Source organism: Hyperoodon ampullatus (genome assembly GCF_949752795.1).
Source record: "Hyperoodon ampullatus genome assembly, chromosome: 2".
Classification (NCBI taxonomy): Eukaryota; Metazoa; Chordata; class Mammalia; order Artiodactyla; family Ziphiidae; genus Hyperoodon; species Hyperoodon ampullatus.
The window spans coordinates 146,755,204-147,043,561 of NC_136915.1; the positions used below are offsets into that span (position 1 = coordinate 146,755,204).

At 48.6% G+C, this 288,358-nt stretch overlaps 1 protein-coding gene across 1 annotated transcript; it reads left to right on the forward strand.

Annotated features, from left to right (window-relative positions):
- The first annotated feature begins 16,360 nt into the window (after window positions 1-16,360).
- Window positions 16,361-210,431, forward strand: PLXNA2 (plexin A2). The gene is made up of 31 exons (XM_079726138.1): window positions 16,361-17,563; window positions 22,782-22,964; window positions 88,549-88,683; window positions 131,731-131,831; window positions 135,139-135,262; window positions 136,984-137,137; window positions 138,186-138,282; window positions 141,578-141,692; window positions 150,234-150,434; window positions 152,155-152,251; window positions 156,059-156,249; window positions 171,509-171,660; window positions 177,805-177,922; window positions 179,710-179,846; window positions 180,758-180,925; window positions 181,058-181,151; window positions 184,826-185,065; window positions 191,381-191,524; window positions 191,800-192,034; window positions 194,237-194,379; window positions 195,058-195,326; window positions 197,237-197,303; window positions 197,517-197,663; window positions 198,297-198,456; window positions 198,809-198,912; window positions 202,849-202,948; window positions 203,926-204,116; window positions 205,479-205,648; window positions 208,179-208,391; window positions 209,064-209,214; window positions 209,918-210,431. The coding sequence occupies exons 1-31, from the start codon at window positions 16,376-16,378 to the stop codon at window positions 210,011-210,013; spliced, it is 5,685 nt and encodes a 1,894-aa protein (XP_079582264.1). The 5' UTR covers window positions 16,361-16,375; the 3' UTR covers window positions 210,014-210,431.
- The last annotated feature ends 77,927 nt before the right edge of the window (window positions 210,432-288,358 follow it).

Here is a 288,358-nt window from a genome sequence, read left to right on the forward strand (position 1 = left end):
CACAGAGCCTTGTCCCTTGTTGGACGCACAGAGCATGGGAAGGGGGCTATGAGAGGAGGGGAGCCCTGTGCCTTCGACAGCACTGCAAGAGCCAGCGGTGGAAAATGAGTGTGACAAGATGCCTTGAGTTTCTTTTCTAGAATATTATGAAGAAAACAGTTTGAGTTACAAAAGAACGGGTGTTATATGTAGAATACTTGAGAAATGTTTCTGAGGATTTGATAACAGCTTTTCCCATGCCCACGTCATAGATGCAGCAGCCGAGTCCAGCCTGGGAGAGTGGATTTCCCTGCGTCACACAGTGAGTGGCCAGTCACGGTGTCCACCTGTGAGGAGGTCTGTTTGCCCCGGCCTGGCCCAGCACACTCTCTCCACCTGCCCGTGTAGCCACCTTCTCTTTCCATTCTCTCATTCCCCGACCCTGTGCTCTCCCTTGGGTTTGAGCGGGCGTCCCCGAGAAGTGACCTCTCCCCTGCTCTGCCAGTCCGCCGGCCCTAGGACACCCCGATCCCTCTCCGTGGCACTGAGCAGTGAGTAGAAAGGCCCCCCTCCCTTAAGTAGCTCCAGCCAGCTTTCCTCCATCCACCGCAGGCCTTGCTATTTTCAGAGTCAATGGCCCTGGCAAAGCCCAGCCACCCCTCCCTCCCCAGAGGCAGCATGGGTACTGCTTGTGTGGCGGTCTCTATAGGCTCTGCATTCACAACTTGAAGAGGGTGAGACAATGACCCGAGCAGCCGCCTGCAGACTGTGCTGGCTGGGAGGCTGCCAGAGCGGGAGGTGGGAGCCTGGGCCGGCCAGGGTTTGTCTACCACGCACCTGCGAGCTTTCTCAGGCAGCCGTGGCCGACCCAGAGGAGATGCGAGGCGGAATTGGGATCCAGAGGAACCTGGTCCAGGCCACCTGATTGGCTTCTACCACAAGCCCCCAGCCTCCTTGGCCAAGGTTTCCGCCAGCTGTGTAGTCACTCCAGGCCTGGAGGAAATAGCAGGGCCCTGACTCCTGAGGGCCATTTGTGGCCTGAGGACAGTAAGAGGCAGAACACTTGTCCAGGTAGAGACAAACAGGCCACTTCACCAGGAGCCTGCCCAGGCAGAAGAAACGTACTGTACATTACTTGCAAGGAGATTGGAGTTGGCATAACATGATTTACTTTGAACAAATGTTTATTGAATATCTACTATGTGGCACGTATTATGGGAGGGAGGCGAGTGGCTGTCGTGGCTCTTGAGGGGCTTCCAGTGTGGCAAGGGAAAAAGGGGACACACACAAATAATGGTCATGCAAGTTAAGTGTTGCAGGAACACAGGAGAGAGAGATTAACCAGGGCCATGCAACCCAGAAGGGGCCGTCTAGGGAGGGAATGGGCTCTACATCATTTGGGGAATTCAAGCAGAGATTGGAAGATGATGACCAGGTCTCAAGAAGGGTTTCCTGTGTGGAGCAGGAAGGTATAAGAGGGATGGCTGAGGTCCCCACCCACGTCCCAGTCCTCTACCCTTGAGTCTTTCTGTTTGCGGCTCAGTGAATTCAGTGGAGGAAAAGGCTCTTTTGAGAAGTGAGGATGAGTGTCAGGTCCGTGAGAAGGACCCGCAGCTGCAGGCCTAAATTCCACAGTAAACAGAGCTAGTTCTCACACCTTCATCCCCATGACTCCCCTCAGAGCGGGGTGCCAGGAAGGCTGGGCTGGGATAAGCCCTGGCCTCCCCTGGAGCCAGAATTGTCCTAATCGTGTTAAAATGAGCACTCAGTCTACAAGCAGGGTGCAGATGCGCGTGCGCTGAGACTTGGTCAGCCCTCTGCCTGCAAAGCTCTAACTTCTAATCATTGTCATAAACAGGACGGAAGCAGCTGCTCACTCCAGTCTATTATCAGCTTGGTTGGAGACAGAGAAATTTAAATGGCAGCGAGATGCTTAGCAGAGCAACAAAAAGTCGGTGTTAAAAATAAAGAAAACGAGACAGCTTGTTTCATCGAAATAGAAGGGTTATTAAACAGCCCTAAATTAATCAGTGATCTGCCAGGGTTGGGAATCAGAGCGCCGCAGAGCCAGGGTAGAGAGCTGGGAGAAGATGGGGGAAAGCAAGTCAGAGGCAGGTAGGAGCTGCCTACGGTCTCAGGCCAGGCTGCAGGGATTGTGGAAGCAAGGTCTTCAGAAGGGGAGTCGGCAAATAGTTTTCTGTGCCACTGATAAGAGCAGGTTGGGTGGGGAGGGGATTTTGGTACCCCAGCCTCTCCCCCTACAAAGCCCTGCTTCTGATTTCTTTCCATCTGCCACCATCCACGCCAGCCCTTGGGGCATCTCCAGTCCTCAGCTCCTCCCCAGGGCTGGGCAGGAGCCAAGTGGCATTTGGTGGAGGGCCACAAACCCCCAGCCGGTCTTTTTCCTCTCTCGCAGGGTGTCCCCAAGAACTCAAGCCTGAGTTGGGCTCCTTGCACTGCACTCCCATTCCAAAAGAGTGGGGACAGCATATCCCAGGTATGGCCAGAGCCTGGCCTGCCTGCAGGGAGGCTGATCTCTGGAGTCAGGGGTCTGTCCTCGGTGATATCACTTGGACTCCAGCCAGCAGGGCAGCAGGGAGACAGGTGTAACTCCAGGAGCCCCAGGTCCAAGGCCCACTTCCACATCAGGCACCTTCTCCAAAATATTTCACCGCAGGTCTACCTAAGTCTCACCGGTGAAGTGGTGATGCTGACCCTGTTCTCTCCCTCACAGGCTTGCATATGGGGTACATTAATGGGATAACATACATGAAATTCTTAGTCAACTGTAAGATCACTGCACAAATGCTAGTTTATACTACAGCGGGGTCCCTTGGAAACTCAGGACAAAACATCAAAAAGACTTCCCAGAGGGCGTGACAGGGGTCTGGGGGAAGCGGACTTGCTCGTACCTGGGCGGAGCCACTGGAGGGGAGGCCGGGCCGAGCATGTCCCTGAGCACTTGTGCTCCCGCCAGGCTGGGCAGCAAGTTGGATCTTGAATCAATCACTCCAGGAGCATTTTCTTTGCTCTTTGACCTCAACATTCTTTCTCCTCCCGCCTCCCAGCCTCCTGCTTCCCTCCTGGCTGTTTACCCTTTTCCAGGCTCCTCTCTCACACCCCATTCATCATCAGGGGCCAGATCCTCACTCGAAAAGTCTCTCATCTCCTACCCAGGTGGCCGCACGCTCCCCCTCGGCCTGCGTCTCCCCCTCTTCCCCCCAGCACATTCTTCTCCTGGGGTCAGCCTCCCCGATAATTGTGCCCTCCGCTTCTCCCCCAGTAAAGCCGCAAGGGCCTGAAAAGTCTTTTCTTGCCTCCCTGCTCACCCAGGTGCTAAGGGTCCTTCAGGCTGATGCACGTGCATTTTGGCACAGACAAGCCCCATAAGTGGACACACCTCTGCCCAGAGTGCCAGCCTCCCCAAAGTCTCCACGTGTCTCTTTTAACAAGCGCCACCCGCAGTTCCCTTGCTCCGTTGAGTGTGTGTGAGTGTGAATGCGCCTGTTACTTAAGGGAGGCCGCTTGACAGCTCAGGATCTTTTCTGCAAAAGCTCAGAGTGTCAGACAAAGAGAGAAAAATAATAGAAACTGAAGGTGGGAAGGTACAGGGTGGGGACACAGCCTGCTTAAGAAGCTTCCTCATAAAAAGGAGTTACAGCTTTTTATTCGAAGGCAGGCTGTTGATTCTGAAAAGCCCCAGAAAGGGACTTCCGTGGTGGTGCAGTGGTTAAGAATCTGCCTGCCAGTGCAGGGGACTCGGGTTCAATCCCTGGTCTGGGAAGATCCCACGTGCCACAGAGCAGCTAAGCCCGTGCACCACAGCTACTGAGCCTGCGCTCTAGAGCCCATGAGCCGCAACTACTGAGCCCACGTGCCACAACTACTGAAGCCCACGCGCCTAGAGCCCGTGCTCCACAACAAGAGAAGCCACTGTAATGAGAAGCCCGCGCACCACAACGAAGAGTAGCCCCCACTCGCCGCAACTAGAGAAAGCCCACGTGCAGCAATGAAGACCTAACGCAACCAAAAAATTAATTAATTAATTAATTAAAAAGAAAAGCCCCAGAAAGAAGGAGAGGCAAGGAAGATACCGGAAAGGAATTTCATCTGACGTGCTGACCAAACCCAGACGAAGAGCCCCCCAAAATGTGGAGCTCAGCCCGTACAAACAGTTCTCAGCGTCTCCTCATCCTATGGGCCAACTTTTCTCTCTTCTCCTTTCCTTCCTCTTTCCTGCCAGGGGCACCTGGATAAATCACCCAGAGTGGCAGAAGTGGCCTTAAATCACTCTCAGGGCCCTGAGTAGCATGGGGCCCGGGGGACTGGAGGAATGGCTGCTCGGGACCAGCAGCACCCAGTTTCTCCCCAGAAGCCTGGGTCTGGGGAGCTGGGAGCTGGGTCCCCAAGCTCCATGCACAAGAACCACCCCATCACCTGGCTGAAACAGAGCCTCACTTGTCGTCGCCACCATCCAGGGCAGACACTGTTGCCAAGGAGATGATGCCCTTGTACAGTGTTTCTCCAAAAACAGAAATAAGAGTAACTGGTGTTTATTCAAAACTGTGGAGTTTACAAAACACTTTCACATCTCTTTTCTCATCGATTCTCTCCACAACCCTGTGCGGTGGCCTTTTACAGTTGAGGAAACTAAGACTCCGAAAGGTTAAATAACATGTTCAAGGTCAGGGAACTAGTAAGTGGTACAGCAAGACTTGGGCCCAGGTCTACCTCCAAAGCCCATAGCCTTTCCTCTGCATCCGCTGCCCGGCAACATGTGTCACGGTGAGTTTGACCTCCTCATAGGACAGCCCTGCTCCGAAACCTTCCTGGAGGGATCTCACCCCACCCACTCTGCTCTTGATCACTTTATGTTGTCAGTTGACCATTTATGATTACGTGCTTTTCATGTGATCGATGATAGTGTGTGCTTCACGGCTTCTTGCCAAGACATTTCCTGCACCAACCCTGTCTGCATGGGGCATTCTTCAAAGGAGAGCTGGCATCTTCCCACTCTTCTCCATCCTTCTCCCCACCTTATCCACCTAGCCAATGACATTTGCTCTTCACCCAGTGAGCTCAAGATGAACAACAACAGCCAGGATCCTTCCCATATGGTTCACTCCCTTCTTCACCACCTCCCAACGATCAGTTATGACAAATCATTGAGCCAAGTGTATTAGTTCAGCCATGGCTTAGAGCAGCCTAGCAGGTGAGAAAAACATATGAGCATCCCCGCTTCCCTCTCCCCTGCTCTCCACGATTCAGACCGAGTGCAGTACTGAGTAAAAGGCATCATGCTACCTCTGTACAGGATGCCAAAGATGCCCTCAAAGAGCCTCTACTGCAATGGGAAGATAGGATAGTCACACGAAAAAGAGAGCCTACACTACCATGCAATGTGTGCTAGAAACAGCCATTTTTGCCTTTGGAGGAAAGACGGGCTGGGGACAGGGAGGGCCTAGAGGCTTCCTGAGGTTTTGAAGAATGGACAGGGTTTAGACAGGCAAAGAAGAAAGTGGAGATGGGTATTCCAAGGAGAGGGGACCACAGAGATAAAACTGTGTGAGGTGTTTCGGGGACTTGGCAAATGAACCAGTTTGTTAGGAGTGGAGTCACCCGGGAAGAAGTAGGAAGGGAGGCCAGAGAAAGACAGAAGAGCCAGCTTGGGAGGACTTGAACTTGGGCACTTGGCAGTCCTGAGTCTGTCTGGGCAACACCAGGGAGCCAAGGAAGGTGTTTTCTGGGTGGATACCATACTTTGGCCCTATGCCTGGCAAAGTTAGTCAAAGTTAGTCCTCTGACACACAAGAAATGAAGCAGTACAAGGCACACCTTGCAGGAAATCTGTGGCTGAATCTTAGCTGCCAATGGCCTTCACTGGGGTCCATCACAGTGGAAGACCTAGATGGTGACTGTGACTGTCTTACATGCACATTTTCAGGGAGGCAGCACCAGGCTTGCTAGTAAAGAGGACCACTCTTGAACTTTGGGGAATCCCAGCTTCTGGAAACAGTGTTAAAAAATGCACCTTGATCTGGCGCTAATGGCTGCTTTCCCTGACGCAAGGACAAGGCAGCAGCAATGGGGAGTGCCCCTTGTCCCTAGAGCCTTTCAGTGGCTGCCATGGGGCAGAAAGCATGAGGGTCTGCAAGAGAAACAGGAAGTGCTCTCACCTGGGGACTCCTGGGGGCCGTTAAAATTCTTCTTCAAGAGGAGAAAGATAGGGCAGCTTCCTGGAAAGTAAGTGGCATTTAGGGCCATTCCACAGCCTGAGAGCTGGGATAAGTGTCTACGGCTTTCTTTTTTTTACTCCCCCCCAATCTCTTTTTCTTCCTCCCCCTTCTCCCCTACTGGTGAGAATTGGAGCCGTGTCACTATTCTTTGAAAACATTGCAGTTAATGACAGCATAATATGCCGTTATTTGGAGTAACTGTAATTTATGTAACCCCTTACTTGGGTGCTTTCTACCCTGTTTCCTGCTCTCGTGCCCCATTTCTATCTCAGAGTCCTTAGCTCTTCCTTGCACAGTAAGCATGGGTGAGAAGGCAGGAGAGATACTTCCAGGCTCCTCGGAAAGATCATGTGGAATTTCCCTGAAAGGTGACTGCCAGCCAGCAAACCTCTTGCCACAAAACACCCATGGACTCCACCTTGTAATGGATAACTCAGTCCTGGCCACCTCCACCCTCAGCCCTGCTTCTTTACCAAAATAAAATGGGAGCCTCAAGTCTTGACCTTTAAAGTAAAGTACTTGCCAAGTCTTACTTAACGTTCTCATGAGTCTTCCCAGATCAGGGACAAGAGGATTTGGTTGAAAAATAAATTCTAAATATCTAGGTGATTGTGGAAGAGTGGGGAAAGCATGGGTGTCAGAAAGTTCTGCTTCCTAGCAGAATGCTGCTAGTTACTCAACCTCCCTGAGATTCCATTTTTTCATCTGTGAAATGGGGAGAATAATACCCATCTTGCGGAATAATCACAAAATTACCCGTTGCATATGCAAAGAATCTAGCAGTGTGCCATAGAGCAGGTGGTTAATAATTAATAATAATGAGAGCTGCTCCTCTTTATTATTTTTGTCATGGCACACAAATGGAAATTGCTATCATTATGCTATTCATGACCCTTCTGGTATGAGGTCTTCTAACATAAATTTGGACTTGATTTAGCAAAGCTAGATCCCCACTTTTATTCCTTTGCCAGACTTTGGAAGGAGCCTGAAAACTCCCCTTCCTGTCCTTTAATCCTATAATGCCTACCAGCAGAGCAACCCCATCACGAGGATGGTATGCGTATGGTCTGGCTAGAGTCAGGGGACCAGTGGGGTGACCTTTCTAGGGGCCCCATAGTGCAGAGGGCAGGCGCGCCCCCAGTGCCCACAGCTTGGAGCCTCAGAGCCCTGCTAAGTCGCAGAAATTCTTTCTGCCCCAGGGGTGAGGTAGTCATGGCAAGGCCGGGCTGCACCACCCCCTAGAGGGGGTTGAAGAGGGCAGAGCCCACGGAAGGAGGAGCGGGGAGGGGTGGCGGGCCGGCAGCTGCTTGAAATTGATTGCTCTTGTAGTTGAGTTTATACCATGGGCCCTCTCCGCGCTGCCCGGGTGGCGACCTTTAGATAATAAAGGGAATTCTGGGAGATTTCTGACAGGCCCGTGACATATGGGGCAGGTCTGCAGGGTCAGGCGGTGTATCTCCCTGCTCCCGGCCCCAGGGTAATGAATCTTGTTTTGACTCGGCCAAGCCAACCCAGCCAGCACCCCAGAAAGGAGCCCAGCCCCTCCCCTCTGCAACCCTTCAAATAAGCGCCTGTCTTTGGAACCCTTCATAATTCAGGGAGACAACTCCAAACTTTTATAGCCTGTGAGAGGAGAGGACAAACACTGGATGTTTTGCTAAGGCCCTGGGAGAGCTGGTGTGGTTTCCAGGGCTTGAGCAGAGCCCACTGGGAGACCTGGGGGAAAATAAGCCACCGGAAAACCCTCCCTGATGTGAAGAGGCAGTGATCCCTGGACAGGCCAGGGAAGGAGCTGGGGTGGGAATGGAGGGCGATGGCTCCCTGGGAGTCACAAAATATCCCTGATGTCCTTGGGGTCTGGCAGGTGACACATGGACTCTTCTGGGCAGGAGGAGGAGGGGGCAGGGAGGCAAAATGGATAGGAACTCTCTGCAGGCCAAGCACGAGAGGTGAGAGGCTGGCAAATGCCAGCTCTAATCCCACCGGGGCCAGAGCTGGGAGAGGCAGAACAAGTGCATTCTCGGGGCCACTGTATTTAGCTGGGTGAAAGGGGAAGCATGTTTTGCTGCCTTCGGTTCTCACAGAGATGTTGAGAGATCTACATCTCGAAGTCTGTTGGCTGTGTGATGGCTTCTACCCAACCCCTCGCCACAAACACCCGTTTCTTTCAAGGAACAATTCCCAAGCCAAGATGATGGAATGCATCACTCCTCCCAACTACATTAGTTTGCTAGGGCTGCTGTCACTAAGTACCACCAACTGGGTGGCTTAAACACCAGGAGTTAATTGCCTCACAGTCTGGAGGCCAGAAGTCCAGGTGTGGTTCCTTCTCCGGTTTTGAGGGAAGGGTCTGTCCCAGGCCTCTCTCCTTGGCTTGCAGATGGCCGTCTTCTCCTTGTGTCTCTTCACACGTCTTCCCTCCATACCTATCTGTCTCTGTGTCCAAATGTCCCCTTTTTATAAAGGCACTGGTACATTTGGATTAGGGCCCACCCTAATTATCTCATATTAATTTAATTACCTCTATAAAGACCCTGTCTCCAAATACAGCCATGCTCTGAGGTTGCGGGGCTTAAGACTTCAACATATGAATTTGGAGGGTGCATGAGAGCAGGGGTACACCTGTGATCCTGCCTTTCATGCCAGGACCCAACCTCTGACTTCCCCTGCCCCCTGCCTTGCCCACCGTGCCATCTGAGATGCGGAGACCCCATCTCTGTCATGCACTCACGTGGATGCAAGGGCCTTGCTCCCACCGTCTGCCTGAGCAGACAGCCACACACAGTGGCTCGGTCAGCAGCCCTCTCACCGCCTGGAATATGGGTTCTTCCCTTACTTCTGATCAATGTTAGGGCCTCCCCAAATTCCCTTCACTTAGTCCTTGGTTATTGGAGATTGGATCTGATTTACCCACCTGTGGGGAAAAAATTGCCTGGAAGGACAAGCAGGGGATCTCCCTTCTCATAGTGAGGGAAGTGACTGTATAGATGTTGTTACCAAAAGTTGCCTGGACATACCGCGGGGGGATGCGGGAGGGGTGGGGAGCATCGTATCGTCTATTTCACTTTCTCAGAAAAGATGCCAAGAGGCCATGTAGGCAGAGGCCCGTTTTCCTCCTCTGTCGCCCCTCACCTCCCTTCTCTCTCGCTCTGGGGCGAGGTATAGCCACTTAGCTTCACATAACAGCACGGAGTCTGGGGAAAAAAATGACATTCGATTAATGAAACACACGCAGCTGGGATAGCAGTGACATCTAAATTGTTCCTTTGGTCCCGTTATTTTCTGTAGGAAATTCTCCCTCTGCCCACCCACCCTCCCCTTTTCCCTTTAAATCGCGAGCATAAAATACGCTAATAACAATCTTGGTGTCTGTGCCTGAGTGACAGCTGAAATAAGAAAAAGACTAATCGTACCTCCTGCAGCCCTGTCACATGGAGATTAAATGAGTCTCTCTCCCAGCCCCTCCCTCCCCACCACCACTTCTCTCTCCCAATCTCCCCCCTCTCTTGTGGTCTCTTCTCAGTGAGCATCATGGGCATTTGAATAATATATTATAGACGCCATCAGGGTGACAGTGGGGGAAAAAATCAGCTCAAACCCATGATTACTCCTTCCATCTAATAATTATTTAAATACCAGATAACTCCTTTCACTCTAATTGAGGCCTTCCAGCTGTCGGTGTTACCCGCGGCCTCTGCGCTTGCCCTGGCACTCACCTTGTGCTACCCAACGTGCCTGGACTACCTCTGAGGTCGCTGTTCGACAGAGTGACACTTGGAATGTTTGCATGTACGACCCCAGAAATGACACTAGGACGGATCCTTCAAGATCGTTCCATCCACAGGGGATGAGCCGAGGCCCCAGCACTGTGCATTTAGACATTTTATCCTCATAGACATCCTATACCAAAGGCAGCCTCCTTGGGTCATTGGGACCAATCCCCTGCCTCTCAGTAAATATATTCCTCAACAGCTGTAAGGAAAATTCAGTGTCAGAAAATTCCATAATCTCCTTGGCAGGATGCCCCGGGGATCCTCTCTAGATAGGATGTCCCCCTGGATATCTCACTCTAGTCCCTTCTGCTTCATTTCTAAGTCTTTGAGAAAAAGAAGCTGCCTGTGCTTGGATAACATCTGACCTGTCTATGGGGTTGTCTACAACCCAAAGGCATATGGTACAGGACATCTTAGCCCCCAAGTCACAGTATAGGTGCCATTCTTGTGTGTGACAACTGCCTGGACCTGCCTGGCCTGGAGGAGGTCATCCCCCCAACACAGAAGGGAGCCATTCTGGTGTCCCTTTCACTCCCCTGCCCCTTAATCTGTGCATCCTTGAGTCTGCCCTGCACACCACCTCCCTGTCCAGGCCCAGTGCCAGGCTCACTTCTGCCCATCAGGGGGCCGCCATGATCAAAAGGCACCTTCTTTCCCCAAAACAGGGCAGCAGAACATAACTAACTCCCTGGACTCTTTCGCCTACAGCAGAGGAAGCAATGGACCTTTGGTCACAAGATCTAGGTTCTGGTGGAAGCCTGTCCCCGAGTCATGTTGGGTCACCTTGGACAATCTGTTTTCTTTCCATGGGCCTCAGTTTCTTCATTTAAAAAAAAAAAGAAGTGGACTGGAGTAATTTTGCAGTCTGCTTCAGCGCTGGCCTTGAATTCCTGCTTTAAAGGTGCCACTAATTAGAAGGGAGAGCTGGCGGAGAAGATGGACTTTTCCCTGCCCTGGGAGAGGGAAGAGGTTGAGGTGAAGCCCAGGAACAGGCGGTAACTCCTCTGACTTCACAGCCCTCATTTTTTTGTTTCTTTGTTTTACTGAAGTATAGTTGATTTACAATATTGTGTTAGTTTCAGGTGTACAGCAAAGAGATTCAGTTATATATATATATATATATATATATATATATATATATATATATATACACTTTTCCAGATTCCTTTCCATTATAGGTTATTACAAGATATTGAATATTGTCCCCTGTGTTTTACAGTAAATCCTATTATATATATATTAGTAGTGTGTGTCTGTTAATCCCAAATACTCCTAATTTGTCCTTCTTCCCCTCCCTTTTCCCTTTAGTAACCATAAATATGTTTTCTATGTCTGTGAGTATGTTTCTGTTTTGTATATGGATTGATTTATTTTTTAGATTCCACATATAAGTGATATCATGTACTATTTGTCTTTCTCTGTCTGACTTACTTCACTTAGTGTGATATTCCCTAGGTCCACCCACATTGCTGCAAGTGGCAATATTTCATTCTTCTTTATGGCTGAGTAATATTCCATTGTATATATGTACCACATCTTCTTTATCCATTCATCTGTTGATGGACACTTGGGTTGCTTCCATGTCTTGGCTATTGTAAATGGTACACAGCCTTCATTCTCATACTTACCATATGGATCCTGGCTATGTGAGCCACCTAGTAGGTGCAGTTGTATTAATAGGCATGTTTTACTGTTATTGTTATGAAAACTGTCACAGGCAAGATGGTGCTGGTGACGACAGTGCAGGTGGTGGTGATAATGATGGTGACAGTGATGATAGAATGATGGAGGATACTGATGATGGAAGAGCTACAGATGGGTCCAAGAGTGGGAGCTCTACCATCATGAACTTTTACTCAGTTTAGCAAAATTGTATCCTGATCCTCACTCCTCTTCCTACCTCCTCCTCCTTCCGTTTGCAATAAGGGAGGCCAAGTAAGCGTAGAGGCAGATCCCTCAGATCTCCTAAGAAAGGCAACAGAGCGGGTCACAGGAAGGAAAGACTCCCGCACTGAGCAGAGCTGGAAATGCCTAACTGTAGTTTCTTCCCTGCTCTGCCCCTGATGCCTGCAGCAGCTGATCAGGAAGGTATTAGATGCCTTCATGAGCTGTCACCAACACCTGCCCCCTGAATCCTGATCGGGGAGATGGTGTCACCAGGCCCTCCAAATAAAATATTTAGTGAAACTTGCTTCCCAAAGAGGAAAGTGTGGCCTCTCCTTGGCATCAGGAATGCTTTGCGTGCTTCGCTGATAGGGCAAGCATCCCGGGGCAGCACGTCCTGGTTTGAGACTTGGGGTGGGGGAGAGGGAAACTGGTAGGAGGACAGCCACTTGGCAAGTTTGGCTCTTGAGAATGCATGTGACACAGTGACTTCGTGAACTAGACGGAGAGAGGAGAAGGGACAGGAAGGAGGCATCGTTGAGAAAACCCCTGAGGTTGACACTAGCAGCAAATTGGGGTTAGGAGGAAATGCTAGGTCTACAAAGTCATAGGTATGTGTTCACTGGCTTCTACCAAAGTCATTCTAAGACCGACCATGGAATGGATGGAGATCAAGAGCTGGGAATATTGAGAAATAAATTATTACTAATAAAGGCTAATGTATCTTGAACACTTATAACAGGCCAGGCATTGTTCTAAGTGCTTTATATGTATTAAATGACTTCATCATCATAATCCTATGAGGTAGATGCTAGTGCTAATCTCATTATATATAAATAGTGAGATAGCATCAGAGAATGGCTAAGTACCTTGACCAAGTTTACACAGCTATTATTGCCTCTGAATCCAAGCATCTAAGTTCAGAGTTCATGAGTCTAACCATTACACCACATGGCCTCTTGTCAGAGGTACAGAGGTGGGTGCCCTTCCCCCTTACTCTAAATTCAGACAGGAGGCTTGATCCTTGCCAGCTGGGCTTTGGAAGAGCTACCTGAGAGCATCAGCCTTGGCCTGGAAAGACAGGGGCTCTCAACTCGCTGTTGAAGTCAGTTGTCTTTGTGAATTCCAAGGCAGAATGCAAGCCTCCTCTGCCACCCCTGCACTGCAAGAGACCGTGTCTCCTCTTGACCCTGATGCACTAGTGCCTACTGCTCCCAAGTGGGTGATCTTTGAGTGCCACGGAATGAATCTGCGAGGCTGGTCACCAGGAGCAGTCTGTCCCAGGGTAGATGCTGATGGAGGGGTGAGAGGAAAATAGCCCAATTATTGGTCTGTTGAGAACTCTGAATGTAACCGGCCTTACCCAGTAGGACAAAAGAACCTCAACTGCCATTGCAGTCATAGACTCTAGAAGCTGAAGCAGGCAAAGTCTCAAGGTATCATTTTGTCTGAATGAAGAAATCTTAAGAGCTGGTTAATTCAAACATCCTTTATTTTAAGATCAAGAAATAGGCTCAGGTTGATGCTAGACCGGTCTAAAGCTATACAACTCATGGATGACACAGGCAGGATTTGAATCCGGGGCTCCCCGAGTCCCTCACTCTTCCTCCTGCCCCATGACTCCGTGCCTTCTAGCCACCAGGCCAAATTTGCCATTCATACTTCAACTCTCAGGATCCTGGACCTCCGCCGGGCTCCCTGCAGGCTGCAGAGAGGCTGTGTTGGGACTTGTGCAGTAGCGTGCTAGAGACGATCACCTTGGATCTATCCCCCTTCCTCTGACTCATGCTTCCCAGTTTGTGCCCCTTCACTGGGCCAGGGAGGGGATCAAAGGTCTGCCCACAGTGTTCATTCCCATGGAAAGGAAGAATACGAGCAAAAAGAGAAGTCAGGAGGTCTGGCGGGATTCCTGAAGTGCAGTCTCCTGGGGAGGCTTCAGTGATAATAATAACTCCGTAAGTTAAGCATTCACTGAGTGCCAGCTCCCATGCTAAGAGGTTTCCCCGTGTTATCTCATTTACTCTGATGACAACTCAAGGGGTTGGTGCTGTAATTATCCCATCGTACCAGAAAAGGGGGATGAGACTGGGCTTGCCCAAGGCCCCCAAATTTCTTCCCCAATTCTGCCTAAGAACAAAAGCCACTCACTGTTTATTCAAACTGTGTCTTTGGAGGATATCGGGCAGGGAGGTGAGATAGTTGATCTTAACCTCACAATCGTGTCCTTTGGTGTCACCTCTTCTACTGGGACCTTTTCCCTCCACCCATGGGCTAAGCATGTATGTGCATGTACGTTCTGGGGGAGGCGGGGTGCACTGCCCACAGACTCGATGCCAGCGTGTCTCACAGAGCACTGTCTAAAAGGCACAGCCCAAGCGCATCATGGTGATGATTATAATCCTCACGGCTCCTCGGGGACACACAGCCCTCCACCTGTAGGCAAAGGAGCTCTCCTACCCAGAGACAGGGGCACGTACAGCCCGGCCTCCTGCCGTTCCCTGTCCAGCTGGAGAATGTGAGGATTCTGTTATTTCCTTTCCACAGCTCCTCTTGAGGAATTCACGTCCTGCTACTGGCCCCAGGACATAGCTAAAAATAACCTCCGATTTTCAAACCGAAAGCTCTGTCTGTCGGGAGGCTTTGCCGGTGAGCACGTGGGGCCGGAAGGGCTGGGTCAGAGTCGCTGAGGTCAGCCTGGGCCTCATGCCGCTGTCGCCTCCCTCTTTCCAAGGAAGCCCGGGGCCTGACGAGTCACACCAGAACCACACCCAGGTGGAGCCCGGTTGGAGGAGAGCCGTCAGGTGGGGCCTCCCTCTGGCACCATGGTGGCTGTCAGGCATGGGAGGCACAGTTGAGGAGGACGAGGGAGAGTTTCTAAAGACACAGAGCCAAAGCCATGTGGATCCTGCAGATGGCATCTGTTTTAATTCCAACCCAGTCTAGCCAGGTTGGGGGCGAAGGGACACAGGCCTCTCCTAGGCCCCCTTGGAGCTCATTCTTAATCCTCGGCTTGAGTGTTTCCACTCCTGCTGCCTCATCGCCCAGAGTTCTATCTGGACTTGTCCGAGGAAGTTGTCAGACCCTCCATCCAGCTGCAGGAAAGATCTCTCTGCTAGACAGCCTGCTGCCCCCTGCTGCCGCCACTGCCACCGCTGTCCCTCCCTCTCCATAGAAGGCAGGAGCAGCGCTGGCAGAGTGATGGGACAGCCTCCACTCTCTACCCTCTGCCTAGGAGTCTAGAGAAGCTGTCGCAGGAACACCACCTTGCCCCTCTGGGCAGCTTCCTTGGAATAAGGAGGAAAAGCCCTGGAGCCTGGGGCTTGGGAGGGCAGAGAGGGAGGAAGGAAGTCAGGGCAGGGGACTGATGAGGCTGGGGCAGGCAGCCTGAGGTCGGCCACACGGAGCCTTAAACAACCACAAGGCCCCAGCAGTGGCTACAATGAGCCTGACCTTCAACTTGCCTCCCTTTGCTCCTCTCCACATCTCCCAAACCCGGAACCCTTGCCCAGGTGGCTGAGACTGGACTCAGCCAGCCAGTCCCCGTGAGTAAGGAGGCCAACTCCCCCTGTGCTCCACCTGCAGAGAAGCAGAAGTGGAAGCAAGTTCCCCAGGACCTGGCACCCCACTTACTGGGGAGGCAGTGGCGGATGCCCTCCTGTCCCAAGGAGGAGGGGTGGAGGGGGTTGTCCGCCCTTCTCCCTGGGGCTCTGCAGGCTCCTGAACAGCACCTGTGGGGATCCCAGTCCCACCTCACACTCCGAACAAGTTTTAACCGCTAATGATCAGGGATTCTCCTTTCTAGAGAGGACGAGGCCGAGGGGCAGCGAGAGGCGCTGTGATTCAGGATGACCAGCCCCCCTCCTTCCCTACAGGGGACAGAGCCTGAAAGAGTAAGGAAGCCAGCAGTGCGAGGGGCTGGAAGTCTGAAATAAGAAGGAATTGTTTTGTGATATCAGACTCGGAATAGCTGCCTGGGAGAGCCTGGGAGAGGGCCTTGCTAACCAGCTTTCACAAGACAGGAGAGATTTCCACTGGACTGGGAGAGAGCAGGAAGACAGACCCAGCGACTGGGTGGGGAAGTCTGGCTTTAGTTCCGACACCAGGATCAACTGGCTGGGTGAACTCAGCCGTTTAACCTCTCTGAGAGATAAAAACGATGTCTGAGAGGACAGAAATAGAGATGCTTTGTAAAGTTATTAAAAAAATGCATTTTACATCGTAAAGGCTGGAGACCAAAATAGATAATAGGATTCCCTGAACATCCCGAAGAGGGAGAAAGCATGTTAAAAATAGAAAAAAAAAACTGAAATACAGAAGAAAGAGGCTCACAGAGCTAGTCGGCACTGGGACCTGGGTCAAGCAGCCCAGTTCACTCCTCCAGGGATTTATATTCCATCTGACCCCTCTGCCTTGTGTTTTCCAGAACCATGTAAGGGCCAAGCCAGGAAGGCGGAGTACGCGAGCGCTCAGAGGCTCTGTCTCCTGGTCCCCGCCCGGCTCAGAATGGAACAGAGGAGGCCCTGGCCGCGGGCTGCAGAGGTGGACGGCTGGCCTGTGGTCCTGCTCTCCGCCGTCTGCGTGCTGCTGGCACCCCCGGCGGCCGGCATGCCCCAGTTCAGCACCTTCCACTCCGAGAACCGGGACTGGACCTTCAACCATTTGACGGTGCACCGCGGGACGGGGGCAGTGTACGTGGGGGCCATCAACCGCGTGTACAAGCTGACGGGCAACCTGACCATCCAGGTGGCTCACAAGACGGGGCCGGAGGAGGACAACAAGTCCTGCTACCCGCCGCTCATCGTTCAGCCCTGCAGCGAGGTGCTCACGCTCACCAACAACGTCAACAAGCTGCTCATCATCGACTACTCCGAGAACCGGCTGCTGGCCTGCGGCAGCCTGTACCAGGGGGTCTGCAAGTTGCTGCGGCTGGACGACCTCTTCATCCTGGTGGAGCCGTCCCACAAGAAGGAGCACTACCTGTCCAGCGTCAACAAGACGGGGACGATGTACGGGGTGATCGTGCGCTCCGAGGGCGAGGACGGCAAGCTCTTCATCGGCACTGCTGTGGACGGCAAGCAGGACTATTTTCCCACCCTGTCCAGCCGCAAGCTGCCCCGCGACCCCGAGTCCTCCGCCATGCTCGACTACGAGCTCCACAGCGACTTCGTCTCCTCACTCATCAAGATCCCTTCTGACACCCTGGCCCTGGTCGCCCACTTTGACATCTTCTACATCTACGGCTTCGCCAGCGGGGGCTTCGTCTACTTCCTCACCGTCCAGCCTGAGACCCCCGAGGGCGTGGCCATCAACTCGGCCGGAGACCTCTTCTACACCTCGCGCATCGTCAGGCTCTGCAAAGACGACCCCAAGTTCCACTCCTACGTGTCCCTGCCCTTCGGCTGCACGCGGGCCGGGGTGGAATATCGCCTCCTGCAGGCTGCTTACCTCGCCAAGCCCGGGGACTCGCTGGCCCAGGCCTTCAACATCAGCAGCCAGGACGACGTGCTCTTCGCCATCTTCTCCAAAGGGCAGAAGCAGTATCACCACCCGCCGGATGACTCCGCCCTCTGTGCCTTCCCCATCCGGGCCATCAACTTGCAGATCAAAGAGCGCTTGCAGTCCTGCTACCAGGGCGAGGGTAACCTGGAGCTCAACTGGCTGCTGGGGAAGGACGTGCAGTGCACCAAGGCGGTAAGGAGGGCCCACCTGCTCTACCCCTGATGCGGCATCTGGCATTGCACACCCCTTTGCACACCCTGCCCGCAGACCACCACAGCCTGAAATGAGAGAGGTGCTCAGGCTCAGGCTCACGTTACCAGGTGGTCCCCATAATACAGAGTCTGATGATACCAGACACTTGAGGCAGGTTTGTTGATCCACGGAGTCATTCCCGACGTATAATCAAGGGCCTCTACACCACCAGCCACTGTTGTAAGCACCACGGGCTTCAGAAGTGAACCATACAACACAGCTACTTGCCTTCATGGAGCTTTCATTCGTGAGGCAAGACAAATTAATGCATAAAATATGTAGTCTCTCAAAGGGTGACAACTGCTGTAGGGAAGAATAAAGCACAGAAGTGGGGAGAGGCAGTACCCACGAGGATTGGTTCATTGAGAAAGCAGCATCTGAGCAAAGAATGAGGAAAGTAAGCTATGCAGGTATCTGGGAAAGCATCCCAGAGAGAGGGAGGGAGTAGCTCTTGCAGAGAATGCAGGGCATGCCTGGAGTGTGTGAAGAAGAGCGAGGAGGCCACTACAGCTGGACCCGAGCATGTGGCAGAAAGAGTGGTTGGAGATGAGCCAGTCAGAGGTAACACGCACCAGATCCTGTACGTACAGGGCCCTGTAGGCCACTGTACAGCCAAGTGAAGGGGTAAAGTAGGCAGGTAGATATGTAAGCTGGAGGAGAGAGAGAAGGGAGTTGAGCTTGACTGATAATTTGAAAACTGGGGAAAAAGAATTGGGCAGAGGGGAAAAAGGAGAAGAAAGGGAGCTTGGGGTCCAGGCCTGAGGATGGCAGAGACAAGAAAGTCAGTAGCAAGCACTGTCCTGTCAGAGTGTCAAGATGCTGCCATCTAGGTGGTTCCCATGATCCACCCATTCATCCATCCATCCATCACTCCATCCATCTACCCATCCCTCTATCCATCCATTCATCCCTCCCTCCAGCCATCCACTTAACAAGAAGGTATTGAAGATCTCCCAAATGCCCAGCTGGGGATGCAAACATAAAAAGACACGATCACAACTTTCAGATATCTCATAATCTAATGGGAGAAAGAGTGAAAGAAAAAATAGCTGGCAGTGTAATATAGTACCTAAGAGTTTGGGATTCAGAGTTCAAATTCTATCTGCGCTACATCCTGGCTTCAAGAGTAACTTAATATCTCTCCATTATCACCTGTGAAATGGGAATCATAATGCCTACCGCATTGGATGATCAGATAGTACGTGGCAAGGTTAACACCATGCCTGGCGTGTTAGGTTGAGCATTATTAGTTAACTGTTATGCATGTGACACGTGCTAAGATAGATTTCTGTGCAGAGTGCTGTGGACACTGGATCGGCAGCCTGGGGAACAATCTGAAACCAAGTGACCCACACGGCTGCCTTCTGAGCACCCTAAATGGAGGGTGTCTGCTACTGGGACCAAAAACCTCTTCTTAAAGCAAAAAATGAATCACGCCTAGGGTATGCTTCTGTTCCTACTGTCAGTCGCTTGGTACAATAGGATAGTAGTTAAGGCCATAGGCTTGGAATTCCAACAGATTTGTATTTAAAAATCAGTCCTACCATTTAAAACTGTGTGACTTTAGGCAAGTTATATACCTGATCTGAGCTGTATTTTTTTTTCATTTTTAAAATAGAAATAATAGTAGTCTCTTTTTATGGTTATTATGAGGATCAAATGGAACAAGCATGTAAGAGCACAAAACCTGGCCCATAATAAGCATGCAATAAACGACAGCTATAATTGTTAATATGAATTATTAAAGAACCAGTTATTTGCTGTTATTTTACCTTTATAAAATGAGGAGGTTGAGCTAGATATTCTCCAAAGTTCTTTACAGTCCTGAAATTCTATAACCTATGGCCCCAACCAATCAAGAGAAGTGGAGAGGAAATGCAAGGGTTAACTCCTTGCAGAGTCCAGCCTGGTTCCCACTGCCCAGAGGGGGCCTTGTCAGAAGGAAACTGCTGATTCCTGCCTGCTGCTGAGCCAGAGGGAAGAGGAAGAGCCGACACCCTTGTGGGGCTCCATTGGCTTGCAGAGAGACAAGCCCGGGCTAGTAACCAAAGAGCAGCAAAGGCACTGGGAGAGAGGTGACAGCAGGTGAGATCAGGACCTCAGAGAGAACAGCCCCTCACTCACCACCCCCTCCCTTCATCATCACTCTTCTGCTGCAGCCTTGATAGTGGAGGTGGAGGTGGGGCTGCAACAGGAGGGGCCCCTTAAAATCCTTATAACCTAAGGAGTCCCAGACCTGGGGACCCAGAGACGTTTAGGTGGCCTCAGAGGGTGTTAAGGAGGAGTGAGGGTAGCTGACGTCCCGGGGCTTAATTTTAACGTGATCTCTGGACTAACATGGAACTCTCAGATGAAGGATTTGAGCTCTGTTACCAGAGGAGAAATGAGGAAGGGGAACATCACTCATTGAAGAGCAGCTATTGTCCTAAAGGCTGTGCTGGGCAATTTAAGGGTTATCTCACTTGATCCTCAATATGACCCTATAAAGCAAGGATTATCATCCCCCATTTGACAGATGGAAAAACCAAGACTCACAAAAACTAAGTACATTGGTTGCACCCATACAACCATAAATGACACAGCAGGGATTTGAATTCAGTTTAGCCCATATGACCTCTGAGTCCAAACTCTTTGCATTTAGCCGTGCTGCTTCTAAGGAAAGCCATACACCAGGCTCTCCCTTTCAGAGCAAAAGTAAAGGGGCAGCAGGTGTTTGGGAATATCTGACAATTTAGAGACGAGAGAAGGAAATGCCAGCCAATCCCAGGGGCTTAGGCTCAGAACAAACCGTTTCCGTCACAGTCTGGCGATTCTAGAGTCAGGAGGGATGTAGGGAAATTCAAAATCACTGGCAAGTTTTTGGCTTCTGTCATCATTTCTCAGAAGCTGGCTTGGGTTATGCCTGAGCCCAGGCTCTGCAACCTTAGCAGTCCCTGGAGAGAGTGGGAAAGAAAGTGAAGCCATGAAATCAAGAACTTTCAGAGCTGAAAGGCAGCTTGACGATTACCTGGCCTAATCCTTTTCCTTTACAGATGAGAGCATTCAGACTCAAAGTGGGTATGTGGTATATCAAGATAACAGAGCTGGCTAGTGGTAGAGACAGGACTACAATCTAGATTTCCCGATTCTTTATCAGGACACTTGTGCCTCTGGTGTAGGGATGAGAAAGAGAAGTAGAAAATGTAAAAAGTGGTAGCTGATTCCTCTGACCTACCTTTCTAGGGAGCCTGAAATTTCCATCATTGGCTCTAGGGATGTACTGGTGAATCTTAAATGGATGGCTATATGCAGGCAATGGTAGTAGTAGGGAAAGGATTGGGATGGGAGGATCTTGATTAGAAGTATTTGCCAATTTCCGTGGTGTAAATACTCCCACCATGGATAATTTCAAGCCACCAGTGTGATGTCACTGAATGCAGAGATAGATGTACAGACATTCCTCATAAGCTGGCTTTATTATACCATTGCTTCACTCCCTTCCTGAGAAGCTTATCCCTTCTGCCGTGTGGAGTGCCATATAATCCAGAGTTCAAGGTCATCCTTAACCCAAAAGTTAGTTTTCTTTCCTAAAGAATAAACACACACACACACACACACACACACACACACACACACACACACACACAAGGGTAGCACCACCACTCAGCTGTAGGAGCAGTAGCTCTCTACAAAACACCAAGGAATCACAAGACATGAGCCTCTGTTCTCTTTGGATTTGAACAGGGAATGGAAGAGAAGTCCCTGGTTTACCCCAAAAAATCACATTTAGCTTATAAATCAGTTCTTCCAAGGAAATGAAGCTGTCAGGGAATGACACATCAGCCTGCTCTTTCCTGGTGTGTGTGAGAGGAGAAGGGTGATGGGAACAGGTCTCTCCGTGATGCTTTCTGTGCTTCCCGTGACCGTCACTTCCTTCCTCCTCGAGGATGCCTTTCCAGACCCAGGAGGAACAGCTGCCACAGGGCTCAGGGCTCTTTCTGGCCCAGAGTCTGCAACCTTTGCCCACAGGATTCCCTGTTGTGCAATCAACTGGGATGTTTCGGAGGATGCGTCATAGCCCAGGTCCAGGCTAGACAGTGTGCAGAGAATGCAGCCCCCTTGCAGCCCCTGTCCTCAGGAAGCATGCAGTCTTTTTATTTTTTAACTGAATGAGATCTTAGAAATCATCAATTTAACATTCCCTAAAGAGGCTGTTACTGATCAAAGTTCACATAGCCACATAGAAGAAGAGCAGAGACTGGAATTTCTGTCCAGCTATTTTTCCACTTGCTCAAGGTGCAAGGTGCAATGTCCTTTCAAGGTGCCCTAGTCTCTTCTGACAGAGAAGAGACTTTAATTTTTTTTTAATTTTTATTCAATGACAGATATTCTTTATACAAGCATACACCCACTCCCTGCAAAAGGCTGCTAACAAGAAGGCCATCTCCCCCAGAATCTACCCAAACATCATTGAAGACCTCTAACGGACAATGATGAAAATCGTTGTACAACTTAACAAATCTCTTTGCATGCGTTATTTCCTTTTCTCCCCAGTGATTCTCTCACAAAGGTGGGCAGGTAGTATGACACCTGAAGAAACTGAGATTCATGTAGATGAAGTAACTTTTCCAGAGTATAAGGCACTGTTCAATATTAAGATAACCCTTTTTAATCTATCCCCAGTATGGGATGTGGTGAATAATGGAATGACTGAAAATTCCTTATGCCCAAAGGCAGGCCTTTGCAGTCCAGGAAACAAATAAGGAACGCCACCAGGCTGGTAGGAATCCTGTGATGTTGCCTCTAGACTGAATCTCCACTGTCTAAATAGAAAGACCACCACAAATGGCATGGTCCACAGGGACATGTAAATGACCAGGAAATGAGTTTGAGCAATCAGCTTTGCAAACTCTCGCTGGTTGTCTTGGCAGAAAAGTGAGTGGGTGATCGCAGGCGAGGGAGAAGAAAGCTGTCTGGTTTCACAGGAGTCAGTGCGGGGTTCATGGGTCAGCCGTGAGATGTTTGTGTGTGCAGTATGTGTTAGGCCCCTGAACTCCATGCCTGAACTTCTCTGAGGCCTGGTGTCCTGGGGCTGGTGGCCACGGTGGGTGGGCTGGTGTGGATCAACTCGGCCCTGCCTCCGCTGCTACTCACCCCAGGTCCCTCCCCTTCTCTCCAGCCGGTGCCCATCGATGACAACTTCTGTGGACTGGACATCAACCAGCCACTTGGAGGCTCCATTCCAGTGGAGGGCCTGACCCTGTACACCACCAGCCGGGACCGCATGACCTCGGTGGCGTCCTATGTTTACAATGGCTACAGCGTGGTGTTTGTGGGCACAAAGAATGGCAAGCTGAAAAAGGTAAGAGTCCGGAGCCTGGACGCCCCGATGCTGGTCAGCTCTTCGGCTGAGAGCGTCTTCTGGAAGGTTGCTGTTGATGGAGGTATAACTAGAGGCAACTCAGTTTTCTTGGGGCAGGAACAGTTAGAGTGGGGAGGGTTGGTAGGGGTTCATTTGTGGCTTATCTTCCAGATGCTTCCTCTACCCACTGGTCAGTGAGTGTCTTGGTAATGTAAACATATTTCAATATTGACCAAACTCCAAGGAATTAGGAAGGTGCATCTGTCTAGAGGAAAAAAAAAAAAATCTCCAAATCAAGTAGAACTGATTTTTTGATTATCTGTATTATGAATCACCCACATCACAAATCCCTCCCCACAGTCTCTAGAGGTGATTGTACTGATCAAAAGTCTTTGCTGAGTCCAGAGCAGCTGCTTGAAGCACAGTATGGGTGTCACTTCTCAGCCAGTGGTGGTGCCTCTCTGGGATGGTATATGGTGCCTGGATAAGGGGCCGTTCTCCTGTCTTTCCTCTTCCTGCAATCGCAGTCTCTTCCCCGCCCCTCCTCCCTCACCCCCAAGACCTGATCTGACAGGAGGAAGTAGGCATCTTATCCTGTGGCTGCTCTGAGCACCTCTGCCCATGGGAGGGCACGGGCCGTCTGGGGCTGGCAGCACGGGAAGCCTCCTGCGCGGCGGGCTGAAGCCGGCAGCTTGTACCTGCTTGTCTAGCGCTTAAGGTGTAGAGTCGGAGCACAATCTGGTTTATTATGTGGGATGACCGCAGCCACGTTCTTTCCAGTCTCTGCTAATCCCTTTTTCCCAAGCTCACCCTCCTGCCACCTTTCCCCAGTCCCAGCACCTGTGGATCAAGGCACAGGCCAGACCTCACCGCATCTCACCCTTTGATGTTGACATCAGCCCTGTGGCTCTTTGCTCTGAATCCAGTTAGAGCCTCAGGAGAGATGTTGTTGGGGAATGTAGAAGGAGGCTGGCAGGGAGGGAACCTGAGGAAGAATTTCCGTGTTCTGCTTGTTCTGAGTTGCTGCCAAAGGAGGTGAGAAGAACTGGTCTGGGTTGATGTGGAGACGCCTTCTTTCTCATGATACCAAAGCCCTTTAACCCCTTCCTCACTCTGTGGAGAGGTGCCTACCTGTACCTGTCCTGTGCCCTCCACTTGGCCTGGGACTGTGGGCCCTGGCTTGGTTTCAGGTACGGGAGAGTGAGGATGAGTGTGGTCCCGGCGTTTGCTTTCCCAGAAGTGGAGAGGGAAGAAGCTGGCCTTCTGAGATTCCACTAAGATTTAAAAGTGGTGTACTCTAGAAAAGAGTCTGAAATAGGATATATATATATTTAAAACTGAATCACTTTGCTGTACACCTGAAACTGACGCAACATTGTAAATCGACTCTACTTCAATTTTTAAAAAGTGGTATATTCTGGGGCTTCCCTGGTGGCGCGGTGGTTGAGAGTCCGCCTGCCGATGCAGGGGACGCGGGTTCGTGCCCCGGTCCGGGAAGATCCCACGTGCTGTGGAGCGGCTGGGCCCGTGAGCCATGGCTGCTGAGCCGGCATGTCCGGAGCCTGTGCTCCGCAACGGGAGAGGCCACAACAGTGAGAGGCCCGTGTACCGCAAAAAAAAAAAAAAAAAAAAAGTGGTATATTCTATCAAGACAGGGTTCAACTTGGACCCCTGAGGCTGACTACTTTCCTGCAGGTTTATCTATACAGCTGGGTAGATTGTGACTTGCCCAGGGACTTTGGGCCGAGGGCCCTATGGGAGTTGAAATCCATCCTGAACTCTCCTTGTCAAGCCATATGCCCTAGGGTATAAACATACTCCCAGAGGAGCTCCTGGAGCTGACTCATCTGCCCATAAATACCACCTGTTTCTCAATTGCCCAAAGGCTCTGTAAGGCCAGCAGGAGCCACAACTAAGCTGTTGCTCAGCATTTTCTCCTATCCTTCCTGCACCTTCAGTCACTGTTCTGGATCATTCCTGTGATTCTGTCTCCTTTATTCTCTTGAAAGTTCTGTTAAAGGCAGGGGTCATGCCTTGTTCATATTTATTTCCTTCTTTCTGCCTCATCCTTTCACCAAGTGTTCCCACCTGGGATGGGCCTCAAAACTGTCTCGAAAAATAAAACCATTCTCTAAGGAACCTTAGAGACCATCTAGCCCAATACCAGTGTTATTTGGCAGGAAAATTGAGGCCCAGAGAAGAAAAGTGACTCGTCCAAGCTTAGAGATGAGGACAAGTTGCCTCTTGTCCTAACATCCAAGTTGACACCTGTTTTACTTAAAGAAGCAGCCACGGAACCCCGGGGGTGGAGGCTGAGAACAGCCTTCGGGTTCAGGCTTGCTGCAGGGTTCAGCCAGGGGCTAGGGCCTCCATTCTCTTCAGCCTGGATCTGAGTTAGGGAATTAATGTTTGCCGAATGGATGGATGAGGGCTGAATAAAGGAAGAACCACCCAGCCAGGCTCAAAGGGCCCTGGGCTGACCTTCCCATATTTCTCTTTTCAAGCCACACACTCAAGGTAGCCAAGTTCGCTTAGCCCTGTTGGAACCCCAGCAGACAAGTTGCTAGGGAGGCAAGTCAGAGGGTTCAAGGGCAAGGCTGGGGGCATGGCTGCCCACAGCTTGTTCCGACCTGCAATTGTCTGCTCCTTCTCACTCTTCACGATGTTCTTTAGTTGTTTCTATGAGCTCATAATACCCCTCCTTCTCCTCTGGGCGACTCACCCTTCCTTTCCACCCACATGCCTTTGAGGCACCTGATACTAAAGCCGGGCTCCCACTGGTCTCCCATTTACCCAGAGAAACGGCCCATGAAGAATTTATGGAATGTCCCCAGGAAACCCTGCCATGGTCCAGGCCGCATAGCTCTTTCAACACAGGAAGGAAAAAAAAAAAAAACTAGCCAAGAGCTTGGAGAGGGGAGGGAAGCAGGGTGCGTCAGAACCACTCACTTCTTCCCTGCCTAACCAGGCATCTGTCAGACTATGCAGCCTCCGGCCATGGCAGACCATAGGACAGGATGTCCCCGAGTGGGGACGATTAGAGGAAGCAGAGACTCCCTAGAAGTGGCAGGACCACGAGGTGTTGTTCTGTGCTGTGTCACATACTTGCTCATACCTGCCCTCTGCTCTCCGGGCAGAGAACAGTGCAGACGAGGCCACCGCCTTCTGAGCCACAAACATGCATAGGGAACTGGCAGAATAAGGACGAGATCTCAGAACCAAGAGGTGTAACACTTGCCTAGACTAAGGGCCAGTGCCTCAGAGGTGATAAGAAGACAGGCCAGGATTCGCCACAGGGATGGAACAATTCCAGAGAAATCAGCTGCCCTGGTGTGATTAACCTGGAGGGCTTCGTGGAGGAGGAAGCTTACTAGGATTTGCTCTGAGACTGAATGAGACAGACAAAGTGATGAGTTGGGGATGGGAGAGAAGGGCCCTCTAGACCTTGGGTGCGGCACTGAGAAGATACGAAGCACGTGCCAGCAAGGTCTAGAGTGCACAGAGGGGCTTGGAGGACTTGGCGAAGTGGAATCCAAGGCGTAGAGTACTGGGAGGCTCAAGCCCTAGAGGATCAAGTGAAAAGGATCTTGGGACTTTCGCTGACCTTGTGAGCCAACTGTGCGATCCGCTGATGGCAAAGTTAATTAGTCTTCACCACACTAACAGAAGGTCATGAAAAGTGGAGGCTCCACTTCCCACGGGAGATAACATTGTAAGAGGGCTTAAGCCAACCGAAGAGCCAGGTCAACAAGGGCTGCAAGGATGTGGGAGCCATGCTCTAGGGAGAATACTTTTAAAAGGATGTTAACCCAAGGGAAGAAGAGGAAAGGAGGAGACGAACCAGCTTTCTTCACAGACTGTGATTTACTGAGCACTTATCATGTGTCAGGTGATATTCTAAGAGCTTTATATCTACTAACTAATCTCTATACAACGCGATGGGGTAGGTGCTATTATCACCTCCATTTTACTGATGAGGAAATAGAGGCCAGAAAAGGTAAAGAAATGCGTCCAAGAGCCACATGACAAGTAAATGGCAGAGCCAGGGTTTGAACCTTGATCGTCTGGTTTCGAAATCATGCTTCTCCACTAAGCTGTGCAAGATGAATTAAACTTATTCAGTGTGGCCCCAGAGGGCAGAAGAGGGCCAACAGGTAGGAGTTCCGGTAAAATAGTTTTCCATTTAATAGGAGGAAGAAGCTTCTTGCAGCCAAAATGTCCCATAACGGAAAGAGTTGACTCAAGAGGGAATGAGCTCCCAGTCAGTGGAAATACTGAAGCAGAGACTGGGTGGGCACCGATCAGGGAAGCTGTGGAGAGGCACCTGCACCAAGCACATGACCTTCCCACTTAGGCTGCCCCTATTTCTCTGACTCCCTCAGTAGGGGTGGGAGATAAGGCAGGGCAGAGAAGGGGTGCAGAGAGGGGGAAGGCCAAGGCCCCCTTGGGGGTGGGCTTTGAAGTCACGGGGCCGGGTTCACGCTGGCCCTGGGTGTGTAGCAAAAAGCCCCTGAGGGTCAGCGGGGAGGTGCTTGGCCCAGACAGGGCAAGGCAGGACCCAGAGGATGAGGGCAGGCAGGCCTGGGGCAAGAGGCAGGGGAGGGAAAGCAGGGCCTCCTGGGGCTGGGCACGGCTGATCGTGCCGACATCCCTCCTGGCCAAGGGCAGGCGGTGGGAGTCCACATAAGAGATGCCCGGAGCTAATACCAAAGCACACGAGGAAGAGTAGTGGCAACAGGGACTACAGACTCATTTAACACGACTTCCCAGGTTGAAGGGAGGGGTCCAGGAGGCAGGTCGTGGGGCGTGGGAAGGAGCCGAGCTGAGAGGGCAGAAGACACTGGGACCGGGAAGCAGGACTCTCTAGGATTTGGGACAAAGTCCCATTGGTTCCTCCCCTCCGTTTGCAGCTGCTAAAACCGCTGCCTCAGCCCTGGCTTCCCATTTCTTCAGGTCTCTTCTGGCCCCTCGACCCCAGGGCCTCACAGCAGCATGAGGTGCTGGCTGTCCGTTCTCTCCTGCAGCCCTGCCACCGGAAGCCTCTCCTGATGCTCAAGGCCTGGTGACATGTCCCTCACCTCGCCCCTTCCAGCACTGTGACTAGCGCCCTCCTCAGACCCCCTGCCGCTTTGCTCCAATAGCATCTGGTGCAGGAGCCGCTGCTGAATAACGTGTCCACTTCTCTTGAGATTCACAGGCCCTGGAGGACAGGGGCCCTCTTTTCCATATATGTCACCCATCCCCACAGCCAGATCCAGTGTCTCTCACACATCAGTTGCTCATGAAATGTATCTCAAATGTACCTCCTCCAGGCCAGAGACCTCAGTTGCACACGTTGGCAGAGAACCAGACACCAAGAGTGACTCCTGTTGACGTGGCTGGTTTGCAAAGGAAGGAAGTTAGGATGTGGTGGATAGGTCTGCAGGGGAGGGGGAGGGTTGGAGGGTGGCCGTGGGATGGGGGGTCTAGGAAACAAGAGAACTGCTGTGACAGGAAAAGAGCCTGTTTTCTGGTTAACAGTGTTTGGAAGAGGGTGGGGTAATGCTCTCAGCAATGCTGACCAAGCTGGGAGGAGGGAGCCGCGTTTACACTGTTGCCCGTAGATCCCAGGAGAGCATGGCCCGCTATCTGCCTCACCTGCATCAGAGGCAGTTTTGCCTTCAGCCGGGAGGCAGGTACAGAGGCCCAGGCAACCCCTTCCCTGCCACCCCCGCCAGGAGTATCGGACTCCTGGACATTTTTGCAAATCCACAGAGACTTAGCCTTTTCAAGGTCTGGGGAGGGCCGGGGCCTCTTTTGCCACCACCTTCTTTCCCATTAGCTAAGGCAGCCACCAAAATGCCTGTGAAATGCTTGAGGAAAATCCTTTCTGCCTTTCCCTATGGGACATACCAACCCAAGGTCTCCAGTCCGCAGCTCACAGGAAACCCTGCCGACGTCCCTTCCCATTCTTATTCTTCTCTTTGTAAGCTCACGAACGATTTACTGAGCCAGGCCAGGAAAACTGTGAGCTCCTCGCAGTAGCAGCTTAGACACTGGAAAGAATCCACTGGGAGCACCAAAGTATTAACTCTCCCAGGCCCTGGGGTTATTGCTCCGTTACTTGATAACACTGATGATTTATGAGATATCTTTCCACGGTCCTTTCCATCCTCCACAAATACTTCAGCTAAGTATGGCGGTGGTTCCCTGCATCTCCAGTCCATTTTACAGATGTGGAAAACTGAGCCACTGGGATGTTAAATGAAATATCTTGTCCAAGGTTACATGGCCAATCCATTGGCAAAATTGACATTGGCATTTATACTTCCTCCCAAAACATGCACGGAAGTTCCTAACCTGCTACTTGGCTTCCTTGTGGGGTGGAGTTGTCTTGGCGGACGGAAAGCCAAGTTGGATGAAAAGCTGAGAAACATACCTTTCTCGCCGTGCCAACACCACCGAACAATAGCCACTCATTCCTCGGAGTGGAAATGATTCACTCGTCTCTCATTGTGAACCCTGGATTGAGTAAACAGCCAGGGTTGCGGGTCTCATTCTAGGAGACCTAGCGGATTTCTTGGGAACCTGTGACCGCTGAGCTAATGCTCTGTGTCCCTGACGCATCTCAGCAGCTCTGGGGGCTGGGGTAGTGGGCAGCAGATGCCCTCTCCCCCTACCCGAGAGCCTGTGCAGAGGAGGTGGGCTGGTGGCTCAGAACTCACCACCACATCCCTAGTAATGACTTTGGCTCCCTGCCCAGGCTCCTGCCGCCAAACTCGCTGTTTGTTTTGTTGTTTTATAGGCCTCTTGGGTCCCAAGAACTGTTCTTCTGGAACCTGGGAAAGGCAGCATTTGGTTGGCACAGGGAAGGGGGCATATTTACAGAATCCTTCCAAACCCCCTCCCCTGACCACCACATCCCCCTGCTTGACCATGACAGGTGGAGAGAGAGGGTGTGGGTTTCTATCCAGAGCCCCCGCTGACCCCAGGGAAGAGCCCCTGATCTCCCAGAGTCATTCTGAAAGGGAGAAACTAAAGATGCATTTATTTTTTGCACCTTTTGTGTGGCTCCTGTGTGCTTCAGTCTTGGATAATCCCTGTGTGAGGAGTCAGGCTGTGTACTCAGCATGGTGCTTTGCACTCCAAGAGGGAGCCCTTTGGAGCTCGGGGCTTTATCTCAGGGCAGGTGAAGCACAAGCGTAATGATTCAAGCTCACAGAATCCAGGTGGCCCAAATAGGCTCTGTAGAATGTTTAAGAAGCCAAGGTGCTAATGTTTACAGAGCGGTCATCTTTAGGAAAGTACAGACCACATAGATGCACATCCTTTTAGGTCATTGAGCCTTGCCTGCTTGTGGATACAGAGCATGGACATATATCTTGTGGTTGGACAGGACCTCCAAAGACCAGCTGGTGCTGTCCTCTTGTCTTCAGGTAGGAACCTGTTTGCATAGCGAAGAGCATATGAGCTTACAGGATGCAGTTCTGACTCCAGTCTATTAGCTGTGTGACCTCTGAGCTTCAGTTTCCTCATGTGTAAAATGAAGACAGTTATAATACCTGCCGCATGAGATTGTAATGAGGATTAAATGAAATCATTCATTCTTGAACGAAAATGTATTGAATACCTACTATGCGCCATCTGCTCGGTATACAGTAGTAAACAAAACTGTCAACATCGCCTGCCCTAGTGAAGATTATACCCTAATGTGGGAAGAAAATAATGAGAATTCACAATATACAGTCTATTTAGAAGATAATAAGTGCTAATGAAAAAAATAGAGCATAACGAAATCATTTATGTACATTGGGGTGCTGAGCTTATATGCATCTAAATATCACTACTATTGTTACTTAACTTGTGAGCCTCAATTTTTTCCTTCTGTGGAATGGGTAGTAATAAACACTTTGCATAGTTGTTGGAAGGACTAAGTGAAATCATGTATGAAAAGTTCTTACTATGGTGCTTGGCAACTGAAGTGCTTTCCATTATTATTACCAACATCTTTGAGGCTTCCCCCGAAGCCCGCTTCTTCTCTGGCTCCCTGGGGGAGTGGAGCTGTCAGATCAGCCTCTTTTTTAGTGACATGTTTGCAAGGTCAGATGGAGGAAGAGAATCCTGCCCCTTGCTCCCAGCCCTGTGTCATGGGAAAAAAAATACTTAGAAGACTAGACCAGCTGGGCCGAACTAATCTAATCCTGCTGGACACCGGCATCCAGCTGCATTAGTCACCAGTGAGAGCTTTCCGAGTCCCATATCACCAAACAATAGGTACTGACCCCTCCTCAGGGCCGGGCTGGGGGAAGCGGTGGTTCGGCTCTTATGGCTTTGCAGAATTAACTAAAACGGGGCCAGTCTCTGCCCTTTGCATGTTCCCAAGCCAACCATGATGTCCTAGGGCTACACAACTCCACCTTCAATGAACTGTGTGATCTTGGGCAGACCTTAGTGTCATCAGCTGGTCCACTGATGCTACCTTGCGAGATTGCTATGCATGTCAGACTTGGGGGATATGAAGTACCTAATATAGAGCCCAGTGTGTAGCAAATGCTTAATGAATGGCAGCTATTGCTGCTATTACCATTATTACTGTAAGTGCGATTCTACTAGTGTTACTACTACCACTCCTATACCATTACCATCCTTTTCTAAGGACCCTGATTCCCTTGGTTTCCATTAGCTCACTAATCCCATAGCATTTTAGGATAAACAGGAAGGATTGAGATATTTCTCTGCTCCGTGGCAGATGGTGATGCTGAAATTCACAGAGATTATGGATTATTATGGATTGCTTAGGGTCACAGGGTAAATCAAGGGAAGATTGGAATCAGAGCTACAAATGTTTCATGTGGAGATGGTTCAGCACACACCTCAGTCACCTGTACAGTCCAACAATGATGAAGCTAAAAGCTTGCAGCTCCTTGAACTTCTCTTTCCTTCCTGTTATCATGTGTCCTTCTGTCCAGAGAAGCAGGACATATGTGGAGATGCAAGGTGCTGAAGGTCACCCTGAGGTTCTGTCCTTGAAGTTTCTTCCCGGGATTCTGTCCCTCTCCTGGCCTCAGCCTCCAGAAAGGTTTCTAGGCTTCAGGATGGGGCACAAGTTGAGGAGCTGGTGCCTCTGGGATTGTCCCAATCAGCCATCACCCTCCAAAACCTCACTGGATTTCAAAGGCTACTGACACCAGGTGGGCGTCCCCACCTAACCTGGAAGGGGCAATAGTATCAACAGCCTTTAGTAGCAAATCAGGAATTCTCACACTTCTGTGTTCAGGGGTGGATGAGAGTGCAGCCAAGGAAGGAGGAGAGGCCATGGAGTCTGGACCCTGCAAAGGGGTCAGTCCCACACCCCAGGGGGAAGGTGGACTCCATCACACAAGGTCAGGAATGTTCCCCTGATTTTATAACTGGAAACGCCCTCAGAAAACTAGTCCAGCCAACAGACTTTGGGCAGGTGAGATGTTTATTGTTCTATTTTGTGGATAAGACAGCTGAGGCCTAGAAAGGTTAAGTGATCTGCACAAAATCACCCAGGTCCTTAGCAACAGAAGCAAGATAAAATCCAGGTTTTTAGACTTTACTTTTGGGGCCCTTCTCTCTGTATCATATGGAAGAACGTTCCCTCTGCACAAAACCTCAGGCTGACCTCTGCCTTTCCCTAGCATGCAAGCATTCCCTAAGCAGAACCTAAAATTAGTCTGGGGATCGTTCTCGCCAGGGCAAGAGTCTAGCTGAACTTCCTATCCCAGTCCTGGCCATACAGCCTTGCACTGGGGTGCCCAGCCTCGCTGAGCCCTCACTGTATGTGACTTGAGGATCTTTCTAGAGCCTGGCCAGCAAGGAGGCCTGCTTACCCACAAAATGCTTGCCTTGGGGATAAGAAGTTCTGACAAGTCAGAAGGACACTGAATTGGGAACCTCAAGTTTTACATATGAGTCCTTTTTCTAGGCACGCTGCTTTATTTATTTGTTTGTTTGTTTGTTTGTTTGTTTTGCAGGGAGTGGGCCTATTGTAACTTAGACACTCACTATGTGCTAAGCCCTGAGCTACGTATTTTTTTAGTTAAACCTCACAATACATTTGTAAGGTAAAGATTAATATTACATCCATTTTCCATATGAGCAAACTGAGGCTCAACAAAGTTAGGTAACTTGCCGAGTCACATTGCTACTAATTGGAGAGCTGGGATTGGAATCTAGGTCTCCCTGACTCCAGACCTGGGCTTTGTGAACCACTAACTTTGAGCACTCTATCGCCCTTCTCTAAGATTCTGTTGGTCCCTCTCTAACCCACCACCTGCCCTACAGAGAGCTGCAAGAAGATGCAGGAGAGGAGAGTGGAAGGACTAACTTTGCACTTTTTCCAGCCAAGATCCCCTGGAAAACCGGGACGTGGCAGCTGTCACCTCGGCACACGCTGCCTTGTGTCACTCCCCTCAGGCCTCCTCCTCCCCTTCCCACCCATCTCAGCCCAGGCCACAATGGATGGAGTGGCAGCCTTTGTGCCACACACAGTCCCCAGCTGACTCCTCTTTCTCCAGGCATCATTGTTTGCTGTGAGCTTTCTGAAGGGGAGACAAAGGAGTGTTACTGACAAGGCCAAGAGCTGCCGTGTAAAGCGTGGGGCCTGGGCCCATCACCCGTGCATCCCTTGGAGGCCCCGGGCTTTCCTTCAAAGACGCTGTCTGGGATCTTTTGTGTGCCAGTCATACCCATTCAGAGCTGGCCGGGCAAAGGTTTCGGGTGGGGGAGGAGGACACTGAGAAATGGACTCATTTTGATCTGGCAAAATTGGAAGAGACATTTAATGTAATAGTTAACAGCAAACCACTGCTGGGGGGATGGGCCCGAATGCTTGTTCTCTTGTTTATGGAGCTTATGCAATTCCATCAATATTGATGCCTGATGCCTTTGATTCTGACACTAATCATTGCTATGAATTAAATTTGCAGCCATATAATTAGGATCGCTATTAATAGGGCCCTTAGCTAAGCACTACGATGCGGCATATCTTTTTCTTGATAGAAAATGGCATCCTTGGAACTCTGCTAATGGGGCGCACCTGGGATTTGCCAAGAATGATGTGAAAATTATACATTCTATATTTGTATTGGGCCTTTACTAAAATATCAGCAAGCAAAGGTGAGGCTGGAGGGAAGGCTCTCCCTTGCCCAGAGCTGTGGGCAGCAATTAGGTATCTCTCCCTCTCTTTGAAATCTTTAGGAAAGGATATACCAGAGTCAACTTGGTTGCTTATGGTCGAGGGTCCGACAGCTCAGAGTCAGGAAGGTCTTTAAGTCTAACCTCAACCTTAGGCTAAAAGACTAGGTACTCTGGTGATTCCTTTCTCAGACTTTCAGGTGGCTATGAGCCAACTGAGGGAAGAGGAACGTCTCGGTATGCCCCAAGCCTGGTTGGAAGGGGCTGAACCAAACCCCTATCGATAGGCCCAATGGACCTCATTCTTAGGTAGATGATTGGGCAAGACCCCCACTCACAACTGATTCCAAGGGTCCCCATCCAGAGAGCTCCGGTTAACCTCACACATAAAAGGGCCCACGGCTACACCTGGTGGGAAAGGATGAGCTCTCTCTCAGGATGAGGTGCTTTCCCAGGTAAATCTGCAGCATATTTATTTACTGGGGAGCCCAGTCATTTATTATCATCAGGCACCCAGGTCAGCGCTGGAGACTCAATGCCCCACTCACCCTCTGAGTAATCACACGTCATCATGCACACAAGGGTCCTCTAATCCTTTTCTAACAATAGCACGTGTGGTGACACCCCCCCCCCCTTATCACTGGGAATAATATGCACCACTTGGCATAAGAAATGCACTTGTCCTTGCTCTTTTTTTTTTTTTTTTTTGTGGCATGCGGGCCTCTCACTGTTGTGGCCTCTCCCGTTGTGGAGCACAGGCTCCGGACGCGCAGGCTCAGCGGCCATGGCTCACGGGCCCAGCCGCTCCGCGGCATGTGGGATCTTCCCGGACCGGGGCACGAACCCATGTCCCCTGCATCGGCAGACGGACTCTCAACCACTGCGCCACCAGGGAAGCCCGTCCCTGCTCTTTTGACTGTCAGACTGAAAATAATTTTTCCTCCAAATCATCATTTATTGATTTTTTTTTTCCTTTCGTATTTTTATGTCATTATGAGAAGACAGTGGTTTGAGTTCAAGTCCTAACCCTACTATGTATTAAGTTTGTGATCTTAGCTAAGTTATGTAACCTCTTGGAAACTCAGATTTGAGGGTTCTCCTCTTTAAAACAGGAATAATAGTATCTACTTCATAAGGGTTATCATGAGGTTAAAGAAGTCTCTCAACTGCTTATCATGGGTCTTCCACACCTAATAAGATTCCTCACTCCCCTTTTCTCTTTCTCCTCTCACATATACCCAGATGCAGAGGACAAAAGGCTCTAGCTCTTGGGTACCCATGGCGTTCGGAAGACTGCCGCTTTATTTCCCACCTCTTCTCGGGGACAGCACATGGCAAATTAACTCTTCCAAACACATGGTGAACTGCAACATGAATTCCAAACGCCTTCGGTCTTCTTCTCACACACACGCTAAAAGGCTGAACCGGGGCTTCTCACCCCACCATAGGCACCACAATTTCTGCTGTTTCCCTTTATTCTCAAGTAGCCCAGGGTTCTATGGTGGACTGAATCCGTCCTTGAGTTCAGGGCCCAGAGCTTGAGCACAACTCCTAGGCGCTGAGTGCTTCAAGGTATGAAGAAAAGGACAAGGGCACCGTAGCCTCACCTGGAAGGGAGGCCCTTTTCATACAGGATTCTTACTCGCTTCTGCCTTCTGCCCATACCTCCACTGTACATTTACCCTTTCTATGTATGGGCATACTTCAAGACAAGTGGGTGGATAGAGAGCAGTGGGCCAATGGCCAACATTAGCCAGAGAATGTAGAAAACCCTCGAAAACAGTGTGCTTGGTTCAGTCCTGAAGTACCTAAATTTGCCACCAGTTAACAAATAGCTGTTTTACTCTTCATGCCTGAAGTTAAGAGGGGATGGAGATTCGTGTTGGGTTATTGCTGGGGTTGCTGTTCTTTTGGTTCCCACGAAGCAGAGGACATAAATTAGTCTCTTTAATTTTCAAAATTTGCCTAATGTTGGGCAGGTACCTAGTTATTCATACATGCATTCAAGCATACATCCAGCACGGTTACACTCACCCCATTCTGATCTCTTGTCACTTGCAAGATCTTGGGTGATGCCAACAAAACCCCCAAGTGGACTGACCCTGTGAGGCAATGTGATGCACCCACAAATGCTTCTGCACCTCCAGTCTTTCCAAGAGTCTAACTGCTCTGGAAGCCATAAAACACTGAGTGGCTTCAGTCTCAAACAGATTGGTGGTCTCGCCAGAGGAATGGCCACAGTTAGAGAAATAGAGGAAAAAATATGCCCAACCTCTCCCCATCAAATCAAAGAAATAAAAAAAAATCTGTCTCCTTGGTGCCTCCCCAATATTTATGTCTGAACCCAGCAGACACCCCTGGGCTGCAGCCAGTCTGTGTATTAGCATTAGTCCATTACGCTTTTTATGATGCATGTCACCCCCACCCCACCTCCTCCCCCGCATGCCACATTTTATGACTGTCCTTTTCATTTCTGGAAAGAGCTTCAAAGAATGGCAGGTGCCTGCATTTCCCTACTCTTTGGGGACCTATTTGTAGGCAGCCTGTCCCAGGCCATAAACAACGGGAGATAAACCACAGCCACTGGCAGTAAATGCATCCAAGGCCAAGGAGGCACAAAAAGTAGGGGGGCTTGTGTAAGCTTGGTGGTGTCTGTACAAGCCCAGTGGCCAGTGGGTCTGGAGTAGATGCTACCCACAGAAGGAGAATCAAGCGGTTGGTACAGAAGTGGATGCCACCCTCCCAGATTTCTGCAAGAGCTAGAGGGAAATCCTACCACTCTCCCTCATTCCCGCTGAAGCCAGTTGTCCCTGAACTGTGATCAGAACCAGTAAACTTTCCAATAAGAAAAGGGTGGTTCCCTTTGGCATCATTTTCTGCTGCTAGCTCATGTTGCTACATAGATTACTCTGTGCCACTCATGTCCCATTGATGCTTCTAGATCTTGGAGCCACTGCCTGCAAGTGTCTCTGCCTTTTCCCACCCTCTCTCCCTGTGACGCCCACCCCAACCTCTTCCTTCTTCCCTCTCCAATCCTCTTCCCCTACCTCATGCCCAAGACCAAGTCTTACCAATCAGTCACCACTACCTTCTGCCTCATTAGAACTTCAGCCAGGATTCTGGTGGTCATGGCGGTGATATTTATTTATTTCAGCTTTGAGCTGCATCCACAAGCAAGTCACTTGTGACTCTGCAGGAGCCAGCACCTGGAGCCAGCACCTGGAGCCAGCTTTGCTCGATAAAAGGCACCCCTGGGAGAAGAAAACCAAATTCTGAATGAATAATTAGTCTAGTGGAGATTTCAGACTCTTTCTGCACACACAAACAGGAACCGCAAGCAAAGAATAGAGCAGAGATAGAAGGAGGTGGGTGGTGGGGAAGGACAGCCAGCAAAGCCCTGAATAATTAGTGTGTTGAAGAGTTTTCTTTCTCATCAACCCCATCTTAGTGGCAGGACACGGAAAGAGGGTGGAGGTGATGTTCTTTTTCTCTTCCTTCTTTGGTTTTGGACCCCACATCAAATGGAAGCAAGTAGATGAAAGTGACGTGCACTTAAAATGTCCGTACACATCAGGCTGCTGGAGATAGTAGCTATTATACTTTGTGTCTGTATTTTTGCAGTAAGCTGCTAAATTATTTATTGGGCACTGGGCTTTAATCTCATACACCTGCTTGTGGGCCCCAGGCACCCGCAGCCTGAGCACCACATAAAACACATACATCGGGGCCAGCTGCAAGGAGCACTCCAGTGACTCTAGGTAGTGACTATTCATTTTCACTCAGTCTTTTCCCCCAGATCAGCTCATTAACAGCAGACAGACCCAATGAAGAACCTTCTCATTTTTCCCTCACTGTGAACTTGGAAGTGGATTTGCATCTCGTAGTAGACTAGAGCCCCAACCTGAGCACAGAGGACCAGGGGTGCTGTAGCAAGAGGCTGTTCTAGAGTCACTTTCCTGGGCTGAGGGGTGGGAGCCTTGAAAGAGGAAGCAGATGACTCCAGGACCCCTGGATGTTGCTGGGATTGTCCGGAGCTAAGTGCCCTAAGCTGTGAGCTCCCCCCACTACCCCAGGACTTATCGAGAGATGACCCTGGACAAATCATTTTGTATCTTGGGCCTCAATTTGCTCCTTTGAAGTAAAAGTGATCTCCATCCTCCTCCCTGGTTCCCAGTCTGGAAGAAGACAACTCTTGGTATAAATCTCCCAGTCATTCTCTGAATGCCAAGATACTAAGAACCTCCTTAAACTGACTTAATGGTTTGAGGTCTGTAAAGAGCTTTCATGTATATAGCGCTCATTTTGAGCTCATCTAGTTATCCTGACAACCCCATGGGCTGTGATCTTATGGATGAGGAAACTGGCCCAGAGGAGTCGAGAGACTTGCCCAGCATCACCCAGCAATGACACTGTGGTTGGACCCTGGATGCCCATCCTTTGTCCATTCTAGATATAGGAGCTCACGGGCTTTAAGCTAGTGTGGAAACTGAGGCAACAATCATCTCTGACACCCAAGCCACCTAGGGCTGGCCATGTGGGAGCAATGTTAACACACGCCCTTGTCATAGGAATTTGAGTACGAGAAGGTTGTGCTTTCCAAATCCTGGGCCTCTCCTCTCCTTGAGCAAACGAAGCCATGGCAGGACTTGTCTGGGTTTCATCATTCCTGTGCTGCAGCTGCCAACCTCTTATAACTCTCCCCCGCAAAGTCAGAGGGGCAGGGAGACCCAGTAGGAGGATGTGGCAGAAGTTGAATGCACAGGACTTTTAACCAGTGTTCCTGGATTCAGGGGGGCTCATGATCTACCCCCAAAAATGTTATGCAAACATTTGTATGTCTATACTTTTTGTGTAGAGGGCCCATTGCTTTCATCAGATTCTCAAAGCAGTCTTTGACCCTAAAATGTTGAGTCTGTCTAATGGTTTTTAGACAGTGTGCCTTTGAGCTCTAAGGTGACCACTCTAGTCCCCCAGTTCCATCCTCCTTCAATCAAGCATCTTGCTCTCATCTATTTTATATGTATCAGATTTAAATGACAGAAGATGAAATGTTGGGCCTACCTGACCATCGAGTGGCGTGTACCCCTTGTAACAGGCATGCATACGCCATACTCACCACCTACCATGCACACACACGTACGTACACATGCACGTATTAGACACACGCACGGATACACATATGCACGCACGTACACAGGTACAAGTACACATTCACATGCACACATACACACACACACACACACACACTCCCACTCCCAAACTTGGTGTAAGTGGCAGCAGAACAAGGTGAGACAGAAGGAACCCAGATCAAGACCAAGAGGTGAGTGAGGGCTGAAGCATGGAGACTAGATCAGGCCTAAGGGAGGAGTGGATCGTTGAAGACCTCACAGGCAGGGGACAGAATATCAGCCCGGGTCTCGGTTGTAAAGCCAAATCAGACAGCACAGGCTAGGACAGGAGGCCAAATGGGTGGCTCAGAGTGAGTGTCCAGAGAACCAGCCCAGGCCAGAGGCAGGAGTCCTGATAGCTGAGTTCATGGCTCTAACCCAGCCATGAGGTCAGGGGCGGGGATGCACACAGCGGGGCTAAGACTTGCTTTTAGAACGTTGATGCATCTCCATGGCCTTCTCACCTCGGGACTTTGCGTGTGTTGTCCTACCCACCTAACACCTTCTCATCTTCAAGGTACTATGGCATCATCTCCTCCAGGAAGGCCCCCCTTTGTGTGCTTCATAGCACCCCGTCACATGGTTATCAGAGCAGGAAGCATAGCGGTTAAGAAGAGTCCAGGCCCAAGGTGTCCTGGATTCCACTCCCGACTCTGCCCCTTAGTACCTGGGTGGCATAGTAAGAATCACCCCGCCTCTCTGTGCCTGTCTCCTCATGTGCAAACTAGAAATAATAATAGTTTCTGCCTCACAGGCTTGTTGTGGAGCTACATGTAAATGAGCCAATACAGGTAAAGCACAGAGAGCAGTGTCCAAAATAGGATAAGTGTCCAAAATAGGATAAGGGCTCAGTAAATGTTACCTATTATCATTGTATGTATTGTCATCACCCTTTTTCTTTTCTCTGCCCTCAGTACACTCAGCAGTTTGGGATAGGGGCTGCATTTATCATCTCTGTGTCTGTAGGACCAACTAATGTAGCAGAGATTCAATACGTGTTTAAAAAGAAAGAAAGGGGGCTTCCCTGGTGGCGCAGTGGTTGAGAGTCCGCCTGCCGATGCAGGGGATGCGGTTTCGTGCCCCGGTCTGGGAGGATCCCACATGCCGCGGAGCGGCTGGGCCCATGAGCCATGGCCGCTGAGCCTGTGAGTCCGGAGCCTGTGCTCCGCAACGGGAGAGGCCACAACAGTGAGAGGCCCACGTACCGAAAAAAAAAAAAAAACAAAAGAAAGAAAGGAGAGGGGGAAAGTGGGGAGGGGGGAGGAGGGAAAAACTCCTAGGGCAGGAGTCATCTTTCTGCCCCAGCAGTAAGACATCTTCTTGATGGGAGTCAAAAGGGGCTTGCATGTGTGTCCTCCAGGTAAGGTAGGACTTCAGAAGTTCCTAGCAATGTCTACGGCTGGCCATGGGCAAAGGATGAGATTCTTCGGGGAGTGCACATGATTCAAGCAATCACATCTCATACACAGAAATTCAAGCCATCAGTTGCTGCAGACAGATCCCTTTGGGACTGCCCTTTCCCAGAGGGGAAAATTCCTTCAGCCTCACTTAGCTCACAGCCTCACCCACCTGTCAGTGCTCCATCTGCAAATCCCAGTAGGTACTAGTTTGATGCCAAAAGAGAGCTGGCAGCGGAGACACCAAGGTGGTCCGGGTGGTGCCCTGCCCACCCCCCTCTGTGATTCCATCAACCTTTCGGAGTCCAGAACGTAGTAGACTGTACACCTCCTGCCGCCAAGGGTTTGAAGATGCAGGACTACACCTATGATTACTTAGCGTGTTCATTCATACATTCGCTCATTCAAAATAATGAATATTACTATCAGTGCCTACTATGTGCTTTCAAATATATTACTTGTTGCTACTATCATCGTTAATTACATTAAGCCAGTATTTCTCAACTGGGGTGATTCTATGGACATTTGGTAAAATCTGGAGACATTTTTGATTGTTATGTCTGGGGGCAGGAGGTGCTACTGGCATCTGGTGGATAAAGGCCAGGGATGCTGATAAACATCCTATAATGCACAGAACAGCCCCCACAAGAAAGAATGATCCTGCCCCTAATGTCGTAGTGCTGAGGTTGAGAAACTGAGCAAAGCAACAAACGTTTATTGGTCATCACATCATTTATTGTGCCAGCCACCGTGCTAAGCACTTTGCTTTATTTAATCCCCCCAACAGCCCTGCAACACAGGGACTAGAACTATGTATCTTTCCAGATGAGAAAACCAAGGCTCAGGGAGGTGAAATTATTTCCCCATTCATTCATGTCATATGTATTTATTGGACAGCTCAGTAGGTGGTGGATTTGGAGAACAAACCCTCCCAAAGTCTTCTCATGCACTAAACCCTGTTAGCTCTCCGCTCCAGAGCAGGAAAGAGAAACAGGAAATAAGTAAGTGGGGGAGAAGTGTAAGTTTGGGGAGGAAAGCAGAGTTGATAAATGCCACTGGGTGTGACAAAGATGCTGCTTTTCCTTACCTGCCTTCTCCTGTCCTTCATTCCCCACACCTACTCACATGCTCCCAGACACACACGTAAGCAATTGAACAAAATCCTTGAGCCCAGTTTGCCTTCAAGTTTATTTTGGTGTGGGCGGTGATTTTAGCTTGAGATTGCACCCTCCTTCCTCTCCCCTCAAAATGTGTCTCATCTTATAAACACAGCCAGTTCTTTGGCTGGGAGAAGGGTGGAAATATTTCTCCTGCTCCTGAAGTGTCTTGATAAAGATCTGCTCTCTGCCAGCCTCCAGCTTCTCCTTTTGCTGATTTAGTGCATGCTGTGGGAGGTGTGGTATTTTATCTGTAGCTCCTGACTGGTGGGCTGTTTGGATGGGGCCAGCATGTGTCGTGGGAAGAATGTGGACTTTGGAATCAGACCATCTTGGTTCAAATCTTTGCCACCTACTAGGTAGGCGATATTGGGAAAATTATCCTTACTGAGCTCTGGTTTCTTCCTCTGCGAAGTGAGAATGATGATACCTACCTTGAAGGGTGCTTTCAAAATTAAATGAGGTCAGGCGTGTTCAGCTTTTCGCCCAGTGCTTGGCAAAGAGTGAGCCCTCGGGAAATGCAAGCCAGTATTCGCATCTTCCACCTCAGCCCCAGGTTGGCTTTTCCCAGGGGCTCAGACAGATGGGGAGGTGTAGTCACTGCACCCTCCCATCCTCCTGGTGGGCCTCCCTACCTGCTCTGGGCCTTCTCTGGGGCCCACGTGTATAGGTCAGCCCAGGCCCCCAAATTGACCACAAGACCTCCATCAGATGCCCTGGCCCCGCAGTGAGTCGGGCTACTTAGACCACACCCACTACTTCCTCCCCGGCACATCATGTGAGTGAGAGTCATCCGTGTTTCCTATTTACCCCTCAACTCAGCAGAGGCCCAAAGAATGGCACGGAAGAGTAAGCAGTGGTGCCAGTTGACCCTATTTAAAGATGTATTCTGACGTCATTTCAGACCCCGAGGCTAGGAGGGATCCTCAAGACACCTTGTCCTAATGATGGTCCTCACCACCATCCTTTTGTCCTTCTCCTCCAGCTTCTCACAATGGAGGATTTACTAGGATGGGCAGCTACGGAAGGGAAACCCATTCATTGAGCGCCTACCATGCCCTAGACCGTTTGCCACCTGAACGTAGCCCACCCTCCCCTCCTGGGCGCACTATACCCAACCCCCCTAGAGCAGGAGGGCATGAGCACTGCTCTAAAGACCCTCAGAAGATGACCTTCCTTATCTCTCTGCTGTCTTTTCTTTGGTGACCTCCTGAACCTCAGGGTCAGGAAGACCCAATGTCAGGAATTACAGTATGCGGTGTACTTTCTCATTTCCCAGCTCATTTAGGTCTGCTAGCACCTCGAGGGGTGGATATTCTTATCTCCATTTGGAAGATGTAGCACCTCGAGGGGTGGATATTCTTATCTCCATTTGGAAGATGGGGTAAACAGGTCCCGATAGATTATTCAGTCAGTGAGCCCTGGAGCCTTGACATAAGTCCTACTTTTGTGGTTCGAAGCTCACAACCCCCGAGATGCCTCAGTTTCCTTGCTGGATTCTTCCTTATATCTTACCTAAAGTAACCATTTACAAATTGTTCTTGGAACACTGTAGGCTATGGGCCATGGGAGATGTAAAGGACAACACAACAACGGGCCTTTCCTCAGGTACCTACAGTCTATTTGAAGGCGTGGGATGTGTTTGCTAGCTTCTCACTTCCCCTGAAGACAGGATACTGTGCTCCCTCTCACAGAGGTTCTGGCGGTGCAGCTCAGGCATGGGGTGGTGTGGAGCTAGAGAAAGGGAGCCCAGACATCAAGTAGCCTGGGCTCCAGCCCTGGCTCTATAGCCATTGCCCTTGGGGAAGTTACCTTGTTCCCTTATATCTAAAATGGAGACATTGAGGATTCTGGTTCCTAGCTCGAAGGACTAAGGAGGAGATTTAGTGAAATAATATGTGTGAAAGCCTTTGGAAAGCAAATGTTAGGGTCAGTGCTCTCATCGTTCCCCCTCCCCAACCCCTACCTCTTATTAGCAGCCTCAGACACTCTGAGACATTTCTATTGCTAGTCACCATTGAAGCCTGACCATATGTCTTGTGACCAGGGCAATGACAGTTGGGTGTTTCAACTGCTACCCCAAAGCCATGCCCTCCTCCCCATTAAAAAAAAGAATATGGAATGAGCTAAGCCCTAGAGAGAGAAGCTGACCTCTGCAGATTATGCCCCAGGAATACGTGGCCTGTTCATGTCCTGCAGGTGGAGAACAAAAATGCCAGAAACTTTCACCAGATCTTGGTCACTGTCCCAGCAGGAAGGGGAGCAACAGTTTAGGGAGGACCAAGCCCCTGAGGATATCTTTCCACAGCTCTGGCTGTTGTGGTCTCTCCAGGGAAGATTTTTTTTTTTTTTTTTTTTTTTGTGGTACGCGGGCCTCTCACCGCTGTGGCCTCTCCCGCCATGGAGCACAGGCTCCAAACATGCAGGCCCAGCGGCCATGGCTCACGGGCCCAGCCGCTCCACGGCACGTGGGATCTTCCCGGACCGGGGCACGAACCCGCGCCCCCTGCACTAGCAGGCGGACCCTCAACCACTGCGCCACCAGGGAAGCCCCAGGGAAGATTTTTGACTGGAGAGGTTTTCAGGTTTGCCTTCACGAGGTCGGTTGTAGGGAGCTAAGCCTGAGCACGGAGCAGGAAGGAATTTCAGATTTCGAGTGTTCACGAGGAATGCATTCGTTGCGAAGGCTGCTGCCCAATCCCTCCCACATCCAGCCTCCCACAGTCTCTCTGGCTCATTGCAGAGCTGAGATCAGCTAGGTAACAGAAACATCTTCCTCTTGCAGGTCTGTGACACGCCCCTGCCAGGATGGGAGCCATTACCTTTTCCAGATGTGGAATAATTGCAGGGCTCATCACCCCGGGAGGGGGAGGGCGCTGCTGGGATCCCTCTCCAAGGGACTCCAGGTCCTTTTATTTAATCCTCAGGAGAGTCAGTAACAATAAAGAAAGTGGGAGATGCGGAGGAGAGGAGCTCAAGTATTTGCCCAAAGACAGGGTGAAGCTGCTCGTAATTCCAGCTCAAAATTCTTAGGTCCGCAAAACACTGAAATGTGTCTCTGGTCCCTCCCCCTTCCTCCCTACAGGAAGAATTTTGTACAAAATAACATTGCAATTCCCAGAGCAGCACTCCATTGCTTAGCTACCTCTCCGCAGATGTGGGGCCCCCTTCTCCTCCCCCCCATCCCGTTTTCTCTATCACTGCCTCCTGCCTCCAAGCCTACCTTCCTGAAAGGCATTCTTGACACTGTCATTAAACAGCTGCCAGCAACACCTGCTGGCATTCTCTGGTGCAAGGAAAACAACCCAACTTTAAAAAGAAAGAATACTAAACAAGAAAGGTTATAGGAGGTGTAGTCGTGGGTTCCGGGGCTTTTTGTGTTTTGCATTTTTGCCAGATTACCTTTCCTGCACTTCTCTGTTGATTCTCTTATTCTGTAAATGAAGACTTTTGTTTTTTTAACATCTTTATTGGAGTATAATTGCTTTACAATGGTGTGTTAGTTTCTGCTATATAACAAAGTGAATCAGCTGTACATATACATATATCCCCATATCCTCTCCCTCTTGCGTGTCCCTCCCACCCTCCCGATCACAGGGGCTACCTCCACCCAGCAAAGCCTTTAACAGTGGAGGGGTAAAAAAAGACGGAAGAGCCAGCTGTTCCCTCCTCCCCCACACCACTCCCTCCCACCTCCTTCCAGCAAATGCTGATGCAGGGTGATAAAGATGGGGTTCTCAGAATCTTGCCTAAGGATAACTCCCTCGAAAGTCATTACCTGGGCGGCTTTTCCTGCTCTGTGCTTCTGCCCTGGAGTTTCTCGTGTTTATCCGAGGAGCCAAATAGGGAGACCCCTGACAACTTTGCTCACTGCCCCAGTGGTTGTTAAGCCTGGGTAGATGCCTACTCAGTGGCTCCCACCATCCTGCCCACAGAGGTCTAGCCCACTTGGAAACCACCAGCAACCCATTCTTAACCACACTGTCCCTAAGTGCCATGGGATCCTGCTGCCTGGCTCATTTCCTCCTGCTGCCAGCTGGAGCTCAGATACAAAGCCTATTATTTTTTTTTAAGATGATAGGTCAAAAGCAATGGATTTTTATTTTTGCTTTCAGACAGAGGGCAACGAGGAAGTAAATGGCAGCTTCAGAAAACTGAGTTGTATCTTGTGGTTGCCAGGGGTTTGGGGGCTGGTAAGAGCTGGAGGGGTTGAGTTACTGAAATCAGGGTCCAAGGGAGCTTTGCAGAGGTCAACCCGAAGCTGTATTTGTGGGAACAATCAAACTGATGACTCTGATGGTTTTCTATTGTGTCATGGAAAAGGCTTCTAGGGAATTCTTGCCAAGTCTTTAGAAGAAAAGATATATATAGCTAAAGATGAGTGTATTTATAGAGAGATATATGGATATATTTATGCCAGTCATGCCAGTTAGCTCTGCAGGCAGGAGGAGGTGCCCTGGCAAAAGAGGAGAACACGAGGATCTCCCTACAGCTCTTCTGGACCCTGGGAGAAGGAAACATGAGCATCATGGGAGGTACTGGGATCTTTGGGCTTAATCCCCAGGGACCCACCTCCTAGACCAAGAGAGGCTTCTTAATGGAGGCCAAGCCTCTGAGCCCAGAGTTTTCCTTTGAACTATTTAGGCAGGTCCCTGCCATCTAGAGGACGTCTTGGAAGGAGATCCTTCTGGGCCCTGTGATCCCTGAGTAACCTAATCTTCAGAGCAGAGTGTGAGAGGCAAGGCGGCCATATGGGAAAATGCAGCAGTGCAGGGTGGGGTGGGGGGCTGAGGGCTGATGCTCCAAAGAAGGGATGGAATGCTCTGAATTCATTTGTTTTTCACCTGTGGGAACAAAGCTTAATTGGACTGTTGGCCTTGGAGGGACCGAGACCCTGATTTTAGAGGCATTGGGAGGCTTGCCTTCTTGGCTGGGACCATCTGCTGGCCCCCTTGGAGCCTGGAGGAACGGCTGAGGCTTATTGAGATGTTGGGCTAAAGATTCTTTCCAGAATCTCCCTGGAACTACACGATGTATGTGTGGTATGTGTGTGGTATGTGTGTGTGTACGTGTACGTGTGTTTATGTGTGTGTGGTGTGAATATGTGTTTATGAGTGTGTGTGCACACGTTGTGTGTGTGGTTTGTGAGTATATGTGTGTGTGAGCATGCATGCCTGTGTGGTGTGGGAGGGTGTATGTGGTATGTGTGCATGTATGTGTTTGTGTGTGTATGTGTCTGCGCATGTGTGGTGGTGGGAGATGTGTGGTGTGTATGTGTGTGTGTGTGTGTGTGTGTGTGTGTGTGCATGCACTCTTCCTGACTTCTCTCCATCAAGGGACCTCCCAGAGCGGGTGAGGCAGCCAGGGCCATGAGTGAATTGGGTGGGAGGACTAGCTGGGCGGCCCAGTATCTGCTTCTGCATCTCTCAGCCCATCTCCATCATGTCAACAACTTTCAGAATTGACCGAAGCATGACCACTTGCCTCATCCCCAGCCTGTGTCCCCCGTCCCCATCTCTGCTCATACCCGCCCCATTGGAGGCCTGGGGGTATAATGAGTAAGTCAGGCTAATGACACTGCACCCACCTTATCTAGCATTGCCCTTGGTATACCTTCCTCGATATGTTTCTGAAGCAGCGGGTGGGGATGGGAGGCAGGATATTATTGCAAAACCCGTTTGGCTGTAGCTGCCACCTGAATTCCTCCTCCACAGCAGACACCCAGCGCCGCTCCTCCCCAGGCAAATTGAGTAGCTTATACTAGCAAAGAGACTCAAGGTCTAAAGAAGGCATACAGGTTGGTGAAAAGAACATAATAGTTGTGACACTCTTACACTTCCCTTTCCTCCTCCGTGTCTCACCCTACCAACACCCACCCTCAAGGCCAGTCAGTCTGCATTCCTAAGGAGCAGGACAGCATGCGAACATCTGGAGAAACCACGAATGAAAGTCAGACTCAAGTCGGAGACTTTCTAGAATGGCATTGTCCAAAAGAACTTTCTGTGATAAGGGACGTTTTTATATCTCTGTCGTCCAGTACAGTAGCCACTAGCCTCAAGTGCCTATTGAGAGGTTGAAATGCATTAGTGCACCTGAAAAACTGAATTTCTGGTTTTCCTGAATTTTAATTAATTTCCATTGAAATGGCTCCGTGTGGCTAGTGGCTATTCTACCAGATGGCACAGTTTTAGAATATGAAGTAGAAACAACTCCAAAGTCTGAGATACCTTTCAAGCCTAAAAGAGAACCCTCCGTCTCTCAGTCCCAATTAAAGAGAGGGCAGTTTTGTAAGCTGCCACAGTGCGGTGTATTTACCATCAGCCCCAGAGTGAGCCACATTTTCAGCCTAAAGTACTAGATACACTTCTTTCTATGATCTATTCCCCAGGCAAAAGAAACGGAGGGATGGAATAAGCAGGACGGGCCCAGCCCTCCCCCGCACCCCGCACCCCCGCCCCCACCGGGAACCACCCTGGTCCTCCACTGCACCTGGCCCGGCTCCCCATCCACAGAGTGAGACCCTCAGAGGCCGGGGGGCTGGGGGCGCCACGCAGAGCGATGCCGCAGCTGCAGACATCTGCTCGCCCTCCATCTCTGCCCCTTCATTTCTTTTCTGTCAGCAGCAGCTCTTGGCCGCTGATGGTCAGCAGAGGCAGAGAGGCCCTGCAGACCTGTTTTCCGGCCTTCTCTGCTCCCCATCCCCTGCTGAGGAAGGTTAAAAGGGAAAGAGGAGAAAAGGAGACAGGAAGGCAGAGTGTGGGTGAAATGAAATGTTAGTGACATTCAAGAAAGTGACTTCATAGGCCGCTCACTGCCCTCCCTCCGGATTCAGGATGAACCTTGTCTGGTTTATAAGCCATCGGCAACTTCTCTCCTGTCCGAGTCGTCAAATCCTGGTGCCCCCATCCCCTCCCTCCCTCCCACACATACAAGAACACATGTGGCCGGTCCATCTGTGACCTTTATTCTTCTGACCTCGCCCCTGGAAGGGGAGGAAGCCCCAGAAGAGCCTTCACTCCCCATCGCAGACTGAATAAATTCCACCATCCTCCCTTCCCGGTACACAACAGGAAGAGGGGAAAAGCCCTCTTTCTGGGCCAGGAGGTTGGCAGCCCCAGCTGGATCCCACATGTGGAGAAAGCCCGGCGGGTGGGAAGGCTTCCTTCTTCTGATCCCAGCCTCTGTTGGCTGTCCCAGCCAAAGAGCTGAGCATCCTGTGAAGTTGCTTTCATTCATCGCCCAGCAGTGGATTCTCCTTGGAGAGAGGCAGCCCAGGGTGGGTGGCAACCCAGGAGTCCAAGACGCAGACCTCCGCACAGCTCGGCTCAGCTGGAAGGCAGCTGTGCGAGCCCCTTCCCTTTCTTGCCCCTGAGGAGGACAGCAGAAGAGCCCTCGTTTTGCTGCTACCAGCAGAACAATGGCCGATACCCCTCCGTTTCTTTCTCTGCAAAATAAAGAGATTGCGTGGGAAGGCCTTTCTTGGACTAACCTTCCCTGAATGTCATTTCCCAAAAACTCCACTCCGGTGGGCCAAGCAAGGGGCTTTTAATAGCTATGGAAGTGCAGTAACATTCTCTTGCAGCTCTTTTGGTGGCTCTGATTTCTCAGTGAAGAGAGATGAGCCAGCTCTTCCTTTGACTTTGAGTCACTCACTGCCTCTCCAGTTCTCTCCGGCTTTGGAGCTGAGCTGAGCGCTGAGCTAGACTGAACAGGCCTTGGTTGGGGGGAGAGAGCACAGATATTAGTAAATTCACTTTTGTTTGTGTAGCAGCTAGAGCAGGGAGGAGACGGGAGTGAGGTAATAGAACTTCCTAAATCAGTGCATTCTCCGGGGAGTGTAGCATTTCCTTTCCTAGCTAAGTTTCCAAATAAGAAAGTTCAAGTTTGCATCTTGAAAGTTGTTTTTCAGGACATGATTTAAAAGTACACATTCTCTTCCTATCTATTGATACACCACCACCTCCCATGCCCAGACCCTGTCCTTTCCTGCCCGGGTCCATGGGGACTGCTCTGCAGATGGGGGTAGGGGGTGGTTCTAGGAGAAGGGGGTCTGGCCAGAGAGCAGGGGTGAAATTCCCCTCCCAGCTTCTCACTGACTTCTGACCTCTGCACCTTTCTTGCTAGTGACCCCTAAATTACTGAGCTGTCTAACCCTCCCCAGAGAGGAGGGAGGCCAACAGGGCTGATGGGAGGTAGAGCAGAGAAAGTATGAGGGGGAGGTCAGGGGTCGTTTCACAGTATGTTTTGGCAAAGGAGGCCTGTGGAGCAACCAGTGGGATCGGACTTTCATCCTTCCAGAGCTTCCCTCGCAAGGAAAACAAAAGCTGTCACTTGAGTGGTGGTTTGGAGCACTGTGCTCTGGGGAACTGGGACTCACCCCTCAGGGCCCAGCTACCTGGGGTAAGGATTAGATAACAGTCACGGCCTTCCCTGGCACCTCTCCTGCCCCCACTCTCCTCAGCCTGGGGAGGTGACACAAGTGCCTGGGAAGGCCACAGCCTCTCTGTGAAGGGGCTGCTCAGGATGAGAAAGGCTCAGTCAAGCGGGTCGGTGGGGGGACTCCTCAGAGCCCCAGCCAGGACGCTGCTTCTGCGATTCTCCTGGTAACTTTCAACATCGTCGTGTCACTCCAGACCACCACCCTGCAAATCTGTCTCCTGTGCAGACAAAATAAGGTCTGAAAGGAAGGACGAGGTGGTAGGCTCAGGGCCTGGGGGCTAGAGTTTTCCTGCCGAGTGAGTGCTGGGGGGACTTGGAAGGCTGGGGCCTTGGGAGGCCAGAGGAGTCAGCCCCTAGCAGCCCTCCTCAAACCTGGGCAGAAGGGAGACACCAAAAACTTGACCTGACCATGGCCATAGCCTTTATGATTCTTTCCCCCAGCTTAAATGTCTTCTACCCTCAACTCCCCTTGGCTGCTTCAGAATTCAGGGCAGTGGCAGCAAATACTCCTGACGGGCAAAAGTACTCCCTACCACGAGCTGGTCTTAACAGGAGCCAAGTCTCCAAAGACTGGGCCATGGTGTCGCGTGGCCTGTGTCTTCATTGCTTTGTCCACCACTGGCTAACTGTGTGACTTTGGGCAAGGTCCCCAACCACTGTGACTCTCAGGTTCCTCCTCTGTGACATGGGGATATTACTAGTGCCTCTTCACATGCACATGGATGCCCTGTGAAGGTAGATGCAGAGTGCACAAGGCAGCACTGGACGCATAGGAAGGACTGGGTTAGTGTTGGCTCTTCTGTCTTGTCTCCTAGCTGTCTTCTTTGTGGGTAGCTCTTTGACACATACATGGTGACCGTCCACTCCCAGGCAGCCACGGCCACTGCCGTAGCCAGCGCATGGACCGAGCGATGACCCCTCTTCCCCAGGTGCAGAGGTGCCCACTCAGACCCCCTAACCAAGCCCCTCTTCCCCTCCATGAAGCAGAGGTGTTTCCTCTGCTGACAGCCTGAAGACAGGTCATTTTTCTTCTCTTCCCATATAATGGCCTTTACTCCCCTACCCACCACCCCTTTTCAAACCTTAATGACTTTAACATACACACAGTTATAAAAAAAAAAAAAATACAAGCCCCCTGTGAGCTGCCCCGGACCCGTTGTAGTGGAGGAGAAATAACCCGAGCACATGTTCACAAGTCACTGCTTGCGTTGACAGGGGTCCTCGCGCTAATTTCCTCCTGTGTTTGAAGCCTGAGCATGGGGGTGGGGTGGCAGGCAGCAAGAGGGAAGAGATGGAGGGCTTGGGCATTTGGTTGTTCCCTTTGATCCTCCTAGAAACGCTGTAGCATTTAGGGAAATATTTCATCCTGAGAGATCTTGAAGAATAAGAAAGATGGGTTGGGCGGGTGTCGGGGACTATGATGGAAGGAGATTGCTACCAGATGACCTTTTCTCTCTTTGAGATTCTGAATCTCTGCTGTCTTGTTTCTCTGGGCCAGGGAGGGAGGGGACAGCCTCTAAGGGGAGACTCTAGCTCAGAGTAGTTATGGATTTGCTGAAGCCTCCTACCTACCCCAACCGACATGCATGGTTTCTGCCTCCAGTTTCTCTGTGGTTTGCCTGGCCTCTCCATGGACCAGCAGAGCCCAGGGCCCTCATCTTCCCAATGCAGGCAGCATCCAGGGTGAGCCTCTCCCGCTGCCATCCTCAGGGCTGTCCCCTGACCTCCAGCACCGACATCTTGTCTGTGAATGATACCCAGGGGATGGTCTGCTGGAGATGGAAGGCAGGTACCGCCTGCCTCTTGGTCGTGTCCCTAGCCCCGCACCTACCCACACAGGGCCAGGGTCACTCCTGTACCAGGGGCAGGAGTTGACCGGCAGGAGGGAGGATCCAGCAGAAGGGAGAGAAGAGACAGGGCTAGGAGCTCCACTGCACCCCCTGGCATGGAAATAGAGTTGGCTGGAATCCAGGTTTTCCTCTAAATCAGAAGCAAATGCACCAACACTGCAAACTTACCCCTTGACCGAAGACGGGAAAGTGCCTGTCTGACCTCAGGTTATTGGTGCTATTATCATCATTATTGGTAATATCACCATCATCATCCTGTAATTTACCAATTTCAATGGCAGGGAGGCTTAGGCCTCCTCTGGGCTTTTATGTTAAGAGAAAATGAGTTGTGGCAGCTGCCCGCCTCTCTCCTCCCTCCTTACCACCCACAGGACCTCTCTCCTGTCCTGTCACCTGAGACTCTCCCTGGCCCCGGTCCAGTGGGCCTTCATCCTTGTGGGGACACTGCATGGCAGGGTTAGCTGCCAGGGCAAGGGGAAGATCCCTGTGCTGTGGGGTGGCATATGTGTCTCTCCTTCCAAACAAGAACAAGATTCAATCCAGGCCCTAAACCAGTGATTCTCAGACTTGAACATGCATCCGTATCACCTGGAGAGCTGATAGGAGTACAGATTGCTAAGCCCCATCCCCAGAGTTTCAGATTTCATGGATAGGAGATGGGGCCTGAGAATGTGCACTTCCCAGATGCTGATTTTGCCAAGTTCCCAGATGATGCTGATGCTCTCATGGGGACCACACTTTGCAAACCATGGCCTTAAATCAACCTAAATTGTGTATATTTAATGGGTGCGTCACTTGAACTGTTTTCTCTTCCCATCCTCATGGAGACAGGTGTTTACATTGTGCCTCATCCAGTACCCTCAAATTGGGTTCCCAGCCAGGGGGCCAAGGGCCCAGGTGCAGTGTGAGGTAAGGGAGCACTGCTAGCTCTCACACATAAGGACCCCTTAGAGAAAAGGCAGAGGCAGGCAACACCCCCGTCCCCACCCACTGAAGATTTATTCCTTCATTTGGCATTTCGGGCTTTTCTCCGAGGGAGGCCAGGGCCAGCCTGACTCACTGCCTAAAACTTTGTTGGAAACGCTGGGCCTCAGCCAAGCTGTCCTCCCTCATTCTTTCCCACCTGTTCCTCTAGCTGAGCTTCAGGCTCAGCAGAGAGTGACTGGGTCCCTGTGCACACTGTCCCCACACACATGAGAAACAGGCACCCAGGGTGCCCACCGTCTGCACACATTCTCAAAGCAAGGCTCCCGCAATTCTGTGCCATAGCTTTCCCCTCCCCTCCACTGCAGAGCTCAGGGATTCTCCAGAAGCTGTGTCCTGGGAGCGGGGCTGTTTCTCTTTCACCCCTTTAGGACCACTTCTCTGTAGGAAAAGGAGGAAAGAGGGTGGGAGTTGACACTGGGTGGGCTTCCCCTGCCGTGCAGAGACCAGGCTGGATTCATTTCACGTGGTCTCCCATCAGCAGGAGGGTCTGCTCCCTGACATTTGCTCTGGTCCTCAGGATAAGGCCCCAAACTTGTTTTGCAACAACAGGTTTGAAATCTCAGGGCACACAGTATACCTGGATCGTAAGCGGTGGGCAAAGTCTAACCCAGTTGTTCTCAGGCTCGAGCAGGCATCAGAATCCCCACTGCTGCATCTCACCTCCAGGGTCTCTGATTCAGAATGTCTGGGCCAGGGCGGGGCCTGAGAATCTACATTTCTAACAAGTTCCAGGTGGGGCTGATGCCACTGGTGTGGGGACCGCACTTTGAGTACCACTGGTCCAGTTCTGCAGCCCACTGATTAGGCTTTTGCTGATTGCAATTCCATGTTTCACTTCATCAGAACTTTATTTCTACCACTACATTAGATTATATATTCTTTCTAAGTTCTTCTGTCACTAAGGAAAAGTGCGACCAGCTTGCTAATTCCATGCTGTTTCTTCATTCATTCAAAAGATGGTAATCATTATAGCAAACTCTTACACAGTGCTTACTAAGTGCCACTGTCTTAGAGCTTTGCATATTTTAACTTTTTTAATCCTCGTAGTGGTCCTATGAGGTATCTGTAATTATTAGCCCCATTTTACAACTGAGTAACTGAGCCACAGAGAAGTTAAGGTTATGAGTTGCATTAAGTTTCATCAGAGACAGAGCAGGGATTCAAACCAGGCAGTATGTGTCTGGAATCTGTACTCCTAACCAATCTTCAACTCCTGACTATCTATCTGTTATAAGGTAGGCACCATGATGAATTCTGAACGGGTTAGGTAGGGAGAATACAAAGATGAATGCCACATTTTGTCTTGTATCACCAGATGGAAGGGATGGCATAGGATAGTATTTACCAAGACAGAAATATGTACCAAGTGCTGAGTACCTGAAGCAGAGAGAATGAATGGCTTGGCCTGAGAAAGGCATCAAAGAAGAGTGGGCATTCGAGCTCAGCCTACAAATATAAGAAGGAGTTTTGAGCTGGAGAAAAGGCTAAAGGCCACTCCCTAGCAGCAACCAGAACAGTCCAGGGACTATGAGTGGCTCGGTGCTCTAGGGGCTCAAGGAAGAAGGGGGAAGAAGGAGAGGGCGAGCCCTCAGAAGCAGGCTGAGGCCAGGTGGTGCGCCATCTTGAATGGCACGCTCGGAGGTGGGACCCTGGTAATGAAGGGGGAACCATATAAGGTCTTTGAGCAAGTCAGGGACATAATCAGATGTACTGTTGTGAAAGATAACTCCAGGTTTCAGCCTTGGATCCACCATGGGCTACATTCCAGACACAGAAAGAGCTAACCTCCCCCTGCTTCCTCGGTCCCTCACATTTCCCTGAACAAAATCACTTGCCCTAGCACTTTCTATCTACCTGGACAACAACCTTTGTCTATTTAGTGCTTTAGGGTTTTTTCTAGTTGATCTTTCCCTTTCTTCTCAAGGCTTTTCCAGCTGGTTTCAACCTAATTCTTACCTTGTCACCAATCATCGGTGGGTGTTATTCTCCATGACCCCAAGTCATGCCCTTGTATAGCCTCAAAGCCTATGCTTAGGTTGACCGAGGCTCCTGCTCGGGCAGGTAAGGGTACCCTTGGATACATACATAATTCAAGGACTATAGGTGTCACAGCCCTTCCTCCTACTCACACCCATGGAAATAGATGGGCCCCAGAGTTAACTGCAAGCCATTTGGACTCCCTCTGCAGTGCTCACCTCCACTGCATCTAAAAGGCTTTGTGAGTTCTATCTAAAATGCCCCTTATCATCTGATTGGAAATGCTGATGGGAACTAATACCAGAGGCAACATCCTTCGACCTCCATTTTCTCACCTGTGAAATGGCAATAATTCCTTACCCCTTTATTCAACAGAGTTGTTGTGACCTGATATCCAACCTGACTTTGGAAGCATTTTGTAAACTGGAAAGCACCAGAAAAATAGGAGATAGAAGGAGGGTACATAAGGCTGGTTGCTTCAGACAGGAATAGAATTGAGCCATCCATCAATTTACTTCAAACAACAGCCGGAGATACCACACAATGGGAGGCCAACCCGTGTCCAACCCTATAACTGTCCCACTGAGTCCCTAGGTACCTTTTAACTATCTTCTGAACTGCAGGGTCCTGTCTTGGGCTGTCAGGCTTTCTTAGGCTCTTTCTTAGGAAGACTGCCTTTCTCCAGCCTGACCTCTGCTCCCCAGGGCTTCAAGTTGTAGCTCCCATCCCCCGCTAGGACTGTGGATAACCTTTCCAGATTTTCAGCCCATTTCCCAGGAGAGCAGTGACCACTGGGGTGGAGCCAGCTGGCCCAAGACCTCCCAGCAGAGAACAGACTCCAGCAGGAGGAGAGAGTCCTTACCAGGCTGCCTAGAATTTTAAGGGACACAAGCAAAGTTAGGCCTTGTCCACCCTGATAGGATCTTTCAGAGATAATCTTACATCTTTCTCTTCCTTCAGGCTAGGTGGCCTCTATCCTTTCCTACTTGGATGCTGGAGCCTTTGAATCTCCCATTCAGAGAATGCTGGGGTGGCAGACACACCAGCCCTGGGGGCATCCAATGGGAAAAGAAGGAGGCACTTTCCCCAAGAAGGAATGGCTCTACTTACCCAGGAACTGGCCATATTCCACAGTTGAGTCCGTGTTCACCGTCAGCTGCTGCTCTGGGATGAGTGGACCTGGGTGGAAGACCCACATTTGTTCGTCACCTAGCACATCCCCGTCCTCCCCACCACGTTCTCCCCTTAGCCTTCTTTCCCATCATCCCTCAGTCTAGTTTCTGAGTCCTCTTCCGGTCCTCTACACCTCCTCCCAAAGATTTCTGCAGGGTCAGCCAGGCTGCTTACTGCCGGAGGGCTGGTGGATATGCTATTGAATTCTGTTTTCTAAGGGCTCTGGGAGCTCCCACAGAGTTGCCAGTATGCAAAGCTGGCTCCCAGCTGACCCAGCTCCCCCCAGAGCAGCAATTGGCCAGGCCCAGGCCAGAGTTCCCAGCATCAGGGAGGTGTCAGATCAACAGGGGCCAAATCTGATTTTTCCTGTATCCCAGAGATATTGAAGGAGACCAGGAGACACCAACTCATTTCCTTGAGGGGATTTCTCCTGGGTGCACCGCTGCAGCCTTGGCAATGTTGTCACTTTGCAGCAGTGAACTTGAGGGTGTAAAAAAGGAGAGGAGGCATAGAATCTAGTGCAGAGTAAGGGGTGTACTGTGGGGTTTGAGTCGTCGTGGAAACGTAAAGCAGAGGAAGCAGGCAGAGCCTTCGGCTGGAGTGCCTGGCACCAATGCAGTCCTGACATACTAACCAGCTTAGCAGGAGGCATGGCAACACCCCTACTTCTCACTCCTATGGCATCGCTGAGCGGCCGATCTAGGTGAGCTGCATTCTCACCTGCCTCCTCTACTCTTCTCAGCCACCCGCCGCCCCGCATTTTGTCCCCTTCTCCTCGCCCTCCCGCCTCCAGCCCATCTCCTCCATATGGCCTCCACATCTGGCTGATGACCAACCAGAGAGTTTGACGGTGCCTTCTTCCCGCCCTCAGCAGCCCTTACCTCCTCCCACTCCCACCCGCTGGGTCTCCTTATGACTCTACCTTCTGTGTTCCTCCCTGCCTCCCCCAGCTGCCCTGCAAGAATAGAGCAAGAACACGGGCTCTCTGAAGCATTTGCCCTTTTTTCCCCACCCCCCAGCCCCACACACACACCCAGGCCACCAGGCCTTATCAAGTCCCCACTCCCCTCCTTCCTACATTTGGAAGCCCCTCTCACTCACAGGAGCTGAGTCCAGTCAGCAGGCAGGGCCCCTCCATTACCAGGCAAGCCCTGGATGCATTTGCAGAGACCAATCTCATCATGACTCCAAGACTCTGGCCTCTGACCCCAATATCCTCCTCAGAGAGGGTTTGACATAAGCCAGTATTTCACTAACTTCTCTTCTCTCCAAGGATTTCCCTCCTCGGGCTCCTAATTCTGTCCCTGGTGTGAGTGTGTGCCTGCGTGTGTGTGTCCGTACACCCATCACATCTTGGCATCCCGGTGCAATCCTGTGTAGCATCCCCAGGCGGGACAGAGGAAATGAAAGTCAAGATTATAGCAGCAGGTGTTGCTGAGAGTTCTTCTTCCTGGCTCAGTGCTGCCCATCCCTCTGCAAGTCAGGCCTGTAATGAGAGGATTAATTTTAGTTCCCCTCAATCTCAGTCCCAGTATGGCTGGCTAATGCCGCTTCAGCTGATAACACTTTCATTGGCACTCCCCCTACCCACCCTTGAGATGGGCTCATCATACACACTTAGGCCCCAAACCGGATCTGCCTGGAACCAGAGCCTTGGCCTCAAACCTTGGCCAGATGTGACAGCTTGATACCAAAGGATAGATTCTTTGTCCCACTGCAGGTAGACTGGAAAGAGGACTTGGTGGGGCCACAAGTGAATTCTGGCTCTGCCATGTGCTAGCTGTGTGGCCTTGAGAACTTCGCTTAAGTTCTCTGAGCTTTGGTTTCCTCATTTCTTTTTTTTTTTTTAATAAATTTATTTATTTTACTTATCTATTTATTGGCTGCTTTGGGTCTTCGTTGCTGGGCGCGGGCTTTCTCTAGTTGCGGCAAATGGGAGCTACTCTCCATTGTGGTGTGTGGGCTTCTCATTGCGGTGGCTTCTCTTGTTGCGGAGCATGGGCTCTAGGCGTGTGGGCGTCAGTAGTTGTGGCACATGGGCTCAGTAGTTGTGGCTCGTGGGCTCTAGAGCGCAGGCTCAGTAGTTGTGGCTCATGGGCTTAGTTGTTCCGCCGCACGTGGGATCTTCCCGGACCAGGGCTCAAACCCGTGTCCCCTGCATTGGCAGGCGGATTCCCAACCACTGCGCCACCAAGGAAGCCCTGGTTTCCTCATTTCTTAATGAGCATAATAACATGGGACTCACAGGACTTGTTGTGAGGATTAAGTACGATAATATATTCACATGTAGTAAACGCTCAGCAAACGCTAGTTAAGTCTGAATCTAAACGGTGCGCACAGTGCAGGGAAAGAGAACCACAGACTTTTTAGAGCCCTTGAAAAGGCTCACTCATCCAGCAGCCTCCGTGCAGTAGTGGGACGGCAACAGTCCTAGTAAACACCTCTCGTGTTTCCTGTACCAGGTCGTGTTCTGAGTGCTGTGTATGCATTAATTCATAATCCTGCACCAACCCCTTTTGCAAATGAGGAAATTCACCTCATCAGAGATGCCCCAGGTCATGCAGCCTCTTCGTGGTACAGACTGGAGTCAAACCAAGTGAGAAGGGCTCCAGGCTTCGCTCTCCACCACTGCCCTCCACTGCCCTCGGATGTGCCCCGGGAGGCAGCTGCAGCCCAGAGAGGGCAGGGACTTGCTCAGGGCCACCCAGCTGTTAATCTTCTCCCTCCTAGGCCTGAGCTCGTTCCATGGCCTCAAGCTAATTGGCCACATTTTTAAGAAGGTGCTGGAGGGACCCATCTTCTACAGCCAGACAGCCCCAGAGCAACTCAGTTACCCCTTCTTCCTCTGCTACTGGAGACAGTGTCCCCTGAACACAAAGAGCAGCTTTGTGCAGGTCCTAAGGGGACTCCAGGAAACCCACCCAGTCCTCCCTTCTGCGCAAAGAGGCAGTGGACTCAGTACTCCACAAGGCCACGATGAGCTCAGCACCCTCTGCCCACCAGGATCTTTTAGAAAGAGAAGGCAGCTTCCTTGGGATAGTTGCCACCCAAGAACTCAGAACCCCAGCTCCCCAATGGTGAGATAAGTGTCAGGGCATGTGTTCTGCTCAGCCTGCCCAGGCTGAGATCAGACCCTTGTGAGCCCCGGGTGTCACCTGCAGCTGAGGGCAGTGCTGTGGGCATCTAGCAGGCAGAGGCATCAGAAATGGAAAAAGAGGGGCAGCCCTAAGTTGCAAGTACTTAGGAGGTTTTTTTCAAGCTGGTAGCAAAGTAGAGAGCTAGAAATAGAGGGAAGAACAGAGCATACCCTTTCACAGAGGCATCCCAGGCCTTTCATAATATAATCCCTCCCACCTTTCCAATTACAACTTCCCCCAGCTAAAAAATATTACTCTGTGAGTTAACAGAGGCCCAAAACAGTGGCTTCCACATACGTCTGTGAACATAACGTGCATCTCTCGCTCAGAGCCGTGATCATGATGCTAATGCTGATACTGACTGAGTACCTACTCTGTGCCAGGTACTGTGCTAAGTGCTTCCCATGCATTTTCTTATCTAATCCTCACAACCTAATTCTATTAGGTGGGAACTATGATTATCGTCATTTAGTTTAAGACATTAAAGTTTAGAGAGCAGATTAGTTAACTTAGGCAAGTTCCTTAAATGCTCAGTGCCTCAGTTTTCTCACCTCTAAAAGGGGGAACTACCTTCTAATTTTATTTTGAAGAGTAAATGAGATAGTGCATACAAAGCATTTAAAATAATGTTCGGCTGTGGTAAGCATTTGATAAAAGTGAGCTATGATTATGACTATGATTACCGTGAAGTCTGACTGAAAGCACCCCACCCCGTTCCCAGCATCCTTAATTCTTAATAGTCCTTTAGGGTCAAACGGTGGCAATACCAGCGCATGGCAGCCTACCTGCTTCCACCACCATCACCACTCTTTTTTGATATGGACAATTTGCCTCTTTCCAAGTTTGTCAAGTGCGAAGCAAATTTACCTAGTTTCCTTACATCCGTGTCCCTTTGCTCCACCTTGCAGCCAGATTGCACCCCATACTGAGGTAGTAGCACCCACTACAGTGTCCCTGGGAATGACATCTCCTCCAGGAAACCTTCCCTCCTCAGCCCTAACTGATCTCTGAGCTCCTGGCACGATTATCGTCAGTATCAGGCATTTGCTCACTGGCATTGCTCCTTGTTACTTTTCTTTCCCTGTCTTGTCCTCTTCATCAGATCCTGGGATTTTTTTTTTTTTTTTTTTGCGGTACGCGGGTCTCTCCCGCCGCAGAGCACAGGCTCCGGACGCGCAGGCCCATTGACCATGGCTCACGGGCCCAGCCGCTCCGCGGCATGTGGGATCCTCCCGGACCAGGGCACGAACCCGTGTCCCCTGCATTGGCAGGCGGACTCTTAACCACTGCGCCACCAGGGAGGCCCAGATCCTGGGATTTTTGAGAGCAAGGACTATATTTTGTTTAGCTTCATACTGCAGGATATTTATCGCTCAGGAGGGGCTTAAAGACCTTGTTGCTTGGAGGATCACCAATCATGGTTAATTGTTCATTAAAAACAGTACAAATTGTAGGCAATTTTCGGCAGTATCTAGGCCTATTACAAAGGCCAAAATAACTTGGGGGTCATGGAATCACATCATGAAGCCTATTTGACTTTGGCTGCACCAGAATCATTCCATCTTCTTGTCCTTGGCTCAGCTAGCCCCGTTATAAGCACCGTTACAGATAGCTGTTGCCTACTAGCCAGCCCCTTACCCCCATCTGGCAGGCATCCAACTCCACGAGGCCTCCTGCTTATCTGCCTCTGTGGGTGGCTGTGAGCCTCCTCCAGGAGGCAGTTCAGATCCCACCCACCCCCCCGCTTCACCTCAGCCTGTCAATCACCACTCTCTGGAGATGGTCCCCAAGGCCCACCCTCCTTCTCCCCAGCCTCCAGTCACAAATGACTGCTCCAAGGCAGGCTGGTCTTTGTTTAACGTTCCTTTCATTTGACTTTGGACTAAAGAGGAAGATAAATGACAGTGTCTCTTTACGGTAAAAAAGAGGCATTTTAAAAAGACTATATATATATATATATATATATTTTTTTTTTTTTTTTTTTTTTTTTTTTTGCCTTTTAGTGGGAAAAAAAATCCTCTAAGTTATTAGGGGAAAGAAAATCATTTGACTTAAGCAGCCTCTGGCAGTTTGGTGATGCTGAGACAATATACCTGTCAGCATCTATCAGGTTTGGAAAACAAAGCCATCTGCATATGGGGAAATGAAGGGGGGCTGGGGAGTGAGAAGAGGTGGTGAATAGCTAATAAGGGATGCATGAGGCACCCCACACCCAGCTGGAGAAGTCCTTGCACATCCTGGTTTCTGTGATTGGCTATGAACAGAAAAATCCAGACATCTGGGGAGGGAGTAATAAGTCTGGAATTTTAGAATTTTTTTAAGTAGTAAAGATTTTAGAGTTCATCCAGCCTAGCCCTTCATTTTGTGGGGGTAAAGAAACTCAAGTCTGTAAAGGGAAGGTGACTTACTCAAAGCAAGTGCCCAAACCAAGGCTAGAATCCAGTTTTCGTGGCACTGTGGGTTTCAGTCCCTCCTCTGCTGACCTAAGTCCCCTTTCTCACCTGTTGAGCGTGCTCCTTCAGTTCTTCTTCCTCACCCATCACCCCGATTCTGCCCCTCCAGTGTTACCTCCAAGTCCAAGTCTCTCTGACTCCTTGTTGCCCCAAGCCCCTACCCCCTTGCCTACAAGTTGGGGGTCGCTCTAGAGCAAACTTTCTAGGAGAGGGGCTCTGGCTTGTTTCCAGTCAGGGCCAGATGCACCCAAAATATCCTTTTGGATGGAGCACCAATCTGCACTGGTACTGGGGCCGTGCAATATCCAGTCCCCTGTAAGTGACAGAGAAGTATTCATGATGAGTTTCAGTTTTATCAGCACACAAGGCGGATGGTCTAAGATTTTGCTGATCATATATAACCCATGGGAACTCTCCCTGTGTCTTGTCGTCACTCCATTAATCTGCACTTGTTTATCGGTTTTTTAGTATGTGTCATGTCTGGTTCTGGAGCGTGTGGCCTGTCACCCCCTTCTGCCTGTGACTCCCAGAGGTCAGCCTCTTCTTTCCTCCGACTCTCTCTACAGCACACAGGGGAGCGCGATGCAGGGAGGGGCCTGCCTCTACCCAGCCCAGCTGTTCCATGTCTAATAACTTGGCCCGAGTGAGGACAGTCAGGACCCTCTTCAGGGAGTTCGCTCTAAGGAGTGCAAGATGGGCTGAGGATCAGTTTAGCCTAATCGAAAACTGCTGAAGGGGCTTAGTATCTTTTAGAATGAATACGGGGGTGGAGTCTAGAGTCCATAATCCTGGAGGGGTCTGGCCTCTGCTTCACAGACATCCCGCCTCTTGCGCCTGCCGAGAGGTCCCCTTTCCCTGGCCCCAGTCCTGGTTGAAACTGGGACTTACTCAGATGCCAGAACCTGGCCACAGATGGCCAATTAAGAACTGCGCTGGGGCCCATTAGCCTCTCAGGAGCAGTGCCTGTCATTCTTTAAAACCACACACACTTAATCTTCTTTCTGTCTTTATTTTCCCTTTTCCATAAAACAGAAATTCCCCAAGCATTTAGAGCCTGCTGAAAGCACCAGAAAGAGCACTTGAATCAGACACTCGAGGTTATTTTCCTAGGCTAGCTGTCGTGCCTTGGACAAGGCATTCAACCTCTCTGAGGTTGAATTTATTTATTTAACAACCCCCCACATGGGGTTGTTATGAGGATTAAATAAGAGAAAGCGTATCATTCACTTATTTACCAAGTATTTCCTGAACACACCTACTGTATGTTGGTCACTGTTCTAGGGGTTGGGGATACATTAGTGAACAAAAGAGTGAAGAGCCTGTTGGATGCTAGTGACCTGTTTTAAAATCAAACGTCTGAGTGTAAGGCATCTCTCCATCCACGTGGTCCATTCCTCTCCTCTGGACAGATGCCTCCACAGCCCATCCAGGCATGGCTATGTATGAAGAGGGGAAAGGAGAGAAAGAGAAGCACTGACATTTCTTATAAATTATACCTTTTAATCCTCACCTGCAATGTAGGTGTCACTGTGCCCATTTTCCATTTAAGAAAACCAAGGCTCCAAAGGTTTAGGTCACTTGCTCAAGGATAGCAACACCAGGATATGAACCCAGGCCTTCTGTCTCTAAAGCCCTGCCCTGTTGGTTTCACCAAGCTGCATCCATATAGCAAGTTCACTCTGTCCCCCGAATAAGTACGAATTACACTGGGTCCCCAAAGCCAGAGAGTAGTTCTGCTATGGATTGTGGGAGGCAAGAGGGGGCCAGGGCGACATGCAGGTGCTGGTGTTTGCATCTGCCGAGTCTGTGCATGTGTGTGGAGTGTCCACGACGGGGATCTCAGCAGGAAATTGGTATTTGGGATGCTGAATAACCACAATTTGTATTAAGCAAAAACATAGTCATTATGTTCCAGGTGCGGGCTGCCTGGGCTGCCTCACAGTGGAGAGGCGGGAAACTGATGGTGCTTTGGCCTGTGATCCAGTGAGAATTTTCCACCTGGGGTCCTGAGATGCCCTTCTGGGGGCAAGATGTGGGGAGCAGTTGGGGGGAAGCGAGAAGAGAGGGGGATGGGGGCGTATGCCCCTCAGCTCCAGAGGACATGTGCCTCCACCCCCTCCTACCTCTATGGGCTCTTCATCAGTAGGGCCATTCCAGTCCTCATTAACACAAGTAAATATGCATCCCAGCACTGGGCAGGGGACACATGTGTTGATATTTAATTATATAGTGTGCTGAGTATATTATGGCTCCTCCAGGGAATGGCAGCTGCAGACAACGAGGTGCGATGGAGTACGTTCAAAACTACTTAGTTAATTAATGCATTAGCTGCTCACCTTGCTGTGTTGGGGGACGCGGGGGGAGAAGACACCAGCTATTTTCCTGGTGCCTTTCCTGCTTCCTCTCCCTTCTTGTTCCTTTCCTCCTCTGAGCCCTTTTCTTCCAGAAGCTCTAGGACATTCTCAACAGTCAGGGCAGCCTCCATCAAGAGCTCTGGTCAAAGAGTCAGAGAGCAAAGAGGGTTAAAACTCGACACCGACAGATGTAAGTGAAGCCTGGAAATTATGTGTGGGTTTCCTTTGTCTAGTTGATGCCAGTCCCCAGCGGCCTAGAGACTCGGGGAACCAGCGAACTGACATTCCAACGTAGCCCCAAGCTCTGCTCTCTATTTTGGGAACTCCCTCCCCCGTTCTGTAGCCCCAGGTGCAGACTCACTCAGGTGCTGAGTTGCACAGAATCCCATCGAGCTAGGAATTGAGTGGTTTGGGGGCGAGGAGGAGGAGCTCTGGGATTGAGCCAGGTAAGGTGTGAGGAACTGAAGCCACAGGTTAGGAATCCATCCACTTGGAAACAGAAAGAGCAAAGACCCTTTCTCCTAAGTTCCTGCCAGTGTGTATCCTTCACCCTCCTCCAAATCTGTGCTTCTTCCTACCTTTGGTGAATTATTATGTCAGTGCATGAAATCCTTATTTTGTGTTCTTTGAAAATTTCATTATTGTACCATTTTGCATGTTTGTCGATTTCACTTTCCTTGCCCCCTACCCTATGGACTTTACCTCTCATTCTTTTGAACTTTTGGAACATTTTCCAAAGCACTCCACCTGCATTTGTCATTAAGCTTCAAAGTTATCTGTATGTCTCCCTCCCAGTGCAAGCTGCTGGGGGGCAAAGCCCAAATCACAGTCAGCTTTCTGTGCCTAGCACTGTGCTTTTCATAGCAGGCATTTGAGCAATACTTGAATTGATGCATTCTGTGCTCATCAGATCTTCAGGAAGTCCCAGCAGGTCTGTGAGCCTGTCTCCTTTGTCTCTGGAGTCCCTGCTCCCATCTGAGTGGCCAGAGCCTGGTGACCAGCTGGTGGCTTTACTTCCAGCCAACCTAGTATCAGCTCTTAGCGTAGCTACCCAAGCCAAAGGCCTCACCCAGAGAAGGTGCACCTGGGTTGGCACTCAGGTGACCTGCTGCTGGCGTCTCCATGGGAGTTCCCAATCAGTTGAGATTTCTTTTTTCTCTCTCTTGCAAAATCTCGCTATTTGGGGTTGATTTCTTTCTGCACCATGTGTTAAATGTGAAAAATGCCCTTCCCTGGGGTGGTGGAGATGGGGTGCCTTTTCAGAGTCCTGTCTCCTTGGACCACTGGAGGTGGGCCCTGCCCTCTTGTGGGAAGTGACCCTCGGTTTATCTGTACAGCATAAATAGCCCTCAGCGGTAGCAGGAAGTGAGCCCTTAGGCGGGAAGTTTCTGAGCAGGAGAGAGGAGAACAGTAAGCACTGAATCAGTTTGCCAACGGAAGCTGTGGAACATTTGTTCTCTTTGGTCAAAAAATGAGACCCAGGTGCCCTGGCCCACGTAGAGGATGAAGTCGCCTGGAAGCTTGGGGGTCCACGTAGTGCTGGGACTCTGCAGTCCTGAGATGAAGGAGGGATGCCCCAGCCACAAGCTTGCCTCTGGGTCCCACAGGAGTGAGACAAATCCCTCAAGACCAGCCTAGCGCTAGAACGGCCCTTAACCTAGAAGCGCCCAGGCCTGTGGGCTTCTTAGACAAATGAAATTAAATGAGGGCTTACCCTGGTCTGATGGGGAGAGCCCAGTGGGTTCTTCCCTGATAGGAGGATTATGGGAGCAAAACAGTTGAGAGAATAAAGGATGCAAAATGAGCCCAGGACTGGAAATCAGAAAACCCTCATTCAAGTGCACGCTCTGCCACTTTCTAGATACGTAACCTTGGGCAAGTCTCAGAAACTCACAGAGCTTTGTTTCCCCATGTATAAAACTGGGATAATAATTCTCACCTCACAGACCTGTTGTGAGGCTGCCATGAGGTACTGTATATGGAAATACTTCATAAGCAATAAAAACATTCTATACATGTAGGGTATTATTATGCTCTCCCATCCAGGACTTGGTTCCTTCTCCTGGGTAAGAGAATGTGCACTATAAAATGAATCAGAGCCTGGGCACCCATCACCTCGAGCAGAGAGGGCCAGGTGACTGCAATAGACCCACCAATACCTGGCTGCCCAGACCTCATAAAAGAGGCAAAAGGAATCCCTCGATCTCCACGCTCCTTTGTAAATTCAAACTGGAGGCAAAAGAGAGGCTGAGGTCCAGCACGTCTGGTTCCATTCCTGACTTCCTGTCCCCGAGACCTCTCATGACTGTAATTCCCATGGCTGGCCCCCACCTAAGCCTCTTTGCTAACAGAGTATTTTTAACCTGCCACCTCCTTCCGCTTTGCCGATCTGCAGACAAGGGTCCCAGCAAGATAACAGAATCCATTAGTGCCGCTAGCGTCAGGCAGTGCCTGCTAAGTATGCCCTGAGGAGCGGCCTCCCCAGCCACCCCTGCCAGATGATGGACACTCTGAGGGCAAGGCAGGCTGGCTCTGGGCCCAGGCGAAGGAAGCTCCAGCAGGGCCCCAGAAGGAGTTTGTGTTCCCCCTTCTTAGGATTTTTCAGGGATGGTCCCTTTCCATGTATATACAGGAGCCAAATTATCCCACTTCTAAGAGTGGATCAGATGCCCTTGTTTTCCCTTTCCTCTCAAAATCCCATAGGGATTTGGGAAGAAAGCATTTCTTAGAAGATGTCTGGGACTGGCCCTCAAAGGAAGGCACCACCAAGGGGTAACTGGTGTTAAACCCCTGGGACGGAGGCGGGGGAGGAAGAGCCACTTACTCCTTACCTTTGGTTGGAGCAGGGGAACGAGGAACTAACTCCAGAGTCCGGAAAAGGATTCACGGGAAGGGAGGGCAGAACTCGTGGCTCCTCCCTCGACCCTTCTCAGGTAGAAGTTGGTATTGATGGAGCAGGGGAGGTTGGGGGAGCACAGAAGGGGCGGAGGCGGATTGGCCGGGAGGGGCTGGCCGGGGAAGGGAAGATCTCTTCAATGGGGCTGAAGGTGTCCCCTAGCCAACTCCTCTCTAACCATTCACACACACACCCAGCCCCTCCTGCTAAGGCCAATTTCCATGCTAAAGTGTTCATTACGGCCACCCGGCAACATTGTATGGAGGTGTCAGAACCCATCAGTGTAGGGAGAGTGGACAGGTGAACACATGAATACATCCCCCGCCCTGCGCTCTGCGGGAGGCTCAGACCCTGGGGAAATGGTGATGAGAGGCCGCGATGCTGAGGTCCAGGGTGGGAGAAGGGCATCCAGCCCAGAGGCAAAACTCGATTCACTGAGCTAGTATTTACTGAGCATCGCCAGTCGTGGTGCTGTGTTTGGCACAGGACTGAACAAAGCACAGTCGATGGGGAAAAGGATACCAGCAAGTAACTGCAGAATTACTGCTTGCTACGGTGGTGACCCGTGTGTTAAAGGGATGTATGAGGTCCCTTAAGCAGGTGAGAACCTGTAACTAGGGAGCCAGGGTTATTGGGGGTAGGGGTGGGGATCAGAAGAGGCTTCCCTGGGGCAGCACGACGTAAGCTGAACTGGTAATGCTTCATCAGCCTCTCTGCTTCAGCCCTGGGCGCAGTTCAGAGCCATCCCCGTCCACCGTCCGCGTTCCTCACCAGCCGTTCCAGGCATAGGCGTGCTCTCCGTGCTGCCCACGTTCGGTTAGTCCGTCTGCCTTCTCCAGGTGCCCCTCCTGTCCTCCTCTCCCCTTCCCTACCCCAGCCCAGCTGAGGCTTTTCTATCTGCTCTTGAAGTTGTGCTGGCTCCTGGACCCCCTCCCTTAAGTTAGTGGCCACATTCTTTCACCCTTTTCACAGCTCCCCGCAGCTTTTAGGATGTAGCTTAGACACCTGAGCAAGATCCGGGCATCCGGCCACCAGGAACGCTTCATCTCTACGCACATCCCTTCCCCACCTCTGCCACACTCACACCCCTTGGTTCTGGTTTTGCCAGAGTCCCCTTGCTCTTTCCTCAGTGCCCTTCTTGGTCCACAATTCAGACTTCACCTCTGTGAAGCCTTCCCGGATTTTCCCATTCAGTCGAGTCCTTGCTATTGGTGACAACACGTAGCAAAGGCGGCTTTCTAGGTGAGTTATTTATATTCCTTTCTCGGAGGCAGTGTGCACGGTGACAGGTGTCACAGACTTTGGGATGGGACTATCTGGGTTCAAAATGTGGTCTGTCCACTTGCTGGTGTGACTTTGGCCAAGTAACTTAACCTCTCTGTGCCTTATTTTTCTCATCAGCCATACAGGTGAATAGTGGTACCTGTCTCACTGGGGTTGTTGTGGGCATTTAATCGTGGTCATGGGTAAAGCACACAGAAAGGGGCCTGCTTGCTATTATTTCTATTTCCTCTGTTATCGTTATCTGCCCTTCTCACCTGACTGTGAATTCCTGGAGGTCAAGACGCACACAGAATTCATCTTTGTATTCCTCCAAAGAGATTCCGCTTCTCCCATAGCCTCTTATAACTTCTCATAGAAAGACACACAAAAGGCTCAAGCCAGAAAGGACTGCAGAGGTCATTTAGAGTAAATGCTAGTTTTCCTTATCAATAAACTGAGGCCCAGATGAACTGAAGGCCCTGCTCAAATCCTACCGCCGGTCAGCAGCAGCCGAAGGAACCTAGCGGTCAGGAGTGTGAGATCCGGGTCTAACTCAGGCTTTTCCTGCGCCAACACAAATGCTATTTCTATCTCCTCTTTGGAGAACAGATGGTCAGTGTCATCTCCAGCCTTCTCTTGGCATATCACTGAGCCACCCTTTCAGATGGCCCCTCAGCCTTGTACCCTCCCCGCTAATGGATCTCTGTTGTCCTAAGCCCTTTGGCCCTTCCTAATGAGGCAGGGTTTTTCCTACTCTCCAGTCAGGGTGCTGCGTGTGCTTTAAATAGGGAGCGGCGAGCCAGGTTGGGGCTTGGCCTTAACGGAGACTCCAGGGGTGGAGAGGAGAGGAGAGGGAGACCAGGTGAAGTGGACACAGTCCAGCCCCCAATCCCACCCCCTGCCGGCACCCACCCTGCCAGGCACCCAGGCTGCATTCAGACTCCTCCCTTCACTGTGGATTTGATACAATCTGGAAAACACATTAAACATTACACAGAATAGTTGATGCGTAATTAATAAAGTACAGATTTTGGCTGGAAGCCTCAACCTAAAATAGCACCATGGCTGTGGGGTGAACAAGGGCAAGGGAGGGAGGCTCAGAAGATGGCATGTGATGAGAACCAAGACCATTGTCTCTGCAAATAACAGGGTCACTTCTCTCTGAAATTAAGGAGGGAGGAGAAAGAGAACAATTGTAATATTTTTATTAATAAGGGTGAGACCGGACCTTGAGCAGGCAAGATGTCTTGCCCAGGGATAGTTGCGTGTCTCCCAGGATAGAACCAGGGACCTGAGTGTGGGCCAGAGCCTTGGTAAAAGACCACCTTTTGTGTATCACTGAACCACTCTCATGAGGTTGCACATTCCAAGGCTGTTTTTAATTTGAGAGATGTTTTAATGTCATTTTGAGACAGCCTGTTCCCTCGCCAGTTCTCCAGAGAGGCTGGAGGGAGCTTCGTGTCTTCTTTGAAGAAGCAAAAAAAAAAAAAGGCCTTTTCTTCTGCCAGCATGTTCAGAGAGCCCTTTGCTGCAGTTAACCAGCCTTGTGGTGTGAGGGGAGAGGTGAGGAAGGGGCTTGAGGAAGTGGGGGGAAAGGGGAGAAAAGGCTTCTGCGATTAATTCAAATGCCTGGCCTCCGGGGCTTTCTCTGCTGAAGCTGGAGCCCTGCTGCTTTCTGCCAGCGGATCCCAAACTGGGTTTCAGAAGCAAAATGCAAATTTCAGCCCAACTAATCAACCCTGACAGGGTAGCATCACCTCGAGCCTGCCAGTCATTAACAAACGACCCAAGGCAGACCTGAGAAATGAAGAGTGCCAGTCCCAGATGGAGGAGGTCACGATGGAAGGTTCCGGAAACTTCAAAATGATATCACCATAGAGCAGAACCTTAACACCAAAAGGGAAACTGAGGCAGGCAGGAAGTCCCAATGGGATCCCCTCATGCCACTTATAATATTTCCTTCCTCTCTCTGCAAGACAGAAATGAACTTGATCTTCTTGTTTAAACAGCAGTGGGTGGTTAAGGATGTGTGAAAGTCTATTATATTAGGAGACCCTATGGGCCCTCTATGAGAATAATTAATCTATTAATTACGTGACATAAAGAAAACAGCAGCTTCTATGGCATGATCTCTGTCGCGTTTGTTTCTCTATCCCGGAAGCATAAACACTATCCTTGGCATCTAGAAGGTCTTCAGAAATGTCTGTGGTCCAATCTTTGCTCCAGACCTCCCAGACCCTCAGTATATTTGTCTGCAGGATGGAGATAAAGAGAGCTTCGCTTTCCTCCAGGCTGTTGAGTGGATTGAATGTGGAGCTGTTGTTGGTCAACCGCACGGTGATGTCTGACTGCCTCGCTCTGCCTGGCTCTGGCTTCTCCGCTCTTCCCTCCCATGCCTGGGTCGCAGCCAGCTAGACAGAGCTGGCAGTCAGAGAGACACAAGGAGCTTCTGCCCTCTACCCCACCCGGCTCCCCATGCAGCCACCTTGTTCTCAAATATCCAGAATTTGAACCCAGAACCTTGTACAGCTACTTCTTCCCAGGGGGAAATAGGTCAGAGATCCAGAGGTGGGGGCCGGCCATCAGCCAAATTCCCAGCTCTAACCCTTGCTACTTCTAGGGGGTTTGTTCTAAGGAAGGAGAGAAGGGGCCGAGAAGGAAAGTGCTGTCTCTGGTGCCGAGAGAGGGCGGGGTGGGGGGTGGGGAGGCTGTGGGGAGAGGCAGGTTGGGTTTCACTGGCATTCCAGAGCAGGCTTTTGCTGTGTAGCTGAATCAGAGCTGAGGGAGCCACGGAGACCAGAGGAGCCTCAGAGCCGACTGTGGGCAAACCTGATAGCCCATCTGGAATCCATCCACGGCCTGCCTGCCCTCCCTCCCTCCCTCCCCCATGCCCTGAGCTCACTGAAGGAGCCACCGTGGGGAAGCAGGGCCGGACGCCTTAACTAGCAGGCTAGGCAGATCCCCCAGGTGCCAGCCCACAGGCCTGTGCTGCTCCTCCCAGCTCAGAAAGCACAGGTCCCCCCTGCACCAGCCCCCGGCATCAGTTCGTGCCCCTTCCTCTCAGACCAGAGTGAGCGAACCTCAAAGCTCCCAGTAGTGCAGAGGAAAGAAGGCACCTCAGCATTTGGACCATACCGAGGTCGTTCCAGGGGCCTGAGAGTGCCAGCCCCATTCCACGTCAGGAAGATGTCCAGATGGGCATCCAGGTAGCACTGGGCTTTCAGAATCCTCCCAGCCCTTGGCTGTCAGAGTCCTGAATCTCCTTGGATGTCTGGTGTCCCAAATCTCTCATCACTCCAATATTCTAAATGCCCAAACTCTCCCAACGTAGGGATCCCAGAGCTGGAAGACATGGCACTAAGCACAGAGCAGGGACAACCGGCTGCCTGCAGCCTCGCACTTTATCCTCAGCTCTGCTGTGGTGGTTCTCTTTTGACCTTGAGGGAGTCATTTGCTTTCTGAGGGACTCAGTTTCCTCTTCTCTAATAGGACACCGACCCCTGCAGGATGATCATGAGGATATCATAGAGGAAAATTTGGATGACAGAAACCAAAAACAAAATGTCATCCACCAAGCACACTCTCTGCAGAGCAGATGATAATACAATGGCAGTTTCAGCAAAAGTGCCAGCCAGCCTCAGCTGGGAGACTCTGACCCGCAGGGCCCCTGTCCTCTGCCTCTCTGAGGTGGTCTCCCAAAGCCTGTAGAAGGGAGATTTATTCCTCCATTTTCCTGGCATCTTCCCTACCCCCTGGGTGAGTGGGAGTCACGGCAGCCTTGTCACCCACCACATTTGATTAACCTTTGATCACACCCGTCCAGCACGCGGGGATGGACACCTGTGGGGCTCTCTCTCCTCTCTCATGCAGAGACACACACTCCCTTCCACGAGCAGGAAGGAATGCCCCCCACCCCCAGAATACCCTCTGCCTGGTGGGCTAGAAACAGAGCCCACCATAGGGAGGATCCTGCAAGCTGAGGAAAGCTATCCATTTGCTGGAGAACCTAATGGGGTCAGAGGCAGCTCAGACCACCTGGAGGCAACCAGGCCCTTTGCCCACCACGAATCTCTTTTCACAACAAACTTTGAGAACAGCCTGTTTTCCCATGTCAGCTTCCTGCATAGTGTTTGCCTAATCCGTCTGTCCAAAATCCCTCTCCAAACACGAGGTTTCCTGCCCAGCACTGGCAATCAGAGAGCTAATTATCTGGGATTAGAAATGGGGGGTGGGGGCTCCCATTTAATTACAGGAAAAAATTAGACCGACTGATGTGGGCAAAGCTACTGGGATTAGAATTGAAGTCCAGGTTTGAAGGCAGGTCAGTTTGGAAGGTGGGAGCACCCCGTGCTCCATCCCGGGGTCTTCTGCTCTTGGCTGTCTCTGGAGTCCGTGAGATGAGGGGAGAAGGAGGGCTCCAAGAGATTCTCCCTTGGGGGTCAGGGAGAGAGGTGCATATGTGAGCTAGAGAGAGACAGGGAGACAGCAGGGAAAGACAAAGAGAGGTAGTAGACATGCAGAGAAACTGGAATTGACAGGAGAAACACAAGAGAGGGAGAAAGACATGGGAAAGTGGAGGTGAGCAGCAGGCATTCTGGGGACCAGCATTCTGTCCCAGTTGCTGTGGGCTAGCATTTCTGTCATGTTCCCTTTCAAGGGGGGAAGAACTGAAAGGCCGCAGAGGCAGGCCTCCCTCCTGCCTTCCTTCTTTCCGTCTTCCCACTCCTTCTTCTGGTGCCCGGCACGCTGGCCCAGAATTGCCACACACAGCACAGGTGACGAGTGTAGGGGGACAAGGGTCGGGCAGGGAGCATGGACTCCATTGGGCTCCTAGTGATCTTTTTTTTTTTTTTTTTTTTTTTGCGGCACGCGGGCCTCTCACTGTTGTGGCCTCTCCCGTTGCGGAGCACAGCCTCCGGACGCGCAGGCTCAGCGGCCATGGCTCACAGGCCCAGCCACTCCGCGGCATGTGGGATCTTCCCGGACCGGGACATGAACCCGTATCCCCTGCATCAGCAGGCGGACTCTCAACCACTGCGCCACCGGGGAAGCCCTCCTAGTGATCTTGAGTCTCTTCTGTGGCCTGAAGATGGGGCTTCCTGCCAGTCCTTGCTTTCTTCTCCTAAGAGAAGAACCTCCTGGCTCAGAGAAGCATTCACTCATTAACTAATTCATTCATTCTTCCGTTTTACAGATAGTTAGGGAGTGGTATTATGGGCCAGATGCACAGTGATCTATGGGTTTTCATTAGCCCAGAAGAATGCAAATTGACCTCTGGCTCTAAGTTGTGAGTGATAATCTCCTCATTTCGTCCCCCTCTTCCAAAACCTCACATACACTTAAACCATCCGGGGAATAGTACAGAAACACACCCTGGCCAGCTCCTGCCCACAGAGGCAAAAGATATGAGCACACAGTGCAAAGACCTGAGAATACGTCAAGGGAACAGACAACAGAATGCAAATGTGTGCAGTACGGAGTATATGAGTGCATGAGCATAACTTCTTTCCAAATAAGGAATTAGGTGACTTATAAAAGATTTGGCAAACATGTAGTGAAAACCAGTATGGAACTAGAAAGTTCAAGCCATAAGAGGGGAGCAGAAATAAATATGCTAAGAATAAAGCCAATATAGGCACCAGCACCCAGCCTCAAATTTGGCCTGAGTATCCTGGCAGCCGACTCAAAAAGGGAAATGAGATGAACTAGAAACCAGGACAAAATTTGACATCAAAATCAGAAGGCTCTTTTATATGGTAATTTCTTATATAAACTTCCACTAAAGTGCCAAGCCGTGACATCCATGTAACAATTATCATTCAATGAATTACTCTCATGGAGTAACCAACAATAAAAACCAAGTAGATAAGGCCATTGAGGAAAGTGAAATTTGCTGGTTAAGCTTTTGTGGTCCAAGTTTGCGGCTTTCTGGAGCTCTAACTTGATTCAAGGATAGAATGCAATTTTTAAAACAACCCCTTTGTGCTTGACACTCTGCTAAAAGTTGAATAAAATGAATTATATAGATTCAGCTTCTACATCTGGGAATTTATAATTTTTGTGGACACTTCTCTAGAGGCTCAGATAGCAGAATAAGAGCCTTAAAATGGTAGACAGTAAGATGTTAACGTCATACACAAGGCAAAGGTGAACGCATTTTGGGGAGGCATGCAGCTTAATAAAAGATTGTAGAATCAAACTGACCCAGGTTCCAAAATCTCTGTCTACCACTTACTGGCTATGTGACCTAAGACAAGTTACCTGACCTCTCTGAGCCTCAGTTTCTTCATCAGTGAAATGGGTTTGGGGGATTAAAGTAGATACTTTGTGTAAGGTGCCTGGTGCCCCATCCAACATGTAGCATGTGCCCAATTAGTGGCAACTACACTCCATTCCAGGGTTACTGAAGAAGGTGGCATTCCTAGCGTGGGGAGAGGAGCCATGGGCGAGGGAGGAGCCTCAGGAGTTCTCTGGTCCTCACCAAGGTTGCTGGGGACCCCATCACCCCTTCTGAGAAATCCCCTCAAAGCCATCAGCTTCCTAAAGGTTGGGACTGTCCAGAGCACTTCTGCAGATGCTCCACCCTAAGTTGTCTCCCAGGAAGCCCCAGAATTCTCTCCCTCTCTGCTCTGTTTCTGTCACAACTTGACTGGGAAACCCATGACCCTCCTTTCCCTTGCCTGTTTTCGTTCCTCTTCAGAAATGCCCAGGGGCAGCCCTGGTGGCGCAGTGGTTGGGAGTCCGCCTGCCGATGCAGGGGACACGGGTTCGTGCCCCGGTCCGGAAAGATCCCACGTGCCGCAGAGCGGCTGGGCCCGTGAGCCATGGCCGCTGAGCCTGCGCATCCGAAGCCTGTGCTCCGCAACGGGAGAGGCCACAACAGTGAGAGGCCAGCGTACCGCAAAAAAAAAAAAAAAAAAAAAAAGAAATGCCCAGGACTTAGCCTTTCAGCAAAGGAAGGGCCATCTCTCCTTGTAAGGAAGGCCCATCCTTCCCCGTCCAGCCCCGTGGTCTCCCTGTACCTCAGCCCTCAGGGGCCCCTCCTCTGCTCATCACGGCGAGGTTCAGGTGTCAGGTAGCGTGAGGGGCACCACCTCCTGCTTCTCCTTGAGGCATCCTTGTCTAGATTGGATGCCAACCAGTCCCAGGCAGCCTCTAAGTGACAGCAAAGGGAGGAGGGGTGGAATGGGAAGCCACATGATGTTCCCCTGCCCACCCTGACCACACCTCCCTGACAGCCGGGCACCCAGAGCTCCCCTGAGCCACAGAGCTGGGCAGGAAGAGAGAGGCAGATGCAGAGCATCGCGGTGTTGAGCCAGGGGCCAGGCACACACCGGGCTGCTCCTTCGGACACATCCCTTTGGCCCAGCCTCTCTCCCTCTGCTTTTTTTTTTTTTTTTTTTTTGCAGTTTCTCTGGTACTTTCCAGCTCACTGCCAAATTGTCAAAAGCTATGAGAGGCAAAGTGCTGTTCAGTTAATGATTCCAGTCCCTGGAGAGGTGGAACGCTCTTTTAAGAGAAAAAAAATAGAGAGGAGTTGGGGGTGTGCGAGGGGCAGAGAGGGGGATGCTTCAGTACTTTAAACAAAAGCTAAGCTGCAGCTCCTTCTAGCTCTTTTTCAGGAACAGATTAGAAGTGGGGAGGTTTGTCCTGAGCAGCCTTCTCTCTGTGGGGAAAGGCCTGGAGCCTCCCCCTCACTTTTCTCTTTTTTCACAGAGTAGAAAGGGTCTGAATCAGAACGCTGCCATCCTTTCGGGCCCAGGGGCCTCCACCCTCTGTGTCCCCAGCGTAGGACACCCCAGCAAAACCATCCCTTCGCACTCAGGGGGGCTGCCTGCAAAAGCAGCCTGCAAGCTCCCACAGTGCAAAGGTTCCTGCGTTCCTCCGCTCCCTCCACAACCCCTCCTCCTTCCCCAGCTGCTCTCTTGGAAAGGACTGAGAGTAGGGTGTGACCGATGGCCCCAGTGGACCCCTGAAGAATTCCCTCCCTGCCCGGTTTTCCTCCTCAGTCTGGTCCCACCCAAGTCTATGGATCAAGAGCAAACCAGCCAAAATTTCTTCATCTCCGTGCAGCCCTTTCCAGCATTCCAAGTGCTTTCACATTCCTTATCTAATCTGTTCTCACCACAGCCTTGTCATGTAGGCTGTACTGTTTTTTTACCAGTTTTGCAGATGAAAAAAGTGAGAATTAACTCCCTTGGCTGAATGCCCCTGTGTGGCCTCCGCCCCCAGCGAGTTAAGACATCAGCCCTGACTGGACAGTCAACACCTCTCAGAAGGGAAGATTGAAGTGTGGGGCTTGAAAGATCTAGAAAGGAAACCGAAAAACCTCTGTAGAGGCTGCCCTCTTCATAGAGACGAGACCTGCGTGCCCTTTAATTTCCGTCATCGGCAAGTGTGATCTGCCTTTGGGCGGGGCAGGGGGTATTTTTTAAGTTATTTTGATTCATATTGTCCCTAGAACAGTTCCCTGCCATCTTGATACCTCTCATCTGTTCACATCCTCATACAAAAATTCTATCAGCTGCGAAAATGCAGCCGCACCTTCGGTGCCATGGTGTGTGGCTGCCCAGAGCCCAAGAGTTCATAGCATCCTGGTCGTGGGATCCTCTCAGGGGTCGGGAGGATGGGCAGGGACCGGAAAAGAAGAGCAGGGGCTGCACTTTGCTGACCCTTGAGCCCACTGGATGTTCTGCTAATGCTCACAGAAAAGGCGGTACAAGGTTTGCTCCGTACAAGGCTTCCCTCCTTCACTACCCGCCCCCAGTGAGCTCCTGGCACCTGCTTCACTGTTGTACCCAGGCACCAGCAGGGGCTCCGTGCTGGCACTGTGCCCAGCAGCTGTGGGGCGTCAGCACAGGAGGGGGCGGGCATCGAGGAGAAGCAGGGGCCCGGCCAAAGAGATGTTGGTGACCTGGAAGGGTCTCTGAGCAGCAATGCCAGGGCGTGCAGCTAGAGTCCATGGCAGATGGATCAGATGAGACAATCCTTGCTCACCAGCCTCACCCCATCCCACCTTGATTAGAATGATCTGGCCCCAGAAGAATAGCACTGAATTAATTAGGGGTCTGTTGTCATGAAGCAGCTCATTATTAGAGTCCCTCTCCTGGGAGGGGAGATGGGGAAAGGTGTGAAGATGACAGCTATTCAAACAGAGTCTTTTAAAGAGCTAGACCCTCCCTCAGCTGTCTGTTCTGCCCTTGGGCTCTGCCAGGAAGTCAGACACACCAAAGCCTACAGGGCTGCCCTGCACTGCACTGGCCGCCCCAGATTTCAGGCAGTGGAGGCTTTCTGGCCTCACTTCCCTTCCCTTCTCTGACCCTGTTTCTCAGACCCCAACTCTGACCCCATCTTCATGATCTTAACTCTTGCTCTCCATCTGCCTTTGAGCCAGCAGAGCTCCAGCTTAGTGGCCCTGGAGTTCTTTTCAGAGCAGCACCTTGAGTGTTTATAGTACTTTCCTCCTAAGAGCTCTTACCGGTCCAACGAGAGCCAAAAAGATCATTTCAACAGACACTAATGCATATAGTGGGTTTGTGCTCCAGGTTCCAGAAGATTTGGTTGCAGGGGGCAGGGGGATGCATGGAACAAGATTCCCTCCTCTCCCCATTCTTTTCTAGAGATGGGAAAACAGAGGCCCAAGAGAGTTCTGACCCTCTGCCTACCAGCTCTGTGACCTTGAGGAAGTTTCTTCACCCCTCTGTGCCTCAGTTTCTCATCTGTAACATGGGATAATAGGGTTCTTGTGAGGATTAAATGAGAAGAAGTGTATAAAGCCCTTGGCATGGTATCTAACAATAATAGGGGTTAAATAAATGTGGGCTGTGACTTCTGTTCCACTCCTGCCTGGTTTCGGCAGCAAGAATCCATCCATTCCATCAGCCTGTGTTATTGAGGTCCTGCTCTGTACACAGTAGTACCCAGTACAGTGAGGCATATGGAGCTGCACAAAACATTGTGTCTGTTTTCTAGGGACTTACAATCTTAGGAAAGATAACTGCACGTGTTCCCAAGTAACTGTGCCAAGAGTCACACTAGATACTGTCGGAGTTCAAAGGAGGGATCAATACAGGCTTCATGGAGGAGGTGGCATTTGGTTTGAGTCTTGAAGGATGATTAGGATCTAGGAAGTGAAATAAATTCTTAAGCAAAGGCATAAAGACCAAGAACCTGGGGACGTAATTGGAAAATGGTGAGAAGGCCGTGTTAGCTAGACCCCTGAGTGACAAACTGAGGCATGTGAACTTTTCTAAATTATCAATAGGGACAATTAAAGGTATTTTGTGTGTGTGCATGGATTCATGCAATGATTTCCTTTTTTGTTCATCTTCCAAAAGTAGTGTATGTTCATCATAGAAAAAAATAGGAGACCGAGATAAGCGAGAGAGAAAATTACAAACACCTGAAATTTAAGGATTTTGCATACAGAAAAGGCAGGATCAAATAAGTGTTTTAAGAAGATTAATCTGGCAGTGTTTGGTAGAAGAGATTAGAGCAGGAATATGCTGGAAGCTAGGAAATTTCTCAGGTTATCGCAGTAACACAGATAAGAGGCAATAAAGACTCAGACCTAGCCCGTTAGCAATGGGAAGAGAAATACAGTGACATGGATGTGCTTCTCTCAGTTACCACGCATTTTCTGCACCATGGTAGACACATGCCACATGCGTTTTTTTAAAATGACTTTTCCTTTTAAAATCTCAGGGAGTCCCCTGCATTCAGGTACAAGCCCAGTGTCAGATAGCCGTGCTCACAAACCTAGACCTCCCTTCCCATCCTTCCAGCCCGAAATGCCATCCTCAGCGTTAATGAAAGCAAGTGATTACTGTTCCAGATTATAAAGTGCGGCGCAATTTTAGGCCATTGAAATGAATGAGTTAATTAAAGAGGATAATAACCCTCTCCGGAGCCCCGCCCTTTGCTCCTTTTCCAGCTGCAGGTGGCCTTCTTTGTCACACTGGAGGAGACAGCTATATGATCTATTTTGTTCCCCAGGAGTTATCTCCAGGGACACCCGGCACTTTTTAGATGTAATTTTTAGTCCCAGTGCAGGCATTGTCCTCTTGTTTGACTTAGGGAAAACCGAGGCCCCAGAGGGAGGCAGAGTGAGAGACGAGTACAGGCTTTGCAGTCAGGCAGCTGCAGCCTGGAGCTGTGCTCGGCTCCTTCCTGTGTGATCCTGCTCTAGATAGTTTACGTTTCTTATTCTGTGAGATGGGAAGGCCTACTGCACAGAGTTTTCAAGATTAGCCATGTTTATGTCTCCAACTTTTTGCACACTGGTTGTCATGCTCAATAGATTTTCCATAAATATGTTGAACTAATTGATAAAGGGAGATAAGTGATTCAAAGCCCTCTATATGTCCAGTTCTAGGAAGTGTTAGTTTCCTTTGCCCCCCCAGCTCCCCCTGGAAATTTTCCAAGGTGGTAGTTAACCTTGGGCATATGTCAATATGCCTCATCTTCACTGCATCCTATTCCAGAGCTTGGTGAAGGCTGCATTGCCTCCACATGGACCTAAAGGTTGCTTCTAAATCATTCCCAGTTCAAAAAGCCTAAGAGGTTAGATTCTATCCCGATACAGCCAGGGCATCCCCAGGCAGGTAACCTAGGTGTGATGCCTTGAATGGAGATCCCGAGAGTCCAACATTGCTAGAGTTTTGGATAAACAGAGATTCTGATTTAGCAGGAGACCCTCATTATTCTTTATGAATTCCTCCTGCTGCCCCTCTGTGCTCCCCCCAACTCTGTGCACTCCCGGTGAATTATTGCTTTGCCGCTGCGTGATTTGATTTCATCTGAGGCTGCTTAATGCTTCTTCCATCCCTCGCTGTGTTTATCTTATTGTTTCCCAGAACAATCAAGTGTTTCCTCTGCCCCTGGCAGCTTCATCTTGTTCCCGGAGCCTCCTGACCTGCCCAAGTCTTGACTGGGAGCAGCCTTGAAAGGTGGGGCTGATCTAGGGTCAGAGCCCTGTGCTCCAGAGCTGCCCCATGTCATTCAGCTCTATAAGCTCTAGTCCCTTGTCCTGGGCCTTGGAGCTCCAAGCCCTGCCTGACAGAGCGAGAACCAAGAGATTGATTCTGGTGCTTCTGGGACTTGATGTCACTCTCCCCTGAGTCGTAAAGGGAGAGGCCCCTGGGACAGCAGCTGGTGCCCTTGTAAAGTGCAGTTTGTCCTTCACCCCAGGAAGGTGTGAAGAGAGGCTGTTCCTTGTGGTTCTGTGGGCCGCTGGATGGTGGTTGCTTGGTCATCTACCCCTGGCTGATGAGAAGCAAAGAAGCCATGATTTAGAAGGGAATCCCACTCCAGCCAACCTCCCCAACCTAACCCCCAAACACTTACCTTGCTCAGAGTACATGCTCAATGAATATTCACCACATCCCTGGTCCTCATAAGCCAGAATTCTCAGACACTCCCAAGATGCAGAAGTCCAGAGACAGGTGGTTCCTCTAGGGACCCCCTCCTTCCCTTCCAGGAGAAAGCCCACCATGGGCTGGCCTTCTGAAATCCAGGAGCCTCTAGCCCCGTGCCCCCCTCTGCTAGCTCACCCACCCCCAGCTTAATATCTAGGGCAGATTCCTGACATGCACAGAAATAGTAATAATTGTACATGGAAATGTCAATCTCCAGTGTCAAAGCCCCTGTGACTGGCCGACAGCTCACTGGGGACCAGTGCTGGAAGCATCTGCATGTGTGTGGGAGGATGTGTGTGCCCATGCACACAAAGGTGAGGGCAGCCAGAATTCTCAAAGTTTAGCACACCTTGGTGACCTCCTTCTTTCTCGTGGATAGGAGGGGCCCTTGGCTTCCCCCCTCTTCCTCATCTCTCCTGGATCCGTACAACCCACAGGCCAAGTTTTCCAGGCTCCTGTGTTCCTCTCCAATCATCCAAGCATTTAGGGGCAGGCTCCCAGCTGTCCTCCAGGGAGCTTCAGCCTACTGGACCGTGACTCTGCATGGATAGTTAATGTTTGCACACCTCGGGGGTAGAGAGGAGACATGAGCCAGAGGCACCCTGGAAGTCACTGCTGCTGCTTCTGTGTGTGTGTGTGTGTGTGTGTGTCTATGTATGCATGCACGTGTAGTGCGTGCAGGATAGAGGGAGGAAGAATCTCAGAGACAGACTTTACCAAAGACTTCAATCTATAAATAATTCGGGTCATGAAACTCTACAAAAATAAACTTCAGCATGAATCCTCGCCCTCGCAGCACTCAATACACAGCTGCAGATACACTTGCTCATTAACTCATTCCCAAGTTCAGTCTGAGCAGCGCCAGGCCTTCCTCACCTTTCCCCTCTTTAAAGGTCTCAAAGTATACACACACACATACATATACACATACACACGCACGCACACACACACACACACACAAATACTCATAAGCCCAGAATCCTGAAGCCAGAGATAAAATCAAATAATAAAGGCCTCCTCCAAAGGGAATTTTGGGACACATGGTGACGAGACCTGCTGAAATTGTTGCTGAGCCCTCAATGACTACATGTCAAAAACGTCATCCTCTCCAAATACTCAGGTCTGACAAACCAAGTTTCCAAGAAATCTGGGCTTGGACATAACAATAACACTTTTATGTTTATATCACACTCTAAAGTTTCCAAAGAACTCACATTTCCTTCCCCTCCTGCTTTTCAGTTTAGGTATCACCTCCTCCAGGAAGCCTTCCCCTCAGTCCAGGTGAGGTGCTGCCCTGCCCTCCATGCTGGCCTCCCTGGGATCCCCATGCAAACCTCCTGTCACACGGGGTGGCCCAGGTGTGTGTGAGGACTGACTGGATTGTCTGTTTCCCCATTCCTGGGGCTTCCTAAGGGGATCCTTTCTCAAAGTGTCCCTGGCTCTTAGCACAGGCTTGGCTAACGGGAGGCATGTCCTGAATGAATATTGGATAGTACCGAAATTCAATGAATATTGGACAGTACCGAAATTTGCAGCTATGGAAACTATCACACAAACAAGTGAAGTGACTTGCCTGAAGTCACATAGCCAATTAATGAGAAAGCTGGGATTAGATCCCAGCCCTGCAGACGCAAACCAGTGCCTCCCTCTGTGTGGTGATGTCTCTCAAACCAATCTGTTTCCTACTGAGAGGCCCAAGAAGATTCCCAATTCTATTACTCCTCAGCAGCTCTTGCAAAAAAAAGATACTACTACTGCTACTACTAATAATAAAGTGATGTTAGAGTGTCAAATCCCAAGTAAAAGCTCCATAATTTAGGACTAACTAGGGAAGAAATTGATGCATAAGAAAAAGAGTTTGGAGGGGCCTGCAGATAAGCTAGTTAATTAGATATGCTGATTTAAATTGGATAGTCAAATAAAGAGGCTGTAATTAATTTCTGTACAGACCTAGCTGTGATTTAAAGGAAAGCTACTACTAATAGGATTACTATTTCATTCTCATTTCAAAGAGGCCCCTCCCACCAGGAGGACCAGACAGTAAATCTCCCCTGGTTTTCACCTCACATCCTCCTGCCCCAGAGCCAGCCCTGATAAACTGCCTTTTAGCCTCCCAGCAGGTCTCCCCAAATTAGGCTCTGAGTTTATTGTTGCCTCTAGGAAGTAAGTGTTTGTCCTACTTTGGCCACTTCCTCTTTCTTTGGGGTCTGAAAGAGGAAGAGCAGCTAAAGAGAGGATTTGGACTCATCTGCCCATCTACTCTGTTCTCGGCTGCAGTGAATGGCTGTGTTCGCACATTATTATCTCTTAGGAGAGTCACAGAGTGGCTGAGAATCAGGCTTTATGTGGGAAACCCAGTACTGCCACCCTTTAGCTGTGTGATCTTGGGAAAGTCACATAACTCTCCATGCCTCCAATTTCCCATCTGTACAATGGGAATAATAATAATGTTTACCTCATGGGTTCTTGTACAGGTTAAATGAGTTCATTTTTGTTAAGTACTTTCAACAGCACCCAGCACATTGTAAAAGCAATAGAAGTGGTAGCTATTAAATTCTTTAGGCCAACACGGCCCTTTGAAAATCCACCAAGATCATCCTCACTACCTTCAGGCAGGGCCACATTTAACCATGAAGCAAAAGAAGTCATCCCGTGTTCAGAACTCTCCTGAGAAAGAAGATACAGTCTTCTGTGGTCACCCACTCTGTAGTCAGGGCTCCTCATGACAGGAATTCTTACTAGAGCTAGCCTAAATCTCCTTGTACAATGGTTTAGGCACATTTTGTTTTTTGCTCATCTTTGTAGAGACTGTCACCCTCCATTGTAGCACACTGCCCTTCTTATCCCACCTTCTGAGCTTTGTCCAAGCAAATTGACACCACTAGCTCTGCCTGTCCGCTGAGGTCAAGCCCTCCCAGGAGAGGAGGAGCCCAACTAGAAAGACGGGTTGAAGTGACTGGCTTTCCCCTGTCTGCATCACTTCCCTCCTCTGACCCTTCTCCATGCTCCTCCTCTGCCTGGTTGGATGCCTGGCTGGGGCCTGTGCAACTTGGTCTGATAGTGCCCTTCTCTTGGATTGGATTCGTGGCCTATTTCAGTGTATTGTTGTCCTTGTGGTCATTGAAACCTGGCCCTGGGGACACAAGCTCAGAAGCTGGAGAGAACCCACTTTGTGGGACACCACACAATAGACTCAATCTGTTGCATTTTTAAATCCCAATTTTGTTTAGGACTCTGTCACAGTCGCCACCACCACCCTGTGTCTGGCAAGGATGGAGGACAACACTGAACCTCAAAACTTCCCATCCAAGACAGAGAAAGATGGGGACACGTGTGCTTGAATTACAGTAGGGCCCACCTTTGTCCCTCCTCAGTCACAGGGTGTTCTCTTCATCAGCCATGTGCTTTCCTCTGGACCACACCGGCTGGAGCTGGAGGGAGCCCCAGGTCCACCCCTGACTAGCTATGTCCATGAATGGAAGCGCTTGGATGAGATGGGCTCCAAAGCCCTACAGCTCCGGCAGTTTTCATAAGTCTGTGATTCTCCTGTGATAGACCCTGAGGAGATTGCTCCTTCGTGTTATTCAGAGAGGAAAACTGAGCCTTGGGGAGACGAGGTAACTGACCTAAAAGTGTACCATTAGGCAGAAATCAAGCCCAGACAAGAACACAGTCAGAGCAGAAACCCAGGAACCCTGAGTCCCACTTCAGTGTGTTGCCCAGAGGGAGCAAAGGGAATTAAGGAAGGGAAAGACCTCTGCCGCCCAGTTGGCCTCCCCTGGCTTCTGCCTGCCAGCCCTGCCCCCACCTCATCCCTTTGACCCCCAGCCTCCTGGCCCCCTTCTCCGTCTTCTCTGTCTTCCTGTTGGTATCTTGGAGAGCTGCACCAGCTCAAGGCAGATAGCGTGGGATGAGGGAGTAAATAAGGGGTGCACAGACTTCTTAGGCAATACCGCTCTTCATTCCAGGGATTTAGACTTTTTTTTTTTTTTTTTACACCTTATTGGAGTATAATTGCTTTACAATGGTGTGTTAGTTTCTGCTTTATAACAAAGTGAATCAGTTATACATATACATATGTTGCCATATCTCTTCCCTCTTGCGTCTCCCTCCCTCCCACCCTCCCTATCCCACCCCTCTAGGTGGTCACAAAGCACCAGAGCTGATCTCCCTGTGCTATGCGGCTGCTTCCCACTAGATCTATTTTACGTTTGGTAGTGTATATAGACTGAATGAAATAGGATAGCTTAGTTCAGGTTCAGTACCAAGAACATTTTCTGTTCTGGTTTACTTTCAGCTCTGATGTCTGAGAGTTATGTAGGTTTGATTCTGGCTTCAACTGCTTTATTGAAAGATTGGGATTGTAGACAGAAAAAAAAAAAAAACTGTTTAGGTCTCTTATTCAGAAAAAAGTGAATGGCTGGGATTAGTCCTAACTGTGATGCAGCAGAGTATGTGATGATAAATCGGCTTTGGTTCAATTCAGCTCCAACCTGGCCATGGGTACCATCTAGTCCTGGGGACCACAAAGGGCCAGACATGGCTTTCCTCCTTCTGACTTTGTGTGCCCAGGCTCTTGGGGACAAGGCTGCTTCACCTGGCAGAGGGTTAACCGGCCTCCCCAGGCGGGGAGATCCTGGGCTGGCCCTGGCGTGGGAGGATGGTTCCTCAGTTCCTGGGGCTGAGCCAGTGCCTGGAGGAGACTGAAACATCCCTGGAGAGGAGCAGCTGTCACAAGGAGGGTGGTGAGAAGCACCGGGACATTTTCCATTTGGAGGAGGAAGCAGAGCTTGAACTCTCCCATTTTATGGAGATGGAATATTGAGGTTAAACCAACAAGAAGTCATGACTATCACATCTCCCCCTCCCTCCTGCAATAGCCCGAGAACTTTTGTGATTAAAAGCTACTATATTTCTAGAAGGATCTCATGGAAATTTTGGATTTGTCCATCTGAAAGAGAATGCTGCTCTGAAGGTTAAGGGGAACTATTTTAATTGTGGGGCATTTTCCCAGACTGAGACCCTTGTTTCTTCCCTCTGCTTGAATCCATCATGAGATTTGCTCCAGGGTGGAAGGCAGTAGCCTCAGCCCCACACCATCATTCCTGACCCCAGTGTCTTCCTCTGCCCTATGAGAATGAATTAAATGACCCCCTGACCCCTCCCCTGGAAGGAAGGGCTTTAGTGACAGTTGCCAAGGCAACAGCTTGGAACAGCAGGAAGCCACTAACAAGGCAGAAAAAAGGTCGAAAGAAGAGCTTAGGGGAGAAGGAGAGTCCAACCCACAGTGGGGAGTTACTGGGGTAGGAGGAATGGCTGAGAGCAGAGTTTCTTCAGTTCCACTGAGGTCACCTTCTCATCTTTAAGCCCAGAGCTCCCCAAGTCACCCATCAAAGCAGACAAGGAGAACCTGGTACCTCTGACTCTTGGCCCTGCTCCAGTGTTCCCACCCCTGGGGTCTAGGCCCAGGGCCTCAGGCAGGAAAGTTCTGTTTCTGCCACTAAGAACTCCAGAACCACTGTGCCCCATCCCACAATGGGCTCGTGGTCTGCTTCTCACTCACTCCAATCCAGCTCAACTCTGCAGGCACAGACCACACCCTGGCTCAGGCCCCTCAAGTATACAGATTCTCAGGAGGGTAGAAAAATTTGAATAGAAGCACTGGTCCTACCCTCCCAACTCTGCAAGAAATAATGCTCTTGACCCTCTCTACTCAGCCAATAAAAACTGAACATGTATCCATTCACCCATCCTTGTGTGTTTATTGTGGCGTCAGGCACCAAGCTTAGCCCTTGCAATGAATAAGTCATGGTCCTTGCTCTCAGGAGCTCTCGGTGGGGTGGGAGAAATGGGCAGAGGGAAGAAGATGGTTAGAAGTCCAAGAGAGAAATCAAAGGGAATAGGAGGGAAAGACTTCAGCTTAAAATTGTCCACAGAAAATTGTCTTTTGACCTCACTTTGATTTAGCACTAAAGAGCCCACGATACTTTATCAGTTGGTTCATAGTTCATGTCTTTTCAACAAGCATTTCCAAGCATTCCCTTTTATCCATCACCAGCTGTGTTCCCAGCTCCATTCTAGTCCTCAGAGGCTAGTCCTCAGAGAAACAGAAAGCCTTCCTGCCTTCAAAATGTTGGCAGACGTACGAACACGCGAGGCAATTAGAGAACAATTTAAGTAGGTAGTCAATACGCGTTAGCTAGTACGTATACAATGAACAAGTCAATTGATTATAATCCCAGGACAAAATGTCTGGTGGATAAAAAGCCATCAGGGTGAGGAGCAATTAGTGTGGTGGAGAGATTGAGGAAGTCTTCATGGGGAAAGTGAGCTTGAGCTAGCAGGGGTTTAGTTGGACGGAGGACAAAGAAACAAGCCGGGGTTGGCAATATTGGTCAAGAGTCAGCTGCTGTGTTGGGAACAGGAGACCTAGTGGTGAGAGCACATTCAAACTATGGACTCTCTGCCATCACCTTTTTGTATGAGGTGCTGGTCCTTAGGGACCGCTCTCTGCCGAATTTCCAAATTCTGTGTAGAGCTTAGACTAGAGGAACCCTTCTCAAACCCCCAGACTAGCAGCATCCACATCAGCTGGGAATTTGTTAGACATGAAAATTCTCAGGCCTCCTTCCCACTGAATCAGAATCCCTGGGGTGGGCCCAGGGGTGCATTTTCCCAATCCCTCCAGGTGGTTCTCAGGGCATGCTGGTTTGAAAACCACTGGGCTACAGTCGGTGCTTTTAGACCCTGGCCACTCACTAGATTCACCTGGGAAGCTTTGAAACCCAATGAAGATGCCAGGGCCCCAAGCACAGAGGTTCTGATGAATGGATCCAGCCATATTTTTCTTTTTTTTCTTTTTTGTGGTACGCGGGCCTCTCACTGCTGTGGCCTCTCCCGTTGCAGAGCACAGGCTCCGGATGCGCAGGCTCAGCGGCCATGGCTCACGGTCCCAGCCGCTCCGCGGCATGTGGGATCCTCCTGGACCGGGGCACGAACCCGTGTCCCCTGTATCGGCAGGCGGACTCTCAACCACTGCACCACCAGGGAAGCCCCAGCCATATTTTTTTTAAAACTCCCCAGATCACTCTAATGTATATCCAGGGCTGAGAAGCACCAGACTAAATGACCTCCAAGTCCTTTCTGACTTCTTATCCTGGGACGGGCTCCGAGACTGATTCTCAGATTTTTGTTCTCAGGGATTCCCAGCTCACCAAAATCTCCTGGTGGATTTGCACACATTCAGGGGATATGTTTGGGGTCAGAAAGACCTTTCTGAGATCCTGAAATCTTGAATCTCTTGATGACCAGCTCTCTGATGGTTTGTATGCTGGTCCCACCATCCTCTCTTACTTGCCCGAGGCAAAAACACTCGGTGCAGATGTTGATTCTCCTACCCCAAACACAAATAAGTGTGCACAAGCACACACTCCCCCACACCCTCATCATGCAGTGCTATAAATATATGTACACACACACAAGAATAACCATATAGGGATATTCAGATCACACCTAAAAATATATACGTGCACACAAATAAACTCACCATCAGAAGTCCCAGACCACCACACTCAGACTGCTTGGAAAAGGATTCCTCTTGGTGGAAGTTGGGCTGTTTGAATTAAGAGGCACCTCTGTCTTCCCTGTAACCTAGCCTGCTTCAGGGTAGCCCTTGGGGGCAGGATGTAGGGATTATCTTCTATAAACTACCTGCAGGTAAACCGGCAGGGGACCACTGAGTAGAGATGCTGAGGATGCCCTTTTTTCTTTTGCAGATTCGAGCCGATGGTCCCCCCCATGGTGGGGTCCAATATGAGATGGTCTCCGTGCTCAAAGATGGGAGCCCCATCCTCCGGGACATGGCCTTCTCCATTGATCAGCGCTACCTATACGTTATGTCTGAGAGACAAGTAAGTGCTGACACACATCCCTCCTTTCCAGAGCCCAGGAGGAGCAGATAACCAGTGACCTTTGTTCAGAAGCCATTCCATCAAACGAGAGAGACGCCTGGGCCTGCTGCTCAGGGGTCCTAGGAAGCTTTGGCAGGGAGTCAGAGAGAAGCAGTTGGGGCCAGCCACTTCCTGGAGCCTCTCTTTAGGCCGCAGACCCTGTCTCAGCATGTGATGAACAGCCCCACAAGAACGGGCCAGACTGCACGAAGCAGCTTGGTGTGATTAGGAGGTAGATTTACTGTTCCCGAGCCGACAGAGTCTGCTGCTCAAGGGAGCCAAAGAGGTGTAAATAATCCAGGCCTCCAGGCTGGGAGAGATAGACCCAAGATAGGGCCCCAGAAGGAGATAAAAATCTTGGGCTGACTCTTAGACTGATGCAGGGTAGAAGCTGGCCAGCTCTGGGAAGCTGCGGCTCTTTCTGCAGAGATATGGAAGGCCTGAGAAGTAGAATTCTGTCTTTTTCTGGGTAACACCTGAGTGGGTTCCCCACCTTCTTGGATGAAATGTTATTCCCTCGGGTTATATTGGACCTGAATATGTGGGAGCAGAGAGAAGGCAAATGCAGGGAGAGCCATGGTGAAGGACAAGAGAAGGACAGGGGATTCCCCAAATCAGTGGCAGTGCAGAAAGTAAAGCTTAGACCTTAGGAAAGGCTGGCACCTTCCATTCATTCAGTCAGCGGGTCAACAGTTAGTCAGCAGGACTGGTGATCTTGACATTGACCTGAACATGGTAAGTAAGATAAAGGCCAAAAAAAAGGGAAAAGACTGTGAATCTGTTTTGGTGCTGAGGATACTGACTTAGAGGCTAGACAAGGATGTGGCGCTGGAGGACCAGTGAGCTTTCTCAGGGTACCTCCCCACTCAGGTGTCATTCTCAAAATACTCTGCAAAGATTCCAGGTATCTGTCATCAAGTTCACCCTGCCCAGAGTTCTCTTTCCCTCCTCCCTTTTTGTATGTGTGAATTCTGAATCGGGGACGAGGTATGAGTGGAGGAAGGAAGAGGTGAATGGGCACATGATGGCATAAGGGAAGCAGGGATGCAACTTTAACTTGAAAATTACTTCCTGAGGAGATGACACAAACCATATGCTAATTGTATGCAAATTAAATCCAGATCCTCTTGAACCCACCTGTCTTTTTACCTTCTTTCATGTAGCCCCCATGGTTGAGGCATAAACAAGTCCAGATGCAAACTTGTAACCCTAAAAAAAAAAACATTACTGGGCATGTATTTATGGGGAACAATGTGCTGGAAAAACATGAAAATGAATGCGACTTGGTCACCACCCTCAAGTTGCTTACAGTCTAACAAGGAAATCTTTATCATCAGATTGGTGGCTATAAATGCTCTGCCTTTCCTTCCTATTTTTCTTTGTTTATAAGACAAAAGGTTATTTCTTAAACAAAGCTGATAGGTGGGCACCATACAAATTCAAACAATACATACAGAAAAGGAAATAACAAGTTCCCAAACCCCACACCCCCAAATGTAACACCATGTTAACATTTGGTGAACACCATTCCCGATGCTTCTGCAGAAATATCTACAGATAGAAGCGTGGGTGGAGAGATAGCCCCCTAGACCGGTGCATTAAAGGATGGTCACTGGGATCAAATAGACCTACGCTAACATGATATTTTCAAAAGACGTATGTATGGCCGAGGACCAGGCTGGTAACTCTGGATAAAAGTTCTTTCTTGGGTTCTCTGAACCCCATGAAGTAGGAAAGCAGAAACAGCAAATAGAAGTAACCAGTGAGACCTCAGTGGAACTGAGAAGATGCCAAGGCACATATTTGGGCTGCATATCTTTTAGTCAAATGAGATGCTTTCTGAAATTGAATTTAAAACGTGGCCAAAGAGGAGGGCTGGAGCCTGATAAGTGGCCTTCAGGGAATACAATGACCTCTTGAAACCATATCTGATGCCGTCTCTGAGAGCATTAGCTCTGGCTAAACCAACTGTCGGCATAGCTTATTTCTAAATAATCCCTCCTTTGGTCTCATCTTCTGCATCTGCTGCCTGGTTCCTGTCAGTTGGCACCAAACAGAAGGGCTCAGTAGTAGCCAGTCATGCTGAGCAGATATAGGAAGAATTTAGGTTTAATGCCATGGGGCTATCTTGAATCAGGTGAGATATTAGTCAAGGGAGATCCCTATGCCAGTTGGAGCCGTGATCAGCGGGCAGAGTCGGAGGGGGACTGGTGGTGGAGCTCGGAGGCCCGTCACTTGGAGAGCCGCAGGCCATGTGGCAGTAGGTAGCCTGGTGACTTCACCAGGGGCTGGGTCCAGGGATGAAGGCCAAGAACACCTCAGGAGGGCCATCTGTCCGAGGCCAAGCAGCCAAGAGTACACCGGGTGTTCACAGACAGCTCGGACCTCTTAAAGGAAACAGTTGAACGTGTGGCAAGAGAACAGTCAATGGAAATGAAGTCAAATGATGTGGGTTCTAGTTCAGCTTTTGCTCTCACTGAGGTCCGAAGCTCTCAACATTTTATAACCGGGTGGCCTTAGACAAGTCACGTCACCTCAGGATGTCTCACAGGGGTCGCTGTGAGGCTTGGCTGAGACAGCAAGAGGGGAGTTCTACCTCACGCACCGAGAACACTCATCGTTCAGATTCCTCATGGCCTGTCCCAGCTTTCAGACTTTATGATCCCATTACTCAGGAGGGTGGTGACCGTGGGTGGTGATTAGGAGGAAGCTAAGTGGTGGCACACCCAGCAGGCCTCAGGCCGAGCCAGGAGGCCTATGTTCTAGTCCTGGCCTACCTCTAACCAGCTGGCTGACCTAGACCCTGAACTTCTCAGGGACTCAGTTTCCTCAGCTTGAAGGATGGAGATAACAAATCGAACTCTCTAGAGGCTCTTTCAGACCTTAAGAGGCTTGTCTAAGATCTTGGGATCAGGGCTCTTCTCCGTCTCCAGAAGACAACCCCAAAAGCACAGGAAACAGCCTTGAGGTTAGACCAAAAGAACTTTCTGAACGAGTTTTATGAGTCCATGCGTGCCCAGATGAACTCCTTCCCCGAAGGGTAAACACTGCAATTAGGGTAGAAACGCTGGCGGCTATGCATAAGCAGATTCCTGTTTTGAGGCAGTCATTTAACAATTTGGAGTTCCCTAAAAGACCTAAGACCTTATAAGACATCATGGGAATGGGATTTCCCACCGCCTCACTTTCCAGTAAATCTCTGGGCAGACTACTCTCACCCCTGCCTTCACCATGTCCCCAGCTCTTGTCTCCCTGTTCCGCTCCCCCTCCCCCAAATCATGGCACCTGTTGTACCCTTGATGCCACAAGAGAGTAGAACCAAGTCGCTACCCTCCAGTTTTACCTAGACAGGTTTTCATCTCCCCACAGAGCTAGAACAATCCAATATAGGCTCATGTGCTCTCTCTCTCTCTCGCTCTCTCTCTCTCTCAGTTAATTAAATGTAATTAAGAAATAGGACTAGTAAGAAGTGTTGAGTCGTTAGTGCCACTGCCTAACAAGTTGATGTTAATGTACTGTTAATAGATCCAATGCTGGCCAGTCCCAGGGAAACATTTGGGAACCAATTCCCCGATCCTACTAATTGCCCAGGTGCTCCATGGATAGGATGCCTGACTCTTCCCTACAAAGTCCACCCCAGTTTCCTCAACAGCGAATCGACCGACAGATGTTATGGGAGGGAATTCAAGTCGCTACCATATTCTCAGTGTCTAATGGAAGTCAGACGGTGGGACCAGGGAAAATCAGGCGACGAGCCAAGTAAAAAAGCAAGTCACAAGATGAAAAGAAACTTGATAGCCCCAGTTTCCACCCAACATGTCAGCCTGGCCATTCCCAGAAAGGGAATCTAACTCTGTACTCAGGGTAGATGGGAAAAACGTATGGGGATGGAAGCAATTATTTGATTTTATACTTTAATTAGTTTGAATTAGCAGAGGGAATAGAGGCATAAAATGATCTAGCAAAGGGTGAAATGGAAAAAGGGAGTCACAGTGGAAAATGGCTCCATGTAGGCTGGGAAGGGCCTTGGGAACAGCAGAAAGGCTGGTGATGGGTATGTGTGTGTGTGTGTTTAGGGAGGGTGAGGACACGGGATGCTGCTGTCTATTTCGAGGCCTGGAGAGTCAAGATAGCATAGTGGTTAAGAGTGGGAGCATGAGAGTCAGACCGCCTTGCACACAATCTGTCACCACTTATTAGGCATATGGCCTTGAGAATGTTATTTCACCTCTCTACACCTCGGTTTCTTCATCTGTATAGTGGGCCTCATAATGGTGACTGTTGTGAGGATCGAGAGACTATATATAAATTACCTAGCACTGTGTCTGACACACAGTCAGCGCTTTCAATAAGTGGTAATGATTATTATCATTATCGTATTGTCATTCATAGGATTATTAGAACTTCTGAGACCCCAGAGAGGGCTAGAAGCATCTCCACTATAAATTACGGCTGAGAGAGAGATCCCAGTCTCAGGCGAACACCTCCAACCTGACTTTCCTGCTGCTCCCTCCCAAGGGACACCACAGAAGCCTCTGGCCTGGCCTAATGACAGCATCCGGCTAAGTCGCTCATAATCTGCTATTTATTTTTAAAATCCAGGAATGTGCCCAGCAGACTAAACAGTCCTGGTCCCCTTGATACAGGCGAAGGCAGCCCTGGGCTCATGTGTGAGGCCTGGGAGGCCAGTATTCCAGGCATCTGTGGAGAGAAGGGAGGGGGACCCTGAGCCCTGGTCATCCCCCAAGCCTCCAGGCCCCTGTCTGGCTGCATGTGTGGACACTGGGCCAGAAAGGGGCTATCCCTGGGGCTTTCCATGTCTGGCCTCACCAAGTAAGTAAGCCAGCCTCAAGCTCATTGCAGTAGATGGGGCTGCCATTCTCCAAACAGTGGACACTCAGACCCCAGTTCTGAATGCCCATATGTATGTCAGTTATTGGCACACATTCTGGTTATTTATTGCTATGTAACAAACCACTTCAAAACTGAGGCATAAAACAACCACTTCCACATGATCACAAAACTATGTAAGTCAGGAGTTCAGATTGGGTGCACCGAAGAGGGCTTTTCTCTTCTCAGCAACTTCTGGATTGGAGCCTCTGCTGGGATGACATGAATGGGCTGCGGTGACTGGAATGATTAGGGCTAGAATGATCTGGAAGCACGTCCTCTCACATGTCTGGCAGCTGGGAACTAGAAGGCTGGGATCAGCTGGGACTGTCAGCCAGGGTACCTTAGACAAGGCCTCTCCCTGTGTCTTGGGCTTCCTCACAGCATGGTGGCCTCAAGATGGTCAGACATCCTGAGCATGGCACCTCATGGCAGACGTGGCCGCTCAGGGCTCCAAGAGTGAGTATTCCCACAAATAAGGTAGAAATGTTATTGCCTTTTTTTACGACTTAGCCTTAGAAGTCATATTTGTTCTCTCTTCTCCCTGACTCTTCACCTCTCTACCACCCATCACCCCAGGTGATTCTGATGGGTGTGGCCCATGACCATGCTTCGAGAAACAAGACACAGGGAAGGTAAATACATGGTTTCCTTTCTCCCAAGTTATGAACCATAGAGCATCAGAGCTGGTAAGGACTTCAGAGCTCACCCATACTGACCCCAGATGGGAAGTATGAAGCCCGTGGGACATGGAGCAGGCTAGCTGCCCTTTCAGCCTTGTACAACACCCAACACCTAAGATCAGAGTCACCAGAACTGGTTTGATTTCCCTGAACTCACAGGGAAGTGCCAGTAGCTTTAAAGCTTGCTGTTGATGGACTGAAGGTTGTGTTAAGTCCTAAATAAGACCCACATCAAAGGTGGCTCTGAAAGTGCTTCTGGGGAGCCTTTGAGGAAATCCATCAGGAACAGGGACACACTGCCTGGAAAGTGCCCAGACGATGGCATGTGATTTTTTTTTTTTCTTTTTCTTTTTCTTTTTTTTTTTTGTACGCGGGCCTCTCACTGTTGTGGCCTCTCCCGTTGCGGAGCACAGGCTCCGGACGCGCAGGCTCAGCGGCCATGGCTCACGGGCCCAGCCGCTCCGCGGCATGTGGGATCTTCCCGGACCGGTGCACGAACCCGTGTCCCCTGCATCATCAGGCGGACTCTCAACCACTGCGCCACCAGGGAAGCCCATGGCATGTGATTTTAAGGGCTGTCCCGGGCAGTCTTCCTGTGCAGTGCTGCATCAGTCCACTCAGAAGATGGTCCTGCTGGATGATCCACCGTCTCATGCAGGGCAATGGGACTTTACGCCCACGGATGACAGGAAAGTAACTTTTTAATCACCCCCATCTTAAGTAATTTCAGAGAGTTGAGGCAAGAAGAACTTTGGCCTGGAGTTATTAGCAATCAGAATTATTTGGAAAGATTATGAAGCTATCCTGCTCTGAAGGTCTCAACTGCAGGAGAGACACCCCTGCTCCCCGGCTCCTTGCACTGGTTTAAGACCCTGCCTGGGGTGGGGAGAGGGCTGGAAGGACACAGACCAGATGCCTCTAGCATGCCACCCTGGCAGTGTCCAGCCAGCTTCACGAGAGAACGAATTTTGGTGTCCTTGGTTTGGGGGAGGGCCTGTCAACTATAAACCTGGACCTAGGGCCAAAAATAAGAAGCATTTTCAAAGGGCCTATTGTGACATAAGGGCAGTAAGTCTCTCACCTGTGACCAAAGCCACTGAACTGCCAAGCCCCTAGGCATCTAAAGACTTGGGGAAGGGGAAGGGGAAGAAAAAACTCTGGGGAGCCATACTTCCAGATGTCCCCTGCTCATTTATTTTGACATCTCAGACTATTATTTTGATTGTGCACATTTGTTTAGTCCTGGCGATAAGGCTTCCCAGGGTGCAAGCAGAGCGTGCCAAGGTGTATTTTTACAAGGCGGTTGAAGTCTCAGTAACAGGAGCTCTCCCTTCTGCCTGAGCTGGGAGGCCTGGGCTGAGCCACAGGGGGGAGAGAATTTGAGGAGGCAGGGGCTGGAGCAGAGCCTGAGGGACTTTAGGGAGAATTACAGAGTTTGCGGATTAGGAAAGTGAGGATAAGCGAATTTCTGCTGTACTTTTGTTTTCAAATGTGTCACTTTCAATCCAAGCCTTTGATGCACATGTGTTTCTGGTTAAGGACCTCAGTGTGGCCCAGGAGCTGAGTGCACATCTCAGTGTCTTTCCCAAAGGAGGAGGGGAATCCTGCCTCGTGGAGGAGGGGGTTCAGGGACTGGTGACCCCCCCAAGCCTGGATATGATTTTTTTCCTCTTTCTTTCCCCCCATTTCAAATATCAGGGAACAAAGAAGCTGACACGGAGCTGATTCCCTGGCTATTAATATTCTCATTGGAGCATTTTTTATAAATATTTTCATATGAGGGAAAGGAAATGCAAGCCCACCCTATTTTTTTTTTTTTTTTTTTTTTTTTTTTTGTGGTATGCGGGCCTCTCACTGTTGTGGCCTCTCCCATTGTGGAGCACAGGCTCCGGACGCGCAGGCTCAGCGGCCATGGCTCACGGGCCCAGCCGCAACGCGGCATGTGGGATCTTCCCGGACCAGGACACGAACCCGTGTCCCCTGCATCGGCAGGCAGACTCTCAACCACTGCACCACCAGGGAAGCCCCAAGCCCACCCTATTAATCAGACGCTTGGCTTGTTGTATTTAAGAGAGAAAACTCCAGCCTCTTATTTTAAAATCCTTTGGTTTGGAAAGAAATGATTGAACACAATGCCCAGGCTGGGAGAACTGGTGCCTAAAAAACTCATTTCTCTAAATGGGCAGGGGGGCTGGAGACTCTTTCTCTAATCCTTGGCAAGGGATGCGATTTCTCTTTCTAGATAGGATTGCTGAATGCTGAGACTCTGATTGCCCAGAATGACGTGCCTAGGACCAAAAGATGGGAAATCACTATACCTCAGTACTGGAAGGAAACCCCACTTATTTTAAAGATGAGAAAAATGATGCCCAGAGAGGGGAGTCACTTCCTAGATCATGTTCTGAATTACCAGAAGAGCCAGAATTAATCCTAATTAACCTGGCCCAGCCCAGCATTCTTCTCCCAATTTGACAAAAGCTTCACTCAACACAGACAAGATACAAAACTGGTTGTGTTAAAAGATTTTCAATTAAAAAACATTAAAACAACCCGAGCCCAAGGGAGTCCCTGAAGATGTTCCCAAGGGTCAAATTAAAATAGGGAAAGATTTGCATCTCATTTGCATACACAGACTCATTTATTCAACAGACCGTTAAGTGTCTACCATGTATAATGCATAGAGCTGTCCACTGACAAGTTATTTGCATATGCAGATATAGACAGGGCAGTCTTTCTAAGTAATATTCCAGCAATAAATCTTATAAACAGGGTTGCCCTGAAGATAGGTACTGTCTTGATTTCTTTCTGCTCTTTTCAATGCAACAACAGCACTGTTAAATGTGCTTTTTTTTTTAACATCTTTATTGGAGTATAATTGCTTTACAATTGTGTGTTAGTTTCTGCTTTATAACAAAGTGAATCAGTTATACATATACATATGTTCTCATATCTCTTCCCTGTTGCGTCTCCCTCCCTCCCAACCTCCCTATCCCATCCCTCTAGGTGGTCACAAACCACCGAGCTGATCTCCCTTGTGCTATGGAGCTGCTTCCCACTAGCTATTTATTTTATGTTTGGTAGTGTATATATGTCCATGCCACTCTCTCACTTTGTCACAGCTTACCCTTCCCCCTCCCCATATCCTCGAGTCCATTCTCTAGTAGGTCTGTGTCTTTATTCCCGCCTTACCCCTAGGTTCTTCATGACTTTTTTTTTCTTTCTTTTTCTTAGATTCCATACATATGTGTTAGCATACGGTATTTGTTTTTCTCTTTCTGACTTACTTCACTCTGTATGACAGACTCTACATCCATCCAACTCACTACAAATACCTCATTTCGTTTCTTTTTACGGCTGAGTAATATTCCATTGTATATATATGCCATATCTTCTTTATCCATTCATCTGATGATGGACACTTAGGTTGCTTCCATGTTCTGGCTATTGTAAATAGAGCTGCAATGAACATTTTGGTACATGGCTCTTCTTGAATTAAGGTTTTCTCAGGGTATATGCCCTGTAGTGGGATTGCTGGTATATGGTAGTTATATTTTTAGTTTTTCTTTTTTATTTATTTATTTTTTTTGCGGTACGCGGGCCTCTCACTGCTGTGGCCTCTCCCATTGCAGAGCACAGGCTCCGGATGTGCAGGCTCAGCGGCCATGGCTCACGGGCCCAGCCGCTTCACGGCATGTGGCATCTTCCCGGACCGGGGCACGAACCCGCATCCCCTGCATCGGCAGACGGACTCTCAACAACTGCGCCACCAGGGAAGCCCCTATTTTTAGTTTTTAAGGAACCTCCATACTGTTCTCCATAGTGGCTGTATCAATTTACATTCCCACCAACAGTGCAAGAGGGTTCACTTTTCTCCACACCCTCTCCAGCATTTATTGTTTGAAGATTTTCTGATGATGGCCATTCTGAACAGTGTGAGGTGATACCTCAATGTATTTTTGATTTGCATTTCTCTAATGATTAGTGATGTTGAGCATTCTTTCATGTGTTTGTTGGCAATCTGTAAATCATCTTTGGAGAAATGTCTATTTAGGTCTTCTGCCCATTTTTGGATTGGGTTGTTTGGTTTTTTTGTTATTGAGCTGCATGAGCTGCTTGTAAATCTTGGAGATTAATCCTTTGTCAGTTGCTTCAGTTGCAAATATTTTCTCCTCTTCTGAGGGTTGTCTTTTGGTCTTGTTTATGGTTTCCTTTGCTATGTTAAAACTTTTAAGTTTCATTAGGTCCCATTTGTTTATTTTTGTTTTTATTTCCATTTCTCTAGGAGGTGGGTCAAAAAGGATCTTGCTGTGATTTATGTCATAGAGTGTTCTGCCTATGTTTTCCTCTAGTGTTTGATAGTGTCTGGCCTTACATTTAGGTCTTTAGTCCATTTGGAGTTTATTTTTGAGTATGGTGTTAGGGAATATTCTAATTTCATACTTTTACATGTACCTGTCCAGTTTTCCCAGCACCACTTATTGAAGAGGCTGTCTTTTCTCCACTGTATATTCTTGCCTCCTTTATCAAAGATTAGGTGACCATATGTGCATGAGTTTATCTCTGGGCTTTCTATCCTGTTCCATTGATCCATATTTCTGTTTTTGTTCTAGTACCATACTGTCTTGATTACTGTAGCTTTGTAGTATAGTCTGAAGTCAGGGAGCCTGATTCCTCCATTTTTCGTTCTCAAGATTGCTTTGGCTATTTGGGGTCTCTTGTGTTTCCATACAAATTGTGAAAATTTTCTGTTCTAGTTCTGTGAAAAATGCCAGTGGTAGTTTGATAGGGATTGCATTGAATCTGTAGATTGCTTTGGGTAGTAGAGTCATCTTCACAATGTACATTCTTCCAATCCAACAACATGGTATATCTCTCCATCTATTTGTATCATCTTTAATTTCTTTCATCAGTGTCTTATAATTTTCTGCATACAGGTCTTTTGTCTCCTTAGGTAGGTTTATTCCTAGATATTTTATTCTTTTTGTTGCAATGGTAAATGGGAGTGTTTTCTTAATTTCACTTTCAGATTTTTCATCATTAGTGTAGAGGAATGCCAGAGATTTCTGTGCATTAATTGTGTATCCTGCAACTTTACCAAATTCATTGATTAGCTCTAGTAGTTTTCAGGTAGCATCTTTAGGATTCTCTATGTAGAGTATCACGTCATCTGCAAACAGTGACAGCTTTACTTCTTTTCTGATTTGGATTCCATTTATTTCTTTATCTTCTCTGATTGCTGTGGCTAAAACTTCCAAAACTATGTTGGATAATAGTGGTGAGAGTGGACAACCTTGTCTTGTTCCTGATCTTAGAGGAAATGGTTTCACTTTTTCACCATTGAGGACAATGTTGGCCGTGGGTTTGTCATATATGGCCTTTATTATGTTGAGGAAAGTTCCTTCTATGCCTACTTTCTGCAGGGTTTTTATCATAAATGGGTGCTGAATTTTGTCAAAAGCTTTTTCTTCATCTATTGAGATGATCATATGGTTTTCCTCCTTCAATTTGTTAATATGGTGTATCACGTTGATTGATTTGCATATATTGAAGAATCCTTGCATTCCTGGAATAAACCCCACTTGATCATGGTGTATGATCCTTTTAATGTGCTGTTGGATTCTGTTTGCTAGTATTTTGTTGAGGATTTTTGCATCTATGTTCATCAGTGATATTGGCCTGTAGTTGTCTTTCTTTGTGATGTCTTTGTCTGGTTTTGGTATCAGGGTGATGGTGGTCTCGTAGAATGAGTTTGGGAGTGTTCCTCCCTCTGCTATATTTTGGAAGACTTTGAAAAGGATAGCTGTTAGCTCTTCTCTAAATGTTTGATAGAATTCACCTGTGAAGCTATCTTGTCCTGGGCTTTTGTTTGTTGGAAGATTTTTAATCACAATTTCAGTGCTTTTCAAGTCTCAATTTCAGTGCTTGTGATTGGTCTGTTCATATTTTCTATTTCTTCCTGGTTCAGTCTCGGCAGGTTGTGCATTTCTAAGAATTTGTCCATTTCTTCCAGGTTGTCCATTTTATTGGCATAGAGTTGCTTTTAGTAATCTCTTATGATCCTTTGTATTTCTGCAGTGTCAGTTGTTACTTCTCCTTTTTCAATTCTAATTCTATTTATTTGAGTCTTCTCCCTTTTTTTCTTGATGAGTCTATCTAATGGTTTATCAATTTTGTTATCTTCTCAAAGAACCAGCTTTTAGTTTTATTAATCTTTGCTATTGTTTCCTTCATTTCTTTTTCATTTATTTCTGATCTGATCTTTATGATTTCTTTCCTTCTGCTAACTTTGGGGTTTTTTGTTCTTCTTTCTCTAATTGCTTTAGGTGCAAGGTTAGGTTGTTTATTTGAGATGTTTCCTGTTTCTTAAGGTAGGATTGTATTGCTACAAACTTCCCTCTTAGTTCTGCTTTTGCTGCATCCCATAGGTTTTGGGTCGTTGTGTCTCCATTGTCATTTGTTTCTAGGTATTTTTTTTATTTCCTCTTTGATTTCTTCAGTGATCACTTGGTTATTAATTAGTGTATTGTTTAGCCTCCACGTGTTTGTATTTTTTACAGATCTTTTCCTGTAATTAATATCTAGTCTCATAACGTTGTTGTCGGAAAAGATACTTGATACGATTTCAATTTTCTTAAATTTACCAAGGCTTGATTTGTGATCCAAGATATGATCTATCCTGGAGAATGTTCCATGAGCACTTGAGAAAAATGTGTATTCTGTTGTTTTTGGATGGAATGTCCTATAAATATCAATTAAGTCCATCTTGTTTAATGTATCACTTAAAGCTTGTGTTTCCTTATTTATTTTCATTTTGGATGATCTGTCCATTGTTGAAAGTGGGGTGTTAAAGTCCCCTACTATGATTGTGTTACTCTCAATTTCCCCTTTTATGGCTGTTAATATTTGCCTTATGTATTGAGGTGCTCCTATGCTGGGTGCATAAATATTTACAATTGTTATATCTTCTTCTTGGATCAATCCCTTGATCATTATGTAGTTATATCTTCTTTTTGGATCAATCCCTTGATCATTATGTAGTGTCCTTCTTTGTCCCCTGTAATAGTCTTTATTTTAAAGTCTATTTTGTCTGATATGAGAATTGCTACTCTAGCTTTCTTTTGATTTCCATTTGCATGGAATATCTTTTTCCATCCCCTCACTTTCAGTCTGTATGTGTCCCTAGGTCTGAAGTGGTTGTCTTGTAGACAGCATATATATGGGTCTTGTTTTTGTATCCATTCAGCCAGTCTGTGTCTTTTGGTGGGAGCATTTAATCCATTTACATTTAAGGTAATTATCGATATGTATGTTCCTATTCCCATTTTCTTAATTGTTTCGGGTTCGTTATTGTAGGTCTTTTCCTTCTGTTGTGTTTCTTGCCTAGAGAAGTTCCTTTAGCATTTGTTGTAAAGCTGGTTTGGTGGTGCTGAACTCTCTCAGCTTTTGCTTGTCTGTTAATGTTTTAATTTCTCCATGAAATCTGAATGATATCCTTGCTGGGTAGAGCTAACTTGGTTGTATGTTTTTCTCCTTCATCACTTTAAATATGTCCTGCCACTCCCTTCTGGCTTGCAGAGTTTCTGCTGAAAGATCAGCTGTTAACCTTATGGGGATTCCCTTGTGTGTTATTTGTTGTTTTTCCCTTGCTGCTTTTAATATGTTTTCTTTGTATTTAATTTTTGATAGTTTGATTAATATGTGTCTAGGCGTGTTTCTCCTTGGATTTATCCTGTATGGGAATCTCTGTGCTTCTTAAATGTGCTTTTATAGAGAGATAAATAAAATATAATCCCTGCCCTCAGGGAGGCCACATTCTGGTGGGGAAGAACGATGTATAGATAAATTACAATATAGAGTGAGCAGTGCTATAGCAGAGATATACAATGTGCTCTGTGACAGAAGTAACTCATACTAATCATGAAAAGGCCTGTCCTTGTCCCTCCATACTTGTGGTCACTCAGAGGACGCACCCTCTCTCTGACACAGCAATCCGGGGCTGGTAGAGCTTCAGAGACTGTCTAGTGAAAGGCAGTCCTTCCTTTTATAGATGAGGAGAGGAGACCTGAGGGGGAAGTAACACTTGAGACCTTGAGATGGGAGTATCTACCAAGCCAGAGTGTGAAGAAGATAGTGGTTGACTATGGGCAGTTTCCTGGCCGCCATGAATAGCATGGGCTCTAGAGGCTGCCTGCCAGCCTGCCTAGGTTCAAGTCCTGCTTCCACCGCTTACTGCTGTGTGACCTTAGGCAAGTTGTTTCACCTCTCTGTGCTTCACTTTCCTCACCTTTAAAATGGGAATAATTATGACATCTGCTTGAAGATTAAATTAAATGAATTAATACATTAAAAAACACTCTGAAAAGTTACCTGGCACATATTACCTGCTTAATAAATGTTAGCAGTAGTAATTACATTTTTATGGCTGTGCCCCCATGCATAATCTCCAGGCCAAGCCATGCAAATCATGCTCCATGTATAGCCACACCTAGAAGAGAAACTTAACCACCCTGCCTTGCCTCTCAGCTCTACCTAATTTAAGATGTGTTGAAATCTAACTAACATTTAGGTCTCGTTTTTTTCTTCTTTTAGTTTGCAAACATGACCTCAGCTAATACAACAATCTCCTGGGATAAGTAGTATTGTCCTTGCCTTTTTTTTTTTTTTTTTTTTACAGATAATAAAACTGAAATTCAATCTGGCTAAGTAATTTGCCCGGGGCCACCAAACTGGCCAGCAGCAGGGCTAGGATTCCCCCCAACTTCTGAAGCCCAAGCCTTGTTTTGTGTCTTCCTGAGACGGCGCCCCCTGGCGGCCGCGTGAGTGCAGAAGGCCCGACCCCACTGCTCCCTCTCTACCTGCAGCTCTCAAGGCTTCAGACCAGTTCAGACTCACATCTCCTCACTTCACACCCTCAAGGACACTGGTGTAGTGCACTGTTTTGTTTAGAAGATCAATAAAGGCAAGTGAGCCCTGCCCAGGCCTGACATGTCCGGTCACAGGACATGTCTCTGATGGTCAGAGTGGAGGCCGAGAGGGCACCCGCCCCAGGAAGCTGCGGTTTGTCCTGTGCAGCAGGTCAGGCCCCTCGCAAGCATGATCTCAGCTCCTTACGACACCCTTGCAAGACAGGTATTATCACCCCTGTGTGACACGAGAAGAAGTCAAGGGTGGCAAGGTTTAGCGACCAGAGCAAGGCTGGTCACAGCCTAGGAGGCAGAGCCAGAGCAGAGGTGCAGGTCCCTGTGCTTGCAAAGCTCCTGCCCCGCCTGCCATCCCCATACCCCCCCAACCAAGAAGGCCCGTTCAAGGCGCCCAATGGGTGATGTCAGGACTCCCCTGCACTCTCTACCACCATCCGCAGCTCCGCCTGTCTGGCAGAGGAACACCTTTGCAAGGAGGGCAGGTGCAGGACACGTGAGAGGCATTGCATGCAGCCGATTCAGCCTCTTAAGTGCAACTTCAAGTGTGAACCAGGCAAATGGGTATAGGCTCCCTAGCTGGCCCTACCCAGGGGTTCTTGGGCTCTAGAAAGCCTTCTGTGTTGCCATCTTGAGTCTCATCCAGCCAATGCGGGGGTCCCCATAGTGATGCCCCAGAATCCTGCAACCTGCTTTTTAGCTCCTTACCAGAGCTCTCCCTCACGCTCCCCAAGTTGAGTTTCTGTAATTGAATGTGTTTTATTTAGACCGTAACATTTAGTGCCACTTTGTATTTCCAATTAGGCTTGAGTCAGACGCCGAGAGACTGATTCGTTTTGTTGTTTTGATCAACACAAAAGATGGCAACATCAGAGGAGCCGTGGTGAAAAGTTATTTCCATCCACTGATGACTAGGACAGTTACTGTGATGTGAAGATGCAGCTTTGGAGGTGCCAAGAGATGCACCGGCTGTTAGGGAAGGGGGGAGAGAAGAGGGGAGTCCGCGAACCCTTGGAAGGAAGTGTGATTTAAGGTTCTGAGGTTCACGGCCCATACTACAGGGTCTCCCCCAGAGAGAGTAGGGAGGTGGGTGCTGGGCATTAGACAACTTGAGGCTCCTTCCTGCAAGGGCAGGGCTCCTGGTGCCCATGCGAGAGGGCCTTTTATCCAGAGCGGTCCCTTGAACACCGGGTTCCCGTGACGTGGAAAGCTGATCACTAGTGGATTTCTGCAGAGGAAAGTCTCTGAGCTCCTCAGCCAGAAAGGACCCCCATACTGGTTTACAGAAATATTGGAGAGAGGGTTTCCTCACTGCCCGTGACTTCTGACCAGCCGCCCACACATGCTGCCTGTCAGACACGTTTTCTCTCTGGAGCTGGTCCAAGGGACAAAATTTAGAATCCAACTTTGAGCTGCCAGGGGGTCGGAGGGGGTGAAGTGGGTGGCGGGATGTCAGAGGGATGATAGGAGAGTGACGGGAGAGTGGTAAGTTCGGATCCTGCCTTCTGTTAATCATCGAAGTGTCTCACGACTGCATCTGAGTTAAGGCCAACTGGAGCCTCAGTTTCCCCATCGATAAAATGTATTTGCATGTCCCCTGCGGCCGTGACATTTGGTGCATTCTTTGTGGCCCTGAATACGTTTCAAGCAGCGTCTAAGTGCACAGCCCTGGGAGGCTGACCTGGATATGGGGCTGTGTGTGCTTGTGAGACAGGGGTGCCTGGGTGTGAGTGAGTGAGAATGAGCATTGCTCTGTGTTCTGGGGTGTGGAAGGGTAACTACTACACTAACACAGCTCTTCCGTGCAACAGGGCAGGGCTGTGCTCACTGCGGGAGAAGCCGGTCCGTGCTCCTTCTCCTCGGGGCTTGCTGTTTTCAGAAAAATGTTTTACATTTTCCCAGCTGGCCCTTTGATCTTGCCGTAGCCTGCCCAGCTCAGGAACCCAGTGTCTCAGCCACAGTCTTCCTTCATAGTGTGCATGCCGCACAGTTAAATTCCTCGGGCCTCCGCCACTCTGCCTGGAGTAACCTTCCTCACTCCCACCCCTGGTTACCCCCCCTCCCCACCTCCACCAACAGGTTGAGGTTTGAAATCTGTACCAGGTGCAGGGGGAACTGGCTGTGTCATCAGCGGTTGGTGGCTTAGCAGGCAGTCTGGGTTCAGTCTCCATCCCTCAAGTAATGTTTAATGATGAGAAGGGGGAGATGGTCAGAGATGAGAGTCAGGCGGAAGGAAGATTGGAAAAAGAAAAATGGGCACAGCCAAGAATGATGTCTGAGTTAGCCACTCAGCCACCAAGCAATTCATCAATGACCTTTGAGGTCCTATTGTGCACGCAGAGCTCATGCTCACAATATCACATAGGTAGATACAGGACACATACACGCACACAGAATGACAGATTTACAATACAGTATGCAGAGAGCTGGGAATGTGTGAGAGGGTTACCTCTCAGGGCTACTCAACAGAGCCTGAGAGTCAAGGAAGGCTTCCTGGAGGGGGTGATGCTCTAGGTGTATTATGAAAAGAGAGGGGCTCACTGAGTGGAATAAAAAGCAAAAGAGGGCTTCCCTGGTGGCGCAGTGGTTGAGAGTCCGCCTGCCGATGCAGGGGACACGGGCTCGTGCCCCGGTCCGGGAAGATCCCACATGCCGCGGAGCGGCTGGACCCGTGAGCCATGGCCGCTGAGCCTGCGCTCCGCAACGGGAGAGGCCACAACAGTGAGAGGCCCGCGTACTGCAAAAAAAAAAAAAAAAAAAAAAAAAGCAAAAGAATCTGTAAAAGAATATATTTATATATATATATATATATATATATATATTTAACTGAATCACTTTGCTGTATACCTGAAACTAACATAACATTGTAAGTCAACTAGATTTCAACTGAAAACAAAAAAGCAAAGGAAAAGCATGGAGGCATGAAAGAGTTCAGCCTTTTCAGGGACTGTTCCCCCAAACTTGATATTGCTGGGGCTGAAGGCAAGGGTTAGGAGCATCAGTCCTCACAGAATATCCACAGCACACAGGCGAGCAGCCTTCAGGTGGACTCAACCCACCTACCACCACCAAGATAAAAGGAGACTCAGCCCAAAGAGAAGGCACCAAAAGCTCCCCCAGCCCTGCTGCTGCACCACAGAACTTGGGAGGAAACAAGCCTGCGCCCAGCTCTCGGTGTCCCTCCTCCAGCAGCAGGCCCCCTGGACAGGCTGTGGGGCTGAGCAGCACAGTCAAGAAAACAGATGGCCAGTGCTGGGCAGAGCCCATTCCAACAGCATTCCTCGATGGCAGAGACCTTGCCTGTCTGGGCTGTTTCTGTCTCCCAAAGAGATATTACAGGGTTTGGCCCTTGCTAGGTACTCAGTAAACACTTGCTGAAGGTTTGGAAGAGAAGAAGGGAGACAAGAAAAGAGAGAAAAAGGGTGTATGGAAAGGAGGCCTTGTAGGATAATATAAAGAGCTCAGCTTTGGAGGCAGTTGGGCCTGTATTCTTGGCTCCGCCACTCTTCAGTAGGGCCTGGCTTATCCTCTCTAAGCCTCGGTTTTACCTTCTGAAAAGTGGGAAGAACAATAATACCTGCCTTGTAATGTTGCTGAGAAGATTCAATGACTAATCCCTGCAAAGTGCTTGGAACAGAGCAAGAGCCAAACCCTGGAATCAGCCCCAGCTAAGCCCTATTCCTACCCTCTGGTTCACACGTGGGTGTCCTGTTTCTCTGCCACTGAGTGCCCCTCCCCCGACTCCAACTAACAGGTTGCTCATTTTTCACCCTTAAGTCATCTGCCAGTTGCATCTATTTCTAGCCTCTGTCTTATGAAACAAGAAGAAGGAAGGGAAACAGATAACTGCAGAGGCTCATTTACTAATTGTCAGCTCCTGCCGTCAGCAGAGCTCTCTGTCTGCTTCTCCCTGGGTACCTAGAAAAATCATTGTGACCTTTTATTTACTGGTGGATCTAGTCAGTTCTTGGCTCCAGGTCTCTCTGCCTCCCCATTCCCCACCCCCACCCTGCAGCCCACCCTCAGCATCCCCATCCCCAGTGATGGCTTCCTGCCTCTCGTGCTCCATCACACTTAGGATGCGCAAGCTACGCTGGGCCCTCTGAGCCTCCCTGTCTTCATGATCAGAGCCTAAAAACCTGTGGGGCACAGGGAGGAGGAAGAACCAGAATTATTGATGGTTCCTGCTCGGTGCTCCCACCAGAGAAGATTTCTGCTGCTGATTCTCTTCTGCAGGCCTCCTCTTCCATCCCAGTTTCACCGTGGAGCTAAACTGAGATTTCGGCCAGTAAGTGACCCGCCCCAGAGATCTCAGTAAGTCAGCAGCACTGCCTAGAAGAACATAAGTTTCTCCCAGTTCCTCATCCCAGATTTTGCCCTTTGAGCTTTACCAGGCATCTCCTCTTTTTCATCCATTTCCCCTCAACCTCTGCCGCCCCCTGCACTGGTTCCTGGCCTGGCTGGATGCCATGGCCCGCAGCTCTTTTGGTTTTTCTGTCTCCTTCCTCCCTGAAGCCAGCTATGCATTCACCTAAGGCCCCTCTGAGCCAGTTGGGCTGAGGTGTGCAGCCCTAGGAGCAGTAACTGGGGCCGGTGACAGCTGTGGAGGTGACAAGCAGACGGAGTTGGCTAACAAGTGGGCGCTGACAAGAAGACACACCACAGAGGTCCCAGGAGGCCAGGCATGAGTCAGGCAGACCCAAACTCCCTGTGTCTTCATGGGCTGCAGGAGTTAATTGTTCATACAGCGTGTCTCTGTGTGTGTGTGTGTGTGTGAGAGAAAGACAGACAGACAGATAGAGTGTGTGCACATGCACACTTATGTATATCATATGCAAACTGGCTTCTGGAAAAAATGATCCAAGGTAGAGTATGGCTTTCTTACTCCATCGCCTTCAAGCCATCTGCCTTGGACTTCTCAAAGCCTTCAATGTCCAGCTTAGAATTGGCCAGACTTACAGCTCCCTTGCACTGGGGGAAAGGAATTTTAAAGGACTCTTGTGCAAGTTAGAGCCCTTCTTTCCAAGCTCTCTTCTTGGCCCTCGCTGTCAGCATCAATTTTCTGCAGGGAGTGATTTAACCTTCATTTATTCATTAATTCTTTTTTCCCCTTAACTTCATTAGGTAAGATTTATAAAGGTGCTGAATTGCAAAGGTCACCTCTCCCTGGGCCCAGGACACAGTGTGCCTGCATCTCTTCTCATGAGTTGCCTTCCAGGAGTGCTCTGGTGGTAGGGAGGGGAGGGGAATAGCAGGGGAGAGAGTGAAAGCTCCCCAAGAAGGCCAGACAGGCAAGTGGATGTGGCAGCCTCTGAACACGCTCCATGCTACCTGCTTGCTGTTGAAAGACTGAGCAGCTTGGGGAAGGGCGGGCTCCATGTTAAGCACATCTGGAATCCTGGCTCCACCCCTTACTATACTGACCTTCACCAAATTATCTAATCTTATTAAACCTTCAATCTTCTCTTAGATAAGTTGTCTATAACGATAGACTCTACTTTATCAGGTGCTGCAGGGGTTAAACAAGGTGATGTATGTATAGCACTGAGCACAGTGCCTGGCACACAGCAGTCAAGAAACAGTAGCTTTTTAAAAAGATCTTGAATTGTCCTGGATGGGTCCTGGCAGTGTTGGGCAGTCGTCAGCTTACTAACCACTAGAGACTGGTATACAGGGAGTCTGTTTGAGTTCTCCAAGAAAAGGAAGCCCCCATATTTTATGATTGTTTCCCATCTCCAGAACCACAGAAAAAAGCCTCAGCTCAGGGAGAAGCCAGAAGGAACCAAGCCACTGCTCGATGTCAAGATTGCTTGCCAAGGCCCACCAGACTTCTGCAGGAAGTCGGGCTAAGCTGGCATCCTGCTGTCTGTTGTAGCCTGGCCACGCGCACCGTCTCAGGCCCACCCAGCAATTAACCATAGTCAGGGGCCTTTCCCAAGTCTCAGCAGCCTGCTGGGCTTGGCCTCCAGCCATCTCATCTCAAGGAGCTGTCTCTTTCATTAACAGCCTCCCTAGAAAGAGGGGAAACAGTGTAGACTAAAGAACCATGCAGGTATTTTGAACTTGTAGAAAGACAAGAGTATCTGCTTGCTGCCACCTTCCTGTGTCCTTGATCCCCATGCTCCCAAAGGAACTCAAGACCGTCCCAATTCACCCCACTCAGAATGAATTCAGCTCTCTGAGCTTCTCTAACTTTACGGTAAAAACCATATACCTGGGGAATATCTATTTGGTGTCTCCCACATTAGGCTCTAAGCTACTAGGGGACCCGAGGCAGGTCAGAGGTACCCCGTACCCTCCCAGGGCGATGGTAGAGCCAGAACTCAATCAGCATTGGAGAAAATAATTTTAGTAGGAAAGCACGGAGGGAAGCAGGCAGGCAAGCCAAGCTGAGAATATTGGCTTTGAATATGATCACAGAGGATTACAATAATTAATTTTATTTTATCTAATATTCTTACAGTTGGGGCTTCTGGAATCCAACATGCAAATGCATGCTCTTAGTGCAAATTGGAGTGTGCCCAGAGTAATGGAGAAAAGTCTAGTCCCCTCACTTTTTCCAGAATCCTATTTCCCTTACCTGGGATCAGCTATTTGTTTGCCAAAGATGGGCTAGGGAGTAAATTCCAATAGAGGAAGGAACTCTTGGCCTGAGTAAATGTGACCAGTGCCTCCTCTATGCTAGATGGAATGAAGAGAGACGCTGGGCCCTGGGTAGCAGCCCTCCAAGTAGCCCGGGGCTCCTGGGCAGCAGCCACAGGAGACCTAAAGTGTGAATCTTGCCCCAGGGCAGTCCTTACGGCCATGGAAATCACTTCACATGTATGACATTAGTTGGTACTGTCCTCATGCTCCCAGATTTAATGAGATTCTTTGAGCATTGTTAATAAACAATGCTTGACCTTTTTAGAGTAGCAACACTGTATCATTTTATTTCATGAAATAGGCCCCTACACAACAGGCCATTTGGTACAGTTATTGTTCCGTTTTCAAATGAGTGTAGTTCTAAAACAGAATTTGGTTTTGAGACTCTCACAGTATCCATTGAGGTCACCAGTGATACTGGTCACTGAATAGCCCAGATAGGAAGTGACCGGTAATTGTACCTGAACTTCACAGCCACTCCTAATTATTTGAGTTCTTCCCTACTACTCTGACTGTGGCTACTATCACAACCACCATGTCTGGTGCCTAAGGACACTGTAGATTGTACCTCTATCTTGGCCTGGCTGTGAACAATTTCCTCTCCCTGTAACTCAAGCTAAATCAATATTGGAATTTATAGGAAAGAAAGAAGGCCTCACATAACCCTCTTTTGTTGGGCTTTCCTGAAGGAGGGTAGATATTAGTCCATGGTATGTCTGGTTCTATTTTGCGTGTCAGTTCAATTTCTTTACCTGTGGCCCTAGACTAACATCTAGTGGTCGTGGTGTAATGATGATAGGCATCAGTACAGAGACTGAAGCTGCACACACAAGTTAGTCTTTCAATATTTTCTGTCTCTGGGGTCAACTGGATACAATAGATGCCCTGTATCTCTCAGGATACACCCCCTCAGGGACACATTAGTTATAGAACAAAGGTGATTGACATTTTCTGAGTCCAGTGAATAGCCTCGTCCTTTCAATCCAACTTATAAGCCCCTCCTACTTCAGGGATGCGTTTGGCCCAGAGGTGTCTCTTTCCTGCATCCTAAAGCTACAGTCTTAACATATAAAATTACTTGAAACATAAACAGTGACAGATAACCATTAGAGGAGAGTCATTCTTTTACACTGTAAAAATTGAGTTGGGAATTGTCCCTTTTAAGAGCTAAGAGAGAGACATATGGACAGAATACCAAGAGTCTCTCATTTGTCTCTTAACGTTCAATCTAAATCATAAAACCACAGACAAGAGACTCTTACATTTGGAGCCTCTTTTGTTTTCCTTTCTTTGTAAGAAGGGTATGGAGTGTGCAAAAAACATGCACTCAAAAAAAGGTATCATTTCACCACCCTTTGGTCTCCTCAATGGTAAAAATAAAAACTCCAACTGCCTGATCTCTAAGTCTGTAACTAGTGACTAATCTTGATTCAGTGAGATTTCATGGGGTGAACAGTTGGACAGTTTCCAATATGGCACTTACTTATGTGTGAATATATGAAGCTCTGCTCTTCCACCTTCTTGGCTTTGAATTGAGAAATTTAGGAAGTTATCAAATGCTACATGCTACAATATGGACAAACCTTGAAAACATAATACTAGTGAAAGAAGCCAGCCACAAAAGGCCACATACTGTTTGCTCCCATTTATATGAAATGTCCAGAATAGCAAATCCATAGACACAAAGAACTGATAGGTGGTTCCCTAGGGCTGGAGAGGTTCAGGGGCAGGCTGAATGGAGGGCGATGCTAATAGATACAGGGTTTCTTTCGAGGGGTGAGGAAAATGTACTAAAATGGATTGTGGTCATGGTGGCACAACTCTGAATATACTGAAAACCATTGACGTGTACACTTTACGTGGGTGAATTTTATGGTATGTGAATTTTATCTCAATAAAGCTGTTACTTAAAGAAAAATCATAGGAAGGCTGGGCCATAATTGGTGGCTACCCCATAACCTCTCCTCTATGGTCACCACCACCCAAGAAGGCATGGATGCCCCACCATGGATGATGCCGGTGGGTGGCATCTGTGGGGTCTGCTGTCCTTCTGGCTTTTTCTTCCTTCCCTTCGTCTCCCTGCTCTTCTCCTGCCTTGGTCTCCTGCTCTTGCCTATTTCTTCTGTTTCCCCTCTTCTTTTTCCTTCTCTCCCTACTGATCCCACCAGCCAATGGGCTTTCCTTGACCCTGGGAAACTGAAAGGGAGGGAACAAGAGATAACAGTGAAAAATTAATCATAACTATAATAATAAATTATTTGTATTATGATAAATTATTACAGCTGTCCAGGACTTAATTTAATCTGCACAACATCCCCATTAAGGGGATAATTATCCACATTTTAGAGGTGAAGAAACTAAGATTCAAGCAAGCAGAGTAACATACCCAAGCTTACCAAGGGGCAAAACCAGAATTCAAATCCAGGCCTGTCTCGCCACAGAGCCTAGTCTCCAAAGCATGAGAAGACCTTAAATATGAGTCTGGGCTTGGTTATTTCTTGATGAATCATAATAGAAGTCATTTGACGGGGTTCAAAACTGCAGTATCGGGCTTCCCTGGTGGCGCAGTGGTTGAGAGTCCGCCTGCCGATGCAGGGGACACAGGTTCGTGCCCCGGTCTGGGATGATCCCACATGCCATGGAGCGGCTGGGCCCGTGAGCCATGGCCGCTGAGCCTGCGTGTCTGGAGCCTGTGCTCCGCAACGGGAGAGGCCACAGCAGTGAGAAGCCCACGTACCACAAAAAAAAACAAACAAAACAAAACTGCAGTATCAACAATCTCAGCTGTTGGTCTGATATTTATGGCCATTTATGGGTGATATCTATGTGGTGCTTCCATTCTTTATGGTTTTCATTAAGACTCTAATCCTGTTTAGAAGTCTGTCATTTTTAACTCCTCTGTTTAATTTGGGACAGCCGTAATCCTTCTTCACTACAAGCTGGAGGGAGACAGAACCCGATGGCTCTTTTCTTCTCGCAGTTGCATGCAGCCGGGGGTGGGAGGGGGCGGCAGGCATGGTGTGTGTGTGTCATGAGTGTGTGTGACGTGAATATGTGTGTGAGCCTGTGATGGGAGTACGTGTGAAGTGTGTATGCTGTCAGTGTGTTGGTGTGGAGTGTGAGTGGATGGCACGAATGTGTGTTTGTGTTCATGAGTGTGTTTGCATAAGAGTATGCGTTTGTGGAGTGAGGGGGTATGTGTATGTCAGGGGGCTATCATTCACTGTATCCTTTTTTTTCAGAATCACACACATTCTTGAGTTGAGGCCTAACCACTGGTTTCCAAGGCACAGGGGCCGTTCTCCCCTCCCCCGCCATGGCCTGCCAGGCTGTCTCCCCTAAGACAAGCTTGGAGTTGGAGGGGAGTCTTGAGTCCAGCCTGTCACTCATCAGGGACCTTGAACTCCTGCTTAGAGCTCCCCAGTAATGGAAATCTCCCTTCCTCCCCATTTTGTTGGTTTATAGAAAAATTCTTCCACTGGACTGTTCTTTGTGAGGGAGGCCTAGAGTTGTTTTACTTTGTTTAATTCATATGTAAAAAGTCTACTCCCAAGGAACCAGTAAGAAAAGACATCTAACAGTGACATCCTTTTTTGTGTCCTTTGCTCTCCCCAGAGCACATACCAAAGCTCATTCCCTCTGCTTTGGCTTGTGATGTTTTCCTGCCCAGGACACTATACTCTCCCCCTCCTCAAGTCCCACCTCCTCCGTGGAGCCTTCTCTGCTCTTCAACTCACACTTGACACCCACCTTCTCTGGACACCCCCCCCGCAAAGGGCTTATAAGAGGTACAATGCTTAGCACCTAAAAATATTCTGTCTCTGGGTCATCTGGGTAAAATTCTGGTTGACCCACACTACACATTTCAGCTACCTATTCCCCTAGAGAGTTTGGGCATCAGGGCCACCAGATATGATGGTTCAGGTTGTGTACTGTACAAAGACATCTGGCTGAGGGCCAAGTGAGGTTGAAACCAGGTTTTCACTCATCTTACCAAGCCATGCACCTAGAGGGGGCACCTTTCCCAAACTGCACAAAAGGACTCTTATTGGCTAGAGGTGGCCAGGGAGCCTCAGAGAGTTCAGTCCTGTTGTCTCAAGGCCCCCAGTAGCAGCCAGAGGAGTGCTTACTGAGGGACACAGAGAGTGCTGCCTTCCTTCCCCACTCCTCGGCAGATGAACCTGGCCCCCACAGCCCTCCTTCAGAAGACCTTGACCCCTCTGTGTAATCCCACCACACTCCGGTCACCACTTAGCTCCACATGCCCTCATCTGACTCCAGCTTAATTTTCACTTCTCAGTATCTGCCTTTTAGAGTCCTAAATCTTTTTTTCACATCTTTGTTATGTCCTTCCAACTAGTTACCAAGCTCTAGGAGGGTGGAGAGCATGCTTGCATTCCACTGGCTTTCGGCCACCCCTGTGACATCTATCCAAGGACTCGGTCCCACTGGGGGCCAAGGTAGTGTTGTTGACACACTGAGCCACCAGCTGAAGGAGGAGAGAAACCAAAGTTCTGTGTTCAGAGCCATGAGTCAGGGCATCGACCCATCTCCCGAAACACCAGCTCAGCCGGGCATCCCAGGGGACAGAACCCATCTACTCAGCCTCCCTCCTGCTCTGGTCCTAGTTACCTGCAAAAGGTTCCTAAGGATTAGAAAGTTCTGCACCAACTCAGTCTATCTCCTGGTTTCTCTCTAGGGTGACCCAAAGTACTGGACAGGAAAATGAAGAAGTGGCCCCAGCCCTTCACCAGATTAACCTTTAATTATCACTTAGTAAATCATCGATTAGGTTTCTGATGGGCAGTGGCTCGGCAGGGACTAAAGCTGTACCCCTTCAGATGCGTGTTTGGTTTGGATGAGGGACAGGCCCGCATGGAGGCAGAGCATCCCAGGAAATGGCCTTTAGCTGGGTCTATGGCGTGGTTTGGTTGTGCCTCTGCAGGAAAATGCGTGAGACGTGTCTAACCTGCAACAGTGGGAAAAGTTGCCTTTTCTTCCTCAAGACCTCCAACCCCGGGTCCCTGGCTGACCCCCTCCACTTCCATCTCCACCTTTCAGCGTTGGTACATCCTCAACCCACCCTCACACTCCAAAATAAAGCATTCAGGAAGTCACTAAATAGCAGTATTGATGCTCCATCCCCGCATGCCCTGAAATGATAATGCATCACCCGTGGTGCGTATCCAGACAGAGCCAGATTACGCTCAGGTGGTTAAAAGTCCAGGTCTAATTAGAGTTCCAGGGAATCAAGCCATTGTATTATTAATGATCTTCCTCCAATGTTCTGATTAAAACAGTAATTTTAATAAGCACAGCTCGATGCTAAGTGTTCGCTGAGCACCTAATTACATCAGTTATAACTCCAAAATTATTTAAAATTCCTTTTTTCCACCAGACCCTGCATGCACCAAATAAAATAGAGACTCAGACAACTCGGTGATTACTGCCTGTAATTAATTTCTTAAGCACCTGTTTTTTTTTTTAAAAAAGGAATCTTTTGTCTCTCTTCCATCTCCCTACCTCCCCCTCCACCCCTTTGTGTCCCCAGAGGCTCTGTGACATTGGTTACATTAGAGGCCACCACTGAAGGAGGCCACGAACAGAAAGAAGTGAGGAAGGTAAAGATTTGAACAGTCCCTGCCACCACCCTTCAGGCAAGGGGAGGCTGCAAAGCTCCAGTCTGCACTGATGGCTCAGACAGGGCTGGGCACTAGGGGCGGGGAGGCGGGAGCACCCAAAGGGCTTCTAACCAAGAGCCCGTTCCTCACCACATCGCTGTCTTCCTTAGACCAGCTTCGGATGCCTTATTTAATGATCGCACTTGCATCTCCAGGAGGGCAGAGGCATTGTGGCTGTCCACATTGTGGACATTGTGTCCAATTGTGTCCAATTGTTCCCATTGTGGCTGTCCACAAATTCTTCTGACCCGTGAGCCACTTGAGTTAAAAAAGAGACCTCAGAAAAATAAATTAGGGCTTCCCTGGTGGCGCAGTGGTTGGGGGTCCGTCTGCCGATGCAGGGGACATGGGTTCGTGCCCTGGTCCAGGAGGATCCCACGTGCCGCGGAGCGGCTGGGCCTGTGGGCCATGGCCGCTGGGCCTGCGCGTCTGGAGCCTCTGCTCCGCAGCGGGAGAGGCCGCAGCAGTGAGAGGCCCGCGTACCGCAAAAAATAAATAAGTTAATTAATTAATTAATTAATTAATTAAAATTCAAAAAACAAAAAAAGAGGCAGGCAGAGGAAAAAAAAAAAAAAGACCTCACACCATTTCACTCTGTTCAAGGACACCAGAATTTCAGAAAGAATGGTCTGCTGAGTCATCTGAGAGTTGAGCTGCAGAGTTTTCTTTTTTAAAAAATCATAAGTTATCCATAAGTTATCAGTCTATCCCCAGAAATAACACCAATTCCCCTGCGTTTGTGCGATAAACTCGATCCTGAACAATGCACGGCTGTGGCTCTCACTTCACATGACCCTCGTGACAACAAATGAGTTAGGAACGGCAGTTGTTAGCATTCGCACACCCAATCAGTATGCCAAGATAGAATCAAATCGCAGCTTTATTCTGTCTCCCACCATGGCTTTACTTATGTCAGGGGCAGGCTGCATAGCTCATCAGCTCACTCTTGGATAATAAAAAGTCCTTCACGTCTCAAGCACAGTCGCCATTCAGAAGCATAATGCCCAGTTCCAGACCAGAAGAAAAACTCTGGCCTTGACTGTTGCCCAGATCTTTCTCTCCCCGACCCCCAGCCTGGGCCGGCGCACACTCCCCACTTGCGGGGATGGGAGGTGGGGAGGCGTGTTTCTTCTCTTTCTGTCACTTACCTTCCTGCACTCGAGCTGTTGTTACCCCTTTCGAAGAGAAGGAGGGGAAGGGTCAGGGAGGTCCTTCTCTCTTGAACTGGAATTGTCGCAAGACAGCCTCATGCTCTCCGAGCAGGCTGTCATTTCTAACTCTTTCGGGGCTGAGTCCTCCCTGGGCCTGTGGACACCTCTCTGCCAAGCTGCTTTGGCTGCTGCTCCCATCAGGCGGGCAGTACTTCCCCTTATCCTGCCTCCATTAGCCAGCAGTTCCCTTTCCGTGAAGATGCTCACACTAGTGACTTAGCCCCACCTCCAGGGGTCCTCTTGGACAAGTAGTAAAATGCTGCCAGGCCGGCTCTCCTTCCTGAGGTGTCCACATCTAGATCTGATGCAAGGAAGCCCTTGCACATCCTCGGCCTGCCACCATCACCGGGGAGCTCAGTGACCTCCCAGGGTCCTGCCTGCACTCTGTCTCCTAAGAGCTCGCCACCTTACCCTCTGGATTTCCTGCCTCCTGGCTTTTCCTGTCCACTCTGACCCCTACAGTCCAGAGGATGCATCAAGCTTTCTAAGTGGTCCTACTGAAGGGTGGCTAGGTCACAGCATCCCAAGGTCCTCCTCCAAACATCTCACAAAATCCTTTCGTCATTCCTTCGACCCTTTCATTGCATTGATCTGGGTCAGGGGATACAGAATAAAGGGTAGAAGAATCATAAACTTGGATCTTAAGAATCTACTCTGAAATCTTGCATGACAGCCGGCCACCGTACTTTAGCAAGCTGCATTCATTGTATCTCGGTGCCTTGGTGGATGCTTTAATTTTGACATCCGCTAATACTTACAGATGTGGAAAGTGAGGCTCAGAGAGGTTCAATGGCTTACCCAGCACAGCTGAGTACCTAGTGTGGCTGAGCCAAGTTCTTCTGACAGTAACAGCCGTGTCCTTTCCGTGACACCATGCACCTCTGCTGAGTTAGAAACGTTGTCTATTTAAACAAACCACAGAAAGGCTTCACATCACCTAATGGATCCCAGCAGAATGCCAGCAGTCTCAGCCACACCTAGAGAGTCTTTGCATAGTTCTTAGTACATTTACTTAAGGAGCTTAAACTAAAACCTGCATCACTGAGTAAGTGTGATTAGCTTCTCAGCAGGTATTTATAGACGTATTTTATGTAGGAAACTGGAGTTGGAACATACAGGGATATCCCATATGAAGAAATAAAAAGCAGAGCCCTGTGAATAACCTAAAAAGAGAGAGACCTCAGAAGAGCTTAAAAAGTATGTTTGCGTCTTGCCAGTTGGGCAGGGGGTCAGAGTCTAGATTCAGAGAGAGGGGTCACAGAGGTTGATGGAAGAAGACTGTGTGGAGCAGTCATTTGCACATGTAGGGGAGGGAAGGACATTCTGATTCGCAGGAATGCATGAGCGAAGAAAGTTAAGGAGGCAGGACCACGCTGGGCAGGAGAGGAGGCCAGCCTGCCAGGGGTGGGATTCATGCTGACAGAAGAGTCCAGAGTGGGAAGTTCAGCCTGGGTGGGGGGTAGAGGTTAAAAGACTGAAACACTGGGCTGGGGTATTTGGATTCTAAACTTCATCCAAGAAGCATTTTTTTCGTGTTGTTTTTGAATTTTGTTTTTTGTAGGGGAAGGTATTGGTTTTTGATTGTTTTTTAGCTGAGGCCATCATTGCAAAACACTGCCTCCGGGAAGCCTTCCTTGATTTGCCCTTCTTCTTTGCTCTTGGAGTTTTACCACATCTCGGTCATAGTGCTGTTTCGTTATGATCTGGGGGTCCATCTGTCTTCCTGACAACACTATGAGTACTTCAGGATCAGGGCCATGTCTGTTCATCTTGGAACTTCATGCCTACACGGAATACATAGCCAGTCCCTAATGTATTAATAATAACTGACAGCTATATCTCACTCACTGGGCTAAGTGTTCTCAAACCCATGCCACCCATTATACCTAAGAGGCAATTTAGTTAGGAGTTCTGCAGCCAGCCTGCCTAGGTTTGAATCCCAGCTCTACAACTTACTGGCTATATGACTATCAACAAATTCACTAAGACTCTCTGTGCCTCCGTTTCCTCCTCATCTGCAGATAGCAAGTCTTATAGAAGTACGTGCTATACTTATCACCATTTTGCAAATCAACAAATGGGGCTCAGAGCCGAGTAACGTGCCAAAGGTCACGCAGCTAATAAGCAAAGGGGCTGGGATTTGGACCCAGGCAGCTTGAGTCTAGGGCCCATGCCCTCAACGACTACGCCTTTTTGAAGAAAAGAAAAAATGAGGGTGTGCAGAACACACGTAGTGTGGAGAGAAGAAGAGGGAGACCGATGGGCCATCAGCCACCAGCCCGCTGTGAGGATGGGGGCCTGCAGCTGGGGCCAGTGGAGGGAGGCAGCAGGCATGCCATGATAGGGACAGACCTAGGACACATCATGAGAGAAGAAATGCAAAACTTCTCCTTTTCCTCCTTTCTCTTCTGTTTCCACCACCCTGGCCCTCCGTGACTCACCCCCCAATCACTTTTCTGACCAGCCATCTCGTCCTGATACACGCCCACTCCTGGGCTTCTTCCTGTACCTTCTCATGTTTGTTCTCCGTTCATGCTTTTCTCTCCTCACAGAATGCCCTTCCTCCATTCCTGCCTCTCAAAATATCGCCAAGGCCTGCTACACAGGATGACACCTTCCTGGTCCCTTCAGCCCGAAGTGATCATTCTCCATTGAAACTCTTATATGACATCTTTCACGTTCTAGCTTCCCCACCAGAGAGGATGCTTCTGGAGGGCACTGGAGGGCCATGACTAACTCGGATTTGCTATACCACAGCACAGGACTTGATACCTGGTGTGTTGAATAAATGAGTAGACGAATGAAGGAAGGATCCGTGGCCGGATGGACTAATGTATGAGTAAATGAATGGACAAATGAACAAATTATAAGTACCAAGTGTATTTCCACCACATGCAGGTCCACCCAGTTAGAAAGCAAGTCTACATGAATGTAGATGCCTGAGGCCAGGCCAATCAACCTGTACTGACTAGTGCCCAGCGGGCAGAGCACTGTGGCTCTGTAGTCCTCACTGCCTCCGTAGAATGGTCTTTATTCAATTGGCCAGTCTCCACCAGTTCCCAAAGCAGCACCGAGGCCCGGGATTCAGCAAAGCATGGGACCCTCCCTGCCGCATACCACCTTGCCAAGGTTAAATGAACGAATGGCAGGAATGAATACGTGAGCTCTGTACAGAAAGGAAATTTAAAATTTTTAATATAAGTGTAGGAGACTTTTTTCCTTAGGCAGAGATTTAACTTACACTTGTATCCTCCACCTCTCTCTCTGTCTCTTACACACATATGCACACTCGCCCACTCACCTATTAACATGTCCCAGGAAGCTGTGAGTGACAAGAAACTGCTCTGTCCTTCCCTGGGGAGCTAGTCACTTAGCATACTAAGAAAAATCAGACAGAGTATTTTCAGATTTGATGTGTCAGGGAGGACAAGATGGCCTCGTCTCAGATGGTTAGAAAGGCAAGTTGAGAAATGATGGAGAAGATGCACGCCATGGGTCCACTGGAGACCAATATTCATAGCACGAGAGTCCAACGGCTTCCTGTCGACTCAGAATTGTACGATAGCTTAGGCAGAGAGGGGGAGGCCCGTCTCAGATCCAGCGCCTGTGGGTAGAGCTTTCTTACGTGCACAGCTGTTGACAGGGGTGGACGGAAGAGGGGCCGGGGCACTTGAGCTTTTGACCAGATCCCAGTCCAGCTTTCACCATCCGGTAGGATTTTGCTCTCCCTACATCAAGGTGAGCTGCGAACTTCAACCTGGGGTCCCTTCAATACCCCAGGATTCCACAGAAGATATCAAGGATGGAAAATCAGCACACAAGGAGTCCCCAAGGCCTTACCAGCCCCCATCAATAACCCTTAGTGGCAACATCAGAGGCAGAAATGCAGCTGGGCACTGGGAGGCAGGAACTGGAGCCTGGTGTGGAGACGATGCCAGGAACTCTGCTAAAGGGAGCTCGTTAGGGCCCCCTTGAGGAGCTGTGGTGTCCTGAAGGCCCCACTTTCCCTCTTAGAGGACTCCCTGAGTCCTCTTCTCAAACAACACTGAAGGTAGCCCCATCCCCTACCCAGGCAACAGCAAAGGTGTTCTTACCCCAGATCTCCGACCAGCCTCTTCTGGGGCCCTGATGATTCCCTCCCCAAACCTCACCTTTTAGAGCTTACATGCTTTAGAGCCGTACACGCTTCAAAGAGAATTTGGGATTAACGGGAGGGCCACACCCTCTTGTCTGGCTCTCCTGGTGACTGGAAGGCAGGGGAGCCAGAAGTGGAAGCGGTGGGGCCCAGAAACCAGGACGTATTAGGCAGATGCCAGCTGTCAGATAAATCAAGCTCCATGTGGGCTCTCTGCATCCAGGGGCCCCACTGGAAAAGTCTGGAGGAATAGAAGTGTGAATGAACGAATGGGAATGGACAGGTGAAGGGGCATCCCTGCTTCGTTACTCCATCCCTTTGCCATCATCACTTTCCCCTCTGGGACAGACAAGTTGATGTAGGCCCTGTAGGGAGCTTTGTGGGCCCTGGTTAAACCCAGGCATCTGGTTTCCAGGTGAGAGATCTGATTTAGCAATTTCATAGACCCTGTATTTCCCAAATCCTCTCATCCCCTAATTCCTACCCCACCTGCTTTCCCTAACTGAATAAATCCATGGTTGTCATGGAGACAACATAGTATCAGCCTCTCTGCTTCTTTGTAGAGCCTTCCAAAAAAACAGCACTAGAGAGGGCCCTTTCTGGCACAGGAGTCCTGTGTGAGAAAGTATGGTATGGTATTTGGAATATCTGCTTTGCCCATTCGCTTTCTTCCCTCTTTGTACTTCTTGTTTGCCCAAGTTCCACCTTCTTCCTTAGGAGACTAAGCTCAGTTTGACTTTTTCCAGCCAAGGATTCTGAATTTCAGTGTTCTTCAGCCTCCAGTAGGGATTATGTCATGAATAAAGACAACAGTTTGAGTGGCTGTGTAGACCTAATTCTCCCCATATGATAGATAGATCAGCAGTCTCAGCCCAAGGAGGCGAGGTAGCTTACTCAAGGTCAGCCTGCACAGGAGTGCAGAGTCTGGGTGCGGGCCCTCTGCAGCGTCCCGCGCAAACACTGCCGCCTTCGGTGGGTCTGCGCAGAGAGATTGAGCATAACTACCACTATTAAGCACTAACTGCGTGCAAGGCTCTTTGTGTACAGATGTCACTTAAACCTCAAAACAACCTGGTGAAGTTAATACCATTATTGTCAGCATTTCACAGAGGAGGAAACTGACGTGCAACAAGGACCATAAGGACCATTTATTAATGTCATACAGTCGATAATTATAGCAGCTGGATTTGAAACTGAGGACTGTCTCCTTCAAAGTCCAGCTTCTTTTTTTTTTTTTTTTTTGCGGTACGCGGGCCTCTCACTGTTGTGGCCTCTCCCGTTGCGGAGCACAGGCTCCGGACGCGCAGGCTCAGCGGCCATGGCTCACGGGCCCAGCCACTCCGCGGCACGTGGGATCTTCCCGGATCGGGGCACGAACCCGTGTCCCCTGCATCGGCAGGTGGACTCTCAACCACTGCGCCACCAGGGAAGCCCAAAGTCCAGCTTCTTAACGAGGACAAAGTAAATATGGCCTCTACCAAAAGGGTAGAGGAGGAGCCATCATTACCCAAGTGCTCATCCATAGGATGAATTCCACTCTTTGGGGCCAGAAATTTCTTTCCCCATCATCCTTTCCCCTTTGACTCCTGCATGACCTTCTGCTGGGTTTTATGAATGAGAAGGAAAAACTATCATTGAAAAGTTCAACCAATTTTGGCTCCCACTCTGGGAGTGATAGATAGCTTTAATTACTCCAAATTACTCAGCCACCCCACTCTTCTCCCCCAAGTCATTAAAAATAGATTTTCTCTTTGAACGTCACTCTGCCCTGGGGTCTCCAGATAGTCGGAAGTTCTTAGGAGACCCCCAGGGTCAGCTTTTGGTCAGAAGGTTGCATGTTGCTTTGGTTGCGATCACAGGCTCCAGAACCTCCAGCTGATTTTCTGGGGGTGGGGTGGGATGGGGGTTGGGGGTGGGGGTGGGGGGCGGGGAGGTGTTGATGTCTCCTTCTTTTTTTTTTTTTGTGGTATGCGGGCCTCTCACTGTTGTGGCCTCTCCCGTTGTGGAGCACAGGCTCCGGACGCGCAGGCTCAGCGGCCATGGCACACGGGCCTAGCCGCTCCGCGGCATGTGGGATCTTCCCGGACTGGGGCACGAACCCGTGTCCCCTGCATCGGCAGGCGGACTCTCAGCCACTGTGCCACCAGGGAAGCCCCTCTCCTTCTTCTTAATGATATTGATCATGTGACTTTCACAGCTCCCAGGAGGGGCAGTGGGCTGGGTTGGTGTTTACTTTATGAAGATTTAAGGTGATCCCACACATGACTATTGATTTTTAAAGAACTGGGCCTAACCCTGGGAACAAACAATACTAAGTTCTTCACGTTAATTACTGGGAAGTTGATTCGTAGGGAAAACTGAAGTTGAAAATAGGAGCTCAGAGGTGCCCTGGTCCCTGACGAACAGGCAGGACAGGTGAGACGGGTATTGCTGTCCCCATTTTAAAAATAAAGAAGGGAGGCCTGAGGAGGTTAAGCAGCTTGCCCAAGGCCTCACAGCGAAGAGCGAGGAAGACCAGGACAGGAGGCCCCTGCCACCTCCACTGCCCCCACTCTGTGCTGACTGCAGGCCCTGACATTCCGAGCAGGCTCAGGATGGAGATTGTGGAACCCATTCAGAGTCATGTCCATTACTGTTATGGTCCTGGCAGGTTTTAAAAAAATCTAGCAGGGCATCCTCACCCCCACCAACCCATCTCTTCCCTCACCCTCTCACATCACCCCTTGTGTTGTCTGGCTCCAGATGCGCCAGCTGAATCGCTGTCAGCAACCAGAGAAAAGTGAGCAAGAGGCAGGCAGTGGTCAGGAAGGGAGCGTAGTTACAGCGGCTGGGCCCTGACATCCAGGAGAAAGCAAGGGGACCCTGACAGCCCGCCCTTGGGGGCAGCCCCAGGAGAGGGGCCTTTCCTTACTGCTGCCTGTGCCTCCACCGCACCACCTCAACCTGGGAGTCGGATGAACCTGGACTCCAGTTCTGTTTCCGCCACCTACAAGGCATGCAACTTGGGCAGTTTGTTTAACCCAAGACTCAGTTTTTTAATAAGTAAGGTGGGCCTAATCCCTCGCCTGCAAGGCTGATGTAAGGATTAGGTGAGGTGACATAGGGAAAGTGCCTGGCGTGCAGTAGGTGCAGGATAAACGGCCACTATCATTATCGTTCCTGCTGCTTCATTCCCTTGAACAAACTCAGGCAACTGCCCGGCTCAGAGGGAGGTGGTGCCAGGCAGGAGGCCGCAGTCCCCCTCGCTTCTCCCCCTATCCCTGGAGAGCAGATCCAAGGAGGCGATCTCACTTCTGCCCCCAAGCACACCCAGCGGGGGAGAATTAGATTAAGATGCTGTTTCAGGCATCCAGTTGACAGTCAGCTCTTTGCCTGTAAAGGATAGGAGAGAGGATGCAGGTATTATTCTGTGGAGTCTTGCTGACTCAAAGGGGCCATAGTGTGAGGCACGTCCAGAGCCAGGGGAGCCTGGCCTGTTCCCAGAGGGTCCACTTTGGCTTGGGTGCCTGAGAGAAACTGACCAGGGCTGGGGCCTTGGCCTGGCCTCCCTGACCATCTAGCCCATGTTCCTCTCCCTGTGAGGACTGTGAACCCTGGCCCCATCGGGTGTCCAGGGAAGGCAGAACCCTAAGCTCTCAGACCTCCCGGTGCTGGTTGTACCTGTTCGCCACAGGGCTGACAAGATTCGGGGTAAGCGGTGAAGAGAGACTCCTCCCAGGGCTTCCCTGGTGGCACAGTGGTTAAGAGTCTGCCTGCCGATGCAGAGGACACGGGTTCGTGCCCCGGTCCGGGAGGATTCCACATGCTGCGGAGCGGCTGGGCCCGTGAGCCATGGCCGCTGAGCCTGCGCGTCCGGAGCCTGCGCTCTGCAAAGGGAGAGGCCACAGCAGTGAGAGGCCCGCGTACCGCAAAAAAAAAAAAAAAAAAAAAAAAAAAAAGAGAGAGACTCCTCCCACCACCCATGGGAATAGGTAACAACTGCTGGGCACTGGCCAGCTCCTAGGAGCAGTGGAGTCAGAGAAACCAAAGCCTCACCTGCCCTCTGATTGCTTCCCGCCTACTGAATCCTGCTCTGGCCCCAGCTCCATCTCCTGGAACTAACCCCTGAACCCCCGTCCCTCCTTTCCTCAGAAAGATCCCTTATGACATGTCACCACCACGGGCCACAAGGATGCGCTGCAGCTGGCCACCTCCACTCACTGTGAGACAGAGCCCAGGGTTAAGCCAGCCCTTTGGGTGCCTCTATTTCCTGGTGGAACAAATGGATCCCTAACCTCCCTTCCTCCCCAGGGAGCTGTGCAGATCAAATGAGATAAGGGGTGTGAAAGCACTCAGAAAGTGCGAAAACCCTCTCTGGGCATGGCGTCTGTTGTGATTGTACCTTGGAGCTCATCCCGCACACGAGCCCTGGTGGGGCTTCCCGTCAGTCTGCCCTCAGCTGTGAATGCAAATGAGCATCAGATTGCTTCTTGAAAACAGATCTGGTTTGGGAAAAAGAGGAGAAACTGGGTGTAAGACCCTACAAACTCCAAGGGGAGAGAGGCTGGGCTGGCAGGGAGGGACCACCAAGAGAAGATACAAAGGAAAGGAAAGAGGTGTGGGGAGCCAGTTGCGTTTCAGCTGCCAGGCACTTTGCTCTGGGCCCTGGGGACCAGGAGGCTGTAGCTCAGGCCAACTGCATGCTTCCACCCAGGCTGCGTCACTTCCCACCCCCTGCCACCTGGCTCTCAGCCACTGAGAAGGCCACTGTTTCTTTCCTTGTGTCAGGAGGCAGGGGACACATGTGGGGACAGGTGTACCATCTGGCAGGGGGGAGCAGATTCCAGAGAAGCAGGGGATTAAATGCTCTGACCTCAAGGGGCCCTACCAGCCTGGGGAACAGCTTTCCCTTATTCCTTCCCTCTCTCCCTCTCTCTCTTGCATGACTGCAAAGGAATCCTTCAGCCTCTAGAACAGAGAGCCCATGCCAAAGCTCCCTGAGGAGAACCTCCAAGCTATGTTCTTTGAGCCACGACTGTCCCTTGATTATACCTCTATTGCGGCATCTATTCTACCGTATTAAGATGATCCTGTTTCCTTTGTCCTCAGCCAAACCATGGGCTCCGGGGGGACAGAGAATGTCGCCCGATGCCTAATGGAGAGCTTAACACAACATAAATGCTCTGTAAATACTGAAGGACCACATGGCACCCAGTCACAGCCCATGGTCAGAATCCTCTGTGTTGTTCTGCTTTCAACTCAGCTGCTTCTCTGATAGTTGCCCCCAGATTCTCAGAACCAAGGTGGCTCCTTCTAGGCATCCACACAGGGTGGCAGAGATACAACCTTGATTCTCTTTCCCCAGGTTTACGCACCAAAGGGCTCCTGTCCCTCGGTCCACCATTGGGGAACTCTTCTCTGAAGAGTGGTGGGTTTGCACCTGATGGTAGTAACTCTCCAGGCTGATAGTAACTACCAGGGCCACAGAGGCCTTCTGGACCTCACCCTGGGTAGTCCAAGCCCTATGGGTGTGCCCTGTCCTTCAACATCTTCAGGAAGGAGGATGGTTTCAGCAGTTCCCTTGGTGATTCGTCCCCACAGCCGATGATAATCTGATATCACATCCCTTGCTGTGTGGGGCGCTGCACCCCGTGGGCTGACCAGTGTGCTTAAAGGGGAGGGAGTTGGGTGGGGGAGAGAACCACTCCGAACTCTGCACCCCTGCTGAGCCCTTCCCACGTACGTCAGCCCCACAGACTGAGGCCAAGGGAGGCACTGGAGATGAGGGGCCCCGGGATCAGAGGAGACCAGAACACAGTATGAGTCACCTTTCATGAAGAGTGTTTCTTCAGTAAATGACTTAATCAGACAGTTATATTCATTAGAGGTGTAATTACAAGACATAAGATCAAGCGGAGAAGAATGCCAAGCGTGCGGGGGGAATCCAGTGCGGAGTGGTCCCCTGGTCCTGGGGAGAAGGCGGTGGAGGCAGGCGGGAGAGAGGCGTCCTCCATCGGAGGCACCTCACCACCACACTCCTCTGCCGACACAGCCACCCTCAGATCCCAGCACTCGGAGCAGGGGTGGGGGGGGAGCCTCAGGCATAATTAAAGCGCAGTCATAATAAACAAACACTAATTAAAGTGTCACTGAGTGTCCCATTAAACTCTGAGTCAGCCCTGACAAAGCCGCCTGACACGGTGGACACTCTCCAGGAGAAGCTCCCTTGCCTTCTCCAGCTTCCCGGGACAATGCCCATCCCCTCCCCATCCTCCCCCACCCACCAGGTCCTAGAGCAAGTGCCCGCCTTCGCCTGCTGCAGAGTGAAGTGGCCCCTGACCCCAGAAGTTTGAACTTGGTCTTTCAGGGCCTCCATAGACTCAGAGATATTAGAACCAATTTCTCCCTGGCTATAAAGCAGTCCCCAGGCTAACCTCCATCTCTCCTCCCCCTGAGTCAGTCTAGTTCCTTCCACTAGTTCCTTTCATAGTCCCTAGGCAGAGTTTGATTCTATTTCTTCATGGCCCCAGGGCCTGACACTTAAAAAGCTTTCCCAAGACACGAGGTCACATTTACCAGTGGTTCTCGGAAGAATCACCTGGAGAGCTTGTTGGAACCATTTCTCAGGCCCCGCCCCATCCCAGAAGTTCTAACCCAGTGGACTCTGGATTTTTATGCCCCTTAAGCTCACAGGTAATGCCAAGGATGTTGGTCTGAGAACTCAGGCTGCCTCTTCATGGAGGACATTCTTTTGGCCAAGGAGTGACAGGCTGGAGAGCTTACAGACATCATGTATTCCAGCTCTGTGGCCTTCTGCGTCCTTCCCAAGTTAACCCAAAACTGCCTTTCCAGATTTATACCCATCACTCTTCACCCTCATGCAACGTTTTCTGAAGAAACTCTGCTTTCCTATGTTTGCTCATGTGGTTCTTTCCACCTGGGACGCTTTTCATCTGTATAAATATTGTTCACCCTTGAAGACCCAGACCCAGGCCACATCCCTTACAAAGCCTTCCTGGGACTCCCATCTAGAGCACCATCCACACAGCTACACACGTAATTTTAACTTTTCCAGCAGCCATATTTTAAAAAGTAAGAAGAGACAGTTGAAATTAATAGTAGATTTTATTTAACTCAATATTTACTAAATTTTTATCTTTTCAACACGTGTCAATAAAAAATTATTACTGTGCTATTTTACATTCTTGTTTTCCGTGCTCAACCATCAACATCCCCGGTGTCCTTAGAGCACATCTCTAAGGACTAGAATTCGAACTAACCCCATTCCAGATGCCGGTGACCACACGCGCCCATACATTGGACGACGCAGACGTAGAAGTAGTATTTTCTTTGCTCTGAATTGCCTCAGCCCTGTTTCAATACCTCTCTTAGAACACACATCACTTTTCTTGTTTTTATTGCTGGTTTGTTTGCAACTTGAAGGTGATGGCTGTGTTTTAATGCTGCTGTTGATTTTATTCCCCTAAAGTGCCCAGCACTGGCCTTTCTCTAGGACACGATCTATGAATATGCGTTGATGAATGAATACAGAAACACATGATTATAGGAAAGACAGAGCATCCATGGAAACACCTGACTTTGAGGGCCTTCCTCCAGTCCCTGTGACATTTCTTTCCTATGGTTTGCATATGGCTGTTAGATCTTTGAGAAGAGAATAATTCAAATTTTAGGAACCACCCCCCTTATAAGTTTCCTGTTTCACTTTGCTCTTCAACTCAGTGTATTAAAAAAAAAAAATTCCCACCAGGAGGGCCCAGGAAACAGGAAAAATAGTTGTGCTGTTGGTTTCACGTTTGGAGAAGAACAGGCTTCTCACTATCTCTGCGGCACTTGGCGTGAAAGTGGGCTTTGTTGCTGGAGACACTGCTCCCATTCAGGGCCCCCTTCCCCAGCTGCTGAGAGCTGGGCTGTGTTTTGACAGACGGGCCGAATGCAATGCAGACAGTTGTTTTAATTTCCAGCCAGATGCAGACATCACTCACACGGATCCCGAAACCCAGGAAAGGGAGGCCGGGCACTGGGCTGCGGCTCTCAGGCCTTCCGAGGGCGGGTTGGAGGGGGCTGGCGGAAGCCCCCCAGGTGGCTAGGGTCACAGATATCCTGAAGCGCTGAGAGTCCCAGGCCCGGGAGAGGCATGCTGGGAGAGCGTCTGGCAGGCACCTGCCGGAAAGGTGCTTCTGGTAGGAATCACAGGACATGAGTCAGGGGTCAATGGTTGCTCCTTGATGTGGGGTGCTATCAGTGGCTAGTGGCGTGGCTGGATCTTAGAACTGTCCAAGTCATTCAGGACAGAAATGAACAGGCTCAGGAAGGAGTCAGGCAAACTGTGGGAAATAGAATCCTATATGTCAGAGTTAGAAGGACTAGGGACAGCCTTCCTTTGGGGGCAGAAATACCTTCCACAGCCTCCCAGACACATGTCACCTTGACTCTGCTTACACGTCCCACGGAAGGGAGTCCGTGCTGGAAGCCAGGTCTGTTGCACTGGTGGACAACCTTGACTTTCTTCTGTCGAGCTTTCCTGGAACTTTTCACCCATGAGCCTTATTGCAGCCACGCTGCCGCCCTTCAAACAGTGACAGATAGCTTCCACGGCCACCTTGACATTCAACATCTTTGACCTAAATAAACATACAGGTCTATCGGCTGTACCTCCGATGCCACACCTGGGTCCCACCCCATCGTGACCACCCTCTGGAAAGTTTCTCTGGTTGAGCAACCCTCCTCTTAGAGCAGGTTGCAAAGACCTGAGCTGGGAACTCAGGTCATCTCCATCCTGACACCATGTCCATGAATGCAGCCCATGATCGAATTAGCCCCTTTAGCTATGACATCACCCTGTCAGGTCATATTGGACATAGAGTCAATTCAACCCTCGGACCTATTCCGCATGAACTATTTCAAATCAGCTACTCCCCCACCTCCATTTAGAATATCAATGTTTTCACTGAATTGCAAGATTTTATATTTATGCTTTCTGCATTTTGTATTTTTATTATTAAAGGGAAGTTAGGGATGCTTAAAGCTGATCACATCACTCAGAGAAAAGCTTTGTAATTCAGAATGTTAAGTGTTTAGGATGTGGGGAGAATGAGCGGGTGTGGGGGGCACCCAACAGAGAGAAGGAAGGCTCCTGGGGCTGGTACCCAAGACCTTTCGTTGTCTGGCCCCTGGTTACACGCCACCAGCCTCATCTCTCAGCCCGCCCATCCAGTATACACTCCACACTTGAGTTAGGCTGAACTTAGCCATGATTACTTTTTTTTTTTTGCGGTACGCGGGCCTCTCACTGTTGTGGCCTCTCCCGTTGCAGAGCACAGGCTCCGGACGCGCAGGCTCAGCGGCCATGGCTCACGGGCCCAGCCGCCCCGCGGCATGTGGGATCTTCCCAGACTGGGACACGAACCCGTGTCCCCTGCATCGGCAGGCGGACTCTCAACCACTGCGCCACGAGGGAAGCCCCATGATTACTTTCGTTCGTGATAATCTCTCAGCTAGGAATGCCCTTCCAGGCATCTGCATTGGGCCCACTGTTACCCTGATTCACCCTTACTCGGCTGGTCCCTTCCTCCAGACAGGCTGGCCCCTTCCTCCAGACAGGTTGTGCTGGACGGCCCTCCTTTAAGCTGCCAAGGCCCCCAGGGCACATACCTATTGCCTGCAGTGGATGTTGAGCACAGTGTAGAGCAGGTCTCCGTTTGTAATTATCAACTCCTGCTGGGCTGTGTGCTCTTCTGCGGGGGGCAGGATCTGTGTCCTGTTCGCTGCTGTTTCTCTATCACGCAGCACCGGAGCCTCTCATAGTGACATTTGATAAACAGTTGCCGGGTGAGCAGTGTTAGACTCCATCCCGAGCCTCTCAGGAGCATGCTGTGAAGGCATCTCCATCAGATCCTTTGTCCCCCTGCTAGAGGCAGACCACTGTGCCGCTGGACCACAGGTTGTGTTTCCACTTGGGTTCGCACATCCAGTAGGTGGGGGACCTCTCTGCCCTAACAAATGAGATCCCACTCCCAGGCCAACAGCCTCCAGCCCCAGCCAGCAACAGATACCTAGGACATACCAAATGCAAGACTTCAATCTTCTGACCCTTTGCCTGGCCTTAATGTCACACCCGCTGAGCAGGTAAGGGTGAGTCATGACCAAACAGGCCCGGCTCGTGTCCCTGCAGGGCCCCACCTGGAAGCCAGGAGGAGGCCACATCCTCTGGGGGGCAGGGGCTTGATCTGTACATTCCCACTTTCCCCAGCAAGACAGGCAGCTCATCTCTGTTCCCATTTAGCCAGACTTTTCAAAGGATGGGAGATTTACTAAAGAAACTGAATGCAGGCATCAGAGAATGGGATAATTGGATCCAGGTGGTATGTTTGGTTGGATGTAAAAAGACCATGCCATTAGATGAATATTATTTGATAGGGAAAGTTTCTCCTTCTCTCCCTTTTTAAAGGTTTTCTGTGCAGGCAGGATGTCTCAGCCCAAGCCCAGCTGAAAGCTCTTCAGAGACGAGTTGGTGGCACTCAATAGCCTTTCAACAGAGTTAACCATTTTCAGCCTTTGCCAGGAGCAGGCCCAGCTCTCCAGAGGACTTTAGTGCAGGAAAAGAGAAACTGGAGGATTTGCTTCCACCTCCAGCAAATGCAAGAAGCCTGGGGCTTGTTAGCTGTACCTGCCTCGTGCGGGGCAAACAGATGAGAACACTGAGGCCACCGATTCACACACACACCCCCATTGTCACCTGTTAGGGGTGGTGACAGTGCAAGTGTGGTTAGGTGTAGTTGAGTCTGAGCACACCTCTTCGAGGCATTACTCCCCGATCTAACCTGCTCTCTTTTCCCTCTTGGCCAGATCACCAGGGTCCCTGTGGAATCCTGTGAACAGTACACAACTTGTGGGGAGTGCCTGAGCTCGGGGGACCCTCACTGTGGCTGGTGTGCCCTGCACAACATGTAAGTTTGGAACATTCTGGAAAAAACCTGGAATGCAGAAATCCAGGTACTTTCCTGGGAGTGTTGATGAAGGATGTGACATCAGTTTGTAGGGAGAGAGGAATTTCCCTCTTCTGAGCAGTAATTCTCATCGTGGTTGGAGTGCTGAGAACAGGAAGAGGAAAAGAGGCCACGGGTGGGCCTGCTGTCTAAGTGCAGTGCCTCTGCCTCTCTGTTTTTCATTTCACCTCCAAGATCTGATCCCCCACCCCCTCCCCCCAGGCCAGCTGCTCTGAAGTCTGTACCTTTTCTACAGGGAAGGGTAGTGGTGTTGGAAGAGCTCACAGGGGAAGTTGTAGAATCTCTAGGTTTCCCAAGAACCTCCTCAGTGTAGCCTGAACGAGGTGCCTCCTTCCTGGAGTTTGCACTAGAGTTGGGAAGCTTGGACTCCAGTTAGCTGCTGTGTGACCCAGGATGGTCCACTGACAACTGTGGACCTCCATTTCCCCATCGCTAAATAGGGATAATGCCTACCTCGCAGGTGAACTGTGAGGATTAAATGAAATAATAAATACTTTGGCAATAAGGAAGCTCAGGATAAGCTACACAAGTCAAAATAATTGTTATGGACGCAGAAGCCTCGGGAGGACCCTTCTGGCCTCATTAATTCCTGATTCCAAGAAGTCTGCATCTCACTCCAACTGGCCTCACATCCCTATTCAGATACATCCCCTGCCATTGAATACCAGCTCAATAGAAATGCAAAATCGCACTTAAACTTCCTAATTCGAAGTGCCCCAGAGGGAGAGGAGAGGGTGAACACTCCAAAGGCAGGAGCTGGCTGGGAATTCTCTTCCCCAGTGGAGTTGGAAACTCCTTGGCTCCGTGCCAGCCGGCAAAGCATCCCCATAAAATGTGCAGAGTTTAGGGTGGAGGCGGAGGCGGAGGGCCAGAGTTCAGGGTCCTGCACAATAGCTCTTGGCTTCCAGCCTCTGCAGCAGGTGTTGGGAGGGCTATGGAGGGAGGGAGGGAAGCGGGCACCTCACAGATGCCAAATCCGGACTGGATTGGAGCCCACAGATACTGAGTTCCCTGCTTAGATTTAGAGGTAAGGGCCTCCCCCCAAAAGTTTTGCCAGAAATGCTCTCACCAGAACCCGGACAGTGAGGCGCCATTTAGGTCAGACCAGTGGTAAAGAAACTGACGCTGCTCCCGCTATGCCCCCAGAATGGCAAAGGTGGCTACACTTGGGTTCCCTTCAGTGAGGCTGGCCTGACAGCCAGAAGGCTCTCTCACCTCAAGAGGATTTCTTTCTCCACAGAATCTGACAGCCACTCCCAGCTTCATGCCTTGTCCTGGGCTACCTGCCCTCTCACTGTGCGGTGGGTAGATCCGGCCATACTACCCACTCCCTGCTCTCCCTGCCAGTCTAGCCTCGATGTCCAAGTCTCCTGGAGGCCCCAGACCACCCCGTCATCCTCCTGGGCCAGGTCAGCGGGGGCTCCTAGAATGACCGGACCACATGAAGATAGTCTCAGATTTCCTCTGCCGTCTGAGCTCCTTCCCTGTCCTCACCTGCCAGGGCACACCTCTCCTTCCAGCAGCTCTGTTTGCCAAGAGCACATGGGGAGCAAGCTTCCTCCAGGTTATACCCAGAGGTTTCTCTTCTTCTGGTCCCTCTCATCTTCACCAGCCCCTCCGGCAGTGCCCTCCCACCTGTCACCATCCGCCTGCCTGGGTAAGAGGAATGAGTGGATGGATGACCCCAGCTGCCAGGCCCACACACTGGATGTTAATGGAGGCAGAGGCCTGAGAGAAATTGCTAGAGAGCCTCTGGGTCTGGGGGGATTTGAAACCTTCCTGTCTCTTCTGTATGCCTTGCTCTTGCAAGTGTGTTATTGTCTCAGAGGCTATTTATCTCTGTTAGGGCTGTTGCCATAAATAGTATGATAAAAAAGAGCCATTTCAGTGAGTCAATGAGATAAAGGCTCCAGTCAAGAGCTCACTTTAGAGCTATCTTAAGGATTCACTTAAACCTCAATAATTCTTTTCTTTGACAGCATTCATATTTAGATCCATTATGTGCCTGGAAAGGAAGAGTGGGGAGGGACTTCGGGGGGGAGGGGAGCTCGGGTGGGAATCTCAGCCTGGTTGTGGAATCTTGTAGTGTCCCCAGTGGCTCTTTGGTTGGAGAAGCACCAGCCGTGGAGCGTGTTCCCACGTGATTTAAGTGGCCACCAGATGTCCCTGTGTGCAGGCGTCGCAGTGCCCACCTGCTGCTGTAGGCAGAGAAGCCAAGAACCAGAGATGAAGATGTGAGGAGAAGCGGCCACACATGCCTTCTGACTGGGGCAACCCTGCCTGCGACTCCCTGTCTGTCTCTCTCTTTCTCACCACAAACATTTATTGAAAATATACCATGGACAGGTAGAATAGCTCAATGCATAAAACATGGCCCCTGCCTTCAGAGAGTCATGAAACCAGCCACAAGATGACATGCATGCTGTCCCACACAGCTAAGACCCTGTCCAGGTTTTTAAATATCCCTGGAGGAGAATAATAATATTCAGAATCATCTTCATTAACATTGTTCTTAGAAGGGCTAAGAACAGGCCATTTTCTAAACACTAGCTCGTTTAACGCTTACAGCAAGCCTATGAGGTAGTATATTATCATCATTGGCCTCGGCATTCTACAGTTGGGGGAACTGAGGCATGGAGAGATTAAGGAACTTGTCCAAGGGGCCACAGCTAGTAGGCTGTAGATCTGGGGTTAGAGCCCAGGCATCATGGCTCCAGAGTTCACATTTTTAGCCTCTTGCCTGCTACTTCTCACGTCCCCAACCTTCCCTCCCTCTCTCACTGAGCTTCCAGTAAAGGTGCTGCCCATCTAGAGCTATCTCACTGTTGTGGCCTCTCTCGTTGCGGAGCACAGGCTCCAGACGCGCAGGCCCAGCGGCCATGGCTCACGGGCCCAGCCGCTCTGCGGCATGTGGGATCTTCCCAGCCTGGGGCACGAACCCGTGTCCCCTGCCTCAGCAGGCGGACTCTTAACCACTGCGCCACCAGGGAAGCCCTAGAGCTATTTTTTATGTCTTAACCGCATCTCTTGTGTTGGCGGTCGATCCCACTTCTCTTAGTCTGACTTTAACTGCAATAGAGACCATCTGGGAGTCACCAGGCCCTCTGGGATAAGTGAATGTTGTCATGAGAAGACGGACACAGGCCTCAGAGCAGCAAAGCCTTCTCACTTACCTTCAGGGGACCCTGGAGCCTCAAACAGATGGATCTCAGAGGCCTGACCTCTTGTGAATCTGTGTTTGTGACAGGTGCTCCCGCAGGGACAAGTGCCAGCGGGCCTGGGAACCTAATCGATTTGCTGCCAGCATCAGCCAGTGCATGAGCCTCGAGGTGCATCCCAGCAGCATCTCAGTGTCTGAGCACAGCCGGCTGGTGAGTAAACTCATCCGGAAGGTTGGAGGGGTGGGGTGTGGGACCGGCACAAGTGTGGGTGTGTTCCTTTAACACTTGCACAATGTAAATGGCTCACACTTTAAATGCTCCGAGGAAACTTAATATTTGTAGGAAAACTATGATAACTCTTATTGTAAAGGGCCTAGTCTTTCGCCATGCCCCTTGCAAATGTATTACCTATTGATCTGTTTTGTAAATCTAGATTTTGCATTTAGTAACAAACAGCTACAACATAATGCAATCCAATGCCATTCTTTGGTATATGGTGTATTTCAATCGTCCACTTGATACAGTCTCTCACAGAAACCTGGAGTTGCCTTTGTGCTTGTATATTTGAGAGAGACAGACAGACAGGCAGACACAGAGAGACTGAGACTTAATTCACAGTATGTGCTTAGAATATTAAAAAGAATACAATGGTCCTTAACCACCTGTGGAGTTGCAACCCCAAATACTTCATGTCCTCAGGCCCTGCACTATTATTTCATTCTGGAGGTTTTATGAGCATTCACAAATGTTAATTAGTTAATGAACCTTCCAAGACTTGCGTTCATTCATCCCCACCGGGAGGTTTTGGCTCCCATGGAGCTGAGGGAACAAACAGCAGAGTTTGTACCTAAGTCTCTCAGCCCCATGGAAACGAAACTGGGGCAGAGATTCAGCAGCAAACAAACGTATAGAAAGGCTAGGTGATAGCCATTGTGACTAAGAAATCCCTGCCAGGTGGGATGACAAAGGGAGACCTCCCTCCGTTAGGACTGGCCACTTGCAGGCCACAGGGTGTTGTCACCATGAACCCTCATGGGCACTCCCCACTGGGAGTCACATTTCTCACCTATTGTTTCAAATACCACTTAGATATTATATTGTGGTCACTTAGTACAACGCCATTTCCAAGTACACTGAATTCAGAGCAGCGTTTTACCATTAAATGATTTCTCAATCAACAGATTCTTCTGACACTCTGTGATATTTTTACCATTCAAAGGAAAGCGTTCAAACTTGAAAGGCCTGCAAACCACTGACCTAGATCACTGGAACCCTAAGAAACAGCAGACATCATCTGAGCCATTAGTGTCCACTTCCTGCCTTCCTCTGATCCCCTAAGCTCCCTGTGAGGCGACTGCCCTACTCTAGGGGAGCTGTCGGGGGGCAGAGAGCCAGAGAGGAACAGAGAATAGAAACTCTAGGAAACCCACCACCTTGGCAAGCAGACCCTAAATGACAGCCAGGCTGAGGAGCCAGCTGTCTTGCGCCAACCCAGTAAACTCCTTATAAACCGGCAGACTGGTGATACATGTTCTCCCACGAGCCAGGGCTAAGGTTTATTTGTGAAGGGCTCAGCTCATGACTTGCTCTCAAGTTTGCATGATTTCATGTCAAAATGAGCTGGGTCTGAGATGGGTTTGGGGACCTTTCCCCCTAGCATCCCTCCCTTCCCCTCCCCCCAGTGCTTTCTGCTGCTGGACAAGACTGAAACATTAATAGTATTAATAATAAAGACCCTGCACACCCCTCGCAGTGCTACTGTAATTGTTCAGTGTCAAAGCTAGAAGATCACCTGGACCAACAGCCTCTTTATCGATGAGGTCAGTGGAGATGAGTGAGCAAGTGGGCAATGGCAGGGCCAGGCCCGGAGCCCAGGTCTCCTGAACCCCAAGGGCTCTTCCTGCAGCATCATCCCTTTGCTCCTCCCACAGCTCAGCCTGGTTGTGAGTGATGCTCCCGATCTGTCTGCGGGCATCTCCTGTGCCTTTGGGAACCTGACGGAGGTAGAGGGACAGGTATCTGGGAGCCAGGTCATCTGCATCTCACCAGGGCCCAAGGTTGTCCCTGTCATCCCTCTGGATCAAGGTAAGAAGTGTCTGCCATGAGAGTCATATGCTAGGAGCTGCCCTACCAGGGTGGCCAAGAGAAGAGGACCCAGGGGACAGGGTGGCAAGTACCAGCACAGACTGACTGACAGCTGCCTGACCAGGTCTCCTTATGCCAGGCACCAACAGGGCTTATAAACTTGTTTGAGTTTGAAAGCAAACTGTCATGCCCCAAAGCAAAATTCAGGAAGAGGGAAATCCCTTGCTCCCATTTGGGTTAAGCCTGCACACAGTGCATAAAGATTTTTTCCAGACTTCCCTTCCCTTCGAGGAATGTCAGTGGCTTCAGCCAGTGGTTTTCAGCGGGTTCTCTCCATAGAACTGGGGGCTTTTAGGGCTTTTGACCTGATATTTCTTTTCTTTTTTTTTTTTGAATTTTTGAATTTTATTTATGTTTTTATACAGCAGGTTCTTGTTAGTCATCAAGTTTATACACATCAGTGTATGCATGTCAATCCCAATCTCCCAATTCATCACACCGCTCCCCCGCCCCCCCCCACCACTTTCCCCCTTTGGTCTCCATATGTTTGTTCCCTACATCTGTGTCTCAATTTCTGCCCTGCAAACCGGTTCATCTGTACCATTTTTCTAGGTTCCACATATATGCGTTAATATACGATATTTGTTTTTCTTTTTCTGACTTACTTCACTCTGTATGACAGTCTCTGGATCCATCCACATCTCTACAGATGACCCAATTTCGTCCTGCTATTTCTTTTTTTTTTTAATTTTTATTCTATATCGGTGACCTGATATTTCTGACAGTAACTGAACATATTTGACCAAGCAGGGGACTCTGTGGGATCTGATCCATTACCTCCTCCCTAAGAGGGGGCTGGGGGTGTCTGGGTCTCAGTGATGGGCTGGTCATCAGCAGGATGAAAGGGAGTCTCTTGAAAGAAGATTCAAGAAGGTTCCATCTACCATCGGTGCCCCAAGGGAGCCCTGGAGTAGCTGAATAATTTACCCTCAGTCTCTCCACTGTTCCCCAGATTTGTAACCTTCTCCTTTTTTTTTCCTTTTTCCAGACTGGTTTGGGCTAGAGCTGCAGCTGAGATCCAAGGAGACAGGAAAGATATTCGTGGGCACCGAGTTCAAGTTCTACAACTGCAGCGCCCACCAACTGTAAGCACACCCCTCGCAGCACTAGTAATTGTTCAGTATCAAAGCCAGAGGATCACCTAGACCAACGTCCTTCTATAGGGATGAGGTTGGGAGAAATTAGTGAGTAAGCGGGTAACGGCAGGGCCAGGCCAGGAGGAGTCTTGCCCTGGGTCTGGATATGAGTGTGGGGTTTTTCTAAGTTCCCTTAGAACAAGAATCATATTGTATTCACCTCACAGTCTCCCAGTTGGACCTGGCACATTGTCTGGAAGAGAGTAAGCTCTCCATAACTGTTACTTTTCAGTTATATTCCATTTATTCAGTTATATTAAACCGAATGGCTTCACTCTCCACAGCCTCTGATCTCATTCAGTCTCCCTTGCAACACACCCCACCCTCAACTCTCAAACTAAGAGTTAAAAGAGGGTTTGAAGTAAAAACAAAGGTCATGGCTCAGGACCCAGAAGAAAAGTTCTCCATTTTATACCAATTGGTGGTGGATTTGAACATGGAGACTGACAACCAGTGGAGCTTGGACACATCATCCATGACCACATGAAGAAGGGACTCAGAGATGGGGAAAGAGCCTCACCCAGCACTCAAATAAAGGACTCAGGCTGGGAGAGGGAGAGGAAGCTTTAAACTATACCATGGTCCAAACTGAGCCTTCAGCTTTTCAAGGAGGAGGGGAAAACCAGACCCAACCACCAGCCCTCAGAAGGGCTTAAGTGCAGCCCAGCTGACCTCACCAGCCATCTCCAGCAGCAGAATGCCTATCAATTGAGTGCCCTTGGCTGTGAGATCCAACAGCTGCGCAGGAAGCTGGGAACATTTCATAAGTAAAAAGCAGGGCCAGGAGTGGAGGAGAGAGAGACCCATACTTAGTTTCTGCTGGTTTCTCTCTCGAAGTGAAACTGAGATTCCTTCCATACCGTCTGGAAACTCATGCACCATTTGATTTAGAAAGAGGGAAACGCATCTCTATAACAGGGCCACATAAAGGCCATGTGACCCTGGTCAATCAACAAGGAGAGAGATCAAGCAACAGCTCCATGACAGAAGGAGAAGTACCTGAGAATATTCTGTGGACCCATCCTTCCCATTGCCCAGGGCAGGAACAACCTGAGGACTCCAGCAGTATCAAGTCTGAGGGTCTAGGCTGTGGGCACGATGGGCCCAGCAGTCCATGTGGGGAGAGGGTCTGTTTGCAGCTAAGCCCTAACGGAATTTAGCCATCAAAATAGGCAAATGAGCCTCCTTAGTCTCCTCTTTTCTGGTCTTGATTTTTCATGATTAGAATCATCTTCTAGAGTTCTAGGGTCTCCACAGTAGCTAAGGAAAGAGACGTACCTGAGCCCCATTTGGCCAAATCAATAGATGTGCTGAGAAAGACAGAACAAGTGGTAAAAATAGCCCGGGAGGAAGCAAGGCAGGGCAGTATGTGGCTGAAGCTGAAATGAATAAAATTGCCCCCTACCCACTGCATTCCAATCCCATTTTGTTGGGAAATGCAAGCATCTTGGAGAGTGAACTTCCCACAACACAGCAGTGAAGGAATACATTGTTTGTGAGAGCATCCACATCTCCATGGAAACTCAGTGTGATGTCACCACTTTCAACCATATTGCCATGGCAATGGAGATGCTGTCACAGGCAACAAGTGTTAGCAGAAAAACAAAGCAGGTATCCTTGACACTAAAGATTCCATTTTATTGCAAAACACTATCTTACCCTTCTTTACTCCTGGCATTCACAGTTAAAAATCACAGAGTCAAGTTCAGTTCTTTCCTTTTACTATGGTACACTGAGGCCCATAGGGTATAAGTGCTGCAACAAAAGTCACAAAATTAGCCAATGGAAGAACCTGTTCTAAAACCCTGATCTCGTCATCCTTGATCCATTTTCATGATTTACTTGCTGAATCATAAGATGTTAGCAAGAAGCAATCCATCTGGGCTAGTTTCAGGAAGAAAATAACTAGGGGCATATCTAGAAGGGGATAAAAATATTTGGCATGGAGAAGAAGTGTAGATGGGCTAACGCACCCAATCCACTGTGGAGTATTAGCCAGTGACCCCTGGATCAAGCCCCATCCGCCCAAATGTCATCAGAGCTCCCACCAGGTGGCGCCAGATTGCAGACCTGGCCGTGTCCCTTTCAGGTTGGTCTAGTTGTGAGAGGCTAGACTAGAGGATCTGGCAAGAAGCAGGAAGAGCAACCCTACCTGCAAAACCCATTTCCCTGACAGTGGTCTGATCACACACAGAGAACCTAGATGATACACACAGCCTCCAGGGGAAACCAGAGGGAAAGAAGTGCTCACTCACACTGGGGAGAAAGACAGAAGCCACACACATAGCCTGTTGCTATCTATGCCTGGCTACCTGGAGAGTGGGACAAAGTTATCATTTAATACCGTTTACTCCCCCAAAACTCAGAAACACGGGTGGTATGAGCCAATCATTAACACTCCAATGTGATTTAAGAGCTTGAAATAACAGGTGATTTAAGCACTTAAAAATAATACATTTAGCATTGTAAATAGTTTTCACAATCATGTCCTATACATTATCTCGTTTGACACGAAACACCCCATGGAGTAGACAGGAAAGTCTTAGTACAGACAGATGAAGAAATTCCGAGTCAGAAGGTAAAGTACTTACTCAGGGTGACCCCAGTGGCAGTGACAGAGACAAAACTGCAACCAGATCTGCCCAATTTCTATCCCTGCGCTCTTTGGGCGATTCTGTCTTTATTTTTTTAATTTTACTTATTTTTATACAGCAGGTTCTTATTAGTTATCTGTTTTATACATATTAGTGTATATATGTCAACCCCAATCTCCCAGTTCATCCCACCCCAGCAATTCTGTCTTATAAGTAGTGGTATGCTGGCAAATGTTTAACTATCAGAAATCAGGGAAAAAACTTATTATATGGCATTTTCCAATTTCTATAGCATAAATACTCCCTCCATGGCTAATTTCCAGCTGCTATCATGATGCCAACCGCTTGTAAAATTCCTGAAAATATGAATAATTGGCTGTCATGAGCTGATACAGACCAGCTCTAGCACACCACTGGTTTCTAAGTTACATTATTCCCACTCTGAACACATTTTTATCTCAATTTTCTGGTCCCGTGAACATCTTAGAGGGATAAGCCACCATTCTCAGGGCTGGGGATGCCCCACCAATCTACCCCTCAGAGAGTGAGCTAGGATAACAGACTTCCTTCATGACACATGGGCTACCAGTCACCCTTACCTTCCCTGTCTGCTCCCTTCTCTTTGCCTCTTACTGTCTCTATCCTTGCAGGTGCCTGTCTTGTGTCAACAGCGCCTTCCGCTGCCATTGGTGCAAATACCGAAACCTCTGTACTCATGACCCCACCACCTGCTCCTTCCAGGAGGGCCGGATCAACATTTCAGAGGTAAGCATAGCTCACCCTGGCACAACAGCAGCCCCAGTGAATCTGAGTGGTCCTCCTTTTTCAGATGGTCCGTCCAACAGCTTGGCCATCTCCTTGCCGTGGTCCATGTTGGTCTTCTTCCCAGAGATGTTAGAAAGCCCTGGTATTATAAAGCTAAAAAAAGTGGCAGCAAATACCCCAGAGAAGGAGAAGTGTGCCATATTTGCTAGACTCCTAAGATTATGTGCATTCAAAAGCTTGAGGGGACCTGAGGGTTGAGACTGAAAGTTTAGAGGAAATATATCCAACCGAACAGGCCCCATGGTCCAGAAGAGTGTAGTGGATGGTGTTTGTTCTTTGACTCTAAGCCCTTTGCTTGGCTACAGACATAGTCTAGTTCAATAGAACATTCACTCTCAGCCACTCTTTCATGCCAACCTCCCTTCCTAGTCTAAAATTCAGTGATTCTTTCACTCTGGTATATGACTGTGTGGGTGGCCTTACAGATGAGAGAGGCAGTCAACTGGTGAAAAGAACCAGGCCTTGCTAAAAGTCCCATTTTCTTATATAGTCGAAGTGCCATCCCTAAGGCCAGACCCACCTTTGTCATCAACACAGTGCCATATCAGATTTCTTCTCTTTCCAATGTATATCCCACCCAGTGATATTTCCTTGAAGTTGACTTTCTTACAAATTCATAGCAGGCCCAAGCCTGCTGGGTCAGTGTCTAATGTTTTTCATGCCCCAGAGTGACCAGTAGGTGAGTTTGAACAACTATAGAGACCTTATGTATTCCCACAAATGCACAGATGTATAAATATACATTCACCTCTCGTTCCGCCTTTTAGAAAATCCGCAAATGTAAATAAGTGACAGTGTAGCATTTGCAAATACTGCTATGGCCTTTATATGTCTCCCTCTTGCACTAGGCTACAGGCTCCTTAAAGGCAAGGATTACATATTATCTTTAAATCCTCAGTGGCTTTTTCAGTGAAAGTCTGTAGCATGCATGCATGAAAGCATAGAGGGACCAATGACCACTTTATCCAAATGCTATTGATAGGAAGTGTTCCTTGGAGCTACTTGTCTAAGATTTCAAGAAATAGAGTCTTTTCTGTCTCCTAATCTGGGTAGAAGTACTGGTTGCTTCCATGCATAAACACGAGAAAGTAAGCCTTGATATACAGGTCAGCATGATGTACAATTTAAATACCTTATCATTTTATTTGTCAATTATACCTCAGTAAAGCTACATTTAAAAAAAATTTTTAATTTAAGAAGAAAGTAGACCTTGAAAGGTTTCCCAGACACACACACACACACACACACACACACAACCATGAATTCCTTTGAGCTCCTGAAACAATATGTGTTATATTCAGCCAGAAAAAGTGGAGTTTGCCTGTCTTGAAAAAGAGACACACAGATGGTGCCCACAGGCGGTATTTAAGGCAGACCCAACCACAGGTGCCTCAGCAGGATGGAACCAGTTACCTAGTGCCCTGAAAACTTTTCAAGGAAGGCTTTTCCTCTGGCCAGTCTGTATGCTTTGATGTAGCTGACCAGAAAGCTCCACCCTGGTCTTAGTGGACACCGGAAATTAATCCCAGCCCTGGGATTCTGCAAGAGGATGAGACTGCTTTCAGGCCAATCTTCTTACCCAGAGGAAAGGACCCATGAGCCAAGGGTATGGTGGGAGAGGGCGTGTGCCCAGCTTGGGTGTCAATAGAAGGACGGCCTAGGGAGGCAAGGGAGCCAGGGCGGGGCTGTGCAGAGACGAAGGGTGGGCAGTGAAAGGTCTTGGGAAACAGTCTCAGAAACTGACCTTCACAGTGGCCACTTCTAACCTCCAAAGTCTGTTAATAAAATAAATCGAGAGGACCACAGAATGCAGAGAGAGAGGGTGACGTGCAGGTCCAGACAAGAAGGAGCAGCTGCTTCATTTTCATCTGGCTGCCGCGCTCCCCTGGGCAAAGAGAAACCCGAAGCCAAGACTGACAGGACCCAACGGGCAGCTGGAGTGAGGGCAGGAGAGGTGTCAGACCGAGCGAGACCAGTAACTCTGCCCCGTGTGGAGGCTGAAGGGCTGAGGCCCAGAGGTTAATTGAAATCATGCTGCCTCCTTCTCGCCCTTTAGAAGTCACTGGAACACAGCTCCCTCTCAGCCACGGGTGACTCAAGAATTCCAGAGGACCGGGCCTGGGAGAAGCTGTTGCCATCCCAAGTCAGGATTAAATTAATACCGAAAGAGCCCTGGGGGGAAAAGCCAGAGGCTTCCCATCTCCTTGTTCATTTCCTCCCTTAATGTCTGTTCCTTGAGGTGAGAGAGGTGCCTTTGTCTCCCGTCACCTCCTCCTCACCCTGCTGACATGCACTAGCCAGCAGGACCCCAGAGACTGGGTGTGGGTGAGGGTGCTCCGGAGCTCCTGACTTTACTCAGGAAAGGAAATAGGGCGCAAGTTCCGAGGAGGTTGCCAGGGCCACAGCCACTCCCATGTCCTTTCTCAGCAAACAGCTCCCAGACCCTGCTCTGTCCTGTCCAAAGCTCCGCTTTGGGGGGGAACCCCGTTCCTGAAAATGTGGGGAACAGCAAAGGTGCACGTGGCCGGCTCGAGTGAGGTTCCCCTTACTCAGTTAAGAGTCCTGCCTATGTCCTCAGGTTCTTCTGGGGACTGGAAATCCCTTAGGTGCCTCTTTGGGGCTCCTAGAATATCTCTTTTCCACTTCCAGTAATGGCCCCCCAACTTTTTGTTGTTGTTGTTGTTGTGGTACGCGGGCCTCTCACTGTTGTGGCCTCTCCGTTGCGGAGCACAGGCTCCGGACGCGCAGGCTCAGCGGCCATGGCTCACGGGCCCAGCCGCTCCGCGGCATGTGGGATCTTCCCGGACCGGGGCACGAACCCGTGTCCCCTGCATCGGCAGGCGGACTCTCAACCACTGCGCCACCAGGGAAGCCCAAGGGCCCCCCAACTTTTAATCAAAATTTTACATCTCTCTTCCTCCTAGAAACAATGTATAACTGATTAGCTCCATTGATGTGTATAGTAACATTAATGTATCACACATTTGCATTTCTCTCACTTGTGACAGGAGGGTGGGGGATGGGGGGACCAGTGGCATCAGCATCACTTGGGAACTAGTTAGAAATTCAAATTCTTGGGCCTCATCCCAGATTAGGCTGAAGATTGAGAACCACTGACATATGGCATCTCAGTTGATTCTCACAACAGACCTGCAGTTTCACATAATTCATATTTGACAGATGTAGTCACCAAGATGCTACAAACTGGGGGTTTTGCCCAAGGCTACAGAGAACTCAGGCATCCAAAAAAGTAGAATACAGGATGCTTTCTCCAGAAAATCAGAGCGGGTCTGCTTGTCTATTTCCACGGTCGCAGCCACACTTGTGGGCCTAACCCCAACCTAGCCCTGCCCCGTTGGTCATGAGGGACCCTCACAAATCCATCCCCACAGATGGAGAAATTGCCCATGGAATACAGGTCAGTAGTGCTACTTCCAGATACAAAGGCAACCAGGACATGAGATGAATCTGCCTACTTCTTTCCAGAGGGCTGATGGACCAATCCCACACTTAGTCCCGATAACCAAGAACCACTGTGCTAGAGTGAATGCAATTCAAACTAAAAGTATTTGTAGTTAACATTTATTGAGTGCTTATTATATATACAACATTATACATGTACATTTTTATCTCATTTAATTTTAACTACTCTATGAAGTGGATTCTATTATAGATGAATAAGTTGATAAGTTTAAACAAGTTTCCTATGATCCTCACATAAATGCAGAAGTCATGGTGCAGTGTTCCCAAGCTGGTTCTAAGGAGGTTGAAGTCCTCCGATGCTGTGTTCACGTACACATGCGAGAAATATGCAGTAGTAACGTTAACATGGTTGACCCAGTTTATCACCACTTACAACAGACCTTCCTGTCCCTCTTGCCTGCAGTCTAGGGTTGTCAGGTATCACAGGCCCCATTTTATAGATGAGGAAGCTGAATTTCAATTGCACCGTCTCTTGAGCTCTTTTAAAGTAACGAGCCAAAGCTTTCCCCCACTCAGAGCACAGCAGATCTCTGATGAGGTCCCAGAAATCTGGGCCTCCCTGGACCCGATCAAGCTGTGACATGGTGTTTGCAAGTGGGCGTGTGCAGGAGTATGTATGGCTTTCAGCTTTAGAAGCTCATCTCCCTCCATGGCTAAACCAGGCCTAGTGAGATGTAGATACACATATCTTCTTGGCGCCCTGTCCCAGAGGAAAGACAGAACCAAATAAATCCGATTAGCTTCCCAGGATGCTGGCTGTTCTCTCTCTTTGAAGTCCAGCTGGTGAAGATAATGTCATTTCCACATGGGAGAAGTCGTTTCTGAGGGCTGAAGGGTCCCCAGCGCTGAAAGCTGGAGAAGCACAGCTAAACAGGGTGGATCATGCGGCCCAAAGGTTCGTACACAGGGCTGCTGTGCCAGGGTCCTGCCCTCCCTCTGGTCGTGTCTCCTCCTCCACAGCTCACCCCTCCCCTGGGATGTTCCCCAACAGGACATCTGCTCATCTTGATAGAAACTCAGATTGCTGCCAAGGAGGGCTATCCTGCTGCCAGTTAGCCTAGAGGCAGAAGGAGTAAGATGACCTACAGAGGTCATTCAGGAGACTGGGCGGGTCTGCAGAAGCAATGGGGATTCCAACAATGCTCACAACAGTCTTCACATGCTGCAGAAAAAGCCTACCATGACTATTTGCTCTCTTGTTCTTGGGACAGGAACTGTGTGCATGCATGTGTGTGTACTCACAGAAGCAAACAGCTTGGAAGTGGCCTTATTGTATCTAATGAAACCCATCACCTTCCTAAAGCCCCAGAGGTATTGAAGTTCTAACAACTTGGCAACGTTCAGGCTGCCGGCTCTCCTGTACCTGCCTTCAGCCCTCACCACTGCCATTTCCACCTAAGACTCGCTGCTCCCTCAAGATATTCACCAGAACAATCTCACAACCCAAAGAGTCTGTATATCCCTGTATTTCCTAGGAAGAAGAGAGTGTACCTGGGCACCAGCCATGTCTTTCCTTTGCCCTAGAGAAGGGAAGGAAGGATGCTATTCCATCTGGCCTGAGAGAAACAGACAAAAAACAAGCAAAGCCTAAGGCATTCTTTTCTCCTGGGGCAATCTTGGAAGCCTGTTTAGGCGTTTGGAAAGCCCCTAATCATCATCCTTCAATTTAGTCCCAAAAAGTCTGAAAGTCTGACCAGGGGAATTTTTTCTAAAATTGTAGAATCTCTTTAAAAAACTCATAAAAGTACTCATAAAGTCTCCTTATGATTCTCCAACTTCCAGGCACAGCCCAAAGGATGAGGGTGTGTGTGGGGTGTGTATTTGTGTGTTCGTGTATATACACATGCCTACATATATGTTATGTCATAGTTAAAAGGATTCTACAATCTTGTTTACTAACCTAAGACATTGTACTCCCAAAAGTACATCTTTAAGACTCCGCTCATGAAATTTGAATTTGTTCTCTGAGCTCATTAGAGATGAAAAAACAACTGATCACCCTTTACAATATATCAACTAGTTCTTTTTTTTTCTTTTCTTTTTTAAACTGCCTCAGTTTTAATTTCTAATACAGTAAACAAAAGTTCTTGAGGTCCTTAACAATTTTTTTCTTACTAGTTTTTTTAAACAAATTTGTTTATTTTATTTATTTATTTTTGGCTGCGTTGGGTCTTCGTTGCTGCGTGCGAGCTTTCTCTAGTTGCGGCGAGCGGGGGCTACTCTTCGTTGCGGTGCGCGGGCCTCTCACTGCGGCGGCCCCCTCCCCGCCCCCCCGTTGCAGAACATGGGCTCTAGGCCTGCGGGCTCAGTAGTTGTGGCTCTTGGGCTCTAGAGCACAAGCCCAGCAGCCGTGGCACACAGGCTTTGTTGCTCTGCGGCATGTGGCGTCTTCCCGGACCATGGCTCGAACCTGTGTCCCCTCCTTGGTGCATCTGTCGTCATCTGTCGGTGAACAGAAGCCACTGCCTGAGTACCACGTGCATACCCCAAAACACCACGCAACGCTGTCCTGGCTGCCTTCCGCGCCACCGCCGCTGTCCTGCAGGCTCCTGCCAAAACTTTTCCATCAATCCCCAGATCCCTATCAACTAGTTCTGATTCTGAATACCTGTTCTCTCCCTCTCTCTCTTACGGGTATACACACACATGCATGCACACACACAGACACACCCTCATTATACCTCAGTCTTATTTCTAGTCTAAATTTAAATTCTAATTTTTTAGACTCAATGGGAGTTTTTTAGCCACTAACAGGAAATAGTATCTCCTTTTCAATGGGATGCCTGGGTTTCCCTAAAGTGGTGTTCATTTTTTTTTTCTTGGCTATAAATACATGAAAGACTGTCAAGAGTGTCCGTGGGGATTGAAAGTAAAAGTGCAGTAAAGAGCAAGTTTATGAGTTGGCAGCTTGAGTGACTGACTTCTAAACAGGGACCCATCTGTTCTGAGGTTGCCTTATGCTCCTGTCTCCTGTGGAAAACTTGCCTGCTTGATATCCTCACATGCAGTCACTGAGAGATGGCACCGTGACCCGTGAGGTTCCCCCTGACCCTCCTAGATAGGTTTCTGTGGGAAACTTCTCCTGGACCCAGCTTTTCATAAATCCTCAGGATTCCTTAATAGATATAGATGTTGCAATTTAGTAATCCTGTGACTCCAGAAACAATGACCATTTCCAAGCCCAGCTTCAGGAATCAAACTCCTGCTCAAGTCTCTAGATGTCCAGAAAGCAGGACTTTACCTCATCTCTAAAAAATCTAGGAAATTGGAGCCAAATGGATAGTTTGAGATCGTTTTGTCTGTTGCTTTTTTTTCTTATTTTCCATTTACCCTCCCACAAGCAATGACTACATGTCAGGAATTCGGATAAAGCCTGGGGGTACGGAGGCAAATAAGATGCAGCCTAATCCTCAAGGCTCACAGACCAATAAGGAAGACACGTCAATAAGAAACTGCAATTCTGAGGGCTAAATGCGATCGGGGAGAGTATCCGTAACCCATCCTGAGGGCCAGTGCAGGGAAAGAGTCAGGGATGGCTTTACAAAGAAGGAGCTGCACGGTTGAGTTTGAAGGCTAATTAAGAGGTAATCAGCTAAAGAGGGCTGAGTCAGGGGCCAGGAGGAAGATTTCGGGGGGTGGAAGGGGAGTGTTTCTGGTGGAGAGAAAAGCATCTTCAAAGAATCAGAGGTTGATAAGTGAGGGAGATGGTCCCTCAGGACTAACCTTAAATTCCTCTGTGGTATGGCTGGACCACGATGCCCAAGAATCACAGGGTAAGAAGGAGGCAGGGGCCAAATCATGAAGGGAAGGGCTTGCTCCTGCGGCCACTGCCTAAGCCCACACTGAGCGAGAAGCCCATAGCTAAGGCAATCCATTGTTTCACATTCCTGTGGCACCAGAGGCTTCTTACCAGGTATGCCTCAGGCATTAGAAGAGGGACCATTTATTGTTCCAGACTGTCCCACACCTTGAGGAAGTTCAGCATCCTGCCCCACACCCAGCACTAAATGCCAGTAGCGCCCTCTGCAGGGTAGCAACATACCAACACACACACACACACACACACCCCACTTTCCCATAGGCTCCCTCTGAGAACCACCACCACCACGGAGGGGAAGGGGACAGGGAAAGGGGTGCCTTCAAGACGTTGCCCAGTTGATCCCCGGACACAGGAAGTGATTGCACATAGAGGAGGCTGTGTGTTCTCATTTCCAGAGGCCACTGGGCAATGTCTTCCTGGAGAGGGAGAAAATGGGCAGGGGGTGGAACTGTCAAGAGGTGGTCAGTTGACCTCTGGTGGAGAAGCAGCCTCTAGAAGAAGAACTGAGGAACATCACTCTCCTCCTCTCTTCCTCCCTCTCTCATGGTCCTTCCCACAAACCCTCCACACCAAGACTTTATTTTTTCTGTTTTGTTTTCCAAAGCAATATGGTCTTCATGCAAAGCTTGGTAATGAAGTGAGATAAAAAGCCGGAGCAAGTGTTTAGAGCGTTGCTGGGAGGGCTTGATCCACCTCCTGGAAAGGCCACTCAGTCGGCGCTGGGAAGCTGAGGCTTCCGATAACAGATCACCTTGGGCAGGGACAGTGCAAGAGGGGTGGGGAGCCGGAGCTGGGGGACAGATGAAACCCAGAGGTGGGGGGTCCAGGCTGGGGACAGGGACGCGGGGAGCATCTTTTATCCTGTGTCTCAGGAGATAAAATCCACAACCTGCCATGCCGGGGCTTGAAAATTAATTCCTAAATTGTAACACGCACACCAGATACAGGACAACTTGTGGGATGGGGATGATGATATCGAGGCCCGGGAGCTAAGAGATAGATTTCATATTCCCTGCTGACTCCATGTGCCCCTTAAATGAGGTACATCCTTGTGGGCAGCCCGCCTGGATGCAAGAGGGTATGGCCTGGCATGGAAGGCCTGTCCACCGCCTGGGCTTGGGTAGCAGGGAGGTATGAGCCAGGACAGACCAGATGGAGGCTCTCTGCTTGTTCCCCAGGACTGTCCCCAGCTGGTGCCCACGGAGGAGATCCTGATACCCGTCGGGGAAGTAAAACCAATCACCCTCAAGGCTCGAAATCTGCCCCAGCCTCAGTCCGGCCAGCGAGGCTATGAGTGCGTCCTCAACATACAGGGGGCCGTCCACCGGGTCCCCGCCCTGCGCTTCAACAGCTCCAGCGTCCAGTGCCAGAACAGCTCGGTAAGAGCACCAGGGCAGGGCTTTCTCTCACACCTGAGCCAGGGCCTCAGCCTTCCAGAACCCTCCGGGTCCACAGGCTGACCCATGTCTCCAGGGACAGAGGAGTGTGCAGGCCCCAGGGTTCCTCAACAGAGTAAAGCAGGTTGATAGTGACGGAGGTGGTGGAGGACTGTGAGGACCCTCCTGGCATAAGCTGAGAGCTTTGTGCCCTTTCTGAGTTGAAAGAGTACTTCTTGGCCTTTGGTGAAACTTCAGCCAACGCCAGTCAACTTGACCCCAAACCCCGTCCACATTCAGGGAGTGAATCCACTGGAGGGCAGGGCGCCACGTGGGAGGAGAGCTGCGGAAGAGATCAGCGCAAGTGGAAGTAGAGTGGCACGAGGGGAGGGGGGGAAGGGAGGAGGAGGAAGCCGTGAACTCCAAGAGCAGCAAGGGTTAAACCAATCCCGAATGCCAGACAGAAAGCACGAGGTGTTTAATTACACTACTGGCCCAGAGAAGATCTTTTCATCTGCCAACTCCCTGTCTCCCACCAGCTCTGGGGGGTCAGCTGGGAGATGGGGGCGTCGTGACAAAGGTGACAGAGGTGCTGAGGGAAGGTAATTCGCCCGGGCGAGGTAAAGAGAATCTGGGCCTCTTATCAGGGAGCCGTCAGATTCCCGGTCATGGGCACTTGATGAAATTTGTAATCGGTAGAAGGCCGCCAAGCACCCGGGGAAGGTGGGAGATGAGAAAGCAATGGAGCACAACAAAGGGAGGAAGGGCCAGAGTGACGGGCCCTGGGAGCTAAGTGACCAGGCAGTCCCCACAGAGGGGATTCCCACAGAGGCTCAGGGGCTGGGCCACCAGTGGGGCTGTTTCTGATGTGTCTGAGGGCTTGAGAGTCCCTCGGTGGGATCAGCATGGGAGAAAGTCCACTCCCAGCCACAGCTTGGGGGCCTTAAATGGCAGAGCTGATCAGATCTGTGCCCCAAGAGCTCTGGGCACCTTCCCTAGTGAACTGTTGACCAAAGTAAGGCTCACGTGCAGAAAGAAAGGGCCACCACAGGGCCTGGCCAACCAACTGAGGCCCTGCTGTGTGTTACACACGTGCTGTGCTCAGGGCTCTGTGGGATTTACAGAGCGGCATGTGGACTTTCTAAAGAGACTAGACTTTCATGTGAAAAGATGCAAAGCAGCTCCCGGGAAGTGCCTGGTTAAAGACAGAAACACCAGGGGACGGAGAGGATGGGGAGGGCTGGGAGGGATGGCAGAGAAGACACCTGGGGAAGGTGAGTCTGAGCTACACTAGGAGAGTAAAGGTGGTAAAGGGTGGAGGCTGTCGGGGGAGGGAAGAATTCTTAGGAGACATGAGCTGAACACATACAGAGAGGGGCTTGGGCGGGTGTGCTTGGAGACAGGTGCTTCAAAGATTCTGGAGGAGAAGTGGAAGAGAAGTTTGGAGAACTAAGCTTGGATGGGATTATAGGGGGTATTGAATGCCAACTAAGGGGTTTGAGCTGGATCCTGTTGGCATTAATGACTAGCAGTCGGGGGGAAGACACCATAGGGATAATGTGAACGGCGCACGGGGTTCCTGTTTCTCCCTCTGGTCCTCTCTCAACCCAGAGGGAACCAGAGTCCCTGGTTTCTTTCCTGGTCCCCTGAGATAGCAGCAGCATCCCCGCCCCCCTGTGATAGAAAGCCTCCTGAGCGTGTACCTCTGCCCCTCTCCCCACAGTATCAGTACGACGGGATGGACATCAGCAACCTGGCCGTGGACTTTGCCGTGGTGTGGAATGGCAATTTCATCATTGACAACCCTCAGGACCTGAAAGGTAAGCAGCTACTTCCAGGTAGAGTTTTGATCTTTCTGTGACCCTGGGAAAGACTGGGGCTGGAAGGATCAGAGCCGGCCAGCTGCTGTGCCATGAATAATACACTCCCTCTGTCAGCGTAATTCTTCAGAGGATCCTAAAGCAACATTTGGCGCCATCAAAGAAGTCCTGTTGGGAACCCGGTTTTTATTACAACCAGAGCATCCGCCGGGCGGCTGCCGGTTCATCACGTTTTCCTTTGGCTCCCGGAGACTTTGAAGTGTCTGTGGAACCTGACCAGGAGAGCAGCAGGCAGGAATGTCCTGCCAGTTTCCCTGGAAATGGAGATATTATTTCCAATCAGGTTCTGGTTCCCCTGTCCTTGGCCCCAGTCACTGCACAAGGAAGGTTTGAAAGGCGGCTCCCCGGTCCTGAGGTGGATGGGAGGGACCAGCTTGCTGACTCGAGGGCACAGCTGTTGCAAGAAAGCTCAGGAAGGAGCTGGGCTGTTGCAGGAGGGGGTGTTCCATGAGGCCACCTCATTCATGTCCTACACACCCATGTGGAGGTCCTCCTGGGTGCAAGCAGGCTGCCCGCAGTACAGCATTCCTCCCAGATCTCAAGAATGACAAAGTGACTCCAGTTTGATGAGCACTCTGGCTAGGCACTCACTAAGTGGTTTATTTGAGATTATTTTCCTAATCATCACAACAACTCTGAAGGGTATGTACCAGTATTATCCTCATTTTATAGGTAAGGAAACTGAGACCCAAAGAAGTTAAGAGATGGACCAAGACTGTTCACTTTGGCAACATATACACTAAAATTGGAATGATGCAGAGGTCAGCATGACCCCTGCACAAAGATGCTGCAAACTCACAAAGCATTCCATGTTTTTAAGACAAAGACTGTGTAGTATAACTTATATGTGAAACCTGAAAAAAAATGTCCAACTCACAGAAACAGAGTAGAAAAGTGGGTGCCAGGTGTTTGAGGGGGTTGGAGAAATAGGGAGAGGTTGGTAACAGGGTACAAACTTGCAGCTGTAAGATGAATAAGGTCTGAGGATCTAATGTATAACATGGTGGCTCTAGTTGGTAACACTGTATTACATAATTGAAATTTGCTAAGAGAGTAGAACTTAAATGTTCTTAACACATATATATGTATATATATATATACACATATATATACACACACAAACATATAGATATAGATGTAGATATGGGGGTGATGGATGTGTTAATTAACTAGATGGGAAGAATCTTTTCACTCTTTTTATGTATGTCAAATCATCACAATATACACTTCAAATATTGTACAATTTTTTTGTCAGTTGCATCTCAATGAAGTTGAAAAAAGAAAAAAAAAAATGGACCAAGAGTCAAATAGTAAAAGGCAGGATTTGAACCAAAACAGTCTAATTCTGGGGGCTTCCCTGGTAGGGCAGTGGTTGAGAGTCCGCCTGCCAATGCAGGGGACATGGGTTCGAGCCCTGGTCCAGGAGGATCCCACATGCCACGGAGAGGCTGGGCCCGTGGGCCATGGCCGCTGAGCCTGCGCGTCTGGAGCCTGTGCTCCACAACAAGAGAGGCCGCGACAGTGAGAGGCCCGCGCACCGCGATGAAGAGTGGCCCCCGCTCGCCGCAACTAGAAAAGCCCTCGCACAGAAACGAAGACCCAACACAGCCAAATAAATAATAAATTTAATAAATTAATTAATAAACTCCTACCCCCAACATCTTCTTTAAAAAAAAAACAACAAAAAAAAAAACCCAGCCTAATTCTGGAGCTCACATGCTTAACCACATCACTGTCCTTCCTCCCAGTGACTCCGGCTACTGTGGGATGTGAAACCTCCTCCCCTAGAACCCTGTCACCGCCCCCCACCATGAGCCACATTCCACCACATTTCAAGTAGCTAGGGTCGTCACAAGCCTGTCCTTCAGCCCGAGGGTCACCCCATGGGCACAGAAAGAGGGACTGAAGCCACAGGAGGACCTGAAAAGTGCTTCAGCATCTCTTCCAGATGCTACGGTCCCTGTCCCGGACGCTACCATGAAAATCGGTGCTACTTAGGCTGGGAGATTTTTTTCTATTTCCCCTCATACCCAGGCCAAATTTTCTCAGTGCTAAGAGATAGACATTTCCCCTGCTGAGGATCTGGGCTTAGTTCCCAGAAGTTGCCTTTGCACCTGGAGCTTAGAGAAAAAACAGCCACATCCAAGCTGTGGCATCGGAACCGTCCCTTGTGGTGCCTGACAACTTTTAAGCAGCTCCTTGAATGCACAGGCCGTGGAGATCTCACATTCACCTCCCACCCAGAGCCCAGCTGTTCCTGGAGATTATGCACTGTGTTGGGTGGAGGAGGTCACAGTGCTTAAGGACGCGGATTCTAGAGTCCAACACACTGGGATGCAAATCCTGGCTCTTTCACCAATAGCTATGTGAACTCAGACTAATTACTGCTCCTCTCAATGTCCCAAGTTCATTATCTGGGAAATGGGGGAAAGGATGCCCACCTCTCAGGGTCACCATGAGGATCAAATGAGAAATTAGGTGTGGACCATTTGCATATTAATAAATGCATAATGTGGATTGGTTCATTTTAAGATTCCCATTTCCTGCCCTCTACCGTAAGAAGCCATAGGCATGAGGATGTTTCAGTATAGCCCCTGCAGCTGAGACTGAGGAATGCTTGGCAGAGCAGAGTAGAATGGGGACGCATGGAAGAAGAAAAAAATACCTCTACCCTGGGGCATGTACCTGATCTCCAGAGGCATGCCACCCAGGCCTGAGAGCTTACGTCTGCTTGACCAGAAGAGTTGAAAAATGACTTTCTAAGTATTCTGCTTCTGAAGAATCCTACTTGGGACTCTGAATTCAAAACTCCAGCAGACAACTACCAAGCCTCGGGCTCACAAAACAGTTCCGTCGACTGGCCTGTCTAGGGCTTCTAAGTGGGTAGGAGACAAAAGCAAAAGCATTTTCAGACTCCAAAAGTGACCTGTTAAGTAGCCAGTTTGCCCTCTCTGGGGATATCTGCTCCATCCACAGGGCCATGAACAGGATGGTGTCAACCATCTTTCCTTATCAGCTCCGCCTCCACTCTGCCAGGCATGTGGCCTTTCTTGAAGCCCCAGCTGACGCCTCTCCCAGACCCACCCAGTCCCCTGTGTGCCTCTCTCCTCTCAGGACCTGCGTGCTAGCAGCACAGCGAGTTGGATCTGCAGAATCCCAGCTTGGGGCACTAACCTTAGTAAACTCCAAGAGTCATTACATCTCTCTTTGAGCTTCTTTTTTGCCTGAAATGGGGAAATAAGTCCTTACCTCTTTCAGCGAGGGCCGTATGTGGCAGAAAGAGAAGCAGCAGCGTAAGAATGTAGTTTGAGTTCAAAGAAAAGATAATAAGCGTGTACAGAACATCAGCTATGTTACAGGCACTGTGCTAAGCACTGAACATACAACATCTCATTCAAACCTCACAAAAAACAATGATTATCACCATGTTATAGAGTAGGTACTGAACGTTCAAAGAAGTTAAATTCTTTGTCACATTGCTAGGAGGTGGTGAAGCCACAATTAAAGCCCTGATCCAATTTAATCTAGAGCCAGAACTCTTAAATAATATTTTCTTGTAGTGCCTTTAAACGACTGCTAAGAGGCTCAATTTATTATTAATTCCCCATCAATTACTCTTGCAAGGATAATGATGATCATGGGTGTTATCCATGGATGGGGGCGGTTTCTATCACGCCTGCAAGAAGGGGGTAAATTGTGAGGCGTCCTCTCCAACCCCATCTGTGACTGCCCCCCCCCTCTTTGCAGTCCACCTCTACAAGTGCGCAGCCCAGCGGGAGAGCTGTGGCCTCTGCCTCAAGGCCGACCGGAAGTTCGAGTGTGGCTGGTGCAGCGGTGAGCGCAGGTGCACCCTCCAGCAGCACTGTAGCAGCCCCTCCAGCCCCTGGCTTGACTGGTCCAGCCACAATGTTAAGTGCTCCAACCCCCAAATCACCGAGGTGAGTCTCCCAGTTTCCCAGAGTGGGATGGGATGGCCGGGAGCTGACCCCAGGGCAGTGGGAGTTGAGCCTTTATGGAAGAATTCTTAGCGTAGAGTGAGTTTAATGTGAGGGTGTGTAAAGCTTCTCACGGGTGTCTCGATGGCCTGTGTCCAGGTGTAAATGCCAAGCGTATGGAAGTGTGTCCTCACGCCCGTGCACGAATTTGCGTGCCCGTCGGTGGGCACTGAGGAGGCACAGTCAGCGCAGCCTCCCTGCCAGGCTGGCTGAGCCAGGTGGGGACGAGAAATCGGTTGCATGGGCGGTGAACGTTTCAGAAAACAGGTTTAGCTTTTCTCAGCAGAAATGCGCTTTCAGGAGCTGCAGTTAGCTCAGAGTTGCAAAGCTGAAAACGGAGGAAGAAAGTGAAGGCAGGCACTGCATTAGCCACCGTGCCATTTCCCTGGGTTTACTCTCTGTCCCAATTTGTTTGTGCATTTTAATGGAAAGAAATAGGTAATTAGTTACCCTGGAAAAAAAAAATGATGTCTCCTGAATAGTCAATTGCAAAGGAAAATGAATAGGTAATGTGAATGAACATGCAGCTGCTTGGGGTTTGAATGGCCGGGAAGAGGAATAGTTGTATTTAACTTCGGTTGCAATATGTGCTCATCACTCTCTGCTGCTGCCTGTTCACCGACGGTCCTTGTGCTTTGAAACTAATTGCATGTTCCTTATGGTGACTAGGAATATTGGCCAGGGCAAGAACCACTGTGATTTGCACATTTAAGAAAGTAGGAGGAGGTAATTCCCTGGTGGTTCAGTGGTTAAGACTCGGGCTTTCATTGCTGTGGACTGGGTTCGATCCCTGGTCAGGGAACCAAGATCCCACAAGCTGTGCCGTTTGGCCAAAAAATTTTTTTTAAAAAGCAGAAGGGGCTGCTCCTTTCTTACCTCTTCCCTGAGCAGATGCACTGTCCCTTTCCCTGCCTCATTTTCCTTACTGGCCAAAGAAAGCCAAGTCTGGCTCTCATCTATGTCGCAGAGTATTGGGAAACTTCTGGAGCATCCCTATTATCATTTTCAAGCTTCAGATCAGTTAAAAAAAAAAAAAGCCTCAAGATCAAACGAGTGTTGTTAACCTACAGGTGAGTTATTTGAAGAGGGAGCAAATATTTGTTTGGTGTGCTTGGCACTGTCTCATTTAATCCTTACAATGACCAAGAGAAGTAAGTATTCTCACCTCCATTTTACAGATAAAGAGAACAAGGCTCTGAAAAATGGAGTCGTCCAAGTTCACACAGCTGTTAAGTGGCAGGGCCAGTGTTTCAACTCAGATATATTTAATTATAAAAACATTTTAAGAGTCTCTACGATCTGTCCAAGTAATATAAAACAAGAAGTGCGCTTCCCCTTCCTTTACATCCAACCTTCCTAGCGGATATGGACCAGACAGATGCCATCCATCCACATGGCGGTGTATCCCAGGAATAGCGCAGTGCTATAGAAGAGCATCTCCTGCCATCCAGGTCCTCATTCATTCTGGTAGGAAGATATTATGAGGGTGCAGACACTGCCTCTCAAAGACTGAGCTTCTTCAATCCCATTTTCCTTTTGGCCCTCGCCAGTGGTGGTGCCTACTGACTGTCCTGTGTCTTTATCTCACCGGGAAAGTGTTTTCTGGGACTGCTGGAGGTGCCCCAACCTCTGCCCTCAGACAGCTAGCTCCCTGAGCAGCTCAGGGCTCCATGCCTTCTCCCTGATTCTAGTGATTTCCAGCAATGGCTGCCTTGAGAACTTGCTCTGTTCTATAATTCTTCTTGCTGCTGCAGTTGTACGTCTCTCTGCCTCTGCAGCTCTGGTACAGGGGAGCTTAGGCAAGGACTTGCTCCCATCAGCCCCTCTCACTTCCAACAACCGGCTGCTGCCCCAGCCCTGTCTCCTCTCTGACTGGCAGGGGCCCCAGCCCAGCCAGAAGGCAGGCTTCTCCCTGAGAAACCTCTGCCTCCGCCACCCCTGCTCACTGACCGAGGACTGACAGGCTGCTCTGTTCGCAGAGGACACCCAGGCGACACGATGCTAATTAACCCCCTGAGGTAATTAGGCTGTAATTGATTTTCCCAGGGAACATAGCAGCAGGAGTTGGAGGCCCTGAGCAGTTGGGTCTCCTCTTGGTGTTTTTCAAGTAGAGGCTGTGGAGAAAGAAGGAGTATCTTGGGAGAGAGACAGACCCACACCGTGTGTCCAGATACTCGGGGGACAGCATTGTGGACAGCACATGTGAGCTGGAGGAGGCAGGGCTGGAATGTTTTATTCACTTTCATCCTGCACCTCCCACCCCCAATCTATTCTCCTCTCCTTATAAAAGTCATTTTTCACTTTTTTAACTTGATTTCATGTTTGAAATAATTTCAGACTTATAAAAAGGTACAAAAATAGTACAAAGAACTTCCATATACCCTTCACCCAGATTCTCCAAAATTAACATCTTACATAACCACAGTACAATTATCAAAATCAGGAAATTAACAGTGATAGAATAAAGCCATCTAATATACATGTCTTATTCACATTTGCCAGTCGTCCCGCTGATGTCCTTTTTCTGGTCCAGGCTCCAATCCAGGATCACATGTGGCATTCCATTGTCATGGCTGCTCAGTGCTATAATCCTCAGTCTTTTTCTTTCATGACCTTGATACTGTGGAAGAGCATGGGACCATTACTTTGTAGAACGTCCCTCAGCTGGGATTTGTCTGATGCTTCCTCATGATTAAATTCAGGTTATATAGTTTTGTCAAGGAACACTAAAAAAACTGTAGGGTGCATGTCCAAAGGACACAGGAGCCAGCTTGATTTGGCCCTAGTGGCCAAATCTGGGGCAATGTAAGCAAGAAAATAAATTATAATACTAATGGACTATACTCAAGAGAATAATATAAGAATTTATGGTCCTTATTGATATAATAAATTAATAATTAATGTGGGAGAGAGGAAGCTCCTCTTTATACTAGAACCCCAACTCATAAGTGTAGAAGGACTTAGGGAAATAGAAAATCACCATTTGGCAAAATTCACAGTAATAATTGTTTCAGGCAAGAATGGCCAATGAATGCTAAAATTAGCAAGTGAAAGTATGATGAGAAATAGGATATTTATATAGCTTCAAGCTATCTCCCCACAAGATATGTATTAATTACAACAAGAAAAATAGTTCAGTACACTTTCGTATACCCTTTACAGTGAAGAAACCTGGCAGACAGTGGTTAAAGGGTTAAGGTTCCTTAACCAAGTGATCAAAGTTAACCAACAGTTATGGGAAGAATCAACCTCAGGCACCTCTCCGTAGGATGCGCTGAGAAGAACACAACCTCATTTCTATGGCATTTGTTACCAAAAATGTATAATTTGTTAAAAGTAACTTTTAAGAAGAATCAACTCATTTTCTTTACCTCAGCTTTCTTGGCTAATGCCTTGATGTTGGCATAGATCTTATTTTTCTGGAATGGTGCTGTCCTGCCCGGGGGCAGGGAGTTCTATGAGCTCTGTGCCCTTTTATACATACCTCCCTCTTGTCTCTGACCCTTCCTTACCTGCAAAATGTGTAGCCCCCTCAGTGCATGCCCACGTGCAAACAGAAGCCATTGACTACAAAGATCTTTCCTGAGGGAGAAGAGAAGGATTCTCTGATGGCCCATGACAGCTACTGGGAGCAGCAGAATGTCCAGTGCTGGAAACCAGTAGGGACTGGAATGGTGCTGTCCTGCCCAGGGGCAGGGAAATCAATGAGATGACCTCAAAGGAATTCTACTTCAGGAAAAGGAGTGAGCTCAAGCTCAGTTGGATGAACAGCTGTGTTCTACCTTAACCCCTCCTAACCCAACTGTCTCCATAGCAACCAAGTCCTCCCCTAGAGACCCATCTCTTATGGCAGCTCCATGTAGGACAAGTCTTACAGCCGATTGAATTTCCCAGTTTGCATCAACTTCAGGTTAGGACCCCCTCAGGACTCACCGTCTGCTCCTTCTCAGCCAGCCCTTGGTGTAATAATGACACTGTCCCCTGTGGGAGGCATCCCAGACTGCTCCCATTCCAGCTGTCATCCCGGGTGTCTGCGCACTTGTCACCTGTTCAACCCCCAGTAGAGGAGAGGACGTGCAGAGTTTTGGAAAGCCTGTGAGATGCCAGGCAAGATGTCCACACTTATTCCTATGAGTGGGGGAGAAAAATGGAAGAGCATTTGGGGGCACTTTTAAGCTTAGGGCAATCACTTCTTGCCTGTCCAGGGGATGTGTTACTTTAATTACATGTGTTTCTTAAAGCTATCAGACTCGGTTGGTTGGTTTCTGGGTGTGTCTATCAATGGGGCGATGGTTACAGTGAAAGTTACTCTCACAAGCATCTCAGCCTGATGGGAGAGCCCAGAGGATGAGGCCCAGGTGGTTCATGCCTGCAGGTAAGAACGGAGATCAGGGTGAAGTAAAGGCAAAGCAGGCTTGGGATGCAAGGGACGAATCCCCAGTGTAGGGGTCCTCGGGGAGTGACCAGGAACCTACACCCTTTGGCTACCAAGAAACGCTCCTGTGTGTTTCTGATATCCCCTAACACAATGTGCAGTAAGAACACACTGTTGCCAGGTCCTAGCAGTACTGGGACCCAGGACCACCTTGTAGCTTTTACTGTATAAATTTGTTAACTTCAGTAACTTCCCCCACACCTCACTTGTCCATGTTTAGGGAATATTGATTCTGTTTAACATTCTCTTAATTACATGTAACCGGGAAAGAAAACCAATTGTAGAAAACCGCCAACACTGCCCTCCAAAACCAAGCATAAATAATTGTTGATGTGATGGTAGTTTGAGATGATCCATTGCTCTTGCTTCCTCCTGCTCTCCGTTTGCCCAAATTTTTTTTTTTAATTTTTACTGGGGTAGAGTTGATTTACAGCACTGTATTAATTTCAGGTGTACAGCAATACATATATCCACTCTTTTTTTTTTTTTTTTGCGGTACGTGGGCCTCTCACTGTTGTGGCCTCTCCCGTTGCGGAGCACAGGCTCCGGATGCGCAGACTCAGCAGCCATGGCTCACGGGCCCAGCCGCTCTGCAGCACGTGGGATCTTCCCAGACCAGGGCTCGAACCCGTGTCCCCTGCATCGGCAGGCGGGCTCTCAACCACTGCGCCACCAGGGAAGCCCTATCCACTCTTTTTTTTGGATTCTTTTCCCATATAGGCCATTACAGATTATTGAGTAGAGTTCCCTGTGCTATGCAGTATGCAGTAGGTCCTTATTAGTTATCTATTTTATATATAGTAGTGTGTATACCAAATATTTTAAAGTAGATTTTTTTCCTGGATTCTCTCAGATGCAAATGGATTTGTGAAACTCTTTGGAAAGCTGGACACTTACAAGTATTTATCCATAAGACTGCACCGAATCTCGGCAGGAAAAGCCGGGAGCCACCTGCCCAGGGCCAGAGCGACTCACTGCAAAGTTCCCAACAAATAAATAAATAAGTCAGCCAGCTTTCCTGAGAAACAAGTCAGCCCTCTGATCTCCCGTTCATTTATTTGCAGGGCTCATTAATATAACATCACTGCAACAAACAGCTAACGGGGGATGGTGTCAGGATGAATAATGGAGTTACTCTGCTGAGATAACAATTAGGTTTTGAATGTACTATCAGCTAAGATGGAGCCAGCAAGGATTCATGCCGGGTAGGAGAGCTGGTGTGGCCGATGCTGTAGATTCCTTCAGGGCTCGTCGACTGGGCTCTAGCCTGCCGTGAAGAGTGTGCACATACTTGCTCTCATGCACATGTGCTTGCGCGCTCACACACACACACACACACACACACACCCCAAGTTGGAAAAGAATGTGACAGTTTGCCATCTTGGATCCAGCATCCAGGTGCCTTTGGGAGCCAGGCTGAGATAAAAATTTGCAGGCACAAAGTTGGCATCACTGCTCTAAAGTCAGGAAAACTCTAAGCAAAAGGAAAGGCGTAACTGGATTAGTCAGGAGAGGATTAGCTGTCTACATACCCACAATTGTCCTCACTGGCCTATCCTGATTAGGGGGATGCTCAGGGCAGAACCCTCCTGATCCCAATCTCAGACACAGGAGCTTTTCAGACAAAGCGTGACCATCATTTGGGGATACTTCACCCTGAGGCGACTACTCTGGGACTCCCGGCCCTTGGCTGCTCTGGGAGGATCTGACGTCAGTCTCTCCCATCTCCTCTTAAGAACACAGACTAGGGTGCTGACAGCCTGCTGGAGACATGGCAAGAGCTGCACAGGCCCGTCAGAGAGGCAGCCAACACCGTGCTGGGCAACCTCCACACCCGGCACTTCCCCTCCGCAGGTCGGCTCTCTGCCCCTGCCCTGAGCCCCACCAAGAACAATACCCAGAGGCTCCACCCACCTGGGATGCTTATAAAAATGAAGCCACTTTTCCTCTGGACCTCAACTGACCTGGCTTCTGTCCAAATTTCTTAACATAAAATAGTAATGAGAAAAATGATAGATAACATTCACTGAATGCTTACCTGGCACCTAGCACTGCTAACTTAGCACCTCATGTATATTATCTCATTTAGACTTTACAACAACTTTTATGAGGTGGAAGCTATTATCATTAGTTCCACTTCACAGACGAGGAAACCAAGGCACTATGAAGTGTGATACCTTTCTTAATGTCACACTGCTAGTGACTTTTAGAACTAGGAGTTAACCTTCAGCTACTTGACTCTAGAACTCCCATGTTTGACCCATATAGCATCCTTCATCTCTCTCCTGGGCTCACTTAGACAAATAGAACTCTCAATCCATAGGGCTGGAGGAGGAAATGGCGCAGGCACCAAGCTCTTCATCAAGCCTGCTGCAGAGATGGGAAGCAAGCCATAATCCCCACCCCAAGCATCATTTGGGGAGACTGGAATGCACAGGGAGAGATGACCCAGCGGCAAGGCCAAGGGGAATGTGGGCATTCACAGGGGCAGGGCCAGAGAGGAGGGAGGGTGGAACCTGAGAAGTTCGGAGAGATGGTGGTCCCAGCAAAGCCAACTCCAGAGCTCCTTGGAAAGCAGCAAGCATGACCTTAGCCATGGGAGCGGGGCTGCAGGACCTACACAGAGGGGCCCACAGGCAGTCTGGAGCATGAGTTCTCGTGGCTGATGATCTCGGGGCTGTCCCAGGCAGAAGGATAGTAACTCAGGCATTGCGGTATGGAGGCTTGAGGCACAGGTTAGATAGACCACTCACAGTGTAACCTTGAGCAAGTTACTTAACCTCTCTGGGACACTATTCCCCATCTATAAAATGAGAATACTACTAGTGCTTCCTTCATAGTTCGTTGTGAGCCCTAAATGAGATAAAATATATAAGGCCCTTGGCACAACACCTGGCTCATGATAAGTACTTAATAAATAAAAAGAAAATGGTAGGCATCATTATCAGAATCTTCAGTAACCTGGAGCCGATGCCCATTTCTGTCTTCTCTGCCATCACATCTATCAGGCAGGAGATATAAGCAGAGGAAGACGGGGTCTCTAGGATGGGAGCTGGGCTTCATGAGGCTCCCACCATGAAGGGGTTCTCCTTTGATCCCTTAAACATCTACCCTGTAGGAGGCCCTAACTCCATCTCTCCAAGGCTCTGCCTGAGTTCAGGAATGGCCCACCCGGCACTCCTCAGGCTGCCAAGCCCCTGGGCTCCAGCACCTCCCACTCTGCTCCCTGGTGCAGCCCTTTGGAGCTCCCCAGCTGTAATTAATCGCTGAATCTGCTCTCGCCCTTGGACAGCTTTGTGGCACAGTTCCCTCCGAACTGTTCAATTAGCGGCTGCAAGAATCAGGGCGAGTGCAGCATCACGGCGGCTGTTTTCCAGGTCAAGGCACCCACGGCGGAAAACAAACATCACACAGTCTGGCAGGAATACAGGTTTGGCTGGGATGCTCAGGCATGCGTCAGGCTCAGTTGGGCTGTGCTGCTGACAGGTGATGTCTGAGGAGATGGGGAAGCGGCTCCCCAAATCAGGGGCTCCAGGTGTCTTTGAGAGGACCCAGCAGGAGATAGCAGTCTCCTGGTTAGTCCCCTCCCATCAGCACGTGCCAGGCTCATCCCATATCCTACTGGCCTATTCACCCACGTTTAAGGTGACTGGATCAGGGACATGGCCTGGACTGGGACCAGCCACCTCTACCCGGGTGTGGTCTGTGACTGCTTCTGGGACAGGGCTTAGGGGCTGCTGGACTGAGCCCTCTGTGCTAATGTGTTTCCCACATTTTCCTTCTGAATCCTGCAAATAGACAAACTTTTAATTCTACAACCAGTTAAAAAGCCAATACTCTTAAGGTAATAACAACTTAATGTCCCATTAAGATGCAAATAAAGGGTTCATTAGGGAAGAGACAATAGTAGAGTGTAAGGTGACTAAAATGGGGGAAGGAACTCCAGGTAGTGAAAAAAAGCACTTGGGAAAGATAAGGGCTTACCCTCCTTCTGGGATTTGCCCGAGGCCAGCCTGGCTGATGGCGTGTGGGACACGCTAAGGGAAATGGTTGGCTCAGACCTCATTTGCTGCAAATCCTCAGACCTTTGCTCAAGCCACAAGCCTGCTTGGGGTCCCTACACTCTCAGAGGATGCATGGATATCCAAGGGTCCAAAGAAAAGCATCTGAAATGATCAAAGGACCTGGAAAACAAGAGCTTCCAACAAAAGGCTAACAGAATTGCAGAAGCACAGACCAGAGGCGACTTAATTGCTGTCTTCAGTATCTGAAAGAGGTTTCATGAGGAGGCAGCTGTTGAGTCCTCCATTCGATGAGGAATCACAGCAGAAATTGGCTTAAATTAAAATAAGAGAGATTGCAGGAAGAACTTCTTAATGTTTCCGATGTGAAAATACTGCATCACTCCCAAGCGACACGTAGGCATCTCCATTCTTACAGTGGTCATTCTAGAACACAGTTTGTACTAGAATCCTCTTGAGACCAGCTTTTCCCAGGAATAGAGAACTGGAGATATTTCTTGACAGCTGCTGTGTCTCAGGCAGTGTGCTATGTATCAGGTTACTAAGAGAAAGCAAGGTTCCTGTCCCCGGATAGTTATTGCCTTCTTGAGAAAAGACGCAATTACAGTCCGGTGGCTGTTGCCTTCTTGGGGTGTAGGCAAAGGAGCTACCAAATCATCCTGAGGAGGCTAGAAAAAGACTTTCTGAGGACGTGTCATTAGCAGAGCCTTGCAGGAGGGATAAGCCTTTGTCAGCGTCATGCTTGACCAGCAGAGGGAACCACAGGTCAAATGCACATGGGCTTTACCCCCTATAGCCATGGGGACCCCCAGCTCCCCCTGGGAGCCTGCATAGTACATAAGAGAGGGGAACCGGAGGTCTGGGAGGGGGCAAGGGAGAGCACACAGAGAGAGTCAGCACACAGCCTAGGGGAGACCCTCAGACACCCCCTGCAGCCGAACTCAGCAGCTGCTTCTGGGCTCTTCTCTCGCTCATCCCCTCCTTCTGGCTCTCCCTTCTGAGGTCTACAGAGGAGAATGTAAATAGATTTCAGGTCCACAGTGTGCGCTGAAAAACATGGGGCTGAAATTCGGCCATATTGAAAGATCTTCCCAGCTGATTTCACAGGTTTTCAGCTCCCTTCCCCCTCTCTCCACACCCCCACTACACACTCACACACACCCCAAACTGTCAAACCATTTGTTTGCGTGGACATCTCATTCAGAATTACTTTCCTGAAAGAATCCATTGAGTTCGCTGGGAAATGCCGTGCCTTACCCCAGAATGGCTAATAGCTGGGGGCAAAGAAGTGTCAAGAGGGGAGGGAGGGAGGAACGAAGAGGATTTTAGACACAGCCAGTGTCCTCCTAAATTTATTCTGGGTGAAAGGGTGATGTCTGGTTCAGAATATGCTTCTGTGTGGAGCCCAGAAGCCACCAACGCTGAGACCCTGCCCTGGGCATCACGGCCACTCCCCGTCCAAGCTCAGGTTTTCTCCAGTCAACCCACGAGCGACTCTCTCTGCCCTGGGTCACCCCACCATCCACCATCTATGTTATGAGTTCCCTGGACCAGGTGTCCTCCTTTCGGATATATGGGAAGATTCCCATCACCTCTAAGCTCCCTCCAACACCACCATCCCATGTTTTTGTGATCTAGGAAAGAACAGGTGCAGGGGGAACACAAGGAAGGAAACTGCCAATTATCAAGACCTACTTCGAAACCACCATCATATTAGGGACTTTCCAAATGTCTTATTTCACCTTCACAACATCCCTGTGAGGCAAGCATTGTTATCTGTTTTCTGATAAGGACACTGAGACTGAAGGTCACCTAGCTCGTAAGTATCAGAGCTGGAATTCAAATTCAAGTCTGTCTCACTCGAGAGCTTACTCTCTTCCTGCTACAGACACTGCCCAAGCATCAGAAGGTCTCCCTTCCACACCACAGAGCAGCCCGAGGGCCATCTTAAACTAGAAGCAGAGACGTGAGGATCTGGCTGCCATCCTGGCCGTATCTTGATTTCCCCTCTGTCTGTGGGGGAATGTCTATAACTGCAGCCTGCCCTTTCACCCCCATCTCTGCAGGAGGTTAGCTGTCCCCTCCCCTATGGCCCCCCAACTCCTTCCAGAGCTGAAAGGCCTTCCTGGGAGTTCTGCAAGCAGTGGTATGGGACTCCACCGACTTGCCTCCTTATAGACCCACGTGGAGAGGAAAGACTTGGCCCCCAAGAGAACCAAGTTTTCTGGGTGCCACGCTGGGTGCCCTGCAATCTAACACTGCTTTGAAGAGAGAGCCTTGGAGGCTGTCTCCAGGGTACAGCACTGCCTGGTATGACGCGGTATCTGAAGAATCGTATTCACTTCCTCTCTGGAGGATAAATTCTTTTCCTTCAAGCCTCCCTTCTAGAGCCTCTCCTCAATTCTTGGTCCTGGGGAGAAATGAGGAAAGCAGTGTGCCTTGGATTTTACCACCACACCGACAGGGCTTTGGTAGACGCTGATACTCATTCTCACAGTCACCTGGAAGCCCTCAGGTGGCAGGGGGTGTGTCACACAGGACTCCTCCCTCTGTTCCTTTGCACGCTGAGCCCAGACCTCCACCTTGACTCTCACTGATTTTTAAGCTGGGGGAGAACAAATGACTCGGGGAAAGGCACAGAGCTTTAAAGTGTTTTGTGTATGTAGGAACTGCTGGGATCTGGGTAGCACACGGTAGATATAGTATAAGATGGCAGATGTGGCTGAAGAAGTAACAAACATCAGAATGTGGAGGACCAGGCCAGGAATTAGGGACTTGGCCTGGACAGCGGTCAGAGCCATTGAAGGCCTTTAGAGCAAGTGACTAGTAACCAGAGCAGGTATGTGTTCATGAAGGCCACCTGGCAATGTGAAGAAGTCAGATCTCATGGAGGAAGACAAAGGCCCTTGCAGTTAGTGTGGGTGAGAGGTGATGCAGCCCTGCTTATCACCTATGCTGGAACCAGAGCGGGGCACAGATTCAAAAGACACCTGGGAGACTTCCCCTGTGGTACAATGGATAAGAATCCACCTGCCAATGCCAGGGACACGGGTTCAATCCCATATGCTGTGGAGCAGCTAAGCCCATGCACCTCACCTACTGAGCCTGCACTCTAGAGCCCATGAGCCACAACTACTGAGCCCGTGTGCCACAACTACTGAGCCTGCGTGCCACAACTACTGAAGCCCACGCACCTAGAGCCCATGCTCCGCAACAAGAGAAGCCACCACAATGAAAAGCCTGCACACCGCAACGAAGAGCAGCCCCTGTTCACCACAACTAGAGAAAGCCCACATACAGCAACAAAGACCCAATGCAACCAAAAAAATAATAAATTAAATTAAATCTTAAAAAAAAAAAAGACACCTGGGAGTAAGAACCAATGGCCCCTATATTTATTATACATGGTAGGGGAGGGAAAGGAAGCAGTCGAAGATGCTTGCAAGATTCCTGGCTGGGTGCACGGTGGTTCTATTAACATTGAGAAAGGATATGGGAGGATAATCAGGTTGGGGGTGGAAGGAGGGAAAACTAAGAGTTCGTTTCTAGACATGGTGAAATTTGAGGTGCCTGAGGGACATACATGTGGAAGTCGAGATGTCCGGTAGCAACTAGATACATGGATATGGAGCTCAAGAGAGAGGCCTGAGCCAGCGATATAGATTTAGAAGGCATCAGTAATGGAGACCTTGGGAATCCTCTTGCAAATCAAGTGCTCACCACCTCATCTATGTTTTGGAAATCCAGACTTTTATACATCAGTTTCGTCTTAAGCAAGAAAGAGGAAACTACAACCCATGTAAGCCCCAGGGCATGGTGGCTGCTGAGTGCTTTGACCCCCAAACTCCTTCACCACCTCCCCAGGCGCTGGTGGCACAGCACATAATGTGTAATGTATGGGGAGGGTCCACATGGACCCAGTATTACCCAGGCACTTTCCAGTGACCCATGAGGATGCTAATTCTCCCAGCTATTAGCTGGACCCATCTCTTTGACATGTGTCTTGATGCCAAGATTATAATGCTTGCATATATTAATATTTTTGTAAGTCTTCCTTCTCTAAACAGTATAAACTGGTTTATGCTTCTGGGCAGCTCTGTGCTAACAAATGAACCCTACAGACCCCCAAGTGCCATGATCGTGTCTCTGCCGCAGACCCTCGAATGTCAGAAGGGGACACTGCAGAGACTTCCCAGCAGGAGGAGGCTGCCCCATGGCCCTGCCAACTCCACTGAATATCCCCAGTACAATCCCCGCATGCTACCTGCAAGACGGAATATTTTTAGGCTTTCCAGAAAGATCTCATTTCAGTTTTTCTTAAAGCTTGTAATTAACCGCAGTGAGCAAGAGAATGTATTTTTAAAAATAGAAGTGGAGGGGCTTCCCTGGTGGCACAGTGGTTGAGAGTCCACCTGCCGATGCAGGGGACACAGATTCGTGCCCTGGTCTGGGAGGATCCCACATGCCGCAGAGCGGCTGGGCCCGTGAGCCATGGCCGCTGAGCCTGCACGTCCGGAGCCTGTGCTCCGCAACGGGAGAGGCCACAACAGTGAGAGGCCCGTGTACCGCAAAAAAAATAAAATAAAATAAAACTAAAAGTGGAGGAAAGAGAGCAAACTGATCACCACAGTTCTGTCCGGGTTTTCAGTAGGTGGGTTCCTGGCATCCAGGTGGCTGGAGGAGGGGAGAGGGACCAGTGATGCTCATTCCAAGTGATCAGAGGAGAACCAGGGGCTTAGATTTGCTCAAAGCTACTTCCTTCCTCCTGAATCTCTCCTGCAGGGGCGTGGAGGCCACCCCTTTCCTGTTCCTCATTACGAATATCCATCTCCCAGAGCCCAAGAGGCCTGGGGACCTGAGGAAGTAGCACCAGGAGAGAGTGGAACAGCCAAGATCTAGTGTCAGTTGTTTTTAGAACCCTCAGGGACAGAAAAGCTATGGGGCTACCGGTTCCTCATGCCAGCTCCTTTCTCTCCAAATTGTCCTGCCTCCCCCCACCCGCCAAGGCCCAGTGCACAAAGATGCCTCTGAGAACCGCCATTCCCTCCCTTGATTCATCTCATGAATCTTGTTTATTTTTATTCATAAGGTGGGATATTTTATTCCCAGAGAAGGGAGTCAGAGCCACAGACAAGGTGACTTGGGTGAAATGGGCCCCCGGATAAGAGAGTTCCCAGCCTGGGCCGGAAGGAGGGAAGGAGGCTGCACCATCTAAGGTCTGCAGAAGAGGGTGGGAGATCAGGAGGTCTGAGTGGGAGTCTGACCTGGCTGTGCAGCCAATGCACAAGAGCCCAGGAGTCAGTGGGCAGTGAGGGAGGAGGCCTGTCCCGGGGCCTCATCCCCACCATCATCTCTTCTGTGTCTGCTGTCACCTGGGCGTTCGTGGCCAATTTGGCAGCTTACATCATGGTGCTTACATTACTGGAAGACAGCAGTGCCGCTTTGGTGGAGACAGGAGCAGAGAAGAGTCTCCAGAGCCTTCGATAGCATTTTCGCCTGTACTCACCTCTAATCTCTGCCCAGAGGCCGCATCTGGAAGATTCTGGTGGACTCTTGGCCTTGACCAGCGCTCCTTGCCTCTCTCCCTCCCTTCTTGCCTTGCCCTTCTAATGGTGTAGTGAAAAGACTCCTGGACTGTTTTAAAACCATGTATACATGTTGTATGATGATCTTAGAATAAGACACCCCGCATCTCCTTCCAGTTCTGAAATTCCATGCTCCTGCCTACAGTTGGGTTCGTGTCTAATTTCCTCCTACTTTGGATAACTATGGACCTCGAAGTAGGAGCTTATTCCCTGGGATCTGTTGGATCCTGAAGAGCTGCATTTTTCCTGGAGCCTGATCCATTCCCAGACAGAAATTTACACCTTAGAGCTGCCTGATTCTGCAGTTCCTTTTCCTGTTGGGTCAAAACAAAATCAGGCAGTCAGCATTTGGTGACTGAATTAAGAAATGAACAAATAAACGATCCTTGCTGCTGGGAAGCCAGCAAAATTTGGAAAATCAGAAAGCTATTTCTCTTTGGTACTAGCACGTGTCACAGGATTTTTTTTTTTTTACAGAACAATGTCAAATATACTTTCCATCTTTGGTCATGCCCCACAGCAGTCCCTAATCCGGGACTCCTCTGAGCTCCCACAGCTCTTCCTTCTAATCTACCTTATCACTGTGTACCCTGCATCAGCATTATTTATGGCTCCCTTATCTCCTCCTGCTTGACCACTAAGTTCCCTGAGGGCAGATTTCCTGTTCTATTCATCATTGTAAACTCTACAGAGGCTAGCACCCAGGAGTAGCAAGTCAGAGCGTGGTGACAATGACAAAGCCCTTTCAAGTTTACAGAATGCTCTCAGACACCCTCCATTCGGGAGCTTCCAGGGAGAGGTTGGTTAGAGATGATTATCCTTCCTACCAACTAAGAAGAAATGAGGTTCAGAGAGATTCTGTGACTTGATCACAATCAGGTAACGAGCGAATTAAAGTACTGCCTTGAGCCAGTTACTCTGATAATTTCTTTTTCATAAGTGGATGAATGAATGAATCATTGGATGGATGTCCTAAGAGCCGATGAAGTAGGTACAACAGGACAATGTCGGGATCCTAGAGAAGTTGAAAAGTGGAGAAAACACACCCAGTTCCCCCACATTCCAGGTGTCCCAAAGCCTTCCCGTGGGGAGGGAAATGGGTGCGACTGCCCCAACTCCTGTGACCGACCAGCTTTGCTCATCCCATTTCCCTCCCGCAGATTTTGACAGTGTCCGGACCCCCTGAAGGAGGGACCCGAGTGACTATCCATGGCGTGAACCTGGGCCTGGACTTCTCCGAGATCGCCCACCACGTGCAGGTGGCTGGGGTGCCCTGCACGCCCCTGCCAGGGGATTATATCATCGCTGAGCAGTGAGTCCAGTCCGCTCTGGCCCACCCTCTTCCCCCCGGAGCTTGTGGGGGCTCTCCCTTCTCCCTCCTCTGGGACTTCTCCAGGATCCATCTCCTATGTCCCTCCTCCCATGGACCCCACTCCCTGAAGCCTTCCCAGGGCCCTCTCCTAGCCCACCCCCACTCTTAGAAATCCTGTTCTGTTTGATTCCCGATTCCCTGGCTCCTCTGGCATCAGGGCTCCCGGTGCAATGCTCCCCCGCAGTTGATCTTGTCCTGCCACTGGCTAAGTGAGCCACTTTCCCAGCCAGTCCATTCTGCTCCTCCTCGCTTCCCCTCGCCCCTCCACCCATAGCCCCCACTGGAATGCATCCTGCTCGGTGGGCTGCAGGCAACAATTTGTTTGGCTCATGGGGCTCTGACAGCAGCTTAATCTGAGCAGGGCCTCCACCAGAGCAAATTCATTTATTTCACTAAGGGAAATGTCAACTGGAAATTAGAAAATAGGCAAGTAGCGGTGGATGGGTGAACGGGGCTCCAAAAGTGACATATGTTCCAATTTGGGGTGTTCATTTGGCAGTGGCGGCTGCTGTGAAGTTGGTGGGCAGGAGGTGGGCGTGAAGCTAGGGGGATGCTGGGGGTGGGAGGGTAGAAGGAGTGATGCTTCCCCTCCTATGGAGAAAGGGAGGAGAGCAGCCAGATCCTTCTGCATGATTTATCATGTAAAGTTGGGTCAAGTCACCCTGGTTCCACTGGGCACACAGCCCTGCAGGGGGTACTGGGAGCGTGCCCATGAGCAGGGTTCCTCTCCTTTAGCTTCACCCCTCGCAGCCTCCCCAGAGCCAGCCTTTAGTAACAACCAGAAAAGTGGCACTGGCAACCGTAAAAATGACACTTCATCTTTCATCAGCACTTCCTCTTTCTCATCCATTCTCTTGCTTTTAATTGGTAAGGACTCTGAGAGGTAGACATTGTTACCACCGTTTTACAAAGTAGGAGAGAGTAAAAGACTTGGGAAGTGAAATGACTTCCCCCGCTCACTCAGTGCGTAAGTGGCCATGGCAGAGTTGGAACTCAAGTCTCCTAACTTTTGGTTCAGGCCTCTTTCCGTTCCCTAACAGCCATGGGGCAGGACTTCTGGGTAAGAGTGGCCTGCAAATTCCATTATCCATCAGCCTATGGCCTTCTGGGTCAGGGGCCATGATTCCAGTGTGGCCAGGGCAGGGTCGGAGTCAGAGGGGTGCGTTCCCCAACTTTGGGGACACCCAGCAGGGGAGAAGAAGGAGCTGCCTGACCCTGCAGACATTCAGATCCTGCAGACCTGACCCTTCACTGACAGCCTTGTCCCTTCAAGGAGTGAATCATGGAGGGAAGACTGGCTGGGTCTACAGGAAAGACATGAGGAAGAGGAAAGGGGGAAATGATATAAGTAGTGCTTCTGAGCCAGAAGAGAAGGGGAGAGCTGTGGGGCTCGTCAAGATCAGATGGCTTTACAGAGCCCAGCACCCTGCCACACCCAGCTAGACTCTCAGTCACATTGACCCCAGGCCCACCTTGGCCTCAAGGAGCTGCCTTGGGCCACTGGACACAGGTCAAGTCTCCAACTTGGTGAGATGCCACAGGACTCCAAAGGAAAGGGTTCGCGGGGGACTGAAGGGTAAGGTTTTGAATAGAGAAGTGTAAATTCTTGGGCAGCTGGACATGGAAATCGCATGAGAATTGGGATCCAAGGGTCTTGTAAATCCTGCCTCCCCTACCTGCCAGCCCTGAGACCTTAGCAAACTGTTTGGTCTCTCTAATCTTCATTGGCCCAATGGAAATCACGGTTCCTACTGCATGGGTTTTGGGAGAGAATTCAGTGAGATGAAAACGTGAAGACCGTAACGTGCCATAGGAATGTAAGGAAATATTGTTCTATTCAATATCTTTGAAATCAAATGCATCACACTCACCCAGGGCCCTGGGGAAGAAAGTTCCAAGAAAAACTGGAAGTGGGGATACAAAAGGAGCCTGGGGAGGTGAATGGTTGCCAGGGGTCCCTACCAGGGCCAGTGGTCACCCTAGAAAACCAGCCCCGTCATCTCCTCAGGTGCGGGGCAGGCAGGAGGCAGCAGGCACATTCCTCACCTTGCCTGCACACAGCCCTGGTTTCCAGCCGTGCCAGGCTCATTATCGAGAGTTTGTTAACATCATTAAAACCTCCATCCTGGGCAGTGAGCAACAGGCACAATCATTATAGATATCTGTGAGAGATGAATTTGGCTAAATGGACCCAGTGCAGAGTCCCGGGCACGGGCAGGATTAGCGGGCACGGTAATGACTCACCATATGCTTATGCCGTGCCATCTATCACTCAGCAATTAGGTTAATGTTGGTTAAAGGGCCCCGCTTAGTCTCTTGCAATCAGTGCCCCAGAGGTCTGTGGAGGGCCGGATGATTCCATCACAGGACGTTTCCTGGGTGATGAGATGCAGGTTGAGGCTGCAGCTCAGCCCTGCCTGGGACAGGGGCTCTGTATGAGATGGACTCAGCTTGGGTCCTCAGACCCGCTCCCTCTCATCGGCTGCACCTACGTAGTCAGCCACGTCTTGACGGATGTTAGATGCTTGTGCTCCCCACCCCAAGGATGCACACTCATGGGGAGAAAGGCACCATCTTTGCCAATCTATGGGAGGTGGTGTGGTGTGAGGCGAGGGCACTGGGCTGGGTGCCAGGAGCTCAGCTATTGATGAGCTATGTGACTTTGGGCAAGTCTCTTTGCTCCCTGATCCTCAGATGTCTCATCTGGAAATGGGTATGTAGAAATGGACCTCTACAATCACTTCTGTGGCCCTAGGATGTCAGAAGCAATAACTTCTATGCCCCATGGAATCTGCAACTCCCACCGTTAGAAAGCTTATCGGTGGCACTAATGTGAAACCAGAAGCCTCCCAATGTTGAAGCTAAATAACTATTAGGGAGTTATTTAGTCTAACTTCTCATTTTACAAGGAGGAACTTTAGGCATCCCCAGCTGTTGTCTCCTGGTAATACACAGGGAGCCTACAGCTACCAGGGACACCAAGAAGAGGCAGGAGGCCCCCAGAAGTCAAACCACAAGAACTTTGCTGACCTGTAAGGCCTGAAGGAGGAAGTGGTGGCCACACCGCTGCCTGTGGTCATCACCAACCAGGGAGGGAGGGGGCGCAGTTTCCTCAGAGCCTTAGGAACCCAGCCAGGCAGGTCTACCCCACCTCCCACTCCTCCAGCCCCAGCCCCGCAACAGCCACGTCACCTCCCCCCCAGCACAGCCACCATGTCCACCCTGTCCCTTCCACAAAAGACACAGAGAAGATTCCACTGATTCTAGGGGCAGTAGAGTGGAACGGTCAAAGGCATGAGCTTTGCAGCCAGGCTGACCTGGATTTGAATCGTAGCTCTGCCACTTCCCAGCACTATGGCCACAGATGAGTCCCTTAGCACCTCTGAGCCTTGGCTTCCTTGTCTATAAAAATGAAGACAGTAAGACCCACCCTGTAGGATGCCTGAGGATGACACGAGATCCTATCTGGGCCAGGGCCTGCCACACACAGCTCAACACGTTGTAGCTCTTGTTATGGTTGAGGTACAGAATCTGCTTTGGCCTGACCCTCATTCCTCAATATAACCCCCTCCACTCCCTATAGCTGCCCTTGCTTCTTCCTTTAACCCTCTATCTCCTTGAGCTCAGAGAACAAATGCCAATAACAAATACACTCAAGGAGGCCTCTCCATCCTTCGCTGCGAGCACTGGGTCCCAGGGATAAAAAAGAGGAAGAGTTAGAGGTCATTAGAGCTCTTCCACACCGTGGTCTGAGTCCTCAGGACTCTCACCCAGCTCTTAGACTTAGCAACCCAGACCATTCTACAGTCCACTGCTGACTGCTGCTCGTCTCCCACTCACTGGATGAAGTAGAACCTCATTTCACCAGCAGGGAAAGGAGTCAGCTGCAGTGCCAAGGAAGGGAACCCATGGTCCAGCTCTAGGCCCTCCCTGCAGCCTAGCTCCTGGGCCCCTGCATCATACCCTTCCAGGCGGGACATTGAGAGCCAACTGCAGGCATTCAGCCTTGAACACTTGGGCAGTGCCATCTCCCATCCACCCTCTTCTCCCATGTGCTTGACATGCAAAGCTCATCTTTTGGGCCACAAACCCTGAACAAGAAAATGTTCTAGAAAAGACAGTGTGCCAAGACGCCCCAGACAGCTGAACAGGCCATTCTAGCCTTCTCCTCTCCTAGACAGGCCCCAGGAGGAGCAAACATGCCTATGACCTTCACGTGTTCTCATGTTTCCTCTTTCCATGACTTCAAGCCTGCCATGATTTGCTCCTGCTTTTCTTCTCGAGGGTGGCTCCAGCACAGTGGCCAAGGGGGGTGAGTGAGGGACAAGAAAGCACTGATTAGAAGAGAGAGAAAGAGACTTACCTGCTGCCTCCTCTTCTTCACTCCCCATACCCCCAGTAGAGAGTCGATAATCCTCTGATGCTCCTTGAGAGCCCGGAGCAATGTGACAGGATGACAGGGATCAGGCGCTGGGGCCCAGGAAGCAGGATGGGAGAGTTGTTACTCCAAGCAGGTAGCAGCATGGAAATAACCCCACGTAGTACCTTAAATTAAGCTTCTCAAGTGCTCCGCTAATGAGGTTTAAGGAGACGGTTCACGTGTAAAATACTAACTGATCATCACTATCATCTTTACTGTGGGTTCATAATTAATTTATTCACAGAGAAAGGGAAAAGAGAACATCCTTTGACATGCACTCAGTACTTTCTTGTCGAACCTAATATGCTAAACGTAATAAGACAGTCATTGTATGTTAAGTAAATATTCACCAGGAGTGAAAGTACTTCTTTGGGATTAACTGTTAGGAAGGGGCTGCAGATCGGTGGCATGCCGTGTGTGTGAGCACGCCATGTATTTGTTTAATGCAAGTCTTATTACATCAAAATGAAATCTCTGTTTAGTTACCTTCCTTCCTAGAGAAGCTGTTGAGATAAGCATCCTCCGTTAAACACGGATCTTCCCCACCGTGCCCGGATAATGCTGGGGATTAGTGGAGAGGGGTCTGTTTTTCTGACTCCCCACTAAACCAGCCTACCAAGGGCACCAGACTGCTCAGACTGAACTCTTAAATGGCATTGGGAAGAAAAGAAAAGCCTTGCATCTGTCCCCTGGGTTCCTTTTTGCTGAGCCAGGTGGAGCCCTTTCCCACCCATCCCATGCCTTAAAATTCCAGGCAAGAGATTCCCCCCAAGAATCTGATTTCTTCAGTTCCTCCCCTATCCTCCAACTGCCCGCTCTTTCTAGAGTCCGCTGTGGCTAAGGCAACCCGTCTGTAAATGTGCATGTTTTAACTTATCTCAGGCACCAGGGAAGCCCTCACTGGGGGTATCAAGCTGCACATCACGAGAGAGAGTGCCTCTCCCCTCCCTCCCCCCGTCCCCTTTCTCCAGCTCTCCTGTTGATGTGAGTCATGATTTCCAACCCCAGGGCTGGTTCACTGCCTCCCCCACCAGCTCCGTGAGCTCAGCCCTTGATTAAGTGGGAGTCCAGTGTCGATTGTCCTAATGAACTCTTCCACCTCTCACCCCCTCGCCTGCTGCCACTGGGTGCCGCTCCTCCCGTTCAGCTGGGAGCTCCGGTTTGGGGAACTCACTCTCTCACCAGATTATCTGTTCCCTCACTGCAGGAAACAAACCACAATTGAATCAGCTTGGCAAATGAGTCCTCACTCCCTCTTCTCGGGAGTGTTGCAGTGTTGGCTTGTCACACAGGGAAGAGCACTAGATGTCTCTGTTGAACATTAGGTTTATTCCACAAATATTGGATTGATACCCAATGCCAAGCCCTGCACTAGGCACCGGGGACTACAGGCTTGCTCATAGAAATAGGCAGCATAGCGTTTCGAGGGCTTTAGAGTTGAGCTCATCCAACCTCTCACTGTACCAATGAGAGACTAAAGCCCAGAGAGGGAAGGTACTTTACCCAAGGTCACACAGCCACATGGTTGAGCAAGCTGAGTCTTGGTCCAGCACTATTGTAAGACTGTGATGAGTCCTTCACTGTGACTACGACGGGGTGAGCAAGCTGGGGCAGGGATGCAGCTCTCCCCAAGTCTCTCATGGAAAGGTTTGCTCTCTCCTCAGGATCGTTTGTGAGATGGGCCATGCCCTTGTGGGGACCACCTCTGGGCCCGTGCGCCTGTGCATTGGCGAGTGTAAGCCAGAGTTCATGACCAAATCCCATCAACAGTACACGTTTGTGGTGAGTATTGGGTCTACTGCTGAGCTACAGGCTTCTCCCAGGAAAGTCCCACCCACGCCTCTCCCAAGCCGGCACCTCCAGCCTTCTCGCAGATGGAGTAGGAGACCAGAAGAGGGTCTGGGTGGGTCAAGTGCATGACCAACAACACTTTGGAGACTTTGGCGTCCCAGAGAGCCACGGGTCAGAGTTCTAAATAAGCAAAATCAGGCCTTTCTTAGAAAGTGGATCCTAGACGCAGGGTGGGGAGGGGCTGCCCTTTGTCCTGCCAGTGTGATATCTCTGTCTAATTCCAGCCTAATGAGGACAGATCATCTGAGGGACCTAATTAAAAAGGTCTGTATTTATCCACACGCTTTGTTTTCTGCCAAGGATATTGTAAGTGGGAGTTTAGAGGAGCCATTTGGAATCCTGCAGGAACGCATGTCTGTGTGCAGGACCATGGGAGTGGGATGTACGAGTGAGCTGCTCTGTGTGTTGGTGTGGTTACACACACATATGCACACACTCAGCCCTGGAAACACTTCTTCCCACCCAAGCAACAGACGGTGGAATCACAAAGGCTTTATTTTCTCATGCTGAACAACCTGCTTCTGGGGCTCCAAAGTCCCTTTTCTGACACCTAGCCAACATTGCCACATCAAGTTCTTCATTGAAAAGTGTTCACACCAGCGGAGGGGGTCAAACCAGCCTTGCCCAGAGTATTGAAAAATTATTTGACCACAAAATTCTCTTCTCTCTAAAGCACTTTACTGCTTGTTTTAGGTTTTCCAGTCTCTGCCTTCTTATCTCAGCATCTCCACCTTTCCTTGTACCAGTCTTCTCTCAGATGGGAGGGTACCATGGCCTATATCTGCAGCCCACCTACCCCATCTCCTGTGCAGGACAGACAGGGTCTTGTGTGAGAAGCAAACCCAGAAAGACTGGATGGAGAGAGCTGTAGAGTGTCAGAGCTGGGAGGGCTTTAGAGATCACGTAGCTCACTCTCCTGTCTTGACAGAGGAGGGAACAAAAGCCCAGAGTGATCCAGAAACTTGCTTCAGGGCCCATCACTAGTGAGTGGCTAATACGGACTAGAGTTCATGCCTGTGTAGGTGCTCAGTTAAATGCACTTTCCACCCCACTCCGCTGCCCGCTAGGCAGGAGCAATTTCTTTCCGGTGCATTTTAGGCCAGATGACATTTCTTTTAGGCTTTAGGCTTAATTTTACAATTTAGTGAGCTTTTTAGAAAATCCCAGCCAGCGATGGGCCATCCTCCTGGTGAAGGTCAGGGAAGACACATCTAACATTTACTGACAGGTCTCTGCACCAGGCACCCTGTTGTGCCCTTCTCTTGCTTAGGGAGGGACGAAAGGACACGAGCCTGGGCCATTAATGGATCCTCTTGGTGGCCCAATCCAGGCAGGGATCCTTTATTCAGCCCTATCGATTTTGTGCCCAAAAAATCAGTATGCGCTCCAGATAGAGAAGCATTTTCAAATTGTTCTCAATTTGCAAACTAATTGATAGATTAGTCCGTGTCATCTCTGCCTTCCCAACAGTGTTATGAGCATAAGACTCCCAGGGGAGTTAATTAATTGCAAAACACGGCCCTTCTGCCTTCCCTGGATATGCCTGGAGCCTCTTCTTAGAAAGGGTCTCAGCTCCAGGGTAGGCAAAGAGTGTTTGCGATTAGAAATGGTTCACTCTGAGCATGGACACAGTCCCTCCTTCTGTCTTTAAGTCTAGCCTGGGTTTCTCCCTTTGGGTAAAACCTGAGCTGTGATCATTTCTCTGCTTCCTCCCAAAGAACCCTTCCGTGTTGTCACTCAACCCCATCCGAGGGCCAGAGTCCGGAGGCACCATGGTGACCATCACGGGCCATTACCTCGGGGCTGGGAGCCGCGTGGCCGTTTACCTGGGCAACCAGACCTGCGAGTTCTATGGGTGAGATGGGCTCTCCCTAGGAGACTGTACACGTGAGGCCTGTGCACACATGTTCCTGTGCGTGTTCACATATGTGCCTGCCCCATCATCTCCATGTTATGTGTCATGTCCTGGGCCCAAACACCATTCCAGTCACTGTAAGAAATATATACCACTAGTCAATTTGTATCATGAGTATCATAGGGGCTAAATACTTCTACATACATTTAGAAGTGAGGACCGTAAGAACTGCTGATGAGGGAGGTTCCCAGGAGCTCTCAGTCACCACCAGGATCAAGCATTCATTATGTCCCCACCATGGTGACTTGAGAAACATGGAGATTGCATGGCCTCTGTCCTCTGCAAGCACAGACTCATCCTCAGGGCATCTCTTATGTGCTAAACATTGAACACCTACTATCTGTCAGATATTCCAATGAAGCCCTGGGGATGTAGAGAATCTAGAGAGAATTCTGAAAGGATCCCTGGATGAGAACCCAACTTGCCCAGTAAATCTCCTCCCTGGACCATAAACTGCCTGAGGGCAAGGACCGTATATTAGCTTCTCTGCATAGTAGGTGCTCAATTTATTAACTGACTGACCAGACACTAAGCACTGGCTAAAGAGTCATGGTCTAGAAAAATCCAGAAGAGAGGAGTTCGCCCAAAGCCCAAGGAGCCCTGACCCTGCCCCACCTTCTGTAATCCCCTTCTGCAATTGGCTCCCTCCCTAATCCAACTGGAGTGGGATCTCAGGTAAAAAGAAGCACTGATACACACTGCTAAGGGATGTTCCCCAGTCTAGAGTATAAAAAAGGACAGAAGAACATTCCTGGCCCATACCCCCCAACCGGGGAAAAACCCTTCTCAGGCCAGAGGCTGCCCCTCTTGTCCATGCCTCTGCTCACAACCCTGCTGCGTTCTCCCCGTAGGCGATCAATGAATGAGATCATGTGTGTCTCACCCCCGTCATCCAATGGGCTGGGGCCCGTCCCTGTCTCTGTGAGTGTCGACCGAGCCCGTGTGGACAACAACCTGCAGTTCGAGTACATAGATGACCCCCGGGTGCAGCGCATTGAGCCTGAGTGGAGTATCGCCAGGTGAGGCAGAGCGGGCGGGGATACACCCCTAATCCCTTCTGCCAAAGCGCAGCTCCTGTGAGGATCCTAGGGGGACACGTGGGAGCAGTTTGAGAGGGGTTGTCACCTAACCCAGACTCTGCTTGTTCCCAGTGGCCACACACCCCTGACCGTCACAGGCTTCAACCTGGATGTCATTCAGGAGCCAAGGATCCGAGTCAAGTTTAATGGCAAAGAATCTGTCAATGTGAGTAACCATGGGTCCCCCTGATCTGCAGGAAACACGGCTGTGTCTGTGTTTTGCAGTATGATAAGGTCTGTGTTAGGCACTGGGACATTCGACCGCCAGAGAAGAGTCCAGAAGCATGGCCCCAAACACCTGGGCCTCACAATGATTTTTATAATTACAGTATAATCATTTCTTGTCAGAAGGTGATGTCATGAGTGTATAAACGTACTGGCTTCTGAGCTTAAGATATGGTGCAAAAGGGCTCCTCTTTTCTGCCATGTTCACTTTGAGGTCTGATAAGAGGTAGAGTGAGAGGGGGAAGAAATTCTGGATCCAGATTCAGACATCTGTGAATTGGAAACAAAACACCGCCATCTATTAGCTCTACAACCAAGATCAAGTCGTTTAACGTCTCCGATCCTCCCTTCCCTGGCTAGAAATGCTGATGATAAGACTTGCTTCGCAGATTTGTAACCTGCAGCTAGGCTGGCACCTGATAAACGTTAGTCACTGCATGCAGATAATTCCATCCTGGTTGCTAAGATGATCAAGCTGAACATTTCACTTTATTCCTCTGTGCAGACCCATGTAATTTAATTTTTTTCCACTATGGATTTTTGTGATGTTAAAAAAGTTCTCTATCATAAGAGCAGAATGTCTGCTATGTTGTTATAAATTTTTTAGTTCGTTCTACTGGCTCCATCTTACTCTTTTCAGTCAATATTTTCTGAAACGTTATTGTATTCAAAATTATAGTCCAGGAGATGCTATTATGGCCATTATTTTTCATATGAATTACTGCTTTGACCTTCTGGGGATTGACGAGGCTGAGATGGAGACGGAGTTGGGCAGGATGGTATTGGATCTACCCTCTTGTCCCTGACACATTCCCAGCATGCTTGAGGCTTCCCTAGGAAACAGAGAAATACAGAAAGTGACAGGCTGCCAGAAGGCTAGATCTGGAAAGGTCTCAGGGATGATCTGGTCCAAACTTCTCACTGTATAGCTTAGAAAACTAAGGCCAGGAAGGAGTAATGACTTGCCCCCAATCATGAAGGTGGCTGGTGGCAGGACCAAGCTAGATCCCAAACATCTGACTTTTCTAACTAGACCACGTGAGATGATGGCGGGCTTGACATTCCATCATGCCAGAGACGTGGAGACACCTGTATCACACCTCCAGTGACCCATTGCATTCACAGCTCTTTGGGCTAGAAGAGCACGCAACTCCAGATCCCAATGTAGAGCCTGATCCATGAGTGAAAGAGCTGTGCCCCCACCCCACTTCCAGACAGAGGCTCAGTGTCCCCAGGCCGCCTCCATCTGTTTGCTGTCTCTAGGAGTTGGCCAGCCTGGGGAGGGGCAGCCCTCCAGGACCAGCAAGTCCCCAGAGGTTAAAGCCTCAGAACACAGAGAATAAAAGACGTGGTTAATCTAGTACAGAGGGAATTTTGGAGGATGAGTGCATGACTGACAAGATTAACCTCCAAAGGCTGCAGCATTCGTCCCTGGGAAGCTATTTGAAGAGAAGACTGGGCTGGGCAGGCCTCCCCACACCTGGCAGCCTTCTGAGAAGGCTTGGGTCCCGGGCGTCCTGTGTGCCCGCCAGGACACGTTGGCAGCCCCAGGCAGGAATCTCCCCAGCAGTTCTCCCAGCCCACCCACCAGGACCTCAGTGCTTCAAGGAGTTAAGAGACAGCTCCTGCCTCTCGAGCTTTGGGGGCAGTGAGCTCCAACAGGGACCTGCCTGGAGTCTGCAGGCTGGCAGGCAGCCTGGAGGAAAGGCCTGGGTGTGCAGGTTTCCACCAAGCCGGGCCCCAGCATGGGAAGCCCGTAAACTCCGCCCGATGCCCTCTCTTTCTGGAGTGGTGAGAAAGAGCCATGTTGCCCCTGAAGCCCTACCTGGGCTCCACGTCATCCTCAGTCCCCGGGGGCTACCCACTACCTTTGGGTTTGGAAGCAGCCCCAGTGAGAAGGGCCAAAGTGAAGGCCGCAAAACCCAAAGGAATGTTTGGCAAAGTGCCGATGCAGCGCTAGGCAGAGAGCAAATAGAAGCCATTTGTCTGGGGGTGATTTGCTCATTCACAGAGGAGTCCCATCCAGGGGCACTGGAGTGAGCAGGAAGGAAGATGGGGGGGCAGGGAAGCGGTCCTTGGGCTGGGGGTCTGCCCTGCAGAGCCCAGGGAGGGGACTCCCAGCTCAACTCTACCTGTTTGACCGCACCACCATTTTCCTCATGCCAGGGTGTCCCCAGCTGGAACGTGAAAGGGACATTAGGTTCACAAGGGGCTACTGAAGGGTGAGGTGAAAAGGGCGGGGATGGGTACTGACCTCCAACACGTCAGCGAGCTGTTGGTTTAAACTCTTCAACTCCCTCTGGAAAGGGAGGGTTAAGACTTGGAGCTCTGACATAATTTCTATGCAAGCGTCAGCTTTTTTTTGCAATTTCACACACGGTCTTGTTTTCCGAACATGAAGCCTGGGTATGTGTGTGTTGGCCAGACACGCAACATGTGTGGACCTGCCAGGACAACGTGTACTTGAGCAGGGTTCTCACAGATGCCCTTGGCTGTTGCTGGGACACCATGACTCCCAGAGCCAAAACTGAGCCGCACAGCGTGAGACAGGAGAAGGTGGGGAGGGGGTCCAGGTTTTCTTCCCAGACCACACGTGGGTCCTAGAGAGCTTTCTTCAATCTGGCTGCTGCCTTGGGATGCCCTCAAACTAAACCACCAGAGGAGAGAATGGCACAACACATGCTAGGATGTTATTTGGGAGATGAGGGTCCACCAAGGAAGAAAGGACATTATGAACTCAGTGTCAATACCAAGGTTATACCCCCCATGGAGAGTTAGGGGGCACTCGGTTGGAGAAGAGAGAGATCCTGACTAGAACATTTAAGGAGGTGAAGGATGCTTTTCATCCATCAGTGTTTTCAATAAACGTTAACTGAACACCTACTATGTGCTCATCTCACACAACTTCCTTCTTTCTATCACACACACACACACACACACACATGCGCGTGCACGAGTGGGAGACTGCTTCTGTTCTACTTTTTCCGCAAACATCCATGCTCCCTCATCCCCAGACCTTTGCTGCTGTTCTCTCTGTCAGGGACTTGATCCCTTACCATCCCCCCTGTCTGGATAAGTCCTACACATTCTTCAGGTTAAATTTCATTCATCTCTTCCAAAGGAAAGCTCCCATGAGCCACCCTCACCCTGCCTTAGGCCATGCACGCTCACGCACAAACACAGGCTTGTGCACACACACGGACACCCGCAGAGTGCCTGGTACTTCCCCACCCGGATGTTTCTCACCTCCATCCATGCATTTAACAGTGCTGGTGCCCCTCCTGTGCTCCAGGCCCTCTGCCAGGACTGCACTGAAATGCTTGTCGAATCATTTGTCTCCCCCGTAGACTGTGACTGTTTCACGGATGGCCCAACTACTGGCACTGTTCCTGGCACAAAGTAGGTGCTCACTCAGTGTTGGTGAATGAATAAATGAAGTTAAAACACACCCCTCCCTGCCAAAAAAGAAAAAAAAAAAAACAATTTCACAGCCCTTTTCCTCAAGCAAGTAGCCCACTGGAGACTGGCCAAAATAAGCAAAGGGTGGGAGGGCAGCTGTGTGACCCCCACCATCACCTGCTGGGTGTTTGAACGCCGTGCTCTTGGGCCCTTTAGGTGTGCAAAGTTGTGAACACCACCACCCTGACCTGCCTGGCACCCTCCCTGACCACGGACTACCGGCCCGGCCTGGACACCGTGGAACGGCCGGACGAGTTTGGATTCGTCTTTAACAATGTCCAGTCCTTGCTGATTTACAACGACACCAAGTTCATCTACTACCCCAACCCGACCTTTGAACTGCTCAGCCCCACTGGGGTCTTGGATCAAAAGCCAGGATCCCCCATCATTCTGAAGGTAGGAGGGTGGGTGGCTGCCTGCCACGCGCAGGGGTGGCCGGAGCACCCCTCTCCTGGCCTGGCCTCCCTTCGATGCACACGGGCTCACATGGCTGTCATCTCCCTGTGAAGGGAGCTTGGTTATAGATATCGACCCATTGAGTGACATATCTTGCACTTGGGATTCTCAAGGAACACCGTAGAGTATTTCTGTGTGTCCTTGTGAGCTTTGGGACCTAAAAGTCCTGCAGTGCACTGGAAGCAACGATGTCCTTTATTGACCCCATCCGTGACCGCAGTAACTGCCCTCAAATGTAAAGAGGTCACGGTCCCCTGGTACCATCCTTCCAGGTGTGTGTTTTACTCCACCACTTTCACTAGTATCCCCTTCATCCTCCCCCAAACTTTCACTTGTTTACTGTTTGGTCTCCCCTTCCTTTCTCTTTACCACTCTCTTTCTCCCTTTCATTCTCTCTTCCTTTGTTTTCTCTTTTTCTGTCTAAATTGTGGCTGTTAGAAGTCCTATCCAAAAACTTACCATGGAGTCACTCATTGGTTTTTGCATTCCTGCCCTTAACCCGCCTCTTTAATCTCTTTTTATTTATATTTATTTATTTATTTATTTATTTTGTTCATCAACATTAGAATATATTTTGCATTTATATAATAAAATATAGAAGACAATAAAAATAAGTGAGCATCGCAACAACAGAAATAAAACTCATGAGCAATATTCAGCAAAACAATGCAGACATAAAATGATATACATTGTATGGTTTCTTTTTAAAAAATTCAAAACTGGGCAAAACAAATTTATGGTGAAGATAATGGTTACTTTGGGGGCCGAAAGCAGGGGTCATGACGAGGAAATGGTATAAGGAAGGCTTCCGAGGTCCTGGGAAAATTCTGTTTCTTGATCTGAGTAGTGGTAATACTAGTGGGAGTTCAGATAACTCAAATAAGTCATAAGTTTATAGTTAAACTTATGACTTATGCACTTTTCTCTGTGTTATAACTTATTAAGAAAGCTAAGACAAAAGCCTTATTTAGTTCATTAAGATCAACAGCTGGCAAAGAATTATTGAATATTAGACACCTACAAAGTTCAAGGAACCATGTTAGGTGATCAAAGATTCCAAGTCCATTCCACTATCAAATTTTTTTTCTTATTAGTCATCCATTTTATACACATCAGTGAATAAATGTCAATCCCAATCTCCCAATTCAGCACACCACCACCATCACCACCCACCGCTTTCCCCCCTTGGTGTCCATCTGTTTTTTCTCTACTTCTGTGTCTCAATTTCTGCTCGGCAAACCGGTTCATCTGTACCACTTTCAAGGTTCCGCATATATGCGTTAATATACAATATTTGTTTTCCTCTTTCTGACTTACTTCACTCTGTATGACAATCTCTAGATCCATCCACGTCTCTACAAATGACCCAATTTCGTTCCTTTTTATGGCTGAGTAATATTCCATTGTACATATGTGCCACATCTTCTTTATCCATTCATCTGTTGATGGGCATTTAGGTTGCTTCCATGACCTGGCTATAGTAAATAGTGCTTCATTGAACACTGGGGTACATGTGTCTTTTTGAACTATGGTTTTCTCTGGGTATATGTCCACTAGTGGGATTGCTGGGTCATATGGTAATTCTATTTTTAGTTATCTAAGGAACCTCCATACTGTTCTCCATAGCGGCTGTATCAATTTACATTCCCACCAACAGTGCAAGAGGGTTCCCTTTTCTCCACACCCTCTCTAGCATGTGTTGTTTGTAGATTTTCTGATGCTGCCATTCTAACTGTTGTGAAGTGATACCTCATTGTAGTTTTCATTTGCATTTCTCTAATAATTAGTGATGTTGAGCAGCTTTTCATGTGCTTCTTGGCCATCTATGTGTCTTCTTTGGAGAAATGTCTGTTTAGGTCTTCTGCCCATTTTTGGATTGGGTTGTTTGTTTTTTTAATATTGAGCTGCATGAGCTGTTTATATATTTTGGAGATTAATCCTTTGTCCAATGATTCACTTGCAAATATTTTCTCCCATTCTGAGGGTTGTCTTTTCATCTTCTTTATGGTTTCCTTTGCTGTGCAAAAGCTTCTAAGTTTCATTAGGTCCAATTTGTTTATTTTTGTTTTTATTTCCATTACTCTAGGAGGTGGATCAAAAAATATCTTGCTGTGATTTATGTCAAAGAGTGTTCTTCCTATGTTTTCCTCTAAGAGTTTTATAGTGCCCAGACTTACATTTAGATGTGTAATCCATTTTGAGTTTATTTTTGTGTATGGTGTTAGGGAGTGTTCTAATATCATTCTTTTACATATAGCTGTCCAGTTTTCCCAGCACCACTTATTGAAGAGACTGTCTTTTTCTCCATTGTATATCCTTGCCTCCATTGTCATAGATTAGTAGACCATAGGTGTGTGGGTTTATCTCTGGGCTTTCTATCCTGTTCCATTGATCTATATTTCTGTTTTTGTGCCAGTACCATATTGTCTTGATTACTGTAGCTTTGTAGTATAGTCTGAAGTCAGGGAGTCTGATTCCTCCAGCTCCGTTTTTTCCTCTCAAGACTGCTTTGGCTATTCAGGGTCTTCTGTGTCTCCATACAAATTTTAAGACATTTTGTTCTACTTCTGTAAAAAATGCCATTGGTAATTTGATAGGGGTTGCATTGAATCTGTAGATTGCTTTGGGTAGTATAGTCATTTTCACAATATTGATTCTTCCAATCCAAGAACATGGTATATCTCTCCATCTGTTGATATCGTCTTTAATTTCTTTCATCAGTGTCTTATAGTTTTCTGCATACAGGTCTTTTGTCTTCCTAGGTAGGTTTATTCCTAGCTATTTTATTCTTTTTGTTGCAATAGCAAATGGGAGACTTTCCTTAATTTCTCTTTCAGATTTTTCATCATTAGTGTATAGGAATGCAAGAGATTTCTGTGCAGTAATTTTGTATCCTGCAATATTACCAAATTCATTGACTAGGTCTAGTAGTTTTCTGGTGGCATCTTTAGGATTCTCTATGTATATTATCATGTCATATGCAAACAGTGACAGTTTTACTTCTTCTTTTCCAGTTTGTATTCCTTTTATTTCTTTTTCTTCTCTGATTGCCGTGGCTAGGACTTCCAAAACTGTGTTGAATAATAGTGAGAGTGGACATCCTTGTCTTGTTCCTGATCTTAGAGGAAATGCTTTCAGTTTTTCACCATTGAGAATGATGTTTGCTGTGGCTTTGTCGTATATGGCCTTTATTATGTTGAAGTAGGTTCCCTCTATGCCCACTTTCTGGAGAGTTTTTATCATAAATGGGTGTTGAATTTTGTCAAAAGCTTTTTCTGCATCTTTTGAGATGATCATATGGTTTTTATTCTTCAATTTGTTGATATGGTGTATCACATTCACTGATTTGTGTATATTGAAGAATCCTTGCATCTCTGGGATAAATCCCACTTGATCATGGTCTATGATCCTTTTAATGTGTTGTTGGATTCTGTTTGCTAGTATTTTGTTGAGGATTTTTGCATCTATATTTATCAGTGATATTGGTCTGTAATTTTCTTTGTTTTGTAGTATATGTGTCTGGTTATGGTATCAGGGTGATGATGGCCTCATAGAATGAGTTTGGGAGTGTTCCTTCCTCTGCAATTTTTTGGAAGAGTTTGAGAACGATGGGTGTTAGCTCTTCTCTAAATGTTTGATAGAATTCACCTGTGAAGCCATCTGGTCCTGGACTTTTGTTTGTTGGAAAATTTTTAATCACAGTTTCAATTTCATTACTTGTGATTGGTCTGTTCATATTTTCTATTTCTTCCTGGTTCAGTCTTGGAAGGTTATACCTTTCTAAGAATTTGTCCATTTCTTCCAGGTTGTCTGTTTTATCAGCATAGAGTTGCTTGTAATAGTCTCAGGATGCTTTGTATTTCTGTGGTGTCTGTTGTAACTTCTTCTTTTTCATTTCTAATTTTATTGATTTGACTCCTCTCCCTCTTTTTCTTGATGTGTCTGGCTAATGGTTTATCAATGTTTTTTATCTTCTCAAAGAACCAGATTTTACTTTTATTGATCTTTGCTATTGTTTTCTTTGTTTCTATTTATTTCTGCTCTGATCTTGATGATTTCTTTCCTTCTGCTAACTTTGGGTTTTGTTTGTTCTTCTTTCTCTAGTTCCTTTAGGTGTAACGTTAGATTGTTTATTTGAGATTTTTCTTGTTTCTTGAGGTGGGCTTGTATAGCCATAAACTTCCCTCTTAGAACGGCTTTTGCTGCAGCCCATAGGTTTTGGATCATCGTGTTTTCATTGTCATTTGTCTCTAGGTATTTTTTGATTTCCTCTTTGATTTCTTCAGTGATCTCTTGGTAATTTAGTAACGTATTGTTTAGCCTCCGTGTTTTTGTGTATTTTACGTTTTTTTCCCTGTAATTGATTTCTAATCTCATAGTGTTGTTGTCAGAAAAGATGGTTGACATGATTTCAATTTTCTTAAATTTACTGAGGCTTGATTTGTGATCCAAGATGTGATCTATCCTGGAGAATGATCTTTGCGCACTTGAGAAGAAAGTGTAATCTGCTGTTTTGGAATGGAATGTCCTATAAATATCAATTAAATCTATCTGGTCTATTGTGTCATTTAAAGCTTGTGTTTCCTTATTAATTTTCTGTCTGGATGATCTGTCCATTGGTGTACGTGAGGTGTTAATGTCCCCCACTATTATTGTGTTACTGTCGATTTCCTCTTTTAGAGCTGTTAGCAGTTGCCTTATGTATTGAGGTGCTCTTATGTTGGGTGCATATATAATTGTTATATCTTCTTCTTGGATTGATCCCTTGATCATTATGTAGTGTCCTTCCTTGTCATTTGTAACATTCTTTATTTAAAAGTCTATTTTATCTGATATTATTATTGCTACTCCAGCTTTCTTTTGATTTCCATTTGCATGGAATATCTTTTTCCATCCCCTCACTTTCAGTCTGTATGTGTCCCTAGGTCTGTAGTGGGTCTCTTGTAAACAGCATATATATGGGTCTTGTTTTTATATCCATTCAGCAAGCCTGTGTGTTTTGGTTGGAGCATTTAATCCATTCATGTTTAAGGTATTTATCGATATGTATGTTCCTATTACCATTTTCTTAATTGTTTTGGGTTTGTTTATGTAGGTCCTTTTCTTCTCTTGTGTTTCACAGTTAGAGAAGTTCCTTTAGCATTTGTTGGTTAGGTGGTGCTGAATTCTCTTAGCTTTTGCTCATTGTAAAGCTTTTGATTTCTCCATCGAATCTGAATGAGATCCTTGCTGGGTAGAGTAATCTTGGTTGTAGGTTCTTCCCTTTCATCACTCTAAGTATATCATGCCACTCCCTTCTGGCTTGTAGAGTTTCTGCTGAGATATCAGCTGTTAACCTTATGGGAGTTCCCTTGTATGTTATTTGTCGTTTTTCCCTTGCTGCTTTCAATAATTTTTCTTTGCCTTTAATTTTTGCCAGTTTGATTACTATGTGTCTCAGCATGTTTCTCCTTGGGTTTATCCTGTATGGGACTCTCTGCACTTCCTGGACTTGGGTGGCTATTTCCTTTCCCATGTTAGGGAAGTTCTTGACTATAATCTCTTCAAATATTTTCTCGGGTCCTTTCTCTCTCTCTTCTACTTCTGGGACCCTTATAATGTGAATGTTGTTGCATTTAATGTTTTCCCAGAGGTCTCTTAGGCTGTTTTCATTTCTTTTCATTCTTCATTCTTTTCATTCTTCATTTCTTTTTCATTCATTGTTCCACAGCAGTGAATTCCACCATTCTGTCTTCCAGGTCACTTATCCATTCTTCTGCCTCAGTTATTCTGCTATTGATTCCTTCTAGTGTAGTTTTCATTTCAGTTACTGTATTGTTCATCTCTGTTTGTTTGTTCTTTATTTCTTCTAGGTCTTTGTTAAACATTTCTTGCATCTTCTCGATCTTTGCCTCCATTCTTTTTCCGAGGTCCTGGATCATCTTCACTATCATTATTCTGAATTCTTTTTCTGGAAGGTTGCCTATTTCCACTTAATTAAGTTGTTTTTCTGGGGTTTTATCTTGTTCCTTCATCTGGTACATAGGCCTCTGCCTTTTCATCTTGTCTATTTTTCTGTGAATGTGGTTTTTGTTCCACAGGCTGCAGGATTGTTGTTCTTCTTGCTTCTGCTATCTGCTCTCTGGTGGATGAGGCTATCTAAGAGGCTTGTGGAAGTTTCCTGATGGGAGGGACTGGTCTTAATCTCTTTTTAAATAACCAGTTGACTTCTGTGCACGTGTCAATTATTCCTATTAAGATTACTCTTACCTACAGGGCAAAAACCTCTGCCCTCCTGCTTCTGGAGGTGCCAAACTCAACTACACCGTGCTGATTGGAGAGACCCCATGCGCTGTCACTGTGTCTGAGACGCAACTGCTCTGCGAGCCTCCCAACCTCACCGGGCAGCACAAGGTCATGGTGAGTGAACCCTCTTCTTATTCCTCCCCTCCTCACCTTTTATGTATAATCTGTCATAAAGGAAGGGTCTTCAACCTCCTCCATATCTCCTCATCACAAAGTCCTATATTAAAATGGGTAGGAGCTAAGAACACAAGAAAAGAAAGGCAGATGATAAGCAGGAAGTCATTTTGTATCCAGACTGCACTGTGTGGTTGTGGTCTCTCACGCCCTTTCTGAATCGAGAAGGATTGGATGCCAGGGCTCTACAGTGACTGTGTGTGTGCCATGCGCAGGTCCATGTGGGTGGCATGGTATTCTCGCCTGGCTCGGTGAGTGTCATCTCAGACAGCTTGCTGACCCTGCCGGCCATCGTCAGTATCGCGGCGGGCGGCAGCCTCCTGCTCATCATTGTCATCATTGTGCTCATTGCCTACAAGCGCAAGTCTCGAGAAAATGACCTCACTCTCAAGCGGCTCCAAATGCAGATGGACAACCTGGAGTCCCGTGTGGCCCTGGAGTGTAAGGAAGGTAAGTGGAGGCACTCCCTTGCTTCCGGGACCCTCTTTCCTCACCAGCCTTATTACCCCCCCTCCCTAAAACAGCTCTCATCTTTGCTCCCATCTCTTCTACCACAAGCCATCCTGCTCCACTTTGACCTCTATTTTCTCTTAAACTTCCTTTGCCCTTAAAATGCCCACAGTAGGGCTCCAGACCTGATCCCAGTATTCTGTCCCCCTGTGCCCTGACTCATCCCACAGTCTGGCCCAGCCTACTCTCCTTCCCGGGACCTCAGTCTCCCCACAGTCAGAGCCTCCTGGGTCCTGTTGCCTCAGTCTCTAGATCCCCACGTAGGAGTGACAGCTCCTTTTGCCTGGCTGCCTTGGAGCAGCAGGAAAGGTGAGAGCACATGCCCTCCCTTCCACCCCATCCCCTCCCTCAGGGTGTGTCTTCAGCCAGCACTGCAGGCTGAGCCTCTGAAGGCCACTTGCAGGGCATCCCAGGCTGTGGTGGTAGAGACAGTGTTTCTTCCGTCTCCCAAGCAACTGCAGCTACCTGGTGTCCCCTTGGGCTGAGGACCTGGAAGACTCCCTGGGTAAACATCTCAATTAGGAATCAAAAGACTTCTCCTTTTTCTGCAAACTTCAAGATCAGAACAAGCCCTCTGCTAGAAGAAAGGGAAGAGCTGGGCTGGGGCACAGTGGGCCAGGCTCCTCCCAGTGCCAGGGCTGGGGAGGAGGAAGGGGGGTGTCAGGAGACAGGACTGCCACCAAGGGGAAGCCCCTGTTTGGCCAAGGGCCTGGTGGTCAGGGCCCCCTAAGTCTGGATTTGGTGGTGTTCTCAGTTTCGTCTGTGTGTGAGTGTGAGTGTTAAATATATATAACATAAAAGTTACCATTTTAACTTTCTTATCTCTGCACCCTAGTGCTCTCCCCTCCTCCAGTTCAGAGGCATTAAGTACATTCACAATATCGTGTGACCATCACCACCATCCATCTCCAGAACTTCCACATTTTCCCCAACTGAAACTCTGTACTCATGAAACAATAATCCCTCATCCTCCCCTCCCACTTTCTGTCTCTATGAATTTGACTACTCTAGGAAACTCATATAAATGACATCACACAGTATTTGTCCCTTTGTGTTTGGTTTATTTCACTTAGCATCATGTCTTTAAGGTTCATCCATGTTGTAGCATTTGAGAGAACTTCATTCCCTTTTAAGGCTAAATAATAGTCCACATTTTACTTATCAATTTACCTGTCAATAGACATTTGGGTTGTTTCCACCTTTTGGTATCATGAATAATGCTGCTGTGAATGTGAGGGTACAAGTATCTGTTCAAGTCCCTGCTTTCAGTTCTTTTGGGTATATATGTAGGAGAGGAATTGCTGGGTCATTTGGTAATTCTATGTTTAATTTTTTGAGGAATCGCAAAATTGGTTTCCAGAGCAGCTGTACCAATTTACATTCTCTCCAGCAAGATATGAGGGTTCTGGGCTTCCCTGGTGGTGCAGTGGCTGAGAGTCTGCCTGCCGATGCAGGGGACGCGGGTTCGTGCCCCAGTCTGGGAGGATCCCACATGCCGCGGAGTGGCTGGGCCTGTGAGCCATGGCCGCTGAGCCTGTGCGTCCGGAGCCTGTGCTCCGCAACGGGAAGAGGCCACAGCGGTGAGAGGCCCGCGTACCGCAAAAAAAAGAAAAGAGGGTTCTAGTTTTTCCACATCCTAGCCAACACATGTTGTTTTCACTTTTTTTATAATAGCCATCCTAATGGGTATGAAGTGGTATCTCATGGTGGTTTTGATTTTCATTTTCCTCCAAGGTTTTTGCATCTTGATTTATTCTCTTGCTTGGAAAAGGGGAGCAAAGCTACCTATTCTGGTCTTTGTTTGATCTCTTCGACCACTGTCTCTCACCTGCTTCTAGCACCTATATCACCTGCATGACCCAAGTCGTGTGCTTCCTTTGTTTTAACTACACTTATAATACATAGAAAGAAAATTCAAAATTATAGGTAAGCATAGAGGAGGAAATAATATAAAAATCACCCATAGTCCCACCACCTAAGAAAGGCAGACTGGAGATATCTCACCGCCCCTGGAGATGCACCCCTATAACCCTCCCTGTTTCTACACCTGGACCTTCCCTCCTCCACAAACTTCTCCCGCCTTTCCCCTCCCCGGCCTGCATTCCCCTCCTGAGCTTCCCTGTCTCCACTGCACTTTCATAGCTTTTGCCGAGCTCCAGACAGACATCAACGAGCTGACCAGTGACCTGGACCGCTCAGGAATCCCCTACCTGGACTATCGGACCTATGCTATGCGAGTCCTGTTCCCCGGCATTGAGGACCATCCCGTCCTGCGTGAGCTGGAGGTAACACCCGCCTTCCTCGCCAGCTGCCCAGCAGGGACGTGGGGCCTGGGTTTCCTAGGAAATGCCAATGGGGCCCAGTGCTCAGAAGAAGGTCAGGAGTGAGGAGGAGAAATAGCTTGTAGAAGCATCACTGCAACGGGGATATTTCCAACCAGGAAAATCACAGCCGGGGGGGCCACCCAGGCTCTTTGGGATGATTCCAGGGGAAGGCTGATTGTTTGTCATTTTTAATTAATGACTGAATTAATTAACTAAGATTCTGCCTCATTTCCGAATGGATTTAAGCTGGCTTAAGGAAAGACCTATGATTCTGTGAGGCTTGTTTGTTCATTTCTCAGTTTGTTTTACTAAAGATAATAAATCAGGGCAGAGGAGATTAAGGGGAGACTAGTAAACCAAGCTAGTCTGCTGCGGTATCTCCTATTGTGTTGCATCCTTGGGAAACTCAGATGAATAGCATCCTCTCTGAGGTCTCTACCTGGAGCCCAACCCTCTCAACCCAGGGAGAAGTCAGAGCAGACTGCAGACCTCAGAGACCAGTTATTCCTACATCACCGAGGGTGGGGCGGTTACAGGCGTCATGGAGAGGGTCCTATAGCTGGCATCGTCATCAGCTAACACCCTCCCGGAGAGCCGGAAGCTCGTCCTCTGAGGCCACGCCCATCACACCCGTCCCAGGTGCAGGGCAACGGGCAGCAGCATGTGGAGAAGGCCCTGAAGCTCTTTGCCCAGCTCATCAACAACAAGGTGTTCCTGCTGACCTTCATCCGCACCCTGGAGCTGCAGCGCAGCTTCTCCATGCGGGACCGCGGCAACGTGGCCTCGCTCATTATGACCGGCCTGCAGGGCCGCCTGGAGTATGCCACCGACGTCCTCAAGCAGCTGCTCTCTGACCTCATCGATAAGAACCTGGAGAACAAGAACCACCCCAAGCTGCTTCTCCGGAGGTCTGACCTGCGCCAGGGGCGGGGAAGCATCAGAACAGGGACGTCTGGGGTGGGGGGGGCGGGTGGGGACAGGGCTGGTTAGTGTGGGTCCCACGAGAAGGCGCCCCTCCCCAGGAAGGCCTGTGTCCCCGCAGCTACCAGTGCAGAGTCTCATCTTCCTTCAGTCCGGGTGGCTGTGCCGTGTCTGCAGGTGCTGAGCATGATGCAGCAGCACAGGCCCCAGAGCATCTGAGCTTGAACCCCGGCTCTGCTACCTGCTGGTCGTGTGATCTGGGGCCAGTGATGTGGCCTCTCTGCTGTTTAGTTTCCTCGTGAACAAAATGACACTAAAAATACCTGTCTTGAAGTCTCACTCCCCATGCATCCTGAGTTTCACTGTCCAACACGGTAGCACATGTGACCATTAATTAAAAAGAAAATGTAAAATTCAGTTCCTCCATTGCACTAACTGCATCCCAAGTGCTCAGTGGCCGCCATATTGGAAGCGCAGATAGAGGCCATTCCTATCATAGCAGGAGCTCTGTTGGACAGCACCTGGCTGGAGATACGGTGTGGCCTGTCCCATCAGTGCCCAGCTTCCTGGATCTGAATCACCAGCATCCACCACCACGCCCTCCTCGGTTGCCATTTTCCTGGCAGGGAAGAGGGCCAGAGACCTTGGCATCCATCCCTGAGCCTACCCTCTCTGGGGGCCCTGGGGAGCCCAGCACAGCTTTGGAGCTCAGCTGGCAGCAGGGCTTGGAATGTGCCACCTCCATTTCACTGCCTTCTCGGCAGCCTTCTTGCAAGGTCTCAGGCTTCCAGACCCCATGTGGGGTGAGGAGGGAGAAAGAATAGCTTTGTTTTATGAGTACAGAGCCCCCATTCTGCCAATCTGAGCATTAGAAACTCTCATTAAGAATTGTTGTATTTAAATTAGAGCTAATTTCAGGCACAATGCAGGGAGAGGGTGCTGTGAGGGGCCAGGGAGAAAGCCACAATCTCTCCTGCCATTGTCACTCTCTCCCAGGCCCTCGTTGCTGAGCAGCCCTGGCAAATGCCTGGGATTTACGGCAACCAGAGGGTATAATTTGCACCACGTGCAGTGAGTTAAAATACCCCTCTGGCATCCCCATCACTGAGGGTCTGTCACAGCCGCTTCGTTCCTTCGCAGGTCTCCAGATCTGCAGCCTGGGATGATGGGGGTGGGGCACGGCAAAGGGGCGGTGCTTACAGAGGCAGATCCCCTGTCAGCTAAACACTTGCACACACTGCTCTTTACCTGAGGGGCTGGGATCCACGACCCCGCAGGATAGCAGTGATGACAGCGAGCAGATACATGCACTATTCTTAGCACTTTACATACATTAATGCATTCAACCTTGACAAAACCCTGTGGGATAGATGATGATAATGATGGTTATTATTATTATTATTATTATCATCCCCATTTAGAGATGGGGAAACTGAACCCAGAGAGAGGAAATGACTTACTCAAGATCACACAGGCCAGTATGCAGAAGAGTCAGGATTTGAACCCAGGCAGTCTGACTCTGTTTGGAGGGGAAGGTACCAGGGACCTTGTGGACATGCAAATATTCAGACATGCAGGAAATCCCAAAGGGACATAGAAACTCCATCACCCTGAGGCTGGAAGAGGGTAAGAGGATGGTATTCTTGGTCCCTGCGTCTGCAGACCCATGGTACCACTCCATTTTTGCTGGCAGTTGAGGTCCAGAAAGAAGCTTCTAGCCCAAGGTCTCACTTCTCATTACGGGTAGAGTTGGGACGGGACACAGTGTCCTGGCCCCCAGCCCTGGCTTCTTTCACGCCCTTGTTCTCTTGAACCCTGGTCCACACAACAAGCTAGGCACACCCCCGCCCTTAGACCCCTCCATAAAGGGGGTCCTTCATCCCTTCTGCCTCCCCAGGACAGAGTCCGTGGCTGAGAAGATGCTGACCAATTGGTTTGCCTTCCTCCTGCACAAGTTCCTGAAGGTGAGGCTGGGAGTGAGACAGGAACTGGGAGTTGAGAGCAAGATGGGGGGCTGCCCCTCTGAGCCTGGCCATCAGGGCTGCATGGGGACCCCCCTTAGGAACAGAAGCCTACCTGGCTGGGTGCCCCAAAGCCAAGCGGGCCTAGAAATAGGGTCAGGAGAGGGAGGGAAGGAGGCTGGTACCCCGCCCCCCACGCCCTGCCTCTGCCCACAGGAGTGTGCGGGGGAGCCGCTCTTCATGCTGTACTGCGCCATCAAGCAGCAGATGGAGAAGGGCCCCATCGATGCCATCACGGGCGAGGCCCGCTACTCCCTGAGCGAGGACAAGCTCATCCGGCAGCAGATCGAGTACAAGACCCTGGTGAGGAGGCAGGAAGCCCAGGGGACAGCACGGACCTCCTGCCTCTGATCCATGCTCTGCCTTCTCACCACAAAGCCAGTCTGAGGGGTCAATAAAGAGGCTGGGAGGCCGGCCTGGGGGCCAGTCCAGGGGGCATGTCAGGTGTCCCAAGGGCGGACACACAGGCCTGGGCCCCTCCTCCCCTGTCTCATTGGGTGGGCCTAAAGAGCTTGCATTGCCTGCGTTTACCCTAGATCACTCAGCATTAGCTATGGGGAAATTAGCATTACGGGGAAGAAGTCTGCTGATTTCTAATATAGAGGCTTCGGGGAAGTGGGAGGCCAGCCCTTGAAACACCTGGAGCCACCCCTAATCCCCCAGGATGTCTCCACCCAGGATGACAGCCTCCCCTAAGCCATCAGGGGCTAGAAAGTAAAGTCCTGGTTCTCTGAGAAAGAGAGGTGGGGAGAAGGACTCAAGCTGTCATTGGCAGATGGCTGGAAGGTGAGAGAAACTGAGACCCAGACAGAGGGACACCCGTTTCTTCTGTGAGCAGGGGGAGCCTGGGTAAGAGAAGGCTCCAGGGCCTCACGCCCTCTCCCCCAAATGGCTCCTTCAACTCGCATCCTGCCCCCCTTCTATCGCCACCCGTAGATCCTGAACTGCGTCAACCCTGACAACGAGAACAGTCCGGAGATCCCAGTGAAGGTGTTGAACTGTGACACCATCACGCAGGTCAAAGAGAAGATTCTCGATGCCGTCTACAAGAACGTGCCCTACTCCCAGCGGCCGAGGGCTGTTGACATGGACTTGGGTAGGGAACCTGGCCTTGGAGTGTGAGGGCAACTTCCAAGAGGGCATTTGGGCTATGGGGGTGGGGGGGAAGCCCTGCCCCGCAGACAGCCCCTCGTCGGGGCGTGACTGGGTCCCGTCCAGGTGAGGGGCCAGGTGAAATGCTTGCCTGAAACACTGCCCGCTCAGAGGTGGCCACCTCTGGGGAGCACCATGCTTTTGCCAGCATTGACCCCCCGGAACCCCAGACGCCTGAAACACTGTCATTGCACCAGCTTGAGGGAGCCGGGGTTGCCAGGCCCCTAGAGGACGGCACGACTGGGCAGTCCCGGCCCCCACCCCTCACACTGCTCCTGCACCACCCCTCCACCCAGAGTGGCGTCAAGGCCGGATTGCCCGGGTCGTGCTGCAGGACGAGGACATCACCACCAAGATCGAGGGTGACTGGAAGCGGCTCAACACGCTGATGCACTATCAGGTGAGGGCAGGGCTTTGCGTCAGGGACCCCTGCCCTCCCAGAATGCCCCCTCCTTCTAAGGTTTGCTCTAAGACCCTCAAAGCCCTAAAAGGGTTCTCTTATCCCCCCTCTCCACATCCTCCCTGAGTCTAGAGCAGTGATTCTCAGCCACAGCTGCCAATTAGAATTAACTGGGGGAAGCTGTCGAAAACACGAGTGTCCAGACTCACCCTGAGAAACTGACTGAACTGGTGTGGGGTTGGGCTGGACATTCCTATCCTGTACCGAGTGTAGCTCTTCGCCTGCAGAAAAATGGCATCTTTCACAGATGGCTGCATAGTCTCCTGCTGCTTTCTCTTTGCTTTCTTACTAATGTAGCTTCCACGTCTCACCTGCAATGAAGCAGGGAACTGGGTCTTGTATTCTGCCACTTACTAGCTGGTGTCCCTGGGGAAGTTGCTTAAGCTCTCATTCTTCTCATCTGTAAAATGGAGTTAATGGTCATCCCTGCCCCATAAAGTTGTGAGGCATAGATTGAATATAGTAGGTAGAGTGTTTAGCACACCGGCAGACACATTGAATGGAACAGTCAAAAAACAAAAAAATCTCAGCAAAAGAACAAAAGATCCCGAGAGGTATCTACTCTCACCCCCCTTGCTTCTCATGGTAACCACTCACAGCTGGGGGTCTCTGTAAGATTTAGCACAGGTAGGCTGCTTGGGATTTGAAAAACATACTAAAATAGAAGCTGGAGATGAGAGACAGTGAGGGAAATTAAACCAAACAGAGGAAGCTCCTTGGGCAGCAGGACCCTGTGGGATTGTCTGTTTAATAACATCATCCTCTGTCTCTGCCTCACACGGGGAGGTTGCGGAGGGGCTGGCAGGCTGAATTCTTAAGCACTGAGTTGCCAATGACCAGGAGGCTGGGGGTCCTAACAGCCAGCAGGACCTGCCTGGGAGCCTCTTGGGGCACAGAGGAAAGAGAGGGGCACTGGGGAAACCCCAAAATGCTCCCTTCCAGGCTCCATCCCCCTTACTGGCCTGCATTTCCCATGCTGACACTCTGCCTGGACCCCCTCCCTAAATGGAGTAAGTGTGGTATAGTGGGCAGAGAGAAGGATTTGTGAGCTCTATTTAAACCCCTGCTTCCCCACTCACTGGTGATGTGACTTTAATCTCCCTAAACCTTGGGCTCCTCATCAGTAAATGGAGATATGACCCCAAATTGTGAAGGTCGTTGGAAGTATGAGAAACCACAGGTGAGGTATACCAGATGTATATACCACTCCATAGTAGCTATAATCACTCTGTTGATTCCACCCCAGCCCCCAACCCCACTTCACACTGGGCTTCATAGAACAGTTGTTTTTTTTTTTTTTTTGCGGTACGCGGGCCTCTCACTGTTGTGGCCTCTCCCTGTTGCGGAGCACAGGCTCCGGACACGCAGGCTCAACGGCCATGGCTCACGGGCCCAGCCGCTCCGCGGCATGTGGGATCTTCCCGGACCGGGGCACGAACCCGTGTCCCCTGCATCGGCAGGCGGACTCTCAACCACTGCGCCACCAGGGAAGCCCCATAGAACAGTTTTAATGAACCAATTAGAACCGAAGAAGAAAGTGCAAAAGAAATGAGCATTATGCCCCCAAATTGTAAGTTTCTCCAGGGCAGGAATGGGTCCGCTCTTCTCTGTCTTTGGTGCCCTAATGCTTGTTACTGTTCTGTCTGTCCTATGACTCCCAATCAGAAGAATGGAATATTCTGTTCTAACAGTGCTCATCTTACAAAGCACTTTGAATTCCCCGATGTCATTTATCATTCATGTATTCATTCATTCCTCAAATATTTACCGAGCTTTACTTTGTGCAAGGCTCTTCCCGCACGCTAGCCCTGAGTGACAGGGGCCAAGAGGGATTATTCTTCCCTTTGGGAGACAATGATGATGATGATGATGATCTTCATAATAGCAACAGTAATACCAGCATTTACTGAGTGTCACTGGGCGCCAGGCACCACTGCCCCCAACCTCTACGTGTCCTAACGCCTTTAATCCTCACAACAAACCTAGACACGATTATTATCCCCTTTGACACATGAGACAACTGAGGCGCAGAGAGGTTAAGTGACTTTCCCAAAACCATGTAGCTACTAAGTGCAGAGGCAAGGTCAGACCCAGCCAGGCATCTTGCCCATGGGTTTGTATCACCTGTTGGTCAAGAGAAAGACTGGAGACTAAGGACAAGGGAGATTTAGTGATGAGACCTGGAATTCAGTTGAACTGTGGTCATTCCAGTCACCTTGTGAATCTCCCTTTAGGTGACAACAAGCCATAAATGATAACATAATCTGTTCTCCCTGGGAGAATAAACCCGTGCTCCTGCCGGGCTTCCGTGTATCATTTCAGTTGCAAAGAGAGTTCCTGGAAGTCCGAGGTGGGGAGTTCCCCCTCCTTTTCAGACCTAGTGCTGATTGTACAAGCTGCCTGCAGTCTGGGGAGCCGCCCCAGCTGGGAAGTAACTACCCATTGGCATCTTCCAGACCACTGTGAAGGGCCTTGGACCCTGCACCTTTATGCCATCAAGTCAAAGCATTGACCTCTTGTTACCCTCCCAGGAGTCAAAGGTCCTTGGAGCCCCTACAGGAGAAAAATCTGCATAATCTTAATTGACAAAGAGATTTTTAAAAACTTCCCGGGTTCCCACAGATTTACAGGGAGGGTGAAATTAAACACCACTACTAAAACTGGCTATCAGGGAATCTCGTTAGTGCTAATGTTCACTTATAGTTTGACTTCCCAACGTTTAATTTTTTTTTTTTTGGTGGGAGAGAGGTACTGACAATTTAAGACCCAGAAAGATGGTTTTACGACTGGTGCAGCCATAAATCAAACTTATAAAGTTCATAAAAATTGTTAAAGTAAAAAATGGTTTAATAGGAATGTTTTATGGCCCATAACATTATTATAGCTGTTTTATTCCCTCTGCGTTAGGGGTTTAATTGGATCGCCACAATTCTGGGGATTCTCTGTTTTTTATTGGATGGAGGGTAACCTTAAATCAAAATGGCCCCAAATGTCTTCAGTATGGCTCCTCATTTATCAGCCCTTTCCCTACAGGCTGGGTGCTGAGCCTGGGCACCCTCACAGAGGACAGGCAAGACACCTTCTTTCTCGCTGACTCCCCAAGAGCCTTGTGGTGAAGCTCCTCAAGGTGACTGGGCCATTATAGGACCCAGGCCAGAAAGAAATCAGAACCAAAAGGGAAAATGGGCTTCAGACCAGTGTGTCTTGAAATAAAATCCCAAATTAGGATGCAATGAGGAGAACATGTACTCTGGAGCCTGACAGTCCGGGCGACAAATTTTGGCTCTATCATGTGTTAGGTGTGCGAACTTGAAGGTGTTGTTTAGCTTCTCAATGCTTCAGTTCCTCATCTCTAAAATGGGGATAGTTGTCTGTAACTCACAAAGCTCAAGGCAGGCTGGGCTACACTAGCTCCCTCTAATAGAAATACAATGCAAGCCACACGTATAACTTTACATTTTTTACTAGTCACATTTAAAAAGTAAAAATAAGCAGATGAATGTAATGTTAATGTTTTATTTAACACAACTGATCTAAAATAATTGTCATTTGAATATGTAATCAATATAAACATGATCAATGAGACAGTTTGTATACTTTTATTCATCCTAAGTCATTGAAATCCAGTCATTTATAGCGTACCTGAGCTCAGACACTTACAGGGCATCTCCCTTTGGACTGATTGGATTGCAAGAGCCCAATAGCCACAGGTGGCAAGTAGCTACCATATTGAAAAGCAGGAATTGTTATTTCTAGCATTCCTGATCTCCTTATGCTCTACCTAAACCTATTCCGTAACTTTCTAGAAGTACTTGACAATTTTAGTCCCCAAGATACCAACATTCACCTGAACTGTATCTCTCATACCCTTCTCAGGTATCAGACAGATCGGTGGTGGCTCTGGTCCCCAAACAGACCTCCTCCTACAACATCCCTGCCTCTGCCAGCATCTCCCGGACGTCCATCAGCAGATACGGTGAGGACCAGAAAGGTAGCCTGGGCAGCCAGTGGAGTCTTCTGTGACCCCCAGGGGCTACTCACCATCCCTTCTGACAGCAGGAGCCCTGTGCTGCTGCCAGCCTGCAATCAAAGGCTTCCCTTTCTCCCTGGACCAGTCATCCTCGGAGCAGCCTGTCTCCTCAGAGCTGTGGCAGCAGGTGGTACCCGGCACCTTTCCTTTGATAGCCCAGGTCTGATGAAGGAGTTTGAAGGGCCCAGACCCAAGGAGGCTCTTGGATGGGAGGTTCACATAACCCAGTCCCAGTTTATGCTTATTGTCCTGACTGAATTATTAACAGTGCCCCCTTTAGCTCTCAGTCGTGTCCCAATGTGGGCAATCAATTGGCCATCCTAGCCCTTCCACCCCTGAGGAGTGCTAGGGCCCCCAGTGCCCTCTGGGCAATGAGGTTGTGGTGTTTCAGTCTCTCTGACTCTGTTTCCTCTGGTTCTGTATAGCACTAGGCTTCGGGCTGTCCAGCTAAAGGACACCTCAGGACTGAAGCTGGCAGCTCCAAAAGGGGCTCAGACAATTCTATATTCTGGGCCCCAAGTAAGAAGGAACTCATCAGCTCCCGAGAGGGAGCATTTCCACTCACAGCCCTTAGTATCCAGACTTTTATTAAAGCCCCTATGAGAATATCTGGTTGACATTTTACCTATAGATTGTTCTTTGCCGGAAGCATCAGGGAATGAGGGACTCCCAAATTCCCAAGGGCCACTCTAGCTCACAGAATTTCTAGGTCCTCTTTTTACAAAAAGATTTCAGGCTGTTCTCATGCCAACCAAGGATCGATAAAATAACCCACCAAATATGAAACCCCAAGGGTCCCCTTCCAATTGAAATTGGTTTGTTCTGAGTGAGTGCAGCAAGTGGGCAGGGATTCTAGAAGGATTCTACAAGCCAGGATGATGCAATTAGTCTCTCACAGGCCTCCGCTGCCCCCTTCTCCTCAGACTCCTCCTTCAGGTACACAGGCAGTCCTGACAGCCTGCGGTCTCGGGCCCCCATGATCACCCCAGACCTGGAGAGTGGGGTCAAGGTGTGGCATCTGGTGAAGAACCACGACCATGGGGACCAGAAGGAGGGTGACCGGGGCAGCAAAATGGTCTCCGAGATCTACCTGACCCGGCTATTGGCCACCAAGGTAATTCCTGCCCTGCCCAGCCCAGGGAAGGCTCCTCAGAGAGGTGTGTCCTACCTCCCACCCAGCCCACAGCATAGGAAGGACAGCATGGAGTCTGTCCTTCAAGGACAAGACAAGCAGGTCCAGGTCTGGGACAGGTTTCCCAGGAGATCAGTCCACTGCTGTTCTCTACCCTTTGGCAAAAATCACAATGACATCTTTCCTCCTAGCTCACCCTATAGGACCGCCATTACTCCTCAGAGGATTGACGCTCTCACCTCGGGCCCCTACACCCCTTAGGAAATCATTGGGGGTTTTTATTGGTATTAGATGGACAGATATGCCAGCTTCCTCCATCAGTGCCTTTTCTACCCACTTTCTGGCCACAGTGGGAGGAAAAGCGTGAAGGCCTGGTCCTTCTGGTATCCAAGAGAAGTCTTCCCCTTCCCCGTCCCATCTCATCTACCCCCAAATGCTGATGGAAGCGAGGCAGCGGCCGTGCTGGAAGCTATGTTCTAAAGCTGTCTTCTAGCCTCCCTAGCAGAGAAAAGTTTGCCTATATGCATAGCAATCATCCAGCCCGTATTTGCCAGGACTGTCCCCCACTGACCCCACAAAAATGTGGCTGAAATTCTAATACAGTGGCATCTCAGACTTGCCCCCTGAAGTGCCTCAGAAATACACCATCAGACCATGCGTCTCAAATTTTGCTTTGCCTAATATGCTAATAAGAGACCAACAAAGAGACCCCAAAAGGTTGGACATTTTCCTGACCTTCAGAGGGGTTTTTCGAACGTGCAGACAGTGGGCCCCAGGCCCAGCCTTGTCCCTGCCCCAGGTACCCTCCAAGTCCCTGTGATCAGGGCTGTGTCTCAGTGTTCTTGGATCTGGACCCTTCACCCAGTCCCCAGACACCACTTATCCCAGGCCACTAACATGGTGAGCCCTTCACACCTTCCTGTGAGACCCTCTGCAGTCCTGCCCTGCTCCCGCTGGAAAGGTCCAGCCCTCCATCTTGTTCTTTAGACACCTTCTCGTACCAGCCTGTGCCCGTAATTCCCCGTGGGAAGCCTGGGCTCAGAGCACTTGCTGTCTTCAGTCAGACTCCCCACACCCACACCCACACCCGCCTGCCATGGACACATGCAGAAATGTGGCATGTGGCCGCAGGTTGGAGGAGGTTCTTGCCAGGAATCTGCAGCCCATTCAGTCCTTCCCACCTCCCCAACACCCACCCCACCCCCACTCCCACCACACTCTGTGCACAGCCTGGCATTGCAGACACATTTCCAAGGCAGGATCGGTCCAAGGCACCATCTGGTCTGCCCGCCTGCTGCCCGTCCCCCTCCCCCACCTCATACTTTCCCACCACCCCTCCTCCAGGGCACCCTGCAGAAGTTCGTGGACGACTTGTTTGAGACCTTGTTCAGCACCGTGCACCGGGGCAGTGCTCTCCCCCTGGCCATCAAGTACATGTTTGATTTCCTGGATGAGCAGGCAGACAGACACAGCATCCACGACACAGATGTGCGGCACACCTGGAAGAGCAACTGGTAAACCCCTGGGGAGCCCAGGGAGAGCTGCAGCCTGGCGAGGCTGCAAGCTGCGGGGAATGAGGACTAGCAGGGACCAGGGAGATGGGCGGAGCCTGTTCTCTGCTGTGGCTGAGTAATCCAAGGCTCCTGGGACAAACATATGCTCTGCAGAGCAAACATGGTCCCCAGGTGCCAAGTGAGCCCTGCCCGGCATAGAGCCTGGCACCAGGACAGACGCACCCTTGAGCTCTGTCCTTCCAGGCTCAGAGCCTTCTCCAGGACGTGCCTCGTCCTCCCTAACTTACGGTTCTTAGGAAAGGGGGCTGGAAGAACCTACACAAAGAGCCACGTCTGAGACCTAGCAGCAGAACTTCACAGACAGGCATTGTGGGGCATTCTGAGCACAGCAGAACCTAAGGCACTTCCTGAAATGGGGAAGCCCTGAATTAAACTTAGACCCTGGGGAAGTTGACCCGTGCTGGGAGAGAGCTTGCACCTGCTGTAGACTTGAGCCCACCAACTACGAGGTTGTCATTGCAAACGTGATCCCTTAAGGCCAAGTGATTACCCCGGCGCCATGGCTTTCAGGAAGCAGCAGGCAGGACGTCCTGCAGGCGTGACTGTCTCCCCTAAGGTAACCTCCGCAGCCAAACCCAGCAGTGGGAGAAACAGCTCCTGCGGGCTCTTTATGCAAGACTTTTCTCTCCTGGGTTTTGAACCTGGACCACAGACCACGCTGAAGACTGACTTTCAGGTCACAAAGGGCCTGGCCAAGAGCCGGAGTAAAAGCCTTCCTTCAGGGAAAGAGCACAGAGAGGGGAGAGAGGAGATCCAGGCATTTGGGTTGGGCAGGCAGCCCACACAGCTGTCTGGAGTCAGCCATCTCCTCAGAAAACAGAGCCGGCACAGATGGGTCCCGGCTGTTATTTGGGAATCAAAAGTCCTAGCAACCAGCAAAACACTTTGGAAAAACCCACCCCCAAACCCCATATATTCCTTCTTTTCCGGGGTGTCGTGGTTGCCAAGCGCTCCAAAGTCTGCAGCTTTGATCACAGTGGAGTGAAATGAAGAGGCTCTGGTGGTCGTGGGCGGGGGAGCTCCAGTGCACGTCACTGGGACAGGCCTTTCATTCATCTGCATTCCCAGGGCCGGGGCCATGGCTGTTCCCTTTGCTTTGGCGGATCCTCAGTCCAGCGCCGGGAGTGGCAATTTCAAGGGAATCAAGAGAAAGTTCTGGATTATCCCCATCTCTGTGCCCTCTGTTTCCGGCCAGGCCCAAGTCATAGAAATACTCTGCCCTGGAGTTGTGGTGGGGAGAGTCCCCTTAGCCAGACCTCAGGTCCCTAATGTCCAAGGAAAGACTATTAGAAGCTTCCAAAGCTGCCGGGGGAAGGGGAGGTAGAAGAGAGGAGTCACCTCTCAGCCCAGGCCACTCCCTCCAGGTTAAGGAAAGTGAGTGATCCCGTTGCATTTGGAAAGATAAGCCGAAATCATGATGGAAGGACTTGGAGTGGGCACAGCTGATCTTTCACAAAACTTGGCATGAACTGAGACATTTGGGAAAGTTTGGGGTCCAGGAGAATCAAGAGAAAATGAAGGAGGGGGGGAGGTAGTTTGGATGGCTGAAACATCTCAGGCCCGAAGGACAAGCCGGGGACAGGGCTCATTCCACAGAGGATCCAAAAGAGTTAAGGGCCTGCAGGCAGCTGGAGGAGACGGCCAAGTTGGAAAAGGCAGCAGAAACAGCAGCTGTTCTGGTTTTGAAGGGGAGTAAATGGGCTTATCCTCCTTATGGCCTAAGGAGCAGAGAAAAAGCATTCTCCTCCGATTATAAATTCCCAGGTTGCAGAAAGAACTCTCCTAACGACTGATCAGTTCCTCTTGGGGTGGGAAAAACGAGGAGTCCTGTAGTGAGTCATTCCCAGCATGCCAACAATGGCCTCCTCTTCTTCCTCTGCCCCTGACCAGATCCGAGAAAGCCCCTGGGGAGAGTCGTGAAAGAGCTGCCCCCAGGGGAGCCCATTCCGCAGCCCAGCCAGGCCGGGCCAGCCCTGGGAAGCAGCTGGGCAGCCGGGCTGGGTGGGGAGCAAGGTGGCGCCCTTTGCGCCCACTCGGAGCCCGTGCTGGGGCTGCCACTGCATCCTTCTGGACAATGGCCACGGGCATTGGGAAGGGACTCGGGGAGCCTGGGGGCTTTGTTTGAAGCTCTGAGAAGACTGTGCAGCCCTCTGTACTTGGGCTTCCCTGGGGACACAGAGGCCTTTGGAAAAGACCTCCAGGAGGGAACGAAGCCACCCACACCCACCTCTCAGTTGTTAAGAGAACAGGGTCAGCACCCCATTAGGACACAATAGTGCCTCTCCTTTTCTCCCAGCATCAGTAACAGCTTAGCCTAAATTGGCAGCCCTGGCCGGACCAGTTTTCTGTGACTTCGTTCTCTTGCCCTTCGAGAGAATTTGGCATTTGTGGGGGAGGGAGGAATGTTAGTGAACAGCATGGGGCACGGCCAGGGTACGGCCCTCAGACTCTGCTCTGCTGTTTCCTACAGCCTCCCTCTTCGCTTCTGGGTGAACGTGATCAAGAACCCCCAGTTTGTATTTGACATCCACAAGGGCAGCATCACGGACGCCTGCCTCTCTGTGGTGGCCCAGACCTTCATGGACTCTTGTTCAACATCGGAGCACCGGCTGGGCAAGGACTCCCCTTCCAACAAGCTGCTCTATGCCAAGGACATCCCCAGCTACAAGAGCTGGGTGGAAAGGTCGGTAGCGCCCTCAGGACAGGCCCGTGGCCCTGAACGCCTGCTGCATTCCCTCCTCTGGGCTTCACTGACCAAGGACTCAAAACCACGTTTGTGGTGCCTTCGGGACCTCATGCTCACCTTTTTCTCTCTTGTCCAAAGTTCCTGCTGGGGGAAGAAAGGGAAGCTTTGTACCCTTCAAGTCAGATCATTAGCATTCTAATTACCATTTATTGAGCACATGTTAAGCACCCAGCACTGTGATAAAGATGTTGTATGTATCACCTCACTAAAATATCCAGCAGAGTTGTAAAGTAGGTATTATTATCATCCCCATTTTACTGAGGAGGAAACTGAAGCACAGAGAGGCAAGATAACTTACCCAAGGTCACACAGCTAGCAGGTAGCAGAGCTGGAATTTGAATACAAGGAGTCTGGTCAGAGTCTGGGCTTTTAACTACCCTGGAAAGTTAGTAGTTAGGGAAAACCAGTCTCCAGGCCCCAACCTTAGGGAAAACCAGCCTCCAGGCCCCAACCTCAGCTTGAGGGAAGAGGACAGAGGAAGCTTCGTCAGAAGAGAAATAGGGATGCAGGAGTAGCTGGGGACAACTGTGGTCTCGGGTTCTGGGGCCAGGGTAGGTATAGGCAGTATTTGCTGAGTCCCCACCAAGGAGCCTGTCCTCTCTATGGCAGATACTACGCGGACATCGCCAAGCTCCCCGCCATCAGTGACCAGGACATGAACGCCTACCTCGCCGAGCAATCCCGCCTGCACGCCGTGGAGTTCAACATGCTGAGTGCCCTCAATGAGATCTACTCCTACGTCAGCAAGTACAGTGAAGAGGTGAGTCAGGGCCCTGGGAAGGATGCACTCAGGGGGCAAAGCAGGTTAAACAAAAAGCAGGGCTCCATCCTTTAAAAAGAGCAACGGAGGGTAATTCAGAAAACACATTCACGGAGTCAAAAAGTCATCACCATGCTTTTAGAAGCAGCCTATCCTCTCCTGATTCATTCAGTGCTTTCTTACACCTTCCACTGTCTTGCCCTCATTGTTCATGCAATACGTAACACCTTTATTGAATAATGTAATTGTTTTCCAGTTCAAAGTGTACGATTAATTTCATCCATTCTTAAACAATGAATCAGACTATTCTTTGCAGTTGGGCAGATGCTGTCAGTTACATTTCAGACAGACAGGTGGTCATGACTGGATCCTGAAGAGGACAGCTCCAGAGAATTCACAAGTCACGCATTAGCATTGTACCTGAATGTAATCGTAGTAACAATAATAATAGCTAACACATAGCACTTGCTATATGCTAAATGTCATTTTAAATACTTTAGATATGTACATACACACACATACATACACACACACACATATGTATGTCATACATATATTCAATGAATCATTTACATTGTTTAAGGTTATATTCATCAAGGCAGAATGGAAAGGCAGATAGAAGGATATAGGATTCTGGAAAATGGCCTCTTCCATGCTGAGTGCTAAGTCTGCCCCCCCCACCCCCTTTGCTTCTGTTCCTCAGCTCATTGGGGCACTCGAGCAGGACGAGCAGGCCCGGCGACAGCGGCTGGCATACAAGGTGGAACAGCTTATAAACGCCATGTCCATTGAGAGCTGAGAGATGGAGCCTCCTGTTCCTGGGAAGAGGGACCCGTGAAAGCTGTCACACTGGGCATCTCAGAAGGAAGGACAAGTGACGGGGATCAGGCCCCAGCGCTTGCTATCCCCTGAGACTCCCTCCCGGGGAGACGGGAGGACCCCTCTCCCCACGCCAGCCAAGTTGCATCACAGCCTGTTCCTGCAGGGAGAGACCAGGGGTGTCATCCACCCCATCCCCCCGCGGCGAGGACGAGAGGGACGCCAGGACCCAGAGAAGGTGGCTCTTCAAGCTGAGAGGCACGACTGGGCGCGGTTCTGCCTCTGTGACTGCTGCTTTGCATGAAAACTCATTCAGTGTATATTGGGGAAATAATGAGAACTTTATTTAATTTTTTTTAAGAAAAAGGAAAACCAGAAATAAAACAAAACAAAAAGCTTCCCTGTTCATCCCGTCCAACTTTCGTTTAATTCTGATTTCTGTCCCCTTTTCCTTCTTTTACCCCTGTTCCTCCTTCCTCGTATAATTCCTGGTTCCCAATGCCGGAAAACGCCTACAGAGAGATGCTCAGAGAAAGCAGAGGGAAAAAGGATTGTTTCCTTGCCTTTGGAATTGTTTTTTTTTTTTTAAGTGAGGAGCAGAAGAATAGCACAAGTTGGCACCAAACACTTCGCAAAAAGAGAGGCCAGTGAAACCTGAAATTATCCTGGCAGCCGTAAGAGGTGGGGAAGGACTAACCAGCCTTTGCACAAATGGCAAAGCCATCGAGCGGCTCCACCTGGCTGACTGGAAACAGCTTTACATACGCACACCTGTGTATTCTCAGCTCCAGAGGACATATGTGTCTGTAGAGTACCAATGCTTTTTGCTACTGTTTGGTTGTTTTGTTTTATTTAATCCTAAACCTCAACAAATGAGGAGCTGATGTTGGTACTTTTCCTTTGGGTTTCCCTAAAGTTACTACCAGAAGTGGGGGAGAGGTGAGCCTCTCCGAGACCAGAGGCCTGGCCTCCCCGAGGATGCTGGGCGCCTCTGCCTTACATCCGTCACTGTCATAAACCAGGCACCCTGGGGAAAGGCCTTGGAGGTGCGTGGGCCAGGCCTCCAGGAGATTCCATTTGGGAGCTGACCTGGGGATATGGGTGTTTGGCTTTGGATTCTGCTCCAATCCGCCAGTGGTTTCTTGCAATTAAAACAAAAATCAAACACTGTTTACAGCAAGCAATACTTGAAGAGCATAGGTTCAAGAAGCTGCAGTATTTATTGTTGTGCTTTCTGTCTTTTATTCTCTCATGCCTAGAAAGGGGAGACAGCCCTTCGCTCGTGTGCGGAAGCTCCTGGTCGTCTGAGCACTGTCCTCGGTAGAGATGACTGTAGCATCCCCATGTTATGTCTTCTTCGGCCTCTCTTTCTGCCTCTCACGTCCTTATGAGTTTGAAGGACTAGTGGGCGGCTTCTCTCTCTCCTGCTGACACCTAAATCCATGGATGACCATCCGTCCTAAGTGTAGTTTCCAAATAAAGAGACCAAAGTTCCACACCCTGGTCCTGAGGCCCCATGGAAGGCAGTGGGAGGCATCCAGAGGAAGGCACCTCCGCTGGTGCAGGACCCTAGTGACCGGACAGCCACCGGAGTTTCCGGGCCTCCCACCCTGGCAAGAATCCAAGCAGCCAGCTCCAACTTCTCCGCAAGCAGCATCGGAGTGAGTGGGAAAGAGGACAAGAGAAAGGCAAAGGGGTGGGAAGAGAGGCAGCAAGAGAGGACCCGCCTACCCTTCCCACCTTCTACTTTACAAGGGGCTGCGAGGCTGGGAATCGGGACCAGCCACCCCCAGCGATACCAGACCAGGGCCATTTCCTCTGTAATTAACTCTGGGCCCTGGCTTCTCTGTGCCCTGATTTACCTCCAAACACTTCCAGTTTCCAAAAGCTCTGCTGACCACATTGGATTGCCGGGAAAGGGCCGGGGGAGGGGTAGCTCTGAGGGCTGGCTTCCATCGCTGGGGTGTGGCTTTGGATCACTGTGCTAACCACACAGCAGACCTTGCCTGGTCGCCTCAGCTCCAGTTTCTTGCCTGAATGCAGCTGACAAATGGGAGGAGAAAAGCATTCAGCAAAATACTCAGGAAACTCGCTGTTTTCGTTGTAATTCACAACCAGCCATGTGAAGGCCACTTTCTTCTGATAATCCACTTCTGTTAAAGTTTCTCTGGGCCTTATTAATAGCCTGAAAGAAATACTAATGACTGGCCTTCTGCACTAAGCCAAAGTGTTTGCCCTTCATATACCCAAAGCTTATCAGCTCAGAGCCCATGATTTATGGAGATGAAAGGCGAGGAGATATGGCAAGAGGCATGTGAGCAGGGGACTTTGTGCTGCCCACAGAAAAGTGCAGCCCACCCTCATTTTACTTCTGAGCTCTGAAGGAAGGTTTTCTGATCACACCTCTGCTCAGACTGGCATCCTGGGCTTTGCCCCACCAAGAAGTAAAAGTTAGACATCTCAACTGCGGCCTGTAGGCATCTACCCGGGTGTCTCCCAGCAGCTACTTTGGGTGACCATTCACCACCCCTGGGGATGCTTCCTTGAAGGTTTTGGAGGAGTGGGAGAATGATGGGGGGATGGCCGCTTGGACAGTGGAGAAGAGAGGTACCAGAGCTGGCCTGAGAAGCTTGACCACGCTTCTCAGGATTCCATGAGAGAGGTGGGGAATGTGGGCTGGCAAAGGCTGTGGCACAGGGGCGTCCCTAAGGAACGAATTAAGATAAAGGAAAACTCGACTGGACTCAAGTCAGGCCGTGAGGGTGAAAGGATGGAGAGCCTTGCTTGGCTTTGGGTCGCCAAGAGTGCATGGCCTGTGGGATGGGAGGAGAGGGAGTTAATTGGCCTCTGTCCTCACTGTTATCTGATGTGATGTGAAGCTATTTTGACCTTGTGTAAGGGATAAGTATTAAAGTCACGTTCCCTCCCCCACATGAAGTCATCTGTCTTGGAGGGAGGCAGAGAGGGACTTCTCTCTGGAAGGTTGATCCAGCTCTGTTTTGTTTCACTGGTCTGCACAAGAGACAATCCTCTGGAAAAGGGAAAGGAAAAGCACCCCAGAAATGTGCTTGGCAAGACAGAGGGTGCTCATACACAAGACGGAGATGGACAAGCTGTCCATCTTGGTGGAGTGAGTCCTTCTGGCTGGCCTGCTGCTGCCTTCCCCCCAGCAGGGGCTCAGGTGCTTCTGTGCTTGCCCTCCTACAGCTGTTCACAGCCCATCTCTCAGAACCATTCCTGATCCACTACTGACAGAGAGTTCCCCCTCCTTGAAAAGTTCAGTCAGTAGAAGCACGGATCCACTGGGAACCTCACTCGCGGGAGGGAGCTGTTTCCTGTATTCATTCATTCAGAGAACGTTCCTGCGCTAACACTGCTTGCTAGGCCCTGCTCCAGGTGCTAAGAAACAGCAACGAACGAGACCAAGAAGGGCCTTCTTCTAGCAAACTGACATTCTTCAGGCTGCTGGTTCCTGCTACCAACTTAGCCTGCATAGCTCACCTCCCAGACCTGCAGAGGGCACACGTTTTGTAGAAAAGGGAGCCAGAAGAAGGAAGAAAGCCGACCAACCCAGCTGCCTTACCTCGTTCTGGGGACAGTCCTGAGAGCCATGAGAGCCTTTCTCGTTCCCACTGCTGCTGTCTCTTCTGGTGGCACGTCCCCTGCTGCTTGAGCTCCTGGCCTTCCTTTATTTCTACCAAACGGGGACAAGAAATAGCAGTCGAGGCCCCTGGCCCTGCTGAGCATGAAGCAGAAGCGATGGATGGGTGAGCTGGACTACGATGGTCTGGGCAGCACAAATTGAGAGTGTTTGGAAGCCTCTGGCTGATCAGTCTCCAGGGGCATCCCAGTTGCCACGCTGCCCCCATTAACCTGCAGCCAGTAGATACTGAGCGGGCAGCTGCCCTCGGGGAGGCCATGCTGTCCTGCCTGAGGTTCCTGGGCCCTGGCCACGGGCAGGAAAGAACTGAGCCTCAGTGGTGGGGGCTCTGTGGGTGAGAAAACGCAGAGGAGTTTAGTGGACACAGGGCTGTGGGAGCAGGTCCTCTGGGGGGACTGGGGAGGTGAAGTTCAGGGCCTTCTGGTGCCTTGTCTCAGGAACACGCTTTGAGAAGATGGCGGCCTCCTCTTCATCACCCCAGTCTCTCTTCCCTGTCTCTTTCCTTCCTTCTGGTTTCCTCAAGAGTGAAGTTTTAGTATGTGGGGGCTCCGTGATGCCAGGGATAAAAGATAAAGTTTCACCCTTGGTATTAGGGAGGACCTGGGGGACAGGGCCTCAGCCCTGTCAGCAAACTGGAGATTCTGGGCTTTTCATGGACATGCCCATCGCATACCCCTCACCCTAAAGGGACTCTCCCCTCTATCCTTTCTGCAGTGCAGCCCGTGCCTCCTGTCCTCACCTCAAGGAGATGGGACGCATCGTCTGGATTTCAGTCAAGGCCCTGACTCAGGCCTCGTGTGCTCCCTGCGTTGGCATTACAGGTGGAGAACATAATGGAACGTAGTTCCCCCTACAGAGCATTTGTTCCCAAGTGTGTCAGGGAGGGAGGGACAAGCTCTTTGTACCACGAGACTAAGGACCTGAGCCCACCTGCCTCTCCCCTCAACTTCTCCTACGCAAACCCACTCTTCTTGACACACTGGAATCTGTATTATATATTTTTTTTAAGAAAATAGAAAGATAGCTGTCCAGTTTTGTTGTTTTTACAGGTGTTGTGGAATAAAAACTGTAAGAAAATTATGTATTTAAAATGTTCCAATAAACTGGGGTTTTTTTGTCATTCTAATATATTATTGTGTACCTACTGTAAATATGAAACACTCCTATTTTGCAAGCCAAGGACACAATTTGTACTGTTGTTATATATAAATAAAGTTTACTGGATTAAAAAAACCTTAAATCTTCAAATAAACCTGGTTGTTCAGTAGCATATATGCAGAAAAACATTTCCTGGGCATATTTAAGAAGGAGGGTACTCATGGGAAGATGAGCTAAGTTGTTTTGAGGGACTTCTAGAATTCTCTCTGGAGCCGGAGCTTATTAGTGTCCAATTATCAGAGTCAACACACCAGCACTCACACACACACACACACACGCACACACACACTCACAGACGCACATGCTCTAGCTCTACCAATAGGTGAACACTGCCCCCTGGCCCCAAGACCCAGAACATCGCTTTTCTCCAACAACAGGTTGATAGTGCAGACTTTGGGTTGAGGTGCTTTCCTAGGGGTGAATTAGGTCTCAGAAGGAGGAGATTCACCTGCAGTCCTTCCTGAAAATTACATTCATTTATTTGTATTAAAAATTTCAAGCACCAACCATGGAATGGCATTGTGGTAAGTGCTGGGGGAGGAAATAATAAATGAGAAAGACACAACCTTTGCCCTCATCAGCCTTTTAGGGTATGAAAATCATAAGGATTCTGAAAAAGGAATGTCTCAGCTGTGCCATGGAAGGGTTTTTTGTTTGTTTTTCTTTTATTCTCAGTTGAGGGATTAAGGGTGAATCAAGGGAAAGATGCCAGATACTGTGTGCTTTTAGATCCAGCCCAGGGGAGAAAAAAGGGTTGGGCTGTGGCCTGGGGGATAAAAGCAGTTCAGGGCTGACATGGAGTCCAGAGGCAACTGCATCCTAGAGGTAGGGAATTGATGTTTGTCCTGAGGATGCCATATCCCTTTCCCCTTGCTGTACCTCCTTTTTTCTATTTTACTTTCCCATGTCCCAAAGTGTGTGGGTGACACTTCCACTCTCGGCCGCTAAAGGAGCAGTTGAGGATAACCTGTCAATCTGACATCTCAAAGGAGCGTGCCAGAAAACCACCGATCTACCTCCATGACGTCAGAACTGTGTCTGGGCCCACAGACTCAGACCCAGCACTCAGTGGAGGATCCTTAAGGATGAGGTACAGCCCTCACCCTCAGAGGGCCTCCAATCTGACGGCAGAGATAGCCCCTGCCTTCAGGGTGCCTCTAGCCCGACAGGGGAGACACAGACCCTGCTCTCAAGGACAGCCCAATCTTACATGTCTTATACAGGCAGCCAGCACATGTAAGAATGGGGCCTGGGACTTGAAAACCACAGTCATGTAAACAACTGCATATTGATAAATCTAGTGCACACTAGAGTTGTAGAATTATTGTAGATTCAGAGAAATAATTCCTGTGAAGATATTTCAGGGCCTATTCTGCAGCCTCTGAGTTTATGGTGTTTGTGCGTACACACACACACACACACACACACACACACACACACACTCGTTCGCAGAGAGACTGGAGAGATGCAAATGCTGGTCTTGAGGGTGAGAAAAATGCAAACACAACACCCTGAAGAGCCAGGAGAAGAGCTCGTTGCCGAGGCCTGTGTGTAATTAGTACATCGTTTTCCATTGCACGGAGGTTTTGTTGTGAGTGCACTGGGCTGTTTTGCTAACATTAAACCATCCTCCGCTTCTCTTATAAATGCAGGCCTTGAGCACTGGAGGCACTCTGTTCCACCACGGTGATGAAGGTATAATCATTCCTCAGCAGAAGCACTAACGTGACCCTGGCAAGCTCCTGGAGGGTTGGCAGCGTGGGGCAGGAGCAGTTAGATGAGACCGGCCTCTGCCACTGCCTGCTGGGGACCCTGGGGTCAGCTGGGCTGGCCCGCAGGGCCATATGGACTGCATGGAAAAGGCCATTTCTCTGCATGCAGTCCTTGTACGCCAGAGTTTCCCCAATTTTCTTCCCACCCCACCATCTCTCCCCTCAGTAACTTGATCTTGGGGCACCTCTGTTATTAAATATCTGTTGCAGGAACTACTATCCTCAGGGAGGGAAGGAATTGGGGAGGAGGTGTCTGTCTATCCTGGTCACTGTTGTAGTCCCAAGACAGAGCACACTGAGCACTGGGCAGGCCTATAGCAGATGCCGAAGAGAATGTTCAGAATGAAAGAATGATTGAATGAATGGATGTTGTGAACCACCTCCATACTGAAAACACTGGAACATCCTCTCTTTTAGGCCTCTCAGTCTCTTGTGATAGACCTGTTCCATTTTTATAGTCTGAGATCAGAGAGGTTAAGGGATTTGCTTAAGGTCACACAGATACTCTGCTCTTTCCACTGCACAACACTGCCTTCCATTAGCTCTAGAACAATTTAATACTTGAAAGTCTTCCCAGGAAGTGATCCTTCCTCTTGTAAAAAGCAAGTGCTATGAGAGCACTCTTCAGCATCCATTACTATTCACATTTTCTCAATACAGTCACTGTCTATCCATTAATTGCACTGAGAATGACACTAGACTAGGCACTGTTAGACATACAAAGGGGAAAAAAAGATAAGTCTTAAAGTTGCAGCTTTCTCAGATTTTATGATCTAATATCAACACTATTCATTATTCTAAGAGAGAAAGACATCCTTTTTCTTAATGGGAATTAGATATCATTTTTACTACACGTGCAAAATAATTTTTTTTAATGTTTTTCTTTTTTTTTAATAACAAATTTAATCAGTTATACATATACATATGTTCCCATATCCCCTCCCTTTTGCGTCTCCCTCCCACCCTCCCTATTCCACCCCTCCAGGCGGTCACAAAGCACCGAGCTGATCTCCCTGTGCTATGCGGCTGCTTCCCACTAGCTATCTACCTTATGTTTGGCAGTGTATATATGTCCATGCCGCTCTTTCACTTTGTCACAGCTTACCCTTCCCCCTCCCCATATCCTCAAGTCTATTCTCTACAAGGTCTGTGTCTTTATTCCTGTCTTACCCCTATGTTCTTCATGACATTTTCTTCTCTTCAATTCCATATATATGTGTCAGCATACAGTATTTGTCTTTCTCTTTCTGACTTACTTCACTCTGTATGACAGGCTCTAGGTCCATCCACCTCATTACAAATAGCTCAATTTTGTTTCTTTTTATGGCTGAGTAATATTCCATTGTATATATGTGCCACATCTTCTTTACCCATTCATCCGATGATGCACACTTAGGTTGTTTCCATCTCCGGGCTATTGTAAATAGGGCTGCTATGAACATTTTGGTACATGACTCTTTTTGAATTATGGTTTTCTCAGGGTATATGCCCAGTAGTGGGATTGCTGGGTCATATGGTAGTTCTATTTTTAGTTTCTTAAGGAACCTCCATACCATTCTCCATAGTGGCTGTACCAATTCACATTCCCACCAGCAGTGCAAGAGTGTTCCCTTTTCTCCACACCCTCTCCAGCATTTATTGTTTCTAGATTTTTTGATGATGGCCATTCTGACTGGTGTGAGATGATATCTCACTGTAGTTTTGATTTGCATTTCTCTAATGAGTAAAGATGTTGAGCATCCTTTCATGTGTTTGTTGGCAGTCTGTATATCTTCTGTGGAGAAATGTCTATTTAGGTCTTCTGCCCATTTTTGGATTGGGTTGTTTGTTTTTTTGTTATTGAGCTGCATGAGCTGCTTATAAATTTTAGAGATTAATCCTTTGTCAGTTGCTTCATTTGCAAACACTTTCTCCCATTCTGAGGGTTGTCTTTTGGTCTTGTTTATGGTTTCCTTTGCTGTGCAAAAGCTTTGAAGTTTCATTAGGTCCCATGTGTTTATTTTTGTCTTTATTTCCATTTCTCTAGGAGGTGGGTCAAAAAGGATCTTGCTGTGATTTATGTCATAGAGTGTTCTGCCTATGTTTTCCTCTAAGAGTTTGATAGTGTCTGGCCTTACATTTAGGTCTTTAATCCATTTTGAGCTTATTTTTGTGTATGGTGTTAGGGAGTGATCTAATCTCATACTTTTACATGTCCCTATCCAATTTTCCCAGCACCACTTATTGAAGAGACTGTCCTTTCTCCACTGTACATTCCTGCCTCCTTTATCAAAGATAAGGTGACCATATGTCCGTGGGTTTATCTCTGGGCTTTCTATCCTGTTCCATTGATCTATCTTTCTGTTTTTGTGCCAGTACCATACTGTCTTGATTACTGTAGCTTTGTAGTATAGTCTGAAGTCAGGGAGCCTGATTCCTCCAGCTCCACTTTTCGTTCTCAAGATTGCTTTGGCTATTCGGGGTCTTTTGTGTTTCCATACAAATTGTGAAATTTTTTGTTCTAGTTCTGTGAAAAATGCCAGTGGTAGTTTGATAGGGATTGCATTGAATCTGTAGATTGCTTTGGGTAGTAGAGTCATTTTCACAATGTTGATTCTTCCAATCCAAGAACATGGTACATCTCTCCATCTATTTGTATCATCTTTAATTTCTTTCATCAGTGTCTTATAATTTTCTGCATACAGGTCTTTTGTCTCCTTAGGTAGGTTTATTCCTAGATATTTTATTCTTTTTGTTGCAATGGTAAATGGGAGTGTTTCCTTGATTTCACTTTCAGATTTTTCATCATTAGTATAGAGGAATGCCAGAGATTTCTGTGCATTAATTTTGTATCCTGCAACTTTACGAAATTCATTGATTAGCTCTGGTAGTTTTCTGGTAGCATCTTTAGGATTCTCTATGTATAGTATCATGTCATCTGCAAACAGTGACAGCTTTACTTCTTCTTTTCCGATTTGGATTCCTTTTATTTCCTTTTCTTCTCTGATTGCTGTGGCTAAAACTTCCAAAACTAGGTTGAATAAGAATGGTGAGAGTGGGCAACCTTGTCTTGTTCCTCATCTTAGTGGAAATGGTTTCAGTTTTTCACCATTGAGGACGATGCTGGCTGTGGGTTTGTCATATATGGCCTTTATTGTGTTGAGGAAAGTTCCCTCTATGCCTACTTTCTGCAGGGTTTTTATCATAAATGGGTGTTGAATTTTGTCGAAAGCTTTCTCTGCATCTATTGAGATGATCATATGGTTTTTCTCCTTCAATTTGTTAATATGGTGTATCACGTTGATTGATTTGCGTATATTGAAGAATCCTTGCATTCCTGGAGTAAACCCCACTTGATCATGGTGTATGATCCTTTTAATGTGCTCTTGGATTCTGTTTGCTAGTATTTTGTTGAGGATTTTTGCATCTATGTTCATCAGTGATATTGGCCTGTAGTTTTCTTTCTTTGTGACATCCTTGTCTGGTTTTGGTATCAGGGTGATGGTGGCCTCATAGAATGAGTTTGGGAGTGTTCCTCCCTCTGCTATATTTTGGAAGAGTTTGAGAAGGATAGGTGTTAGCTCTTCTCTAAATGCTTGATAGAATTCTCCTGTGAAGCCATCTGGTCCTGGGCTTTTGTTTGTTGGAAGATTTTTTTATCACAGTTTCAATTTCAGTGCTTGTGATTGGTCTGTTCATATTTTCTATTTCTTCCTGATTCAGTCTTGGCAGGTTGTGCATTTCTAAGAATTTGTCCATTTCTTCCAGGTTGTCCATTTTATTGGCATAGAGTTGCTTGTAGTAATCTCTCATGATCTTTTGTATTTCTGCAGTGTCAGTTGTTACTTCTCCTTTTTCATTTCTAATTCTATTGATTTGAGTCTTCTCCCTTTTTTTCTTGATGAGTCTGGCTAATGGTTTATCAGTTTTGTTTATCTTCTCAAAGAACCAGCTTTTAGTTTTATTGATCTTTGCTATCGTTTCCTTCATTTCTTTTTCATTTATTTCTGATCTGATTTTTATGATTTCTTTCCTTCTGCTAACTTTGGGATGTTTTTGTTCTTCTTTCTCTAATTGCTTTAGGTGCAAGGTTAGGTTGTTTATTCGAGATGTTTCCTGTTTCTTAAGTTGGGATTGTATTGCTATAAACTTCCCTCTTAGAACTGCTTTTGCTCATCCCATAGGTTTGGGGTCGTCGTGTCTCCATTGTCATTTGTTTCTAGATATTTTTTAATTTCCTCTTTGATTTCTTCAGTGATCACTTCGTTATTAAGTAGTGTATTGTTTAGCCTCCATGTGTTTGTGTTTTTTACAGCTCTTTTCCTGTAATTGATATCTAGTCTCATAGCATTGTGGTCGGAAAAGATACTTGATACAATTTCAATTTTCTTAAATTTACCAAGGCTTGATTTGTGACCCAAGATATGATCTATCCTGGAGAATGTTCCATGAGCACTTGAGAAAAATGTGTATTCTGTTGTTTTTGGATGGAATGTCCTATAAATATCAATTAAGTCCATCTTGTTTAATGTATCATTTAAAGCTTGTGTTTCCTTATTTATTTTCATTTTGGATGATCTGTCCATTGGTGAAAGTGGGGTGTTAAAGTCCCCTACTATGATTGTGTTACTGTCGATTTCTCCTTTTATGGCTGTTAGTATTTGCCTTATGTATTGAGGTGCTCCTATGTTTGGTGCATAAATATTTACAATTGTTATAGCTTCTTCTTGGATCGATCCCTTGATCATTATGTAGTGTCCTTCTTTGTCTCTTCTAGTAGTCTTTATTTTAAAGTCTATTTTGTCTGATATGAGAATTGCTACTCCAGCTTTCTTTTGGTTTCCATTTGCATGGAATATCTTTTTCCATCCCCTTACTTTCAGTCTGTATGTGTCTCTAGGTCTGAAGTGGGTCTCTTGTAGACAGCATATATATGGGTCTTGTTTTTGTATCCATTCAGCCAATCTGTGTCTTTTGGTGGGAGCATTTAGTCCATTTACATTTAAGGTAATTATCGATATGTATGTTCCTATTCCCATTTTCTTAATTGTTTTGGGTTCGTTATTGTAGGTCTTTTCCTTCTGTTGTGTTTCTTGCCTAGAGAAGTTCCTTTAGCATTTGTTGTAAAGCTGGTTTGGTGGTGCTGAACTCTCTCAGCTTTTGCTTGTCTGTAAACGTTTTAATTTCTCCATCAAATCTGAATGAGATCCTTGCTGGGTAGAGTAATCTTGGTTGCAGGTTTTTCTCCTTCATCACTTTAATTATGTCCTGCCACTCCCTTCTGGCTTGTAGAGTTTCTGCTGAGAGATCAGCTGTTATCCTGATGGGGATTCCCTTGTGTGTTACTTGTTGTTTTTGCCTTGCTGCTTTTAATATGATTTCTTTGTGTTTAATTTTTGACAGTTTGATTAATATGTGTCTTGGCGTATTTCTCCTTGGATTTATTCTGTATGGGACTCTCTGTGCCTCCTGGACTTGATTAACTATTTCCTTTCCCATATTAGGGAAGTTTTCAACTATAATCTCTTCAAATATTTTCTCAGTCCCTTTCTTTTTCTCTTCTTCTTCTGGAACCCCTATAATTCGAATGTTGGTGTGTTTAATGTTGTCCCAGAGGTCTCTGAGACTGTCCTCTGTTCTTTTCATTCTTTTTTCTTTATTTTGCTCTGCAGCAGTTATTTCCACTATTTTATCTTCCACCTCACTTATCCGTTCTTCTGCCTCAGTTATTCTGCTATTGATCCCATCTAGAGTATCTTTTATTTCATTTATTGTGTTTTTAATCGATGCTTGATTCATCTTTAATTCTTCTAGGTCCTTGTTAACTGTTTCTTGCATTTTGTCTATTCTATTTCCAAGATTTTGGATCTGGGAAATAGAATCTTGGATCATCTTTACCATCATTATTCTGAATTCTTTTTCAGGTAGACTGCCTATTACCTCTTCATTTGTTAGGTCTGGTGGGTTTTTATCTTGCTCCTTCTCCTGCTGTGTGTTTTTCTGTCTTCTCATTTGCTTATGTTACTGTGTTTGGGGTCTCCTTTTTGCAGGCTGCAGGTTCGTAGTTCCCGTTGTTTTTGGTGTCTGTCCCCAGTGGCTAAGGTTGGTTTAGTGGGTTGTGTAGGCTTCCTGGTGGAGGGGACTAGTGCCTGTGTTCTGGTGGATGAGGCCGGATCTTGTCTTTCTGGTGGGCAGGTCCACGTCTGGTGGTGTGTTTTGGGGTGTCTGCGGACTTTTTATGATTTTAGGCAGCCTCTCTGCTAATGGGTGGCGTTGTGTTCCTGTCTTGCTAGTTGTTTGGCATAGGGTGTCCAGCACTGTAGCTTGCTGGTCGTTGAGTGAAGCTGGGTGCTGGTGTTGAGATGGAGATCTCTGTAAGATTTTCGCCGTTTGATATTATGTGGAGCTGGGAGGTCTCTTGTGGACCAGTGTCCTGAAGTTGGCTCTCCCACCTCAGAGGCACAGCACTGACTCCTGGCTCCTCAATTTGGGATGATTTGTTGTCTATTCATGTATTCCACAGATGCAGGGTACATCAAGTTGATTGTGGAGCTTTAATCTGCTGCTTCTGAGGCTGCTGGGAGAGGTTTTCCTTTCTCTTCTGTGTTCTCACAGCTCCTGGGTCTCAGCTTTGGATGTGGCCCCGCCTCTGCGTGTAGGTCGCCGGAGGGCGTCTGTTCTTCGCTCAGACAGGACAGGGTTAAAGGAGCAGCCTCTTCGGGGACTCTGGCTCACTCAGGCCGGGCGGGAGGGAGGGGCACGGAGTGCGGGGCGAGCCTGCAGCGGCAGAGGCCGGCGTGACGTTGCACCAGCCCGAGGCGCGCCGTGCGTTCTCCCAGGGAAGCCGCCCCTGGATCCCGGGACCCCGGCAGTGGCGGGCTGCACAGGCTCCCGGAAGGGCGGTGTGGACAGTGACCTGCGCTCGCACACAGGCTTCTTGGCGGCGGCAGCAGCAGCCCCAGCGTCCCACGCCCGTCACTGGGCTCCGCGCTTTCAGTCGTGACTCGCGCCCGTCTCTGGAGCCCCTTTAAGCAGCGCTCTGAATCCCCTCTCCTCGTGCACCAGGGAACCAAGAGGGAAGAAAAAGTCTCTTGCCTCTTCGGCAGCTCCAGAGTTTTCCCGGACTCCCTCCCGGCTAGCTATGGCACATTAGCCCCCTTCAGGCTGAGTTCTCGCCGCCAGCCCTAGTCCTCTCCCTGCGCTCTGACCGAAGCCCGAGCCTCAGCTTCCAGCGCCGCCCGCCCCGGCGGGCGAGCAGACAAGCCTCTCGGGCTGGTGAGTGCCGCTCGGCACCGATCCTCTGTGCGGGAATCTCTCCGCTTTGCCCTACCCAGGTATGTGGGGAGTTTCTTGCCTTTTGGGAGGTCTGGGGTCTTCTGCCAGCGTTCAGTAGGTGTTCTGTAGGAGTTGTTCCACGTGTAGCTGTATTTCTGGTGTATCCGTGGGGAGGAAGGTGATCTCCGCGTCTTACTCTTCCGCCATCTTACCCGGAAGTCAATGTTTTTCTTAAATTTATTTATTTATATTTATTTTTGGCTGTGTTGGGTCTTCGTTTCTGTGTGAGGGCTTTCTCTAGTTGCGGTGAGCGGGGGCCACTCTTCATCGCGGTACGCGGGCCTCTCACTGTTGTGGCCTCTTCCGTTGTGGAGCACAGGCTCCGGACGCGCAGGCTCAGCGGCCATGGCTCACGGGCCCAGCCGCTCCGCGGCATGTGGGATCTTCCCAGACCAGGGCTCGAACCCGTGTCCCCTGCATTAGCAGGCAGCTTCTCAATCACTGCGCCACCAGGGAAGCCCAAGTACAAAATAATTTTGCCAAACTGCAGCAGTAGGATTCTCAGAGAGCTGGGCTCTTCAGTTTGAGGGAAAACCTGCATGATAAGCCACACAAGAGATTTTAGGGAAATGGGTGCTGCTGGTGATCTGTGCTCGATCACGATGACACCATGCACTGTCAAACCTCCCTGCTCAGCAGGTGAGCTGAAAGGCAGAGGAGGCCCCTGCCTGGGTGTGTGTCGGCTGCTAGGAACTGGGAGCTAAATCTGTGGCCAACCAGTAGCACATGTGCAGGACTTTCTGCAGTCTACTCTTATAATATTTATCTTATTCCTGGTTTTGCTTTATGTCTCTAATTCATTTACTTTTATTCCTCACTCCCTCCTCTTTCCTATTTGCAAATTTTCATGTATCCTTGGCTAAGAGCACAGGCCTTGGATTCAGATTGCCTGGGGTTAAATTCCATTCCCAAACTGTATGGCCTGGGGCAAGTTCCATAACCTCTCTGTGTAACAATTTTCAAATCTATAAAATGGGTTTACTGTATATTAAATAATGGGTTTTGTAGAGGTTAAATAAGATAGTGTATATAATGAACTCCCTAAATATTACAATAGGTAAATGGGAGAGAGAGGGAATTAACCATACATCCTCCTTTTACAGGTAGTCCGGCAGGACCTACAGGAGGAGGATCTCTAACTGGCTGTGGGAAGAAGCTGAATTAATGCCCACAGATTTCAGCAATAAAAGTTGGTGCCTCAGTCAGAATGGCCATCATCAAAAAATCTAGAAACAATAAATGCTGGAGAGGGTGTGGAGAAAAGGGAACACTCTTGCACTGCTGGTGGGAATGTGAATTGGTACAGCCACTATAGAGAACAGTATGGAGGTTCCTTAAAACACTACAAATAGAATTACCATGTGACCCAGTAATCCCACTACTGGGCATATACCCTGAGAAAACCATAATTCAAAAAGAGTCATGTACCGAAATATTCATTGCAGCTCTATTTACAATAGCCAGGAGATGGAAGCAACCTAAGTGTCCATCATTGGATGAATGGATAAAGAAAATGTGGCACATATATACAATGGAATATTACTCAGCCATAAAAAGAAACGAAATTGAGCTATTTGTAATGAGGTGGATGGACCTAGAGTCTGTCATACAGAGTGAAGTAAGTCAGAAAGAGAAAGACAAATACTGTATGCTAACACATATATATGGAATTGAAGAAAAGAAAATGTCATGAAGAACCTAGGGGTAAGACAGGAATAAAGACACAGACCTACTAGAGAATGGACTTGAGGATATGGGGAGGGGGAAGGGTAAGCTGTGACAAAGTGAGATAGTGACATGGACATATATACACTACCACATGTAAAATAGGTAGCTAGTGGAAAGTAGCCGCATAGCACAGGGAGATCAGCTCGGTGCTTTGTGACCACCTAGAGGGGTGGGATAGGGAGGGCGGGAGGGAGGGAGATGCAAGAGGGAGGAGATATAGGGCTATATGTATATGTATAACTGATTCACTTTGTTATAAAGCAGAAACTAACACACCATTGTAAAGCAATTATACTCCAATAAAGATGTAAAAAAAAAAAGTTGGTGCCTGAGAGTTAAGCCCTTAGGAGACTAGGCATGGATGCTGGCCAAGGAAAACAGGAGGTGAATCAAGCCTTTACCCAATGGCAGAACCAGCTATGAACCAGCTGGTAAATATGGTACAGGTAAATGCAAAGGAGCGGATGGGAGTGGATCAAGCCAAATCTGCATGTGCTAAAACCACAGGCAGAGCCTGGTTGGCCGCAAGATCAGGAGATGGCTTCCGGAAGGCCTGACCAGGACCTGGGTCCAAAACATGGTGGGGCCTCATAGGAAAGACACTCCTTCACTTAGAGAGCCAGGGGGCAGGGCAGGACCTCAGGCCCAGGGCAGGGGCAACAGAGAAAGGCAAGTAGGCTGGAGGCAGAGGGCACTGACTCCAGGGGCCAAGTCCCCAGGGAAGCAGAGGAGGAGAGGGAACAGGGTGCTCACCAGACCTGGGAGGGGGCCTCTCCTGTCTCCCCTCTGGGAAGTCTGAGCACCTCCATCTCTAACTCATTTCAGGTGAATATATTATTCAAGGTTTTCCAGAGAAATAGAACCAAAAGACGGATAGGAAGTGTGTGTGTCTGTGTGTGTATAGGGTGGTAGATAGAGACGGAGAGATTTTAAGGAACCAGCTCACACAACTGTGGAGGCTGCCAAGTCTGAAATCTGCAGGGCAGGCTGGCAGGCTAGCAACTCCAGCAAGAGCTGATGTGCAGTTTCGGGTACAAAGGCAGTCAGGAGGCAGAATTTCTTCTTCTTTGGGAAACCTCAGAGTTGCTCTTCAGCTGTTAGATGAGGCCCACCCATACCATGGAGGATAATCTGCTTTCTCAAAGTCTGCGATTGTAAATGTTAACCACACCTAAAATATACCTTTGCAGCAACATCCAGACTGGTGTTTGACCAAACACCTGGGCACCACAGCCTAGCTAAGCTGACACAAAACATTTACCATCACAGTGAAGAAAAGACAAGTCACCTACTAACAAACACTGAAGCTAAACTCAGTGCAAATGATCTGTAAATCCATCCACTTTGATGTGTGGGTTTTTTTTTTACTGCAGTAAAATACACATAACATAAAATTTACCGTCTTATCCATTTTTAAATGTACAGTTTAGTTGTATTCAGTACATTCACATTGTTTTGCAACCGTCACCACCACCCATCCTCATAACTCTTTTCATTTTGTAAAACTGAAACTCTATACCCATTAAACAATAATAACTCCACTTTCTTCCCTCCCCACAACTAACCAAGAAACCCTTAGTTTCCTAGTAGAAAATGCTTCTGAAAAATCCCAACCTTTGTTAGCTAACCAGAGAAGAAAAGAGACAAATATCAACAAGGTATGGAGCCCTTGATGCTGGAAATGAGAGAGAAGCGGAGAGGGTTCCAGCTGCAGATCAGGGAAGAGGAGCTGATTCTTGGACTCATCATAAACAAGAGGGAGTGGGAAGAGATGGACACCATCCCATCCTCTGGTTTTTCTCCTGAACTCATAGATGTCTGTATTGTCCTAGCCCATTTATAAAAGCCCCACCTAAGGAGCATACACTAGAAGTTGATCAAAACAAACAAAAACATGTTTAGTTGTTTAATCTCCAAGAATCATGCAGATTTCCGACATTCCTGATCCATCTCCCCAGTCTCATCCGTCCTTCATTCTCCCATCTTTATTTGGCTCTGTTTCTAACTTTGATGATGTGCATTTTGGAAAATCTCAACCTGGAATTCGATGTAGCATCGCAAATTGCCCCCAGCCACTCAGGAGAAGAGCCCCAAGTCCATCCTCACAGCGCCTCGTTCCACCTCCATCTGACAGCCCTCGGTGAATTTAAAAGCCACAAAACGGTCTTCAGAGTGAAGTCCTGGGCGATTGCAGTGAGCCCACCTCCTCTGTCTGTGTTAGAGGCAGCCCTTAGTTTTTATTTCAACTCCATTTCCTTGTTAGAAGTGTGAGGATGCCGAGGAAACAGGAACAGGCATTTTCCATCCTCCTCCCACAAGTTCTTCTTCAAACTTGAGGAGTAAGGTAGGATGTGGGGAGAGTGCACAGACATGGGAAAGCCGTAGAGGGATTCCTCTCTAGGACAGCCAGTCCCTGTTCATTTGTTTATTTAATCAGGTATTTATTGAGAGCCATCTATATGCTCTGCTCTGTGCTAAGCACCAGGAAAGCCCAGGACCTGGCAGCTGACAACCTAATCTTGTGAGTTTTCCTGGCTGTTATGTTCATCTGGTAGCAGTGATTTCTGTGAGTCTGCTGTGCACTTACTGTCATTGGGGGCTACACATACATGATCTGATTGGCTCCTATAAAAGCCGGAAAAAGGGGGCTTCCCTGGTGGCGCAGTGGTTGGGAGTCCGCCTGCCGATGCAGGGGACGCGGGTTCGTGCCCCAGTACGGGAGGATCCCGCGTGCCGCGGAGCGGCTGGGCCCGTGAGCCGTGGCCGCTGAGCCTGCATGTCTGGGGCCTGTGCTCCGCGGCGGGGGAGGCCGTGGCAGTGAGAAGCCCGCGTGTCCAAAAGGAAAGGAAAGGAAAAGAAAAAAAAAAAAAGGAAAAAAAAAAGCCGGAAGAAGCAAATACTATTTACTCCCATTTTAGAGATAAGGAAACTGAGGCTCAGAGGGATTACATAACAAATCACACACAGTCACAAGCTGTGACATCAATGGCCATGGAGAAAGGCCCATTGCTCTTTAGGACTCAAGGAAGGAGCCTCACCTGTTCCAGGACACAATGCTCATAGCAGGAGGGGTAGATGGCCCTTACTGCTCAGAGCCAGTCTGTGACAGCAGCACTCAAGACTCCTGGACCCTCAGGCCGCTCCCAGCCTGAGCTTGGGCAAGATACAGCAATCCACAAGACTCTTGGAGAGGTGGGTCATGCTACTGGGTCAGTGTCCTCAGGAATCTGCCCCAGCCATTCAGACTGTCTCTTCCTAAAGCCCTAATCTGTCACTAACCCACTTAGGTGGCCTTGACAAACCTTTTCTCTTTGTTCAATTTCAGCTTTCTCCTTTATGAATTGAAAGGGCTTAGAAAAGATCCATAGTTTTCAACTTCTTATCGGAGAAAGGCTCATACAGAATCCAGCTCCAAGTGAAGTTGCCCCAGTGGAGACAGAGACAGGAAGCCAAGCCCCAGCCCACTCGGTCCCGCCTTCCCACTCCAGGTCTTCCCCTACCACTCCTCTGTGTTGCCCCCTAAAGCACCTCTGTACACCCCTAGGGCTCCATGGAATACCCATGATCCCCTATGGTCCCACCAAGAAGACACCCTTCCTATCAGACGGGTGCCTCCAGCCCACAGCTGTGTTGTAGACCAGGTAGAGAGAAGTGCCAAAAGTCAAATTGCAATCCAAGTTCAAAACTCAGCTTCACCCCCAACTTCTTAGAAGGACAAGTGGTGTTCAGCCACCCGAGATCGAGCAATAACAGGTCTGTGATGCGCTTAGCTGTTCGGGCTGCACGCAAGATACACTGGGGGCTCAGCGTGTGCCTACCATACGCCAGCAGGCTCCGGTAACCCATGGAACCCCATTCGTGATGGGGACCGGGGATTGCAATGACTGCCCACGAACAAGGAATTCCCAGTGAGTGCAGGTCATAAGTTTGCCGTGATTAAGTCCCTGCCTTTTACATATTACCCATTGGATGGTTTAATGATACCCTCGGATCCACACTGCTTAAGAAAAAACAAAACAAAACTCAGCTTCAAATCCAAGGAACTATGGAGAGAGCAAGGGCTAAATATGGAGCCAACATAAGAATAATGAAATCAGAGAGGGTAAAGTTGGAGTAGCAAAGAGGCAACAGTACAAGGGGCCTGAGCAATTCCAGAGTTGATAGTGAAGGATGCAGCTGCTTTTACAGAGGTCCAGCCCAGCAGGAGAGGGCATTCTAGGTTCCTTTAAGGGGTCACCATGGGCAAACATTCATTCCCCCAGACCCAGCCATAGCTTTTTTCTCTAAATTCCTCATTAATATTCTCGGATCAGGAAATGATCTACAGAGCAGGGGGCAGAGAGTTTCTGAAGCGTTCCCAAGGAACATAACAAAGGTCATCTGAGTCTTGAGGTGCTTGCTTTTCTACCTACAGAGAACCAACAAGACTTTTGCTAGACTAGGAAGCAGAACAAGGGGGAGCCTGGAGGTGGTTCTGCGTGTCCAGAGGTTGAGAGGGCTGCGGAGCCCCGACCCCAGAGTAGAATATGACAGAGTGAAGAGAAAGAGATCCCGAGGCACCACCCGAGGAGGACGAGGGAGAAAAGCGCCATATGGGATTGGTGAACCGATCCTTTTATACTTGAACGGAGACCAGGATTACCCAATACCTATGGATTTGAGATTTATTTAGCCTTTATCTGCCCCAGGATTGGTTATATTGTAAACTCTGTTTTCATGTGGTGAACAGTTGAGAGGCTCTCAAAAATGGAAAGGGATTGTGCTGACTCAAGAACCAGGCTCCTGGGCTTCCTTGGTGGCGCAGTGGTTGAGAGTCCGCCTGCCGATGCAGGGGACACGGGTTCATGTCCCAGTCCGGGAAGATCCCACATGCCACGGAGCGGCTGGGCCCATGAGCCATGGCCGCTGAGCCTGCGCGTCCGGAGCCTGTGCTCCGCAACGAGAGAGGCCACAACAGTGAGAGGCCCACGTATGGCAAAAAAAAAAAAAAAAAAAAAAAAAAGAACCAGCCTCCTGTTTAAGAGTGACCTGGACCCAGGGCAGCTGATAGGAAGAGAGGTAAGTAGGCCAACCTCCTGCTCTAAAATGAAGAGAGAAAGGAAAGGGAAAGAGACATACAGGAACTTCAGGGGATGGCAAGCAGACAGAAGGGACTAAACTTGGCCCATTTCCTATTCTTTTTACCCCTTCCCCCTCTCTGTCCATGCAGGCCATGGAGAAACTTCCAGGAGCAATGATTCCACTTCACTGTCTCAAGAAGCCCTGGGCAGGAGGGACTCAGAACACGGCCCTAGACTCCGGATGTTAGGTAGGCTGGAGGCCAGCCCCTTCCCACCAGCCCAGCCTGCCCTCTCCCTATCCCTACACTTCCATTACCATTTTCCTCCTCCTTCTCTGCTTCCTTGCACTGAATTAAAGTTGTATTTTATCAGAGACACAAGAAAGAGCCAGGGAGACACAAGCAAAGCACGCAGCTCACACCGGTCTAAAACATCAGCTTTGAGAAACCTTCCTCTGATGTGCTCTGATCTTGGTCTTTAGAAAATTTTGAACTTGGAAAAACTGTGATGTGATTCTCTCTTCTCTCTGTGCTCCATCCCACTCCCCCCAGGCTGCCCACCTCTCCTTTCAAGGCCCCTTCCCCGGGTTCTTGTAGGGGAGGAGAAAGGACAGGGACCCACATAACACAGATGGCCATACATCCCTCCTCCTTGCCCCTGAGCTGGTCTCATCCCTTTCTGAATCTCCTCCACCTCTGTGTTAGTGACATTGCTGACTTGTTATCATTCTATGATAATGCTAAATGGACAAAACCTGCTCCCAGGGTCTCATTCCAGTCCCTACCACACAGCAAGACAGTTTCCCTGTGGGAGGTTCCACTGGACTTCCTAGCTGTAGATTCTCTGATCAGACCAGACCAGATCTCCAGGGATGCAAAGCCCCACCCAGCCCCCGTTATCCTAGACCCTGTGACTATGTCTTTGTTCCCTTTGAGCTTTCTACAAACTAAGACAGAAATACAGCAAGATGGTGAGATAATTATGACAAGCCAAACAGTGCATAGACTCTGCCAACGCAGAATAACAGCACTGTGGCTGCTTTGGTCTGTTCCAAGAGCAACTTGAAAGATGGCTCATACAGATGGAAAAGACAAGAGACGTGGGGCAGGCATCCTGGAAAGAAAAAAGATGGCCTCAGGGCTCAGGTGGAAACCTTCTGGCCTTTTTTTCTTTCTTTCTACAGAGCCTAGTTAAATCAGCTCTATTGGGAATCCAGAAGGAGAAGCAGTAGTCCAGGAGGCTTAGATGGAAAAACACTCCAAAGGTTCAAAGCTGGGCTGGCATGAATAATAATGAAGGGTCTCACCACACCTTTCTTCAAGGGAATGCCAAGCCCTCCATCTCTGACATGATTCCCAGAACCACAAGGCTGCTGGGGGAGCCATCTGCAAAAGTAATGGCTGACTTTGTGACCTTGGGCCGGTCATTTGACCTCCAGGCCTCATTTTTTCTCATCTATAAAATAAGAGGGTTAGATGAAGTCAACTCTGACGTCCCTCCATCCCTGTGGTGTTATGAATTCTATGACTATCAGAACAAAACAAGAAAAATCTGAGAACCAAGGGAAGAAGGTATCTTACAAAGACACACAAAGAAAATAAAAGAAAAAGTCAAGCTCAAAACCCAGGTGCCTAGATTCCTAGCCTAGGGCTCTACCTGCATCAATGGAATATCTTCAGAATAACAATTTGCACTATTACATTTTCTATGCCTCCTCCTCCCAAAAGTAAAATCTCCCCACCAAGCAAATGAGCTTTTATCTTCCCACGACCAGATCCTTTGTTATCAGACTGTCCATGCATTGCCTCTTCCAGACAGCATTCGAAATATATTTTCTTTAATTATGGATTATTGACAGGATGGAACGCTATAGACCATGAAAAACTAAACGTGGGAACTATGTCAATACGTGGATGTGTGAACATGGACTAACTTCACATGGAAAGGAGGACAGTGTATACTGCGGGGACAAGTACACACTGATTACATGGGTGGGAAGGTAACCATGTGCTCATCGTTTGTTTATTGACCAAGATTAGATGCAAATTTAGATTGTGTCCTTTTTTCTTTTTTTTTTCTTTTTTTTTTTTTTGCGGTACGCAGGCCTCTCGTTGTTGTGGCCTCTCCCGTTGTGGAGCACAGGTTCCGGATGTGCAGGCCCAGCAGCCATGGCTCACAGGCCCAGCCGCTCCGCAGCACGTGGGATCTTCCCGGACCAGGGCACGAACCCGTGTCCCCTGCATCGGCAGGCGGACTCTCAACCACTGCGCCACCAGGGAAGCCCGATTGTGTCCTTTTTTTAAAGTTATTTTATTTAAGTATAGTTGATTTACAATGTTGTGTTAGTTGCTGGTGTACAGCAAAGGGATTCAGTTATCTATATATGTATATATATATTCTTTTTCATATTCTTTTCCATTATGACTTACTACAGGATGTTGAATGTAGTTCCCTGTGCTATGCAGTAGGACCTTGTTGTTTATCTATCTTATACATAGTAGTTTGTACCTGTTAATCCCAAACTCCTAATTTACCCCTCCCCCACCCCCTTTCCCTTTGGTAACCATAGGTTTGTTTTCTATGTTGGTGAGTCTATTTCTGTTTTGTATATAGATTCATTTGTATCACACTTTAGATTCCACATATAAGTGTTATCATATGATATTCGTCTTTCTCTGTCTGACTTACTTCACTTAGTATGATAATCTCTAGGTCCATCCTTGTTGCTGCAAATGGCAATATTTCATTCTTTTTTATGGCTGAGTAATATTCTATTGTATATATGTACCACATCTTCTTTATTCATCTGTTGATGGACACTTAGGTTACTTCCATGTCTTAGTTATTGAGAATAGTGCTGCTATGAACATTGGGGTGCGTGTATCTTCTTGAATTAGAGTTTTCTCCAGATATAGGCCCAGATTAAATAAATGTGTGCTTATTATTATTATTTTATTTTATTTTATTTATTTATTTTTTTTGTGGTACGCAGGCCTCTCACTGTTGTGGCCTCTCCCGTTGCGGAGCACAGGCTCCGGACGCACAGGCTCAGCGGCCATGGCTCACGGGCCCATCCGCTCCGTGGCATGTGGGATCTTCCCGGACCAGGGCACGAACCTGCGTCCCCTGCATCGGCAGGCGGACTGTCAACCACTGCGCCACCAGGGAAGCCCTATTTTAAAATTCTGGCTGTCTTAGCCATCTCAGACACTGTTTGGGACAGAATGTGACCAGGTCCACAGAATCCTTTTTCAAGCAATGGGTTTCCTCCTCTTCCTTCTCCCTGTAGGTCCTGCACCTTTGCTCCCACCCTCACCAGGCACACAGGCTCCACCACACACACACCCAACCTTGCGAGTCAGCAGCTAAAAGGCCAACTTACCTGGCAGGCTGGAAAGACAGGGCAGCTGCAGGCTGGGGAGAGGGGGAAGGAGAAGGACCTGCAGGCAGAGCTTCCACCAGGGCTGAGGATGGTGTGGATTCTAAGGTGACCCCACTAGCCTGGGTGGATAGGGGCTGGAATGAGAGACCCCTCAAAGCTCAAGGAGGTGAAAGCATTTTCTCCAGATGACAAATTCCCTGTCACAAGAGCCCTTGGGGGAGGGGCTGCAGTTCCTGTTCTGTCTGAGTCACCCAGGCACAGAACTGATAAGCATGGGATTTGGAATCAGACGCAACTGGGGTGAAAAACAGGTTCTGCTTCTTAGTAGTTGGGCGATATTAGGTGTTTCTTACTCTCTCTGAGCGGGTCTTCTAATGTGTAAAATGTGGTATTAGCTCAGATGGCTCTGGGGAAAATTAGACGAACATAATGTAATGTCCTTAGCCCAGGCGTGGCAGGTACCTAGCAGGCACTTCAGAAGTGAGGAACTTTCTAGTCTAGCGTTAACTATCTTGCACCACCTCCTTCGGCACCTGGTTGTGCTGAGATGTTGAGAGAAGGGGAAGGAACCAGGACGGGTCTCAGCCTCCACCCACCTTGGTGTTTTCTTAACTGAAAATTGAAACCTGGCATCAAGCTGCTTCATCTCTTAGATCAATTGGATCATCTCTTGTGTCACGGAAAAGCTCTGGCCAAAAGGTTGACTCTATTCAGGAAATGAACCCCGGTTTGGGAGAAAGCAGACAGTGACGCCAAGAGCCATCTGGAAGGGGTGGCGTTTCCAACTGGTACTGGGGAAGACCAGACAATGATCAGAGCAGTGTGGCAATAGCACAAGAATAGACAGATCAGTGGGACTAGACAGCTTAAAAACAGACCCTAATATATATTTAAGGACTTAATAAATGATAAAAGATGCATCATCAATTATTGGAGAAGGTGTGAGTTATGCCAAAACTGGAATCAGGCAAAATTGGCTATTTGAAAAGGAATCGACTCTGGTCCTCATCTCACAGTCTACACTAAAATTTTACTTATATTAAAGAGTTAAACCTGTAAAAACAAAGAAAGAGGGGGTAAAAACAGAACATGTCATTTTTCCCAAATGGTAAAACTGAACAGTATAAAGATGCAAATGGCTCATGAATTAAGATATATGTTGAATCCAGTCCCTTTCAAAGTCACAAATGGGATTTTTTTTTTTTCTGGAGCTAAACAGCATGATTCTAAAATTCATCTGGAAAAAGAGCAGGAATAGCCAATTTTTTTTTGTAAAACTGGGTAATTGTGGGAGATTTTTTCTACCAGAAAACAAAATGCTACATTTCATACACAAATATGTCACATTTTAAAATATGTGAATGTATAAAGATACAATAATTAAAACAGTGTGATGATAATAGAAGAACTAACTGAACAGAATAAGACAGCTCAGAATAGACTACCGTATATTAAAAAAATTTTAGCATGTGATAAAGGTGGCGTTCAAGCCAATGGGGAAAAAAACATTCTTTAAAAAATGATGCTGGGGGCCTCCCTGGTGGCGCAGTGGTTGAGAGTCCGCCTGCCGATGCAGGGGATACGGGTTCGTGCCCCGGTCTGGGAGGATCCCATATGCCGCGGAGCGGCTGGGCCCGTGAGCCATGGCTGCTGAGCCTGCGCATCCGGAGCCTGTGCTCCGCAACGGGAGAGGCCACAACAGTGAGAGGCCCGCGTACCACAAAAAAAAAAAAAAAAAAAAAAAATGATGCTGGGATAAATGTTAACTATTTAGGGGAAAAATCTATTTAAATACTTACCACAGAGCAGAGAACACAATAAAGTTCAGATGAATTAAAGAGTTAAATGTAAAAAAAAGAAACCATAAAATACTTATAATAAAATATAGATTATTTCTATCTCAGTGTGGAAATGGAATTTCTAAGCATAAAAGCAACTGGAGAAATCACAAAGAAAAAATAGGTATATTTGGCTGCATAAAAAGTCAAACCATCTCTAGAAAAAAATCATTGAAAGTAAAAATAAACAGCAAAATATCTGCAACAAAAACATCAAAAAAATTAATGTTCTTAAAATATAAAATGACATTTATATGTAACAGAAACCACAAACCCAAAAGAAAAATGTGCAAAGAACAAGAATAGGCTATTTGCAGGGCTTCCCTGGTGGCGCAGTGGTTGGGAGTCCGCCTGCCGATGCAGGGGACGCGGGTTCGTGCCCCGGTCCGGGAGGATCCCACATGCCGCGGAGCGGCTGGGCCCGTGAGACATGGCCGCTGAGCCTGCGCGTCCGGAGCCTGTGCTCCGCAACGGGAGAGGCCACAACAGTGAGAGGCCCGCGTACCACAAAAAAAAAAAAAAAAAGAAAAAAGAATAGGCTATTTGCAGAAGAAATACAAATAACAGTTTAAACATGCAAAGGACTGTTAAACCCCACTAGCAATCAATATCTGTGAACAAAACACAGTAATGAAATACATTTTTTGCCTATCAAATTAGCAAATACTTGTAAGAGTCAATGTAGAGTATTGATGAAGGTATGATGCAATGATGCTAGCACATCACACCCTGCTAGCATGATAAAATTTGTACAGTATTTCTAGAATACAATGCTGCAGCAAGCCTCCAGAGTCTCTAAAATATTCATTCTCTTTGTTGCAGTAATCCCACTTCGATTTCAAGCAAGTAAAAATAAGCATACATTCATCTCTTTTATTTATAATGATAAGTAGAAATAAGTATCCACCAAGTTTTTGAATATCCACCAAGTTTGGGAAAGTTAAATAAATTGTAGTATATCCACAAGATGGACTATTATACTATCATTTAAAATTATGCCCACATCGAATCTTTCACGATTTGGAAAACTGTTCATAATGTGTTACATCATGATCTGAACAAGACAGTGGGATCATGGGTGAATTTTTTTGTTGTTGTTGTTGCGGTACGTGGGCCTCTCACTGTTGTGGCCTCTCCCATTGCAGAGCACAGGCTCCGGATGTGCAGGCTCAGAGGCCATGGCTCATGGGCCCAGCCGCTCCATGGCATGTGGGATCTTCCCAGACCGGGGCACGAACCCGCGTCCCCTGCATCGGCAGGCGGACTCTCAACCACTGCCCCACCAGGGAAGCCCCATGGGTGAATTTTATTTTATTTCGTACTTATTCTGTTTCCCACCCCAGCCCCCAATTTCTACAAGTGTAATAATGATTGTAATTTTTAAAAATACTTGTACCCCTGAACTTCTCTTCCACAATCACTCTTGTGGTAGAGCCAAAATACTCTCCCATGCTCTTGTCTCAGTGGACCCTCTTCTTCTCAGTCCTAAACTAAATTGTCCCCATAGGTGACCTCTTTTACTCCTCTGAGGTTGCCCAGTTGGGAAGTAGGTGGGCCCTCACATAGTATGCTTTGTCAAGGCCACACCACCCACAGGACCCAGCACCCTGGAAGAAGAAAAAGCGATTCCCCAGGCTTTGGTGTTGGTACACCCTACCTGGGTTTATATCATAGTCCTGCTCGAGTAAGTATGCATGCTGGCTAATGACCTTGGGAAGCTCTCCATCTGAGCCAAGTATGCTGCAGGAGGGCAGGCTCTGTCATGGCCACCAGTGTCTCCCCAAAGGGGTTCAATAAATATTGAACGAATGAATGAACAACACTTCTTCCGTGAAGTGGGTGAAATAAGCCCACTTGACAGAGTGGCTGTGAGAACCAAATGCAATCATGTACACAAACAGGTCCATTGTAGATGCTCAGTGAATGCCGGTGCCCATGCCACACCTAGCTGACCACCGACGAGGCCTTTACCTCCCTGCTCTCCTACGGTTAGGCAGCTTCGCTGAAGGTATAAATGGTTTAGCTTGGCCTCTGAGTTTTCCCAGATGGTCTGAAACACGTGGCTTTCTTCTTCTTCTTCTTTTCCTTTTGGTTTCCTCTGAATTGATTCTGCCACTGGTGAAGGGCAGTAAATTAATAACTAGATTTCCCCCCATGACAACAAGCCCAACAACTAATTGGCTCAATACCTCCCTGTTGCTGTATCACTTTGGGATTTTCTGGGTGAGATATAAATAAGTCGATTCTATTAATAAGCCATTTGGCCAAGGAAAGAAAATACTCTTCCGAGATCCTGAGGGGCCCGGGGAAGCTGCCTGGTGGCCCGTGGATCGAAAGACTTGATTACAGGAATGAAGCATTCCGCCTCTGTGCCCTCCTCCCTGCAAAGCTGCCCTCCCGGCAGATTCCTCTCAGCCCTGGGGGGCGGGGGAAGGAAAGCTTTGTTAAGTTTAAAAATTATAATTTAGATAAATCTGTGCATTCATTGGCCTGCGCGTGTCTCTGGAAAATAATAGTTAGCAGGGTAGAACCTGCCGCATTTCAGGGGCTTTATTGTCTCCTTATAATTAAGTCCTGCACAGAAATCCAATTACAGATGTTCTCAATCGCCCTCCAGCTAAGTGCTAACAGAAGAGAGGAGGAAAGCTCTCGGGCTTAAATAACTCTGGATAAAAATTAATATCGTGGCCGTGTTGGCTAATTAAAAGTGCCGCCTCTATTAGCGGGCCTTTATATTAATAAATGAGACTATTATTATCATATCCGACAACCAGGGCCCTTATCAAGTCTGCTCTGTCAGCTTTGCTCTTGAAAGCACAAGTTCATTGCCCTGGGTGCAGGCTTCTATGGGAGCAGAGGGAATGACCCCCTCCTAGCCTGGCGTTTACAGAGATGGACACCTTTGCCTATGCTGCCTTGCCTGTTCCTCACAGTAACCCTGTCTGGGATGTGTTACGGTTCCTGCTTCGCGGTTCAGCAAGCTGAGGCTTCCATGTTCCCTAATAAGAGGGAAAGTGGGGTTCAAACCTGCAGCCTCAAGACCCTGAGTCTAGGACTTATCACATTATATCAGCTAAGGTTTCCTCACTGGGTGAGTGGGGCAGGTACGGGTTTTACTATGTATCGGGTCCTAGAAGGTGGAAAACTCCCCCTCAGTGGATTTGGTACATTCCTTTGTTCCCGGTGACTTATTTACAAATCTCCTCCTGTGGGCCAGGCACTGTCTGAGGCACTGAACACACGGCCATCCCCACTCTCAAGGGGCAAGCAGGTATTTACAATGGCAGAGCAAGCACAGGGCACCATCGGAGCCTGCTGGGAAATAGCCAACACAGACCTGGGGATGGGGAAGACTTCTCAGGGGAGGTGGCAGCTAAGCTGAGTTTGGAAGGGCGAAGAGAAGAAACCCAGGCACTATGGTGGGTCAAGATGGTGGGGAGGAGATTCCCAGGCAAGGAAACCCTGCGCGCAAAGGCCTGAGAGAGTAGCTGGACAGTGTTCGCTGTGCCTGAAACATAAAATTCAAGGTGCATTAGGAAAAAATGATAAGGCTGCAGAAGGAAGCAGGGCCAGGTCACATCAGGTGGGACCTTGCTGCCTACACTTACAGCTTGGGCAGCTTACCCAAGGGTGATAAAATGTCTGAATGATTTTAAAGTTCTTGTCTCTGTGGCAGGAATGTGGGGATGAAATGGCCACTGGAAGCAGAGGACCAGTTAGGAGTAATGCAGGGGAGACATGAGGGTGACAGTGGAGGTGGAGAGAAGTGGCCCCATTCAAGAGACATAGAAGACATAGAATCCACCCAACTCAGTGACTGGTAACAGGCACATGTGAGAGAGAAACAGGAATCACATTTGATCCCAGGTTTCTAGCTTGAACAAAAATGAAGGGATTTCAGAACACGGGGAAGAGAGAATGGATGAGGAGCAGCTTTGGGTGAAAGATAAGAAGTTCAGTTTGGGCTACAAATAATAAATGCTGGAGAGGGTGTGGAGAAAAGGGAACCCTCCCACACTGTTGGTGGGGATGTGAATTGGTGTAGTCACTATGGAGAACAGTGTGGAGTTTCCTTTAAAAACTAAAAATAGAGCTCCCATACCATCCTACAATCCCACTCCTGGGCATATATCTGGAGAAAACTCTAATTTCAAAAGATACATACACCCCAATGTTCATAGCAGCACTATTTACAATAGCCAAGACATGGAAGCAACCTAAATGTCCATCGACAGATGCGCGGATAAAGAAGATGTAGTACATATATACAATGAAATATTGCTCAGCCATTAAAATGAAATAATACCATTTGTAGCAACATGGATGGACCTAGAGATTATCATACTAAGTGAAGTCAGACAGAGAAAGACAAATATCATAGGATATTACCTATACATGGACTCAAAACAAAAGATGCAAATTAACTTATTTACAAAATAGAAATAGACTCACCGACATAGAAAACAAACTTATGGTTACCAAAGGAGATATGGTGGGGGGGGGAGATTAATTAGGAGTTTGGGATTAACAGATACACACTACTATATATAAAGTAGATAAACAACAAGGACCGACTGTATAGCAAAAGGAACGATATTCAATACCTTGTAAAAACCTATAATGGAAAAGAATCTGAAAAAGAATATATATGAATATATATATGCATAACTGAATCACTTTGCTGTACACCAGAAACTAACACAACATTGTAAATCAACTCTACTTAAGTAAAAAGAAAAAAAGTTCAATTTGGGCCATAAAGAGCTTTCAGTTCTTAAGGGACATTCAAGGGCAGTTGTCTAGTGAGCTGCTAGGTACAGGGGTCTGGAGCTCAAGAGAGATAAAGGCCTGGAGATAATGCTTTGGGAATGACCGGGTCATAGACAATGACTTCAGTGTGATCACAGATGAGGTCAAGGGCAGGTGGGTGGCCAGACAGGTCCTCAGTGGACCTCCACAATTTTATTCATCTTTGCAGCAAACACTTAGCATGCATCTCCTACAGGCAAGGCACACATCTCGTTACCAAGCATTTCTTCTATTAGGATATTATTTCCTCGGTGACAAGAGATGAGGAATGTCATGTGCAATTTCCCCCAGACCCACACAGAAACATTAGATTTTATTTGAGTCATCAGAATCTGTTGGCAATCTGGTGACCATGAATCAAATTCCAATTCTATGCCCCCCTTAGGTTGGCCTCTGATTCACTCCGAGGCCAGAACTATCATGAGACCAGGACGACTGAGAAAAAGTAGCCAAACACTCTCTCAGTCTCAGAGAATATTTGTCCTAAGTCACCAGAGCCCCATAATGGAACCCAGACCCAATCATTTTAATGTCTAAATTCCAAAAATAATGATAATAAAGAATGAAATACTGACTAAACTTAAAAAATGAAAGCTTTTAAGTGAGGCAGGAGTGGGGGGAAGAGGGAAGAAGAAAAATATCTGAAAACAGCATCTTTGTTTTTACAAAGTAATGGGCTAACCATTTGCCATCCATCAGCTAACAAATGCAGGGAAGTCCAGATTGATAGGAACGCTAAGAGAATGGTGAAGGGCTACAAAGCAATGAATTTTCTCATAATAAGGAAGTTGTTTCAGCTTTCATTGAAAATCTTTCCAGGGGTCTGGTTAATCTTTCCTGCTCTAGTATGTCAGCTGATCTTCTGATCCTGCTTTTGGGTAGACCTGGGGTAGGTGGGAGGCAAGCCTGACCAGTAGAGTTCCAGAGGTAGCAGTTTCTTACACAAGATTATAAAGTGTGAAATCAGAAGGAAGACTCCCAACATTGTGTCTGGAAAAGTCAAAGCCACATGATAAGGCTAAGACCTGACCATCAACCCAAGCATCTGTAGAAGGAGATAAAGATGGAGTCAAAGGTTAGGGGTTGGGAGATAGAATTGGGAAGCTGGAGAACAGTAAGTAGGGGCAGTGGTGAATGGAAGGGTTCTGAAGAGGTCCCAGAAGTTAGGAATTGGTGGTATCTGGGTGTATTAGTTATCTACGGCTGTGTAACAAATTATCCCAAAACTTAATGGCCTAAAACAAATATTTACTATCTCACAGTGTCTGTGGATCAAGAATCTGAGCATGTCTTAGCCAAATGCCTCTGGTTCAGTCTCTCGTGAGGCTAAAGTCAAGCTGAAGGCCAGAGCTGAGGCCTCCTCTGAAGGCTTGACTCAGGGGTGAGGCAGGAGGAAGGATCCACTTCTAAGTTTACTCATGTGGTTGCTGGCATCTCATGGGCCTCTCCATAGGCTATCTAAAGGTCTTCACAACATGGCAGCTGGTAATTGGAGAAAGAAAGAGACAAGAACAGAAAGTGAGGGAGAAACTGAGAGAGAGTAACACCCAAGATGGAAGCCACAGTCTTTTTATAACCCTATCTTGGAAGTGACATATCATCACTTCTATCATATTCTATTCAGTGACTCCAGCCCACCTTAAAGGGGAAGGGATTACACAAGTGAGTGAATACCTAGAAGCAGGGATCACTGGAAGCCATCTTAAAGGCTACCTACCACATTGCGGTTGCTTTTTTAGTTCCAAAGGTGGGACTGCATGTGTGGCCAAGCCAAGTTCATTTAAAGGGCCATTACAGGCTGGAAACCAGCATGAGGGATAAACAGGTTCTTTGGCAGATGAGAATCTTGCAGAATTTCTAGCTCATTTGTTGTCTTCATTGGTTATTATTTTCCATGGCAGCAGACGTTGAAATAGAAGGCTTAGACAGCTCAAGTAACTATGTACTGATTTTCCAATATTTTCTACAAGCTGACTTTTTGACCAAATCACTGATGACATCCTAACGTTTGTTCCCTCCATCCCGCTGATCTCTCCTTCTCAAAAATTCCTCTAAAATTATTTTCTGTGTTACAAATTAGTCTCTTAAATAAAAGGCACCAAGCTCTGTCTGTACTTTTCTCACAATGTTACCTTGATTGATAAATCTTCTGGGAACAGAGCTCCAATATCTAGTCCGTCACATTAGGAAAATACGATTTCTTTCTTGTGATGGTGTACGACAGGACTCTACTATTTTTTTTTTTTTTGGTTGTGCCTGGTCTTAGTTGCAGCTCGTGGGCTCCTTAGTTGCGGCATGCGAACTCTTAGTTGTGGCATGTATGTGGGATCTAGTTCCCTGAGCAGGGATCGAACCCAGGCCCCCTGCATTGGGAGCACAGAGTCTTAACCACTGCGCCACCAGGGAAGTCCCAAGGCCTCTACTTTTTAAAAGGAGTGTCAAGCATCAGCAGGTGGAGTGAGAACACAGGGTGATATGTGGTCAGAGTGACATGATCAAGTTGCGTCTGGGGCCAGCTCCACCTGCCTGGATGCAGGCTGGCTTGGTGCTTTCAGATGCCTGGAGAGGGGTGTGAGCAGGTGGAATCCAGGAAGGTTCACGAAGGGAGTGCACAGTGGGACCCCAGCTGCATATTTTCATACTGGGACTGGGGATTTGGGGAGGACCCCACTGAGAAAGCATGCTACAAATGCATCTGCCTGTATGCTTCAGAACAACCCGGGACCAGGCCAGGTCTATGGAGAGGAAATGGGGAAAATGAGGAAAGCAAAAATGACAGCATTAGCATATGGAGAAAGGAGGGGATATGAGAAGAGAAAGATACTAGATGGAAGAGCCCACAGTAGAAACAGCAGGAGGCTCCCATGCCCAGCTCTGGGGCCAGCAGCCATATCTCCCTCTTGGGTAAATTCATTTCACCAACTTTAGTGAGTTTCTACTACGTTCTAGACCCAGAGGACACAAGGATGAACAAAACAGACATCATTGCTATTCAATCAGAGGTGGGGACAGAAATGGGGCCGTGTAATGAGGCTCACGAGGGGGATGGCAGGTCATGAGGATGAAACTGTTATGTCCACAGAGGTTGTGCACCCACAGCCCCCCACACACACCCCAGCACAGCAGAATCTGCATCCTTCTGGCTTGGACCCGGCCTGAGGGAAATGACCCTTCCAACATTCTTCTCCCCAAACCTCAGCCCAAGAGTCCAGTGTTTAACTCTCACACCCCCTTCTCTCTTGGTCTCTCATGGCTTTGACCACCTCTCGGGATCTGGGGGTTTTATCCTTTCCCTGCCTCTTCCTCTGTCCATTCAGACTCGTTGGGAATGGCAAGGGCAAGAAAAAAAGCCAGTGGCTGCCGTTTGCCATGGGTTTGGGAAAGAGCACGTCCTCCAGTCTTGCTGACAGGAAGAGAAAGGAAGGATGTCCAACAGACTCCACATGGCAGAGGGAAAGGGGCAGAGGCCCAGCATCCCTCTCTGAATGGCACTGTGTCCCTTGTGGTACCAAGATGGCTGACCCTCTGGGCACACTACAAGGAAGACAATTCAACTAAGGAAGAAAATGATAGGTGGTGAGATGTTAGCTCCAAGGTATGTAACCAGCCTCAGTCTACTCAGAGAACCCTAAAAGTCTCTGGTTGGTGGATTCCTCCCCAGCCTCCAGGAGTCAGCGGTCAGCTCGACCCCATTTGACTTTCTAGTCAGAGTTCTGAAATGAACTGTTGAGGTAACCCTCAGTCCTTTTTCTCCCACTCCTCACCTACTTTTATGAGTATGAATTTCTTCCTGATGTCTGCCCTGTATCTCTCCTGTTAGTATTTCCTTCTACAATTAAAAGCAAAGAATTAGAGTCAGCAAAATGCCACAGATTCTGGACACTGCAGCACACAGAAGTCAAGTGCTTGAAGGTGCTTAACTGTTCACACAGGTAAGCTGAGGACGGGGCGTCTCAAATAGGGCTTGAGAAGGACGGAAGGAAAGCCAGGGTGGGGAAGGCTCCCCCAGAGGCCGTGGAGCCCCCTGAAAGCTGTGGGATGTACACCAGTGCCCACCTCTGGCACAGCTTGTAGCTCCAGTGACAGGCCTTGGGATGCACTTCCAGGTGAAACTGACAAGCCCCACGTGGGAAGATGCGCCCCAGCCTGGGCCCTGTCAGCAGTTGACACATAGGCCTTCTCAGTAGCCCAGTGCCCCCTCACTTCCCTGACTCTTGCCTACCCCTCTCCCACCCAGAGCTCCAGCATGCATGTTGAGCCATCTTTTTAATTTTCTGGTTGGTTTAGCAAATTGCAGCTGCTCTGTCCCCAGAGCTCTGGGCCTATGTACAACTTCCATTTGCATGTAGCTGCGATGCTCCTCTCTGCTCTCCCCTGCTCAGTGAACGCCAGACCCCAACTTCTCCATCAAACGAGCCTCCATGCGGATCAGACACTGTGCCATTCCCTCTACTTTGCCCTCCTAATCCCAGGGCTCCCTGCCTCCCTAATCCTCCCACCCTCAGCCTCAGCAATGGGGCAGCTCAAAAAGCCAAAAAGGGGAGGGAGGGGGAATGGGGAGGGGAGGCTGGGAGCTGAAAACCCTGGTCCCCTCCACATCTGCTGCTGCAATCACACCCACCCCCTAGCTGACAAAAGGCCTCATTAGATCCAGTGGCTCTGGTGCCAGCCCAGCCCCTTGGAGCAGTGACAGCCATCATGTGCTATGTTTGCCCAATTCCACAGCTGGGCTAATTACTGTGGTTCCCGAGCTTGGGGTCCAGCCCCGAACCAAACAAATTAGGACAAAAACCATAGCCTTCTTCATTCCTCTCATTCCCAGCCAGCAATTGCTGAAGCACCCCTATAATTGATAACAATGAAATAAAAACCCACCACCTGTGCTTAATCCTAAGGACTTGGGAGCCCAGCCAACAGCACAGCACAGCCCTCTATGGCCACAGCAACATGGGACTTAACGATACTGCATCTCCAAGTGCCAGCATCACTTCTTCCAGGCTGGACCATGTCCTGGCATAGGACAACTGGGATCTGTCATATCCCTGGACATGGTCCAGCCTGGAAAAAGGACTGCAGCTGGGTGGACAGGCTAAGAGGTGGGAGGACTCGAGGCCACGACTGTCCATGGCGGTGGACCAGACCTGTGAGGACTGCTGCTGATGCTGGCGGTGGTGTGGACACAGGGGCGTGTGGAGGGAATGGCAGCAGTGGGTGGCCTGGAGCCTCAGGATGCAAAAGTGGACAACCCAGTGGCTGGGAATCACCTCCCGGACAAATTCAGAAAATTGGGGAAGCAGGGGGAAGGGATCAGTAAAGTCTGGCAGTCAGTAGGAGGACCCTGGCTCCGGCATCCAGGTTCAGGAACAGAAATTAAAACAGGGATGGGGCTTCCCTGGTGGCGCAGTGGTTGAGAGTCCGCCTGCCGATGCAGGGGACGCGGGTTCATGCCCCGGTCCGGGAAGATCCCACGTGCCATGGAGCGGCTGGGCCCGTGAGCCATGGCCGTTGGGCCTGCGCGTCCGGAGCCTGTGCTCCGCAACGGGAGAGGTCACAACAGTGAGAGGCCCATATACCGCAAAAAAAAAAAAAAAAAAAAAAACAGGGATGCAGTGATGTACAAGAGCTGGGTGCTATGGAAGGAGAGCAAAGCACAGTTAAGGCCAGACTCCACCAGCAGTGGGGAAACGGGATCCAGATCAGATGCTGGGCTCAGACACCCTGACCAGGGTCCCACTTAGGTCCTGAAATAGAGATGGCAAAAGAGGCCTGGTCAGGGACAGAGAGCCAGCTTGCTGACATCAGTTAGGTGGCCCTATTCCCCACCTCCAGTTTGAGCCTGAATTGAGAGGCAGCAGGTGCTTTGGTGGATCTCTGGCCTGGGAGTGGCTGGCATCCAACCCCCAACACCACAAAACAACGGGGGACTGAGCAGCAGCCCAGGGACATGTGACCTTGGGAAGCAGGGGCCAGTCAGGTCTGGAGGGAAGGGGCAGAGAACGCTTTGGAACTCGGTTCACAGTGAGTAACTTTCCAGGAAAGTGCCCCGAAGAGCTCACTGAAGGCAGTGGTTCCAAGAGCAGCAGTCTCCCTGGGAACTCGCTAGAACCGCAGACTCTCTAGCCTCACCTCAGTCCCCAGTATCAAAAACTCTGCCGGTGGGGCTGGACAATCTCTGTTTTTATCGGCTCTCCGGGAATTCTGATTCTAAAGGTTGAAAATCTCCAAGCAAGGTTCTCAGGGAAGACATTCATTTGTTCACAGTTGTTCTCAAACTCTACCTTATATCAGAATTGCCTAGAAGGTTTGTTAAAACACAGAATGCTGGAGTCCCTGACTCAGGGGGATGGGGCGGGGCCTGAGAATTTACATTTCTGACTAGTTCATAGGTGATGCTCTTGCTGCTGGTCCAGGGACCACACTTTGAGAACCACTGATTTAAATACCTGGGGACAGGATATAATCCTCCGGCTGCAAGTGAGCTTTTCCCAGACTGTATCTCTGGGGCAATCCCAGGGCCCAAGAGGAAGCACCAGTTCCAGGTAGGCAATGTGATGGGCTGAATGTTTGTGTTCCCTCTTCCAAATTCATATGTTGAAGCCCAGTGTATTTGGAAATTGGGCCTATAAGGAAGTGATAAAGGTTAAACAAGGTCAGAGGGGGGCCTTAAATCTGAGAGAGCTCGTACCTTTATAAGAAGAGGAAGAGACACCAGAGTGCTTTCTCTCTCTCTTCCTTGTGAGGACTCAGCAAATGGCCGTCTAGAAGCCAGGAAGAGAGGTCTCACCAGAAACCATATCAGCCAGCACCTTGATCTTAGACCTCCAGCCTCCAGAACCGTGAGAAACAAATTTCTATTGTTTAAGCCACCCAGCCTGTGGTGGTTTGTTATGGCAGCCTAAGCAGTTTAAGGCAGACTCAGGGACCAAACAACCTGAGTATATCAGCAGATTTAATCAAAGAGAGTGAGAGAAAGCTTTCCATGTATCCCCCTCAGCTGGCAGCACAGTGAACCCCGTCTGTGGTCTTCTGCAGTTTCAGACCCATCCTCACCTTCTGAGTGATCCTTGTCCTTTGCTTTCATTCCCAAACAACCCTATGGAACTTCCTTTAAACTCTCTTCCTGAGCCCTCCTTCTCCATCCCTCCACTAACAGCCCCTGCCCAGCCCCAGTGCAGGCCTTCATCTCTGGTTCAAGGTCCTACCCTGAGCCTCCAAGCAGCCCTCTCTCCCTTTGCCTCAGTCTCCTTTCACCTCTGCCCCCGATGAACCACCTGAAGGGCAGTTAGGAGAAGCAGGGCTCAGCCAGCCAGTGAGGACCTGCGGAGGCAGCAGCCGCAGGTCAGGGAGGCTCAAGGAAGATTTATTGGCCACTAAGCTCAGCCGGAGTGGGTGGAAAAAGAAGGCAGAGTGTAATCAAAGTGATACTTTATGTTGGTCCATCTGAGGAAAAGAATTTTTCCACTGGAACATCATTACACTATCATTTTTCTACTCCTGTGCCACTTACGGGGAAATAGAAACTCACTTTCTTCTTCATAATAAACCGCAATTTCAGTAACTCAGAAGGCTTTTTCTGAGATGGAGCCGTTCTCCATCCTCCGGTGATATAAAGACAGGTGCCTGCTCCAAACTCCCAGGCTGGGGCAAAGGTCTCAGCAGCTCCATAGAATGGCTGTCCCCACTTCACCATGCTCTTCTTACCCATCACTCAGATGACTGTCTATCCCCAGTTTGCCAGGATTAAAGGGTTTTCCAAGATGCTGGACTTTCAGCACCAAAACCAGGTCGGTACTGGGCAAATCAGGACAGCTGGTCACCCTACCTGCCGCCACCTGGGGCCAAGGGAGCTGCACTGTGCATTTAACAAGTATTTGTTAAGAACCTACAATGTGCCAGCCACTTTTCCAGATTTCTGGGAAGCAAGCAGTGTACAAAGCCGATGAAAACTTGCCCTCAGGGAGTTTACATCCTAGTCAAGGAGACAAACAATAAACATGATAAATAAGTGCATGACATAATGTACTAGAAAATGCCATGGAGAATAATAAAACAGGAAAGGAAGACTGACAATGAGGGGCAGAGGGTTGTACTTGTAAGTAGGGTGATGGGGTAGGACTCATTAAGAAAGTGTCATTTGAGCAAAAGTTTGAAGGAGGTGAGGGAGCAAGTTACAAAGATATCTGAGGGAAGGGCATTCCAGACAGAGGGATAAGCCAGTGCAGAGGATCAGAGGCAGAGCTTGACTTCCATCTTCAAGGAATTCCATGGAGGCCCTTGGGGCTGGAGCAGAGTGAGCAAAGGGAAAGGGAAGGAGAGAGAAGTGGCGAATGTGACCAGAGAGGCCAGGCTTGGTAGGGTTCTATAGATCATGATAAGACCGTTTGGCTTTTACCTGGAGGAGGTGGAGGAAAGGACACAGTTTGGTTTATGTTTTCATGGACTCACTCTGACTGCTGCAGAAGACCGTGGAAGACAAGTTAGGAGGCAGTCACAGTAACATGAACAAGCAATGACTGTGCCTTAGACCAAGATGGTAATAGTGGACTTGGTAAAAAGGAGCTGGATTCTGGATATATTTTGAAGGTGAAGTTGATAGAGTTTCCTGATGGAGATTGGGCATGAGGTGTGAAAGCAAAAGAATCAGCATGACTTCCAGTATTTAAATGCACAGGGGCCATATTAGATCATAGAATAAATAATACATATTTCAAAGACAGGCTACGGGGCTTCCCTGGTGGCGCAGTTGTTGGGAGTCCGCCTGCCGATGCAGGGGGCACGGGTTCGTGCCCCGGTCCGGGAGGATCCCACGTGCCGCGGAGCGGCTGGGCCCGTGGGCCATGGCCGCTGAGCCTGCGCGTCCGGAGCCTGTGCTCCGCAACGGGAGAGGCCACGGCGGTGAGAGGCCCACGTACCGCAAAAAAAAAAAAAAAAAAAAGACAGGCTACTCCCAAAGACATGCACTTGAGATATTGCTGGATTTAAGTTAGAGACTAAGACGCACTTCCAAATAGAATCATTAAGACTCTGGAGTACGGTCTTTAATGCAGAATAGAATTGCATTCATCCCGGGGCCTGGGGCTAAATAACAGGGCCGCCTACCCAAGGTCAGCTCTCTAGCCTACTGGCTGACTCAGTATAGTCCACGGGTTAAGAGGTTAGATTTGCGCTTAAACTCTCTGAGGTACGTTTTCTCATCCAACGATTTTCTCATCACAACGATTATTGTGAGAATTGAGTAAGATTATGTTCATAAAATACGTAACACAGGACCTAGACCCCGGAAAGTCCTTCTTTACTGGTAGAGACGTTGAACACTCTTAGAACGGTGTTGAAATTCTGACAGTGACCAGCAGAGGGCATCACCAGCAGGAGACGATGGGGTTGTGCTGCTAGGGAGACTGGCATACCTGCCTTGGGTCCACAAATCTGGTGAAAAAATAAACTAAACGTAAATAAATAAATAAACAAACTAGCTCCGCATAAATAATACATTGGGATTATGTTTTTCTTCTCTCTTCTTTCTCCCTACACCTTTTTGCCAAATTTTACATTTCCCCGGATTCTCCCCCTCATTACAGAAACCCACTGCTGTGTGAAATGGATCTTCTATTTTCGGGTTCCCCTTGCTCAAAACAGCCCCAAAGCCCTGGCATTAGAAGAGAATAATGTACCGACCTCCACCATCAGTCGGTTCTTACCTCCTCCCCAGAACCCTGAAGGAGACCAGATGACTCTCTGAGTGTGGGAAGGTGTGGGAAGGATAGGGATGGAGACGAGCAAAGGTAAGGTGTGACCAATTTGTTCGGGTCCCTGGAAATTCTGCTTCTTATCTCCCCTCCCATTGCTTCATCACATTGCCAAAATTACCTCGATGATATATTTTTTTTAATTTAAGAATTCATTTTCACTTCAAGAAAGAGGAACACGGCAGCCTGATAAGAAACTCCATCTGTCTTCAAGAAAAAGGGTCGTGGGTTTGGGTGTCACGAATCCTGTAATGTCTTAAATTAAGCTGCCACTTTTGAATGCTTTCTTCGTATTTATGAAATGATTATTCTATAGAGGTGCATTTAATATTGTTAAAATAATGATTATGCATGTTTAATACATCAATTTAAGTTATTATCTCCCATGCTATAAAATGCAGGATAATTTCATAAATAATTACAAAGCATTTACAAATGGCACCTTAATGCAAAGCATTCTTGCTAATCCTTTATCTTTCACAAACACAGAAATAACAATTAGATTCCTGTAATGGAAAAGGGAGGTTATGTTCGAGAATATGTCACCTCCTTACTGAATGCAAATAAGGAGGCAAGAAAAAAAAAATTAAAGCCCTGAGTAGAACCAGTGCACTTTTCCCCCTTCCTGACAGACGGAAGATGTCTGTCCAGGGTATGATTAGTCTACACACCTGGCTTTCTCTCTGCAGGGACTGGGGAGCAGGGGAATGTAGCCTCAGGGAAGGGAGGAATTGTGAACCCCTTTGAGGAAAAGTAATTCTGCCTCCTGCTAATTTCTTTTGAGAAATGGAGAAGCTGTAGTACAGAGGTCTGACCATCCAGTTAGAATAAGAAGCACTTTTCCCCACCCACTCCCAACTCCCACACACACATACATAGGGAGGACATCCCTAGATTCTTAGAAGTTTGATCCAGATCTTGAACCACTCCAAAGGACAAATTGAGTTATGGGTCACTAGGGACTATATAAGATAAAAAAAACCTTCAGTTTCCATCCTTCAGTTTGCCTGTCAATTAATACAGACTTAGGGAGGCAGGAGATCCCCTCAAGAAGCTTACACTCTGGATAGGGAGCCTGAATGTTCACATTTGAAACTACTCAGTAACACAGACAGCATAGAGCTGAGGTTAAATCAGCTAAAGTAAAATTCAGTTGACATGAAGTAAATCAGGGAGGTTTTTTGGAAGAAGTGAAACAGAGCCAAGTCATAGATCAATGGAATCAAATAAATCAAAGACAGGCTGAGGATGCTGAAAGAGACAATGCACAGTGTATTTAATACACTTCTCTCTCTGTGTGTGTGTCCCCTCATGCACACAGTAAGCACCAGCTGTGATTCAAGCCAGGACATCAGGACCCAGGCTTGGTCAACCCTAGGAGATATTTTGGGATAATGCCCTTTGCATCCCACCAAGTCAGTCTGTCTTTCAAAGGCTGGACAGTGGCAGAGGTAACTCTGAGTAGAGGAAGGAGGTCCTAAGCAGCCCTGCAGCCAATACAAACCCCAGCTCTGCAGAAACAGACAGCTTCCAACTCAGGCAACTCTCTATAAAACTGAGATGTGGAGGGGAAAACAGAAGGGGCAAAACCTCAAGGGTCCTGATGCTGGGACATCAGCTCCTATAATGGTGCATCAGTGTAACTTACACACCAACAGAGCTAGTGAGTCACTGTAGACTGACTCCCCGAATCTGGGGAGGAGGAGAGGTAGACAAAGTTGATCAAGAATAGACCACCAATCAGTGGGCCAGCAAGCTGGGCTGTGTTAGGCTGCAGCCCTACGAAGGAGGCTGCTGACAGTTCCTAGTGGGCTGAGAAGCAGGCTGCTATCACAGATCAGAAGTAAGACCCTCAAAGAAGCTGAAGGGCATCTCCTCCACTCCTGTCAGTCCCAGGGCCAAGCAGCCAAGCAGGGAGACAAGACAGACTGAATTCTTACAGCTCAGTCCCTGAGCCCTCTCCTGCAAAAGATGGCCAAGAATTCATTACTAGGAACCCATGCTAATTGCACTTTCTCCTCCCACACCTCACCCCCAATCACTTCCTCCACCACCATGACCACGTGTGCAGAGGTCCTGGCCTGGTTCTCAACACTCAACTAGTCCCGGTTCTGGCAACAAGTTGCTGGGTGACTGACCACAGGCAAAAGAATGAATCTCTCTGGTTCTCACACACAAATCCCGAGTCCTAGGGACCCTCCGATCTCTCGTCCTGTGTCTCTATCTCCCTCCTATGTCCTCTGCACTATAGCTTTGGCAAAATCAACTAACCCACTAATGAACTCACAGAAACAGGATATCTGCATAGCTTCAAAGCATCTCCCCAAAACATGTACTGTCTACCTGGTGGTTTTAGCACCTCTCCATAAATTCTTTGTTACTGTCCTCCAGAAGGTGCAGCTTAACTTAAATCCCCTTGACTGTGGGTTGCACTTAGTGAGTTCCTTCTAAGAAATAGAGTACAGGAAGGGAAAAATAGTGATTTTCAGTAGCGCATGCTGATGAGCAATTACCCAGAGGAGGTAAAGTGTGCAGCTTCTCCAGAGCAGGAAGCCTTTTCTAGTTCATCTGGATAATAAGGAACACATAGGCAGGAATGCTAGATTATTCTGGAAAACCAGGCTGATGCTACCCTTTTGGAGAGTGCTTAGAAGGGCTTACTTCCCCAGTTTAAGTCATATTAAGATCGTGATTCTTGTGATATCGCTGGATGAGAGAGGCACTCCACCTCGGTGGTATTATTCCTAAAAGTCCACTTGTGTGGGCGTCCCTGGTGGCGCAGTGGTTGAGAATCCACCTGCCAGTGCAGGAGACGTGGGTTCGAGCCCTGGTCTGGGAAGATCCCACATGCTGCGGAGCGGCTGGGCCCGTGAGCCACAACTACTGAGCCTGCGCGTCTGGAGCCTGTGCTCCGCAACAGGAGAGGCCGCGACAGTGAGAGGTCTGCGCACCGCGATGAAGAGTGGCCCCCGCTCGCCGCAACTAGAGAAAGCCCTCGCACAGAAACGGGGACCCAACACAGCCAAAAATAAATAAATAAATAAATAGCGTTCCCTTAAAAAAAAAAAGTCCACTTGTGTTGCTTTATGTCACAAAGTCAGTACCTTGGGGTTATTTCACTTCCCTGAACACACGAATCTCCCTCTTGCCTCGTGAGCTTTGCTCACACTGGCCTGCCCCCTGCCTTCCTGCTGGTCCCACCACAGAAGCCTTAAAGGGTCAGCCCCAAGCTCACCTTCTCTGTGACTCTCCCACTGGCACACTCCCTCTTTTGGATCTTAGGGTATTTGCTGTCCACATCACTCGTTTCGCTCCTTATAAGCAGAGAGTAGCTTTCCAGGAGTAACACCCAACTCGGAAATGGCACCTCCCCACCCCCTACTTTCCCCACTGTCTCTTCAAGGCTCAGACCCTCAGCCCTTTCGAGACAGGACAACAGTGCCTCCTGGGGACTGGTACGAGGAACTGCTGACTCCACACCACTTCCCCACATCCCTACAGCTCTTCAGAGCTTGGGCACCCACTGCTCCATCCTGCCTTCTTTCTCTTTCACCACCTCTCCAGGCTCAGGGCATTTCAGCACAAGCAATCTCATTCCCCGTGTAGGCACACATGCTTTTCCGGTTCTATGCTGGGTTTTTTCCCCTTTCTCTCTCTCTAACTCTTGCTGAAGCGCCCCAGGATTCCTTTACTACCTCTTTTTGTTACATTTGTGAACAAACTAATGACCTTAATTGAGACCAGTAAAAGAGCTGGCCTCATTATACAGCAATCAGGGAGGGGGAGGGACAACCCTGAGTTTTGCACAGAAATTAGATGAACTAAAGATTCAGTCCCATTGAGTTCTAAAACCCTTGAAAATACTCCAAAAGTCCATTTAGGTTTTTCCATAAGTCTCTCTCTACTTTCTCATCCCTTTCTAATCATTTTTCCTCAGACTCCAATATTCAAAATAAAAAAAATGTTTACCTATTTTATTCGATGCTATCATATTTCTCTTTTAATTACTAGCTTTGCAAGAGTATTGCTTTCTGCTATTTTTCATGGCAAATGCACAGTACTTAATCTGTACTATGGGTTAAATAGGTTTTTGGCAGCCAGCCCGGGAGCCTCGCCAGCACCGACACCCTTGTTGTTGTGGGAAAAAACTTCAGACAACTAACTCAAAGGAATTTTTGGAACTCAACCCATTTATAAGTCAGGAACTGCCTGGGCTGCAGTGGATGGTTATTTGATTGGTTTGGGAGATATAGGTCTTTCTTGTTTCCCAAATGAACTCATTCAATATGCAACATATACATATAAAGAGAGAGATTTATTTTAAGGAATTGGCTCCTGTTATGATGGGGGCTGGGAAGTCTGAAATCTGTAGGGCATGCTGGCAGGCTGGAAATTCAGGTAAAAGTTGATACAGTCTTGAGTCTGAAATTTGTAGGGCAGCTAGAAGGCAAGAAACTCAAGAGAGGGTTCTATGTTGAAGACTTCTGGTCGAATTTCTTCTCATTCAGGAAACCTGTCTTTGCTCTTAAGGCCTTCAGGGGATCGGATGAGCCCCACGCCCCCAATTACGGCGGACAATCTGCTTCATTCAAAGTCTGGTTGTAAATGTTGAGAGCATCTAAAATATACCTTTGCAGCAACATCTAGACTGGTGTTTGAGCAAACAACTGGCCACCATAGCCTCGCTGAGTGGACACACAGAATGAACCATCACACCGTAAAAGCTCAGGGAGCCGTAGCGCCCAAAGGTACTGCTCCTATCTCTCTGAGTCTAGGGGAAGGAGGTACAAGCTGAGACCTGAAACAGGGCTTAGCCAGGTGAACCTTTGGCAGAGAGAACCAACGCATCCCTCCACACCCCCTGGGTGGTCTATTCCATGACAGACTCAAGAGTATTACACTGCCTTCTGCGCACCCCTACCCTCCAACATGCACATGCCCGCACTTCCTCAACACCCTAGGGGGGGCGGCCAGCCTTCTGTCTGCTCGGGTTGCCAAGGGCAACCTTGGCCCAGGTGGGTGTTCACCTAAGGCCAATAACCCAGACTGGCCGGCTCAGGAATGAGTGTCTCCCCTCCCCCTCTTCCAGGAGGCTCCGGGCTCCTGCAGAAACACTCGCTCCTGGCATCTGCTTCGCGCTCTCATCCAAGAATGTGAATCTCTCCATTTGACCCCCCGAGGATGCAACCCAGCCAGGCCCTAGGCCCAGGTCTGCCAGGTCGCCCCCTGCCCGCCTCCCCCCCCCGCCGGGCCCCGCCTCCAGAGGAGTGGGGTGGCAGGGAGAGCATCTGGCGCCACCGCCTGAGCAGTCCATCAGCCTTCACACCGCTGTCACCACCAGACGTGGTGGAACGAAAACAAAAGACGTGACAAATTTGTCCTTTTCTCTTTCATAATTAACCAAAATATCTCAGCATGTAGCAAGGCACGGCTCCTGATTAACAGACAGGCGAGAGGCGATTAAGAAAAAAAGCCACAGCCCCTCTCCACACCCCTCCCCCACTCGCTCTCCCTCCCTACCTTGCCGACCCCCTCCCCAACCCCGGTAATTATATCTGCGGGAGAGAATGATATTCTGGTCAGACGCGACAGACAGAAAGAGCCCAGTCCCCAGCGAGGCAATTAATATTTCACACCTGCCAAAGCGGCGTGGCCAGGGGAGGGGGAGAGGCTGGGAAGGCGACCGTATTGTCACAAGGCCAGGGTGTGCAAAAGCCAAGTGGGGACAGTCCTTCTGTTGGGCTGCGGGAATGGGCAGGCCAAGCTGGCACAGAAAACAACCCTTTCGGGTGTGTATGGAGGGGCGGGTGTTTATAGGGGGAGCACTGGACAGAACAAAGAATCTGCCAGTTGCATCTACTCTTTAGCTGTTCTCCTCCTCTGGTACCCATCTCCTGGCTCACTCCACACACATTCCCTCCCCACGGAGAGGGTGGCATGACAGGTGGGGAGGGGACAAATACAGAAGTGGGCACAAAACGTTCATCTGTGCCCACCCCACCCCCCCGAGTCCCACAGATTCATATGCTGCCCGCAGGGGCATTATTTATATGTCAACCCTGCCCACCACAGACACGCATCCTCACATCCTCTCTGGTGCTCCCCAGGGAGCCCACACACGTGTACACACACACACACTCACATTTGTGCTTTTACATACTCACACACACAACCATTCCCAAGTCAAACAATCAGCAAAGAGTTAGTGACCATTTATTATGTTCAAGTTCCTGCCCCCTGAGATTCCAGCATGAGTTATGGAGATAGAACAATTCTGGATTTAAAAACAAAAAAAGGAAGTACGCTACAAAGCCATGACTGGTAAGTAATGCTTGCGAGATATGAGTGGCACCCTAGCCTGCTCTGAGCACTTGCTAGTGGTCAGGTACGCTCACCAGCCACTTCACATCCCTTCTCTCCTTCACTGCCTATAAAAATCATAAAAGACACAGGACAGCATTGCATTTTACATACAAGAAATCTGAGACTCCTGGAGGGTAGGCATTTTACCCAAGCTGAGATTTAAGCTCTTCTGTCTGATGTCAAACTCATGTGACCTATTCTCAATAGCCGAAAGGTCAAAGCCACCCAAGTGTCGGTCCACGGATAAATGGATAAACGTTATGGAATATATATACAATGGAATATATTCAGCCTTAAAAAGGGAGATTCTGACACATGCTACAACGTGGATGAGCCTCGAGGACATTCGGCTGAGTGAAATAAGCCATTCACAAAAAACTACTGTATGATTCTTATATGAGTGACCTAGAGTAGTCAAATTCATAGAGACAGAAAATAGAATGGTGGTTGCCAGGGGCTGAGAGAGGGGGGAATGGGGAACTGGTGTTTACTGAGTACAGAGCTTCACTTGGGGAGGACGAAAACGTTCTGGAGATGGATGGCAGTGATGGTCGTACAACAATGTGAAAGTACTGAACGCCACTGAGTCGTAAACTTAAAGATGGCTGTGATGGGGCTTCCCTGGTGGCGCAGTGGTTGAGAGTCCGCCTGCCGATGCAGGGGACACAGGTTCGTGCCCTGGTCCAGGAAGATCCCACATGCCGCGGAGCGGCTGGGCCCGTGAGCCATGGCCGCTGAGCCTGCGCGTCCGGAGCCTGTGCTCCGCAACGGGAGAGGCCACAACAGTGAGAGGCCCGCGTACCGCAAAAAAAAAAAAAAAAAAAAAAAAAAAAAAAAAAAAAAAAAAAAAAAGATGGCTGTGATGGTAAATTTTATGTTATATGTTTTTACCGCAATTTAAAAAACAAAACCAAACCAACTGGCATTGTTAAGTACCATGCCAAGGGAGTAGAGAAGGAAGAAAGATCACTGTGGGCTTGGTGGCCAGAGCAAGGGTGTGGAGGAGTGAGATTTGAACGGGGCCTTGAAAGGAGGGGAGGACTCGAATGGCAGGGGTTAGGGTGTGAAAGTTGGCAAAATAACAAACAAAACGCACATGAGAAATTGGTGACTCCATGAAGGAGGGGACCTGCGGAGACCACTTCAATGCAGAGGAAACCATTTTATTAGAGATGACTCTAGAAGGGATACCTGAGCGGCCAGTTGGATTGGATGCCATTCAGCACTCTGGATTCCAGAGTGAAGATTTTAAACTTTCCAAGGACAACAAAGTCCCCACTGAAGAAGGGAATGGGAGATGAGTCTGGCTGAAGTGTAGGGGCCTGAGGAGGTGAGAGGCCTCTAGGACCAGATAGGAGACTCGGACAGGGGGCCTGAGGCCGAGCAGAGGAGTTTGAATGTCCACCCGACAATGGGGAGCCTTGGGAGGGCTGAGGGGGGCATGGCAGGGGGACCTTGGGGCTTGAAGAGATTATTCAGACAGAGATGGAGGTGAAGATGGTCAGAAACACAGTTAAGAAGCAGAGAATGAGAGAAGACAGAGCCTCACCCAGGAAGAAGCCACTGCCCTTGGGGGATGCACTGCATGAGAGAACAAACAGGTGGATGAAAGGTGACCTCTGGCTTTACTGATGGAGAAACAGGAGTGTGGCAGCGTCAGGGACCCTAACGCCTTGCGAGGAGGAGCACAGCCCACTTGGGAAGGAGAGTAAATGACGGAAGGTGCGTTTCATCCTGGCCTGCAGTGCAGTCCCTACTCAGGAATGGTAATACTCATCCCTGGTGCTACCAGCCTTGCCTATTCCACCTCCAATACAAATCTAGATCCCATTTGCGTCTCCCCAACATTTTTTTTTGCCACCACCCCAGTCCAAGGCAGCGCCGTCTGCCTTCCTGTGGCTTCTCTAAGTCATAGACATAATATTGACCCCAATATACCGATTAGGAAACTAGATTCTGTATGGTGGAATTACTTGTTAAAAGAACTGCAAAACTTATATTGATGGATCCTATTCAGGAACCTGGGTCGCCTAACTCAAAATTGGAGCAACTCTTGTGTACAGGGACTTATGAGATCATTTGCCATCATTCCCTTCTCCTGAGAAGTTTACAATCAATTACAGCTCATCAAAAATGCATGTAGGTAAAAAGGATAGCGTATATCTGACGCCAGTGTGAAATGAGTTTATAGCAAGGCAGGTGGGGGAGTAGAGAGAGCATGAACGTTAGGGACCCAGACACATGGCTGGAATCTCATCTTCCCTTGGTGAGATCGTGAGATCATGAGATCATGGGTGCATTACTTAAAAAGCATCAATATCTTCGCTAGTCAAGGGCTACCATTTCTTCATTTATTCACTCCTGCATCCATTTATTCAAAAGTAAACGTTGAACAGATAGTCTGACTCAGGCATTGTGCTAGGCACTGGAGATAGAACAGGACACACAGCATCTGCCCTCAAGGAACTTATGTTCTGGTGGTGTGAGGTCTGGGATGGAGACCAAAAAGAAGCTCTGCTGCAGCGCAGCCAGGGGACAACAGAGCCTTGGATTGGGCGGTGGTGTGGAGGCAGAGAGAAGAGAATGGATGCAAGTTAAGTGCTAGAGGTAAAATTAACAGGACTTGCTGATAGGTTAGATGGTAGAACCAGAAGAAAGATAGGGGAGAAGAGAGTGACTCCTGTAATAAGAGTTAGAAACAACCAGATACTTGGCAGAGTGCCTAGCACACACTGGCGCTGTACGGATTCTGAGCACTGAGGGAACAAGAATAACTGAATCCAAGTGACATTTCTACAGAGGAGGGCAGGAGTAATGGAGAAAAGCTTCTGGAGGAGGTGAATTTTGAGCCAAGTTTAAAGCAGAGGAGGGAAGTGGATTGACATGGGGATGGAGAAGGAGGGCGTCAGGGGTTTCTGGTGGGAGGTTTGGAGGTGGGAACTGTGAGTCACAGGACTTAAGAATCAGTTAGGGTTGCACACAGGAGGATTCTGCCTAATATACGGGTAAGACATATGTAGGATTTTAAATTAAAATAGAACTAAATCCAGATCCTCAAAACAAATTCCTGACTCCTCTTCAGATCTGTGAGCCTAGATTGGGAGATATTTTCCCTCCATTTGGCGACTGTCTCCTTCTAGGTACATAAAGGAGAAAAAACTTTGAACTTAAAAGGCTCCAAAAGGCCATGGGGTGTGGGACTGGGCAGGCAAGGACCAGCACCAGAGCCCAGAGCCATCTCAGCCCTCTAGCCAGCTGTCTCCTTGGAGGGTGTCCTAAATGGAGAGCCCACCCAATGGCCCTTATGGGTCTTCCTGTTTTAGCAGCTGCTGCCCACACAGCCTCTGCTTAATTTTCAGCATCCACTCTCGAAGGCTGCATTGTCTAACCTGGAAAAGCTACTTAAGCTTCAGATTGGAGTGGCTCAACCCCTGGCACATACACCCCCCACCCCAGACATTTCCCCCATTCGTGGCTGCCACAGTCTGTGTGGGTGGCAAAGGCCCAGCCCCTGTGAAGGGAGTGCAGAAGTGGCTAGAAGCTGCTTCTCCAACAGGTGGGGCCGTGCCTTCCCCTTCCTCAGTACCACCTATGCCTGGTTCTGTAGCTCAGCACTTCTTAAAGTATGGTCCACAGAGCCCTGGGGTTCCCCAAGACACTTTCAGGGGTCCACAAAGTCAAAAAATTTTATAATAATATTAAGAGATTATTTATCTTTTTTCTCTATGTTGACATTTGCACAATGGTGCAAAGACATCGGTGGGTAAAACTGCCGACACCCACATGAACCACAGTAATGGCACCAGATTGAACTAATAGTCATTTTATGTTTTCCTCATCTCATACCACAGTTTTATGAATATTCTTCATGAAGCAGCAGAAATCACTAATTATATTAAATCTCAACCCTTGAGTCACATCTTTTAAATTTCCGTGTGAGTAAATGAGAAGTACACATAGAGCATCTCTGCAGACACTGAAACCCAGTCCCCGCCCCAAATGAAAAGCATTCAAGCGGGTGAGCTGTGAACTGAAAAAGTTACTCCTTTCACAGAACACCATTTTTATTTGAAAGAACAACTAACAAGCTATGGTAATTTAGACTTATGTTTTGGGTAGAATTTTCTCGAAAATGAACAAAGTGAACCTGTCATTTTAAGGAAAACAATTGACAGATATGTGGCTAATGATAAAATTTGACTTTCATGTGGAAATTTTGGAAAATTTGTATTCACCACCATGAAGTGATAGCTTCCTAATACTTAAAATCTTTCTTGATGAGGTCAGTGATGATAGCAGCAAATCTATTTTTTGTTTTTGTTTTTGTTTTTTATCTTATGTAATGAAATGTGTCAACTTTTGGAAATCTACATGACTCAGTGAAATAATATTTTCCAAATGCCCAAGGCATGAGTCTACAAGACCATGCCTGGATAAAAGAGCCATTGGAATTAGAAGAATCACCCATGTATTTTTATACAATACATACAACAGGGTATAAAAGGTTCGTTGATAGGGTTTCAAATTCTCAATTGCAAATAACCTTTAAGAAACTGTCATATTTTGAGTTTTAGTGTAGGATCAAAGATGATTAGCCACAATTATCTAAAGAAATTACAAAAAACTCCTACCTTTTCTAACTACATATTTGGATGAGGCTGGATTTTCTTCACATTTTCAACCAAAACAACAAATCCCAACAGATTGATGCAGAAGCCACTGGGATCCAGTCAAACACGAAAAAGATTTTTTTTAATGCAAAACAATGCCGCTCTTCTCACAAATATTTTTTGTTTTGGAAAATATTTTTCATAAAAATATGTTATCTATATTAACATGGAATAGCTCTATTACTATTATTTTTATGTTCTACTGTTATTTTTAAATAAATTGAAAATAAGTTTTTTTTTAAATTTCCATTTTAATGTCTTATACAGGAACTATTGTGTTAGAAATACAACCCACATAAACAAATGCTCTTTGGAGCCCTCAATAATTGTTAAGAGTGTAAAGGACTCCTGAGACCAAAAAGTTTGAGAATCCCTCTCTAGCTCACTGTCCCCATCGCCATAACACCTCTCTTTGGACCTGGGGCCCTGGTGTTCCTCCTGCATCCAAGCCCCAGGGTCCAGTTTCTAATTCAGAACATCAACCCCAGATCCATAATGCCTCTCCAGATCCTTCCAGGGATTCCATTTCAGGGTGGTCTATGAGGGCTCCAGCCTGCCATGTGTCCCCTGTCCTCAGCACCTGTATCTGCTCACACACTCACACACACACCACACACACACACACACACCAATTACTATAGACAGTAAAGACCCAAGTCTTCCTTGGAGTAACTTTTTGATCCTGGAAAAGTCAAACTCTCAGGCTTTATTTTCTTCAACAATAATACACAGATGTCAATAGCTACAACCATCCTAATGGGGCTGTTGTGAGTATCGAATGAGACAATGGGTGATACTAGATATTCCCCATCTGCAGACCCACCCTCACCTTCCCCCACCCTGCTCTGTGGCCTTGGAGGCTTCCAGTTGGCCCAATGGGAGGCACTGGTGGGGAACTCCAGAGTGCAGCAGGAGAAAGAGGTTGGAAGGCTCATCACTCTCTGACAGGGACACACGTGTACACCCCAGAGTTTGGCAGTGCCTCTAGAGGAGACAGAGCTGCTTTTGGACACCCCCTCAGGACTCGGAATGATCTTTTTTGGCCCCAAGGTGCCTCACCCCCCCCCTTGTTGGTTTTCTTTAACAGCCCACACCTCTGTGAATAGCTCCTCCTTTAAATTCTCCTCAGTCACATTGTCTGGGTATGCCATTTCGTTTCTGCAGGGACCTTGATTGATACAGTATGTGAAACACTGTAAGCCTGGGTGTGTCTGCACCAAAGAAAAGTCCTTTTCTTTCTAACCTAAAGTCTTCTATGACCACAGGACATCCCCAGCTCCTCGCTCCCCCTCCTAGTGAGGCAGGACGAGATGGGGATTTAATTCCACTCAATGCAGTTTATTCTCAGCACCACTTACGTCCAAGGCACTGTGCAAGGGATTCACAAAGAAGCTCAAGAAAAGGAGCAAACACCCTGTGCTTTCCCATCTTTGTGCCTTTCCTCCTGATGTTACCTGCAACCCAAGCATTCTTCTCCTTCCATCAGTCAAAACCCTCAGATGTCACCTTCTTAAGAAACCTTCCCATATTCCCCAACAATAAATAATGTCTTTCTCACCCAAACACCTCTTTTCAAGCACTTATCTCATTTTAACTTGTATTATTCAATTTGATTCAACACATGTTTACCCAGTGCTTCTTTTATGCCAAGCCCTAAGCCAGACACTGAGCAGTGCAAGAAAAAATATTAGACTGTACCTGCCCAAGGCGAGCTCATGCTCTTGCTGTAGAGACAGAAACATAAATACTTATGATGCAAAGGGAAAGAGGTCATAACAGAAGTTTACACAAAATTCTATAGTTTGATTAAGGGAAGCACTATGAAAACATCTAGATAGATGAGGGGAGATCAAGACCATTAGAAGGACAGCAGTACCCTCTCAGGGAGTAGGATTAGGAAGGCTGGAAGCCTCAGTCTAAGAGATGCTCAGCACACAGGCAGCCAACATGGCATGGAGCATAAGAGCAGCCACTGGGGAGGGAGCTCGCTACATCAGTGAGCCTGAGGCAATGCCCTTGAGTCCCTGCTCTGTCTGCTAATGGCTTGTAGGGATGATGTAGGACCTCCCTGTGCCCTGGTGAAGAAACTCAGAATGGCCTGGTGGCCAGTGGACCAGCAGAGGCTCGAGGTTTGATGAAAAAGCTGCAGGTCCTTTCCAATCAGAGTCCCAGAACTGGACCATAGACACTAAAGGTGGGTGCCAGAGTGAATGCTCCAAACAGCCAGACAGGACCTCAGGGGTCGCCAGGTTAGGCACCATCCCAGATCAGCCATTCTGCGGGAGAGACCAGGCAACTTGAAATGATGTCATGTGAATACAAGCCATCCTTCTCCCCACAGCAGCACAACGTCTTTTAAACCCTCTACCACAGTGAAGGGGACCAGAGAAAGGGAGAAGACATCCCTAAGACTGAGCATTTACCCAAAAGGAATGAAACACTAGTTCCTGACAAGATGGCAAGCTAGCATAAGCTGCTGGCACCTTCCCCCAAAATTAATTTTGGAGAAACTACAGACGAGAAAATAAGTCATGGATCTGAGGATCTAAACATAAAACTAAGAGAAACCCCTGGGAGAGAGAAGGCTCCCCAAAACTGAGAATAGTTGTGTTTGTGAAGGGGATGGCTGGTGGGTGAATGGGAATAGAGGGGGAGAAGCCCTAGTGGGGCTCTGAAGGTCTGATCTTGTACCACCCTCCTCTCCCCCAACACATGTACAAGCGCACACACACAGAGCTACCCTGAGATGACCGTTGTCTATGCAGAATAAGCAGCATCACAACCCAGACCTTCAGAATTCCAAGAGTATTAGAGAAATCCTAAAACTCTTCTGAGATGAGAGCTAATGGGGCCAGAAGTGTACTTCCAGCTGCCCTTGGATGTTCACGTATCCATCCAACACTCTTCCCCAACCCCCAACAGTCAAGGTTGGTGTATCTACTAAGGATATAACTACCTCTCAAGTTCAGCTTCTTTCAAAGGAGAATGCCAGACAGAGAGGAGTTGAACAGTAAGGGAACAGTATCTAAAAGGGATCCTAAATTGGGAACGGGCAGCAGGTTACTGGGACAAACCAAGAGGGTTTCTGCAGAGCCAAAGGTTCTCTGCCTTGGAGCTCATCCTCACCTCTCTTCTTTAAATTCACCAAGAGGTAACAAACTAGGATTTTAGAACCTCTCCCACTACACATTACAGAGAGCATAACTGTATTCCCAAGGGAAAGTATGTTTACAGGTCAAAATAATTTGACCTTGCGAAATAAAACCACTTTAAAAGAAAGATAACAAACTTAACATCATGCATACCATGAAGCAAGATAATTGGGACAGATGCACCAAGATTTATAAAGAAGCATAATAAATATTCTCAACAAAAGTATTGAAATACGAAATAAGTTTAAAAAAATAAACAAATAGAAATCTTGTATTTGAATAGTAATTGAAATAAATAAAAGAGATGAATGGCTGGATGGATAACCCTGAAGACAGAATATATAAACAAGAAGATCATGTTGAGAAATTCTCCTGGAAGTCAGCGAAAGAAGATAAAAAGAAAGAACTTAAAGAAAGACTAAGACATGCAGTAAGTAAATAGAGATACTAATATTCAAATAATGGAATTACAAGAAAGAAAGGAAACAACAGAGGGAAGGAAATATTTGAAGAAATTAAAAGATGAAAGGACTCAGATTGACAGGATTTATAGAGTGCCAAGTAGGATAATAAAGAGAAACTCACATCTAGAAATATTTTAGTGAAATTCAGAAATCAAAGATACAAAAAAATTCTAAAAGTTTCCAGAAAGAAAAACAAGTCATCTAAAGAGGTAAAGACTCTGATTTTACCAGATTTCTTAATGGTACATTGGGTATAGGAAAACACAGAGAAATACATATATATATATATATATATATATATATATTTTTTTTTTTTTTTTTTTTTTTTTGCGGTACGCGGGCCTCTCACTGTTGTGGCCTTTCCAGTTGCGGAGCACAGGCTCCAGACGTGCAGGCTCAGCGGCCATGGTCCACGGACCCAGCTGCTCCACAGCATGTGGGATCCTCCTGGACCGGGGCACAAACCCGTGTCCCCTGCATCGGCAGGCAGACTCTCAACCACTGTGCCATCAGGGAAGCGCTGAGAAATATTTTTAAAGTATTAAAAGAAAAGAACACTGAACTTAGAATTTTACATATAGACAAATCGTCATTTATATGCAAGAGTGTCAGTAAGATATTTCTAGACATATGAGGTTTACATCACAAAATCCCCTTTTGATAACTCTTGGAAGAGCACTCAAATAAAGAGAAATAAATCCAGGAAAGTGCTTCAAGAGAAATTCAATGGAAGAATGATCAAATACCCTAATAAATCTTGCTGTTCTCTAAAAAAGTAAGGATCAAACAAAAGATTTAAAAAGAAAAAACATATTTATATCTCTCAAAGCTAAGATTTTAGACACTCTCAAGCAAATAAACGTAAGCATAGGTCTTAAAGGCAACCACCATAATAATAAAAATAGAAGATATAACTTTTGAATAAGCATAAGACAATTTATCTATGCAATGAAAATAAGACAAAATAAAAACAAAAGGAATGTATAGTAAACGGAAAATATGAAATAATATGGCAGAAATAACTCCTTATTTAGTAGTATTACAAGACATAAGGTGATTTAGCTTACCAATTAAAACACTGAGACTCACTCTAAAATAAAACAGTGTGGTATTGCTATACTAGTAGACAGACAATTAAAATAAATTAGTAGGTACAGAAACAGGCCCAAGTGCATAAGGAAATTTTTTATATGATAAAGGCAACATCTCAAATCACTGACGAAAAGATAGAATTTGAAATAAATGATGTTGAGACTACTGAATAACCATCCGGAAAAAGATAAAATTGGAATCATACCTCTCAGCCTACCCAAGAATAAACTGCAAATGCATCAGAGACATATGATACAACAAGGAAACAACACAAGTATTAGAGGAAAACAGGTGATGTACCTGATAATTTGGAATTGGGAAAGGCTTTCTCATTATGACTCAAAATCCAAAATCAATAAAAGATAATTCAACTACATGAAAATACCTTTTGCAGGGCTAAAATCACCATAAACAAAGTCAAAAGGCACATTATATACTGGGGAAATATTTGCAATGCATATCACAGATAAAGGGCTAATATTCCTAGTATGTAAACAGCTTAAAAAAATCAGGAGGAAAAAGCCCAAATAGAGATTAATGGAAAAAAAGCAAAGAGAGAGAGATATTAAAAAGATAATCAGAATAAGAGAAATGCCAATTAAAACTGCACTGATACCATTTTGCAACTACAAAATAGGCAAAATTTCAAAAGCTTCATAAGGCATTCTGTTGACAAGGATATGGGGAAATAGGCACTCAAAATCAATTCTGGTGAAAATGCAAAATGGTACAACCCCACAAGAGGGATTTGGCAATATCTCACACAATTGCATATGCATATAAGTTTTCACCCAATAATCCTATTTATATTAATTTACTTTGAAGATCCATCTTCAAAAATATGAAATAAAATATGCACAAGGTTATTCATTGTAGTATTATTTATAATAGCAAAATACTGAGAACAATCTACATGCATATATGCAGAGCATATTGGTAGAATAAGTCATTGTATATCCATACAATGGCATAATATGAAGCTATAAAAATGAGAAATATCTCTATAAATTGGTATGAAGTGATTTCCAGGGTATTTTTAAGTAGAAGACACAGATACTATGCTATATTTTTGTAAGAAAGAAGGTGAAATAAGAATATATACCCAAGGGACTTCCCTGGTGGCACAGTGGTTAAGAATCAACCTGCCAACGCAGGGGACACAGGTTCGAGCCCTGGTCTGGGAAGATCCGGTATGTTGCAGAGCAACTAAGCCCATGTGCCACAACTACTGAAGCCTGAGTGCCTAGAGCCTGTGCTCTGCAACAAGAGAAGCCACCACAATGGGAAGCCCGCGCACTGCAACGAAGAGTAGCCCCTGCGGGCCACAACTAGAGAAAGCCCACGCTCAGCAACGAAGACCCAATGCAGCCAAAAATAAATAAATAAAATAAATAAATAAAATAAATAAATTTATTTAAAAAAAAGAATATATACCCATTTTGCAAAAGAAACATAGGGAGGATAAATCAGAAGCCAGTGGATAAAACAAACAAACAAAAAAACAAACAAATAAGAAGCCAATGAAATTGGTCATCCACAGGGAATGAGTTGAAATAAGGAAGAAATGCTAAGAAAGAGACACAAATGTCTCTCAAATGTATTATTTGTATAGTTTTGATTTTTGACCCATGTAAATATTTTACCATACAAAAAATAAAATTAAATCATCTAACGTGGGGGAAGACCCTAAAACTGAATGTAAATAGAAACAAATGAACATATCTACATATTAAATTGGTAAGATAACTATATAGAAAGGAAAAAATTTATTCCAACTAGCTTTTGGTTAGTATTTGGACTATACATCCTCAGTGAGACATATTCTAAAAATTAGAACTGCAAAGGAATTTTAACCTTTTCTAATAGTATTGTTTTGGTAGTGGTATGGGTACAGCAATTTCAAAATTATTTGCATGTGTTATGGCAATGAGCAAATGAGTAAATATATTGATGTTGTTGAGAACCAGGGAGGTTAAGAACCTATTTGAGAGAATCATTGTGGAGGAATGAGATACAAATAAAGAATGGGAAAAGGAGAGGAAGAATCCTGTAGTATTGGATTGGAATTAGAGGTGTTAATACATGATTTTTTTTAACATTCACTTTTCTCCAACCTTATTGAGATATAACTGAAGGACATGAAGCCACACCTATATAAAGTATGCAATTTGTTCAGTTTTGACAAATGTATGCACAAATAAAACCATCACTACAATAAAGATGACAAACATTTCCATCATTCCCAGAAGTTTCTTTCTGATCTTAGCATCCATCCCTCCTTCCGCCTCCATCCTCCATCTCTTTCCTGTCATTATAGGTTAGGATGTAATTTCTGGAATTTTACATAAATAGGAGTATATGGTACGTACTGTTTTTGCCAGGCTTCTTTCACTAAGTGTAATAATTTGTGTATTCCTTTTTGTTGTTTTTATTCCTAAAACTGGAATGGCTCTGTTACTGGGTTCATATATGTTTATAATTGTTATGTCTTCCTGATGAATTGTCCCTTTTATCATTTGAATTGTCCACCTTTTTCTTGAAAAGTGAGTGATACTCTTTATGTTGAAGCCTATTTTATCTGATTTAAAAATAGCCATTCTAGGCTTCTTCTGCTTATTAGTTGAATGGTATCTATTTGCTTTAAAACTATCTGCGTTTTTGTATTTAAAGTTTGTCCGTTGAAGGAAACAAAGTAGGAACTTGTTTTTTTATCCACTTTGCCAAACTCTAGGTCTTAATTGAAGGGTTTAGACCATTAGCATTTAATGTAATTATTAATATTGTTGAATTTAGTTCTACCATCTTACAATTTGTTTTCTATTTTTCCCCTGTATATTTGTACCTATATCCCCCTTTCCAGCTTTCTTTGGGATTACTTAAATAATTTTTAATATTCTATTTTTATTTGCATTGTTTTTTTGGATAAATCTCTTTGTGTTATTTTGTAGTATTTGCTGTAGAGATTACAATACATATACTTTCATATTCAAGTAAAATGTAGAAGCTTTGCAATCATATCAACTTCTTTACTATTCTCCTCAGGTAACCTTTATGTTATCATTGTCATTTGTATTATATTCTTATACATTGAAAACTCCACCAGATAGTGTTATAACCTCTGCTTACTATAGTCACATGTGTTTTAAAGAACTAGGGGGAAATATGGTCTCTTATATTTACCATTTATGTTTTGTTCCCTTCATTCCTCAAGACCAAATATTCTTTTGTTATCATTTTTCTGCAACTTGATAAATTTTCTTTAACACTTCTCACAGAACAGGTAATCTAGTGACAAATTCTCTTTTATTTTCCTTCATCTGAGAATAGCTTAATTTTGACTTCATACCTGAAGTGTATTTTTACTGGATATAGAATTCTGTGTTGACAGTTCTTTTCTCTCAGTCCTTGAAAGATGAAGTACTACTGTCTTCTGACCTTCAGGGTTTCTAATGAGAAATCTCAAATCATTAGAACTTTTGTTCCCCTATATGTAAAGTGTTGTTTTTCCTCTAAATGCTTTCAAAGGTTTTTCTTTGCTTTAATTTTCACCATTTTTATTATGATGAGTCTAGGTGTGGTTTTCTTTGAGTTTAGCCTATTTAGGGTTTATTAAGCTTCTTGACTCTTGAATCTGCCAAAATGGAATAAAATTAAAATTCAATGAAATATTAATATAAGTGTGGACCACATACAGTGAAGGCCCAAAAGAGGAGGAATCAATTCTACCAAGTTAGTGGAGGGAAGGAGATGCCAGGAATGGACTTAAGCAGGTATAGAGAGTGTGGGAGAGGCGGTCTAGGCAAAGGGGACATTGTAAGCAAACATGAGACGTGACACATACAAAACCCAGTTCTTCATTCTCCAGTGCTCTTTCACTTCACCTTTTTATTAATTTATTTTTTTTTTCCTTCACCAGCTGGCTTTGTTTGTGAAGTTCTTAATGACATCTTTAGGAGGGACATGTTTTCTTACACTGTTGTCTTATTAAGGGCAAGAGTAGAATTCCCCCCTTTTCCTGTACCTTCTAAGGATGTCTAATGTGGGGTTTTGCCAATTAAAAAAATAAAATACAGCCATGATCTTTGGACAGTATGTGGAGGACTGATTCGGGTTTGTCACTTTATGAAAATACAGTGCCAGAACGAGGAAACAGTTTTCCCTACTAAAAAGGCACAAAATCTGCCTCTTTAGACAGTAATAAGTTAATTGGTTGAAGCACTTTGGGACTCTTAGAAACAGAATAAGTAAAAAATTTCATTTTATCACCCAAACTTATACCTATTAAAACTAACCCTCCAAACCTTAGATGTTCATCCAGCATTAATTACGACATTTAAGGGGATGAAAATTAAGTGCTTTGTTGGTTTCTCTAAATAATTTACATACCATTACTTTACAATTTATGTTGCGGTGATTTTTATTAAAATTATTAAATGGAAATGGAATGATATTACCTCCGAGCTTTCAGGACCCTAGGGTCAGAGTCACTAATTTGTTTCTCTTTTAAAATAATAATTGTCAATTGAAAAAATATATATGCAGAACTTAATCATTTATTTTAAAGAGGAAAGCATGAAACTAAAATGAGTTAGTATTTATAATTTCCCTGGGAATGCATCAAATCCACAATCAGTGCTTTGTAGTATAGAGGGCAAGAGGAAAAAACAGAAAGAAATGGAGAAAAATCATCCAGAGTAGAGAAGAGAAAAAAAAGCAAAAAATAACAAAAGTAAAACAGAGGAAATGACATGGTTGAACTTTGTTAGCGCAGAACCTTCTAAATTGATTTAACTGCAGAGCCCCCAAAATAGTTCAAGCACCATTAGTGCTCCCAGGGACATATTCTAGGAAACCTTGGTTATAGCCATCCTCAAACTCTCTCCAGGAGTAGTGGGTGTCATTTGTGTAAAGAGCTTGAAGTCTAAAGGCAAAGACTGGAACACCTGTGGAGAGCCCTTCTGCATCCACCAATTCCCAGCCAAGGGAAGTGGCCCTGGGTGACCACAATTCAGTCCATGGCACCCTCTCCCCCAGGCCACCTCTTTGGAGAGGCCTAGCCAAAGCTGGTCCGCAAGCTAGCAGGCAATTGTGAAGTGTTTTGTGAAGCACAATACACAGGTGAAAGGTCTCTGCTATTCATTTGGACTCTGTGCACCTGGAGCACCTAACACAAAGTTGGGGGATGCCCTAGGAAGGTGCCCATTTATCTGGAGGCCAGCACCTTTGGAAGCAGCGAGTAAGGGAACAGAGACTCCCAGATCATAAGAGATGCCCACCCATCCTGAAAGCAGAAATGACCTCTTGTCCTAGACTTCTCTACTTCTCCTTTATTCCATCTTTATTCCATTTTCCCTTTCTCCTGGTCCCTTGGTATTTTCTGGCTGTCTCCTCTGCCTGTCTCCCTCTCCATTCTCATGTTTTTTATCTCCTCCCTCTCTCATTTGAGGCCCTACTGGCGAACAGGGTCGTTCTGCTCAAATGTCGGGACTTCCGGTGGACCCTCTTCCCCACTCTAGATAAATCCACCCCACCTGCCACACTCCCCCCATCTCCAGCTCAAGCCATGGGGTGGCACAGTGACAGAGGGAGCCTGCCCTAAATTCTTCAGATGGGGTGGGGCGGGGAAGGCGGGGGTGTTTGTTGTCCATGTCGCTGTCCGTCTCTGAGTTGGGAGGGGGACAGTTGTTTCTGGAGCACAGCCTCCCCAGCATCCCTGTTTCCACCCCCTTCCCTCGGCAGAGAGAGGATCTGGCCGGTGTGACATTTCCTGACAGGACTCAAGGAGACAATTAATGCCTCGCAGCTGCCTCTACCAGGGAAGTTGCTGGAAGAGGAGGAAATGCGGTAGAGGGAGAGAAGTGTGTAAATTTGCAAAAAGGTTTGAAGTAATAGTATAGAGTAGGGAGGGAATTGAATTGAAATCTTATTGAACAAATGCCTCTTGGATCCCCTCAAGGGCCAACCAGAGAGTGGCCACTTGAAGCAAACATGGCATCACCACAGAGCGAGGCTGAAAGACTCCCCCTCAATTGTCGAAGCTTCTGGAAAGGAGAAAGCTGGTGGCAGAGCCTCTGCCCCTGGCCTGGAGCCCTGAAATGCTGGACCTTGAACCCTGTCTGCCTCATGGACGGGGGTGGGTGTAGTCTAAGGTTGCAAGTGCCCAGCTGCCAGGGCCAGGGAGAGAGTGAGAAACCCCCGGGAAAGCGGTTTCTGATAAAAAGGCAGACACACAGACAGAGATGGACGGGTCTCCTTCCTTCCCAGACACCCCCTGGTCTGCCTGGGCAGACAGATGGGCCTTTCCTCTGGGCTTTATAGATTAATGTGTCCTCCTTATCAATTATAGAGACAAGAAAGTGTAATTTTCTCCCCATGTTTATACTGTTCAGGATTAATCTGCCTATAAATGGATAATCTGTCGGCTTCCAAGACACTGAAGTGGGGAGGGAGTGCGGCAGGAAACGGGGAAGAGATTTACCAGTGGGTAACGCCATCTGCTTTATTAGGTTGTTTTATAAACCTGACATTCAATTTGTTCTGGAGGACTTGGTGACAGATTATTCTGTAAATTCCCCAATAATTACGATAACCAGAGAAAGGGGAAAAAAAGAGAGAGGGAGGTAGGTTTGGAGGGGGGAGGGTTGCCAACACATCGGTGAGTAATGGTCCCAGAGGACAGCATCCATCCTCAGCCCCCTCCAAGGGTGGCTGGAGAAAGGCTAGGCCTTAGAGGGGGATTGACAAAAAAGGCCCAAAGATCCCTTCAACCCCTGGTCTCGTCCATCCCCACCCTTTCAAATCCTCAGACTCTCTGCTGTCCCCAACAGGATGGTGAATTCACATGAGTGGGGACTGTGTTAGCAGTAAGTATCTTATATTCTTTCTCCTGTCACCTGGGTCTGAATCCCATGTTCTCTTTGCTCGCTATGTGAACTTGGGTAAATTAACCTAAACTGTGTGCCTCAGTCTCTTCAATGGTACAATCGGGCCAGTAGTAATACATACCTCCTACAGTTGTTGGTTGTTGCCAGGATCAAATTAGTCCTATATGGAAAGCACTTCTGTTTTGTTTTTTTTTTTTTTTGGCTGTGTTGGGTCTTCGTTGCTGCACATGGGCTTTCTCTAGTCGCAGAGAGCGGGCTTCTCATTGCGGTGGCTTCTCTTGTTGCAGGCTCTAGGGCATGTGGGCTTCAGTAGTTGTGGCTCACGGGCTCCAGAGCACAGGCTCAGTAGTTGTGGTGCACGGGCTTAGCTGCTCTGCGGCACGTGGGATCGTCCCGGACCAGGGCTCGAACTCTTGTCCCCTGCATTGGCAGGCAGATTCTTAACCACTGCGCCACCAGGGAAGTCCCTGGAAAGCACTTTAAAATGATGCATAGTACATACTAAGTATTGTATAAACTATTTGCATTTTTATTATTTCTTTGTGTTTTTATCCCTCAGTTTTCAGCCCAGTACTGGTTGGGTCTGAAAAATCATGACGGGAGAATCAGAATCTCAGCACTGATAGGCCCCTCAGCAATTTCGGATTTCACCCCCACCATCTATCCCCTGCTTGTCCCGAGGACAAGGAGCTCCCTGCCTACCACTGGGCAGCTCACGCCTTCATCCTTACCTAAAGCCAAGGGCTGCCTGCCCCGCGGAGCCTTCCCCAGGGTTAGAGCTGTTCCATTTGCATAGCGAGGTAGGGAGAGCCCCTCGGGTGAAGCAGTCTTGATTATCAGCTCTGAGAGCTCATTTCTCAGCAGAATGCTATTTAATTACCCGGTGCACGTTTATCTTTTAAATTTCCGAATGCTGCCTTCCATGGCCTCTGTAATCTTATTTGCTGCTTGTGCTGAGGGGGGGCAGTGACTGGGGGAAAGAAGGCCACACGGTGTGTGTCCCCAAGGCCCACCTACCTGAGGCCCGTCCTGTGTTCTGGGGTCCAACCTGGGAGCCCAGTTTGGGGGGAGGGGAGGGGAGGGACTGGAATCCTTACTGTCTGCTCTTTCTGGCCATCTCTGTGCCTTTGTCATCCCAAGGACAGTTCGTTACCTCAGTTGGTTACCAAGATAAAGAGGCTCTGGGAATGGAGTCTCTGAGGCATCCCACGAAGAAGATGTCTGTGCCATGGGCGACAGCTGGAGAGAATACACACTCCCTTACATCTCAGAGTGCATTCTTGACCATAGGCCTCCATGTTACCCATGTGAAAATCCTACATCCACCAAGAATTTATTCCCCTTTCAGAAATAGATGCATAATTAGGTTAAGTAATTTTTTTTAAGTTCTTATTTTATACTGGAGTATAGCCGTTAACAAAGTTGTGACAGTTTCAGGTGCACAGCACAGTGACTCAGCCATACATATACATGTATCCATTCTCCCCCAAAGTCCCCTCCCATCCAGGCTGCCACATAACATTGAGCAGAGTTCCCTGTGCTATACAGTAGGTCCTTGTTAGTTATCCATTTTAAATATAGCAGTGTGTACGTGTCGATCCCAAACACCCTAACTATCCCTTCCCCCCATCCTTTTCCCCTGGTAACCATAAGTTCATTCTCTAAGTCTGTGAGTCCATTTCTGTTTTGTAAATAATTTCATTTGTATCATTTCTTTTTAGATTCCCCATATAAGCGATATCATACGATATTTCTCCTTCTCTGTCTGACTTACTTCACTCAGTATGACAATCTCTAGGTCCATCCATGTTGCTGCAAATGGTATTATTTCATTCTTTTTTAATGGCTGAGTAATATCCCATTGTATATATGTACCACATCTTCTTTATCCATTCCTCTGTCGATGGACATTTAGGTTGCTTCCATGTCTTGGCTATTATAAACAGTGCTGCTGGGCTTCCCTGGTGGCGCAGTGGTTGAGAGTCCGCCTGCCGATGCAGGGGACAGGGGTTCGTGCCCCGGTCCGGGAAGATCCCACATGCCGTGGAGTGGCTGGGCCCGTGAGCCATGGACGCTGAGCCTGCGCATCCAGAGCCTGTGCTCCGCAACGGGAGAGGCCACAACAGTGAGAGGCCCGCGTACCGCAAAAACAAATAAATAAATAAACAGTGCTGCTATGAATATTGGGGTGCATGTATCCTTTTGGACCACGTTTTTCTCCTGATATATGCCCAGGAGTGGGATTGCAGGGTCATATGGTAGTTCTATTTTTAGTTTTTTAAGGAACCTCCATACTGTTCTCCATAGTGGCTGTACCAATTTACCTTCCTACCAACAGTGTAGGAGGGTTCCCTCCTCTCCAGCATTTATTGTCTGTGGACTTTTTGATGATAACCATTCTGACTGGTGTGAGGTAATATCTCATTGTAGTTTTGATTTACATTTTTCTAATAATTAGTGATGTTGAACATCTTTTCATGTGCCTCTTGGCCATCTGTATGTCTTCTTTGGAGAAATGTCTTTTTAGGTCTTCTGCCCATTTTTTGATTGGGTTGTTTGTTTTGATGATATTAAGCCGCATAAGCGTTTGTAAATTTTAGAGACTAATCCCTTGTTGGTCACATCATTTGCAAATATTTTCTCCCAATTTGTGTGTTGTCTTTTCATTTTGTTTATGGTTTCCTTTGCTGTGCAGAAGCTTTTGAGTTTAATTAGGTCCCATTTGTTTATTTTTGCTTTTGTTTCCATTACTCTGGGAGATAGATCGAAAAAGATATCACTGCAATTTACGTCAGAGAGTGTTCTGTCTATGTTTTCCTCTAGGAGTTTTATAGTGTCCGGTCTCACATTTAGGTCTTTAATACATTTTGAGCTTATTTTTGTGTATGGTGTTAAGGACTGATCTAATTTCACTTTTTTTTTTTTTTTTTTTTGCATGTAGCTGTCCAGGTTTCCCAGCACCATTTGTTGAAGAGACTGTCATTCCACCAAGGTTAAGTAATTTAATTCATCTAATCACACATGGAGTTAAGATTTGGACTGTGTAGTGGGCTTCTATTGAGTTACCTGTCCAGAACCGACCTCCCTACTTCTTCTGGTAAAAGAACTCGCTTTTTTTTTGTGGGGAATTTACTCCAACTGGTTTGGATGGGACTGTCACTGCTTTTCTTCAGGGACATGCACAAGACCCTGTCCTGGCCCAATCACAATACTTCATGCCCTTGGCCAAAGTAATTGAATCAGGGATGGTCATGTGACCCAAACCCAGACAATCAGATCCTTCCATAGGACTTTTCTGCCAAAACTATCGGGGAAGAAGCTTTATTCTTCCTGAGTTACTAATCTGGTAGGATGTGAGTCTTTCACTATTGGTGGCCACCATGCTCACCATAAGGAGAGCACCTGGGATAGACGAAGCCCTGATGGCATTGTGGACATCCTGAACCCAGCCTTGTCTAACCAGACATATCCTCTAGACTTTTCAGTTACATGAGTCAAAATATTTCCCTTGGGCTTCCCTGGTTGTGCAGTGGTTGGGAGTCCGCTTGCCAATGCAGGGGACACGGGTTCATGCCCGGTTCCGGGAAGATCCCACATGCCGCAGAGTGGCTGGGCCTGTGAGCCATGGCCGCTGAGCCTGCGCGTCCGGAGCCTGTGCTCCGCAATGGGAGAGGCCACAGCAGTGAGAGGCCCAAGTACTGCAAAAAAAAAAAAAAAAAATTCCCCTTTCGCTTGATAGTATGAGTTGTGTTACTCTCATACAAAACCTCATGAATATAAGGTGTAATTAGCACCTCCTCCCCATCCTCAAGCTTCATCTCACAAAGTCAAGGTGTTTGTCAAGGAAGGACTGGGAGCTGGGGTGATCTCCCGCATCTCAACAGGAGTCAGGCTATACAACTTTGTGGGACGCTTCCAGTTCCCAGATGCTCTTCTTCTATTACAGGCCCCCTATTTCCCTAGTATTATTCATGTGTGTGCTGACAGATGTGTTTCTCCTTACTGGTTTATAAAGTTTCTCCCGTCCCCTTCCTAATGACCTTTGTCTCCATCAATAATCACACACTCCCTAGGGATAGGGAGATTAACCACTTCTAGGTCTTCTTTGTCTCCACCAGTTTCTAGTCCGAGGTTCTCAAGTGTCTGATATGGAGCCTGGTGGTTTGAGGGTATCTGCGTGTTTGTGGGTGTATGAATGTGTCCTTGGGATACATGACAATGAAGCTGGAGGGACTGCCCAAAAGCATGTATGCTGTCGACTAGAGAGAGAGAGAGAATAAAGAGCTGAGCAAACAGGACCCCTTGAGATTGCAGAGTCTGAGAAGCTCTGCTCAGTAACTTGAGCTGGCTTTATGTTATTGTTTATTCAGACTCCATCTTCTACCAAAAGAGGACCAAGGGAACTTACAACTATTGTTCTTGAGATACAAACAAGGATGGCATAAATGTGGTGTTTACTGCCTTAACTGTGTGTCCTGCCCTGGCACCAGGCCCACTCAGGGACCCCAAGAGCAGGCTCATCCTACCAACTATGGTCCTCACCAACTGGCCTACCCAGAATCTCTGGCTGGGCTGAGTAGTGAAGGGCTTTTCCTGCTGAAGGCAATCAGTAAAGACTGGAAGAGGTGACTGTTTCTTCAAACGTGCAGACACTAACACAAGGCTACAAGGATCATGAGGAATCAGGAAAACATGACACCACAAAAGGAACAGAAAAAAGCTGCAGTAACTGGCCCTAAAGAAATGGACATCTACAAACTGTCTGACAAAGAATTCAAAATAATTATCTTTAAAAATGAAAAGACAAGTCACAGACGGGGAGAGAATATTCGCAACTTATATATCTGATGTAGACTCATGTCCAGAACTTATAATGAAGTTTTACAACTCAATAATAAGAAAACAACCCAACTCTAAAACTGGCAAAAGACAAACACTTAACAAAAGAAGAAATATCCAATAAGCACATTAAGAGGTTGCCAACAACTATAGTTGTCAGGGAAATACAAATTAAAACCACAGTGAAACACCACTTCATACCCAATAGAACCATTAAAATATTAAAAATAGACAATATGAAGTGCTGGTGATGATGTGGAGCAATTAGAACTTGCGTACACTGCTGGTGGGAGCGTCAAATAGTCCAGCCTTTTGGGAAAAGAGTTTTTCAGTTTCTTAAAAAGTTAAACATACACCAGTCCTTCAACAATTAGGCATTTGCCCAAGAGAAATGAAAACCCAAGTTCACACAAAGACATATACAAATGTTCACAGCAATTTTATTTGTAATAACCCAAGACTGTAAACAACCTAAATGTCTATCAGCAGTTGAATGGATAAACAAATTGTGGTACCTCCAAATAACGGAATACTGCTCAGCAATAAAAAAAAGAAAAACAAAAAGAATGAACTGTTGGCATATATAACCACACGCATGAATCTCAAAAAAATTATGCTGAGTAAAAGGAATCATACACATAAAAAGCACATATTCTATATTTCCATGTCTATGAAGTTGGAGAACAGGCAAAATTAATCTGTGGTGCTAGAAATGGGATCAGGGGTTGCCTGGGGTGGAGACAGGGTTTTGACTATAAAGGTGCACGAGGCTTTCTGTGGTGATGGAAATGGTCATTTCTTAACTGGAGTAGTGGTTTCGTGACTAGATCTATTTGTCGAATCTTATGAAACTTCACACTCCAACTGTGTGCATAATATGGTATGCAAATATTCGTCAATGAATAAAATATTCTTTAATCAAAACAAGTACAAGGAGGAGGGCGATGGAAGCTCTTACCTCATGCTGCCCCTGTCCTGCTCTTACTTCTTCAGACAGAGCACTGCAGATCTAACAGATGGAGGTGGAGGGAGATCCTTTGTGACAGAGGTCTAGTTTTGGACATCACAGCCCAGGACCCAAAATGCAGGCGACGAGACAGTCCAGGCATGCTTGGGACACAGTCCTTAACAGAACCCTGAGAAAAGACTCATTTGCAGGTGCAGCAGACACAAGTAAAATCTACACCGGACTCCAAGTTCTCTGCCCCCACTTATGTGGGCAAGTTATTCAACCTCTGTGTGCCTCAGTTTCCACATCTGTGAATGGGAGGAACTCCTAGGGTTGTCATTAGATTCAATTAATAAACCTCAAGTATTCAGAATAGAGTTCAGCAAAGAGGATAGTGCACAGTAAATGTTGGCTGCTCTGGGGACAGTGGGGGGCCTAAGGCCGCTGGGGTGACTGAGCTCAAGGGGGATGAAGGCGAGGCTGCTGGAGGGAGCCATCCAACCCAGGTATCTCTTGCTGCCTGTGCCAAAGGTGCTGTGCATCCCTGGTGTGGGCATGCACCACATACTCTGCGTATCTTGGGCTTTCATTTCCTAGGGCCACTGTAACAAGGCACCACAACTGGGTACCTTAAAACAACAGAAATTTATTTTCTCACAGTCTGGAGGCTAGAAGTCCAAAATCCAGGTGGTGCAGAGCCACACATCCTCTCAAGTCTCTAAGAGAGGGAGCCCCAGTGTTCCTTTTCTTACAGAAACATCATGCCAATCTCTGCCTCCATTTCACATAGCCATATTCCCTCTAGGTCTCTGTCCAAGTTTTCCTCTTTGTGTAAGGACACCAATCACATTGGATCAGGGCCCACTCTACTCCAGTGTGACCTCAGCTTAACCTGTTTACACTGCAGAGACTCTATTTGCAAATAAAGTCACATTCACAGGTACCCTAGGTTAGGACTGGATGGTATCTTTTAGAGGGACATGGTTCAACCCATAACACTGGGTCTCTACTCCACACTGAATGTATGTGTGAGGATGCTCAGTGTACACGTGTGTCCAGGCATGTCATCACGCTGGTCTGTGCAGTGTCCATCATAGCTGTGTGCGTGTGTGCACACTTCCATGCTCTGGCTGAGTGGACCCATGTACTGGGTTCCATGTTCAAGTCTTGGGTTTATGTCAAACATGGGAGTTTCCAGTTTTCTCCCCCACTCTGTTCTGAGACTCCTTACCTGCCCAGAGGCCCCTGCGCTCACAAACAAAAGGAAGGGTTTTTAATGACTTTCCGCTAGTAAAAGGAGTTATTTCCTGACTGACATATTTCCTCCTCTAATTATACACCTATGTCCTCCATTGGCTTACTGAGGAGGAAAGACAAAAGGGCCGCAACGCAGGCTGACTCAGAGTGTGCGCACACAAACACACACACACACTTTCACAAGGATCGGATGGGGTGTGGTACCCAAAGCAAGCTGAGGACCCTGGGGGTCTTCTTGACTGAGATAAACATCTGCAAACCTCCCCGGAGCACCTCATACCATCAGGGTCTTCTACTCTAGAACTGCATATATATTTTCAGGCACAAACATGAACATTCATATCTTTAAATATTCTTTTAAGATAAAAACACCAATAATAATTCACCCCCCCAAAAAAATTACTTTAAGGTTGCTGCTGGTTTCTCCACTGGCAAGTGAACCCAGGCAGGGTGAGGGAGTAAACAATACAGTTCTCCTGCCTGCCCTCCTGCTGCTGCCCCCTGAGAAATGGGGGTTCACAGACTGCATTTGAGGATGGGCCCAGGACAGCTCTGGCAATCACGCTGCCTGGCCTAGAAGTAACCGGACAAGGAGACTAAACAATAGATTCTCTCTGCCTCTTTATTTATTTATTACTTTTTTTGCGGTACGCGGGCCTCTCACTGTTGTGGCCTCTCCCATTGCGGAGCACAGGCTCCGGCCGCGCAGGCTCAGCGGCCATGGCTCAGGGGCCCAGCCGCTCCACGGCATGTGGGATCTTCCCGGACCGGGGCACGAACCTGTGTCCCCTGCATCGGCAGGCGGACTCTCAACCACTGCGCCACCAGGAAAGCCCCTCTCTGCCTCTTTTCAGAGAAATACAGTTTACGAAAGTGAGAAGGAGGTTCGAGACCATATTCCGACCTCCTCATTTTACGTAAGGGAAGTCTGAGGCCTAGGAAGGAATTCCGTGTCGGCTAAGCTCAGGGATCCAGTGTCAGCTGACTCCTTTATAGTATTCCTTTCCCCTCACCTCCTGCCTCACCCACTCCATCTCTTTAGGCTTGAGGTGAGGATGGTGGAGAGGGAGGGTGGAGGGAAAGTCCCCGGTCAGGGGAGGTACAGACAAGAGCCACTGGAGAGCATCTCGTAAGGCACAGAAACCCCCTCTCCAGCTGGAAGTTCCTCCGCAGCCAAGACCTCCCTCCCAGAAAGACCAAGGTGTCCACTGCCTGCCTCAGCCCCCTCTGCTGATCTACTTAACCCAGAGACACTACTGCTCCTGTGCTTTGATCCTGCAGGCGTCAGGAGCTTTTTGTCCTATTATTCACTGCAGGGTGGATGCTGGGTTGTCTCTCCTCATTACAGGCCATGGTTGGGCTGCCCACCACCTCCCGCAGGGCCACTGGATGATGTCCATCAATAAGTCAGTAACAGCAACTGGATTTGAGATGCCTTCTGGGGAAAGGGTTTGCACCATTTCAGTTTTCTACAAGCCTCTTTTTAGGAAGAGAGCTGGAGAGGAAAACGATAAGCATAAAAACTATAGAAGTGCATGTAAAGATGCTAAGAGTCCTGTCTTGTCTGCCCAGTTGACTGCGCAGCTTTTGAAGGCAGGTCCTGCTGTTAGGTGCGTGTGTCCGCCAGAGCAGCCAGCACACAGTGAGATGTCACCAGTATTTATTTAACAAGTGGATGCGTGAGTGAGCATCGCCTCCCAAGCCTCAAGCCCATTCCCTCCAAGGATAGAGGAAAAAGAGCACAGAGCTTCATAGCACTTCTAACTGCATGGCATGATGGGATAAATTTTTCTGTTTACCCACAATCTCCATACATACACACCAGAGGATACCAGATCTATGCAGTCATTTCCTTTTGTTCACAGCTGTATCCTTGACACCTAGCACAGTGCCCGGCTCATTGTAGGTCCTCAACCGATGTGTGCAATAAATGAATGAACTGGGTGTCAGACCTGTGATCTAATTCCAGCTCGGCCACCAGCTTGCTGAGTAACCTAGGCCAGTCACTTCCCCTCTCTGGGGCTCAATATGTCCCTCTCTATACTGGGGGCTTTGTGCCAAAAGATCTCCAGTGACGTCACCCAGTCTAGACATTTCTTGAAGGACATGGAACATCGGTGTCACCATACAGAGTCACGCTGTGAGTTTTCCAGACCCGGGTTCTGTCCCTGCCATCTTTATGGGAACCTCCATCACCAGGTGCTTTGATAGCCTGTGGAGAAGCAGGTGTGGTGGGGTCAGATAGTAAAACACAGTTATCTGCAGCCAGGGCAAATGTTCTGAGACTAGAGAAAAGAAATGCCCTTGGATGGAAAGCGTGACTTCTGCAAAAGTGGCGGAACCTTTGTGAGCTCATCCCTTCACGCCTGACGTTGCTCTCTTCCCACCAAAACTCCAGGCACCAAGAGCCCCTCTGGTGGCACTGGATGATGTCCATCAATGGGACGGAGTTGGGAGTTGGGAGAGCATGAAAAGCAGGGGAAGCTCTAAAGAAGCCGTTTGCCAGCACACAGTCCTGGAAATACAGGTGGAACTGGGCAGGGGCAGGGGCCAGTGACACTTTTTATGATTCATCTTGAAGTCTCCAAGGAGAGAAAACACATTCCAAAGTGACTGCTTGAGACAAGCACAAGGTGGGACCATAGAAAATCAAGTACAACTCAGATTCAGGAATTAGGGGAGGACTCAGCCTGCTTAGGTAGCAACGATGAACTTAAAGAGAACTATATGTAGCGGGGTCCCCTGAGTGGACTAGGGCACACAATTCTCATTCTATTGTGGGAGTTCACTCTCCTCAGCTAAGCCTTCCTTGTTGCGTGCCCTTCAGACTGGATGAGTCCCCAGCAACCCCTCCATCCTCACCCCCACCTTGCAGAAAGCTTGCCTTTCCGGAATTGTTACTAGGCCATATATATTATGTCTGTAGGGTGGGCAAAAGAGTGGGTGGTATCCCCCAGTTTACAGACCCAGGAGGTGGAATTTGAGGGCTGGCCAGACTACTTCTTACTTCTAAGTCTTGACGCCCCTGCCGCCTCCTCCCCCTCCCCTGAGCAGCAGAGCTGTTTTGCCAGCGCAGCCTTGCTCAAGGTCAAGGAGCAGTCAAGGCCAGGGGGAGGGGGCGGTGGTTCCCAGCACTGCTGTCACCTGACATTTACTTTATAGGCTGTTGACTCCCAAACAATACCGATTTGCAGGGTACCTTCCGTCTAGTTTTCCAGTAATCCATTCCCACCAAACAAACATGCAGGTTCCCCTGGCCCCGCGAGGACCTGGAAAAACACTGCGCTTGGCTGGCCTCCCGGGCTTGGGTTTGCCCGTCCCCTCGCGGCCAGCGCCGGCCGCGGCGGGACGCAAGTGGCCATGCCCTGGCGCCCAACTTCCACTAGAGGGCAGCCGCGGGCCGCAGAACCTCCGACCGCGCCCGCCTTTCCCGGGCAGGCTCGGCTTGCGCCTGCGCAGACCCGAGGTCGCCTCTGGCCCCGAGCCCGAGTCGCGCTTCCGGCAGCCGCGGCGGTGGAGGCCTTTGTGGGCCGCCCGCCCAACCCGGAGCGGTGGTTCTGCGGTCCCGGGAGAGAACAATGGGCGAGTTTCAGCCCTGCGGGTTGGGCAGCCTTGTTCCAAGGCCCCAGGGACGCGATAAGAGGCAGCAAGCTGCGGTCGCGCCGGGGATTTAGGAAGAATTCCCAGACGGCTGGGACGCAGCGCAGCCGCCGCTCCTTTAAATCCCGGCCGATTCCTCGGCCGCCTTTGACTCCACGGCTGGCCTCTCACTTTCCGGCCGCCCCACGGCCCCTCCTCCGGTCCACCGACCGTCTACCTGGCTCTATGCTGAGCAAGGTCCCCTCAATCTCGTATTTTCAGAAGTCGCTCGCACTGACCCGGGAGGCCCGGGGCGTGGGCAGAGGCCACCCGGAACGTCCAGTGTACAAAGAGCCCCAGGAATGGGCCTGTGGGCCAGTTGCGCTTACTGCTTCAAAAGTTCCAAGGTCGGCGCAGGAAACGATTTCAGGGATCAGCTAGACACCGATGAGAAAACTGAGAAAGTACACTGTCCAAGGTTACGGAGTTTGCTATCGAGGAGCAAATCAAACCATGTCAGTCCCCTCCTTGGGACCCTGTAATGGTTCCTCTAGCTCTTGAGAGAAAGTTGGAGCTCAAGGCCCTGCATCATCCGCCCCTGCTTACTCCCCAACATAGCCCCCTCTCTTCTCCTTCTCTTCTTCATCTTTTGGCTTTGGCAAGCTCCATCTCTGCAGGGTAACTCCTACTTGTCTTCAAGTTCTCGGTTCACACACGATATCCTCTGGAAAGCTTTCCAGGCCTTCCCTGTACCTCTCACATAGAACCCTATCCAATAATGTGTTCAGGTATCCCATGCAGAGCCTCCCTGCCTGTTTACCCAGAGTCCCCATTCTCCCCGCAGACTGTGAAAGCCCCCACCAGCATCTAAACCAGTCCTGGGCCCATGATAGGGACTCCATAAATATATATATGAGTGAATGAATGGGTCAGAGCCAGCCCATCTAGTTTCTGGACCTGTGTACTTTTCAACATATTGCCCACTGGCCTTTTTCTTCTTGTAACTAAAATAAGATTTATGGCATGGAAGCACCTATGCTAGATGGCAAACATGGAGAAACCAAGTCTCAGAATGAGAGCCAATTCTTGGAAAAATACTGTTTCTTGCTTCTGCAGCCAAGGAGTAATTTTCAACGTGGTGTTTTCCCTATTACTGCACTCTGAGTGGTAATTTCTAACAAGTTATTCTTGTTATTTCACTCAGAGAAATGACCTCACCAAACAGATTTCAAACCATGTTCCTAGAATCTGAGTGCTTGAGGGGCTCCCTGTGCCCACTTCAATCAGAGCAGCACCATTTTTATTATTTTTTCTTTTTTCAGGTAGTACTTGTGGAAAAGAAAAGACGCCAAGGTTTCTATCAATGCTTTAAGAATGTTTAGGAATCTACGGCACCAAAAGATTGCAAAGTAGAGCTGCTGAAGAGCTGTGAACAATTGTTAGCAGCTGATCATTTCAGAGGACTGTAGCCTCCATTCCCAGTGAAGCACATATTACAACTTGCCAACCTACTGAGCTTTTCCCCTTTTCTTTTATATGGAGTCTATGTTTGCTGTTCTTTATTCTTCTTCCCTGATAGCAGGGAATCTGACGTTAAATGGATACAGTAAGGAACTGAGAGGTAGTTTTTTCAAAGTTTGTCACATCTATAGGAAAAGTTGCTATGTTACTTCTCAACTGAAGAAGAGAGAGTTGAACACTTTATATTTCTCCTTAGAAAAAAGTTTTTGTTGTCTGAGGCCCTAGTTTGTGTCCCCCCCGCCAGTGGCCCCCCTCCAAAGATGTTCAGGTCCTAGTCCCTGGAACCTGTGACTATGGTCATGGCAAGAGGAACTTTACTGATGTGATTGTGTTAAGAATCTTATAGAGATTATCCTGGGCCCACCCATGTGGGCCCAATGTAATCGGAAGGGTCACTACAAGTAGGAGGTAAGAGTGTCAAAGTCAGAAGACGTGTCAATGGAAGCAGAGGTTGAAGTGAATGCAGTGTGAGAAAGACCCAGCCGAACACTGATGGCTTTGAAGATGGAGGAAGGGGACATGAGTCACAGAATGCAGGTGGCCTCCAAAAGGTAGAAAAAAGCAGGAAACAGATTCTCCCGTAGAGCTTCCAGAAGGAACACAATCCTGCTGACACCTTGATTTTCGCCCAGTGAGACCGATTTTGTACTTCTAGCCTTCAGAACTGTAAGATACATTTTAAGCCACTAACTTTGTAGTAATTTGTTACAGCAGCAATAGGAAACTAATCTCCCCCCAGAAGGAGAAATATTCCTGCCATAGACCCACTTTAATGTCAAGAAGGGGGTTCATTGGAGACAGGAGATGATTGGACCTTAGAGCTATTGTGAGGAGCGAGCGCTCCTGCAGTTGGGGGAGGAATGTTAGAGGCTACCCAGATGTACACGTATCCCTTGTCATTCCAAAAGGGTGTAAGGCGGCACCCTAGGGGTATATTGTGTAGCACATGCATTCACTGTCTTATGTTCTGACTATTTGTATAGCCATTTTTATTTCCCCTGCTAGCCTGGAAGATTCCCAGATGGCATTCATCTCTATATCCCTGTTGTTCCCAGGGCCTTGCGTGAATGTGTGAAGCACTTCACACTTCCCAAAGCCCTGGCTGGTGTGTATCCATTTTGAGTCTTACCACAACTCTCATGGACTCAGGCAAGACCGGTAGTAGAAGTATTACAATTTTTCATTTTCCAAAGACTAGCACCCACATTTCTCTGACACCCAGGCCCTTCTCTCCCCAGTATTCCAACCATTTTATCTGCAAAGTGAATGCTCGAGCACAGATGAGGAAATTGAGGCACTTTTGGACTCCCAAGGGTCCTGACACTGGGCTCTGAGGGGTCCAGAGTTGCTGTGTGGACCACCTTGGGCTGCTTCCTCACTCTAAACACAGGAGAAAATCCTTTTGTCCAACTGATGGTGGAGAGAAAACTCCACAGCAGAGAAAACCATCTTGCTTCTCAAGGACATTGAGGGATGTGGATGGGAAGAGGAAAAGGCCCCCTCTGGTTCTGGCTCTGGGTGCAGGAGGCAGGCAAGGCTAACTGTGAGGGGCCCCTACTCTGAGCCACTGCCTCTTCCCCGACTGTCCTAAGGAAGTGCTGCTGCGGAGGTAGGGAGGAGGAACGGTCACGCCTCCCGCCGAGACTGCAGGAGCTGGCCTGAGGACAGTCAGAAGAGAATGTTATCTACACCTGTTTGAAAAATTCTGTGTATCCCATCAACATTCTCACGTACAGAGACAGTACAGTCTCTGGAATCAGAGACAGTTTCAAGTCATAGGTCCCCACTTACCCGTGGTGTAACCTTGGCAAGTCACTTTGCCTGGATGCGATCCCACTTCATCTGCAGAACGTGGATAACGCCTACCCTGCATATCGTTGGGAAGATGAAAAATAATATATGGAAAATAAGAAGTGCTCAAATGATAGCTATATTATTTATAATCAAGAAAACCGGAGGATTGGATTTCTCAAGGTTGGGCAACTGGTAAATAAATGGTGGAAACAAGACCCCATCCTTAACCCAAGTCTGCAGTTTCTTATCTAAAGGCCCTTCACTCCCCAGAAGCTTCTGAGTCCAGGCGCTGGCCCTCCAAGGCAAAAGTTCCCCACCCGGCTTACACAGAGAGAAGCAGGGGCTGCTTCTGAACTCGGCCCTCACCCAGAACCCGCTGGAAGCCGCGCGGGTTCACACAGCCGCGCAGTCTGGAACCCCGCCTGTCTGGAGCCCCGAGGGGCGCTCCGCGCCCCTAAACCTCTGAGCCAGGAGGGATCAGGGCGGCCGCGCGCATCTCCTCCGTTCAGCCGCTGCCCCTGGGCTCCCGCCCGCGCGCCAAGGGGCACTGAGCCCGCGGTCAGTGTAGACCCCTGGGCGGCGCCAGGCACGGTCTCGGTGAGGCAGCTCCCGGAGCGCGTCCCTTTGGGGAGCGGGCCCTTCCAGCCCCGGGAGCGGCGGGGAGCGGCGAGGCGCGCAAGGAGCCCCGGGCGGGCACACGTCCGCAAACCCTTAAGCCAAAAGCTCTGGCTTTCGCGCGCGTGGACGATCGGCGCGAGGGCCTGGCCGGAGGAACCCGGTGCGGGCCAGGGAGGACCCGCGAAGCCGTCCAGGGCGGCCGGGAGGCGTCAGGAGAGGGGCCCGGCGCGGCGGCGCTGGGCCCGCCCTGGGCCGCAGCCCTCAGAGTTCAGACGGGGCCAAGGCGGTCAAAACTCGGCCGGCTCGCGCCAGGGGCTGCGGCCAAGGCTGACGCGGGGTGCTGAAAAATGTTTGGACTAGCCGGCGCAGCCCCCAGGGCTCCGCGGAGCCGCGCTGGAGGGGCCCTCCCTAGGCGGCTCGGCCAAGCGGCCTGCGCCGTGTTCTCCAGCTGCGGCGAAATTCGGGGGTCTCCCGGTCCCCGAGGGCGGGAAACGCGGGCTCCCTCCCCCGACTTGTCGCCTCGGGGCTCCCCAGCCCTGGCGTGCGATGGGGATCCCTGAGCGGGCTATGGAAGTAAGGAAACGCAGGTCTGTTCTTCATTCTTTTGTGCAATCCACCCGCTCACGCGCAGGTCAGGCGGCCCTGGAGGATGGCCGAGGGCCGAGTGTGCACAGG

Bases quoted from the DNA above. Each gene is read 5' to 3' on its own strand.
- PLXNA2 (XM_079726138.1), top strand. From the start codon at position 16,376: ATGGAACAGAGGAGGCCCTGGCCGCGGGCTGCAGAGGTGGACGGCTGG. The intron at 179,847-180,757 runs GTGAGATGGGCT...TTCTCCCCGTAG, and splicing joins CAGACCTGCGAGTTCTATGG to GCGATCAATGAATGAGATCA. The intron at 198,457-198,808 runs GTAGGGAACCTG...CCCTCCACCCAG, and splicing joins GGCTGTTGACATGGACTTGG to AGTGGCGTCAAGGCCGGATT.